This window comes from Chelonia mydas, chromosome 5 (assembly GCF_015237465.2).
Source record: "Chelonia mydas isolate rCheMyd1 chromosome 5, rCheMyd1.pri.v2, whole genome shotgun sequence".
Classification (NCBI taxonomy): domain Eukaryota; kingdom Metazoa; phylum Chordata; order Testudines; family Cheloniidae; genus Chelonia; species Chelonia mydas.
The window spans coordinates 87,611,847-87,900,204 of NC_051245.2; the positions used below are offsets into that span (position 1 = coordinate 87,611,847).

Genomic DNA, 288,358 nt, shown 5'->3' on the forward strand with positions numbered 1-288,358 from the left:
TGGTGTTCCAACATTGACAGAAAAAGCCCATCTGTGTCACAGGCTTTGTCTACACTACAGGGTTATGACAACATAGCTATGCCAGTATAGTTTCCATAGGGTAAAAACAGCCTCAAGTCCCAGTCCTGCAACTGACTCAGTAGGCAAACTTCTGCTCCCACGTGGAGGCCTATTGACTTCCTGGAGTTCCAGGATCAGGGCTTGAATGATAGAGATAAATAAGTCATACTAGGAAAACTAGAGGATGAAATTAACAGAAAGCATAACAATATATAAATAATCAAGTCTAATAATAGAGTGGGGAGGACATTTCCCATATGCTACTTCAGTCTGCCATAACTCCCATGTGTGACTATATATATATATATATATATATATATATACACACACACACACATATATATATACACACGCACACACACACACACGACAAGGAATGATGGTGCTCATAGAAATATAGGTTAAATTTTTTTAAAGTGTTGTGCCCCAAGTTAGGTTGCTAAATCTACTTTAGGCACTTCAATAAAGGTCAGTATTGAACAGCCAGCAGCAACTACTGAAGTCCTTGTGTGTTCAGCACTTCTGAAAATCAGAACTTTTAGGAGCCTAAATATTATTTATTATGAGTAGTGCCTGTGTGCTAGACACTGTCAAAACATGTGAGGGAAAAAAAAAGAGGATTCCTTCCCCAAGGAGCAATTTATGGACAAACATGTAAAGCATGAGGCTAGGTGAATAACAACAGGCAATTTATATACAAGTCAACTTGATTCCTAACACAGCAGAAGTGGGTCTGATGCAGACAGGATAGGCCTTGCAAACAAGGCCAGGGAGGTTGTACCATGCAGAGGGATTGCATGGAGGGCACGGAAGCAATTGTATGAGACTCTGATAAATGGAGGAATGAGAATGGGAGCACTGGCGGAGCGAAGGAGACAGGAGACAACATGAAGCTTGGCAAAGGAGGATAAGTAGGAAGGTGACTTGAAAGTGTAGACTTATGGATTAAGGAGCCTAACTCTGGGCACTGTTTTTTTAAAATCTTGACCATAAATTTTGTAGTGGTGAGGGTGGAGAGCGGTGGTGTAGTTTTCTTCTATGTACAAAATTTCTCGTCTTCTGTAGATGAATGGAAATAGTATTGCTAATGTGGCCACAAGTTCATGTACTTTGCTTAATGAATTAACTCAGTTTATTTTTTCCTAAGGAGGTAAAGTAGCTAGTACACAACAGATATTAATGGCCATAATGAAATTTGCAACAAGCAAATATGATTCTGAGTCCCAAGAACTCTATTATTTTAGGGGAAATAATTTTGGTTTCGATTTTGTACTTTAACGCAAAAGGGAGCTAACTGTTTTTCTTCAGATTCTCCAAATAAATTCCAAAAAGCCTGAGATGTTGAGCCATACTCATAGGTGGTGTGTAAAGACTGTGTAAGTTACACATTTACATGGCTGCAAGGGAGTTTAAACAGGTATACAACTTAAATATGTTGAAGGACTCCAAGAAATGGCAATTAAAAGGAAAAGCAACTAATAGGAAGTTGTACAAAGCGATAAGTTAGAGGACCTCTCTCTATACATGCTCAGGCTAGGCTGCCTGTGTGTAAGTTACCCCAGGGTAGACTCTCTTACATCACCTCTGAATCTGGCACCATCTAAGTTCATTTTCAGCGTACAACAAACTGGTATGGTTGAATATTAAACTTCTAAAAGAAGGGGTTTGCAAGGGAAACACCAAGAGATCATTAGTATGAGGGACTAATATCACTGGCAAAGGATCAGGCATAATAATGCAAGCAGCTCCCCTACATGAATGCACCTCTCTGCTTACTTGCAATGTTGCTTATGGCTGTGCTGAGGTTAACAGTGGTTTTGAGATATACTAGCATCTAAGGCTTGAGTTATATTTAAATTTTTTGCTGGTATAGGTCAGTCAGGAATGTGGAAAAATATCACAGCCTTAACTGACATAGCTATGCCAGCAAAACCCGAGTGTAGATGCAATTATATTGGCAAAAAAAGTCCTTTTGCCAGTATAAGCTGTCTCTCCAGGGGTGGGGATGGTGGAGTTTGCTGGTATAGCTCTACTGGTGTATCTATACTTACAAACCCTTTTCAGTGACAGCGACAAGGCTGAAGATGAGTTCATCAATAATTTACCTGTGACACAATTCTATAGCTGCACTCATGTCTCCAGACAGAAGACTAGTGCACTACCTCACTGTATCACCTAGCCCCAGAAGTGTTGTACACCTAGGTAGTAAATTAAAACACCTGTGTTAAACACCTTACTTTATACATAACATTCAGCTTCCAAACTCTGTGGATAATGCAGAACTTCATAAAAATAATTATATATTGCAAAGGCAGAGACAAAATACAAACATTTACATATTTTTAAAGTACTAGAGCTCTCTAATTCACCCAGTGATGCAAAGTGGATTTAGAAAAACTGCTATCGTTAATAAAAAGGGACGTTAACTAGTGTTTGTTCCCCCTACTTGCCAACTGGACGATAATAAATAAGACTGGGATTCTTCTTTTTATGATGACTTGTACTTTCTATTTTAGTCTCCACTGTGCAAACAAAAAGGAGACTAAAGGGAAAATTGCTTCGTTTGTTGTTTTTCAAAAGAAAAGTGAATCTAATCTATTGCACAGAAGCGGCATTAAAAAAAAAATTTCCCCTCCCGGAGTTCTGGTATTTTAAGACATGATCTTGGAAGGTGCTGAAAGCTCCCATTGCAATCAAGTTGAAGGTGCCCAGATTCTCATAGGAGGGGCACAGCTCCTGTAGGATTAAGCCCTTAAATAATAAATTTTTTGACAACTTGTGGGTTAAAAAAATATGCGTGCACCCAGGAAATAAAAAATGAAAAGGATGCAATAGGCAACAGTTTATTTGTGTAAAAAAAAAATCCTTTAAAATTTTACTACGTCTTAAAGATTAAGGAAAAAATAATACTATTAATATATATATACACACATACAGTATATATGTATATACACATATATTGTACCATTAAAATTACATGCTTTTCAGAACAGAATGGGTCATGTTCCTTCACATCAATTTTAAATTTCTGATTGCAATAAACCATGCTTCCTTTTTTTAAATCTTCAAGTACAGGAAATAAACAAACCAGGATCTAAAAGTGGAAAACTGTTTGTTATGCACAAATGACAACTGACAGCTATACAATTATTATTCTGCAGTACTCAACATTTTATGCGTGTCTTGGTGAATTCTACAACTCTGAAGTTTTACCTGAGATGTGTGGACATAATGAAGCGTGACCGTAGGCTTAACAGATTTTTTCACATTATGGTTCGATTGAAATCAAAGCTGATTGAGTATTATGCATTTGTACACATAGTATCAACACGAGAACTGTTTGTAAAATAATGAATTTATCTTTACCAAATGTCTTAAAGCTGCAGGTGAAACAAAAAAGGCAAGCACCACTTGCAACGATCAGCATGCAGACAGTGAAACAGAGGTAGCATTTTCTTATAACTTCAGCAGAATCACTCAATTCAACCACACTCTCTTCTGCAAAAGGCACTCACTTTTTTTTCCATTTATAAATAATATGGTGTTAAATTCCAGCAAATTGATCATAACTGGTGTTTTCCCCCCCCTACAAATGTAAAAAAGTTAAGCAAAGAATATGATGAAAAGATGAAACAGGACATAACACATATTTTGGATGATTGTGCACCTTTCTTCCTTTTAGGAAAACTGAATTTCTTTAAAAAAAGATTATAGTACATCATTCAAAAGTTAGACTTCCCAGTTAAAATGGCAATATTAAGCAGCACATTGTATATCAGAATAGAATTGTAAAACACCAGAATTACACCAGCCTTTTAATAGCTAAAATAAAAAGCAACAGTTCACAGTTAAAAGTAGAAAGATTATTCACATAAAAGGTGGTGATAGGGAGGGATAAAGACCCTTCGATATAGAAGCTTATAAATTAGTATGTCTAGAACCTCATATTGTACCTTTTACACTTTCTGCAGTTTGAAAAGATACTGTCCATGCAAAACTTCTGTTCTTACCGTGACACTACTGAGCTAATTGAATTATAAGATGTCCCACTGTTACAACTTGAAGCATAGGCCTCTTGGCCATTAGCATCTAAATTCATTTTGAATACAGATGATGCCTTCAATAAAAAGTCTGCTGCATCTCTGCGGCCTAATTCCCTCAGTTTAGACATTAGGATACCTACAGTGCTCTCAGGGCCATTGCTCCATTCCTGCAAAAGGGCATGGACTGGGCTTGGGAGAAAATCATTTTGAGTTCCATTGTTTGTATTGTATTTTGCAACAAGATCAGGAAGGCCCAGGTTCATAGCCAGAAGGCACCAGTCCTTGCCCATAGGATCAGGTGGATCCAAAAGTCGACTAAGTTTCCTCTTTGTAAGAAGATTCAGATCAGAAGCATGAATATCCATTCCTAGACCTCCCTGTGAGTAGATGTCCAGACATCCAAAGCACAATAAACTGCTGAAGCTTTCTTTATAACCACCCATGGTATTAGTCAATGATGTCTCCTTCTGGCTTTGTGCCCGGAAGAAGTCTCTAGGCTGGTAGACCATTACTGGTTCATGATGTTCCCTCAGCTGCTGAGGACTAAGATAATGTTTCACAGTCAGCAGGCCTGGTAATGTTGTGGCCATTAAGTTATCAATGGTGCTACAAACAGAATCCAGAAGCAAGCAGCACTTGATCTTCTCTGTTTCCAGTCCTCTAACTTGAACTTCAATACCCTGACCATGGTTGACCAGCAACACTAAAAGCTCAGCCCCACGATTCACAATCTTTGATCCATTTACCCAGAGACGTATATCTGCATCTCCCTCTGCATTCTGTTGGTGAATCCACCGACACAGATTCACTTGAACTTTGTGGAAAATTCCACAAGGGAATGGGGTAAGGTGTTCCACAGGAACAATTCTAACACCACCATAAATCAGAACCTCATCCTCCTCATCTGTCCAAGACCTGTGAAGATTGTCAGTCTTGATCAGCGCTGGAATATCCACCATTGCTCCACTGCTAAGATCTCTAGCACAGATATCCATGGCATCCAAAATCTGTATCAGTTCTTCCACATCACTGTCTGATACCAGGCGCTGGATGTCCTCTATGGTATACCGACCTCTGTAATGATGTAGGGCTTTGGGATTCTCCACTGACAGGATTTTCCCCAGGACGTTAGAACAGAGCCAGCGAGGATCCAGGAGCACAACATCTTGGACAGTTTCACTCTGCATGATGTTTATCTGCTCAGAAAGAGGAAAATTACAAATTATATCTTGTAAAGTACAAGTCTACAGTAGAGCTGCTCTTATGGCTTGCTGACTCACCAGTCACATCATTGATTTACAACTGTAGCAAGATAATAGTGCATTTCCTTCCTCTCATATTCCTAAAACAAAATCAGGATCCAGCTCTTATCTTGTTTTATTGACAAAGCCATCACAGCACATGGCTCACTAAGATTTTTTTCAAACTATTTTAGCAGAAATCTTCTTCTGCACTTCCAACAATTTTCAATGGACATAGAAAATATTCTGGCCTAAAATGCAGTTTTTCCTCATTTGCCCTGGCCCTGACAGCAGCTGAAAAGAGAACAGCATTTTTGGCACAGTTTCAGAGCTTCTCACATTCAACTCTTAAGCCACCAGATATGTAAGAGCCAGGATGTCACATTCAAAGTTCATACCTGCATCTATCTGCATTAGTCATTTGCTTACACGGAATTTAATGTTGGTAGAAAACAAAAATCTAGCCACAGAGAATAGAAATATAGGATTGGAGGTATAGCTGAAATTAGTAGGAAATGATATGACAAGCAAGGAAAGCACCACAAGCCTCCTTAACAGGTATGCAACTTCGAGCAATTGAATGCTTTGCCATGTCACTACATACTACAATAATGTAGCTACAGCAAAGTAAGCCTATGAGTAATTGTATTAGCTATTATCTCATTTGAAGTTCAGCATTTTATTTCACCCCTGTCCTGAATATTTATTTTATTTGCTTTTATAATGAGTAAGGTCTAACACAGAACTCTTCCTCTTTTAAAGAAAGAAATGTTCAATGAAACAAATACACAGGAGCCATAAGACAAAAGATAACTGAAGTCTGTATGGGTTGATTTGCATTGAGTATGTTGTCTTGGAATGGGAAGTTGAGGAAAGAATAATTAAGGAATTTTGCTGAGAACACAGCAAGATTCTGTCAAAACAGAACATTCTGAACTACCTGGAAATCTCAGGTTTTAACAAGTTAAATATCTTGTTGTGCAACATTTTTCTGCTGTTTAATTCATTTAAACAAACAATGTGAGCTAGAAATAATCTGCTGATTCAGATTTCTAATTTTAGAAACAAAATCTGATACCAGGATGGTGCAGTCATTGCTTAACTCCGCTGCTGTGAAAGCTGGTCCATCACTTATTACAACCCCCTTTTATCCGAGGAGTATCTGTCTGTACACGTTTGGCATAGATGGCTTCAGAGAATGCTTTTCTTTAACCAAATCTGAAAACAATTTATTCAGCCATTTTTAACTCACATTTCAGATTGAAGTTGCACTGTGGATGAACAACTAAGGGCTTGTCCACATAAGGAAGTTATTCCAGAATTAGATATAGTGTGAATTCAAACTGCAATAGTTATTCTGGAATAGCTCCCTTTGCGAACACTCTTATTCATAATAAGAATGCCTTTTTCTGATTTAGCTGAATTCACTTTCGCTTTCTAGACTGGGTGTGCTGTTAAATGATTTTTTTTTCTCCTCCACAAGATTTCCTTTCATGCTCTACCCGCCAGTTCCTCCAAGAAGCTTGATACATTTTCAATTCAGCATCCTTATACTGGAAACCACTCACAGTTCACACACTCTAACTGGTTAGGATTTTCTTCTTTTTCTCCACTGAATTAAAGAAAAAAGTAATTAAAAAGGTGCAGAGAATACACTTTGCTCCAGATGGGTGAAACTCAATTGGATACTGTGTAGAATCAACAATCTGAATTTGTTTACTTGCATTCTGTCTTTAACATAAAGTCACTACATAGTTATGCAGTTTGAAAAAACATTACTTACTTCTCCTATGCTGTGCAACTGCTGGGCTATATGCCGTAGATCATCTTCACTTGATAATGGATTAAGCTGATCCTGTACATCATATACAAACTGCTGCAATGACATCAGCTGGTTGGGTCCATTAATTTTTCTCCAAGAAGGGAGGGTGGAAATCATTTTCTCACACAGGTGAGTCATAGGTGGACAAATCTAACAAAAGTACAATGGACATCAATTTGTAGTTCTACCTCTACTATGCTGACAAAAACTGAATTAAATTGTTTAGAAAAAGAGCTACTGCCAAAGACTTGTGTATTCCACAGCTGCAGAATTTGCCACAGAATCCACCCGGATGAAAAATTGTACTCTAGAATCTAAATTTTCATTAAACACCAATTTCTAGCCACCATGACTACAAAAGTATCAGGGGGCAGCCGTGTTAGTCTGTATCCACAAAAACAACAAGGAGTCCGGTGGTACCTTAAAGACTAACAGATTTATTTGGGCATAAGCTTTCATGGGTAAAAAAACCACTTGCATCTGAAGAAGTGGTTTTTTTACCCATGAAAGCTTATGCCCAAATAAATCTGTTAGTCTTTAAGTTGCCACCGGACTCCTTGTTGTTTTCATGACTACAAAGAAAATCTGAATGTGAACCAATTAAGTGCTTTCTCGCCTAATCTGCGCACAACTTGAAACAATGATTTTGTGTGGTATCAACTGCCCCACTCACCTGGGGATTAACTGCGAAACCAAAAAATAGTTTAAATTATCAACAGTTAATTATTTCACTGCTGATCTTTTTAGCAGAAACACACCACTAAGGAGTTTATCGTGAAATCCCAAACCACCTCCCATGTGCTAGAAGTACCAACAGCTCCTCATCCCCACAACTTCTACAATGCAGTTGTGTGTTGCAAGTACAAAAAACGGTAGTTAATTGAAAAATAAGAAACTTTGGGGCAAGCATAACATAGAATGAATTTAATATCAAAATAAATAACACCCGTGTTACAATGCCGACTGCATTTTACAGGTTCATATTTAATTAATAATAAAACTCATTTTTTAAATGCAAATGAAGTGGTTGAAGAATTAAAAGCCTGTTGCATCAGAATGCCACAGAAACTAAGGCCACGTCTACACTACAGAGATTAAAAACAGCACAGATACGGTGCCATAGCTATGCCAGCATAACCCTGGAGTGTAAGATGCAGCCTACACCAACAGAAGAGGTTTTCCATTGCTGTAGCAACACCACGTCCTCCAGCATTCTTGTGTCAACCCAGCTGTGTCTACCTCAAGAGCTAGGTCGGCATAGCTCTAGCGCTCAGGGTTGTGGGGTTTTCATATCCCTGAGTGCTGTAGTTATGTTGACCTAAATTTTAAGTGCAGATCAGGCCTAAGGGAACACTGCTGCAGAAGTTAGGTCAGTTTACCACTGGGTACGTGATCCCTTGGCTACTGCCCTTTTACCTAGCTAGAAACTGCAAATATATTTTTCAGAGTATGACTCTAGGAAAATTATCAATATATATCTGATTAGCATATTTCTGAAATTACATTTCCATTGGTTCAGATAACAGTTAGCTCTGCCGTGGTGTTCTTTAAGTAACACACAATCTACTTGTATAGCAAAATATTGGAAGTGTCCATAACATTACTCTGTAATTTATTTTAAGAGAAATGGAGTCACTGAAGTCAAAGCTGGGTCAATTATGAACTGAAATCACAGCTTTAAACTGAAAGTCACAACTTTTCCATTTTACTCCCCCACCAAAAAAGCACAGTCTCAGATTCACTGACTGACCATTTTAAATGTGGGAGAAGGTTTATGGCAGATCATCCTCTGACTCCTATGACACCTCTCTGGGGTCTCCATTCAAGACACAAGCTTTTCATAAGGAATTGTTGGCCCATTATCATTAAAATTGGTGCAGCTGTCCCAGCTGTGATATCTTACATAAAATAACGTATTAAAGTCACTGCAAATCATCAATCATTATCTGAGGAAATGTACAGCTTTCTGCTTCATGGTTCATTACTGGGAATTGGTGGGTCAGGGTCTCTTGGCTCCCATGGAACACACATGAATAGCAGCAGGAGCTGAGAATCCATATCTATACTGGGGAAATATAGGATTATTTTCCCTTTGGTTAAACTGAACTGGTGCTAACACAACTGGGAATCTGGTAACTGGACCTTTTTTCATCACCACATCTGTTAAACCTGCTGTACGACGCAAATCTAATTGACACACTGGTAAAATAGCTCCAGCCTTCAGAGACTTGCCTACTCTAGAGCTCCCACTAAAGCGAACACTAATTCAACTGAACTGGTGTTAGCAACAACGGGAATTCTTTAGAAAAATCCTCTGTGTAGACAAAGACCGACTTATTTCAGGGACAAGAGGCTGTGAAACTGTTTTGTAATTGAATTGTAAGCTTTAAAGAAATTATCAAATAAGAAAACCTGGGACTGAGCTGTTAGGACTGAGGTAATGTAAAGACTGTGAAGCATATCAGAAACCTGTGGTTAAAGTGAGTTGTAGCTCACGAAAGCTTATGCTCAAATAAATTTGTTGGTCTCTAAGGTGCCACAAGTCCTCCTTTTCTTTTATTAAAGAGCCAGTAACTCAGAGGGTTAAAGAACTTTAATGATTATAATAAGCCCCTGTGCTACTCAATGCAGGATTGACTCCAAAGTACCTTTTAAGGCCACACATAAATTAAAATATTTAAAAAACAAAATATCCTTCCAACTTACAAACCCCACCTCTGATAATAAAAAACAAAAAAAGATATAATTTACTCTTGGCTATTTATATTGCTTGGTGACTTTTTCTGCATTTCTCTCACACTGGACAATAAGAATAGAATCAATAATTTCTAGCCAACTGGATTGTCTGATTCACATGGGCTGATATGACACTGCAATGTTTGGGTTGCTACACAACAGGGGCATGTTTAAAAAAAAAGAAAAAGCTTTTCCATTGGAATTTAAAAAAATCATGGAGACAGTTTTTATAAAAACTGATTTTTACAAGCTCAATTTTCAGCTGAGTTTGACCTAACAGTGTCCCTTTGAAGAGAGGAAAAACTGCTTTCTTCCTATTTCCTTCAAACCCGAGTTTCTGTAGGCTCATTATCAACTGAAAGTGTCTCTGAATTAGCCACCAGAGAGCGTTCAAATAAAGAAACTGCACCTATTCTTCCTGAACTCCATTGTGTATGTGCCCAGCCTTTGACGCCCCAGAAGCAAGAGTCCTGTAATAACTTCCCCATGCAAGTTTCCTTCAAAACCAGAATTTCACATGGAGTTCTAGGCCTAGGCCTTCAGGTAAGTACTCACAGAAATGATCTGGCTTCTTAATTCTTGTAGGTGATTTCGAAGAAGCTTCATATCTTTAGAGCCAGATGCTCCAGCATCCAAAACAAATAACTTGTCCAAAATTTGAAGATCATTTCCAAACCTAAGAGAGAAACAGATAGTACTTATTAATTTCTAGTCCCAAACCAAATTTTATTTTAATTTACCCAACTGTAAATTTGTTATAAATTGTGTAATAACTTTTCTTTAGCTTTAAGGGAATCATGAAAAATGGAATGAACAAGAATAGTAAGAAGTTAAATACTGGATATGATGCACAATACTAAAAGCAAAACATAGTATATTAGTAACTAATATTTTATTCAAGATAACAGAATTGTTGAAAGTAAAAGTTACTCTTTCATGTAAGCACTGGAAAAGAGGTCTCCACATATATTATAAAAAGGGAATTACAGCAGAGTCAAGGGATAACAAGTAGACATACTGGCTATATGTACTGCTATAAAAGTTATAGCTATGATTTGTTTTTAATGAGTTCAGCTCACTTGGTGGTTCTTATTTGAAACAGTTCCACATTTATATTTGCTTTTAGAAGCATAGCAATGAGATATATTTATTGACTGAAACTCTAAGGATTATACACAGGTATCTATTGTTCAATTTCAGTAGATCAGGAAATTGCCCTAACACAGTAATACTAGAAATCTGGGGGATATATTTCTCCTTACATCCTCTTCCTAACAACAGATCCTACTCAGAAGACCTGAAGGGTTCCTCATATTATGGTATTGCTGTGAATTGTGTATAGTTTGTGTTGGAAGACTAGTCTGTGAAAATAGCTAATTCCGAAAACCAGCGCTATTCTCTCTGCAATTCATAGTGGTTGGCATTAGGACTTTCCAACATCTAGGGACACTTGGTTCATTTTCTTTTTCGTCCATATTGCCATGCAGCTCTTTAGAAAGTTGTATATATAATACATCTGTGAGATTTATTTTTGCATACTAGATATCTTAATCTTAATTTAAAGGATGAAACTCCATTGTGTCTGGGTATTGGAGCATTGATAAATAAAGTCACCTATTTTTCTCAGACTGCTACAATACTTAAAGATGTGAAGCAACCTACTTCATTTAAAACCATCAAGTGTTTTCCATTTTTGCACATTATACTGCAAGACCATTTTCAATATAAAGCAGCAACCAAAGCAAAGTACTGCATTTTCTTTGCTCCCATACAGATCAATGAATGTTATTTTGTAAATAATATGTAACACCCCAAATCAACAACCAGCTTTGGCATTTCCATGCTTTAATACTGGATTTAAATTAAAAAAAATGCATTGCTCCTCTTCTCACCTGTTTCTGATTTCTTTCAGCAATGACATGTCTTTGTCATATCCAAATTCTCCTCCAACAGGGCGAGGAAGGTTCACAATGTCAGCATGGGTGGCCACCAGGACAACATACAATGGATTTTTCAGCCTTCCACCAAATGCTTCATGAGAAAGAAAAATACACACCCAGAGTACAATAATTTCAGGAAAAGTGCTCTTACTGTACCATAAGGCAGAGATGAATTTTATGTTCCTGACATACTGGTCATTTTTGAGAGTACACTTGCCATCTTAAAAACAATCTACACACTTGTGTGTGTAATTTAAAGACTGTTTGGTTGATGTGATTTGTCTATAGCCCATAAATATGGATGGCTTGCCCTTTCAAATAATATTAGAAATACTGATACTATATGGCTTTCTTTCTTTCTTTTTTTTTAAAACATGATAAATATCACTAACAACACTAACAAATCAGCTATAAACTATGAAACCATTTTGGGAATGACATTTAAGTCAGTAATAGCAACTACTTGCAAAGATTCTTGGTAATTCTTTGGATGCTCTTTAGTACTACAGGATGTGAGTTAGAGATGATTATAAGCAGAACACAAATGATCTACAACATTCATACTGTGGTATGAATGCAATTGTACAGTACTTACACAAACAATGAACTCTCACTTAGGTGAGAGTTAAGTAGAAAAGCCTGGGAGATACCATGAAAAGAATGAGAAAAAGAGAAAGATACAAATGGCATATGAATGAGGTGACAGTACGTAACACACATTTATACAGCCTGTTCTCTAATATACTATCCAGAAAAGAGTAGACTGTTGGTCAAGTTTTACAAAACATGGGTCATATTCTGTGGTCTTTACTTCATCCTCATCCTGGCAAAGCCTCAATTAACTTCAACAGTTTTGCCTGAGTGAAGACTGAATAAAGTCTCCAGAATTTGATCCATTTTGCTTAAGCCACACAAAAATACCCTTTTATATGTCTAGTGATTCAAAATTAGTGTTCTGTGGCCCGTGAAGCAGTATACTATACTGCAGCCAGCACCCTGTTTTCTGGCTTTTTATGATGGACCTAGTGGAATTGGAGAGGAAAGTATTCCAGAGCTTTAAGATTTCTGTTAATATACGCTACTACTACACTTTGTTAGGATAGTTGAAGGATTTCTTATAAACTATTAGCAGCAAGGTCAAGTTGAACAACTTTGTTAATTACTGTACTATAGTTAAACTGACATAACTATTTAAATATTGCTAATCATTTTGCAAGAAGAACTGACAAAGTTTAGTTCTATATTTGGCTGAATCAAATTTGGATTCTAGCAACTGCAGGAATATTAAATCAATAACTTAAAAGCTTCAGTATTAATTTTTGGCAAACTTCTGAGTCTATCATCTCTGTTACACAACTACTTGCATACTAGCTTTTTTTTTTAAAACTCAAAATGAAACTGAAAGGCATGTGTGTGTCTGAACTGGAGGAAGGCAAACTAACATTGACCTGTATTAAGTTCATAAATAAGGAATATTGAATATCGCCTGGGCTCTGAGATAGTGCATTTAATATTAGCCAAAATATCAATAGGACATAGGGAACATTCAGCTCTAGATAAATATTTTTAAATGCCTGCCAGGCAATTACACAGTGATTTTATCACTTCATGGGTTTTCTTTTTCCATACATGTCTAATCGTATCCATTGGCCTGAACAGAGTTTTGGTTGATGAAGCCAAGACAGATCCCTGGACTTGGTTCTTCCATCAAACTGTCAGGGTGTGTGGATGAATGCTCCACTGCAATAAAAGCTAAATAAATTGGTATAAACCAAGAATAGGTGACCTTAATCTTTTTTAAGATATAGTGATCAAGTCAATTTGTTTGACATACAAGCAATTCCAAACAGCACAACCAGCTAGAGTATTAAACTAGAGATCTCATTTAAAAACTGAACAAACCTTTAGCAGATGTCAAGCAAAATTCACTACAAATATTGGGCTCCATCCACACCAACACTTAAAAGGAGTTAAGCTCATTTAAAGTCTAAATATAGTTCCAGCTAAACAGGTCTGAGCAGCACATGCAGAAAGTCAGCACAGTTTTAAAACACAATTCTAACATGATTTAGACCCATCCACACCGGCCAACCCAGCTAGTGCTGGAAAGCAATTTAACTGAGGTTGGGTTTAAACAGAATTTAAACAATGTTTCCAAACTTGGTTTAAAGACCCAGTGCACTTGGAGCCTGTATGTAGATAGACAGTACACAAGAATGTCAAAGTAGTTCTTTGATACAAGAACTTCAGTTTAAGGGGTTAGGGAGCAATTCAGGAACCATGCAAGGCTCTCCACAATATTTAAGCGGAACCTACACAATTTTAGTAGGGTTACGTGCCTATGGCCCTGTTTAGACCCTCTGGTGTGAGGGAGAAGTTCACCTCTATACTGAACTTTGTTTAAAGTTGATTTCAGTAGGATGCAGGAAGATGAACATACAATAGGACTCAAAGTTACAGGGAAACACAAACTTTTTTCTTTCCTCCACAGAAGGCATATAGACACACAGCATGTCATACCTATGGGTTCCTCAACTGGGACGAGTGATTTCAGGAAATTAAGCCAAAAGGTCACTTGGTTTAACTGGATTTCATAAGGTTCTTCAAGACTGAAAAGCACGATATGAATTGCGGTGGGATCATTTGCAGCAAAATAATCGTAACAGCAGAAATATACAGGGTTCCCAGAGAATTCCCACACGCTGAAATCACCAATTCCTGTAAAAGGGGACAGATTGATAAGCAGGTCAAACTTCTTTAAGGAGCTCTGTTCTTTTAATATTGGAGGCAAAGTTTTTCCAGGGCTGACATCTGGAAGCCAAATATAAGTTCCAGGAGTCACAGACACTGTGCATTATAGATTAAATGAGCCCCGGCTTTGTACAGAAATTATGGATATTAAATCCTTCAGAAAACAAAACAGAGCACTAGACATTAGAGAAACAACAGCTGCCGTTCCTTCTCTTGCTCCTGAAAATGCAACTAAACATTTCTCCAATTACTTCTTTGTGATGTATGATATCTGGTGTCAAAAAGAGAAGATAAAAGGGTTATTCAGAAAACAGCCCATTTTGGTTTATAAAATTGAAACTACTGCCAAATCAGAGTGGGCTTTAAGAATCACCTCTTACTGCTAATTACCACTTAAGAACACTAGCCCTGGTGTGTTGTTTTCTGACATCTATTTTTGCTGTAAATGAAAGATGTGTTAGCTTCTCACAGTCTCTCTCTTAATCTGGCTGAAAGCATATGCACTTGTACCGTCTTTACTTAGTAATGATTTTATAAAGTAATAAGATGATTTTATAAATATTATAGAAAAAATAAAAAATTGGAATAATCATCTATGCTATGATTTTTTACAATTGAATAGTTTCTACTGACAGTCTGCAGTACAGCTTTAATACATTTTAGAAACTAAATCTATTACATGATTGTGCTGAAAGAGAATAACTGGACTAACAACAAGTGTTGACTACATGTTAAGTTGCTCATCACACCTGGGAAATGTTTTACAGTATGTTGCATTTACAAATATATTCCCTGAACCAAGATTAAAAGCTTAAGTCCCATTTGACCCTGGAACAATTGATATGGTAGGTAAAACATTAGCCCTGTTTTGAGTTTCACTTGAGGAAAGATCAGGTCATCTACAATAGGACAAGATGATGAATAAAAACAGAGTTTCACGTGTAAGGTCTTTGTGGCAAGGACCAAGTCTAATGACTATGCACCCACAAAGAATTATGCACACCTACGATGACATACAAGTAATGAAGATTCACTTCTGGTCCAAGACCTTTTGTGCTGAGAGGTTTAAAAAAAAAAAGTACCTATAATTATAGTACCTATACCTATAGCTATAATTGATACATAAACCCGTCAATGTATGTGGTGCCTTTATAATGTGTTTAACTTCACAGGGCTTTATGTAGGTTTAATCCAGAGGTGGGCAAACTTTTTGGCCCGAGGGCCACATCGGGGTTGCAAAACTGTATGGCAGGCTGGGTAGGGAAGGCTCTGCCTCCCCAAACAGCCTGGCCCTCGCACCCTATCCACCATCTCCCACATCCCACCCCCGACTGCCCCCCTCAGAACCCCCAACCCATCCAACCCCACCTGCTCCTTGTCCCCTGACCGCCCTCTCCCGGGACACCCCCATCCCTAACCACCCCCCCAGGACCCTACCCCCATCCAACCCCCCACCCCACTCCCTATCCCCTGACTGTCCCGACTCCTATCCACACCCCCTCCCCCTGACAGGCCCCCCAGGACTCCCATGCCTATCCAACCCCCCATGTTCCCCATCCCCTGACCGCTCCCCCCACCCCAGAACCTCCACCCCATCCAACCGCCTCCTGCTCCTTGTCCCCTGACTGCCCCCCCCCCCCCCCCGGAACCTCCTGCCCCTTATCCAACCCCCACCCCTCGCCCCCTTACCATGCTGCTCAGAGCACCAGGAGCTCGCAAGCCCCACCACCTGGCTGGAGCCAGCCATGCCACCACACTGCCTGGCAGGAGCGGTGGGCCAGAGCACTGGCAGCGCGGCGAGTTGAGGCTGTGGGGAAGGAGGGACAGTGTGGGAGGGGCTGGGGGCTAGCCTCCCCAGCCGGGAGCTCAGCGGCCGGGCAGGACGGTCCTGTGGGCCAGATGTGGCCCGCGGGCCGTAGTTCGCCCACCTCTGGTTTAATCTCTGCTTTAAAAAGATACGCACTAGTGGATGTGTTCAGGGTAATGCTTAAAGTAGATTTCAAATTCAAATATTTAAAACAAGTAAAGCCACTGTCAGTCATATAGAATTAACACACATTAATTCAATTAATTCATTACCATTCAAGTAGGCATTTTGAATGTCGATGGCCTTTGTAGACTGGTCATCTGCAGAGCAGTGAGAATGGTGAGATGGTGAAACGAATGCTTCTAGCATCCCTTTGGTAAGGCCTGGCTCAAACATCATGCTTCGACTTCTCACGCTAACATTTTCACAGCCAGGGTAAAGATTTGTAATGCTCACTGAAACTGAGTCATGAAAAAGAAGATTACAAACCATAAAGAGTTTAGAAACAGATCATTTCAAAATCATGTGCTGGGCATAAAATTTGATTTAAAAAAATCTGTTCTTCAAATAGAGACACCCAGTATCAGTAGCTGTAGCATCAGTAGCTGTGAACAATGTTTGTGCTCAAGATTCAGAACCAGAAAATACCTCTCACTAGAGCTGATTCAGTACCTTAAAATACCCTGTTTTGGCAAAATGGCTCTGAGAGATCGAATTATACATAATAGGCTTTAAAAGAAGGGGATGAAAGAGGCAGAGAGAGGAGAGAAAAGGAAGAGGAAGATACTGAGAACCATGGAAGTGTAAGAAAGAAAGCACACAAGGAGGTGGGAATAAGGAAGACAGAAAGTAAGAGAATAGAGGTGAAGTACAATGTGTTTGATTAACATCGTTCAACAGACCTTCTCCAGTTTCTCTCTGTGCTGAGATTTCCCCCCAAGTTAGAGACATGTTCAGGTTTTCAGTAACTGTTAGACAATTTCTAATGTGTTTGGTCTCAAGAACACCCACAGGCTGGGCAGGTACTTTAGTTTCTATATTATCCAATGATAAAGTAATGATGTGCTAGAAGTAAGTTTTAGTGGTGTGAAAGGGCAAATTCTAGGTTCCCCTTATAGCACTGTTAGCCTGTAAAAGACACACAGGTGGGGCAAAATAATGGAAGTGACAGAACACAGTTTGTGAAAATGAGGGTTCATCCGTTAGAGCTTTTCTATACACAGAAGTTGTATTGCTTTAATTTGCCATTATTAAAGCACTACAACTCCCTCGTGTGGACATATTTATAGCTGTATAAAGGTGCTTTATATTGGTATAGCTATTCCTATGCAACTATAAGGTATACCCATATAACTTTATACTGATATAACTGCATCTACAGTAGGGATTGTGTGGTATAACTATTTTGATTTTTTAAAAAAATCAACCCCCTCCCCTAGTTATAGGGGTACAAAATCTCTGTGTAAACCAATTTAGATTCTGAAAGGTCAGCCCAGAAAGAGAAAGACAACCACAAAGTAGTCTTTATTATCAGTCAGCCCCCTCTATTAGACAAATCAAAGAATTCTTCACCCTTCACCAGATATTGAAGTTACCATTATGATATACAGATTTTAATATGGAAACAAGTTGTGCGTGAGATAATTCAGCAGTATAAGTACAGTATCACTATACATTTGCCACTTATATATATGATTTTCAGAGCGTTCATGTAAATACTTGATAAACACAAGCTTTTAATGAGCTATATAACAAACACATAATCAGATGCACATTATAGTGTTAAACTACTGTAAGCGTCCATCAGCTCAGGAGGCCTTTTTCTTATCTCAAATATTAGCAGTAACACCAATGTACATTTATTTAATATTTTTCAACCAAAAAAACCAAACCAAACCCAAAAAAAGCCCAGGACTCTAAAAGTGCTTAAAAGACTGAGCATAGATTAAAATGAAACAATGTTAGCACAACATTATGGTTTTATATTTTTTGTGTATAATGTTAGGAAATTCATATTTGTGGGTTTTACAGTAATTATAGGCTTACTTCTTTTTGCATACAGTATTATGTATTTCTTTAAGTTGTGCTCATCTGATGCCTCATACAGCATGTGCGTGCGTATATATTAAGTAAGGTCATTCTTAGTTTTTTACTTAAAGCAATACTGTGTACATAATACCATATATAAAACGAAGCAATTTCTTCCAGAACTGGGGTAATTAATTAAATAAATAAAGTAAAAAGATTTTTCATTGCTTCATATGGTTACATGGGACTGAGTTTTTGTATGCAGTAGCCTGTGGTGATATGTGCAAAAAAATCCCAGGCCCGTATCTCTCTTGTTCATATGGCTGTGTTTGATCTTGAAAACCTATTCCCACTGGTTTCTAACATTTAAAAAAAAGTAAAGACAAAAAACCCCACCCCCATCCTTCCTGTGCTAACTCCAGTAGATAATATGCCTGCATTTCTTGATAGATAGTTTAATCTCCTTGTGCAAGGACCTATAAATTGAGATTAATGGAACAGAGCATTTCTTATCTATTTCCGCTCTACTCTCATTAAGTAATTCCTGTGTAATATGTGAAAGCCTCTTTCAGTGATTCATTGATCATTCATATATTATATCTTTGTGCCAGAAACCTTTTGGCCTGTTCTTTCACCAGAGTTCTTATCCTTGGAATAAACTGACTGAAGGTTGAGCAAAGATGAAAGCTGTTACTATATACTTTTTCCTAACATGGTCACGTATTACCTAAAAATTATGATAAGTGATAAACACGTAATTATTTATGATTACTTCATTAATTATGAACCAACTTAAAAACAAAGCTTATCTAATAGATAAAATAACACTTCTACAGCATCCTTTCATCCAGGGACCTCAAAAAGCTTTAACCCCCAACAACCTCCCACACACTATCTCCCATCTAACAAAGAGGTATTAACAAGGATGAATTCACTTATTACTTTAGTACAGCCGCTTCTAGGATAGAATGCAGTAGTTGTTGAATATCACACAAACAGTTTAGGACTGGAAGTAGATAGTATCATAGTCTACTGAAAATGTTCCTTGGCCAGAGACGACCAATTATATTTTGCCAAAAATTAGAATTTGGTCAGGACACAGATTTAACACCTTTACATTTGCAAAAAAGTTCCAGAATACTTGCGACAAGTGGTCAGGTCCTCTACTTTCCATCTCATCTGATGCAATAAAAGTTTCTCTGGCTAATCTTGTATCTTTCACACTGACTGTTTCATCCTGCTGGCCAGGAACCAACAATAAAAGCCATTTCTCTGCATTGGTTTCCTAAAATCCATTCTCCTAATCTTTACTTTTAGAGATCAAGCCAACAGTGCTTCACATATAGTTATTAACAAATTTATTTGAGCACAAGCTTTCGTGAGCTACAGCTCACTTCATCGGATGCATCCGATGAAGTGAGCTGTAGCTCACGAAAGCTTGTGCTCAAATAAATTTGTTAGTCTCTAAGGTGCCACAAGTACTCCTTTTCTTTTTGTGAATACAGATTAACATGGCTGCTACTCTAAAACATATAGTTATAAGCACTAAGATAGAAATAATTATTCTCTTACTTTAAATGCTATAAAACCAGAAGCCTTAAAGTGATACCTGATGGTTTGGTAGACAAGGGTGAAGGTGGAAATCTGGTTGAATTTGTGGAGGAAAGCCTTGGTCTTCGTCTTCTGAAAAAGCTCCTTATTAGACCACACTTGAGAGATTCCACAAGAGTAGTTTTCCCAGATCCTGAGTGTCCAAACAGCTTAAGTTTTATTCTTGGCTGTGGGTTTTGAGTAGGTCTAAGCTGTTGGATAAAAAGTCCTCTATGTGTATCCTAAATCAAACAAAATGCAGAAATTAGATCCATTAATCACCATGCAAAAAAAAAAAAATCTCAATAAGAAGCCTAAAAGCTGCATTTTCCGTTTAAGCACAGTTTGAAAATACTCTGGGATACACTGTCCTGAATAAAGTGTATTGGAGGGATTTAGCAATGTGCCTCCTTACGTTCTGGATCAATTTATTTGGTATCTTTAGAATGGACATGAATAGAAGAGATCCAGAATGCTTGATCAGCACTAACTTCAGCTGTTCTAGAACAAGCAGAATTATTTTTGAGCATTACTGAAAAATATAAACTTGCAACAATTTAATTCAAATAAAACTAGGTGAAAGGCACTTGTAAGTTTTTATTTAAGTCACATAATTCAGATAGCATTGTTACTATGGAACAGCAGTGTAAAGTACTGTGCTACTTTCTGGGGACAGAGCAAGTTTTAAAGTACCTCACTCTCTTGAAATTTCATTACCCCCATTCTTTTTTTTTTTTTTTTTTTTTTTTTTTGCAAAGGGAGGTATAAAACAGATATTCACTCTGTTATTTTGTTATAAAGTTAGGGGGCAGTAGGAGGCAAGAAAGGCAGGGAGGTGAAACACTGCACTTTGTTCCTGCTGCATCAAAATAAATCCCAGGAACTGGCAGTAAAATGTGGCTTAGCTCTAACGAAGAGAGGAAACTAAAAAAAAATGAGTCCATCAACCAGAATTTAGAAGTCAAGGTTGAAATGCAGAAAATCTGGGAATTTTTCCAATTAATAGCCCTAGAACTGTTCAGAAGAGAACAGATTCCAATAAGCCCTGATTATATCTACAGTTTTTGATGCACCATCACTGCAGTGGAATCATTTTGCCCCAAAGATTGAGAGGAAAGGTGGAGGGGGAACCAAGAACCACAGGCCACATCTACACTACGGGGACTATAGCGGCACAGCTACGGCGCTGTAGCTATGCTGGCATAATCCCATGGTGCAGACAGCCTATAGCCATCGCTGTAAGAACACCGCCTCCCCAAGCGATGGAGCATTCTTCCATTGATCTAGCTCTCTCTACACTAGGGTTTAGGCTGGCAGAGCTGTGGCACTCAAGAGTGTGGATTTTTCACATCCGTGAGTGCCAGAGTTACGTTCACCTACATTTTACATGTAGATCAGGCCTCAGTGACATTGACACAGCAAAAAAAATCTCCCACAACAGTGAGATTCAGAGCCTGGATCTACAGATCTGGGCTCACACTAGGGCACTAAAACTAGTAGTGTAGATGTTCCCAGTTGGGCTGGAGCTCACACTCAAACCTGGAGAGGGGAATGGGTCTCAGAGCCTGAACTCCAGCCTGCGAGGGAACATCTATATTGCTATTTTTAGTGCTGTAGCACAAGCCTGAGTCTGCAGAACAGGGTTCAGACTTGGTGCCACAGGTCTTTTATTATTATTATTTTTCTTTTTTGCAGTGTAGAGCCAGCGTCCTTGATCCTTCACCCACAAGGCTCGGTAATAGTACTGTGACCTGCATAGATCCTTTAAGTGTATGTATGTGTGTGTATATATATATATATATTTGCAATACAATAGTGGGTATAAGTTATAGGTGAAACAGACACACATACACAATATTGAAACATTTTGTGGTTACAGCCATCGTAGTTATTTTAGTACAATATTTCTCCATCATAATTTTAAGCTTGTTTTTTGTTTCCCTTTTCCCATCTTCAATCAACTTTTTCTGTGATTCTACTGTGTGCCTTGGAGAACCCTTTCTTATATAATGCTCTGTTTGTTGCCTCCCAAAACCTTTGCTATTGATTTAGGAGTATTTCCCTGAGACTGTTCTTTTGTCTCTCATTCTGCATTCCTCTTTTCCCTTTTTTCTTTCAGTACCCTCATTTCTTCCAGTTTTCCTTCCTCCCCCACATTCAAAAGTCTCAAATCCCACTTATGCTGATTCTTTTCTTCCCCTTCCTCCCTAGAAAGCCTTCATTCTTGCCTCCCTCTCTCCTCTCGCGCCTGCACACATTCCAGTATCTACTTCTCCTCCCTGGAAGACATGGGGTCTTCCTCCCTGTGCAAGCTCTGACCAGTGCATCCAGTTCCTCCTCCCCAACTGGGAGCTCACTCTCAGCAATCACCTACAGTGCTCGCTGCCTCCTCCCACTCATACACCCAACAGCTTCCAGAGACCTAGCTACCGTCACTCGGGGAGGCGGTGTTGCTACAGTGATAGAAAAAACCCCTTCCATCACTGTACGCTGCATCTATACTACGGAGCTATGCCGCTATAGTCCCTGTAACGCAGACATGGCCTAACTCACCCGTTGCCTGATGTATCTCCGTTCCATAGGCTGTTAAAGATCCATGCTGGTGGGGGAGGAGAGAGAACCACCATAACCTTTTCCCTTCTCCCTCTTGCTAGCTACAGGAGCTGGAGCCAACTAATCTGTCCTCTTCTTCCCAGCTGGCAGCAAGGAGCAACTCAGACAAAGCTGCTGGGCAGCTTTTCCGACAATCGGAGTGCAGCTCTTGCCCTTGCATTGCTCCCACTTAACAGCTGAGCACAGGGGAGTGAACAGGGAGCAGCTGAGCCTTCCCCATCCAAAAAAGGCCATTTAGGGGAGTGGAGAGAGAAATGCAGAAAGGTGGAGTGAGAAAGGAACTGTTTTCCTCCCTCTCCTACCCCCACTGGAAGTGAGGGGGACACATCCTCACGGTGACACCCATGCTTCAGTGAATATGTAGGCTCAGCAATTAAAAAGAGATGTCTAAATCTTTAAGAAAAAATAAATTAATACTAGAAGCAGCGTCTCAGCTGACAACCTCAACAGAAGTATTACATCTAATTTTGCTCCTCTCAGTCTGGCAACTATTCATTGAATAGTATTGCTAGACTGCAGATTTAGGGTCCTATGTCATGAGATTCTGAGCACCCACATTTTCCCATGGGAAATCTCTGGGAGATAGGGCCCTTGGACAATCATGAGATATGATCCCTTTATTTGTCTGTGGAATCTATGAGAAAAAGAAAAAATAAAAACTTACACACTCTGTCTATTACATCATAGCTATGTCACACATCAGCCAAATTAATAAGATTTTTTTTACCTAATTATGTCACTGAGTGGTTTTGTAATGCTTTTTGACTAATGCTTTTGATGCAGGTTTTATTTTCTCATTATTTGTGTTCAAAATGCTACCTCAAACTTTAAAATACCAATAACATCACTCAACCCTCCCCTCACCTACAAAAAACCCCCACCCTCATGCATCCAAATAGATAGCCAGGCATTCCCACCTTTTTGAGTCTTGAAAGAAGACTGGCTACATGTTCATGCTGCTCTGTTCTAGCGAGGTCTTCTGCTGTTTTCCCATCCTGTTAAAGACAAGTTATTAAGTGTAATCGCTTCCTTTTGTCTGCAACAGAAAAACACGTGCAGTGTAGCTCAGTTCTGCTAATGGCAGTAACGGAATAAAATTGCTGTCAGAAGCAAATGGATTAGAAAAAATAGCCAGGATTACCCCCTAAACTGTAGTCCCCCTAGTTTGTTTAATCATCCAAAAAAAAGATAAGAAAATTCAGAAAAACAGCCACTCTTTTGCAAAGCGGTATCGTGACATAACAGTAACAGAATGCTTTGGATTCAGAGGCTTAGAGCAATGCCAGTACTCCCCTCTTGAATGATCATTCTTCACTCTCCCATTTAAATATACAGTATGTTAGTGGATGGTAGAAACATCTATATACATATTACATACCACATACAGTTTTAAAAGGCCACCAGAAGGACATGCATCAGAATATTTATTACTATGTAAAGCAGGTAAATTATGTTTATTAACATGTAAGTATTGACAGTGGTGAATTAGCTACTGGATCTAGGTTTTCAAAAAAACAAACAGTGTATGGCTTATTTCATCGGATGCATCCGATGAAGTGAGCTGTAGCTCACAAAAGCATATGCTCAAATAAATTTGTTAGTCTCTAAGGTGCCACAAGTACTCCTTTTCTTTTTGCGAATACAGACTAACGTGGCTGCTACTCTGAAACCAGTGTATGGCTTGTGATTTAAATAGCTTCAGCAAGTTTTAAAGGAGAAGCAAAGCTGTCTTCAGCATTCTGCTCTTGACATTTAATTACCTGTGTTTCATAGGTCAGCAGTTTAATATGAAATGAGTCGTAAGAAAAATTGCTTACTTCCTTTACTCTCTTAAGACTATATTAATGGTACTGCTTTTGTGCTGTGTTTGATGGCAAAACAACTTTATTTATGATTCGATTTAAACTTGTCCTTTTTCTACTTTGCCGTGTTTACAAAAAATTGTTGGTAAATTAAGTCTTTTGGGGTTTCACTCCTTATTCCCATCACATCCAGTCCTTCATGACAAATCTGCATTGTCATAAGTAGCACATAAGATGATTGATGAATTATGGCTTTCACATCCTTAAATCTAAAATAAAATAAACTTCATTGTATATGTGCATTTTCTTTGTTGAAATAAAATGTCCTTGTCGATGAAAAGTCAAGGTCTACTTACAGGAGACATTTTCAGGTCCCCATAACATTCAATTTGAATACCACAACTTTAATAACTTCAGACAAGGTTGTTAGAGATTCAGGAACAGCAATGTATCACTATCAGGAAAAAGCAGGAATTGAAATTGACAACAAGTGGGTAAATTTAAATTACCATTTTCTCTGTAAATCTCTTCCTCAGTTGCATAGTTAGCTGCAGCATTACCCAAACAAATATTTGAATGTCTAATACTTTCCTTTTCCTCTCCCTGTCAGCTTTTTTCCTCTAGGGAAACCTACTTTCTCTCTGACCATCCTACACCATCTGCTATTTTGGTCTTCTGTTCTCTTGTATGAGGGGAAAAAAGCAGGTCTAGTGGTTAGGGGGCTCCCGGATTCAGGAGACCTGAGTTCAACTTCTGGCTCTACCACAGATTTCTTGACCTTGGGCAAGTCACTTTTTCTGTGTCTCTGCTCCCCATCCATACAATGGGGAAAATAGCACTGCCCAACTTCACATGGATGCTGTGAGGATAACAGCATTAAGGATTGAGAGGCGCTCTGATACTCTGGTAATGGGGGCCATACAAGTAGCTTAGATAGATAATTAATCCATTAGCCAATCCTCACACCACCTCTGTGAGTAATTATCCTGCTTTTACACATGGGCAAACTGAGGAAGGAAGGTCAAGTGATTTGCACAAGTGATTTATGTACGGAAGGGATGCAGAAGCAAACCAGTAGCCGATCCAGCTTCCCCTTTGCTCTGGAAAACACTTATGAACATGGACTGAAAACCTAGGAGTCATGGAAGGCCCATAATGCTGTGAAATCAGTGTGATTGGGACTCAGGGAGCCTGCACAGGGCCCCAACAAGATTTTTGGTCCACAGAGCCAAGCTGTGAATCAACATTCACAGCCTAGGTGTGAGTGCTCATGGGGCTGAATCTGTGAAGCCCACATTAGTCACATCTATGACAGTGGAGAGGTGGCTTCTCTAAGCCACATTAGCAGGGTGACAGAACCACACCCAGCCCTAATAACTGGAGTTGGACACTCACAATTTAGCCCTGTACAGCATCTCTAAACAAACTGCCCCGGAATGCTATGTAAAATATAAAGCTATATTGTAATTTATCAAAACATAAACTAAAACCCATAGAAAATAATAAGGTAACCATAAAGGAAAAGCAGAAATGAAACCTTGTGTAAAGAACCCTTGAGAGCCTTTGGAGAGGGGGGTGGGGGGATTTGTGACTTTTAACCCAGTGATGATGATAAATGGTCTTAAATTCTGGTCACCTCACTTCAAAACTATAGCTTAAACCACTGAACTGTGAAGAGGGTCACGTCAGCAGGAAGGATTATTATGAGCAATTGAGGTTTAATTAGCAGAGAACATGGCATTAGTGGGTTACGTATTACTGCCTGAAGGAGGCATCTTATCCCATGGAGGGAAAAATATAAGGAACAACATTACCCTTCTCTTATGTCAATCATTACGAATACAAAGAGGCTGCAAAATTGTCTGGCTGCAAAGTACAGCATGTATTTGTATATTACAACATGTATTTGAAAATATACACATGCAGCCGAAATAGAATGTTTTTTGATAAATGGCTTTCCTACTCAAGCTAACTTTACAAATGCTTTACAAAGTAGGGAGCTAGTTACTGGAAGAGCAGTGGCTAAGCAAACTTGGCATCCAAAAAGGGCCTAATTTTCCAAGCGTGAACAAGTATTTAATATGTGCATGCAGATTAGGGCTTATCTACACTGGCAAGTTTCTGCGCAGTAAAGCAGCTTTTTGCACTCAAACTGCAGACATGTACACACTGCCAAGCCACTTTGTGCGCAGAAACTCCTCAATTGCAGCGCTGCAAAAAACCCATCTCAATGAGAGTCGCAAGGCTATTTGTGCAGAGGCTCCAGTGCTCTATTGCCAGTGAAAACACTTGATTGCTTTCTGCGCTGTAATTGGCTTCCAGAGTTGTCCCATAATGCCTCTGCTCATTGTTTTGAACTCAGCTGCCCTTGAGACAGGCGTCCCTTCCTTTTCAAAGCACCATTTCTGACAGCTGTTGTGCTGATCTGCTCCGGGACACAAAGCAAACTATTAATGTGGAATGTCCCGCTGTTGATCACAGACGAAGGTGTGCGCAGAAAGTCCAGGAAGGGAAGCAGGGGCTGATGTTGGTGTTTCCCCCTCCCCCTGTCTCAGGACTGGTTTCTTCCTGTCGCTCTCTGAATTTACAAAACAGCATGCTGACACACACTCTTTCCCCCACTTCAGACACACATACTCCCCATCACACACCTCCCCCTCCCCAACTTCAGTTGAAAAGCAGCTGGCAATGTAGTAGGATACCCACTGAACAATGGGATTGGGAAACCTGCATCATCTGAGACGGTGCCTGCCCCATGAGGCATTGCAAACCCTTCCCAAAGCACGTTGTGGCCAGTTGCACAGTGGGACAGCAACCACAATGCACTGCTGTCTTTGCCATTGCAAGAGCTGCTCATGTGGATGCAAGGAGCACAGTGCGGACATGCAACAGCGGTTTAATTCCAGCATTTTATTAAAAGTGGTATAATTTGTGGCACAGAAACTTGCCAGCGTAGACATACCCTTCGGCACAATTACTGCAAACTTTGATGCAAACTCGGTAGCTGTACATGAAAACAGCTAGTTACATGTTTGCACATACAGTTATTCAAATTAAACAGTTTGGGCATTTAAAATTCCAGAAGATACCGGATAATGTGATGGAACACTGAGATGCCAAACTGCATGTGTGCATGCAGCACACTTTTTTTTATTATTATTGTTTTTAAACATCTGAACAGCTTGCACGTTCCAGGAGCATGAACGTTGTTAATGTTCTGAGTGATTTTCTCAAACCACTAAAAACATTTATACACTCAAAATTAAATAAAAGTCTCCAAAAATTACCAAGCTCCAGCCCAAAGTTAATGTTTTAGGCATTAATGAACTGTGAAAAATGGTGCTCGGAAAATAATTTAACTAAAAGGTTCACCGAGAAGCACCATTTGGACCTTCCACATAAGTTTAACATCAGAGTCCAGTAAATTAAAAAAAAAAAAAAAGAAACCTCACTAAATCACCACGTACTCACTTTCTCCAATTCCCTCTTTCCACCAACATGCTCATTGCCCTGATATTTGTGCATAAACAGGAGTTTCTCCTGTTTAATCAGCCGGCTTCTCCTGCCAGACTTAGGCCTGGTCAACATTAGGCTTTTACATCCACGCCCCTGAGAGATGTAGCTAGACTGACCTAACCCCTAGCGTACATGGCACAAGGTCGATGGAAGAATTCTTCTGTTGACCTAGCTACTACCTCTTCGGGAGGTGCACTACCTACCATCAGAGTAGATAGCGTCTACACGGAAGTGTGACAACAGCACTGCTGTAGTGTTTTAAGCATAGACATACCTTAGTGTCATCACAATTCACTTTCTCATCACTTTCAAAGAGATCTAAGCTCACTGGAAAAAGGAACTCCGCTTCTGGAAGGAGCACAGCCCCGTCCACACAGATAGTTAAACCAATATAACTATAATGGTATAGTTCCACTGGTAATTTTCTATATGTAGATAAACTTTGTTAAATCACAATCACTGCCACGGTGTTTAATGCTGATGTTATAAATACTGAATCAAGTACTCCATAAAATAGGAGAATGAGGATAAGCTGAAACAGCTTCAGTTTATGCATTTATTTTGGTAATTAGAAATGATGAAACCAGGAAAAAACAAAGGAAACTGAAAACTTAAAATATAGTCAATATAAAAAAAATGTATCTTCAGGTACTAAATATGTTTGAGGCCCTGCAAAACCATAAAAATTGGCACAACTGCATTCACCCTCTCTCTCCTGTGTCACTTTGTGAAAGACCCACACAACCTGGTGATACCAACAAGTTAGCTGAATATAGAGGGAAACAGTGAAACTGGACTACTACACCAAGTGCTGTCAAATTCACAAAACAAACAAGTAGATACATTTTTTTCTTTAATTTCATTTATCACAATCTCAAAAATATTGGGCTCCTGGCTACACATAAATTATGATTTGACTTTCACCAATGTGGACTTCAGCAGGAGTTTAGCCTGAATAAGATGTGCTGAATTTTTTGTTTTTTTATTTTAGGATGATCCATCCAGCTGTATTTCTTTTGCAGACAAATAGTATTTGTTTGTTAAATATATGGGCAATGTTGTGTGTGATAGCTTGTTGTTCTTAATCAACCTGGATATGCTAATCAAGGGAACACGTGTCAACTCTTCTGAGAATGAAAAATACCTTGGGTGGTGCTGATGGAAGCAGTGGTGCAGATCAACATGACAGATAGTAATTGCTTTACAAGTATATTCTAATGCTAGCTCACCCATTCACTCACCCATGCATGTATGCCATGAAATATTCTTTTCACTGCAATAAGACGAAAACCTTTTGAAAAAAATCTCTTAAAAAGATTTTAAAATGTGTTTATACAGGTATATGACTTGCAGGGAAAATGGCTAAATTGTGCTTCAATGAAAACAGAGCAGCACAAATAACTCTCAGTTAAGGTCCTGTGGATAAGCGTATAGGATTCTGTACCTTAATTTGTTTTAAATTTATTATTTATCAGGGTAGGCTGCATCTGTGCATGGGCAACTAAGAATATTTATCAAACCAGAGTTATATACTGTAGTGTAACAAAATTTTTACTGTTCCAAAATACAATTGTAATATACCATCACTTTTGCTTTAAATTGTTTTCTTTTATGTAGAAAACCAAGTAAGCAATATAACATTTGTTATACTTACAGAGGTTAAAGCTTCTACGTTGGCACCAGTGAGACAGAGGTACCTGACAACATCAAGGATTCCATTATTTGCTGCCAGATGTAAAGGTGTTCGTCCATACTAAGAGGGGGATAAAAAATAGGTTAACTTTCTGTGGATGATGCGCAGAGAGTCTGACTTTCAGGTACATGTTTATTCTATGCTCGAGAGACACCACCTGGCTACTGTATACATGTAGCTACACAATTAAGGACTGGAAAAAATTAGGATAATTTCATTAATTTTACACTCTAAGTTTCAAAATTGAACACAACTAATTTAAAGTCTGATTTAATCAAAAAGAAGATTTGAATATGGGACACTTAATTAAATAAGTCAGATCTACAAATTTATGTGAAATGCCCTAAAAATTTTCACTGTGAGAGAGAATTTCTCTCTGACTCCCAGAAACATTAAATGGGAGTTTGAAAATAAATATCGCCTGTGCCCGCAACACTGGCTCCATAAGCTTGGCAGCTGTGACTTCTCCTCCCCAGTCACGTATTGATGGAAGTAAACAGAAGAGGAAGGGCTCTGCAAGCCCAAAAGGTCACTGCTCCCCGAGAAGGCCAGTGACAGAAAATGTCTACAGGCAAGAATATCAAGGAATAGGGTAACACAATACTTGTAAACCCGCAAGAGAGCAGAGTATATTGAGGAGCACTGTGAACCAAAACTTTTCTGAAAACACTAAAAAGACTAGGGCAGACAGGTTGTGGAAGTGGAAGACGGTAGAGAGTTTGAAAATTAGAAAATGAATGGACGAGGTAAATGAATGGAAGCAAAATAGTCTAGATAGTAAATCAGGATCTAGAATATACAGGGACAATGTTTAAGAATATGGAAGATATGGAAATATGGGATTTACTAATAAGAGTGGTACCATTCTGTCTGTTGTCAGGAGGGCAATGACTGCTGAATGAAATCACTGTCATCCTGACCACAGCAGTATGCTAGCTTGTCCTCTGTCATCTTTACCTTCTATGGTATTAAATTATTATTTTGTAAGATTCTCACACTCCCATGTCTTAGTTGTTCCTGATTCTCTCCCACTAATCCAATAGTCCTCGTAACGTCCACTTCCTACCTCTTTTCTGTTCATATCAATAGACCTGTCTTCGCAACATTTTCTGTTTGTATCTCCTCTCTACATCTACTTGCGTGTCATCTTCTTTCTCCTATAATTTCTCTGCTGTAACCCTAAATGCTTCCTTCTCAGAAGTAAACATTTTCAAATTCTCTTTTAGTGTAGTAATAGGATTCCAGGATTATGACTTTTAAAGTCTCTAACATTGTAAAAAATATTAACTGGAAAGATCCCCTCTCCCCCCCAAATATATGGATATGAAAGCTATAGGGCACATGTCAGCAAGTCAGCATCTTGCATTTATACTGGTAGATGTCACTTGTGGACACAAGATAAATGCTTCATTAAGTTAACTGGTTCACATGGCAGGGCTTGCTTTTCAAGATAATGGCACTATCTCCATATGCTATGTGAAGAGAGCTCTTCTCTTCCAAAGACCTGGAATCCAAAGTCCATTCCACTCGCACAGTCTACTACAGCCTTAAAGAGTAACAAGACAAAAATCCTTAACCATATGTGGAAGGCTTGCTGGTCCATTTAGTTTTAGGTGTTTATTTTTTTCTACCCTACTTCTTTGAAGCCAGGCCACTGAGGCCAGCCAAAGATTCTCAGTCATGAAAAGAGGTGCTAATCCAACCCTTGGCTGCATTAACCCACCTTTCCAAAAATGCGTTCTCAACCATGGATCTGCATTTAATTGCCTGATCAGTCACAATTAAGCTAACACCAGGGGTGGAGAGCTCATTATAATAAGCTTTCCACTTGGCAGCTGCTGACCTTTAGATTTAAAAAAATATTGATTGTACTGGGCCAAAAATCCACAATCTTCCATAGCTTTCTGTAGCACAGAAGATCACAGGGCTTTTGTAATGAATGGAAACAATTAATATTGTATTACAAGAATACTTTTATGTTTTTCTAAGAACTGTAACATCTTTTAAAATAAATGAATCCCAAAGAACAGCACAAAGACCCCTACAATTAATTGTTTTAAATGTAGTGGGATATAAAAATTGCATGATATTGCAGTATTCTCCCACTTTTGCATAATTAGACATTCAAAGCAAAATATCAAGCACTAGCCACACAGTATGTCAGCAAAGTCTAATGGCTGACATTAAAGCTATACAAACTAGCTACAGGAAACATTCCTGAAGCGGTTTACTGTTATTTAACAATCCTAGGCAGAAAGCTAAAATGTTAAACCCGTTAAGTATTATATTTGGTTTTCATACACCCCATTCAGCTCTATTACAACAAGAGAGGCCAACAAAGCACTAATAACTTGACTATCTGAGACACAGGCTACTAAATGTCACACTGGAAAGGGTTTTCTACAACTTGATGAAAATTTTCCACCTTTAATTAGCAATAATCCTGTAACAAACAGTGGAATAAATGTCGTTTTAGAGGGGTATAATTTACTAACCAGTTCTGTGATTAAGTGTAGTTCCTACGTGAAACAAAAAAGTTGGTGAAAGGGTACAGCACTTGGTCTAGTGTCCTCAACTCTGGAAAGCACTAATATGGTCAATAACATTTTTGTTAACTGATTTAAAGTATCATTGATGTTTAACTTTCTAAAAATTGGCTTATAATATGAATGTCGCATGAATCCACTAACACTGGGGTCAGCAACCTTCGGCACGCGGCCCATCGGGGTAATCCGCTGGCGGGCCGCGAGACATTTTGTTTACATTGACTGTCCACAGGCACAGCCCCCGCCCCCAGCTCGCAGTGGCCACGGTTTCCTGTTCCTGGCCAATGGGAGTTGCGGGAAGCAGTGGCCAGCACGTCCCTGTGGCCTGCCGCTTCCCGCAGCTCCCACTGGCTGGGAACAGTGAACCGTAGCCACGGGGAACTGTGCCTGCGTACGGTCAATATAAACAAAATGTCTCATGGCCCACCAGCGGATTACCCTGATGGGCCACGTGCCGAAGGTTGCCTACCCCTGCACTAACACAACACTTGTCTTTAATTGGTGGTGGAATCTGAAGTTGATTTAAATCACTTAACAGCTGTACATGAGAATCTTTCCTCATAATTCAAAAGGAGGGTTTTTTTTAATATATAGAAGTACTTGTTATCAGTTCTATAAGTAAATCATAAGTAATAAAGATTATTAATAATAATTAATTTAATACTTCTTTAGACTACCAACAGAATATGAAGTATACAGCATTCCACCTAACCCCTGTTGCCTAAACATCATCTGCAAGGAGTAAAGCCATACTACCAGACAAACGTGTCGGCATCTGTATTAACATTAGGACAGAACAGAACAGAAAAGTTTACTGATGCAACTAATTCAGTTTGTCTCTTTCCGCATGGATTTTCAATTAACAACTCAACTGCTCTAAAGTCAACCATAGCTCTACCTTTTTAAGTTCTTGAAAATGTTTTCTATTTGCACTCTGAAAAATAAAAGGATTTTTATACAAAATTTTTTTATAAATTAAGAGAAGTTCAGGCACCCAAGAAGGTAAGATATTTAACAGAGAAGTTCTGTACCAGCACTATTGTTTTTTGTTTACCTTATTTGTAACATCCAAATTACAACTTGCTTCACAAAGTGCCATCACAATAGGGACATTCCCATCTTTGCAGGCCACATGCATAGGGGTGTTACCATGTCTGTCTTGGAAATCTACAAAACATCCCTGACCGATGAGAGTTTTAACTACTTCCATTTGACATCTTCTCACTGCAAGATGCAGGGCTATGTGTCCATCCTGAAATCACAAGACAACTGGTCAGTCACATTTAAAAAAAAATCCCACCATTATGAAGTGATTTATACAAATTCAAGTATTTTTCCATAGATGTGTGGTAATTTAATGGTGGTAGTGTGTATTGTCCTGCCTTTTGGATCACAAGCCATAACAATTTTATTTTCCCAGCACAAGTCTATCTCAGAACAAATCAACAGTTTTCCCTGAAAGCGGTACAGAGGCTAAGACATACTAGCGCAAGTGTTTATTGCCAGAAGGTGGCCAATGCAAAAGTCACACAATCTGCTTAGAGAATGGCAGCTTCTGAGTGCTGCAGCTCCTTCTGTATTTGAAGCAACTTGGGAGTGGGAAGGTAGCAAGACTCAAAAGTCATTCCATTTAATTCTCTTATAAGCAAAATGTTTTATCAGCAGCACACAGCAGACCTTTGAGATAAGCACTGTTTAAATGCAATAGAAACTCCAGAAATAAAACAGTAATAACTACCATCATCGTATGCTAATATAAACAACGAAACTCAAGGTTTCTTCAATACCAGTCATGAGAGGAAAAAAAGTAATTCTGAATTAGTGCAATTTTTAAAAAGCTGTAGTTTAGACTATTGGAAAACAAATTATTTATTCTCTTTATCTGACACACAGGTATTGAAGGCAAGTGATAAATTCATTGCCTTTTGTCCTTTAAAAATGAATAGCTTATTGCAATTACAAGAGTCAGTATTTCAGTTATTTTCTGTATAAAGAATGTGTGTCAGCCATAAAGTGTGATGGACAGATAAACAGATTTAATAAGGTGGTATTACATGAATACAGACATAATAATGGAATGGTTATTTCCAATATGAATGAACAAATCAGTCAGCAACTTTTAGAAGCAGCCATCAATTTTCTCTTTATAATCCATTAGAGAGCTTATATTTTAAAAAAGAATGATGGCCTGAAGCAGTCAAATGAAGTATTTTAAGGAAAGTAATTTAGAGGTATAAATAGTCCTGTATCACTCATGTCCTCTGCATATAATTCCTGACTAGATGTGACTCATTCACCCATAACTAACCTTGTCTGTTGCATCAAGGTCAGCTCCGTGTTCTGCCAAGCATTCCACGATATCATGGTAACCTCTAGCTGATGCTGTCAGGAGTGGAGTTTCCCCTTCTTTGTTTTTAATGTTCACATTACAACCTGCCTCACAAAGTGCTTTGGCAACAGAGTAGTAGCCATGCCAAGCAGCACAGTGCAAAGGAGTTTCTTCTTCCTATCAATATTGACAAATCAAAACAAAAAACAGCTGAAACTATGTGCTAGCAGTGCCAATTCCCCAGCTTGTCCTGTAAAACCAGAAGAAGGGGAAAGAAAAGAAATCTGTCTATTAAAGTTAAATCCTATAAAATGATTTAGCATCACTATAATTTATTAAGCTAACTTTCTCAATGTGGGTGTACTTCACCCTGACACACACAATGATTGTGATAACTCAGTAGCTTCTCTTAACCATCTGGATTCCAGGAATGCAGATTTCTTAGTACAAAACATAATAGTGATACCTGACTTGCCTGCAAATACTGGCACTCCTGTCTTGCTGTTTCCATGCAACTGAAGCTAATTATTTATCTAGGTTCTCTCATTTTAAAACTTGTCCTCATTCATATGGAGATATTTCACTTATTTAGGGATTAGTCAAGTGGTTGAAACAAAAAATTTGGAGTGAGAACTCCAGCATTCAATTTCCAGCTCTGAGTGTGATCTGCCTTCCACAAGTCAGTTAAGGTTAAAGATTTTAAAGCATACCGAAGTAACTTAGAAGCATAAGCCCCATTTTCAAAAGTGACTAAGGAACCTAAGACGTGTTAAAATATTTATCTTTAAGCTCTAATTTAACGTTTAATAACAGACATACAAATGTTCTACAAAAGATGCAGTTGTAAGTACAACAGGTTATAACCAGTTAAGATTAAAAGGGAAGAAGGGTCCTGCCAAAAGACAAGGGCAATGGGATTGCAGATGTAACCTCCTCACCCCTCCACTGAGCTATAAGGGAAGCAAAAACAACAAGGAGTCCGGTGACACCTTAAAGACTAACAGATTTATTTGGGCATAAGGGAAGCAGATACTCGAAGCTCATACTACAGGCGATCTTATTTAGTAGAGAGGACTCAAGCTTTCCATGGTAACTGGAGGAGTAACAGTCAGTCATGTGAAGCCTTTAGACATGTGTGTACAGGGATGGCTTCAGCTGAGAGACTGAGAAAGGGTTGGGTTTGCAACTTTTGCCCGTTGCCCTGCTTCTGTGACTGCCTGAGTCAGTTCCAGATTCTCCCATTGCAGACAATATTTTGAAAGACTTGAGACTGTCTGTAGCGAGAAGGAACTCCCAAGGACTGAGAGACACTTGAGCTTGGAAATTGTTTGGGTTTTTTGGATGATATATTTCCCTTTTCACTTCCCCACAATGGACTCCAATTAATAGCTGAAATATGTTAAACATGTCTTCTTTAAAGAAATGCATGTTTCTTCTCTGAATTCAATAAGTTATCAAAATTATAGCTATATAATTTGATTCCTTATTTTTATATATATAAAAAATAAGTTGTTTATCACTTTAGCTCATCATTTTTATCAGCCACAGAGAATTTTGGAAGGATCTGCTCCATAGCAGAGTCAATAGCCAGTCCAGGTGCTAGCTGAACCCATGAGGGTTGCACACAACTTGCACTTCTGCTGTGTAAACAGAGGTGCAGCTCTCTCCATCCTTAAGCTTCTGTAAATCATTTCAAGATACCTTGGTGTTCTACAAGGAAAAAAGGTAGCTTTCTCATGCACACAGTTTATGAACAGTCTCCATTTACTAGGAGGTAAAACACCAAAGTAGTTTCTATTTGAAACATGGCAAGGGGCTATAAGGCAAGACCAGAAGTTATGGTTACTTATGCTGAACGAACTCACATTTCTGTAGGAGGAAGAAGAGCTGATACTACCTACCTTGTCTTGAAAATTGGGATTCGATCCAATGCTGCAGAGATATTGAACCACATCTACATGACCATACCGAGCTGCCACATGGAGCGCTGTCTCTCCAGACTGCAATGATAGAGCAAGCACATTCAAGTGTTATTTCATGTGTCACACTCTCATGAACGGAACATCAGTTCTCTGTGAGTTCCACTGGCTGCCTGGGAGTTTCTGGGTGGAATACGAAGTGTAGGTTTCAACATTTAATGCTCTAGATGGTTTTGGGCCCAATTACCTGAGATACCACCTCTTCCCATGCCATACTGCCACAAATTGAGTCAGTGTAGACATTCAAGCTACAGCTCCCTTGTTATAAATGGGGGGGAGCAACTGGCAGAGTGTGTTATCTGTGAAGGCCTTCCTTTTCTGGAATTTATTTCCTCACTGTTTGCCAGAGACCTGATCCGTCAACATTTGGGGCATGCTCTATGGTTCATCTTTTCTCCCCGGTACTTGGGAAGGGATGTGTGTCTGAGGGGACAGAATTTTTGCCTGGGCTGCTGGCGGTGAAGGTGCTGTAATTATTTGAAGTTTGATGAGAAGTTATTATGTTGTCATATGATACTAAAAAGATAATATAAGGCTTTTAAATGTTGTAATGGCTCCTAGAGCATAGAACAGAATTTTTATTCAGGGATTAACATCTTCCATAAAGCAAAATAAATAGTTTATTTAGGCCAGGCCTACACTAGAAAAAGGCTGGCCCATACAAACATGGTACAGCTTATACAGCCAAAGTAATGTTTTTGCCAGTACAGTTTGTACCAGTGCGCTGAGCAAAATAAGATAACCTGGCAAAAGCACAACTGCACGAGGACTCTTCTTGGCATAAAAATGCTTAAAAAAAAATTACATCCCTAACTGACCTTATTATCATGGAAAAATTTTTTAGTGTTGACCTGGCCTTAGTAACATTAGTGGAAATAAGGTAATTTTTCATTAGCTCTGAACTGCACTAACCTTTGCTACATTCAATTTCAAGTCAAAATTCTTTTCATGCAGGATAAATGAAAACAGAGTTCTGACCTTATCCTGGACATCAGTGGGAGATCCTCTTTATGAGAAATTGAAGCATTTTCATTAAGAGTGCAAAGTGCACTTATATACTTATCACACTCATATGCATGGATTTATTTTCCCAATAAAAACACCATCACTACAAGACTACAAAACTAGCTATATTATTATTGTCACTTGACTTACAAAGACAGTCTTTGATACAAGGCAAAGCTGAGGACTTCTTCCTCAACAACTAGATCAGTCTCACTGATGAAGGATTTACCTACACTGCAATCAAAGGTGTGACCAGCTCAGGAACCTAGGGATCTAGGAAGTAGGCCAGCCCGGGCTAGGGTTAGGGTTGAAGTAGGTTAGTTTCCCTGCCATAGGGTTAATGTTCTGGGAGATCGGTCTCCCGAGTTGAAGGTCGGGCTTCTGGGAGATAAGTGTCCACAAGTCAGGGTTAAGGTTCTAGGAGGTAGGCTTCCCCAGGATAGGGTTAGGGTTCTGGTTCTGAAAGGTAAGCCTCTCTCAGCTAAGGTTAGGATTGTAGAAGATAGGTCTCCATGAGTTAAGATTAGGGTTCTAGGCAGTAGGACTCCCTGCTGTAGGCTTAGCACTGTAAGAGGTGGCTCTTTCACAGACAAAGGTTAGGTTTCTAGGACCTAGGCCTTCCTGGGCTAGGGTTAGATTTGCAGGAGGTTGGCCGGTCCAGGCTAGGGCTAGGTTTCTAACACTAAGCACTCTGCAGGGTAGGTTTAGGTTTCAAAGTAGACGTCACCAGGCTAGGGTTCAAGGCGGTGGGACTCCCCAGGCAAGGGTTAGGTTTCCAAGAGTAGGCCTCCCTGGGTTAGGATTATGGTTCTGGGGTAGGCCTCATTTGGCTAGGCTTAGGCTTAGGGTTCTAGTACTAAGGTCTCCCAGGATTAGGGTTGCAGGAGGTAAGCCTGCCCAAGCTAGGGTTAGGGATCTAAAAGGCAGGCGGGCCAAGGCTAGGGTTAGGGTTAGGGCTCTAGCACTAAGTGCTTGGTAGGATAGGTTTATTTCCAGGAAGCAGGTGTTACCAGGCTAGGGCTAGGGGTGCAGAGGGTGTGCCTCCCCAGACAAGGGTTGCGGGAGGTAGGCTTCCTGGGCTAAGGGAAGTTCCTATGAGTTAGGTCTCCCACTGCTAGGATTAGGATTGAAGGACGTAATCTAGCTAGCATGGCGAAAAGTAACAGTAAACTGCCTGTCATACCCTAAAATACAGTTAATTGTTCATAAAAATATACTCTCAGCATTTAAGTTGACAATGAAAAGAGTTTTTTCCTTACCTTATCCTTAACATCCAAAGGGCATTTACTCTCACAGAGAAATTTCAGAGTTTGTACATGACCATGTCGAGAAGCCCAGTAGACTGCATTAGACCCAGCCTGTTCAAAATATTGTATTATAAAAGTAATGAACAAAAACATTGCACTTCAGGATATTCACTAGGCTATAACTTTGTGCGCGCGTGAACACACACACACACACACACGTATGTGCTGAACAACAGGAGGCTCATCCACAGCCAAAGCAAGCCAAAGAAACAATAAGACCAAGAAAACCTCCACAAGTTTTCCAGACAAGCCAGGACTAGAGCTTTCATCAAAACCTTGAGATTTTGGGACTTCATGTCGGTTGAACAAGAGTTAATATCAAATTATCTTAACATCCCCATATTCTCTTAAAAGATAGTTTGCCAAGCTGCTGGGGGTGGGAGGAAGAATCACCGAACAACACTTCAAGGAGAAAATAAATACTTTCCCAAATACTTTAAGTCAATAAATAGTGATTTAACAAGTTAGTGGCTCAGGCAACTTGAGCCAAAGCCACCACATAACACTTTTTCAAGAAGTATAAATGTTTTTCACAAAGGATCCCCATTATAGCTTTTGTGTTTTAATAGGAATGACAGCTCAAGTAATTAAGCAATACATTTATCATTCTGTAGAGGTTTGTGAAAAGCGCTCTGGCTAATTTGGTGTAAGAGAAATATGAAACTAATTCGATAAAGACACTTTCTAAAGTAGAAACAACCTTTTACGATTAATAACTTGAAATATTTTACTACATTAGCTGCAATAAAACCCACTAATATGATAGGAAACTCACTAGTACCAACTAAAATTGTTATACAAAATAGAATCCTGACCTTATCCTGAATATCAATACGGGATCCTCGCTTTATGAGTAACTGAAGCATCTGAATGTTTCCACAGCCAGCAGCAATTAGCAGTGGAGGTGTTCCATGCTGAAAACAAAGAATAAAAAAGGGAAAAATATTGTCTTTTGAGAGATTTGGATGTGGAGGGGAAAGAATGCTGAAATAGCAACTGGACTTACAAATTTACAAAGGAACGACTGATTTTCCATATTATTGAGAGAAAGCCACGTTTAGATAAATGGTCTACAGGGAATAATTTACGAACATGGGCCAGCGTTTTCAAATTAGGGTGCCTAAAATTAGGCTCTAAATCTATATTTATGACCTAAATAAACACAGCCTCATTTTCAAATGAGTTGGGCACCTGAAGTTCTCTTCTATTTAGGCTCCTAAATAAGGTTTTAGAAGTCTGAATATAAGCAGTGGGCACACTATTTTAGAGATGCGTGCCATCTTCCTTCCTGCCTTATCTGGCAATTTCATGTGACTGCACCAAGGAAACAGACCAGAGAGATAACAAATGATCTTTAAGATTTTTTTGGTAATGAAATCATGTAAAAAAATCAACCCATCTCAGAAAACAGCTGAACAATACACATCATACAACACTACCTATTAGGGCTGTCAGTTAATCGCAATCAACTGACACCATTAACTAAAAAAAATTTACAAAATCACAATTAATCTCAGATTTAATCGCATTGTTAAACAATAGAATGCCAACTGAAATTTGTTAAATATTTTTGGATGTTTTTCTACATTTTCAAATATATTGCTTTCAATTACAACATAGAATACAACTGTACACTGCTCACTTTATTATTTTTATTACAAATATTTGCACTGTAAAAATGATAAAAGAAATAGTATTTTTCAATTCACCTCATAAAAGTACTGTAGTGCAATCTCTATCAGGAAAGTGCAATTTACAAATGTCGATTTTTTTTTTGTTACATAACTGCACTCAAAACCAAAACAATGCAAAACTTTAGAGCCTACAAGTCCACTCAGTCCTACTTCTTGTTCAGACAATTGCTAAGAAAAACAAGTTTGTTTACATTTACAGGAGACAATGCTGCCCACTTCTTATTTACAATGTCACCAGAAAGTGAGAACAGGTGTTTGTAGGACACTTTGGTACCTTGCGTTGCAAGGTATTTACATGCCAGATATGTTAAACGTTCGTATGTTCCTTCATGCTTCAGCCACCATTCCAGAAGACATGCTTCCATGCTGACGATGCTTGTTAAAAAATAATGCATTAATGAAATTTGTGACGGAACTCCTCGGGCAGTTCATAGAATTGTACGTCTCCGGCTCTGTTTTACCTGCATTCTGCCATATATTTCATGTTATAACAGTCTCAGATGATGACTGAGCACATGTTCATTTTAAGAACAATTTTGCTGCAGACATGACAAAATGCAAAGAAGATACCAATGTGAGATTTCTAAAGATAGCTACAGCACTCGACCCAAGGTTTAAGAATCTGAAGTGCCTTCCAAAATCTGAGGGGGATGAGGTGTGAACTCACTGCTTTGGATTGTTATCGAGCAGAACCCGTCATCAGCATGGACGCATGTCCTCTGGAACAGTGGTTGAAGCATGATGGGACATATGAATCTTTAGAGCATCTAGCACGTAAATATCTTACGACAAGTGGACTTGTAGGCTCTAAAGTTTTACATTATTTTATTTTTGAATGCAGTTATTTTAGTACATAATTCTACATTTGTAAGTTCAACTATCATGATAAATTGATTGCACAACATTACTTGTATTAGGTGAACTGAAAAAACACTATTTCTTTTGTTTTTTACAGTGCAAATATTTGTAATAAAAAATATAAAGTGAGCACCGTATACTTGGTATTTTGCATTATAATTGAAATCAATATATTTGAAAACGCAGAAAACATCCAAAATATTTAAATAAATGGTATTCTATTATTGTTTAACAGTGTGATTAATCAGGATTAATTTTAATCGCGTGACTACCCTACTACCTATATCATATTTTCTGTTTCCTCTTTCTGTAGCCTGGGCTATTTCCTTTTTTTTTTTTTTTTAAATAGTCTTACAAACCCAATTTTGGCAAGTGAACTATCCAAACATACTCAATTTTAAAAAGTCTGTTCAAAGAGGAAGAACTGATGCCCTGAATCTGGCATTCAAAGGGAACATTTTAAATGCAGGTATCTTGACCTACACAAAGAAACAGTTCCTAGCAAAAGCAAAGGCTGATTCCAAGAATAACACATGCTAGGAGATAAACAGCTCCAAGGTGTGCACTGGAAACATGAATGTGAGTAAATATATTACATCATCATTATATGGCTGTTAAAAATAGTGTTACAAAAGTTTTCTTGTGTAATTTATTCGGATATGCACTAAACCATCTTTAATCTTGCTCTCAATCCTGCAATACTCTACTGTAGTCTTAAATAAATAAAGCTATCAAATGAATAGTTGGATTTCACAGCCCCTGCAAATCCTCTTGCTTGCTCCGACCTAATATTCACTCCCTTTCCCTTCAAACACATCTCCTCCACACCAACACATACATTAAAGCCAGTGGTATCCAGGCTGTCTCCTTTCCCACCCACACCACACCAAGGACACATGATATCCGTCCCACCCCACCCTACCTCCTCTATCAAATCACTGAATTGTAAGACTGGAAGGGACCTCAATAGGTCATCTAGTCCAGTCCCCTAGCATTGAGGTAGGGCTGTGTATTATACAGACCATCCCTGACAGAGGTGTGTCTAACCTGTTCTTAAAATGGAGACTCCAGAACCTCTCCCTAAGTAATCTGCGCCAGCGCTTAACTACCCTGACAGTTACGAAGTTTTTCCCAATGTCCAACCTAAACCTCCCTTGCTGCAATTTAAGCTCATTACTTCTTGTCCTGTCCTCACTGATTAAGGAGAACAATTTATCACCCTCCTCTTTATAACAACCTTTTACATACTTGAAGACTTATGTCCACCCTCAGACTTCTCTTCTCCACACTAAACAAACCTATTTTTTTCAATCTTTTCTCATAGGTCATGTTTTCTAGACCTTTAATCATTTTTGTTGCTCTTCTTTGGACTTTCAAATTTGTCCACATCTTTCCCGAAGCATGGTGCCCAAAACTGGACACAGTACCCTCGTTTAAGCTTCTATCAGTGCTCAATAGAGTAGGAGAATTACTTCTTGTGTCTTTCTGGCAACACTCCTATAATAGATCCCTGAACGATGTTCACTTTTTTGCAACAGTATTACATTGTTGACTCATATTTAATGTGATCCACTATAGCCTCCAGTTCCTTTTCTGCAGCACTGCTTCTTAGGCATTCATTTCCATTTTGTATTTGTATTCTTTCCTAAGTATAGTATTTTGCATTTGTCTTCACAGACTTTCATCTTATTTAATTCAGACCATTTCACCAGTTTGTCAAGATCATTTTGAATTCTAATCCTGTCCTCCAAAGCACTTTCAACTCCTTCCAGTTTGCAAACTTTATAAGTGTACTCTCCATGCCATTATCCAAATCATTTAGGGGGGAGGGATAGCTCAGTGGTTTGAGAATTGGCCTGCTAAACCCAGGGTTGTGAGTTCAATCCTTGAGGGGGCCATTGAGGGATCTGGGGCAAAAACTGGGAATTGGTCCTGCTTTGAGCAGGGGGTTGGACTAGGTGACCTCCTGAGGTCCCTTCCAACCCTGATATTCTATGATTTATGAATATATTGAATAGGACCAGACACAGGACAGATCCCTGCAGGACCTCACTCGATATTGCCCTTCCGGCTCAATTGTGAACCACTGATAACTACTCTAAGTACGGTACTCCAACCAGTTGTGCACCCACCTTATAGTAAGTTCGTTTAGGCTATATTTCTCTAGTTTGTTTATGCGAAAGTCATGTGAGACCATATCAAAAGCCTTATTAAAGTCAAGATATACCACATGTTTTCCCCATGTCCACACGGCTTTCTACCCTGTCAAAGAAGGATATTAGGTTGGTTTGACATGGCTTGTTCCTGACAAATCCCTGCTGTTACTTATCAGCTTATTATCTTCTAGGTGCTTACACTGATTGATTATTTGCTCCATTATTTTTCTGGATATTGAAGTTAAGCTGACTAGTCTGTAATTCCCTGGGTGGTTGTCCTTATTCCTCTTTTCATAGATGGGCAAATACAGTACCTTTTTTCAGTCCTCTGGTATTTCTCCTGTCCTCTACAAATTCTTAAAGATAATCACTAATGGCTCAGATTGCTCTCCAGCCAGTTCCTTAAGAATTCTAGGATGTATTTCATCAGGCCCTGCTGACTTTAAAATATCTAACTTGTCTAAGTAATTCTGAACTTATTCTTTTCCTGTTTTAGCCTCAGATCTTACCCTATTTACACTGATGTTCACTATGTTAGTCATCTAAATCATTGCTAACTTTTTTTGGTGAAAACAAATAAAGGCATTTAACACTTTGGCCTTTGCTATGTTTTCTGTTATTGTCTTTCCCTCCTCATTGAGTAATCAGCCTGTCCTTGGTCTTTCTCTTGCTTCGCATGTATTTGTAAAACGTTTTCTTGTTACCCTTTATGTCCCTAGGCTAGTTTAATCCCATTTTGTGCCTTGGCCTTTCTAATTTTGTCCCTACATGCTTGTGGTATTTTTATATTCATTCCTTGTAATTTGATCTAGTTCTCACTTTTTGTAGGACACTTTTTTCCCCCCAGTTTCAGGTCATTGAAGATCTCCTGGTTAAGCCAGTGTGGCCTCTTACTATATTTCCAATGCATAGCTACAGCAAGTGCTGCAAACACACACATACCCATTGAAAAAGGTACAGCAGGAGCTCTTCTCTCATCCTGTAGCCCATTGCACTCACAAAGGGCAGGCTCCTGCCAATGTCCTGCACACAGGTTCATGCACACCTGCATGTTCTCCTGTGATGTTGGTATGGAAAGGGGGAAGGTTTTGATTGGAAAATGAAGTAAATAACACTCCTTTCCCTGAATCCACCCCCACCCCACCAATTTCCATCATGATTTAAAATATTTGTGGTTATATTTAATTGCAAGTTTGAGAGATTTTTCTTTTTATTACCAAAACTTAAATTTTGTGCTGATTTTCAAGCAACAGTACTCTTTACATTTCAGAGGCCTAGGAAAAATATTATGGCATCCATATCCAGACAGTTTCAGAGGAATGAACAACGAACTCCTAACATAACTTTTCATAGGACAGCTTACAAGCCATTTAACCATTAGTCTTATTTCAAATATTACATTTCTATTTTATAGCCACATCACTCCATACAAGAACAAACAGATATCTGGCCTTCCCACTTGTTGCAGCACAGACCTAACACCATACCTTGTTGGGTTGATTGACATCGTAATTAGTCAGAGATCCCAGGAGATGCTGTAGTCCAGGAACGTTGTCATCATTGATGGCATGAATGATGGCTTTCATCACAAATGAATCCTCCTCATCCTCATAGTTAACAAGGAAATAGAAAAAAAATCATCATTAGCTTTCAAAATAATAATAGTAAAAAAACAAAAACAAAAAATCCCCCAGCACCTGTCAGGATAAGGAAAGAAAATTGCATTTTCAAAGCACCATACAGCCATTTAGCTGCAAGAATGGAAAACTTATTCACAAGAGTCACGCTGCTAAAATGTAGGAACACTACTTGGAAAATTTACCCTAATAAGATGTGCATTTTTTCCACATCTATACACATTATTTACTGCGTGAGATTCCAGAGAAGTCTTTTTCTACCACATTGTTTCCTTACTGGAATTTTCTATGTATCATCTAAATGGAGAGCTGTATAAAGTAAAGCTGAAGATGCAAGGTGTGATAGGAACTTGTTAAAAAAATGCATCTAAAACAACAATATAAGATACAGGTACAAACCTTGTACTTCCCAAGGACGATCTGTGTTCTCCATGAGTAAGTCAGCAAAAAGTCACAGAAAAGAAAATCATGTAGCCTGATTTTTGAATCACTCTAATTTCCTTATCCTGAGTTTATTAGTGTTTTAAACACTAGCACTTGCCTGCAATCCTCCTCCCTGCTAAAGAGTTGGTGTGACATATCTTAAATGGTGATTCAGTGTTAAAGTATAGCAATAGGAGCGGGAGTAGTATGGGTGAGAGAACAAATAGCACAAAAGTAGAACGATAAGAAAAGGAAAGTGGAAGTGAGAACATGACTTGCACAGGAGGGAAACTGGGAGGATAAAATGGGTAAGAAAGAAGTCTCTGCAGAATTTTTGATTTTTAAGACTATTAATGCACAGCAAAAAGTATGTTTATGTTCTAATGCATTAATGTTTAAGCTTTACTGATCACAGGGTATTTCCTAAAGACTGCATTAAAACCTGAAGAGCAAGCTAAAAAGAGAAAGCTTCTGGATTTACAAGCTTCTAACTATAGCTCCCAAGGGCTTAAACCTAAAAGGCATACACCTGCATAAACTGAAAGGAAGCTTGTTTGGCATAGGGTCTAATGTACTCTCTGGGCCCATCCTGCAAGGTCAATGGGAGAGGAGGGTGCTCAACATCTCTCAAGGTACGTAAACATTGAAATTGGGAGGTGCGACTGCAGCTTGTGTAGACATTCCAGAGCTAGCTTTCATCTAGCTAGCTAGTTCAAGTACCAATATAGCACTATAACTGCAGCAACAGCGGTGGTGGCATGGGCTAGCTTCCTGAGTAGAAGCCTGGGTACATACTCAAGTAGCTAGCCCATGCCCCCACAGCTACACTGCTATTGTCATCCAAGCTCCTTTGATCTAACTAGATCAAAGCTAGTTCAGGTATGTCTACCCATGCTGCCGTCACATCTCCTGATTTCAATGTAGACATATCCAGACTTACACTTGCAGATTGACCTTTATGTCTTTAAAAATCCCTGTTATAGTCAGAGTATAAAAAAAAAATCGATTAATTAAAAATGGCCTCCTGTCTGCATTTCACTTATTGATATTGCTGTCAACCATAGAACTTGTGTGTAATTAGAAGTTTGCCCTTTCTGAATCATCCTGTTATTCTTGACTAATTCAGAAGGTCAAGCACACCAGTCCAGTGGAGAACGGGAGGAATAGTTGCTATGGTAATAAATCAGGGTGTTGCAACCACCACATTAGAGAATCATAAGCACATTTGTTTGCATTTCTATAACATTCTTCATCTTGAACTTCCTCACAAGTTATACAGACACACTGCTGATATGCAGCTGCTAGCTACACCTGAAGTTGGAATGCAGGAATCAGGTAGCACAACTAAACACATGACAGTAAGTAAGAAGGGTAATTTTGTGAAAGGACTCTAGGGCAAGCCTATCCTCTATGCCATTTAAGAGTACTCAGAATTGCCCTCCAGTGTGTTCAGTCATAGCCAGATGATAGACACGACACACAGCAAACACAAGGTGTCATTCAAAAAAATGTACTGACAAGAGTAGAACTCAACACATCTACCTCGGATGAATGAAGGGGAATATATCTACTGGTTGCTTTTGCTATCTTACTGCGCAGTTACACCCTGTCTAGCCCCATTATGCTAACTCCAGTTGGAGCCACTTGGACCTACCACTATCACTAATTAATAATGCACAAACAGGTGCACAGAAGTTTTTTCCCCCCCAACCCCGCCAATGAACAGCTGTGCTATAACTTGAAGCTCTAGAGCAGAGGTGGGCAAACTATGGCCCGCGGGCCACATCTGGCCCTCCAGCTGATTTAATCCAGCCCTCGAGCTCCCACTGGGGAGCAGGGTCTGGGGCTTGCCTTCCGGTACTCCAGCCAGGAATGGGGTTGGGGGTCGCGCTGTGCTCCATTTAGGGGTAGCCAGCGGGATCCGCGTGCTGGGAACTGCAGGAAGTTGCAGGGGCGGTGCTTGTGGACAGGCCAGCGTGCGGAACCGCCTGGCCATGCCTCCACATAGGAGCCCGGGGGGAGGGAAGGGGGAAACGGACGACGACATGCCACTGCTTCCGGGAGCTGCTTGAGGTAAGTGCTGCCCGGATCCTGCACCCCTCAGCCCCTCCTGCACCCCAATCCCCTGCCCCAGCCCAGAGCCCCTTCCTTCCCCCGCCGAGTCCCAGCCCTGAGCCCCCTCCTGCACCCCCAACCCCTCATCCCCAGCCCCACCCCAGAGCCTGCACCCCCAACTGGAGCTCTCACCCCAACCCCCTGCCCCAGCCCGGAGCCCCCTCCTGCACCTTGAACTCCTCATTTCTGGCCCCACCCCCACCCCGAACCCTCACCCCCCCACCATGTGCCCCAACCCCCTGCCCCAGCCCTAATCCCCCTCCTGCCCTGTGCCTTGGTCCCAGCCCGTAGCACCCTCCTACATCCCAAATCCCTCATCTCCAGCCCCACCCCCGCACACCAATCTCTTGCCCGGAGCACCTGAACTCCTCATTTCTGGCACCCCCCCCAGAGCCCTCACGTCCATCCTGCACTCCAACCCCAATTTCATGAGCATTCATGGCCCGCCATACAATTTCCATATCCAGATGTGGCCCTCGGGCCAAAAAGTTTTGCCCATACCTGCTCTAGAGTATGTATCTCATTCATTTTTTCATTCTATCTGCCCTAACACAAAGGTCATTCCATAACTCTATTAGTACAAGGGACAATTCCTTCTTACACCTTGAAAACTAAGGAACCCTACAGATTTCTGTGGTGTCCTGACTGAGACCTACAGATCTCCTAACTGTAAGGCATGCTAAGCAATTGTGCCTTTACTGTGGTGAGCCCCCAGGTGCTCCTTAACACCCATCCCCCACCTTTACATCTGACTGCTTTACTTATTCAAATTTGGCTACTGCTTGCTCATAATTATTTCCTTTCCCTCACATGTTTTCCTGAAACATTTACACTGTAGAAGCACCTACTTTTTAAAAAATTCCTTTTAAATATTCTAAGCTTTTTTACTAAAAAAAAAAAATAAATAAAAATGGTTTATAGCATACAGTACCCTGAGCAACTCAACCTGCAAATGCTCAGTACATCTGTTTTATAATTACTATGGTGTGAAAGTTTCTCATGAATCAAACTACAACAACATGATAAATAAATTCGAACCTAAAGTTATTGGACTCAATGCAGAAGTTAGTGAAGATAATTCTATAGTCTGTTATGCAGGAGGTCAGAATAAGTGATCATAATGGACCCTTCTGGCCTAAAACTTCATGAATCTATCTCTTGCCATATCAGAAATAATATCCTATATACACATTTTAAAATATTTCAGTATTCATGTTGTTATATGTCAAAGTATTTAAAGCAGTAAACCAATAAAAACATATGCTTACCAGAGTATCATCACTCCTAGCAACACTCATGTTACTTCTGGATAAGAAGGATCTTGATAATCTTTGGCACAACGAAATTAAGCGTACTGATTGCTTTTTAAAAAGAAGAAGAGCTATTTTTACTTAAAATATCAAATAGAACATTTGTGATAGGAAGATATTTCTTTTAAAACAAACTATCATCACAGAAAAGAAAAATTGTGTTTTAAACACATAAAAGTGGAAAGAATTTTTGATATATCAGGTTTTTCCACTGTGTATACTGTTTACTCATTGGGTTTCATCTGTACTGGTAATAAAACAGACTTGTCTGTTTCAGTAGAACACCAATGGGTAGCAAACATTGGATTTAAACATTTTTCTATGCAAACAAACAAAAAAAGTTACTTGTACTAAATTCCCCTTGCTCAGGCCATACATTTCATGAAAATACTTCTACAAATGGATTTCCTCATTTTAAAATGTGCACACATACACAATTTAATTTGGACCTAAATTACCTGATAGTGTTCCTTTAAATATTACATTATACAAAAGGATGAAGATGTCTATACACTGCTTCTTCTTAGACACCAGAGAAGACTGACATTTCTCATGCAATTTAAGCTTTACAAGCACACTTGATCCCACCTAAACCAGACACTGAATCTTGGCAAATAGATTCTGAGGCCAGATATTTAGTATTTTTTTCTATTGCCTAAGCTAGAGAGAAAAATCCTATTTCTTGACCTCTATTCCAAAGAAGGAACTTCTCTTTTATAATTCATGCATCCCATTGCTGACTCTCGCTTAACTCTGGTATCATGGTACATAGATTTCTTCTGCTACACCCCTTCCTTTCCTTGCTTCAAGTGCAGGTCTCTCAGTATGTGTGGTGAAGAAGTGAAGTTCTCTCCTTTGCTGATTCTACTCCTTACACCTACCCATACTCTGCCAATTCCACACCCAGTTTCGGTTCAGAAGCGAGGCTCACGTAAGTCTTTCAAGGTGCAGAGCCTTAGACTGTAATCTCTGTGGGGCAGGAACTAAATTTTTGCTCCCCCCTCCCACTTTTGACCAACTCCAGTTGTTTCCTGTTCATTTTTTTTTTTTTTTTTAAGACTAGCCTCTTTGCATATTTACACTGCCATGCACACCTATAACATTTGCCATGGCATTAGAGTCATACAAATAAATACAATAAAATATAAATGGTTTTCAAATTGTAAATATGCTCTCTTGTTATTTGACTGTCTTGATAATATATAAAAACAGAGGGGTAGCCATGTTAGTCTGGATCTGTAAAAGCGGCGAAGAGTCCTGTGGCACCTTATAGACTAACAGACATATTGGAGCATAAGCTTTCGTGGGTGAATACCCACTTCGTCGGATGCATGTATTCACCCACGAAAGCTTATGCTCCAATACGTCTGTTAGTCTATAAGGTGCCACAGGACTCTTTGCCGCTTATATAAAAACAGTTTATATAAAATGAAGACAGCTCAATGTACAATAATTTAAGTATTTATACTCAGTTCAGTAATGAATAGAATTTCTCTTTAGCTTTTTACACTACATCCCCACAACCACAGCATCTAAGTGCCTACAAATGTACTCCAAGTCAACACAAGAAGCGGGTTCTCCTTCCTCTTCCCCCATGCTGCAAAGACTTTGATTGGTACGAAAATGTATTTTCTGTTTTTAATGAAGTTTCAGCTTGTAAACTTCATCTGAGCAAAAAAGCAATACAATTAACAATATTTCACTTGTGTTTACCCTGAGAAGAGAATGACATTACATTCATCACCAGCTTTATGAAGACTTGCTAAATAACTTACTTTCCATTTTCTTCGTGCTGCAAACTTTTTGAATTTCTCCATATTTACTGCAGATGCTTTTCTGCTAAGGGCTTGTTGGGTATCCTTAGGCTATGAGGAAAAGAGGCACAAAAGGATATTTTTAAATATCCCCCAATTATGCTACTGCTTTCACAAAATCATCTTCCTGCTGTACAATTTTAACTCCAACTAAACAATTATCTGAGGTTGCAAAGACAGTAAAGTCCACAGTATTGTAGTAAAGCATACAAAAAGGCACCATTCTAATATGCAAGACCTAGCAGAGAGTACAGTCAGTATCCTTGAAGAAAACAGCAGGCATTCCAGGAAGCCACACCTGTAGAAATTTCATGTGTTCCAAAGAGTTAGAGTCTCTATGCACATAAATCATCCCTCTTTTTTCCTTAAGGTGTAGTTTAAAAAACTCCCCAAACCCTAAGTTCCACCTCATTGTGTCGTAAAGACAGTTTATGAATACAGTGCTGGCTAGAGGCATACACAAACAATTGTACAACCTTATTCATACCAGAGAGGCATTAAATTGTCACCTCTAAACATTAATTACAAGTATCAGTATAGTTAACTATTTTGCTGCTGACTGCCTTAGCAGAAACATCCAGCTAATGAGTTTAGTCAGAGTAGCTGACTGCTCTATTAATTTGAAAGATCTTTCCAGAGTAATAAGGTAGCAAGTTTCAAAAGAAAGTTAACTGTTTTGTAAACCATTTGTTTTTTTTAATCTTTAACCTAGGACTTCTATCTCTCGGGCAGAGACCCCTCCCCGATCCTGGTGTACCAGCAAAGACCTGTTTTCTGTAAGGATTTCCTGATTGATTATAAATGCAGTCCAGGTTTTGTTCTGCTTTCAGGATAATCAATTTGGTATCCAACATCTCCCATTTCATTTCACTAGTTTACAAGTCAAGACCCAGCTACAACTGCAATGGGCTCCAGTGCCACATGCCACCTCTCAGGGATTACCTATATGACAATTTAATGTGCGGCAAGCTGGTGTGTGAATCTACAGCCCTCTTGCTGGCAGCACACTAAGTGGCCAGTGGACCCTGCTGCCATGAACTAAAAGTTTCATAGTGTGCTTTAGGTCAACGTGTACTACAGAACTTTTAGTGTGTGGCAGCAGGGTCCACTGGCCACTTAGTGCACAGCAGGCTAATGCGCTGTAGATTTACACTTCAGTCGGCACTCCATACAGACAAGCTCTCAGAGCGAACACTGAGCACCAACCCCCAGATGAGTGCATCCTTGTATTAAGTCAGGGGTGGCCAACCTGAGCCTGAGAAGGAGCCAGCATTTACCAATGTACATTGCCAAAGAGTCGCAGTAACAGGTCAGAAGCCCCCGATCCACTCCCCAGCACCTCCTGCCCGCCGGCAGCCCCCATCAATCAGCACCTACTCTCCCCTCCCCCTGCAATCAGCTGTTTCACATGTGCAGGAGGCTATAGGGGGGAGGAGTGAGGGCATGGCAGGCTCAGGGGAAGGGGCAAGGGCCTTGGGGGAAAGGGTGGAGTGGGGGCAGGGCTTGGGGCAGAGCAAGGGGATGAGCAGTGAGCACCCCCCAGCACATTAGAAAGTTAGCATCTATAGCTCCAACCCCGGAATCCGTGCCTAGGTAAGGAGCCACATATTAACCTCTGAAAAGCCACATGCGGCTCCAGAGCTACAGGTTGGCCACCCCTGCATTAAGTGATCTGGCATGCTCTGTGATTAGGAAGGCCCCAAATACCAGTGTACAATCTAGCTTAACAGGAAGATGTGGCTGGGCTCATATGGAACAGGGGTACTAGATTGTTATATTTTTAAATAGGGGGCAAATGGTGGCAGGAGAACGAGATATCTAGAAAAATCAGGGTGTTCAGGCTATCAGACTAACTTCTTCTCTTGTGCCAGGAGCTGGAAAACGTGAACAAGAGTAACTACATTAATATAAAACTGCTTAAGTACAATTTCAATCAGCTTAAGTGTGTGTACATTTAGAGTTCCTATTAGTGTAACTAAACTGAGTTAGTTACTCTATCTAAAACAGGGTGACATTTTTCAGCAGTTTTTTGCCACATAATGCAGATTTGGGTTAACAAAGCCATTTTGCAAAATCATATTGATTTTGGCTGTTTTCGTCAAAACTCTTTCAGAAATCTCAAACTGAAATGTTTCAATTTTTTGGGTTATAGTCCCCAAAGAGACTTAACTGCCACTCACAGAACTGTGGTGGTATGGAGGTGGCCACCTTATACCCAATATCCCAGTGGTTGGAGCACTCATCGGCTCTTTTGGAGGTTTGAATCCCCACTCTGAAGCAGGGATTTGAACCAAGGACTCCCTACTCCCAGGTGAGTGCACTAACACCTGAACTATAGAGTATTCTGGGGTGTCTGTCTCACAATCTCTCCTGTTGAAGCTGTTTCACATTAAATAAACAATTAAGTGTTTCTTTGGGGCTGGGGGAGAGAATGACTCTATAGTCTGGTAGTTAGGGCCCTCAGCTGGGAGACACCAATATTCCAGTCCCTGGTCCAATGAATATGTAATAATTTATACAAAGTAGAATATCTTTTAATAGGAGATACTGAGAGACACCCTCCCCCCAACAGTTAATACTTTAGTGATTAGGGCACTCACCTGGGATGGGTGAGACCTGAGCTCAAGTCCCTGCACCAGAGTGGGGATTCAAACCCGCATCTTCCACATCCTAGGTATAAAGGAGGCAACACCACCACCTTGCTTTTGTGAATGTCCCTTTGTGAATCTAGCCCTTTACTGCCAAAATTCCTTTGCTTTATTAAATAAAAGGGGTCAAATGCCCAAAATGGAAACAAAATGTTTAGTTTCAGGTTGAACAAAACATTTTGTTCAATCCCAAACTATTTTGTTTTGAAACTGCCAGGGACCTGAAAAAAAAATGGTTATTTGCACAGCTCTAACTCTAGAGCAAAAAAATCAGTAATAAACCAACTATTGAAGGGTAGTTATACTGTGAAGAAACTTTGTAAGAACATCTCAGAGAAGTTCCATGATTCTGGTTCAATGATTTGCAGATGAAATGCATATAGTTAACAAACAGAGATTTTCTTCCCCTCCCCTGTCAGCCTTGCAAACTCAACCAAGTACCTTGAGAACCAAGCTGCTTCTTGTACATCATCATGACCCACCATAAAAGTTCTGCAAGCCAGAATATGTTCTTAGTGACATTTCCATCATTCCACTGCTTTTACTGGCTTTGCATAGGTATAAACTGACTGGAACTTAATGCATTATTATTGATTGTGCATAAAAAGGAACAGAATCCAGCTGACTTCCAATTAGGAGTGCTGGCTCTGCAGGGCTAATAGCAGTATGCACTTATTTTGTCCCTCTTCATTTAATTCACAAAAGGAAGTAGACAGGACGGAATTTATGCAGGGAACAGATCTAGTGAACAAAGTGCAATTTTTACTCGTCCTTCAGAGCACAACTGAATTTTAATAAGATCTAACAGATTATTATACAGCAGTGTGCTGGATGAGGCTCCCAGGAGTTCCTTGTCGAAATTATGTCACCAGTGAATGTTGGGATGATTGATGAAGTTAGGTCCTCTCTGGATACTGCTAAATGAAGTCTTCCAGAGATGACAAGTGGCAGGGCAAGGAACAATTTTATTTTAATTTTTCAAAACCACACTCTTAGAAATGGGCCAGATTGCACCAAGTGGCCTGTATGATCAAAAAAGGCCAGATGCCCTATTCTCCCCCTTGTGACCTAGATCTCTCTCTCCCCTGTGGAAAAGATGACACTATATCTTAGAAAACCCTACTCAAGACAAGTATTAATTGGGAAAGAAGTGGATCAGTCCCAGCAGTTCTCTTCTCAGCCCAATTAGGGAGCGAGGAAGAGACATGGCTCTCCTTAACTCAGTCATCATTTAGCCACACTTAAATAGAGATTTGAAAAGGTTAGGAAGAGGGAGAAACTGGATTTGATTCAGAAAATGTATCTTTGTTGGTACACTCTTTCCTGAACATGTGTGTCTCCCTGACCAAACAAAAAACTGTCATCTGAATAATGGGCTACAGTACTTGCCCATAACTACCACGTACAGAACATAACTTAATTAAGTCTATAGCCAATACGCAGCATCCTTCCATTTAGCTTTGCAAACAGCAATATTTATTAAGTGGGAACACCACTTTATGCTTTCTAGTTTTCATGAAGTAGTTGAATAAGCATAAGTATACATACCAGAGAATGATAAACAAAAGAGAATATAAAGTGATTTCCTTATACACTAACCTTGATCCAGGGATGCTGCAAGCTATCCAGAATTGTCATTCTTTTCCTTTAAATGGGAGAAAAAAAATACTCCTATTACTTTGTTGACTCTAGCAGATCATATTTGACTAACAAGCACAAATACAGAATACAAATTGAACCAGGATATGTAATTCAGGATACCACAGCAGAAACACAGGAACAGAAGTAACTCACTTTGGATCCTTAACTAGAAGTCTTCTTATAAAATCTTTAGCTAGGGCACTGGTATTACTGAAGAATTCTTCCTCAAAGTCATAATTCACAGCAGATACGTTTGCTAATGTTTCTTGTTTTGTTTCTCCAAGAAATGGTGATGCACCACTTAGGCTGTTAAAAGTAAGATTGGACACAGTACATATTATATGCTACATGCCATTTTATCCCTGCAAGATCTGACAAGGAAGTGCAAAAAAAAGAGGCTTTCTGCTTTTAGAGTTCAGACGTATCTTAAAGATGATGATCTGACAAAGACAAAAGCTGTGATTTAACTTCAGAGAATTAAAATTAATGTCACTTTGGAACACTGCCTAATCATCTAAACAAGGCTTCCATCCCACTATCTCAGCATTGACTCTTAGCTATTCTTTTAACAATTATGCTATAGCTTTTTTTATTATTCAACTTCAATTAGGTGAAAATCATGTAGAATCAATGCAGTTTAGTTAAGTGGCCATATGCTATGTATATGTCTTATTGACATCAAAAATACACCAAACAATTGAAAGCCAAGAGGACAGAATCAGAACATAATGTTAGAACAAAAAAATTAAATGTTCCCAAAGAATGATTTATGGATTTTGATACTTACAGAATGTAAGTTATTACACCGATGCTCCTGGAGAGAGAGAGAGGGAAAGAGTCAGAACAATAATACAATATATAATAATGACAACTACCATCTCAGAATGGTTCATTAACTTACCACATATCTGCCTCAAGACCAAGGGGTTCGTAGTTTACTATTTCAGGAGCTAAGAGAGAATGAATAGTATGTGAAGTACATAAGCAAACAAAGATGCAAACAGCAGTTTTATTTAATTCTGACACCTTAAAAACACTGATTTATAACCTGCAATGTTATTATAACAGAAAATCTTTTACAATGATACAACCAAGTTACTGCTAAGGAATATGGTGTACTTTACAAAATCTCAAAATGTCATTTACTGCACACAAATTCTTTAAATCATAGCTAAGTTGAGACATGCCATATGCACAATTTCATAGGCTTAAGGAAAAGAAAACAATATATAAGGCATAACCTATACTCACCAACAAACTCTGGTGTTCCAAAGATATTTTTAAACTCATTTCCAAAGTCAATTTTGTGTGATAAGCCAAAGTCAATAATCTTGATGCGGGGCTTTGGTACATTTCTATCCAGCAGCATTATGTTTTCAGGCTTTCAAAACAAAAACCAACAAACAAAAAAGATTTCACAATATGCACAGGCTACAAGGCTACTAATGTGCTCGTTAGTTAAATATGCATTTCAGTCTCTTGGCCTTGTCTTAAAAATATACGTGTTCCCTAGAGAAGCCACATTAGCTAAAACATGCTAATCCAAGTTAAAATCCTAAAGTGAAACCCTGGCTCCATTAAAGTCAATGGCAAAATGCTCATTGATTTCTGTGGTGACAGGATTTTACCTTCAGTGTAGACACTGCAGTTGTAGGTTAAACAAGTGTTAGCTGGTTGAGGTAAAAAAAATTAAAATTGGCTCTCCTCTACCTGGGACAGCTAACATGTTAAAACTACAACTTCCTCTGATATACTAGGATTTTAACATGCGTTAGCTAGCACATGTTAAAAATTCACCTTTGTTTCCATAGTGTAGACATGGCCATTATCTTCAGGAGGACTTCAGCACCTCTTTAAATACCTTCCTTGAATTGAGAGGCCTTCCTGATTTGGGGCCTATATACCTCCACAATCCAAAATCAAGAAGAAATATCAAAATGCTCAACACTTGAAAATATTGATGACTATGAAAAGAAAAAGCTAGTAAAATGATATTAAAAAGAATTCAACATATTAATGGAGTTCACATATGCAAAAATACATAGACACTTCTCACATAATATTGCTTTTCTCTTTTCACTGACAAGTTGATCTGAAACAGTCTTTTCACTTTCTGGAAATTGCTACTTGCTTCACAACCATCCCTGATAGTAAATAATTTTGTCGTCTTGTTTCGGTTTAAGGAAATGCAGATCTTCTGAGTGAGCATTAGATACATGGAATGCAAACAGACAGAAGAACTTTCCAGTTCAGAATGTTGCATCAAAATTAGAATAGGGTAAAAATTTTTGTTGGAAACTTTTTTTTTTTTTGGGGGGGGGGGGGGGGAAGGGGGGGATACAAATTTGACATAAAAATTTTTGCAAATGTGTGTCGGTTTTGCCAAATTGTTCATGTAGAAAAAACACAATTTTTTGGGGAAAAAAGTCATAGCATTTCGTGTCAACGTTTTTTTATTTGAAATGACCTATTTTGAAATTTCCTTAAATTTTATTTTAAAATAGTAAAAAATTGCTTGAAATTTAAATGAGATGTTTTCTTTGACCTTAAATTATTTGTTCTTCTGATTTTTCAAAATTGCCAGTGAACTGAAAAATTGATTATTTGCACAGCTCTAATCAAGGCCACATCCACACTACATACAATTCCTAACCTGACATAGGTTTCAAGATCATTCTTGAAAACTGTTTCCAGGATATTGTTTTGTGGGTAACTCCCAGTCTGTGTAAATGCGGGAAAAGCATTTTTTGCTTTTTAAATTAAAGACGGTTGGAAACAATTACTATTCAGCTGAGTTCTCTCCCTTATCTACATAGGCTGGCAACCACATTTTCAAGATGTGATCTGTATTACAACTGGAGATTTTTTTTGGTAGCGTAATTGGGACTTTAAGGGGGTTGCTTACAGTACCCCAAATTATCTGTCCAACATACCTTGAGATCAAAATGGGCAATTTGCAGAGAGTGGAGATAGTAAACACCATTAAGGATTTGTTTGAGAAATTCTGTGGCCTCCTCCTCAGTCAGAGATTCCTTTTCAGCTAAAAAATCAAAGAGCTCTCCACCTGCAACACTGAGAGAAGAGGTGCGGGGGTTATTGGCAAGAACATTTTAGCTTATTGATTTTTGTAGTTTAACTGTTCTCACAGCCATCTTATAAAGCATCCAGCAGCTCTTAATGACATTCATATCAAAACAGAACACGACAATTTACATAATTTAATACCTACAAAATCAGTAAGACTTTTTTCCCCTCCTCCTGAGAATACAATGGAGAGATTTTAACAAGAAGTTGTGCTGGCTTATATAGCTTAAATTAGAATACCCCATAAATGTGTACCCATCTTCACAGAAGTCAAAATTCAATGTTAAGTTAAGGAAATATATTTGAACACATGTAACTGCTGGAATAGATAGAAACTAAACTATGTTTTAACATACACTAGCAGCAAAATGCTATGGACAATAATAGATGATTTTTAGGATTAGAAGGTATCAAGATCAGGGTTTATTCAATCTGCAGTTAGCAGCAGCCCCAACATGCTTTATTTGTGCTCAGAGCATTCCAAAACACATTCCAATCCTTGATTTAATCTAGTGCCTTAATCATTCATACTAAAACTGAACTCAAAACATGCCAAGCACTTTCTACAGAGGAAGACAGAGTTCCTGTCCTCAAGGGCATACCATCTGAAGTGAGAGTTTTAGGTATGTCAGCAGAAAGACGACAAAGGTCAGAAAGGATGTGTAGGAAACCGCAGCAAGATTTGGACACAGCTTGGATATGAGAGAAGAGGGAAAGTAAGGAGTTGAAGATAATCTTCTTGTCATTTGAGGTAGGAGCCTGATCAACAGGGATTGATGGTGATGTGCTTAGTGACTGAGAAGGGGGAGGCAAGATAAGGACTTGAATTCTGTTTTTTTACCTATTAATGTATCTGAACACCATATTAAAAAAGTCTCCAAATTTCTCTCAGTTTGGGGATTCAAACTGAGACCATTGGTTGATCTGGGCACCTCTTGAATCTTAAAAATCATGTCATTAGAAATATACTGGAACCCTCAAAAGTTCTTTTATTTTTCACTCCTTCGCATAGTGATTTTCAACAGTCTGAAATTCAAAATTACAGCTTAAGGACAATATTTGAGATGCACAGAAGCATTGGTATTAATTCTGTCCACTAGCGTGATCTTAAAATTTGATCAAGATTTGAAGTTTTGATAATTAAAAATAGGATTCATATACAACAATAGCTTTATAATCAGTGTAAGTTTTTGAAAATACATTTGACTTGCTCTACTAGGTCTGTAAGGTGCCACAAGTACTCCTTTTCTTTCTACTAGGTCTATTTTTCATGAGACAACTTTCAGCATTGTAATGCAAATTTCATACAAAGTGTATCTTAATGAGTCCTTACTGCTTGCATCAAGATGGGTGGAAAACAAGTCTTTTTTTAAGTGACACTTTCTTCCCAATAATAATGATAATAATAAAGAATAAAGGAAACTATAATAATTAAATACAAAAATTAAAGACTATAAGGGAAGGTGATCAGGTTTAACTCCCTTTGTTAGTACAGTAGTATAAAAATGAAATACCTACAAATTAAACATGGCTCATTATTTTGCCCGACATCAGTTGAGAAGACCTTACGAGCATGCATGCACATGCGTACACACACACACACTCACTCTGTCAGCTATTTATTGAATATTTCAGAGATTCCCTTAAGATATGGTCCATAATCTACAGCCACAGCTCTTTCTGGTGGTCCAGGGAAAGGTGGCTGATCACATGTTGCTGGCTTTCCTCCTCATCTAGTGTTACTGATTTGTACTAAGAGATCGCTAAAAATATTATTAGGAAATTAGTTTATATATTTGTCAATGTGAGTGTTTCTTGTAGTTGCCACAGGGATAAGAGAGTAATGAGGAATGGAAAGGGAGACATTCACGAGACAATCTCTCTTACAGGCTAGATCAGGGGTTCTCAAACTTCATTGCACCGCGATCCCCTTCTGACAACAAAAATTACTACATGACCCCAGGAGGAGGGGCCAAAGCCTGAGCTGCACCACGCTGAGCTGGGGGGGGGGGGGGGCAAAGCTGAGGCCCAAAGACTTCAGCCCCAGGCAGGGGGCTGGTAACCTGAGCCCCACCACCCAGTACTGAAGCCTCAGGCTTCAGCTTTGACCACAGGTGGTAGGGTTTGGGCCTCAGCAAGTCTAAGCCAGCCCTGGTGACCCCATTAAAACGGGGTCCCAACCCACAGTTTGAGAACCACTAGGCTAGACCATATCTTTAGAGAGAGTGTTTAAGGACCCCTGGGCTATTTTCACATACCTTCCTTGAGTAATAGGCACCGGTGGGTGCTCTGGGGCCCAAGCATCCATGGAAAAAAAACCAGGAGGTGCTCAGCACCCACCAGCCACAGTGGTTCCTCTCCAGGGCTTACGGCCCGATCAGCTGTTTGGCGGAGGGCTGCTGGGAGGCACTTGGCGGAGAGAAGGGAGTCATGGGCGGATAGGCCTTGGGGAGGGAGCAGGGGTGGAAGAGGTGGGAACGAGCCTTCCAGTATGGGCAGACAGACATGCACTTTGAGCTAAATCAGTGGCACGTCTGCAACAGCATGGGCTAGGGCTAGCCACCTGAGTACAATCCCACTCCAAGCCCCTGGGTATAGAGTCAGGTGGCTAGCCCGGGCCGCTGCAGCCACACTGCTATTTTTAGTGTGCTAGCTTAAGCACAGCTAGCATGTGTCTGTCTACTCACGCTAAAAAGTGCCCTCCCAGCTGTAGTGGAGATGTACGCATAGTCTTCTATCATAAATATGAGGGAAATATTTAGGAACACACTAACAACTTCCACCAATGTTTGCTTGCATTGGAGTGCCACTTGGTCTCCTCTACAGTCTCATCTTTAAAGGTGAAACTAAACAGTGTCAATTCCCATTGCAATTCTTCAGCACGTGGCCCCAACCCAGTAAAGCACTTAAGTACGTGCTTAACTTCAAGCACGTGAGTAGTCACAATGAAGTCAGGAGGCAGAGGGCAACACAGCACACCATCACCTAAAACTGACCTCCCCACTTCCTCTTTCAGATTCCTTACAAACCAAACTGGTTAGTTTTAGCTTCATTACGATGCCCTAGCATGCATCATGTTGAGCTGAAGCCAGTTAACGTGATTTAGGAGAACTGAAAGGTAAATAAAAAGGGTTTGCTTTGAAGTTGCAATGTGATTAATGTCCCTATTAGGCTCACTAACCTGGACCGTTCAGCACATTTTACTCAAGCAGATGGAATTTTAAGATTTTACTTTTAGTTCACCTGTAAGTAAGAAGAATTGCTGTAAGTATCCACAGAGGTTCATGAAGCTAGAGCTCAGCAGCGTGACAGTGACTGGATAAAAATTGCTTCCTGAAGCTGGTACAGATCATTTATCAGGCACTGTATTTTGGTCTTTTTATACAGACTCTCAGAGCTTCTGTACACAGTATTTACACAATGCCTGCAATATATTCTCTGCTCATTTTCTCTTTTTTCCTAGCTGCTGATTGAAGTTACTGGATAAATTCAGAGTTGCTCATTTGTACGCTAACAACTCCGATTAGCAGAATGTGTGTGACTGCTATCCACAGACTCTACACAATGACAATTCAGATTAACAGGGTAACTAAATTAAATTCAAGTCACACCTAATTTCTATTACTGTTAAAATAAACTACAAAATCTTCTCACCTTTATAGTCACCCTAACACAATGACTTTCCTTGAAGCACTATACTTTTCTTCATTCCTACATAAAACCTTTCAGTTTACACATAATACAAGAATATGCAGAGCATATTATGAAAGCAGAACACATTAGGTGCAGTTATATATTTCTATGAATTCCTGTAATGCAGTGTTTTGTATTATATTATATCCAAGCACCAAACCATTTTTATATTAACCCTGCATTCTAGAATGTTTTGTGCAACCATTTTCACATGTTCATAGCAAAGTCAACATCTACTACTTCCTTTGGGCTTTCCCACAATTTGTGTGAATAAAATTAATTAACAGTAACTGGGCTATTACAAAAGATATTTCTATAAACATTTATTGGTACAAGCATTGCCTGACCTTCCAACAGAATATTAAAAGTGAATTGTACAGATGTGTTTACATCAGGCAGGTTCTCCCTGTGGGAAAGGAATTGTATTGCACCTCTGGAGAACAAATAACTATGGATAATGTTTTTACAAGTTATCAGGCCTCCTTAACTATGATATGGGACTAATCACCAGCTCCCACAGGATATCATTATGGATCCTAAACATGGAGCTTGGAACCAATTAACTTTCAAAACTAGTGGCATCAACTCCTAAGCCATGTGCCATGCTGCTCATACTCCAAAATGAATTACATAATTAAAAGGTTTTAGAGTAGCAGCCGTGTTAGTCTGTATTCGCAAAAAGAAAAGGAGAACTTGTGGCACCTTAGAGATGAACAAATTTATTAGAGCATAAGCTTTCGTGAGCTACAGCTCACTTCACTGGCTATCCGATGAAGTGAGCTGTAGCTCACGAAAGCTTATGCTCTAATAAATTTGTTCGTCTCTAAGGTGCCACAAGTACTCCTTTTCTTTTAATTAAAAGGATCATCTGAGGATTTATGGTATGATGAAAAATAAATGTATTTGAAGAAACTTTAATTTTAAGCCCAATAGGTTTAAAAACAATCAAAGCTGCTTAGAATTGGAAATGGGGAGTGAATCAGGAAAGTTAGAAAAAATTCTTAAGCTGGTTGGGGCATTTTTTCAGGAGACTCAATTTCATAATTTTTCTGGAATCGTACCAATCTGGGGATACGCCAGTGTTAGAAAAAGAGTTCTGACCCAACAGATTTCCTTAGCTTGTTCCGTCGGCCTGTCTGATAGCAAAAATGTTTCTTCTAGGCTGTCCATAGTTGGAGAAGTCTCAGGTAACTCCTTGTTTCATTTTAGAATGGAAATCTTCATCCCAACACTATGACAAAATATCTCGACCTCTGCTTTATTGTACCTTCTAGATTCCTACATTGACTATTTCAGAGCAACCTTCTTGCGCTGTGCTGTTGTTAAGACAAAAAGCCCCTTCCTTTGATAAAACAGATTAATGATGGACAGAAAGTAAAAAGGTTACAATTTAAACAACGTTTTGAAGAAACATGGGAATTCATTGTTTTTGTTAAGTAACGCAGCAATTCCATTATAAAGTAGAACTGGTCCCTATTCTTGTGTTCAGCTTCCAAAAGCGATTAAGCGAGCTTGACTAGTTGTGTCCTATAAATATTTATTTACACACACACACACTCCAACTAATAAGGTTGCTACTTAACAGCAACTACTTACACCATCAAACAGCCCAGGTTCCAAAAAACACACCTAAACTGCACATTGGTGTTACCAATGGCTGTCGTCACACTCCCTCGTATCAGGTGTGCGAACATAAATGCTGGTCAACAATTCCAGATGCTTCCATAACCTACAAACATTAACTCATAATAGGTATGCAAGAGTTCTAAGGGGAGAGTTCATCACTACCATTTTCATTCTTTCAAAATTAGATACAAAGCCACTCAAGAGCACTCTCTGCCTTAATAAAAACCTCATGGTGAAACAATTAAAGGCAGCCGACAGTTACAGCCACCATGACTTTTTTTTTAAGCTTCATCTAAGGCCAAGACAAGCCCAGTACCATGAAGTTTCAGAGAGTCTGAAGAACTGGATGAGCTAGGTGAACTTCAGGCTGCTGGCTGTAAGCTAATTCCTTACCTCTCATGATTAGTACTAGATGAAACAGGAATATAATGGGTCCACTACTAGTTGAGACTGCTAACTCAAGTAAGCAGTTACTGAAATCATCAGTATTCCTGAACATTGCATTTTTGATACTTTTTAGGATAAGTAACTGAAATAATGGTAAGAAGGTGACAACTTTCTCTCCGTTCAAGAGGAAGAGTTTTATATGAAATCAGAAGTGCACGTATATGTAAAAAAGTAGCTGTCACTAAAATGTCTGAAGTCATCTTATTCCCCACCATAAGAAATTATTTCTCTCTCTCATCTTTAAAATAAATGTTCATACTTCAGATTTTTCATTTCATCCTATTCAAGTTTGAAATTTGCTATAAAAACATCTTGGGGCTAACTTAATATTTTTTACTTGGAAACCACCTAAGAGATGTTCTCCCCAACATCAGAGGGCAAAACATTTCTGCAGGAAAAGAGGTAGGAATGCATTATTTTATCCCTAACATTGCAGTGAAAGAGTCCATGCCCCCAAAGAGCTTCCAATCTGAATGGAGAAATCAGATAGAGTGTGGGAAGGAAAACAGAGGCACCGAGAAACAAAGTGATGGATCCAAGGTCAGTGGAGAGGTGTCCAGGTAGCAGTAGCAGCAGAATGTGCTTGTGACAGAGCATAACCATTCTTCTGCTGTGTTTTCTGCATTTTGCAGAGACTGGAGCTATCCTATACTCTTAACATCCAGAGTTGCTGGAAGTAGCCAAGTTCTACCAAGGAACAACAGAAACTGGCAAGTGAGGTGCAGCGGCTGGGGAGGAAGAGAACTGGACACAAAACTGTGAGCAGAAACTGGCTTAGCTACCAGAGTGACAGGGAAAGAACGGCAGGCAGTTAACATTAGATTAGAAGAGGAGGAGGATAGTTTCAGTTCATGAGTCAAACACAGGTATTTCTTGTAAGATTAATGGATGATGGGAGCCAGAGACCAGAAATTGTAGTACTGTTGAGAAAACTTGAGAAAACGTTTGCAGTCAATCATGAAAATTGATCCAAAAGCTTAAAAAAATTGAACAGGATGACAGAATGAAATGAAACATCGCAGACTGGAAGATCCTCAAACAGATTTCTGATGTTGGTGAACATAGGTGCTGGAACTGCAGCACCCCTTTGCTTGAAGTGCTTTCCATTATATACAGGATTTACAGTTTGGTTCAATGGCTCTCAGCACCCACACTATAAAAATTGTTCCAGCACCCCTATTAGTGAATAAGAACTAAATCTGGTACTGAAAAACATTTGCTTCAGAAGGTTTCTGCAATACTATCTTGGAATTTTTATCCAGGTCAGCTTCATGATATGAAAATCAAGAATAGTCTATCCAAGGCTGACAGAAATGTATGTTCAAAACAAGGTTTTGGGAGGACAATGCCCATATATTTCTCTCGAGAAAATACAGCACTATCATGAACGTATAGATTTTATTTAATCTTTAGCTAACATACAACTGTAATGAGAGGATGGAATGCTGGAATTAGCCCCTCTGTAGTCTATTGGCCATGTTAAAGAAATAGCTGGTGAACAGTGTACAAGAATTATTTTAAAAGGGTACATCCTATTTCTAAAGGAGTTTGCATGCAATATTGCAATCCATTTGGTGAACCAAGAGGTGAAAATCAAAAGTTAACAGGCATCAGAAAGGCCTCCTTGAGAATGCATGTTAACAGTTATTGACAGCAACTAAAAAGTTGTCTGTACTGACATGCCTCCAGTGGATACTCAAGTTACATAAAGAATACAAATCAGAAATACTGATTTGTTGAAGTGCAGTGAAGAGGCAATATTTGCTGACTAATTTGAATTAGTGTTTCAGCTACTAAGAGATTGCAGCTAAACAAAAAACTCTGCAGAAGTTATGGGCAGTGTTTTGTGGCTTCTTTTTTGATTCAGGAGTTATCTGTGTGAAAAGTAAAAACAGAAGATCACTTTAAAAAATGTTGGCATTAGACGTAACTTTACGGTGTCAATCCAGACATTAAATAGTTTTTGTAAGATTACACCGGATATACAGTATTCTGGCTCATCCCACAGCAATAGCTGAATATTGGTGTAAAATGAAAAGAATCATAGACTATCAGGGTTGGAAGGGACCTCAGGAGGTCATCTAGTCCAAACCCCTGCTCAAAGCAGGACAATCCCCAACTGTCATCCCAGGCCTGACCTTTGTCAAGCCTGACCTTAAAAACCTCTAAAGAAGGAGATTCCACCACCTCCCTAGGTAACGCATTCCAGTGCTTCACTACCCTCCTAGTGAAAAAGTTTTTTCTAATATCCAACCTAAACCTCCCCCACTGCAACTTTAGACCATTACTCCTTGTTCTGTCATCTGCTACCCCTGAGAACAGTCTAGATCCATCCTCTTTGGAACCTCCTTTCAGGTAGTTGAAAGCAGCTTTCAAATCCCCCCCTCATTCTTCCCTTCCGCAGACTAAACAATCCCAGTTCCCTCAGCCTCTCCTCATAAGTCATGTGTTCCAGTCCCCTAATCATTTTTGTTGCCCTCTGCTGGACACTTTCCAATTTTGTCACATCCTTCTTGTAGTGTGGGGCCCAAAATTGGACACAGTACTCCAGTTGAGGCCTCACCAATGTCAAATAGAGGGGAACGATCACGTCCCTCGATCTGCTGGCAATGCCCTTACTTATACAACCCAAAATGCCACTGGCCTTCTTGGCAACAAGGGCACACTGTTGACTCAATGATTTCTGGAAGGTGAATTTATATGCAGAGAGAAAACATAATCAAACTGCCTAATAATGGGTAAAAGCTACCTCAGGATGGATAGAGACAGGACAGAAGGCAAGTTTCAGTTTTGTTACTGGACTAGTTGTTTAAGCATAAACAATGTTAAAGGAGTATGTCCCTAGGAATAGGAATATCAAAACACTGAAGATGCACTTACATATAAGAGTACACTCCCGTTTATCCAAATCTTTCAGACAACCGGGTGTGCAGATAAACAGTCACGTTATTAATATAGGGCTACATGTGGGACTATAAACTGCCTCTACTCACAGTCAGAGCGCCTCCTACTTTTAGAGTTGGCACTAAACTGATCCGCACCTCCAGCGCTCCCTTTGGCTGCTTCCGTTATGCTGCACTGACTTAACCTTTGTCTTCTGTGACTTAGTCCTCTGCGCAGGACACTTCTCCAGTCTTGTCCCTTTCCAGGGTACCAAGTATCCAATGAAATACCAACTTTGCCTTCAGTTCTCCCGCAGGACTTCTCCCACAAGAGCTTATCTCCTTCTCCAGGACTTCCCTCACAAAAGCCTGTCTTGCTCCCTGTCATTTTCTCTTTGCAGGAGAGTCCTGCCTTCTCTGCAGTCTCTACCCACAATGGAGTTCCCTCAGGAGCTTTACAAACCCAGGGTTTCTAATGGCTCATCATCTACCTCTACCCTTTCTGGCCAGGAATGAAGCAGTCAATCACCCCACAGGTAGAGCATCTCTCTAATTGGGTTTGCCCCCCACCCCTTTTTCTGCAGATGATGGGGGTTCATCCCATCACAGGTACACAATATGGATTTTGATAACTAGGATTTTCAACTAACTGGAATTATGCTGTATTTAAAAGTCTTTCCAGCATGACATTAAAAAATTCCATCTATTTACATTATAAATAGTTTTTCACAATATCTTCGTGATATGGCTAATTACTAAAGCTTGCTCTCACAGCAATTGCTATATTCAATTATTAAAGGGATTACTATCACTTTATCTTCTCCATTTTATTCCTGTAATTACATAATTATATGTACTTTGTGATATTAAAATGAATTCAATGTCAGACAGCTTTCTGAACCAGCACGGCCAAATAGTAATTTCTAAGGAGGGAAGTGAAAAAACTTTCCCGATTGAAACAATAAGGGGCTTTCTATGTAAGCAAAATATAATTAACTAAGTTGAGGGCTGGCTAGTTCCCTGAGTCCAACACTATCAGTCTTATAACATTCTTCTGAGCGGTCAATAGTTTTTTTCTTAAGAAGTAAGAGCGCTCCCAGCAAGCCCACCACCTCCATTATCTCCTCCATCACCTAGGTTTTGCTCAGAGGCCTGCAATGCAAGTACTGATCTGACCTCACCTGCTTAGACGACAAGACTGAATGAGATCAAAATATGGAAGAAGGTAATTTTAAGGATAATGAACGTTATATTACATATATATTATATAGATAGAAAAATTATCTTTCTAGATCTAATGTTAAATTTTTATGTAATTACATGAGTTTTCTGAAACATTACTTAAGTGTATTAATATAAAAAATTAAACTATAAACAAAAGCAATAGTGAATTTTGAGCCCTTATACAGTCTGTTATAATCCTATTAATAAAATAAGGACTTGTAATGGCTAGCTACTACATACAAAAAACAAATGACTCCACACTGAAAATATCCTAGGAATTGAGAGAAGCAAAACAAACTAGATTTTGCATACACACTTGCAAGCCTTCGGTCTTGCACTAGCAGGTTGGACATTTAAATTCCAAGTGTAAACAAACGAGTCTGTCAAACTATTTATGTTGAGTAGAGCTTAGCAATTACTCAGGAGAGGAATCAAAGTTGTCATAAATTCCAAAGGGTATAAAGTATAATGATATGGAAGTGAGTGGCCTTAGTTAATGCTAAAGTCCTTTTGTTAAACGTGTTGCTCAGACATGCGAGAAGAGGACTTTAGCATCAATTAACACTGCTCAATGGAATACTGGACACATTTATACTCCAGTATGACTTTTATCCTTGGCACCACGTAGCACTATTTCCATGCACAAAGCACTAGTTCCCAACCTTTTAGGGCTCAGGACTCATTTGTACATATTGATGGCCTGTCATGGCCCAATAAATGGGCTAGGGAGGGGGTTGAGAGCACCTAGAGAGGGGAAGACCCTGGAGGGGAGGTAACAGAGTCCATCCTGCACTTAGCCTGTAGTGGTGGCTCCTGTTCCACGGGGCTGACTTGGTGACCTGGTGTACGGGGTTGCAGTGCTGCTCAGTTTTGGCCCAGGCTCCCTGATGGGGGATTGGGGGCCAAATTTATGAGAATGGTGTTGCACCCTGATGCATGGGGTTGCAGCATCACTCATTCAAATTTGGCCTGGCTGGCTCTCCACTATCATGGACGGGTGGATGGGCCAAATCTGAGCAGCGCTGTGACCCCATGCACCAGGTAGGTCCCAATGCCCACAGCAGGGAGCCAAGCCCAGTCAGCCCCATGGGACCAGAGCTGCAGGAGACACCCTTTGAAACATCCTTGGGATCGAATTTTGTGTCACAATTCAGATGTTAAAATAGCTAGATGAAGTGATAAATGACATCCCTGGAAATAACAAGTCAGAAAAAATAAGTCACAGTACATTCACTCTGCACTGATGCAGCATTTAAGGGGTCTGGAAGGAGGGACGGATTGGTAGATCTTCCAATGCTAATTATAAATCTTCAAGAAGTTTTATCATGAAAAATATTTGTAGAAACGAAGAGCTTACATTTTTTCACTCTTCTCCTCCTTAATTATCAATGCAGTGTAGACAGGGAGCACAAATTAAAGCAGCTAAGATGATAAATACCAGACAGATAAGTAGAGGCATGGTAAACAATCATATGTAGTACAGCTGTAGATATGTTTCAACAAGTTGACTAGGATTTATAGTATGTATAAAATCACAAGAAATATCCGTGGGAATTCTGCTCTTCTCTAACTTTGCTTCCTTCCTAAATCCCTATTGTTAATTTGTGTGTAGGTTAATAGGGGGAAAAAAAGCATTGTATACACCAGGGGTCTCAAACACGTGGTGCGTAGGCCGCATGCGGCCTGCAGGGTTATTTTCTGCGGCCCGCCAGCTCTCCACAGCTCCCCCAGCATTTACCAAGAGCGGCTCCGGCCCAGCGCGCACCGGGGACAGGGCAGGCTCCCTGCCTGCCTGCCCTGACCCCACGCCGCTCCAGGAAGCGGCCGGGTCCTGGGGAGGGGGGGCACAGGGGTCTGTGTGTTGCCCTGGCTGCTCCTCCAGGTACCTCCCACAAAGCTCCCATTGGCCGGGAACGGGGAACTGCGGCCAATGGGGACTTTGGGAGAGGTACTGGCCAATGGGAGCTTCGGGGGAGGTACCTGGAGGAGCGGCCAGGGCAACACACAGACCCCTGTGCCCCCTCCCCCAGGTCCTGGCAGCTTCCCAGAGTGGCGCAGGGGCAGGTCAGGAAGGGGGGAGCCTGCCTTGCCCTGCCCCCGGTGCGCACAGGGCTGGACCCGCCCCCTGAATCCCTCCTGCAGCCGAACCCCCTGTCCTGAGCCCCCTGCTGCACCCCACACCCCTCCTGCACCCCGACCCCCTGACGCACCCCTCCTGCACCCCAACCCCCTGCCCTGAGCCCCCTGCCGCACCCCGCACCTCTCCTGAACCCCCTGGGGGGCAGGGAGGGGGCGGAGTTGGGGTGGGGATTTCAGGGAAGGGGTGGGAATGGGGGCAGGGAAGGGGTGGGAAGAGGCGGGGCCTCACAGAAGGGGTGGGTGGGGGCGGGGCCAGGGCAGTGGGCTGGTCAGTGGTGCGGCCTTCGGGCCAATGTACTAGTCCTCATGTGGCCCTCGTGGTCATTTGAGTTTGAGATCCCTGGTATACACACAGGGTCCTAAAGTATAAAACTATAAAAGAAGGGAAGGGGACAGTTTTAAGTGTACAAACTAGTAAGCAGAGAAACACAATCAGCACAAAAGGAAAAGAAAAACCAACATAGTGACAAAACAGAACCCCGGCCAAGATTCTGGTGCCAGTTTCAAATTGTGAGTGGTTGCTAGAGTTTTCACGACTATTTCTCCTGGGATAACCCAAATTTCAGCCTTTACGCCTTTGAAATGTAAGTGGAGCATTGGTATACAGGCCTGCAATTAAACCTGTTTGTCATACTGATCAACTTTAAATAATGCCATAGCCTTGTTTTTAATAATACTTAGCATGAAACTGAATTTTGGCTAGAACCCCCCCATTCTCTAATGCTTCAGTAAAGCAAGAAGTGCTCAAAACACACACACAAATAAATACTAGTGCTATGCTGTGCTGTGCTTCATGGGTGTGACCTAGAGCTTCACTTGTCCCAACTAGTTCTGGCTTCTTGTTCTGAGTAAATGGTGATTCTGGTAAACTGAGTCTGACCAATCCTGCAGCACCACAGGCCATCTAAAGTGTACAAAGAATGAGCTTGCCGCTGCTGAAAAGCACTTTTGGGGCCTTCCCTTAAAAGTGGTCTCTGTGTTTATCCTCTAAAACCTGCGAGGGAATTTTAAGAACGGAAAGGAACTATGCAAATCCATTTCTTACAAATGTATTTTGCTCCCATCCCACCCATTAATACTAGCCTTGCATGCAAGGTAAGAAGCATATCAAAGACAAATGCAGGAATATGAAACTCAAACTGAGCTTTTAACATTGCAGAATAGCAACATACATTGGGTAAATCCTGTTTAGTTATACAGATGTAAAAATGTGTCCAGTAGTGTTACTCTGAATTTACACCAATATAATGCAGAAAAAAATTGGCCCACTATAATAATTATGAATCAAATCACCATCTAATTTGGTTCTTAAAATCTATGTACCTAACTGGAGATATGTAGCTGAATGTTACCTTTGGATATCACCATAATCATAGTGACTAAAGTAGCAAGTAGAAAGACCTTCACTGGATCTATTGAACTGTGATTCTACCTCTGGATTTTGGGCAAGCTATTTCACCAAAAATGAACTACTATGAGTTGCAAGTCTAACCTGGAATAAAGAGCTCTCAAAACACCAAGACTCGCCTGCATTTATACAGGAAGTTCATTAAGTCGTTACCACTCTGAAGGAAAGCCCCTACTTCCCAAACATAAAGACAATCTCCACCACGCCCCAAGCCCCTCAAGAGCTACTTACAGTTCCAGAATAAGAATAACGTCTGTTTTGTTTTCATAAACATCATGCAGTGTGATCACATTGGGGTGCTGAATCTCTTTCAGTATGTTAACTTCTCGCTCAATGTCTTCTCTACTCACTCCCCGTCGGCTGGATTTTGTTCTCCGTTTCTTGATGAATTTTGCAGCATACTGTAGACCAGTACTCTTCTCACGACATTTTTTCACTACAGCAAACTGCCCACTAAAAGAAGCAGGAAGAGAAGGGGGGAAAATCTGATTCTAGCAACTGTAAAATTAGGGACAGCTTATGTTTACTACTGCTGGAGGAAACTATTGTTGCTTTGAACTAACAAGTCAGCAAAAATGCATCATTGCTTTTGTGCACAATCCAGCACAACACATAAACAAAGCTACAGGCGGTAAGGAAGGAGGTGTTAAAATGTTTCTCACATACAAACTCAGACTAAGGTCAGAAGGGACTATCATGATCATCTAGTCCAGTGGTCACCAACTGGTAGATCACGATCAACTGGTCGATCCTGGAATCTCTGACAGTCTATCGTAATCTCTGGCCACTAAAAGTCCAGCGGCACAGCGGGGATAAGGCAGGCGCCCTGCCTGCCCCAGCCCCACGCCGCTCCTGGAAGTGTCCAGAATGCCCCTGCAGCCCGGGGGGGGAGGGGAGAGGGTGTTAGGAGGAGGAGGAGGAGGAGGGAGAGCAGGTTCCTGCGCACTGCTCCTGCCTGCAAGTACTGCCCCTGCAGCTCCCATTGACCGGGAACTGCAGCCAATGGGAGCTTCAGGGGTGGTGCTTGCAGGTAGGAGCAGCGTGCAGAGCCACGTGCCCCCCACCTGCGGTCACAGAGGCATGCTGGCTGCTTCTGGAAGCGGCACGGGGCCGGGGCGGGCAGGCAGGGAGCCTGCCTTAGTCCCACTGTGCCGCCCAGCAGGAGCCCGCACTCCTCCCACAACCCAACCCCCAGCCCTGAGCACCCTCCCATAGCCAGCACCCCATGCCTCTTCCTGCACCCCAAACTCCTGCCCAGAACCCCTCCAAGAGCCAGCACCCCATACCCCCTCCTGCACCCTGAAACCCCTCCCACATCCCAACCCCCTGCCCCAGCCCTGACCCCCCTTCCAGAGCCAGCATGCCGTACCCCCTCCTGCATGCCAACACTCTGCCCCAGACTGGAGTCCTCTCCTGCACCAAAAGTCCCCCCCAGAGTCTACACCTCTCACCCCCTCCTGCACCCCAACCCAGGCTCAGCCCAGAGCCCGCCTACACACTCCAAACCCCTCAGCCCACACCCCCTCCCGAACCCCAACCCCCTTCCCCAAGCCAGATGAAAGTGAGTGAGGGTGGGGGACAGCAAGCGATGGAGGGGGAGGGGAGGATGGAGTAAGTGGGCCGGGGCCTTGGGGAAGGGGCGGGATAGATCCTGGGTTGGACTTAAATTCAAAAAGTGATCTTATGCGTAAAAAGGTTAGAGACCACTGATATAGCTTGACCTTCTGCATATTTCAGCGCACAGAACCTTACCCACCCACCCACCTCACTTCAGTTTGGTGTACATTTCTCTACAGGTAATAGATTTATTGTCCACAGTGGCAAAAAAACTGGAACTGTGACAGATAACTGCATAATTCTGGGATAGTCACTGAAAAAAAAAAATACTGCTTTCCAGGCTTCTCCCTTCTCTAAAATAACTTTGTTTCATTATTTACCCCCAGACAAATTACCTTTAATTTCTTTGAAGTAGAATTCAATACCATCAATACTCACTTATCCCTGCCCTGCATATTTTGTTTTAAATGGTTTCAGGTAGTTTGGCTTTATTTCTTTTTTGAACACAGAGAAATGTAAGCCTACTTCTTGATATTGTATCAACTAGCCCACTAGAAAAGTTTTCAAGAGGAAAAAAAAAAAACTTGTTATTCAGGAAGACAAGACCATGACACCCTTAAAAATGAAAAAGACCACTATTTAAAGGATGTGTGAATCAAATAAAGTTGTTGACCCACTGTCTTGTTGGGTTACAAGGCTTTTGTTGGACCTTAAAACACACAGTTATTCAAAGCAAAACACCTCAAGAACGTATTTGCTGCTTTAAATGAATAGCATTTGTAACATTGTGTGATTTTCTGATTATGTTTTTTTAAAACAGCAAACTATCTGAACGGGAATTCTCTAGGACGACTGTTCATGTTATTATATTGAGAATTTACAGAATAAAGACAACAGAAATTAGAACCAGGAAAATCCTTTGAAGCCAGATAGTCCCTCCCTTTGGCCAAAGCAGGTTTGTTCTCTAAAGTATATTTTCTAGTAAACCTAAATTAAATCAAGGCATACCGTAGACAGCTGTATAAAGCATTTAAAACACTTGTGGCATTTTGCCTCAATTAAAATATATATACTTTTCAAATTTAATCTAAGGAACCCATCTTTCGGACATAAAGATACCTGAAAAACAAACTTAAAATGTATATATTGCTTTTGCGTGAAAGTAAGGATCACGTCCGATAAAATCTTTAACAACTGAGTTGCTGAAGATTCCACAGCCATAACTGAGCAGGTTCTTGCAGAAAAAAATTAACGTGTGATTCATAACAAAAGTATTTATTGACAAGTAGTTTAAAAAAATAAAATAGGTTTAGATAAGGATCTATATATTTGTCTACTTTATAATCTGCATCCAAGTCCCACGAAGTTTCATAATGTTATGCAACATATTTATCCCCTTCTGAGAATACTGTACCATGGTGTATTAAAAAAAAAAAGATTTTAAAAAAGTGTCTGGCCTTAACTAGCCATTTTAAAATGCAGATGACAATGTAATCTTTAGAGTTTATTTTTTAAAAGGGAAACATTTGACAGTTCTGTATTCTCAGTAGGCAATGGACCAGATCCTCAGCTCTGACTGAGGAGCATTCAGGACAGCTACAAGAACACAAGGACAGATTCCCTTTTTGCTTTCCGACATAGGGGCCACTCTGCACCAGCAGGCCTATTACCAGTAAAAACTGGAGCAGCTTGAAGACTGCTTTAATCTGTGCTAGCTGACAATGACCCAAAGGGGCTGTGTCCTAGCCAGATCCTCTTTTCCAAGTCACTTTAACTACACAGGGAGAGGGGTAGCTTAGAGCCAATGTAACATCTCCTTACATGGGGAGAGATTCTCTAGGGTCAGATTGTCTAGCTTTAGGATCCACTTTGCACTGATGGAGAAGTGATAAGTAAGGTTATGTTTTAGTCACAGGTCATGGGCAGTAAACAAAAATTCACAGCCTGTGACCTGTCCATGACTTTTACTAAAAATACCCATGACTAAAACTTGGGCGGGGGGCTGCGAGTGCTGGGCGGGGGGCAGTCCGGGGCTGCTGTGAGTTCTGAGGGAGGTGGCCCAGGGGATCCTGCTGGTGGGGGGGGGGGGGAGGGAGGGGGAGCAGCATGGCCCAGGACCCCTGCTGGTGCTGGGGGGGAAGATTGGCAGGGCTCGGTGGGCTGCTCCCACCACAAGTGCCAGCTCTGCTGCAGCTCCCGTTGGCTGGGAACCACAGCCAATGGGAACTGAGGGTGCAGGGCCTGCAGGCACAAGCAGCATGCAGCGCGGAGCTCCCCCCGGCCCCTTTGCCACCTAGGAGCTGCAAGACCGTGGGAGCCGGGGAACCCCCCACCCCTAGGTAAGTGCCCCCCTCCCAAACACCCAAACTGCTCCTGCTGGCCAGCTCGGGCAGCCCCTGAGCCAGCGCCAGCAGCTGCAGCAGTCATGGAATCCGTGACTTCCGTGACCTCCAAGATAAATGCGCAGCCTTAGTGATAAGTGACTGGAGCGGGGCCCTGGATTGGCATGATAGTGCTCTGTATTCCCATACACAAGAGAACAAGTTCAATTCCTGGCATTTTTCTCCTTCTGTTGGAAGGGATTGGAGAAGCTGTGGGGTTCTCCACACATCTGCACAGAGACTATGAAAAACAGAAAACCCAGGCTCAGCTGTACTTGAAAAAGCAGTCTGCTACTTTGGAAACTGTCACCACCAAATGATTGAGCCAGCGGACCACCATAGCTCAAAAACAGCAGTCAGAAAACAGAGATACGTCAGCTTAGTAGGGGAACTTCTGAATGAGCTAAAATAATCAAGTGGTAAGAGGTCTTCACACTCTCTTAGCTGATTTGCATTCTATGACTTGATTGAGAATGCACAGACTTCTATGTTCCTCTGACAGGCAAGATTACAACCAATCTCCATCCAGGATTTTCTTTTTCTCTAGGGTTCCCTCCTGCTTCTCCAACTTGAGTCCTTCAAGTCTGAAACCCTACTGTATTTCCCCAACTAAAGTGGTGAGACAGTATCTTGTGAAGTCTGGCAGGATGGAAGTCTACGCTGTTGAAAGCAAGCTATCTGGTAAATGGTAACTATTTGCCTTTCTATGGTTAGGTCTTTAACAGCACTGAGGCTGGGTTCTGAATCATACACAGCACCCTATGGCACTGTCTGCAATGGTAAACATAAACGTATGATCACACAGCATAAAAGATTTCCATCAGAATGGACAAAAACTGTTGGTTTAACCACAAGCAGCTGATGCAATGTTAAAACACATGGAGGATTTAACAACATTCTACCACAGATTTTACCACTATGTAATTTCCCAGCACTTAAAAAGGTGGGTGAGAAAAACACCCTATGGAAGGAGAACAAAAGACTTGAGGCTGAACTAGAAGAGCAAGGTTGAGAGTGAGGGAAGGAGGGGAATGGAAACCACTGACCTCGTCACACACTCCTTCCAAAGGAGAAGCCCTGATCTAAGACTCAGCAATAAAGAGGAGATGCTGGAACTACAGAAATATTAATGTGAAACAGTTGAAAGACTTATTATTGTTTACAGCACTCTAACGTTCTAAGTGCTTTACAGTGCCCCCCAGCAGCTCACAATCCACTTTGTGTACATGTAAAAAGCTACCCTGTTATTCCAACTGTACACCCTTCTGTGGGATATGAAAGCCACCCTTACATCAAAGAACAATTAAGCAACCATTACACAGTATAAAGAACTAAACGCATAAGTCACAATTTTCCACCAAAAAACTACTAAGGGCTAACCACACACACACACACACACGATACTTGCTCCAGCCACTGCTTGATTTAGATAGCAAAAACAGATCCAAAATGAACCTGGCAATTTACTAGAGGCTAGTCTTGAAAAACCAACATCGTTTTAGTATGTGGATATACAAGGCATTCCGAAATCCAGTCAAATCTGGGATTTGAGTACAAAATCCAGTAGGTTTACTAATGACTGTTTTGTCAGTTCAACATATGCAGTTAATCTTCTGAAGAACCTTGCTCTTTGATTTCTGATCTTCAGTCCTTGCAGGAAATTGCTCCTTAGCCCCTCTATCTGCAAAAAGCAACAATTAATTTTTGGTTTATTTCTTTTTAATCTAAAAATGACTTGCAAGTATTTTCAAATAATGCATTAAGTGTAGAGTTTTATGCTGAAGAAAGGAGGCACCCACAGTGGCATTGGAACAATTTTTATAGTGAGGATACTGAAAGCCATTGAACTGTAAACCCTTTACACGATGGAAACCATTTCAAGCCAGGGGGTGCTGCCGCATCCCCACCACCCATAGGTGCTTTACAACCTAAGGCATTGAAATTTGTCTCCCATCAACGAAAGCATCCTGTTACAGTGACACAGTAACACCTCCTGAACAATTCTGAACCATTGCTGATGTACTGTGGGTGATGCAGTGCGACTGCAAACTCCACGTGACCTAGGATGACCCTAACAGTCCTCCAGCGGCTGTCCCATAATGCCCGACACTGACAGCTCTGCACACAATTGTGAAGTCCATCGCCCAGGGTTCACGGAGACCGGAAGGGGTTCTCCCCACCCACTTTAAAGATCCAGCATACTTTTGAAAAGCCTTTTCCCGATTACCTAGCTTAGCAAGTACACTTTGTAGCTCTCTCTTGTTGTGTGCACCTGCCCAACCAACCATGCCAGCTGCATGCTCCAGACATACTCCCACCTGGAGCAGACAGAAGTTATTGGATCTCCTGGGCCTGTGGGGAGAAGACACTGTACTGTGCAAGCACAGCTACAGACTACCTGTAGAAACATGGACATCTACAAGCAGATTGCATGGGGAAAGCAGGAGAAGGGGTATGACAGGGATCAGAAGCTGTGCCATGCGAAAGCAAAGGAATGGAGGCCGGCATACCAGGAGGCCAGGGAGGCCAATACTTGATCTGGTGCCAAGCTGCAGTCCTGCCCCTTCTAGAAAGGGCTGCATATTATATTCGGTGAAGAACCTGCCACTACCCCACACACCACTGTGGATACCTCTGATGAGCCCAAGTCACATGCCTCTGTCATGAAAAGCAAGGATCAGGAGGGAGGAGGATAGGGGATATGCGAGCAGGAGGTCCAGCTATGCCGTGAGCCAGGACCTGTTTGAGACTCCACCACTGTCCAGTCAATTCCAGCAGGCGAGCATGGGCGAGCTCAATGTAGGGGAAGGGACCTCACGTAAGTGTGTGATTGCATTTCGTATTACCATGTTTAAGTGTACAGATGACGTACAGCCCAACACAGGATGATAGAGGTACTGACTTTTCATTACTTTACTCATAGTAGAAGAGGTAGCGGTACAACAAAAAGAGGAAGTGTTGTTATCCGCTTTTCATTCCCTGTAGAATTAGCTGAAAGAGGCCATGCTGAGCAGTTTACGTACACAGGGATGTCCACTGACTCCTCCCAAGAGGCCTCAAATGAAACTTTCATGGATATGCTCTACAATCCTCTCCCGAAGGTTTCTAGGGATGGCAGCCTTATTTCTTCCTCTGCAGCAGGACACTTGCCCACTTTGGCAAGCACCATGGCAGTAAACAGGCTATTGACACAGTCCTGGGATGCCAGCAACAGCTTTGTTACTCTCAGGAGCAAGGTATCAGCTACAATTACCACTGCCTGTGCAAAACAGTTCCCAGTGCTCAGTGTCATTGTGATGTCCATGGAATCAGGGTCTGAAATTTTATTATTTCATGCAACCAAACAATTCCCTCCTCACTCTCCCCAGCCACTCGTCCCTGGTGGGCCACACTCGCCATGGCTGGGGCTGGAGAGTGATGCTGTGCACAGGCACAAGTGTCAATAAGCATGTTATTTGTTTAAAATTTCAGGGGAGCACAGGAAGTGAGATCTGAAACTTAACTGTTGCTTTCCACTGTGACTATATTGACAATGATGCTGTTTTTCTGTAGTGGCTGCCATTGCAGCCTTGAGGGTCCCCCCTCATCACCCCTGGAACACCCGATTCTGATGAGGAGGAGAAAGAAGAGGACATGGGGGAATATGTTCGGTGAGATGCAGCATTGTCTTGCTGTATCAGACCATAAAGAGAAGGCTGGGCGGTTGAATACTGCAGACAATATGGAGAGGGAAAGAACAGACAGGAGAAAGGTGCAGGATTCAGAGAGGGAGATGCACCAGAACACAACGGGGCTTCTCTGTCAGCAAACAAATGCTGAAGATTCTCACTGACCTACAAGTTCAACAATCACAGGCTCGCCTCCATTTGCAGCGGATGGAGAACTACATTCCAGCAGCTCCCTATACTCCAGACATTCCACATGGCATCAGAAGCCACATCCATAGCCTTGCACTCCATGCTGGGTGACAGTAAGGAGAACCACAGATTCACTTACACAGACCTAGGAGAGCCATGGCTGCTGTACATATAGCCAAAATGAACTGAAATGGACATGAATGTTCTTTCCCTTTAAGTGGTATTTTGTTAATGTATTTCAGAAGTTTTTATTGTCATTTTATAGCACTTTTTTTCCTAAATAATTCATCTTTATTACTTTGCAACATATGCTGCAGAATGCCTAGCACTACTGAAAGCATCCACCACCTGTTATTGTACAAGGCGAGAGAACTCATAGGATCTGTGACAGTGTAATAATTATAAATGCACAGCAAGCACCACAAAATTAATAGGGGTATTAACAGACGGTGTTATATTCATAAAAAGTACACCAAACACCATACAATCCCTAACAGACCCCAAAACTTCAGGGCCAGGTAGAGCACAATCCAACAAAACATATTACTGAGGTTGACTGTTAAATTGCTCTTTTAAGACCTCCCTCAGTAGCATAGCTCTGCATTGAGCTCTTCTAATTGCACTTGTGTCTGGATGTTCAAACTCAACTGGCAGCCACTCCTCCATGCCCTCCACCCCAGCAGCAACTTCTCTCCCTTTGCCCCACAGCTATTATGCAGGGCACAACAAGCTGCTATAACCACTGGGATATTTTTCTCACTGAGATCCAGTCTTTGAGTAAACAGCGCCATTACCAGCATCTCTGCAAATGACCAAAAGCACATTCAACTGTCATTTGGAACCTCCTGAGCTAGTACTTAAATCTTTCCTTGATGCTGGCGAGGTGGCTGGTGTTCAGCTTTCTGAGACAGGAGTAGGCTGGGTCCCCCAAGATCACTATTGGCATTTCAACGTTGCTAATGGTAATCCACTGTTCAGGAAAGAATGTCCCCTCTTGTAGCTTCCTGAACAGTCCTGTGTTCTCAAAGATGTGGGTGAAGTGTCACCAGAGATCCAGCAACACTTTCATAATCACAGAAAAGTAGCCCTTTCAGTAGAAGTGCTCTGTGGGAAAACGGGCTGGTGCCAAAATAGGAACATGCATGCTGTCTGTCACCCTACCGCAGTTCGGGAACCCCATTGCTGCAAATCCATCCACTATATCCTGCACATTACCGAGAGTCACAGTCCTGCACAGCAGAAGACCATTAATGGCCCTCCATATTTTGCATGACAATGGCCACCAGGGTGGATTTTTCAACTCCACAATGATTTCCCACTGACCATTAGCAACCCAGAGTTGCAAGTTCCACAGAACGAGCAGCACTCACTTCTCAACTGTCTGCTCAGCTCTCATTCTGGTGGTCCTGCGTTAGATGGCTGGGCAAACTTGGCATACAGATCCAGGAACGTGGCCTTGTGTGTCTGAAAGTTCTGCAGCTATTTCTCGTTTTCCCTGAACTGCATTAAGATGTGACCCCATCAGTGCTCATTTCTATGGTCCAGAAGAAATCTGGCTTGCATGAAACGGTCATGTCCCCTTCTGCTGCAGTTCTTCCTGCCACTCTACAAACACCAGAGAATTGTTTGTCCTGTGTTTGCAATGGTCATGACAGTAGCACAGAGCTGTGCGGACTCCATGCTTCTGTCAGAGATAGACAGCGTGAAGTGCCATACGGGCTTGTGGGATTTTAAAAAGAAGTATGAAAATTATGGGATATGGATGGCACTATGGGATGGAGAAAACTGCATGATGGGAACTTGACCCCAGGCTCCCAGTCACCCCTGCACAACTCATTTCTGCCCCACCATGCATTGCCACAAAACAGTGCGCCAGACGGTGGTTAGTTGCACACTGGGATACCTACCTATGGTGCACCGCACTGAGCATCCACACAAGCACTCCTGATAAGTACATGCAGCACTGATGCAAGGAGACAAGTATGAACGCTCATGAGTGATATACTAACTGTGGTACCTTTACGCTGAAGTAATTGCGTCATCGAAAGTTTGTTGTGTAGATATGGCCTAAGTAGTATTAAAAACCATGCCTTTTCCCACACCTGCTCCACATTTTGGGTACCCTCTAGGGTGATTTCCCAGCCAACCTGTTAGAGAACGAAGCTGACCTATTGGGGACAAAGGATGGGAGTCCAGGTAAGAGAAGTAGTTTTTTTAAACATATGGCACAGTTTTTGCAAAGATTTTATTTCTCTATACCCCAAAGGTTATATTACCTAAATCTACTGAAGGGTGTTCCAAAACTACACCACATCATTTAAAAACAAATGCCATTCACTTGACTCCTCATATGGATTGGTTGCAACCATGCTCTAGTGGGGTTCTATGATTGAGAACTACTTTAGAGAATTGTGCAGTGTCTGAAATGAATAAGGTAAAACATTTTTTTCTTACATGCTGAATAGCCTTCTTAGTCTTCCTATTTGTGGTATTCAGTACATAATAACAAACAACTAGCTGTGGGGTTAAGTACTGTATCTGCAGATCACCTATATGCCGTGCCCAAACGGCTATTTCATGGCTGTGACCTCAAAGCCAAGCCATTTTGTTTTTTTCCTCCCTTTCCCTTTTTAAAGTGTAGGAAAAACAAACAAATGCCATTTTACTAAATAAGAACTATTAGGACTGCTGCATGCAAACTAAAGTCAGCTATACAATGACTGGCTCAGTTCCTTCCAGTGATTTTCTCTCATTGCTCACCTTCGTTCTGAGTGCAGCATACATTAACTACCTTCTATAAAGTAGCAAGACACACAGACGTTATGTAGTTTTGGTTGTTTACAGCAGGAATCACATGAATTAGTGTCATTTTAGGGACAGCTAAACTGAAATAAGAGGTAAATCACAGAAACATGCACACACAATATTCTATGGAAAATATAACTCGTTTATATCAGCTTTTTTTTTTTTTTAAACACACAGGGCTAGATCAAGTTAGACAGTGAAATACGATGACTGGTTGGTGTGAGAACAAATACTTTCCTTAATAACAGTAATTTGTTTTGTGATCTCATAATTCCTATTGAACTAGTAGTTAATTATTACTCTAAATCCGCTCCTTTCAGGGCACTTGGCATCATGCCTCCAATGCCTCTATATACAGTAAAATGATTTAAAAAAAACCAAAACCAAATCCACCAACAACCTATTTTTGACCAGTTATCCTATTAACTGAAAACCAATGTTTGTGTTTCAGAATTTTCATCCCTTAAAAAGTTATAAGCTGCCTCTCATAATGCAGTGTGCAAAAATGATATGATCAAGTGACAGACAATTGACACTAAAGCACTCTAAATCCCAGTGCTCGTTTTTTGGCTTCAATTCTTCTTTAGCATGCTCACAACACAACTACTAATTAGCAGAAATATGGACAGTTGCAACGGCAGTCACAGACATTTTAGAACCATAACCACAAAATCCAATTTCCTTACAAGAAGGTACCCCAGCTGAAGATAGCCCCTTAAAAAAAGGACTATCAGAATCATAGTAATTAAAGATGGGAGAGACTTATTAACTATGCTAAATCTATCCCCCCTCCCAGGGCAGGATTATTTTCTACAATATATTTTCGAATGCTTTCTCCAGACTAGTTTTAAGATGTCTCAAGGGGTAGTGCGCTTCACTATTTCACTTGAAAGACGAGATCTAATAAGATTTAATAATGTACACCTACACCTTGAATACTGCATGCAGTTTTGCTCATCCAACTCAAAAAAGATATATTAGAATTAGAAAAGGTACAGAGAAGGGCAACAAAAATGATTAGGGGTATAGAACAGATTTTTCAGCTTGGAAAAGAGACAACTAAAGGGAGGATATGATAGAGGTCCATAAAATCATGAATGGTGTGGAGAAAGTGAATAAGGAAGTGTTATTTACTCCTTCACATAACACAAGAACCAGGGATAACCCAATGAAATTAATAGGCAACAGGTTTAAAACAAACACAAGGAAGTAGTTCTTCATACTACATATGGTCAACCTGTGGAAATAGTTCCCGGTGGATGTTATGAAGACCAAAAGTAGAACTGGGTTTAAAGAAGAATTAGATAAGTTCCTGAAGAATAGGTCCATCAATGGCTATTAGCCAAGATGGCCAGGAATGTAACTGCTCTGGGTATCCCTAGCTGCTGACGGGCAGCAGCTGGGCCTGGATGACAGATGAATCACTTGATAATTGCCTGTTCTGTTCATTCCCTCTGAAGCATCTGGCATTGGCCACTGTCACAAGACAGGATACTGGGCTAGACAGACCAGCGGTCGGACTCAGCATGGCCGTTCTTATTTTGCTGTCAAGAACTTTTACTGACATTTTGTCTTACATTCCTGAATTTCATTTTCCCCAGCAAAAGAAAAGGGGGCTGAGGTGAGTCCACCTGGTTGGACTGCGAGGGAAACTGCATTCTGCCCACAGAGCCATGCAAGCTTCCCAACAAGTCCTCAATAAGGCTGAGGTTGGAGGAATGGGCGGGGGGCGCCGGGGGGGAATACATACCTTTCCTTTTGCCTCTGGCTTTTCTCAGCCTAGCTCTCTCCTTCAAGCCTACAGAGGCACCACCCACTGCAAATGCCTCAGAAGGGAAAAAGTGAAGTAAAGGGGACAAACTCCCACAAAACTAAATATAGCCCTGGGAACCTAGCTGGGAATTAGACTGACACATTATGGAGTCAAATTATTAGTCTAAAAAAAAGTTACTTATCTTTCGTAACTGCTGTTCTTTGAGATGTGTTGCTCATGTTCATTCCATGCTAGATGTGTGCATGCAGCATGCACAGTTGCCAGAGATTCCCCCCTCCCCCAAGTGGTATCCATAGGACCGGCTCCAGTGCCCTTTGGAGCCACACACACACCCCTAGCATAGAATGGATGTGAGCAAGCACTCGAAGAATTTAAAATTAAGTTTGGAATTTCCCTCAGAAAAACTCTGCAGTAGGGAGGATTTGTGGAGCCTCCTGATGCTATGGGTGCAGGTAAAAAAAAACAAACCCTAAAGGGAACTACAGAGGACAGGGCATTCCCCTGCTGTTAGGTCTGGTTCTGTCCCCAAGCTGCAAGCACTCTCAAGCACTATTGTAATGGATCTGTAGAATGTAGCATGAAGAATGTTTTTCCAATATTTGTTTTCTGTAAATGTCTGTCTGCTCATCTTCTAACTATTCCTTTTCTTTAAAATAAAATTGCTGCAACTTTAAAAAAATTCAAACAATACCAAATAATCCATAGTGGATTTCTTCTTGAGAGACTGATTTTGTAAGGATGCTCTCAAACTACACGGATTATTTTAACTTCAGTTTCTCAAGAAGACAAAACACTTAGGGCCAGAATCTGTATTTAATTATGCTTTTATAATCCATAGTAACTTCACAGAAGTTTCCCTGGGTTTTCAATTGGCTATGTATAATTTGAGACCTTTAATGAAGTGCAAGCACATAACTTCTCAGGCTTGAGGAATGTAAGTGCTGTGCAATTAGCACCACACACTCATGAATAGTTTTAGAACATACTGTTCCCTATGAAGAAAGTTTCCATACTGAGAGGATGTGGGTTTTTAAAATATTAGATAGCAGATCTGTGCAAAAAATGGTTTACTGCTTCAGAATGTAATTAAATTAAAGCAGTTATCTGCCCATCATCCAGCAAAACAAACATGTTTGCTGTTAAAATAGCCCTCTTTATTTCATACTTCCATCTCTGAATGAATCTGTTTGGTCTAAAACAAAGGCTCTCAAAAACGTTACTTATTGTGTACCCCCTTCCAGATCTACAAGCTGCCCGCGTAACCCCTACCCTTCTCATCACTGATACTGTATGTGTTCTTCTTAACACTACCAGTCTTTAGCCATCTGTCCATATTTAATTGTTACATACGGATATAGTTATAGTGCGACATATACAACCCCTCCAAAAACACCCAAAGTTCTGAGCTCAGTTAGACTGAACAGTTGCTAGGCAACTGAACCCAAACTGTACAGTGACTGGAGGCAAGGGCTCTGTTCATCAGTATCTCTGTGTATCTGTGTTCTCATTGGTGCATCTTGAAGTAAATTAACTACTATATTTTATAAAACAAATTTCCCCACAGACTTTTAAAGCTTCATCTGAGTAGCCTATTATTAAAATGCAATAAATAAATAAAATCCACCATTACATCATTTCTCCCATGTACCACCTCAGAAATGTCTCACATTAATACCCTCAGGGGTGTGTGTACACAGTTTGGGAACCCCTCATCTACAACATACAGAAACCCAAGTCTCTTCCTCAGAATTTAAACATATTGTCACTCTCAAGCACAAGCTCCAAGACACTTTTCTTCAAATATATCTGACATTTGTAATTGTGTATGCTCTATCAACTTGAAAATTCCCTGGTCTCTTGTAGGAAAGGAGATATGTGGTGGAGGTGAAAGAGCAAGAGGATGGATGGAAAAAGCCCTGGGATAAAGAATTTAGTACTATCTTTCTATGAAAGGTAAAGGAACCAAAGCCAGCTCTTATAAAAATCTCACTGTCAGTTACCTCTGTCAATTACCACTATCATCATCCATTCTGACTTCTTGGCATGAAAGATGTCAGGGCTTCCTCAGACATTTAGAACATAAAGTTATGGTTTGGGGTCAGCATACAGTCAGAATTCGGGAAAACATGTCCAAAAGACAGACAAGGTTTCTGCAGAAACTGTAAAGGATTGTGGGCTCAGTACGCATTCATCCCTACCCTCCCCATCCTTCATTTACAGTGCTAGCAATGTGCCAACGTGGATATAACAATTACCTCCTTTTCCTGCTTTATAGTAAGGCTCGTGCACTGTTCTTTTTGGGGTTGTGCTTTGCGCACACTGTTGGGCTATCACATGCATTCACAGGTCTTGCAAAATATACAGTATACCATGTGAGGAACACAAGAGAAACCCTCTCTTGTGCATATGTTGTGACAGAGAGCCATTTCCTGAAATATCTTTGGGAGATCTTTTAAATTAAGTCAAGTATCTTTGGAGTCCATCGTATTATATGCAAATGTTATTATGTGGGCCTGGATGATCAAAGGACTATATTGAACAATGTGGCAGACAAGAATGAACTTTTGGGACAATACAATATTTCTGGGAAATATCTAGGGGGAGGTGAATGCAAATCTGTGCACCTCTTGCCTCTAGTCAGGCAAAAACCGAGTCCTTTGAAGCTATACCCTGAGGAGAAGATGATTGTCTCCTGATTACTGGTTCTTAGGGTCCCTAGATCAAAGGTCCAAACTGTATAAAGGAGGAACTCACAGGTTCACAGGCGTGCTTGTTCTGAGTTCACAACTGTATGAATTTGTAACCACAGACAAGCCCCTTGGTGGGGCTTGAAAGACTGATCACCTGCCAGAAGCCTAGTTGGAGTTGGGGATGATCTTTGGTAAGCTCATTAGCATGTGTGTAGGTTCTTTTATTGTTTTTAATGTTGTTTTCTGTAATGCTTTCACCTTAATAAATGTGCTTGCTTAGAAAGGACTATGTGGTAACTTCTAACTGTGGCAATTACGCTGTTTATAGCCTCTGAGGAGAAAGCAAAGCTTAAGCAGTCTGACTTGCTGGGGAACTCACAGTGTAGGAAGGTAACTGAGCAGCCTGGAAAAACCCCATTTGGGAGGGAGAAAAATGTGAGTCTCAAGCCAAAAAGTGACTGCTGAGGAGATGGAAGCCAAGAGTGGGTGCCCTTACTGGACTCTGAAGGGGAAATACAGGTGCAGTTGCCCTGAAGTGTGACATATGTCATTTGCATTAAAATAGTTGTGGAATCATTTACACAAATTCCCACCATCACCCCATTTAGTTGGAAACAGGATGAGCCACTATCAATATGGTTAGAGCTGGTAAACGATAATGAATAGTGTACTATCTTGCCACGCTATTTGAGCATTAACTGGTGCCAATGGAGTTTCAGTCACTCAGTACCATATTCAAAAGACTAAAATCACATCTCTGTCCCAAAATAAAATAAATAAATAATAAATTTAAACTAAGTTAGTCCTTCTAACTGAGAAGCAGCTTTAATACTGCTAGCATTTGCCTGTGGAGGAAAAAAAACAACCATACCTATATGCAAACCTTGACAGAAGGGGAAACAAGTGGCAAGATAGCAGGACTTGCTATGTTGTCAGAAGACCACTATCTGCATATGCAAATAAATCCTTTCCCAGAGGACATTTCAGGGGAAAAACAGACATTATTAAATGAAAACCCATTCTGTTTTAAGGACAGGTTTCAGAGTAGCAGCCGTGTTAGTCTGTATCCGCAAAAAGAACAGGAGTACTTGTGGCACCTTAAAGACTAACAAATTTATTTGAGCATAAGCTACAAACTGTAGCCCACGAAAGCTTATTGTCAAATAAATTTGTTAGTCTAAGGTGCCACAAGTACTCCTGTTCCATTCTGTTTTAAATTCTGTAACCAACTAAAATATATGACTGGACATGGAATTAACCCAACACATTTGTTCAGTCTCTATGAGGCAGTTGCAAGAAGTGCTGGCAACAATCCTTAACATTTTTGAGCTTGCATGCTCTCTTTCTCTACTGTTTGATTCAATGGCACAGTCATTAAGAGAATGTCAATAGGCCTTTTTCAATTTCTCAGTGTATCAGAGAATTTTGAAAGGAGAGGGTAAAGAAACTGAAAAGGAATGTTTTTGGGCACCAGAATCTGAAAGATGTTGGATTGTATTTTGGGTAGTAAGGACCAATTTTTTAAAATTTGTAATTACTGATGGTACAGCCAAAAGAAAAAACAGTCATCAGTGCAAGAACTGGGTTCACACTTCAAGTGCTGAAATAGATGGAGCATATCATGGGGATGATATAGTTCCATTCTGTATCCATGGTTAGGGAGTTTATATTTTAACAATCTGCAGCCACTCCAAGCAGCAGTGATCAGAATAGTTGCAAAACATTCAGTTGACTACTCTATGAACTACAGCAACAGTGCCTATTCACTAGGAAAGGTACGGGTAGGAAAAGAGCTGCAAGCATCTGAATACAGGGAGAAAAAAAAAATCAGGGTTGCATGTATACACTTGCTTCAGCAACACACCCACCCATAGGAGCACAATGGCTAACAAAGCCTCCCTCCATAGCATGATAGAAATAAGTGAGGGAGAGGCAGGGCAGAGGAGTACAAAGAAAAATTAGGGTTACACATGATACTGAATTTTTTTAGGATATGATGTTTCATGATATTTCTTGACCATTTTTTAAAAATAATACTCCAATACTACAGTGATGGGTGGCATCACGAAACCCAGAGAAATAGAAATTGACTTTGATATGTCATAAGTAGTGAAAACTGTGTGAAGGGGTATTTACAAAAAAGCAATAATAAATGCTAATGTATCATTCTGAGTGGGGATGTGGGGCAGGTGGCAGTGAAGGGGCCACAGACACGATTAGGACTAGACTTAGTCAATCTCTTCATTAATAATCTAAAAGAGCAAATAACCAAAGATTTAATTAAATCTGAACACCATACTAAATTAGAAGGAGTGGCAAGCACCAGTAAAGCCAGAGAAATTATCTTGAGATTTTAGAAATACATACAGGAAATACAATTAGATTTAATCTGAAAAATGCAATCCAATACATTTTTGGGGGAAAAAAACTAGTCAGAAAAGCAGATATCAGCAGGAAAGAGTTTCTTGGAAAAGCAGCAAGGCCGAGAAAAACCTAAGGGCAGGTGGAAAGGAACATTAGAGCTTTCAGTGCAAGATGGTAACAATACAAAACAAAACACAAAGATGCAATTTAGGGTTGCATGCAGAGGCAATAATTTGACAGCATCTTAAACTGGGCTTATAAACTTTTCAGGTACTTTATTTTGTGTATATGGGTGTGTGTGCAGGATTAGTTACTGAAAGAAGAGAGCCCTGAGCCAATAACTTTCACCTTCTTTCTACAGTATGAGGCAAAATAGAATTTTTTCCCCCTCAAGTACTTTTTGTTTTCAGGAATGATCTGAACAAACTCCAATGTATCAGACTATCTAAAATATTTCTGTTATTTTGTGATAGAAATTTACCCAATATTTCATTTTAAATGACCAGCTAATATCTTAAAAATACCTAAAGTTTAGACAAAGAATTTATGACTCTCAAACTAAAAGGTTTTACCAAATAAGTATTTTTGGTTTTGCTCTATTTCCCAGATTCTCTTTAAGAGAGACGTTCATCCTTCACTTCCTTTCCATTTTAAACCGAAGTTATCTAGAATTCTCCATCTTGCTCCTACTGAAAGTACTTAAATGTTTTAATATGAAAACAAAATCAATCCTCGTTCCCAAGACTCTCAATTCCAAATGCTCATGTTCCAGCGAAGTTCACAGCCAGTTAGCTTGATTTTGTTACACAACCAATATATTTGATAGAATACATTAAGAACAAAAACCATTCCTAATATATATTTACATATAAGAAAGAAGAGAATAGAAGACAACAGGCAGAGTGACTGAGAATACTGTAAAAGCATCTACAGGCTAAACTGCCTGCTGGTATAAGCAGATGCAATTCCATTTGAAGTCAAGATTGCAGAATGCAATAGAAGTTGTCGAGACTCAAAATTGTAGGATTGGTAGCTTTTTCTTAGACTGTGATTTTCTCCTATACCTAATGAGGTCAGGGTTTCTTTGTTTAAATAGTTATAAGAGCATTATATTATGTGTTTCAATTAAATATTTATAATCCCTCATACAAACTTTCCCAGGAGCAACTTTAGAGCAGTACTCCTTGTGCATATCAAGCTGGGCAGAAGGCCTGTGGTTCTACTTTCTGTGATTTAATTCGGCTACTACAGAATCTCAGTAGATGTTTACTAAGCTTGCTCAAAAAGTGATTTTTTTTTTCAAATCTCTTATTTTCATATTTTCTCAGAAACCCAGAGAAGCCTAGGTGAGGATATATAGCATATAAAATTCTTTGTTAGAGCGAGACAGGAAGAGAATATATAACAGTTTTCAGGGGCTTGTCATTAAGATAGAAGGGGTATATATGGAGCTTTCCAAAAAAGTCTTTAAATTGGGTTTTACTGTATATGAAAACATTTCAAGAGGAACAGACACATGAGATTCTGAAGGAAAGAGAAACAGGAATGTAATAGATGCTTTCCAGTCACTCTCCCCCACCGAATATTTTCTATTCTTTCCTTTCTTACATGTAAATCTATAAGTAATGTTTTTTTGTTTTTAATGTTGTGACAATCAGGGTCTGAATCCCAAAGAACAAGCAACTGAATCAACTGATTGTATACAATATTATTGTACTATAAAAGTGTGTCATGTAAAGTATAATATAAAAACTGGTGACATGCTGGTCACGAACATTATTGCATGATGTATGTACGAGCTCTATATAAAGAGTTATGTATGTGTGCTGGAAATACGTTATTAACATGTGTTTTCGAGGCAGTGTATAAATCAAGTCAGCACTAGTCAAAGAAATGTGGTTTACCTGTATGACTGGCTTGATTACAGGCAGAAGACAATGAAAGTACATTTACCCACAATGTAAATAAAGCAATCAAGCTAACAAGTAGCAGCTTCATGATTACACTGGGGGACAGAGTTTCCATCCCCAGGAAGTCTTCCTGGCTCGAGACAAAGACAATGGGAAATATAAGGGGACCAAAAAGATATTTTAGTTATCCATTACTTAAGAAACAAAGGGCACAGCATCCTCTGATTCTGTGAACATTGGATCCTCCTAACAGGAAGGGCTGAAGATACTCTGAGAAAGCTGTTTAGGCAAAGACATAATGTGTTAGAATTAAGTTTTAGACACTAGAAAGTATGTTTTTATTTTGTTTGTAACCATTTATATCTCTGTTCTTTGTTAATAAACTTATTCTTAGTTTTACTAGAAGCCATTTCAGTGCTATTACACTGAATTAAAATGGGAGTCCTCAACTGACTTAACAGTCTGGTGCATGTACTTTCTCTTTGGAAGCATCAAACAATTTCTGGGAGCGTACAGTGAGAGGGACTGGATACTGCAGAGTAATGTTTCTGGGGAACTTGCAAACCGGGGTTCACTGTTACCTGCAAGGCTAGGTTCAGACTGGCAGAATCTCAAGGAGTTTGCAGTAGAGGCAGACAGACTGGTGTGGCAGGAAGCGGACACACAGTTTAAGTCCCAGCAAAGCTCTCCCTTGCTGAGACAGTGGAGTAACAGTGGCTTATGTTTCTGGATGCCTTGAGGAGAGTATCACAAATGTATTTTATCAAGTATGCTGGCGGCATAACAAAGCCAACTTTCCTGGCACATTAACGTTTAGAATTGGTACCAAGGAGGTGACTGGTGCTGCCAAATTCCAATGTATCAAAGTGTTATGCATGTATAGATTCAAATCAAGATATTTCATTGAACAACAACAAAAACCATTGAATTCACCCCAATGGAATAATATACATGAGTAGATTCAGTTCAGGGGACTGGCCAGCTCAGTGGATTAGTAATGGGATCCAGAAATAAACCTAACCTGCACTTTATGTTTAGTATACTGTGGCCACATATTAAAGGAAAACTGGAATTATTTCTCGGTCTTTACAACGCAAAGAAAAGAGCCTGATCACTTTCACATGCGTTTACTTATTCTATCCACAGGACTATACATAAAGATTCCCCAGTATAGTTCCTACAATACAAGTTTAATGTTGTTGAAGAATGCATGCACGCACACACCTACACATACTTTTGCCAGTCTGAACAACATTCATTAACTAGCGTTGCCCATTATGCAAAAGGAAAATAACTGATTCTTGGCACCAATAATGTGACTGCAAATTTCAATTGCATATGTGCGATGACTAAAGAAAATGTTCCTATTCAAAAACATTAAATTCCTAAGAAACTGAAGTTTTAGGTGAACATGCCTTATTTTACGGAATGTGAGAATAATGAGTTTAAGAAATTAACAGATCTGAGCAAACCCCTTTCTTACTCCTTTTTATAGGCAAAATATGTATACTACACACATGCTCACACCCACAAGCTATATATGTATATGCTATATGTATATGTATATATGGTATATTGTAGTTTTTATAAACAAGAACCAGATTACCTTTTCTTTTAAAAGGTTATTTCTCATAAAAAGTGCAGCACATAAAGAAAAAAAACTCAAGTGGAAAAACCTGTAACAATTGCACCTCGCTGGTGTTCTTTGCCTGAAGGTTAACACACAGCACTTGCCAACCATGGCTGCTACGTAACAAAATTAAGATTGCAGCCCTCTTTGTTTTATCTTAGGCGGTATCCTGTAATGTTTCCCTTTGAGGAAAGCTTTGTTCCAGATCACAGCTCAAGACTGAATACTGCAGAGTTCAGCATACTAATGTGTTCAGCATGGATAAGACAAGATCTCTCCTGGTAAAGTTACAAATATGTCTATTTAATGCTGAAAAGTTATTCGGCCTCAGTGTATGGTGCTTTAAGCTGATCTACAGAAACTTCACTGTACAAAAACAGGAAAATTGTCATGAAAACAAATCTGAAAGAGGAAAAAGTTGGGTAAAAAACTTCTTAGCAGGATTTTGTTTAAGATGGAGACTATTTATATCTTCCTTATGTTGTCCACCTATTTGATTTTCTGCTAAATGTGACTAAAAATAGAGTAGCCAACTTTCTACTCACACAAAACCAAACACCCTTTCCCCCTCCCGTCCTCCGAGGCCCCGCCCTGCTCACTCCATCCCCTCCTCCCTCTGTCGCTCGCTCGCCCCCTCACACACTCGCTTATTTTCACCGGGCTGGCTCGGGGGGTATGGGTGTGGGCTCCAACTGGGGGTGCAGGCTCCGGGGTGGAGCCAGAAATGAGAAGTTCATGGTGTGGGAGGGGGCTCCAGGCTGAAGCAGTGGATTGGGATGTGAGAGGGGGTGAGGGCTCTGGGGGTGGGCCGTTTGGGGTACAGGACCGGGCTCCAGGCTGGGGAGTGGAGCTGAGGGTTTTGGGGTGCAGGAGGGGGCTCCGAGCTGAGGCAGGAGGTTGAGGTGTGGGAGGGGGTACAGGCTGTGGGTGTGGGTTCTGGGGTGGAGCCAGAAATGAGGGGTTCAGCATGCAGGAGGGGGCTCCGGGCTGGGGCAGGGGATGAGGAATTTGGGATGCAGGAGGGTGCTCCGGGCTGGGACCAAGGGGTTTGGAGGGTGGAAGGGGGATCAGGGCTGGGGCAGGGGTGCGGGAGAGTGTCAGGGGTGCAGGCGCCAGGTGGCGCTTACCTCAGGCAACTCCCGGAAGCAGCGGCATGTCCCCCTTCTGGTTCCTACACGGAGGTGTGGCCAGACAGCTCTGCGCAGTACCTCTTCTGCAGGCGCTGCCCCTTCAGTTCCCATTGGCCACGGTTCCCAGCCAACAGGAACTTGCGGCGGGGACAGCATGCAGAGCCCCCTGGCTGCCCCTACGAGTAGGAGCCAGAGGGGGGACATGCCGCTGCTGCTAGGAGCCGTGCATAGCCACAGCAGGCAGGAAGCATGCCTTAGGCCCCACTGTGCCACTCACCGGATTTTAACGGTCCTGTCAGCAGTGCTGACCAGAGCTGCCAGGGCCCCTTTTTGACCCGGCGTTCCAGTCAAAAACCAGACACCTGGCAACCCTACTAAAAATTTACTTCACAACTTTGAGTGGATGTTATTTTTGTGCATTTTAAATATTTGAACAATTGTTTAACAACACTTACCTTCTATATAAGAAAAAGTAATCAAGAAAAGTTGTATTTCCCAGAGTAAAGGAAAAAATTTAAGAGATTATACAAGCAAATATTTAATATGCTTTTCATGCTTTTGGCTTAATGTAAACAATTTAATGAAAAAGTAAATGGACTGAATAGACAACACTAAACATAAGTTTATTTTATTCAAATATTTGGAGGGCCAGGGGTTAGTCTGAGGATAATGCAGAAAAAAAAATACTGGATTATAATCTAGTAAGGCAATTTGCACACAGCAAGTACAGTAGACACAAGTTCTTAGTTCAGCAAGGATTGTTGTTGTTTAACGTGAATCATTTCAGATAGCATCTCAGTGATCCACATGTAAGGCTTACAAGGCCACTCATCATTTCAATATTAAATTAACAAGTTTAGATTATGAAATGCACCTCGAGGATTTTAAATGGATGCACCTACACAAATCTAAACTAGTACAAAATAACACAATACCAACTGAATGATTCCAGCTCAATTGGTGTATATGGAGCTCCATATACACCCCTCTCCCAAAGCCACCTCCTTTGGCAAAGGTGTTTTTGTTTTGTTTTTTTAAGCACCTTGCAGAATGGCATGAAATCAATGCATTCGGCCTTTTGGATCAACAGTGGAAGCAAGTTCCAGAGCCCAAGGCCCCTCATCCTAGAGCATCTTATAGCCAGCCCTCAGACATTTGAATCCAGACACTTTGTTACCTCAAGCACGGCAGCTGACCTCAATTTTCAGGATAAGAAATGAGGACAGAGAATTAATTTCTAAAGTAGACAAGACCCAAAACATACAAATCAGTCTTTACTGATCAATACAGACACCTTGAATTGCATTTGGAAACTTGAAACCCAGTGCAGACTACTGAGTACAAGTACAAATAGGTAAGCATTTCTCATGAGCTCATCGGCATGGTATCCAGGTACCCATCACATAACTAAAGGGAAAAAAACAGTTTTGTAAAGAAATAAACCTGTCCACTCCTCCCTACTATAGAGGTTTAGTTCAGAGGGATCAAAGCCAATGTAGGCTTTCTACAACGAGGCAAAGGAAGCACCATGCCTCAGTTGTGAGGCAAAGATTTGCAGAAAAAGAAATCACATTCAGTTCCCAAGTTAGCTTGGTTCAGGCTCAACCTGATATTCAAACAGTAGTAAATCCTGAAACCTAGGTCCCTCAGAGAGTATGTCTTGTCTACATGATTTCAAAACTGGACTACACAAGCCAGTGTATCCCTGAAAGGTACTGATGTGGTAGGGTGCAGAGACAGTTACTGAGACTGTCGGTCCCAATTTAATGCTAAAGACCTTGAAACAGACAGTTCCGGGATCAGATCTGTAAACCAGACAGATGGTGGAGTATGGGTGTGATGTGTTCTTGCTGGACTTCTCTACCCACAACTTGAGTAGCTTTGCTCATCCTCTGTGAATAAGATTTCCTGAGGACTAAAACTGGAACCTGTGCGTTTATATATTTTGTTCTCTAGTTCTACAGTTAGTCTTATCTATATTTTACCCAATTTTTCTTCTATAAGCGAGGCAACCACTTCATATACTTATTTTTAATTTAAGGGACATATTACCTAAACATCAACCTCTCCTGTGATCTGCCAAGCTAAATTTGTTTAAGGTACCTATGTATTTCAGACAAAATTTAACAGAAAAAACAGCTGCATAGTTTAAAAAATAAAATAAATAAAAAATCATGGATTACCTCACATTCAGAAAGCGGCACAAAACTTTAGAATCTTATATAAGTTATATACAATTATAGTATGTAATACTGATCTAATTACTTTAAAAGATGAAGACATTCAGACTAAACTCCTTCAGCTAATTCTCTGGGGAATATTTTTCTTTTTTGGACACTGATTTAATGTGTTTGCTCCATGGCACATTTGAAGTATGCTGGGAATTACAGACACCAGTCACCTGTGGCAAAACACAGCAGTACAAGTGATCACATTAATAACAGTACTACATTGTGTAAAATGATTTATTGCTAAAGAACTGATTCAAGAAACAAATAATTCAGCTGCATCAGACTGATGGGTTATCCCACCTCCTTGCTCAAGGGGATGGCAGAGGCCAACAAGACCAACAGAAATTTTAAGGCGTTATGCCTCAAACTCTTTTACACTTCCCGCACCTCTTGTTTTTTCTCCTCTTTCTGTCCCACACTCTGCAAATGAGGCACAGGAGATGCTTTTCCACAACTGGGAGGGGAGGTGAGAGGAGAGAACTATCAGGAACCAGCTAAATACAAGATAGGAAAGTGAGACCATTCAGCTCTGACACTAATTTGCTGTATGACCTCAGGTCAGTCACTTCACATCTCTGTCTCCGTTTCCCCTCCCACCAATTTCCTGGTTGGTCTATTTAGACCGTAAGCTGTTCTGGGCAGGTACCATCTCCTCCTGTGCGGGTAATTGGGACCCCAGTCTTGCTTAGGACCTGTTGGGCTACTAGAATACCAATGAACAACTAAGAAAAGAAAAAGGAGAAACTAAAAAAGCCAACTGGAATGAAGCAGATTTTGGACTGGTTTTAAGTCAAGACAAGAGTCTTCAGCCCCCTAAAAGTGTCATATTAATAGCTGGTTTCAGAGTAATAGCCGTGTTAGTCTGTATTCACAAAAAGAAAAGGAGTACTTGTGGCACCTTAGAGACTAACCAATTTATTTGAGCATAAGCTTTCGTGAGCTACAGCTCACTTCATCGGATGCATATTTTTGCATATTAATAGCTGTTGTCTTAAATGCATGTTCATTTAGATAGTAAGTGTGAAGAACATGGGAAACTTCTGTATTAATTTTATAAATTTACATATATTTTAGGATCTCTCTCTGTGGATTTGATGGATTTTGTCCTTATTAAGGGTTAAGTCAGTCTTAGTTACCTTTAAAAGCGACAGTCCTGTGAAACCTTATAGACTAACAGACATATTGGAGCATAAGCTTTCGTGGGTGAATACCCACTTCGTCGGATGCATGCTTATGCTCCAATATGTCTGTTAGTCTATAAGGTGCCACAGGACTCTTTGCCGCTTTTACAGATCCAGACTAACATGGCTATCCTTCTGATACTTAGTTATCTTTGGGTTTCAGGAACCAAGTTGATGACTGTAGACAACCTTAGCTGCCTGGTGCTCAAATAGACAACACAAGGAATCCACTGCTGGAAGACTGTTTCCAATCTTAACCAGTTAAGACCAGATTGAGGGTCCCAGATCAGACAAAGGAACTTTGCTCATAATCTCAGACAGACAGAAGCACTGTCTGCAGAGATGCAGGCTGAACCTCAGACTCAGAAGTGATTACTGTATAAATGGATCCCACCTAAACAGACAAGGAACAGATAATGGTTTGTTAAGAAATACGTTTAGGTTTTTGTTACTTATAACCCTTTTCTCTTTGCCTGTGGCATTCCTATAGATAAACAGATCATTCCGTACTGTATGCAATCAGGCAGCAGCAGAGACAAAAAGAAAAGGAAATACAATACAATACTATGTTAAATGAAAATAACTAAAAAAATTTAGGGAAAGTTTAAAAAAAGATTCGACAACGTAAGGAAACTGTTTCTGTGCTTGTTTCTTTTAAATTAAGATGGTTACAAGCATTTTTCTTCTGTACAGTAAAGTTTTGAAGCTGTATTAAGTCAATGTTCAGTTGTAAACTTTAAGAACAACCATAACGTTTTGTTCAGAGTTACGAACATTTCAGAGTTACAAACAACCTCCATTCCCGAGGTGTTCGTAACGCTGAAGTTCTACTGCAGGGGTCGGCAACCTATGGCACGCGAGACAATTTTTAATGGCACGCTGCTGTCTGCCGGACCCAGGCAGACAGCAGCGTGCCACTAAAAATCCTGCCCAGCCTGGCCCGCTCTTTTCCGCCCCCTGCTCTCTCTTTGCAGGGCAGGCAAGCTTCCCCCTCACCCTGCCTCTTCTCCCAGCATGCTGGGTTTCTGCCCCTCCTTCTCTCCCTCCCTGGGGCCAATCAGCTGACAGCCCTTGCTACGGAGGGGGAGAGGTAAAAGCGGAGCCACAGCGCGCTCTCTGCTCCGGGGACCTTTGGGAAGTGGGTGGAATCAGGGCACATCCCCTCCAGCCCCCTGCCATGAGCTGCTCAGGGCAGGGGCCCGGGAGCACCCCCATGACCCCAGCCCATACCCCCAGCCCTCTGCCCTCACCCCTGCACCCCCTCCCCAACTCCAGCCCTGATTCCAGTACCCCCCACATACCCAGCCCCCCCCCCACCCCTCTGCCCTGACTCCTGCATCCTCCTCACACACCCCTAGCCCCCTGCCCTGACTCCTGCACCCCCCACACATACCCAGCCCCCCCCCACCCAATGCCCTGACTCTTGCACCCCCCCCCACATCCCCACCCCTCACACCAGATGGGAGCTCCTGCACACACACCCACCCGCCCACCCCCCATTCCCACCTGCACCCCTCGCACCAAATAGGAGCTTCCCAGGTAAGTGCTCCACACCCAAACCTCCTGCTCTAACCCTGAGCCCTCTTCCTCATTCTAGCTCCTGGCCAGACCCTGCATCCCAACCCCCAGCCTGCTCCTTCACCCCCAGCCCTGTTCTCAACACACTCCCATCCTCATCTCAGTGCAGAGAGAGGAAGAGAATGGCTAGAACCAGGGAGAAGGTAGGTACCCTACTTTATGTGGACAGGGCGGGACTCCAGACCGGCAGCGGGCTGAGCAGGGCTGGCAGCCGGGACTCTGGCTGGCAGGAGCCGGCGGACGGAACCCCAGACCGACAGCGGGCTGAGTGGCAGCGGGCTGAGCCGTTCAGCCCACTGCCCGTCTGGGGTCCCAGCCGCTGGCCCCGCTCAGCCCACTGCCGGTCTGGGGTTCTGGCTGCTGGCCCCTTGCCAGCAAGGGTCCTGGCCACAGGCCCTGCTCAGGCTGGCAACGGGCTGAGCGGGCCGGCGGCATAAGATCAGCATTTTAATTTAATTTTAAATGAAGCTTCTTAAACATTTTGAAAACCTTGTTTACATACAACAATAGTTTAGTTATATAACATATAGACTTATAGAGACCGTCTAAAAAACATTAAAATTTATTATTGGCATGAGAAACCTTAAATTAAAGTGAATAAATGAAGACTCCGCACACCACTTCTAAAAGGTTGCCGACCTCTGTTCTACTGTATCATGCTCACTCTCTCCCTCCACTGCCCTCTTCTTTCTGTAGTCTTCAATAAAGGCAAAAGGCCTTATCTTGAATTATTTTAGTAATTTCTGATCTACTGAAATCAATGACTTTTCACTCTTGACCACTTCTCTCACTAATCGCTGTCCTCTCTGAGAGCTCCGTGGTCTTCAACTTCACCCTTTTCTCAAGAATCCTTTGGCTTACCTTCACATCTGCTTCTTTGAACCTTGCATCTAGGCTACAGGATCTCCTTAGAGAAATTCCAGAATCCACACCACTACAAATTCATTCTTCCCTCTACCAGCTCTGCTCTGTTCCTTTTTACTCCTCCGACTGATGAACACATGTTCAACTTTAAGCACTTAAGTTATCCCATTAAAGTCTTCAAGTTAGGGATGTTCTTAAGTACATTACTAACACAGGATCTGAATCATGAACCTACATTCTCAATTGGATCTCTTCTGAACCTTTGACACCTGTTTCCAAATCCTCCTTTCCCATTATGTGCAGCGCCATAGATATTAACACCTGGACTGGAACTAAATTATTCTCTCACTTGCCAAGATTTTCCCTTCAGTGAAAGGGTCAGGCACATCATCAAGGTGCTGTGTAAGGAAAAAACTTTGGCAGTGATGTATCAATTCTGGAATTAAACAGCATTTCAACTTCCTGATGCCAGCGTTTTCTTCCCTTAACATGCACCAAATTCACTTAAAGGAACAGCATGGTCAAAGTTCCTAATTACTGAGTAACATATACATTTTGATCCTGGATAATCAGAGCATTGGCATGGACACCTATACAGTATATTTTATTTAACAAGAAAGCCCCAAAAGTGTAGAAAGAAGTTAGGCGACTAGCACACTTAAACAGAAAAATTACCCATGTGACTATGAGCTGGTTGGTTCCTAGCACGTGCAGGTTAAAAGCATGAACTGAAACAAAACATTTGTTCTGGAAAAGGGTAGTTAAAGTCTAAATTAATATTTAGTTTTTACGATTAAAAAGGACAAAAGCTGTTGTTTACAAAAAACTGTTGTAGATGCTGTTGTGTGCCCTGTATATAGATAGTTGAAGAGGACTTGAAATGCGTTTAAAAAAAAAATTAATTTAACCTAACTGCTGAGTGGCAGAAGGGTGACCACCTGATACATCATCAATCTGCGGCACTGGCAAAAGGATCAATCAATTGGGGTTGCTGCATAGCTAACGTTGATAGAAACTCTCTGTTCTCCTTTTCACATCCTCCTCCTGCTTTCTGTTCTTTGTGCAGCAGGATTTTGGCAAGCACTTCTGTAACTTTTATGTTATCCATCTGCCTCTGTGACAAGTTCAGCCCTCTTTAAGTGCAATAAGAAATTGCATCCATTTAAAATAGTGGCAAAATACAACTGTCAAGTTCATATATTTGCCAAGGAGTTTCCAGGAATTCTGTGTTTAAGAAACTATATATGGCTCTCCAGGTTTCTCTAAATTAAATTCCATTTCAGTTCTCCAGAAAAATGTTAACACAATTTTGGATTTTATTATTTTAAGAATGCCAGTAAGAGTAGCTAGTATTTGCCCCCAACTGACCTGGGGCATAACCTATCGTGAAACACAGGTTTTCAACTTAGTATGGATCAGTGAAACTCAACACTGGTTTACATCTATATCATTTTGGAAGTGCACATGTGAAGAGAGACAGAGGTCATGGACTTCTTTCCTGCCACACCAAAACTAACAGAGCAGGTTTGACTGTCTGAGAAAGGAAAGAATGACATGGATTTCTGGCATGCTTTACAAACTGACTGGACCTGCTCCCTCTTTTATCCACATAAATCCCTTATTCTACCCAACTATTTTCACAGAAGCCCACAATAGCACTAGTTCAAGCTTTGAGACCTACTAAGCCGATCTACAATTTTATTTTTTGAAATAGCTTCTCTCTCCTCCACTAAGGGCAATGAAACCTGCCTGTCACCCACAGACACCAGAGTGCTGTTAGAAAGGAGCCACAGTTCTACAACCAGAACTCAGTCACCTGATGCTGTTGTCTTTACTCAGGCAAAGATTCTCATTGAAGGCAATGAATAAGGAAGCAGAAAGCTCATTGCTCCTTATCATCAGACAACAGTAATATCCAGCTTACCCCGGAGTTCAGTACTAATACTTTATCAGTAACAAACACTAGTATCTGCAAAAGCCACATATTCCAACCTACACTGCCAGAGCAAGCTATTTTTCCTGATTAAAGAAATAGTATTTATTCCTTTCTAAGTATTTAAAAAAGCGTGGTACTGCTGCTTTCACAGAATTGCCAGAGATGTCATACTGGGAGTATGGCTTGGATGAATAACCACGTGTGGCATGGCTAAAGTGAATTATTATGAAGGAGTGGCCTGCATAGAACAAGAATGATGTGACTGGACATACTGCCAAGAAAGGTTACCTTGGGATTAAAGTGAAGGAAAAATTGGTCTGGTTTTTGGAGCTCATTAGCTGAATCGAAAAATAGCAAGAAAAACATTAGTGAATCCTGAAAAAAAGTCAAGATTAATTGCTGAAGACAAGAAATACATTAGCTTCTTTTTGCAGAGCTTGATTTTTTTATCCCAGAATTGTGTCTTTAATAATCCCAATCTCCCTTCCCATTGGTTGTTGAGGCTGTCTGGATCCTGAACCTTTCAACTGACCTTTACTAGATCTGTTTTCCTCTGCAGAGACCTCTCATAAAACAACCTTCATTTCCTCTTGCATGTCTTTTAACATGGGGGCACTTATATCCCAGGGTCCCTTTCACCCCTAAAAGGCCAACAATGGATATTCAGTTGTCAGAAGAAGTGCAGTCAAAACTGCAAAATTCTGCCAGAATTTAGGTTGTCCATGCAACCTTAATTCATCCCCCTTGTATGTATGCATTTTGATATTCATTAATTGTATTGATCACATACTATGTCATTCAGCATAGAGAACAGATGGTCCTCAGGAAATCCTCAAGATTTAGTGTTTAAAGTGGTAGCTTGGGAGAGACAGGTTCAATTCCCTGCTCCATCACAAACTTCCTGTGTGATGCTGGGCAAGTCATTTAGGTAACTGAAGCAGAGAGAGACTATCTGAAAAATGGGGTACTTCCCTACCTCTCACAGGGGTGTTGAAAGGCAAAATATATTTAAGATTTTGAAGTGTTCACATACTACAGTAATGGGGGCTATAACTACCTAAGAAAAGATCGATGGTATAGAAAACTACAGTTCAATATTTCTTTTTACCCTCACCCGAGTGTGCCCCTGCTGTTAGTGTACATCATCAAAACTCTCCACTGACCATGAAATTATACATTTCCTTATGTAGGGTGCTCATCACCATAACTTCAAACACTAATGAGATTAACTCCACTGTGAGAAGAGATGGGGAAACAGACAAAACAACTCTCCACACCTCCCTACTTTCAACCCTTTGCTCCTTCCTCTAGTAGACACTGCTTTAGGGTAGGTCTTCACTGCACAGTCATAACTAAAACGTTTCTCCCAACCTGACTCTCATTCACACACCAATATCTCTAGCTTGAGCATAGTGGTACTTTAACCTTGAGCTAGCTGACTAGTCAGAGGATATAGATTGAAGATCGAGTGCTGCTGACACAAGTTATTGCTTCCTGTTTGGACGCAGCTACAGGCCATTTGAAAGTTCACAGATCACTCAATGCCATCCCAAAATTCCCCCATAGCCTTTTTTGTGTCTGTCTACCCATTCCAGACCAGAAATTACCTCCAAAAGGTATAAATGGCCTGCTTTGGTGTTTGGTGGCAGGAAAAGATAAAATCCCTGAAGAACTTTTGCTGGGCAAAAGACCACAATTACCAGTCCAATAACCCATTTAGAATGTTCCTGTTCTAGGAGGAGCTAGACTGGGTACTGAACAGCACTCCAAGCAGGGAGCCCATGTACAAGCTATCTTAAAAGCTGTTTAGATAAAAATTTGAATTAGGTGCTATGTATATCCCAAAGAGAGAGAACTGACTGTCTCCAAAGTAGACTTATCAGTCACTATCATTAGTTGTATGGCAATGGCACCAGAAGGCCCAGATCAGGACTGGGGACCCCACTGCACTGGAATCTGTACGACGTTAATGACAATCACTGCCCCAAATCATTTAGAGTCTAAAGCCCCAGTTTTGCTATTACTCTGCATTGACTTCAATGGGGCTCTGTGCAGAAATACTGATAGAAATACAGGTTCACAACTCTACTAGGTAGCAACAAGATATTAGGTTGTTACAAGAGCAGCTCTGGAGTTTTCCGTTACCCCTCCATCATAGATACTTCTATAATCTTTTGTCACTATACAGGATTTGTTGTTCTAAAGCAGGCACTTTTTCAAACTTTTAGTATCCCTCCACAGCACGTACAACAGAAGTGCAAAGTGCGCCTGACTGACAGCAAATTTTAACGTCGAAATGCTGATAATTTAGCTTATAGCTCAGTGTCTGTCTGATGCTATGACTGTTCACCTTTATTAATTCAAGACTCTTCTTACTAACTCACCACAGAACCATATCTAGAATACCACAAAAGGGAGAAGCAAGAAAGGGGAAGTAGTAGTTAGTTGATACAGTTCAGTTTTAAGTTTTAAAAAAAAAAAAGCTGTACAACTGAACCATCCTGTTTATTTCAGCACTTCACAATGGTGCTAAAGAGAAAGGGTAGGTGCTTATAAGGACACCTACAGTTGAGATTAAATGGATTCATTGTGATGTGAAATGACAACTATGTAAGACTTCTCAGTGCAGTACAGAGATCTGATAGGGGTGAGTCAGTTGAACTTATAGTAGACTGCTTCATTGTGTATTATGCTTAAACGATTAACTCTGTTATGATCAACTAAGGCCTTATCGACACTAAAAAGTTAGGCAGACCCAGATACATTGCTCAGGAGTATGAAAAACCCCATAGGTTAAGCCAGCCTAGCCCCTGGTGTAGACACCCATAGGTCAATGGAAGAATTCTTCTGTTGACCTAGCTACTGCCTCTAGGGAAGGTGAAGCATCTGTGCCGATGGGAGAATCCCCTCCTGTCGGCATGGGCAGTGCCTACATTGAAGCACTACATCTGCGCAGCTGCAGCTATAGCATTTCAAATGTAGATAAACCCTTAGTAAAATGGATAAGAGTTATAATTAACATAATAAAAAGACACAGGCTTCTCTAAAGGCAGTTACAAAAAAACCCCCAGATCTTAAGCATCCATGCAGATACTACAGGACTCTTTAAAAAACCCCAAACAACATGGCTCTTTTCTCTAAGTGTATTTCCTTTTCAGATTTACCTATCGAGTTTACCAGCATAGAATCTAAGCTCCTTTTTTCTCCATATGACCTGTGGAAGTAAAGTACCAAATTTCAGTAGTTTAGCCAGGCTAAACGGCCCAAACTAGAACTCAAAATCAGAATGCCCCTGAACCAAGAAGAGTGGTAAGGGCTCAAAACCTACATGTGGAATCCAGCACCTTGGCGGCGGGGGGCACACAGACTGTATATGAATATTAAGTAAGGGCAAAACAGAATCAAGAGAAAGCACACACAGAAAGATGATTAAAGATAGTGGTAGCAAAAAGAATGGAACATTATTCTATATACAATGTGTTTTCAATGCGTGGCTTCTCATTGTACAGTCCTTCTCAAGTACTATTTCTTTCATATGCATCAAGTTAACGTTAATATGGAAGTTTGCTTAAAGATGTATAATTTAGACCTGCAATTGCTGAAGAAGAATCGTGTTACAGCAGTAAGTCTGTATAGTAAAGAAAGAAATGCTACCCATCATTCCTAATATCTTCTATGGTTTGACAGGGATCCTGATATACTATACACTGTTGAGCACCTCCATGCCTCAATTAGCCAGTGTAAATATTCAATTACATACAACAAAGAACAGGCAAAATGCACAATACTCAAACTGGATGTGATCAGCATAGCCATCTACAGCTGTATAAGGTGGATGGAATTGTGAAGATAGTGATCATAAGCAGGAAGACCTCAATGCAGATATGCTTTCACTACTTGTCAAATTTTCAGTATGTATTTATCCATTTTAAAGTTAGTAATACTTTCTTACAGGGTAGAGACAGAGAGCATGAATAAATAAATGGCTGTTTGACTACAAGCTACTTGACAACAAGAAAAAAATAGTTAATCGGGAATCAAAATGCTGCTCACGTTTTCTAGCATTCAATCAATGCTAGAAAAAAAATCTCTTATTTTTCTGAGGACCAATCAAGCACATGCTAATCACTAAAAAACTATTTGGGGAAAACAAACAGGAAGCTACTTTAAGGAAATCACTAGTTTTTGCTTGTCAGCAGCTAGTACAATTATTCAGTAATAATTTTCTGAGCATAAGCCACTCCAGCTGGACATGAAAGAGGAAGATAACATCTGTGGTGTATCCAAGAAGAGGTCTTTCACCATAAGCACAATATATCTTGCTCAACAATTCTATTCTATTTGTGCCACGCCCAGGCACTTCTAAGTACAGAAAAATCAGATTATTTTTATGTTTTAAGATACAAAAGTGACATTAATTTAAACTGAATTAGCTCTAGTGGATGCATATCATCATTTTGGGAACTGTACATGAAGCCCTAGAATTTGATTTTTATACTTGAGACCATGGCAGTAAACGGATTATCTAAAATGAAAAATAATCCTTCTGTGGTTGAGTTAATGGAGTCATAAAAAGCAAAATAGTTCAGAGACTTTTTCTCTTGTCTCATCCATGTCAGGATTACTTCCTTCCTGCATTCTGTGTAAGAAGGAAAACTGAAAAGAATGTAGAGTCAAGCACTCAAAAGACAGGAAATACCAAATATTAAGGTTGCCCATGTAATCCTAATTCTGCTCTTGTGCATTTTTATATAGTCTTTAATTATATAACTACCTGTAATTGTTATATTTAGTTGTTCCCATGCATTTTTAAAAAAAGGTCAGCATGTGGACTGGGTGTGCTACTTTATGACACAAGTATTTCTGCCGGGAAGGTTTATATTATTGGTGGGGTTGCATTAGAGACCAGCCTTCTGGATCTTGTAAAAAAGATTATATTAAAATTGTTGCTTTATTAAATCGAGATACAGGATGCCAGATTGCATTCTCATCTCTGTGAAGTTAGACTCTCCCCCCTCCCGCCCCGGGTCAAAAATCCCCATTAAATATCCTCCCTCCCCCCAAAAATATGCAAAGATCCTTTCATGCCCTGTAGTCCTAAGAGAAAACCTCTTAACAATGCAATTATTGTGAAACCTCTAAGAGAACAGTGAACTGATCTTTAGAGGCATCCCAGAAGTAAAAAGATATGCATTACTTTTACTTATTCTTTTCTCCATTAAAGATCCACTGTAATTGTCTTAACAGCATCTCATTTCACCTGTTAAATGAAACAATGCTCCTTCATAATAGTGTAAAAAAAAAAAAAGTCAAATGACTAACCATTATATAAAGATAAGTGAATTTGCCCTTCAGTTTCATTTACATATCTAAGACAATTAAAATCACTAGAAAACAGTAATTTAAATATAGATACAGTAATTCACTGTAATGTGTCCTTTTACACTAATGGTGCAAAGTTTATAGTCGCAATGTGATCACCTTGTGTAGCGAGGTAACAGCAGTCTACCAGCTCCCAGAGAAAACAGCTCTGGCATCATCAGCTTCATAAAACTAAAAATATTGAACAGGCTACTACTAACTATTTGTTAAACACCAAAATGAGCTTGGCACTCTACAAAATGCACATTTCATGACAGTTCCTGCCCGAAGAGATCTTAATCTAGGTGCTGGACAAAGACAAGACATATCACAAGACCGCGAGGAAGGAGTCACTTTAGGTTAAAAAATATTTGACACTCCCCTCCCGCACATCTCCACCTTTTATAATTTGTGAGTCTCATAGACCAAATGGGGCTTTAGGAAAGTTGCGAATGAGGAGGGTGGTGCACTTTCACACAAGAGGCTAAATGGATGAGGAAAGAAGAAAGTAATGGAGAGTAGAAAATGAATGGTATGTTGAGACTAATATAGCTGGTAAAGTACAAAAGGAGAGGACAAATGTGAAGAGAAAAGACATCAGAGATGTAGGAATTGTGCAGGACTTTTCAAGGCACATACGAGCAGTTTAAACTTGATACATTGGGAAAAGGGAAATCAGTGGAGTAATGTGGTCTGAAACAGTCAAGAAAGATCACTTTGGCTTGATTGGAGAGGAGTGCTATGCATATCAAGGAAGCCTAAGAGGTCATCATAGTTGTCTCAAAATGGAAGATGACAAGAGCCCTCTGTCCCCCCTATTAGGAGTCTCCAGGCCATACATCATTTGGTCACTAGTTCAGTTTTTGGGGTGTACTATGACAGCTTCTTATATTCACGGGAAACAAATCAGGGTTGGTCAGTGTCAGGGGAGGATATCAGGAAATCTAATACAGTAAAGTGTATCAGCAAAAGATGTCAAATTTGCTTAGAAATTGGGTTTGGCATTTACACTGACTATAAGTGCTCCTTGTGCAAACATGGAACACAGAAGATCTGCAGCCCTTCTAGATAAGGCAAGTAGCACCACTTCAGGGAGCACCAGTCACTCACAGCTCCATTCCTTTTACTTCCATCATGATGGTTAGAAAATGGCATTCTTCCTCCCCCACTAAATGGTTGAATTAAATTCTTATTTTAAAAAGTATGAAAATTCAGAAAATTTCAGCAAGTCTGAATTACAATTATGACCAAATCTCCTGAAAAAAAGCAAGACTTAGTCCTTGCTGCTTGTGACCGAGATGCCACATTTCTGTTATAAGAAATGCTACGCGTGAGGTGGGATTCAGTGCAATACTAACAATGCCTTGTGTTAGAGAAAGTGGAAACACACACTGTGAAATGTAATTGACACCTCGTAGAGACTGAGGGCAGCTGTGTTTGAAAGTGTGCTATATGGTTATAGTTAATCCTTGTTAACTATATAAAAATTGGTAGTTGGCCCAGAGGCAGAAGCTACATTTAACTTATCCTACAAAACTGACTTATTACAGTAGAATCCAAAATGTGCTCTATAAAACATAAACCAACTATGGTTGGGGGAGAAGAATATAAACAAGCAGAGTAATCCAGACAATTAACATGAATCTTACAAAGGTCCGCTTTATTTCTCTCCCCTTCTCATGCTCCCTCCCCACCCCTGCCATCTTGTTAGCTGCATTTTTTGCAGTATTTATATAAATGTGTACGCATGCACATATACACTCACCACCCAGCTGCACCTTTACTTGGCCATTAATGGCTGGCTAAGTTACTTGTAAGCATCTCAGTACAGTGGGTCTCAAGGAGGAGTATGACGGATGAAAAGGTACGCTTCTCTGTAAGACCATTAACTACATTTCACATAGACAGCGTCCCTTATGCTCTGCTCTTGAGGTATTTGTGTTTAAGATTAAGCAAGAGGTGGTAGCAGTGCAACCTCTGTTGAACACTACATTTAGGCTCTGCCAGAGTAGTGTGTGTTTTGAAAAGAGAAAGGAGAGACTAACACTGGTTTAATCATCTACCCCCCTCCAATTACCTTTATTCTTCCTTGATGTAAAAAGGAAAAAAAAAAACAGACCTTGGTGGCTGAGCTGTGCAGCCTATCCTATGCTCCCTTCACACCCATTCTTTTTGCTACAGCTCTTAAAAAATTAATTAAAAATTCAGTAAAGAAGAGTTTATGGAGTTGAACTGCCTGAATAACTGACCACTTATTTCAGTGATCTGCTGAGGAGTTGCTCCCAAAGGGAAATCCGACAAGAAGAAGAGGACTCTGCATTACTTAATCTGACAGGGATGGAGGTCTCAACCTTTCCCCAAAAATTAAACAAGAAACACGCTATGTAAATCTAGCATTAATGGCCTGAGCACTCACAGATTCCATTGAATTCATTTCCAAAAGTCACAAGGGAGGTGGGCTTTACAATACACACATAACGTAAGCAAGGACAGTCCAAGAATCAGGATGTGTAGAGTTAGCCTCAACTTCCTTCTGTTGTGCCTGTTAATTCACGCTATGAAATGTAGGTGCCTGGGAGGGAGGAAACACATGAAGAAAAATTTACTTGCTGCACAGGCATAGCATGTATTTTGTTTAAAATGCAGAAATATTGATAACTTAAACACTCGACCCCAAATGGCAGTATCAAATCCATTTAAAAGAAGTTATAGCTAACTATTAAATAACTACCACCCAACATAAGAAGTAATATAAATAGTTTATTAATATGAAATAAATAATTTAGTTTAGCAGCTTGCATTTAATTTTCTGGGAGACGAGATTTGAAACGTCAGAACATCCCTTCTCTCTCCCCACCCCCACAAAAAATGGGGATGACAAACAGGGCCCAATCCCCAAATCTACAGCAGTACTAACAGGTGCTACCACAATACAGCTTTAAACTCAGCAGGAGCTGCTTGGTGGTAAAAAGAGTCCTGTCACTGTCGATATTTAATCAATACTCCAGGAAAAATCACTGGCTTCCCATTTATTTATTTAATAAGCCTGCCACCAGCTAGTAACAGTTAATGATCTTTCTTGCTACAATTTAATCTCCACAATTTTAATAATCCTTAAAAGTGTCACACTTGAAGAATGCCACTTACAGTAATGAATGGCACTATGCAAATCCAATCTCTTTTGTAAATCAACTGAAAAACAAACCCTCACTCACTGATGCTTGTGCCTGGCACAGGTATCCAAACACACAACTTTACACAGCAGATTATTTCAATATGCCTCCCACAGCAGAAAAAAGAATTCTTGATTTGACTTACATGAATGCTACTAATATGCAGCTCAAAATGTAATTAGATCCTCAGCAATTTCCATAGCTCGGCCCCTCATTCATTGCAACAAAGAATGGAAGCTGTAATATGTGTGGAATCTTCTCCAAATAAGTCTTTGACTTCACATATATTTTTAAAGATAGGTATGAAAAAACTCCTTATCCGTAAATCCTACACCAGCCAGTGTACCTAGAGCCTTTAAAGGGAGAAATACACCCCAGCCTCTCCATTTACACAGAATAATACCCTGCTTATATATTTATTATTGACCATTAATTCTTCCCTTCCCCACATATTGGAGGGTTTTCTAAACAACATGGCCAATACTTTTCAAGCGATGCTTACCATTATCTCCCCTTCACTCTGGGCTCACTCTCCTCTTTCGTTTGATTCTCCTAGTTTTATGTGAGCTGAAAAATCAGCACACCTTAATCTTCCAGGTCATTAATATGTACAGGGTGTCTATAGGTTCAGTATTACAGACAAGATCGAATAGTCAGACAAGATGCAGGGGTCCGTAGTACCAAGAGATGCAGCTTTTCATTTACCTCCCTCCTTTTGAAACCATTTACTATTACACTTGAGCCTTGTATTAGGTTTCTGTTTGCTTGTTTTTATTTTAAGTCCAGTGGAGCATTTCACAGCAGACACCATCTTTCCTCTCCTTACACTAAAGTATTTTAAGGGATATTGAATTGAAACTCCTCCAGGAATTTTATTGTGACCACAAAGGAAACTGAAGTATATGTTAATCATTTACTGAGTTGCTGATCCAAGGTTTTTAAAAAAGCGTCCTGTGGTGTAAAGACATGCTGGCCAGAGAGGTAAGTGTTGACAATGACATTCCCAGCAAGTGCAAGCGAATGAGGGGGTCTAACAGCTCCTGGACCTTTAGGAGATCTATGTGCAGCTACTGTCTATCAAATGTAGTCTTTCAATAGACTATAGTATCTTTCAATAGATCACGTGACTTGTTAAAGAAATGATGACCAGAAGCTTAGCTAACAATATACAGGATCTTTTCATGATTACATTCTACTAAACAATTAGCACAAATCTTGCTCTTTAAAATTAGGTGAAGACAGATGAAGGCCAAGGAATAAGATGTGTGCACCAGGATAGAGGGAAAGGGGAACAGAGGGGATTTATTTTCACTCTCAGACCCAAAATCCTCTGCCATCAGGAAAAATTATACTGTTGCTAGACCATTCTGAATAAAAAGGAATGTTTGTGTCACAAGGAAACTGGCATCCATATAAAATTAACATTGCTTAAAAGAAAGATTTATGTATGAACTGAACAAATATTTTACTGAAGCATAAGACATTTTTACAGAAAGAGTGGAGCTCTCACATTCACTGCCACTGTTTTCATTTTACTGTATATTGCATTGCTTAGTGCATTAGAGATAATAAATAGTTCTGATAAATATACAGCATATTCCGTTAACCAAAGAAAAATATACTTAATGCAAAAGAGAGCTCCTTTTAACAGAGACCCACTGAAAGGATATAGTTCTGATGGAAGATTTTCTACTTGCTTTTTTTCCTGTAATACATAGTTACAGCAGAAAGACAAAAACAAAGGGATACGGTCAACTTGATTTTTTGAAACTAATTAAATTAAATAATAATTAGTCTGATATAGGTACACAAAGGATGCTCTCTTATTTTTTTTAAATAAGGTTTTCTGTTCCCCTTCTGAGGCTTATAAATGTCTTTCTATCAGGGTAGAGTTGGTGGGCCCCAAGAGAAACACCAAACATGCTGGTGCCCACCCTTTCCTTCCTCCCCACACACCTGCCTGCCTTGCCTGCAGTTTCAAAACTGCTGCTGCAGCTATGAGTATAATGCTCTCTTGCAGAGGTCAGGGAACTCTAGGCATGAGTACGGTCACCATACCAGAACATGAGAGGGGAAGTGCAAGTGACCATCAGCATCATAGTGGAACTAGCTACACACAAAGGACTGTCAAATGCACAGAATAAACAGAAGCAGTTTTTTCTCCCTCATCTCTCCACTCTCATAATCTAGTTGTTACCTGCAACAACAGGCACAACATTTTCAGACATTTTTCAAGTGGGGGCATGTCTCTTTAAAAGCACATAAATATGACTTCTTAGGAAAGTCAAAATATAAGAACTTACAACATATTATTGCCGAAAGGATTAACCAATTTTGTTAAATTTCCCTATTGTTACTAAAAAGGGATTTATTTAGCTGTGCAATCATTCTTCTACTTTCATCTAAGATAGTGTGATTAATGTGTGATTAAATATTTTCGCAATTATTGACCAGCAAAACTTTCCCACTGAGGTCAAGAAAAAACTGCAGTTAATGCATCACAAATGAAGGGCTGTTATTTATTCTTTCAAACCTACCAATATGCAAGAGAATAGGGCCACTGGTTTCCTATTCCTTGTCCTTTCATAGAATCATAGAAGATTAGGGTTGGAAGAGACCTCAGGAGGTCATCTAGTCCAACCCCCTGTTCAAAGCAGGACCAACACCAACTAAATCGTCCCAGCCAGGGTTTTGTCAAGCCAGGCCTTAAAAACCTCTAAGGATGGAGATTCCACCATGTCCCGGGTAACCCATTCCAGTGTTTCACCACCCTCCTAGTGAAATAGTGTTCAAAACTAACCTGAATTATTAACTGCTTTTATTGCTTCATACATGTGTGTCAAAAGTCACTGTGCCATAGAACTTAATAAGCATCCAACTAATGTAAAACAAAGCCTTATGAAATTTTAATAGCAGGGGGAGGGGGAAGAGAAAGGAAGAGGAATGTATCAGAACCCTATTTTATAAGTGAATGTATCAAACACATGGTATATAGAGTCAGGGAGAAGAAAGAGCAGACAGGACACCTCTGTGGAACAAGTCTATACACACACACGGTTCTGGGCCAGTGTAAACAAACTGAACTAGACTGACTACTTCTACTAGCTGCATAAGCAATTAAAAGAAATGTATGACCCCTTATAATTAAATAACTATTCAACTATATTTCTATTACAACAACATTGTCAGGTCACTCCTCTTTCTGAAAACACTGAGGTCCAAATGTTCACAAACTCACATGCCCAATCTAGCTGTCATACACAACTTCCCAATAGGCGTGTCAATCCCCAATCCCCATGTAGGAGGTGGTACACTTTAACCTCATTTTTCAAACTCAAGTTTTTCATTCTTTAGCTCTGCGCCTAATAAGATTTTTGTTTTGTTTTTAAATGTTTGAGCAAAACCCAAGTAGCCATTAGCGTGCTGATACCATTGCCTTACATGTCGGCCAATATTGTTTTCTTGTAATTCTCCATCTGTCTGTTGTCTCTTGTTTTACACTTATACTGTGAGCTCCTTCGGGCAAACAGCATCTTTTTGTTCTGCTTTTGTACAGTGCCTCGCACAATGGAGTCCTGGTCTATGACTAGGGCCTCATGGCACTAAAGTAACACAAATACTAATAATGTGAGGGTTATGTTTCTCATCCCACTCCAAGAGAGAGGATCATTTAAAAATGGTTAAACTTCCAATCAAAATTAGCCAGTCACTAATGAGTAGTGAAGGCTATTTGATTTTTTTAAATCTTAAAAAGACTTTAAATATTTGCCAGTGAACATCCCAGTAGAAAAATTTCTCTTTAAGTTAGCAATGACATTTTTGGTATAAACGTGCCATTTTATTACTCTTGATAACTTTATAACTACCAGATTGATTTTTTCAAACTTAGCTTGAGGTTTAGTCCTTGTTAAGATCTATGAAACAAACCATGTTGAGGATTTTAGTATCATGGGTGTAATAATGCAACTATATTCTATTCAGCCAAAACAAAACACGGCAGCACCTTCCCCCCTCCAAAGTAAACAAGGTAGGTTAACATGGGTGCAACGTTCTAGCAAGGATCTCTAGTTTATGCTCTTCACTAGCTAAAGAACTTCCTTGCTTGAACATGGCAGATGAACAGGGTACATGATTGCTATGTAGCAACTCATGAGGGAAAATAACTTAGCCCGGTGGTTTTCAACCCTTTCTTCATTTGCAGCTTTCATATCCAGTGTAAAGATACACTGTTGCATAAGTGAACTGTTTCAGTAATTTACATAACTATCATCAGGTCCACTTCCACTCCTATTTTGCAATAAGGTTATTATAATGCAATACAATTAAAACTGACCAAAAGCTACATGTCAGTATATTGAAAAAAGCAATTTAAGAGGTTTAACTTGTTCAGTTAAAAATAAATACTGTAAAGTAAATACATCCAATAATTGGTAAGAGTAATGTTTAAACTTTATTAATACAGTTCCGGCATAGCTCACATGAAACAGAAATAAGGTATACACATACAACAAAAAATAACATGAAATATCAGACTACCTCCACTGTTAACATACATAGTTATTTCCTCAGGGAACGTTTCTAACATATTGAGATACCATATGTTGTCTTTAAGAGACGTACCATCTTGGTGTAAAAAAAAGAAAACATCCTGCTTAGCTGTTCCATTAATTTCAAAGAGCTTTCAATCTGGTCCTTAGTAAATATGTGATAAAAATTTAAAAAGCAGTACATGCCGTATTATAACCTTATATGATAAGTTCTGTCTTCTAGATAACATTCTGATAATGAATTTAATGTAAGTATGTAATATTTGTCATTCTTACAAAGTTATGGGTGTAGAAAAAAAATGTACATTAGGGAAATGGGCCCCAAATCTGCAAACACTTACACACATGCTCCATTTTACTACCATGAATAGTGCCAAAACTAAAAGCTCTATGTAACAGATAGGTACTATTATTACTACTACTCGAAGTAGTAAAATGAAGTGTGTGTGTGTGCGCGTGCACACGCAGGATCAAGGCTATAGTACATCACATAATTAAAGAAAGCAATGTACCATGCAAAGAGAAAGATAAGGTGGCATATTTGAACCTTAATCTTTGCACTGTTATTCAATGAGTGCTTTGTTCACATCCGTCTAGTAAGTGTGTATTCTGTATTATATATCATATTTTAAAGAAATTACCCTTCACGTCCATCCAGAAAGGGAAATATTTCTAAGCGTCATGTTAACAAAAAACGGTGGGGGGGGGACATGGGGGGGGGGGAATGCACATGAAGCATATCTGACTCAAAACAGAAGACAGTGGCACAACCAGGAACTTGTGGTGAAGATCTGTTACACCCTTTTTAAGATGTTTTGTTTTTGGAAAAGGGAAGCAATGGCACAGTAAGTATTGTTGTCTCTAACTTCATAAAGAAAGAGTACTTGAAGAATCTCCCTCAAAAAGTCACTTCTATAACAATGGGTCCAGAAGTGGATCGGTTTTGGAATGGCTGTTTGATCCATGACTGTGGAGGCGGATTCTATTTAGGGCACCAGGTCACTTATTATATAACTCTCGCACTGCCCACTACTTCAGGACAATGAGCATCTTTTCTCTTATTCCACCCCCTCCAAATCACACTGCCCCCCAACCTTTAAAAAAGATAGATAGCTTGGGATCTACCGGTTGGTTGGATGGTAATAAATATACGTGTAGGGATTATACAGCACTTTTGGGGTTTCCACATTTCATGGGGATAGACAGCAAGAACACATGTACAGTTTATACCAGGTTTTAATTTTATTTCTGTTGCACATTAATGCTGTCAAGAGACACCATTGAAAGCAGCAATAATTTGGTTAGATGAGTCTCTAAGATTACTCTCTAAGAAATTTTTATGTCAGTCTTCAGTAACTCTGGAAAATGAATGAATATTTATGACAGAGCTTGAATAATTTACCAGTCACTTATTAGCCAGGAGGACTAGACCCACCAGCCAGAGGTGGATGTGAAAGACAGGTGTGCAGGGGTTTGTGTGCTTACTGCTCATAGCTTTCCCAAACAGCAGCAGAGCGAAACGGATGAGGTAGTTTTGCACTACTTGCAGAACTACCAAGACATAGCTGATATTCACAACCCTGTGGGACAGCAGTGAACACTATGATCCATAGTAAAAGTTTTTTATACTGAGCAGAAAATGATGGCTTGGGCCCATTTTTTCCTCCATGGAAAACTTCCCTCTTGCTAAATAATCAGTGGGTAAGTGTATTTTTTCCAAACACTGAGTTAAGATGCTAAATGCAAGAACAAATTGACCAACCAACACATTTTACAATACAATGGCCCATTAAAAAAAAACCCACTGCAAGAAACAGGAAATGTTTTGCTCTCAGAGACATTTTGTTCTTGGTTTAAACAAATCACCTTCATGGAATATAAAATAAAACTGCAAACAAAGCATAGTCAATTTGTCACAAATCCCACACTGAATGCCTGCTATATTAGCAACTTCCCTGCATAAGTTATGTATTTATGAGCTGTTAATTACAGCCAACTAATTGTCTGGCTGTTCCACTCATCAGGTGTTTATTTACAGAATGCTCACTGACAGATGAATATGACCAGTATGGGATTTTTTTTTGTTTATCCTTAATTACTCCCCAATCCCCATATGAAGGAATCCTCGTCTAGCTATTCTCCAGCTGCTTTGACCTGGAAAACATACTCAGACTGTTCGGTCATGGCTCTGAGTACCCAGAGCTAACCCCACACTCAGATTTTATCTGTCATTTCAGAGCATTTCTTTTATATGGTATCTAATTGGCCACAACCACCAAAACATTCACACAATTTACTTAGGACAGCAGGCAGACATGGTAGCTTTGGCCATGAGGTAATACCAACTTACTCATCCTTGGCACGGAAAGCAATGTGAATACTATACTTCTAAAGGGATAGGAATGAGGAGGAAGAAAAACATCTTTATACATGCTGTTTTGGAATGGTTTGGCTACTCTTATCACAACAACAACTAGTGCACTACATGCATACAGAAATATAATGATCCAGCTCCCTATACATCCATCTGCTGTGATGAATGGAGATAAACTCGGAAGAACAGCAGAGAAAAACCCAGAAAGCAACAAGAGAGAGTTGTCTTCCCTTGGTATGCTCTCTCGTTCCTGGGAGCCTGCAGGAAGCTCCATTCCATCCCCATAACAAATCTGTATGGATGGCCTAACTCCCAGGGAGGAATGAAATGCAAGACATGTCCAGAAATATATTGCCATACTATGGGAGTTAAGGCTCCAGGAAGCAGTATTAACCCCCATTCCAACATGTCCACTCTGTGTGTGCTTGTGAAGAAAAAAAAAAGTGAGGCGGGGATATGGTGCACTGGTGATTTGGCAGCCACACATCCCTGGGCCTCCAGCAGGTGGAGTGCTTTTTGTTTGCCAATTAAGTACTTTTGACAAGCATTAAAATAGTTATTAAACAAAAAAATTGTTTCATTCTTAAGATCTGGTATTAGAATCCATCACCATAGCAATTAGGGAAAAACAAAAACAAAAACCAAGAACTCCTCTCCAATGAAGAAGTCAGTATAAAGTCAGACACAATAACTTCACTAAATTGGGTGAAATAACATGGCTGTAACTGATGTCAAAACAGAATGGGATATTATCCTATTGAAGTAATGGCAAAATTAAGCTCCTTAAAAGAAACTATCCCTGTGTCACAAACCCTATTTGTTTAAGCAGGGAAGGTATACAACCAGACCTTATGCACTGATTAAATGAAACCCAGGACAGTGCTGAATTTAAGAACTGGGTTTTATCTTGTCATTTACAGTATATTTTTTAGTTAAAGGCTAAATTAGCAATTCTTGTTGCTCTTGCAAATTGAATACTATTGCCTGAAGCAAACATTTTCCTTCTATGGCCTTTCTCATGCAAACTGTTTTTCACTGAGTTCAGTGCCTCTACACAAGTCACATTACCCACAGGCTTAAACGTTTCAGGTCCTAGCCTTTAGACTGTAAGATCTTCAGGGTAAGGTCTGCACCTTCCTACATGTTTGAACCATGTTTAGCACACTTAAGAAAATATTTAAATTTAAACAATAAACATCCACACAAGAGCTCTAGGCACCCTAACAATTAATTAGGTTCAACCACATAATTTTGACCAACAGAGGAGGGGAAAGAAGGGGAAAAAAAAACACACAAAAACAAAAAACCAACCATACACAGGTAACAAGTTAATGCAACCAGCCAACAAAACAAAAACAAAGCCAGTCCATCTGGCTGCGATGGGATTGTAGGCTCTCTCTGTTGAAGAGCAGCATCCTCCTCCCATGGAGTTCCTATTGGTGGTGGGGTGCAGGGCCAGGCTGCAGGTTCTAGCAAGCAATAAAACCTGCACTGCAAGGACTAAATTCTGTTCGCCTTATTCACATAAATAGCCCGAGGGAAATCAGTGGATCTACATGCACAGTGAAGATAAGCAAAGAACACGACTGGCCTTAAGACTAATATTTATATTTCTTCTGCCGCCCTCTTCTTAGCCTTCCCTCACTTATAAACAGGTGTTGGTTAAGTAAAAAGCTAACGTATTGCACCATATGGCAAACCCATAATCTAATCCTGATTACAATTTGAGAGAGTTTCCGTGTAACTATTTCCAGTTTCTCCTTCCCCCATAAGAGAAGAACTGCCTGAATTCACATCCCGCCCTGATAGTATACACAGTTTTTGCAAGCTTGCTTGGATGCCTAACCAAGCCAGAAAAAAAATCTGTTCAGTATGTGCTGTATAAGCAAAAGAAATTACATCCTTGAGCATCTGCAAGAAGAGATATGGATCCTTAAAAATACAAATTAATGAAAGTGCCAGTGCATTACTAACACACCAGTTCCTGCACTGATTGTACTTCATGGAGCCAAACCAAGAAAAATAATTCAAAAGACATTGTTATCCACTTCCTGAAAAGTTTAAATTTGAAAAAGTTCACACATTTAAAATGAAGGGGTAGAATAAGCAGTAGGCTGCTGTAGTTTTAATTACACTGCATCATAAACCAATAAAGCAGATTTTTTTTCTTTGAGAAATAATTGCTTGGTGGTGCTGTTTAGTTTATTTCTGAAAACCATCTGTACCTCTTGTGCCTTTCACATAGCTACACATCAACACATTTTATAAGGCAACAGATTATCTACCAGTGGTACCATTTTGACAGTCCCATTCAGACATCAACAGCTCACATCCACTACACAGTTTATTATTCACTTTTGAAGACCGCATTTCAAGACACAGCTCAGAGGGATGGGGAAGGAAACACACAAAGGACTCTTTTCCATTCCCTTTTCCCTTGCCACCATGCTTTCAAGATTATACAGAGATTTCCTCCCCACTCCCACTCACAAAACTACAGGGTCCAATCGATGGCAGGAGGAGCGAGTGTTTCACTTGCTCAGTCACAAAAGATGGGCACAACATAGAGCAGTTTAACATTTCTTCTGAGTGATGACACCTTCTCAGAAGATTGATTATGTGAACAGTATTTGTATACAAAACATCTGAAAAGTTCTAGGTTGTAACTTGAGTTTAGAACCTTCAAACTCACTAAAGAAAAGCTAAAACCTCTGACTATAATTAACACCTACTTCATTGCTAAAGTATTTATAGACTTCTTAGCATTCCCAGATATCATTCAATTTATGGCAATACAACAGTACTAGCAGACAGAGTTGTATTACTACAAGAATTATCCTACAGAAATAGAGCATGCTACGGACGCTTAGGTTATGTAAGTACTACTAATATGCTTACAGGACATTTTTCCCTATTACTTGCACATATAGACATTCTGTGACTTCTGGATTTAACCATTTTGGCTACACAGAAATTTTTAAGGTTGGTACATACTTCTGTATCACTTTTAATACGTAACCAGAGAGGCTACAAAAAGATTACACTGCAGGAGAACTCCGAAGGGTAATTTCTCATAGCTAAAAATTTAAGACTTTATATGTAATGTTATCTTGTAGCCTTCCTACATCATCTCTCACATTTCTCCTTTTTACGTCTAAATTAACAGTGTTTTTTCGAACTGCTTTTTAATCTAGATCACAATTACATTATAACTACATATTAAAAAAAATCCCTCTTGCACAACAATTTTGAGCTAGTACCATTACTATGCAATTAAGATAAGCCTGACAGCTTTGAAGGGAAGAAGCAAATATCTCAAAGGAGTATCAGACGTTACAAATTTCTAGAGGGAAAAGAAGTGACATTGCATGGTTTCAGTACATCAACCTGTTAAAAGTTTAAGTTTCCAATTCTCAAAACCAACACTGAAGGTCAAACTCTATTTGCTAGCAAAGCTTAATCTGTTCAAATATCCTTTCACCATGTTCCTAATAAGAGGATGCAATATAGTTACTATAAGCTGATACTCAGGAGATGGACATTCTCTGCATTTTTAAGAGTGGAATATTTTTGAAGATTTGCACAAAGCATGTATCACTTAAGGAGATATTTGCCTACTTGCAACAGGCAGACTAACATCACAACAAAAATTTGTTTTCACACTGTCTCCAGACTATTTACTCATACTACTGAATACAAAGAGATAAAATAGTGTCTTCTTAGGCTACTTCTACACTAATAGTGCTACAGTGGCACACTGCACTGATGCAGCTGTGCCATTGTCACACTTCTGGCTAAGACGCTCTAAGCCGTCGGCTTAATTACTACACGAGAGGTGGTAGCTATGTTGGTGGGAGAGTACTGTCTACACCATCGCTTAGCTTGGTATAATTTACATCGCTCAGGGGTGTGGATTATTCACATAGGGATACGGTTATACTGAAGTAAGTTCTAGTTTAGACAAGGTCCAGATGTGCAAACAAAACACCATGATAAACAGGCAACTACTTGTTCTCTCTTTCATCATGTAGCAGACTGAAGATAAGGATATAGAGAATTCATCAGTGACTATAGTGAAGTTTATCAGACGCCTTGGGTAAATTAAAAATAGCAACTGTCAGTGGCGATTCCTCCTCATTTCACGAACCAATGAGCACATATAGCCTGATTTTCAGCTACACCAAGCACAGACAACTCTAACTGACATCAATGAGACGGGCAGACGCTCATATCTGAATCACACCCATACCTTCTTGGGAGTTTTAAATCTAAAGTATTTCTTTTTTCTGACGAGACAAGAATTTTTGGTTTGTATATTAATTATTAGAATGATACACATAGGGGAAAAAAGACCGGAGAAAAACAGTGTAACACAAGGCAGTTACACTGTTTTTCTCCAGTCTTTTTTCCCCTAAGTGTAACACAAGGCAGTTACCTTATTTAAAAGTATATTTTTATTTACCTCACGGGTGGGCCCATTTCCTAGTAGATGCTTATTAGGCACCTGTCACTTTATAACTTTATTCCTACTACTTTTAAAAAAATATTTGTTTTATTTTAAAAATGATTGGGATAAAAAAGCCTTCATGCACAAGGAGTATCCACAAATTCGTGTTTGACAACTATGAAGTCTTATGAAATAAATTTTATTTAAGTTATTTTGTCAGTTTTTTTTTTAACATATTGCAATACCAATGCATTTTCTCTCTCTAATCTAGAAAAAGAAGTGACACTGTAACAATCTAAGGGCTTGTCTACACATACAGCGCTGAAGAGCGCATGTAGTGAAGATGCTCTATGATGGGAGAGAGCTCTCCCACTGACGTAATAAAACCACCTCTGAGAGAGGCAGTAAATATCTGAGAAGAAGCTCTTCCACTGACATAGCGCTGTTCACACTGGTGCTTATGTTGGTGTAATTTATGTCGCTCGGGTGGGGCGCACGTGGTTTATTCACACCTGAGTGACATAAATTATGCCAACGTAAGTTGTAGTACAGACAGTGTAGCTTTTTTGGGGATTTCACAAAAATAATAAAAACAAGCTACAGAAAAAGTCATTATAGGACAATGGACCAAATCACACCCAATTTAGGTAAACAGGGATGTAGCTATAACTGTACTCTTGCTTTGGTAAGTTGTCACTATAATTAATTAAGCAATACCTCCGGTATTGAAACAACTTCCATCAGCAAAGACAAGCCTATCTTTATGGAGGCAAACACATTTTGATAAGTCCATTAAGTTGGAATATTAAAGTTTGATCAGCAGTACTAAAAAAAATAATCTCATAGTAAGCACACAATAATTCAGCAAACTCATACACCAACAAAAGCAGTGGAACTGAATAAAAGTAGAGACACTACAGAAGAGTATTTAAAATGCATGGTCACACAGCTTGCAACTGCAGGCAGAATTTAAACGAACAGAAAAGCTTCAGTAAATTTGTTGCTCTTTCACAATAATCGGCATCCTGGCTAGAACTGAATCTGCATCAGCATTATGAAATTTCATGGTTAGACGATTGATTACTATGTTGTTTATTCCTTATACAGATGTCATAAGCAAGCTTACTTAAATTTGTATTAGAGACAAAACGTTTGTATATGTAATGAAACATTTGCAACAATTGAGAGCACAGTTTTTTGAATAGACATTTCTGATAAAAATAATATTTGATCTGGACATCTCCCAAGATTGTTCTACACATACACACATGCTTAGGATAATGCCAGATTAGCCAACACGCACAGGAATAAATCATGTACAGCTGAGACAATTACAGGGGATCCCATAGTATCAATACTTCTGGGGTCCTTTATTTGCATTTCCCCCCCCCTCCCCCAGAATAAAAATACACCAGTAGGATGATGAAGCAAAGTTTACTATTCTTGGGTAAAGGCACTGTGGTCAGTAGTAAACAAACTAAGAAGTGTTTCTTCAGCCAGGGCATATTGCTATTCCTTACATTAGCTTAAAACATCTATAGATTTTATGACAAGCCAAGATGGTTTTAAACTGAAACTAATAAAGGAGGTTTAACTTCTGCAGTGCATTTAGCAATACGTTTTTAATGGATCTTCCTCATTAAAATAGTAACAATTTTTATTTTGTAATACTTCTGACAATAACTATATGATAAAAAGGAAGAATCAAAGTATTTTACAACTAAAAATAGAACACTGAAAGAGTCCTTAATTTGAAACTCATTCAATGAGCCTGAGGGCACCTGTACAGTGCCTTCTCAAAAGGTGTTCGAGGTACTTTATGATGCCTATAAATAAGCACACCATATTCCACTTGAACTATTAAAATCAGTGCATTCATTCACCTACCTTATTTGTGACTGCCACACACACAGTATCTCTAAATAAGGGGAGAAACAGCGTGGCTTTGCAAGACTACAGCCTCCAGCACTGCCAACCCCCAGTGTTAAAAAACTATGAGTCAGGCCCCAATCATATTGGTTTAAAAATAATAAAAATGGGGTCCTTCCTATTTGGCTTCTGGTTTTTGAGCCTTTAGGTTTCACATTTGCAAGCTTTTATTTGCAACCATGGGGGCTGAAAGCTTATTTAAAAAAAAGGAAAGCCGAGATTCTCACAAAACTTAAAAAAATATTTTCTGCTGAAGTGCCATATTATCAATAAGAAAAAGGCTAATGTTAGGAACACGAGAATTGCCAGCCTGGATCAGACTCAAGGTCTAATCTAGCAGCCAGCATTAGATGCTTCTGAGGAAGGGGTATCCCCCAGTAAGCAGCTGTGGGATCATTTCCCTCACAGATTAGGTTTCATCCTGGTCCCTAATAGTTAGAGATGGCGTAAACCCTGAAGCAAGGGATTCAATATACTTTTCAAAATTTGTTAGCACTACCTGTGAACATTTTTGTTTGTGCATACAGAGTACACATGTATTCACATTGACATAACCAGGTTAAGTTATGCCCCTTGCAAAATTTACATTTAAATTGCAAATATTTTGATACTAAAATTATACAATATTTACTCCAGATTAAAAACTGGGCCAGTAACAACAAACTTTAAAAAAAAAAAATCCTGCAGTTCACAAAAGACAAAACACAAACAGATCCCACACACAATTGACTTCATTTAACATTAAGCTGAAGGCTCTTAAAAGCCAAAGAACACTACAAACACTAGCCAACGCTTTTACTATCAAAAAGCTGTGGCAAAAGTCGTGCATTTAGTAGCATTCAACAAATGGGCTTTATATAGACAGTGTTAAACCTACAGCTCTTAACCACTATAAGTCTCTTGATCTGACTTTTTTTTCCACTTGGAACAGAATAATTCAACACATACGCCTTGAATCTTCACTAAACAGAGAACAGTTAAAAAAATTAGATGGATTCTCTCATATCTTTATATGGGGAGTACCATTTTGGTTTTAGTAAAATAATTAAAGATCACATGACAGATATACAGAGCTTCTAAAATGTAAAGTGGATTTCTCTCTGTATACAAACAATATATTGCAATTTAAGTTACCTGTTTGAATAACATACGTCAGAGCACAACACAAAATTATTTCAGATCCCTATTTAAAATCTCAGACACATGTACATGCAGACTGTTAGACATATAAGTATGACTTTAGAAGGTATTAATTAGCAATTATCAAATTCCAAATTCCTATTAGTTTGAATTATTTAAGACAGCAACATATATTGTTTAAAGTCACATTCCTTATTTGAATTATACCTTCTAGAACACACTGGTATCTTAAAGAAAATAAGATGGGACAACATGACTATGTATAGGAACAAGAAATTAAATCTACATGTATTCTTTAGATCTAGGTCAATACATTTTGCTTCAGTCCATAATAATGAATTTCTGTAGGACATGGAAGTACTACCAGTACCATTAGGAGTCCCTTAACCTGTGTTGTACGATCACCTCATTTTTCTGTATTCACACTCAGGGTATGTCTACCCTACAGCCATTACAGTGGCACACCTATGGCTCTGCAGCTGTGCCACTGTAGCGCCATAGCGTAGATACTTCCCACATTGATGGAAGGGTTTTTTGTGTCATTGTGGGTAAACCACCTCTCCGAGAGCCCAAGCTAGGTAAATGGAAACATTCTTCTGTTCATCTAGTCAAGTCTCGACAGGGGGTTAGGCTGACCTAACTACACTGCAGAAGGCACAATGTTTTTCACAGCCTAAGAGACGTAGCTAAAAGCTTTGCCCAAGCATCACACAAAAGCCCCTCCCAATATTATAATACTATTAATAAGGATATTCATCACTAGATTCCTTTCACAATTTATGATAGTTATTGGCCAGCTTGATAGCCATTCACAAACACACTGTACAATCTTTCAGGACCTACTGTACCTGCCGAGTTCTTCTCCAGTCTCATAGTAATCATCCAGGTTCTCCTGCCTGAAGACAGTCATGATAGCTGTCACCCTTCAGAAAAACCCAGCCGACTTCAGCACTTTTTCCTTCCAGCTCATCACCACATCTCTGTAGTACCCAATGACACTTCATGCACTACTGTGCGCCCTGGAGAGAGGGGAAGAGGTAGGTGAGAGCCTGGGTTTGTAAGAGGGCTGTGTGGGGTGGTGCACATCACACACGCAGACTGACAGTAGCAAATCTCCCAGCTAAGGTTACACAGAAATCCCCACGGGGATTTAAGGGATTAATCACAAAGCGCGTGTGGCCCTGAATCCCTCGCTCTGCTCCGCGCAGAGCAGAAGGGCCCAAGCCCCGCGTCCACTCCCGCACTCCCCCAGTGCGGAGCCGAAGAAGAAAACCTGCGAACCGCGCCTCCCAAGCCCCGGCTCTGCGGCGGACACATGGGCAGGGGCAGGAATGCGGCCGGCAGCCTTCTAGGCTCTGAGCCTCCGCTTCTCCCCGCGGCTTCCTCCCCTGCGCCTTCTCCCGCCGCGGCACCCAGCGGCTCCCGGGCAGGCACTTCCCCGCCGCACGGACGCCACATTCCTCAGTGACCCCCCCCCCTTCCCCGTTACCCGGCCAACGAAGACGTGCTGCCAGGCGGAGCCGCCGGGGCTACCGCGCCTCCATACACGCCAAGCTAGCAAAGGCGAGGGGCGAACCCGCCCAGGCGGCAGGGACTCCGGGCATCCCCGCGAGCCTCCAACGCACCTGATTCCCGGGCGCAGGGGGGAGACGGGGGCCGACGCCTCTTGCGTCTAGCGACAGGAGTCTCGGCCTTTCCCCGGCCGGCAGAGCTGCCCGAGGGGGGAGCCCCCCTCCCACCTCAATCGTGCTGCGGCAGGGCGAGGGGACGCGGCCGCAGCGCCCGGAGAACCCACCCGCCCGCTCCCCTCCCCCGGCGCCACTCACTGCCGCTGCCGGGGGCTCGCCGGCGGCCGCCGCAGGCAGGAACTGGGACGCGGCGCCAACCTCCCCGCTGCCCGGCGTTCGCTGGAGCAGCGCGCAAGGGAGCCGCGCAGGGCTGGGGAGCGGGGCTCCGCAGCGCGGCCAATGAGAAACCACCCGCCGCCGCCCCCGCCCCCCTTCCGCCGCCTTCTCCTCCCCTTCTGGCCGCGGCCTGCCCCGGCCGTGGGGTGGGACCGCCGCTCGCTCACAGGTGCACGGCCAAGGTGCGGGAGGCGCCGGCTCTGGGGCCCTGACTCCCGGAGGCTTAGCTCCGGGCGGGAGCCGGGCGCGGGGGAGGCACCAGCGCGGTCGAGCAGGTTCCTTGCGGCGGAGCCCGCTGGGATGTGGTGCGGGTGGGACTGTGGAGCGGAAAGGACCCCCGGAGAGGACTGTGAAATCTCGGGGCGGTTGAAGCGAGAGCCGGCTCCTGGTGCCCGGGGGTGGCTGTTAACCCTCCCCTCTAATTCAGGGGCGGGGCTGCCCTTCGGGATCAGCTTCTAGGGGGCAGGTGCAGAAACCCCTTAGAGAAGTTCTCCCTGGCTCCTGCCTTCGCTGGCCCACTGGAAGAGAAAACCTCTCGCGGATCCACCTGCCTTCCTCACAACCCCAGAAACCCCTTTCCCCCCCTTAGTCCTCAAAGCATTTCACCCTGCGGCCCGACCCACGGGGTGTATGGGACTGCCCATTGTGGAGTGACCGTGATGGCAGGCAAGTTGTTGACCTTCCTAAGAGCCAGGTTATAAGCAGCCCTTGCGTGGGCACAATGAGGGAGTGGGGACCTAAGGAGTCTTCTCCTACTAGTTCTCCCCCCTCCTTTGCATGGGCCATACAATGGCTAGTCAAAACAGCAGCCCATCCACAAGGATTGCTCACCATCTGTAGTCCCTGTAAAAGTTATCACCCCAAAGGAGATGGTGATGAGGCAAAGCCCTGCAGGACTCTCTCCCGCACCACCCCACAGAATGGGGCTGGTACACCCAACTAAGGGCAATCTGTGCCATACATTAGCGCACACACCCCATACACAAAAAGAGCAGCCACAGAAGAGATTATGGTTCCTGAGGCACAATCTCTCTTTGTAAATTGTACCTGCAGGAGTGGTGTGACTCTACAGCACCCTTTCTGCAGGGCTGCATCCAAAATGCACAATCCAGCCTTAAATGTATGCTCAGAGCCAATGCATCAGTAGTAAAAATCATACAGCATCTGGCACAAAGTGGAACACACAGTGTGCACCCTACGATGCCTCTACTGCATCCACTCATTTCAAAGATAGGTAAGTATTATTTTGGCTCCTTGAGGTCTGGATGTCTGAAAGTATGTGACCATCATGCAGTAGTAACTAGCATTTTTTCCCTGAAATATATTTAATTGGGTTTTAAGGGCATCACATATTATATTTGATTTTCCTCAATTGTCCCCCTATTTGCACACACCATTGCCAAGTTTTCTTTTTTGGAAATTTTGGTGTCTGTTTTTCAGTAGTAAATTGGCATGGCATCATGCCAGGCAAGAAGTTTACCTACGGCTGAAATTTTTGAGTCAAATTCTTCAGTACAAGTTGCTACCATTTCCTGCACAACCCCTGGTGTACAACCCCCAGGGAACATATGACCCTGAGTAACAAAACAGTTTATAACTTCCCTCTGAACTATCAGAACTTTCAGAAAATGAAGTGCTCATCAAAGGTGAAGAGAAGTTCAACACAGTCATGTGCCTGTACACATACTTAATTTAGCACCTGAGGCAACCTGGCCTACTTGTACTATAAATGGGTGCTGAGAGTAGGAGACCTGGATTTTGACTTTACCACTGAGTTACTATGTGACTTTGGGCAAGTATTTAAACTCTCTGTGCCACAACCGACCTCATTTGCCAGATGGAGATAATATAATTGAATGGATCCCGCAGTTTCAAATCTTACAGGGCCCTTGCCAAAGAGTGGAAGGGTGTGGACTTTTCAGACAGAAAAGAGCTCAGAAATGTATACTGAGGATTCCTAATGTATTTGTAACCAACTGTGAAGGAACACAGTGCTGCACTTAATCTCCAGCACATCATCTATGGCTTTCATCTCTCTGTAATGAATGTTCAAACTCATGATTTCTGTGGTTTGCTGCACCTTTCCCTCCCCTCCCCCATGCATCCCATGGTTTAGTACATACAGTCAATAAACTTTTAAAAAGTTCATTACAGTTTTAGAGATATTCTTGACCCTTAAAATGGAGAATACCATTAGAACCAGCAATATCTCTAGAACTGGAATGTACTTTTAAAGCAAACCCAACCCACAACACTTATGAAAAAATAATTAAACATGTTTCTGCTCCTTCATTTTTTTCCACAGCAGACAAATGTGGTCCTGAGCTAATAGAAAGATACATACAAAAAGTAAAAAAGGTATTTTGTGTGAATTATTGCAAATGTTAATGTTGGCCTTTTTTTTTTTTTAATTATAAAACCCCATTTTTACTTGTTTGGAATGTATTTGGTATAAAGAGACAACATCAACTTGAAATTTAGTCAGTTAAATGACAAACATTTAAAAGTAGTTTGGGGTATTACACTTGTCGCATAATACTCCTGTCAATGTGATTTATAATCTCATTTTCTTTTTATTTTTTCTCGTTTTTGCTATGTGAAAGGCGTACCCCAAAAACAGAAATGGAGTAAGGCCCTGATTCAGCAAAACATTTAAGTACATGAGTAGTTCCTTTGATATTCAGTGTGCTTAAGTACTTCGCTGAATCAGGGCCTTAGGAATCAGTGACATTGACTATATGCAAAATGTAGTCAAATACTCAAAGCAAACAAACTGAAAAAAAGAAAACATCCTGTCCCCCACCATAATCTCTCAGTTATGGTAACCTTAGCTGTTTATTGTAACAATGGTAGGTAAAAGATTTGGAGAGAGAAGTGTGGTTTTTAAGTTGATTGTGTCCTGCTAAGTATTTTTAATGGATTGCCAGATGAGGAATTATTATGGTGGTTGGAGGGATCAGCTTTGTTTACAGGTGGAAGCTTCAGAATTGCTTAAAAAAACCAGATAAGTCAGAAGGTCCGGGCAGTAAGACTGATTTGACCAAAGAGTTCTGCTGTTGGCCCAGTCTTTTATGGTAATTTGGCAACAAAAGTTTAATTTCTACAGCTACGCAGGCCTAGAAAAGAGCAGCATAGAACAATAAATGTATTGATACAAACAATAATACCTTTATAATGATGCCCTTCATCCCAAATATCAGGGGGTAGCTGTGTTAGTCTGTATCCACAAAAACAACAAGGTGGCACCTTAAAGACTAACAGATTTATTTGGGCATAAGCTTTCGTGGGTAAAAAAACACTTCTTCAGATGCATGGAGTGAAAATTACAGATGCAGGCATTATATACTGACACATGAAGAGAAGGGAGTTACCTCACAAGTGGAGAACCAGTGTTGACAGGACCAATTCGATCAGGGTGGATGTAGTCACATTTGGGGACAACTTATATCTTCAAATCAGTGGTACTGCTATGGGTACCCGCATAGCCCCACAGTATGCCAACATTTTTATGGCTGACTTAGAACAACGCTTCCCCTCTTGTCCCCTAGCACCCTTCCTCTACTTGCGCTACATTGATGGCATCTTCATCATATGGACCCAAGGGAAGGAGGCTCTTGAAGAATTCCACCTGGATTTCAACAATTTCCACCCCACCATCAGCCTCAGCCTGGACCAGTCACCACAAGAGATCCACTTCCTGGACACTACAGTGCAAATAAGTGATGGTCACATAAACACCACCCTATACTGGAAACCTACTGACCACTATACTTACCTGCATGCCTCCAGCTTCCATCCAGGACACATCACACGATCCATTGTCTACAGCCAAACCCTAAGATACAACCGAATTTGCTTCCAATTCCTCAGACAGAGACAAACACCTACAAGATCTTTATCAAGCATTCTTAAAACTACAATGCCCACCTGGGGAAATGAGGAAACAGATTGGCAGAGCAAGACGGGTACCCAGAAATCACCTACTACAGAACAGGCCCAAAAAGGAAAATAACAGAACACCACTGGCCATCACGTACAACCTCCAGCTAAAACTTCTTCAGCACATTATCAACGATCTACAACCTATCCTGGAAAAAAGAAAAGGAGGACTTGTGGCACCTTAGAGACTAACCAATTTATTTGAGCATGAGCTTTCGTGAGCTACAGCTCACTTCATCGGATGCATACTGTGGAAATTGCAGAAGACATTATATACACAGACACCATGAAACAATACCTCCTCCCACCCCACTCTCCTGCTGGTAATAGCTTATCTAAAGTGATCATCAAGTTGGGCCATTTCCAGCACAAATCCAGGTTTTCTCACCCTCCGCCCCCCCACAGACAAACTCACTCTCTTGCTGGTAATAGCCCATCCAAAGTGACCACTGTCTTCACAATGTATATGATAATCAAGGTGGGCCATTTCATGCAGGTTGTAAGGAGAGTGGTCACTTTGGATAGGCTATTACCAGCAGGAGAGTGAGTTTGTGTGTGTGGTTTTTGGAGGGGGGGTGAGGGGGTGAGAGAACCTGGATTTCTGCAGGAAATGGCCCACCTTGATTATCATACACATTGTGAAGACAGTGGTCACTTTGGATGGGCTATTACCAGCAAGAGAGTGAGTTTGTCTGTGGGGGGGGGCGGAGGGTGAGAAAACCTGGATTTGTGCTGGAAATGGCCCAACTTGATGATCACTTTAGATAAGCTATTACCAGCAGGAGAGTGGGGTGGGAGGAGGTATTGTTTCATGGTGTCTGTGTATATAATGTCTTCTGCAATTTCCACAGTATGCATCCGATGAAGTGAGCTGTAGCTCACGAAAGCTCATGCTCAAATAAATTGGTTAGTCTCTAAGGTGCCACAAGTCCTCCTTTTCTTTTTGCGAATACAGACTAACACGGCTGTTACTCTGAAACCTATCCTGGAAAACAATCCTTCACTTTCACAGACCTTGGGAGGCAGGCCAACCTAGGGTGGGCTTAGATTGCCATCAGAATCAGGGAGCCACAAGAGGTTCCCTGATGGCTCCTCCCTGCTGTGCCAAAAGGAAATGGTACAGCAGAGAATCTGGGCCAATATATCCATTTCCAAACATATCTTCACTTGATTTATCATTGGGTGGGGTCATATGTGAGGCTGAGCAGGTACCTTATAGATTCATCTACAAGGACTAATAGATGATCCATTATTATGTTTCCGAGATTTAAATAGTTGTTTTGTTCCTGTGAAATTTCTGAAACAGAATAGCTGTTGTGTACCTATGTGCTGTACAACATAATAGCTGCTGTGTACGTATGCATCCAGCTGACTGTGTAGGATTTTACATCCTGAGCCTTGTAAGGGCTTTCCTTCTCCAAACACCCTAGAGGCTTGTCAACTGCAGATATAACATGTGAGACAAGTGGCATTCCCCTGTCATTTATTGTCACAAGAAAAACAAGTTCTCTTAGTCAGTGGTTGTCTAAAGTTGCTCACTGGAATGGAAAATGCCTACACAAAATTTTGACCAAGATTTAAAAAAATAGATCCATCTAAGAGCTGGGGAGTGTGGGTCTGAGGTAAGCACTACTTCCTCATTGCCAGTGGTGCCCCAGGCAGGGTTGCCACCAAGAAGTATGGAGAGGCTAAGCCCTGCAGAAAGTCCCAACCTGAGGGACATAAGTGACAGCCCTGAGTCCTTGATTGGCTGACACTCTCCCTATAAACCAGAAGGCCATCTCTGGGCATTGTCTGAGGAACATGGCTTGTTGGTGTGCTTTTTCCCTAGACCCTGCCTTGCTGCCCTCACTGTGACTTACCTGGCTCTCAACCTCGGCCTGGCTCTCAACCTCAGCCCAGCTCTCGACCTTTATCTTCATTTGTGTCTTTGTCTTAGAACTGTTGCTGACCCTAGTTCAAGACCCTGGCCTGACCTAATCCTCATTGTCACCTCACACTCAATATGGCAAAGGACTCTGACTTTTGGTTTTCACTTGGCCTGGCCCTGAAGTGATCTTTGACTCTTCAGCCCTGATACTGAGCAGCTCACCCCATGCCCACAGGTCACCCTGACCTAGCCCTGACATTCCTCAAGTTAGGCTTCTAGGGCTTGACCCTGCAATGGACTGAGCCCTCTGAACCCATCTTAGTAAAGCACTAGCCTCATAATTAATTTAAGCACGTGCTTATGTGCTTTGCTGGAGTGGGACCAGAGTGCTCAGCACCTTGCAGGATTCAGCCCCTAAATTCTTACTTAGATTCTTAAATAAGTGGGATGATTTTCAAAACTGCTGAGCACCCAGTAGCTCTTACAGACTTCAGTTCCTGGGGAGTAGGCAGAGTTATGGCCACCTATTAACATCAGGGCTGACTAGTTGCACTGAGGGTAGCATGATGCAAGTTGATCTTTTTCTTAGAACATAATTGTATTCTAGCTGAAAGAATAGGTTTGGAGGGTCTAGATACACTAATTCTCAATATTTTTTGTTTCCCTTCAGCGTATTAAAATAGAAAATGTGTGCCTTTTTGCTATTCTCAACGTAAATGTATAAACACATTTTCTGATAATTATATCCATGATACTATCTAAACAATATTCATGTAAATTATGTAATGTTTTATGAATGTAATGGAATCTAAATGGACATTGGAAAGATCAAAAAGCTTGTTAGCTTTAAATATTCCTAAATTTAAAAATACATACAGTACATTAACATTGATTGTCTTGTACCTGGAACTCTGTTTAATAGCTAATTTAAACTGACAAGCAATGAAAAGCAGGTCTATGCTATGGCTCTTATATCTCTTGACTTTAGGATTTTGTGTGGTTGCAAAAAGAGCTAATAGATAATACTGTATTGCCAGGACAAGCATGCAATGAAATAGTTTATTCAAGTACAGACATTTATTTTTCATTAGATGAGCAATTTCTGTTACATAAAACAAAAGCATAATATAAATAAAAGGTTTAGAGGTAGTACAAGATCTATTCAAAGTTGGTCAGGGCATGTAAAAAAGCAACAATAATGATCTACCAAAGAATATATATTATATAAACAACTTATTAATTAAATAGTACATAATGCTTTGGCCAATTAATGAAAATATAAGAAACAGAAACTTTCAATAATACACATTTGAAAAATATTTTGAACCAGATCTTCAGCTCATGTAAATCAGTGTGCCTGCATTGAAATGGCTGAGGATCTGACCCTTTATGTTTTATATATCTATATAAATAAAACACAAATCAACAGTTTAACTTAAGCACTTGGCTTGATTCTCAGAGGAGAGAAATGTGCTCAGTTTGCTGTGACTCTCACCAGAATTCATATGATCACTCAAGGCCCCATTCTGCTCCCCCTCACTCACACTGTGTAGCACGTTACCCCAAGACTAGTCCCCTTAGAATCAATGGGATCAAGCACGGAGTAAGGTACTACTCAATGTGAGAAAAGCTGTCAGAACAGAGCCCTAAAGAAATATCACTACAGCTAGCTATAGAGGCTCATAATTCATGCTGATATGGTAGCTTTATATATCATTTCAAAATAAAATAGAGGCCTGTAATTTTTTTGCTAATGCAATTATTTTGAATTAAACTATATTCTGTTCTAACATGCCATGTGTGGGAGATGTTCTGCTCAGCCTGTAGATTTCAAAATTACAACATATATCAAGTTGCTGTGGTGCAAGGGTGAGGTGGCACACTGTGTTAATGTAATAGCATTTCACCTCAGGAGACCAAGGTTCAACTTTAAATCTGAAATTGCTTTGGCAGTGTCAATCTAATATAGATGTTTGCTCCCTCCCCCATCACCAAATCACTACACATTCTGGCACAACTGACACTGGCAGTTAGTATATACTCAGAAGAGATACAATTATAGGACTCTGGATGGAGGTACATTCATGGATATTATTTGAGGCCAGAAGACGTTTTGCACGATGTACCAGTCTATCTCTAAACAATTCAAGAATTTACTTTTTCCTTCCCCCTCTCCTCCCCCACCAACAAGCATTCTACATCTTACCTCTCCCAAAACAATTTAAGGATGCTAAGGTATAAGAAGCTATGGGGAGGGAGGTTGTGGGTTATTGACAGTATGAAGGAGGAGTGGGTGGTGATTGCACATTGCAAAAACCTGAAAGAAAGCCAGTATGATATAATTTCACCCTGGGAATCTATTGCTATGGCAACAAAGAACAGATTTTTTGAAAAATAAGGTTCAATATAAAAGTATCATAAAAGCAGAGAGATGGTTATATAAAAAACAGCCTTTCCTCATTTAGCTTATATTTTATTTATTTAAATATTTACTTGAAATGTTTACTGACCCACATTATCAAAAATAAGAAATTGGTGCTAAAGTACATATCTAAAAAAATAAAAGCTCTTTTTATTTGGTGTGATGAAACAGCAAGAAAATGCTTCTGATATCCTCAGTGTATGTACTATAAGACAACATATTCTAATTGGAGTTATTGTGGAGTTGAATTACTATAGAGTTACTCCAGATTTACACTGATGTAATGGAGAGCAGAATTTGGCCAATATATATCTATGTGCCAGTTAATAAGAAATAATGAACAAATGTCTAACACTTCTGTTCTTCAAAGAGAACAAAGCAGTATGTAAATACCATTAAGAGACTTGTTGTGCTTGCAACATTTCATTATCACGATAGTGGGTAGAGCTGTGGGGATAATGGGGAGGGTGTAGGGGAGGGAGCAGTCACCTACATTTTCTGCACAAGGAGGAGGAGGAGGAAGGATTTAAGATCTGCAGTAAAATCGAATGAAGAAACAATAATCATCCCCTCCCACAGGGAAATGAGGCTTTTTGACAGAAGGTCAAATAGAAATCCAGAGGCCAAATAAATGTGTGGCCTATTCTAAACAACTAGCCTTCTGCATCATGAGTCCGATTCTGTCAGTGGCCATCTATACATACAAAAATTAGGACCAGATCTTGCCTTTGTTGTGCACCTCGCTCGCTCACTAGTTTCAATGGTATTTTAGCTACAGAAGGAATGAAGGCTTATTACTTAAAAAGTCCTCTATAACCCAAAGTTGTGAACTGTCAGTATAGAGTTACCAGTTGAATGGATTACAGACCAATCAATCAGTTCTTAGCTCCAGCCCTTTGATTTTTCCAAATTTCACCCTTTCTATACTTCCCCTCTTCTCGCAAGACTCTTCCTTATAGAAGTTTTCAGTGTGGTAATATTTTCATTTGCTCAAATAATGAAGTTACCACGTCTTGCTGATTTGTGTGATGGGTGGTGAGGGATGGTAAAGATTTCAGGATTTAATATGTGGTGAAAAATTAGAAAAAAAAAATCAATGGTTGCCTCTGGGAGTAGAAAGCAGCCAGAAAAAGGTGAGATTTAAACAAAACAAGAACAGGCGAGTGGCAAATACTGAAATAATGCACACATTCCATACATCTTGAGGTCCCTCATATGGAAAATGGTGTAAAACAAGAGAGAAAGAAACACACAAGGGCAGATCTTCAGCTGTTGTTAATTGCCGTAGCTCCACTGACTTCAGTGAGGACCTGTTCCAGAGAACCAGAGAGGGGAAGAGGCAGCCCCAAGAGCCAGTAGGAGAAGAAAATGCCTTTCCTCAGAGAGCCAGAAACGAAGGCAGAACCACATTAAAGTACATAAATAAATACAGTTTACGTGATACACACTCCGTTAGTCAATTGTTTTAGGCCATATGTTCTAGTGTTATTTCTTCCACCTTCCAAATAATTAATTATTATTTTGCTGTTTAACCTTCCCCCTGTGTGGGTAATGAACACAAAGCTAAATACGATGCACATGCTATTCCCAATAGCACTAACATGTTCACATACTCCCAAGCTCATTTAGTCCCAAAATTTCTTCAAGTTATAATTTCTTTAGGGTCACATCAGGGTAATTAAATGACAAATTCCATTTAGTGGGAGGAGAGAAGAGGCTTGGAGAGAGCAATTTAAAATTAAAATAGGGTCACTGAGGTGGATAAGGGATCATAAGGCATAGCTAGGGGAAAGTGTAGATGTTTTAAAAAATATAAAAATAATCCAAAACATTTTTATGTGCTTAAAGATATAAATGAAGAAGACTGACCATTAATAGGAAAGGTGAAATAGTCATAATTAATATGCTATACTCTATGTTCAGTACAATTATCCAAACTAGGTACGGAACGTCCTGATTCTGTAATCTGCCTTCATGAAGGCCCATGGAGACATCCGTAGTGCTCCATGTGCGGGTACTGTTCCACCTGAGTGCTGTTAACTGCAGTACACTGCGGCCTAGGTGTGTAAGGGGAGAGATCAGTTTATGGTGGCTGGCATAGATTTTTTCCAGGTGCCCGAGCATGTGGCTGATGGAAGGATTGGTGATAGCATCTTCTTTTGATTTTGTGCAAATGATTATTTAGGCAGCTAATTAGCCATCAACATGTGCCATAAGGACCATGATTTTAAAACATTTGGGGTGCAATCGTGGCCCCATTGGAGCCTGTGAGTGTTTTGCTATTGACTTTAATAGAGCCAGGATTTTACCCTAGGTCTTTAAAAATCAATAAAAAATAAGTAAAGTGAGTGGGGTTGGTTCCTGTCTAATTAAACTTCATGCATGCAGGAAGCAAAACTTTATCAGCAACTAGCCCTCAAATCTGGAACTAACTCCCATAACAACAGCTGAAACTTCAGTACTTTCAGAGCAAAATGCAAACCTCATGGTTTTGACCAACTTTCCCACACCAACGGTACAGTAACACACACAAAATAAATGTCAGTCCCTGATTACTGCAGGGAAGAGGTAAAGAGAGAAAGATATGTGTACACTTTATAATGTTGGGAGGTTCTGAGATACCACGGTGGTGGGCACCACATGAGAACCTACTATAGGCAGAAAGGTAGAGGAGAAAGACTATTATATTTTACAATCACATATTTGCATTAGCATTAATATTTCAACTCCACACAGGCACAATGAATTGGGCATTTTTTCCCTACTTAACTATACTTCAAGATTTCTTGGGACTAATATTGTTTTGTTTTGCCTGGGTTACATTTACATATATCATTTTACATATTGTCATGTTCCAGACACAGATCTTGCTAGAGAGAATCCTTGTTCTTGCTGGTGTGAACTTGTGTGCTCCATGCCCAAAAGCTTCTGGGAACTTCAATATCATTGATAAACAACTTACATATTTAGAAAAGAAAGCCAAAATGCCCAGAACAAGGAGCAGAGAATTAAACAAAACACCCTTCCTGCCCTCATATCTACAATTCACATAGCCATAAAAACACAAACAAACCAAACTAAAATGACAAACAAACAGTGACAGCCAGGAGAGACCTATAGTTTTGCTTAAAGGAATGGTAGGGATGACGATCCAGGAAGAGGGAATTCCAAAAGCATCTCTACTTCAGCCACGGCCACACAACTGTAAGGGATCAAAGACACCACTCTGGAGAGAGGGCATCTTGGAAGCCTAATGAGTCATCCTATGGCTGAAGAAGAGTTGATAATTACATTTTTTCCACTGAGCTGCCATTAGTTTTCATGCATGTGGAACTGGAGTCCCGGATTCTCAACCCCACTCTGTTCTCTTTGCGCTATTCTGTGGGTGTAAAAGAGATGGAAAACTCCCTTGCTGAGTTCAACAGCTAGCTAGGGCATTCCCTTGCCCAGGGGAATCTCTGGGTGGCATAAGCCTGGTGCAGACAGCTCTATGCCACCCACTCCATATTAGTATGGCTGATAAACAATCTTGAGGCCTAATTTTGCATGTAGTGGGTGCTCTGGGGATGAGAAGGACTGTGTCAGAGGGAGCCATACTTGGAATACTCTGAGCTACGGCATCTGTGAGTTGGCAGAATAGTCCCTCAAGGGCTGTTGCAGGTAATGGTCTTCTGGACAAAATTCTTAGATTGTAAATAAATAATTTACAGAAGGGCCAATTTTTTTTCAAAATGAAGGCTAAAATCTATGTACAATTATTGGGACTGTGTGAAAATTGGGTTATTGCCCATGTAAATGGCACCTGATTAGCAATTTCTGTGGGCAGCTGTCGTGAATGCACATGCAAAGGTAGGTGTACCTTTGCAAATGCTTTTTTGCCCTCATTCTTTTGCACTCTTTAGTATATGTTCCTTACTTTTTTGGATGTCAAAATGTCACTAAAATAAAGCTCTTGTCAAACTCTTCCCTTATGGAAAAGTCCTACAGGATTTAATATGCATGAAACCAATAGGATTCCATATGAGTTTCACAGGGTTTTGCAGAAATTATCTAAAGACCGTATATTTTCTGGAGGTTCTTCAATCATCTAATGGGTTTTGTAGGAGTGATACAATTCTCTGTTAAGGCAACCTGAAGTGTCTTAGATACTTTTTTATTTCTAATTCCTCCCCCCGAAAAGTTTTCTAATTTCTGTAGGGCAGACACTCAGGATGAAATCCTGGCCCTACTGAAGTTAGAGCTTTGTCATTTAGTGGGGCCAGGATATCACTCTGTTCTCCCTTTACCCTCCTTGCATTGCTAATGGAGCTTGAAAGGAACATGGCTTTCTGTTTGCTTGGCCAATAATTTCACATTGATTATTTTTTCCTAGTATTTTTTTGAAGCAGTCGCTAGGGCCCACATTCCTCCTTGGTATAACTCTACTGAAAACAATGATGTTATACTAGTGATTAACGTAGCACTTGATGGTCTATAAAAATCCCGTTCTTAAAGATGGGTATTTACTGAAAATACCCATTTTATATGGCTGTGAGAAAATGTTGGAGTATTCCCCAGGGTTGCTGCTAGCCCAGTTGCATTTTCTTAACTTCCAATGCAAATATATATACAAGAAAGGATACTTTATGTAAAATATGCTATGTTTACTGTGATTGGATTTTTGCTGTATGACAGTATAAACGAATCATATCAAAGGCTATTTAAGGTACAAAAGGCTAACCTACAATTCCGTTGTACATAGCAAAAAGGAAAGGTGAAATAGTAATTTAATATCCTATCATCCAGTGCAAATCTTTCCCTGTACTGTGTCCATGTAGGTCACAGTAAAGGGGGCAATGCAACCCATCACTTTCACAGTTTTCTCTTATGAAAAATCCTTTTAGAATTTAATAGTGAGGAAACCATAAAAATAATTTTAAAAACCTATAGGTTGTATAGAGAATGATATGCCCACTATAACATTCTGTAGGTTGTTTTAAACATTCCAGGGAAAGATAATCATTCTGTATTAGGTCTATAGGTTTTTAAAATAAGGGTTGCTTTTAAACTACTGTATTAGCACTTGAAGAAGCAGGCTCAAAGGCCTTTTAGGTATTTACAATCCATTTGTTGATCTATTAAACTTTATCAGCCTTACATACCTGTCATTCCTTTGAGGCACCCAGTTCAGGCCAAAATCTGCTCTCAGCTATACCAGTGTAAATAGAGTAACTCCACTTAATTTAATGGAGGTACTCCAGTTTTACACAGGTGAAAAATGAGCAGAGAATGTGGCTCTGCATTTTTAATATTTTCTGTAAAAAAAATCCTCTTTACTTGATTGAAAGAAACATTCTGCAAACTAATTAACACCGGCATCATAGTGTATGGCATAACATTGCTGCAATATTATTTACAGTTAAGAAGCTGACAGATTAATTTATTGTTAGATTGGTATTTGTGCTCAGGAGAAAGTAAATTACTATAGTCCTTGACTGAGTGCAATTTACTTTTGCCTTTGTATGGCGCCAGCTACTTTAACCCATAAGTAGAGGGAAGAAACCAAGGCTCCATCCATTCCCTGCCCATCTCTGATACCTGCCCACCCCACTGTTTGCAACCGAAGTATCTGGAAGTCAGAATCTGGACTCCATAGCAGACCCAAGATCCAGATAGCTGAACAAAGGGATTGGGAAGGGGTTATTACAACCCAGATCAGATGAATAAGAAAAAGACGCAGTGTAGCCCATTGTGAGTGAGGATGACAGAATTTGGCCCTAAACAAAAACTAAAAAAAGTCAATGCAGTATAAAAAAAATAAAATAAATCACCCACAATGTCCAAGAAATTAAGTCGTTATATTTGCAGTTTAGAGTTATTGCTCCTGATTGGCCTCTGGAACTTCTGTATCAGGGAAACGGTTCTCAGTAATGGTTTTCCTAAAAGAAAGATAATCTAGTACACTGTCAGGTGCTCAACAGGAGGTCTGAAAAAGATAAACAAGGGAGTGCAAGAACGAGTCATCACTATGACTAAACTGAACAAGATTAGCTAGTCAAATTTCTGCTAATCTCATTTTCTCTCTTGTCATTGGCATGGACTCCCCCATTCGCTAAAACAAAACAAAAACAAAAAAAGGAAATAACTAGTAAAGCTTGACAGCCACTGTAGCTAGATTATACCAGCCTGGAAGGAAAGAGCATCCATGAAGCTTCTGAAGGTCCTATGAATGACGGTCGAACACTTTTTTTGTTTTTATAAAATAATGTGGATGAATGACTGTCCTGAATTTTATATTTAACATCTAATATAATTTTATAAGCCAATGGAGCATTTTTTACTTAAGTTATTGAATCTAATATAGGGCAATGCAGATACTCTTGCTATTCAGAAAAGATACAAAGTTGGTGCTAACTTCACAGTTTATAATCTGACTGGACAAGAGGTAATGTAGCTAGCCAACAAATATCCTCACATATTTACAGCCAACCCCCATAAGAGGAGTATTTTGGGATAGCTGGTAACCTGAACATTTGCAGCCTTTATACAAGATGTAGCTTCATGACAATCATTTAAATTTGGTAAAGCAGAATATAGAGCTAAAGCATGAGTAGTCAGAACTGAGTATAGAGATTAAGATCAGACAAACGAAGGTTTTAGGTGAAAAAAATCAGATAAAAAGTACAACATTCTGAAAAGAAATGTAAATAGATCCAATTGGAGCTCTGAGAATGAATCCCCTATATATTCTGGTATCATGGCATATATACACTCAATGTGTGCGCGAGGGTATAGTAGCCTGACAGGGCTTTGAGGCTGCTTAATTCCCACTGAGCAGGTAAACATTAGCACTGTGCCCGATTTAGAATAAAAACCACCCTCAAAAGTTGACACATTCCTGTGTAGTAGTGTCAGAGAGGCAAAGGATTGAGTGGCACACAGATCAAACTATTTCCTCTGTTTTAGGAGTGGTACTTCCAAGTCGGCTTTATTCTTTTCCTCTTCTGTTTCTTCCCTCTCCCTTCTACATTCTTCTCTTTCTCTCCCCCTCCCCCCATACCCATTCAATGTGTACTGTCTTCTATCCCCTCCTGTTCCCAGGCTCTTTCCCCTCTGCTAGTTCAGTCCATACAGGTGCCTTCCAGGCTTACGTGGCTTGGTTAGCTGTAGTGCCATCTGCGGTGGAGAAGGCAACACTGCATCTGGACACCATGCCAGTGTTTGCCTTCATTGGGCCAGATCCTCAGTTTGTATCAATTAGCATAACTCTACTGAAACCAGCAAAATCAAGGCTATCAGAATCTAGCCCATAATGGCTGCAATGGCTTGGGATTCTGAGTGGTCAAATTGACAGAGGGCTAATCATTTTTTCAGCAGACATCAGAGTCTGGTCTGAGACTGCTGCTCAGTCTGATTCCTCTGCATGAGAGAGTGTTAAGTGCATTTTACTATTTCTCTTCTGCTATTCCAGTCATTATTTCCAGAAGACAGTGATGAATTCCTGATCTTCTGTTTCCTCTATTCACAGTGCCCATTAGAGTGATCTCATTCTCCTTGGCAGCAGCAACCACCTGACCTTCCCTTTTCGCTGGGCATTTAACAGTTATTCTGAAGATGTAATCAGTTTACAGCTCTGACAAACTATTTATCTTTTGTGAGACCTGTGTCCTTGAGGGCACATTGTAACAGCTGTTTCATTTTGAACCAAAGGTGTCCCTATTGCGGACACAAGAACACCATTGTCAACAGATAACAAAGTCATAGAATCATAGAAGATTAGGGTTGGAAGAGACCTCAGGAGACCATCTAGTCCAGCCCCCTGCTCAAAGCAGGACCAACCCCAACTAAATCATCCCAGCCAGGGCTTTGTCAAGCCGGGCCTTAAAAACCTCTAAGGATGGAGATTCCATCACCTTCCTAGGTAACCCATTCCAGTGCTTCACCACCCTCCTAGTGAAATCATTTTTCCTAATATCCAACCTAGACCTTCCCCACTGCAACTTGAGATGATTGCTCCTTGTTCTGTCATCTGCCACCACTGAGAACTGCTTAGTTCCATACTCTTTGGAACCCCCCCTTCAGGTATTTGAAGGCTGCCATCAAATCCCCCCTCACTCTTCTCTTCCGCAGATTAAATAAGCCCCGTTCCCTCAGCCTCTCCGCATAAATCATGTGCTCCAGCCCCCTAATCATTTTCATTGCCCTCCGCTGGACTCTCTCCAGTTTGTCCACATCCTTTCTGTAGCGCGGGGGGGCGGGGAGGAACTGGACCCAATACTCCAGATGTGGCCTCACCAGTGCTGAATAGAGGGGAATATTCACGTGCGTCGATCTGCTCCTACTAATGCAGCCCAATATGCCGTTAGCCTTCTTGGCAACAAGGGCACACTCAACTCATCTCCAGTTTCTCATCCACTGTAATCCCCAGATCCTTTTCTGCAGAACTGCTGCTTAGCCAGTTGGTCCCCACCCTGTAGCAGTGCATGGGATTCTTCAGTCCTAAGCGCAGGACTCTGCACTTGTCCTTGTTGAACATTATCATATTTCTTTTGGCCTAATCCTCCAATTTGTGTAGGTCACTCTGGACCCTATCCCTACCCCCCCGTATATCTACCTTTCCCCTAGCTTAGTGTCATCTGCAAACTTGCTGAGGGTGTAATCCATCCCATCATCTAGATCATTAATGAAAATGTTGAACAAAATCTGCCCCAGGACCAACCCCGGGACACTCTGCTTGATACCGGCTGCCAACTAGACAGCAAGCCATCGATCACTACTCGTTGAGCCTGATGATCAAGCCAGCTTTCTATCCACCTTATAGTCCATTCATCCAATCCATACTTCTTTAACTTGCTGGCAAGAATACTGTTGGAGACGATATCAAAAGCTTTGCTAAAGCCAAGGTACATCACATCCACCACTTTCCCCATATTCACAGAGCCAGTTATTTCATCATAGAAGGCAATCAGGTCGGTCAGGAATAATTTGCCCTTGGTGAATCCATGTTGACTGTTATATAAACCAACAAGATGAAGATGATGATGTTGAAGATATCAAGTTCTCCATTCATGTGCATCATTTGCTAAGTGGACAGTTTTGGAAAGCTGTGCAATGTTTCAATATGGAAAAAGTCAGGAAAGATGGTAAGAAAAAAAATAATGTACCGAAGGAGGCAAATCAACTGTGTAGGGCATGGATTGCTGACAATGGCTGTGTCTTGCAAAAATCTGCTGTCTCCAATATAGTTGTAAAGTATGTTGACAAACTGGATGTTGGTCCAATATCCCTACGTAATCAAAAACACTGCAGTGTGCCCTATACTAGACCCAAATATCTATAACAGGTACCAAGAACAAGCATGTTAGAAGACCTCTTATGCACCAGAGCTTCAACATAGCTCTAGATAAGGGAAATCCAAAGAGACAATCATCTTAAGGGAATGCTGATATTAACGTTCATGACTATGTAACATATTAGAAGCTATTTTCTGATGGGAATGTGTGTCACAGAGTGGCTGTTTCTGAATCTCTCCTAATTAGTATGCTGCCTCCTATATATGTAGTTAGCATGGGATGGGGAGCCCGATAGCAGCTATGTATTGGCTGGGGGTGTGTAACAGATAATTGCGAGCAATGGAGGGGGCTCATAAAATAAAAATAACCTTATGAGAAACTAGGTGGTAATGGAAAATGTCTGCTTTATTTATTTGAGAGGTTTATTCGTTTCCTCTTTATATCAGAGTATTATTGGAAGCTGCTTCTCTGTATCTGACTAAGGTATTATATATGTTTTTCAGGTAAAGTTCAGTAAGACAATACATTCTGAAGTATTTGTTAACAGCTGAAGAAGAGTTTCAAACTGAAAATGTACCGTGTGACATGAAATTCCATGCTGACAATCATTCTTGAGTATTGGCTTGGTACCCATTACAACCACAGGGCTATCCCAAGCAGCTGTTGACTGGATCATCACTAGAACATACTCTGTCTTTGTCATGGGACCACTGAATATAAAAAGTGTGGCAATTTTATTTATATCATGGTCATTCTTCAATGCTGACCCTATCTCCTGTAAAAATAGGAACCTATTGCATTGGCACATCTTCAGACTGGTGGATCCCAGTGTGTCAGAACTCTTTGAAGCAAAATTCTGTTCAGCTGCTGGACACCATGATCATTTTCTATCTTCACCACCTGCCATCTACACAAGATGTGCCCTCTGTCTATATTGTCCTTGCAGTCCAAGTTGGTATACAGATGACTGACAGCAGGTGAAGTAGCAGGGGAAGAAAGTAGAGCAGGAGCTCTCAAGCTATTTCATGTTGTAGATCATATCTTACTAGAGATAATATACTTCATGATCCTGCAGACCACCTCCTCTGTCTTCACAATTGCATAACATCTGTGGAAACTACAGTGATTATTTACCTGGAAATTTAAATAGGAAAGAATTAAATATATTTTTTAGCTATCTATTAATGCAACTTACTGGTTGGAAACAAGGACAAAAGCCAGCAACATACTACCAGCCAGTTGTTCACAGATCAGTCTGAGAACCTTTGAGCTAGAGCATTGGTGATGGACAACTTGCTGAATGTTGCTTGTCGCGATGTAGAGTTTTTAAGTTCCTATATTGTGACAGTGGTGGTGGCTGAAATGACCGCTTTATTGTTCATCTCTGCCAAATTTATATTAGTGGCATTTTCCAACAGAAGAAAATGGCACTATTGGCGGAGTAAGGTATTACTCCGTAGGAGGGGTGGCCTGGGCAGGGCAGAATCTGGACCTAACCAAACATCCTCCCTCAAAACAGAAACACTCTTTCCCTCCCTACTGCTAAAATTCTTGCGTGTTCTTTCTCTCTTTATATATATATATATATATAAATCCTCCAGTAAATCTCTAACTATATAAAGAGGTTTTTGATAAAAACAGGAAATGATGAGAGCAAAATAGACTTTGAGTTTATAGACTGTCATACTTTGGGTGTCCCAAAGTTCTTACATAACAAGGATTATAAATAGCCAAGAGGCTTTGTTCATTGCAAGAGCAGAAGGATTTTTCACACTGTGGGTGTTATTTTCAGTGCCACCATGTTGTCTTGCTATTGAAATTCTGCTAACATGTGGGTTCTTAGAAACTGGTGAATAAGGCTTCCGATAAATTCTTGAGCTTTCCATCAACTCTTGCTGACACCATGTGATCAGTCTGTCCGGTATACCCTTTGCAGTTGGCCCATGTGGCTTGGGGACGGGTCATTAGATGTGTGGTACGTTTTTTCCTCTTTAAAGAAAGGGGTATGGTTGACAGGTTATTGTTTCTAGGGCCTTGCATAAAAATGTATGACTCCTCAGCAGAGTCATCTTGATGTCAAGCATGTGAACTCTTCCATTTCTATGAAAGGTATTTATGCTTTAAATCAGGTGTGTAAAACAGCCTGAGGCATATGGGAGACAATGACAGAGAGGGCTTTCAAAGAAAAACCCTATGTAGCCAAGTGGACTCATTCCAGACTCCCTGGGTTGCTGGGCATGGCATAGCAGGCTATGGTTCTCTAGTACCCTCTGATGATGGAGCAATACAGTGCCTGAGTGACTTTCTTCTGTGAGTTGTCACTTCAGCCAGGTCACATTTTAGTTTCACCCCTTCTTGCGTAACGAAGTCCAACAAACAGTAGTCCAATGTCCTTACATCTGGTCCTCAGACGCTGCTCTGGCCCCACCATCCCTATGCCTCTTCACTCAGAGCTTTCAGTCATCCTTATTTCCTTCTCAGGGGCCTCATACCACCTTCCCTAATAACTGGTAGGGGAACCCAAGCCCTCCCACTACACTGGGTTCCAGTTCAGGGACTCTATAACCAGCAGACAATGCCAGTTCTGTCAGGCTTCTTGCTGCTAACTTCCTGGATTTTTTCCTGCTGGAGGCTTTTAAAGCCTTCTGCCTACAGACTCAGAGTCTAAGGTCACCCTTGTGTTGGGGGTGAGGAGTCACAGGGCTCTTCCATAAAATCCTTCAGTAAATCTCCAGCCAAAAACACAAAGGTAAACCCGCTTCTGCCCTCCTTGGGCAGGACCTTTCATTCCTATTCAGTTTTCCCTGCCCTGTTCCTCCACTGAACACCCACAGAAGTTCAGAGCCTGCCCTTTTATCAGGGCTTACCCTCAGAGCTTGCTCCACCCCAGTGGCTGCTCCATGTCTCTCCAGGCCACTTGCCAGCTTTTCAGGAAAGAATCCCAGGATCAGCTTTAGAGCTGGGCTTCCTCCTTGCCCCTGCTGCTCTCTCCACTCTATCAACAGAGAGACTGCAATAATCTTTTCCTCTCTCCCTGCAGCAACCCCCTTTTTATGCTGGGCTTCCTCTTTTTATACTAACCACCCAGCTCTTCCCCCAGCTGGGACTAATCTTTAGTGGGGCCTGGCCCACCTTCAGCTACCTTAACGGAGTTCTCCAGCTCCTGTTAACTCTTTCATTACCTATGTGGGTATATACCCCATCACACTTAGGAATTACTAAGATCCAGAGAAAGCTGTAGCTGAGATTCACATTTTCCTGTTATTTATTTAGCAATAAAGGAAACTCCAGGGAGGTGGGTAAAATGAACCGTATGTTGATAGACTTTTGACCAAGTTCCAGTTCACTTATTTACACTGAGTGGCACCTTAATCTGCAAAATGTGTAATTGAAGTCAATGGGGTTGCTTGTATATGAGGTGCTATTCAACAAGAGTAAGAGTATAAGAATCGGTCTTGTTGGTAGCAGCAGGGTGGGAATGCCATCTGCTAACAATTTTTTAGAAATTTTATATGATTATTTTATATTTCACATGGTACGTTTTTCTTTCCCTCCTTCCCCCAGATCTTCCTATCAAATGCCACTTTCCTGATTACTTCCTCCCATAGCCTTACAGAGCTTCCTGGTTCTATGTTTTCCATATATTAAGAGCGAAAAGTGTGTTTTCAATCCAGATGACTGGATTCACATTAAGGAAAACATGGAATAAAGAAAAGGGGGTGGAGAGGGAATCCTAGGCACTATCAGATGTATTTCTTATGTTCTCTTTTCCATGGCTGTGAATATTTATACTGTGAAAGTGTGAGGTGGTGAGCTGATTAGTTTGCTGCACAGAGAGGTTTCTGCATTGCTGGAACATGTATCCTAATTCTAGGATATTCCATGACTAAAGGCAAAACACTGATGCTCTCAGGCAAATCCCTAACAAGACTGTTTTAGAGGTCCAGATGCAGAAAGATCACATCACATGTTTGCAGTAGCTAAGTGTTACCAGGCAGAATTAGAAAGGAAATTCACTGTAGTGTCTATAGTCTGAAACACTTTGCAGTGTTTTCCATTTGAACAGATTTGTGTGTTGATTGAAGGATTAAAAAGAAAAGTGCTATGAATGTTGATCTTCATGAGGGTAATGGACACAACGTGTGTTAGGACTAGGCAGAAAGTGAACTATTATTTTGTAAGTTCCCATCCATTCCTCTCTTCCCTCCATCCCCACTGTACCTCCTTCCTCTCCCTTAAAGACACCCTTTCTATTCCAAGCTCAGGTCACTTCTAAACATAGGCCATATCTACACTACTGGCTAAATTGGCACTGCTGTGATCAATACAGCAGTGTTGATTTAGTGGCTCCGGTGAAGATACGCTCAGTCGATGGGGGGAACGGTGTCCCATTGATGTCTGTACTCCACCTCCCTGAGAGGCAGAAGCTATGTTGATGGGAGAGCATCTCCCGTTGACATAGTGCAGTGTAGACACCGCTGCAAGTCGATCTAAGTAACTGAACTAGCGTAACTTAGATTGACTTAAGCATTAGTGTAGACCAGCCCATAGACTGCAATTCATGATGTGTACAGGAGTTTGATGTATTTAAATGAGGACTATGATCTGATCATCAAATTCATTTTCACTTGTGGCGTAAGGCAAGATTTGAACTCTGGTTTCCAGTAGGAGAAGGCTCAAGTATTAAAACACATTTTGTTCCCTAGACATTTTTTACATTACAATTGCAGCACATTTCACGGATGAATTTTCATAATTTTGTTCGTTGACTGAGCTCACATCATAAAACCTGATAGTAAATCTGTACTTCCTTTGATAAGAAAACACTACTGTAATTGTATAAGTTTGAAAAAATGTAAATGCCATGCTAAATGTGTTTATTTTAAGTAGACAGGTAGAAATAAACTGCTCACTTATTTTCTAAGATCCTCTGACATACACCAGATTTTTATGAAAAAAAATTTGTTCAGAAAAATTCTCTCTGCGTGGGTTCTTTTTTGGCAGCTTGGTGCATAGATGAAAGTAGACTGTTTGTTTTTTTTGCAAATTCCTACACAGTTGATCACTTAAGGCAAAACTCTGTCAGTAGATCTACGCTGTTTAAGTAAAAAGTGAGTTAATGAGGTTTACTGTGTAAAGTTTGCTCTTTGTGTTTCCACTGTACTGCAAACATGGCGCTCCCATATTTCAGATGAAGCCCAGCGCCGAAGTAGTAGTTAGGTCAAAAAGGAGTCATAGTTGTCTTGGGAAAATCATGAAATGATGGGTTTTTTGCAGGAGGGGAGAGCCTGGGAAGTATTGTCCAGGTTTGTAGAATAATCTTCCAGATTGTTATGTCTTTTTTAACAAATTTAAAAATTTTCAGAAAATACTGTTCTAAGTTAGGAAAACGATCATCCGAATGTTAGGTAATGAAATAAGGGCATCCATTCAATGTTTGGCAGATACAATTCAAAGAAATTTGAATAAACAAAACACACTTACATGTAGCCCAAGACGGGTGCTACATGATCTTGAATGATGATGTATTTGGAAGTTTAGAAATTTAAACTTCTGCCCCAGCTGATTGTGCATGTTTGAGAGAGAGTGGAGTTTGTATTGGCCTACTAGCACTAGAGTCACTGAAAATCAAAGGTTAAATTAAAAAAACGACAACTCCCTGACAGTAGAATTTGTGTATTTTCTTATTCATGGCTACAGTGTTGTAAGACACAGTACCTTTGTTAGTTAACTTTGACTGAGACGCCGCAGGCTTCATTTTAACCATTACACTCTTTTTCAAGAGAATGAATTTGTTTTGTCTATTTCCTGTTTGCTATAATTCCAGAGTGAATATCTGACCTATCCAAAGCAAGTTTAGGGGAATCCTATTGAAATTTGAGTTCAAAATAAATTCTAGAAGTTACTTAAAATCAAGGCTTTTGAATTGAAATGGTTACAACAATACTTCGGTCCAGAGGTGACAGGGGAAGGATTAATAGATGAAGCACTTTGAAATCTGTGGATGAAAGGTGCTCTGTATATGTATATTAATATTAGACTGTTATACATTGTTTAGTTCTCCTTTAGTTGTGAAGCATTTCCAGTATTCTAACAAATACTTCAGTACTCAGCACTGAGGCACTGATTCAGAAAAGCACTTAAACACATGCTTAATTTGAAGTCAAAGGGCCCTAAGATTGTTAAGCACATGCTTGATTTCTTTGCTGAATTGGAGCCATTCTAAATTAGATATGGAAGAAATACAGTACTCATTTGTTATATAGAGGCAATGAAGACATTAATATTTGGACATTCAAAGCCTTATCCACACAGGTTTGTTCTTTACTAAATGTTAGATTTTTGCCATATAGTTGCCACATTTTGATAAAAGGAGTTTTGTCTTTACTAGACCTCTTACAACATTTGAAAACTTTATCCAAATCCCGTTTAGTTTCTCAGATTAAACTATGTGGTCCAAATCCAGTTTTTACTTCACTAAAGCTCTCATTGAAATCACTGGGAGTTTTTTTTGAAGATGGACTTCAGGATTTCATCTTTGGTTTATTAGTTTATTGGGGGTAGATCACCTTCTATGGCAACCCCAGGTAAAGGGAGATGAAGTCTCAGAGATGAGCCCCAGCAGAACTTTTGCCTGATCAGTACATAGAGGGGCAGAGCTTGCCCCAGAAGAACAGGAGGCAGGAATCAAACAAAATATGGTTGATACCTAGCTACACAAGGGAGGCATAGGCCATCCATACAGAGGCCCTGTGTTTCTGCGGCAGTTCAACTATTAGCGGGCATTTCTATTGGAACAATGCAACTAAAGCCTACCTGTGGTTAAGGCTGCCCCTAGAAGGCATGGGAAGGAGGAGATGATGTAGCCTGTCTGTTCAGTCTCCCAAAGAGGACCAGGACCCATCTAATCTCTATGAGGTCTGGAGAGAGGTATTGATTTAATGCAGCTGGCTAAATCCACCAGTATGTACATGAAGGGAGGGTCTCACCTCAGCTGAAATAATGGAGATGATCTCATTGCCAGGCTGGGAGAGGGGTTTTATCTGGGACCTTCTGTAACTGATGAATATTTGACTCCTCCTGTTTATTGTACTTTTATTGCTATAGATGGGTACGGTGACTCACAATGGTAAAGTGCAACATACACTGTGAAAGGGTTTGTTTTCATAAACAAATTTGATATGCAATACCGTATTTGTTTTTAAACAGACAGATAGAACATCAATACTTCAAATCCACTCAGTGTTACAGAATATTTAGACAAGAAGGAAATGGGCGGGGGTGGTGGGAAGATAGGAGGGGGAACTAAAAGAAAAATAAGTGCGAAAGTAGAAGAACAAATGTCACCATTGGATCTCTCTGTAACAAAGATCAAAGTTGGTATGATTTCGTCTCCCCCTCCCCCCAAGTAATCCACAAAAGGAAAGGTACACATTCAGACACATGCCATATTATGTGAATATAACTGAAGATTTGTAGAATGATGCAAGGTGCCAGGCCTCTTGAGCTCATTCCAGTGTGGAAGGAGAGTCATTTTTTCCATTGCCTATAAGTAATGGACTGGGCAGCCAGTACAAAAACACCCTCGCCCCTCCCACCCCAAACTAACATCCAATTATCTGTGTGCCTCCCTATGAGTTCAAATACCTCTAGATACAAGATTCTTGAGTACTTTGTATTGAAAAGCGAGTGATTTTTCTTAACATGATATAGAACAAGTAACCAATATTAAGACAAGATGTCATATTTTTGTGGTAAACAGAGAAAAACATCATGAATCCATTTGTCACCTTTGCAGCAAAGATTTTAGCTAGAGCAGGAAGTGGTGCAAACTGCATCTGTTTTCATCAGTTTTAGGATACGGATGGTATCTCTTGCCTCATATAATACCACAAAGTGTTACAAACTCAGTTGGTTAATGCAATGTTTCCCCTCCTTTACAATATCTGTAATGTAGATGACAGCTGAACTTGGACCATTCTTTCATTGGTAGAAAACCTTGACTCAAAGGCTATGTATATAGAGAAGATCTTCCAGCCTCAGATATTTCCCTTGCTGGCACAGGAACAGGAAGGGCCATCCCTGGAGTATTGTCTATTTCCCCAAGTCCAGTGCTTTGGGTACCCCTCTCCTGGTGCCTCAGAAGGTCTTTTTAGGGGTGGGCAAGGGGGAGCGGCAGTGTAGGGTCTACTCTTCCGATACCCAGCCCAGGTACCAGCTACTTTCTGTGGCACTGAAACTAGTTCAGCTCTTGTGTTCCCATTAAGAAGAGAGTTGCTACAGTTCAGAGTTATGCTAGATCCCTTTCCATAGCTGCTATGGAGCATTACAGAGGAGCAATCCAGCAGATAACATGAAAGGGAAGACAGTTCAGCGGTTAGGGTGCAGACATAGCACCAAGGAAATCCGAGGTTAAGTCCCCTCTTGCATAGAATTTGTACATAACTTTGGGTAAGTCACTAAGGGTGAGATCCACAAAAGGTACCTAAGCACCTAAGTCCCAGTTTTGGCTCCTCTGTGATCCACAAAACTCTGACTGAACCCTGTAGGTGCCTAAACTCACTCAGTGACTAAGTTTTCAGGCATGCACACTGGCGCCTCCCCCAGGCATCTGGACACCTATTTCCCATATAAATCCCAGAGGGATTCATGAACTGGGGGAGGGTAGGTGCTTGGCCACCTGTCTTGCATGCAGGGCCCAATAAAGTAGGCAGCCTCTGAGCAGGCTTACCAGACTGGGGCCCATTCATAACCCAGCTTGAGGAAGAAGTGTCCACCTTATAACTTTTAGCCCAGTGGTTAGAATATTTAGCTGGGTTGTGGGAGACTCCAGGTTCAACCCTGTGCTAGAAGGGGAGAAACAATTTGAATAGGGGTCTGCGCCCTCTCTGAGAGAGCTTTACCCATTAAGCTATGGGGCATTCTGAGGGGGCGGGAGGCTCCCTCAATCTTTGCACTGTATATAAATAATGAGTGATTGGAGCAGGGGGCTGGACACAGGGTCCCCCCCCCCACCACCACCATGAGTGCCCTAACCTCTGGACTGCACAGGCTCTCTCTTGCACCCAGTGATTGTTCCACTGTGGACTATCCTACTGGGAGGTGGTAGATCCGCATCCAGATCCCTACTTCAATCTTTCATTATTTATCCACAATGGAACAACTTCAATAGGAGAGACTGAGGGAGCCCCTCATGAGAATATCCCATAGCTCAGTGGGTAACGCACTCTCCTTTCTTCCCTTTAGCAGAGACAGGGGAATTAAACTTGGGTCTCCCAGATCCCAGGCAAATGCTCTAACAAGTGACCTAAAAGTCACAAGGTGGGTGTGACCAAATGCACCCATCTTCACACCCCACAAACCATTGTAATATTTGTACAAAATATGCCTTGTGAAGTATCATCTGAAAACTAATAATTTGCTGGTCCATTATAGCATGGTGAAGTGTACATAGCAATATGGTGTAATGTAATGAAATCCCCCTGTAGGATATTTGCATATGTTCAAAATCAGAGACTTGCCTAGGGAAACGTTAAGCAGGTTTGTCCTAAAAAAAGGAATGTATTTACCTCAATTTACATGCAAGTTGTAAACAGCGTCCTCAGACTGTGAGGGGGGAAGACAGGAGACAAGGAAGACGTGCATTTCAGAAAACAGAGGTGAGAAGATACAGCATGCAACCTCCTTCACCAAACACCAATCTGGCTTCTTTACTGTTGGAATGAACTTTAACTAGGGATAAACCTCAGGAAAATTCATTCTAAAGGGTGACTGAACTATAGAGCGAGGGGGCAAACACACCAAGTTCTCTCTCTCCCTATCCATCTCTCTGTTTTCCACTTAAGATGACAAAAGAACACAACCAGTGGACTTGGGGAGCAGATGCTGACCTGAAACTTGGCCAGCATTGTTACTGGGAACCTGTGGTAAGAATTTCACCTTAAACCAAGTCTAGTTTTTTAAGTTTAGAAAGCATTTTCATCTTTAGTTTTCTTATAAAGATTTCTGACTTTAGTGCCTTATACCTGTACTCACCTAAAATCTATTTGTAGTTAAATAAACTTGTTTTATTTCTCAATTAAAAGTAATACAGTGTTGTGAATTGTTTGGGTTACACCGTTTAAGGTAGCAGATTATTGTATATTCACCCCTTAGTGGGGAAACAGACCTACTATATCTGGACTGTCCAGGAGAGGGCTGTACAGAGCAGAACACATTTTGGGGGGGGAAATTCAGGACTGGGAGTGTGTTGGGGATCACCCTGCAAGGAGTAACAGAGACTGCTGGAAGCCAGAGTGCAGCTGGTGTTTGCTAAGAGGCTGCTGGGGTCAGAGTTGTGGACCAGGGCTATGGCTATACACAGACACTCAAGGTGTGACCTGCTTGTTGTTTGAGCCCAGGTTGGGAGCCACAGAAGCAATGCATTGTGGAGCACTGCAGGTTGCAGGGCAGGGGTGGTCTGGTCTGCACCCCAGAATGCCACAGCTGCCTCCTCCTCCATCAGCTATTTTGTGTGGAATAAAGTAGCATTTTAACTCATTCCCTCAAGAAGCACCTAAGCTACCCAACTCTGGGAAATGAGTTCCCATTTATGGATCACTCGTGGAGGTAGGCACCTCCCTGCAGCTCTGACTTAGGTGCTCATCTCAGAGATGGACAGAGCTTAGTGCATACACCCTGTCCTTGGATCTCTCAGTGACTAACTTGGATGGCTACCCACCTAGTGTGGCAGGTTCTGTGGACCTCATTCTTAGGTGCCTCTCTTCCCTTTCATCATATAGGGAACCTACCCCAGCTTTGTGGATTGCACCATTGCTCCCGTGATTTTCTAGGCACTCAAAAGTAAGGGGCCATAACACTCAGTGTTGCAACATGGACATCCCTTCATAGATACCAACCTAAGGGTGTCTGTGCCACAGGTCCTCACCTGTAAAAAAAACCCTCTTGAACCTCAAAGGGGCATGGAGGCTTTTTTTTTTTTAAAACATAAACTCTCATTAACAGTTCTGAGGTGCTCAGATACTACCATGGTGGCAGCAGGGCTCCTAGAGGAGTTAATGCAGTCTGCTCTTACCTCCATGAATCGGAGGATGGGAGCAGAGGAAAGAACACTCAAAGCCACCCATGGGTTTGGAGTCCTTACCCCCTACAAACTCTCAAGGAGATTAGACTGAGTTTCAGAACTGCAGGAGACAGACTACATGGGTGGGGACGCCTCTTTTGGCAAGAGAGGTCAGTTTATTGTCAGAGCTTGAGCCCAGTAAACTCAGTCCCTCAGGAACACTTACCCCAAAAGACAAGTCACCACTCAGCTCAAGGTAAAACAAAACCTGTGTGTTAGACCTCTCCTTGGGCAGAGGAAAGCTCTCTCTCTTCAGAGCTGCAGGAACTTTCTGCTCAGTTTGCCTCTTTATATCCACTCCTAGTGACTAGGTCCAGCTGCCCCTGTTTCCATCCCCATGGCCACTGGAAGGAATGACTCCTTTAGGTCCTAGCATCCCACTCATTGGCAGGTAATGGCCACTTACATAAAGGAATAGAGATGTGGGGGAACTCTGAGCCTTAAGGGCCCTGTCACAGGGTGCTCCCTCAGCTACCTAGCATGCCACACTGTCTCAACTGTTTTTATCACCATATGGTTATAAACACTCCCACACTGTTTTTCTTCCGACACACATACTTTATATCCCTTCACTCTTTTACACATGGAACATAATGCTGGCCTCTTGCTATACAACCCCTCTCCTCAGCACAGCTCATGTTTGGAGCTACCCTCTTGCTTCCTGTTCCTTCAACTTATATTCTCTCAGTTACCTCATTAGCCAAGTAATTACCACCTATGTGCTCATAATCCCCCAAGAAATCATATTTAATGGCTCAGAGCTGAGCTTGCAGCCTTCTTTATGCTGTAGTACCGCCAGCGATCAGGGGGCTGCTGCTAGCGTTCTGTCACAGTCCTCTTTTGGGCATCAAAGTATTTGTACCACCCATCACAGTCCTCTTCTTCTTAAGTGGATGCATAGCAGAGGAAAATCATGCCAAATTTTCCTGGTATTTTGGCCCCCATTCATTGATCTCTTTGCAGGTGGAAGTTATCTGTCCCCATGTAATTTAGTTTGGCTGTTACCATAATTTACTAGATGTGCTATTACACTTCCATACACAACCCTGCAATTGTGCATTGTGGGATCATCAATTTATATCTGAGAAATGGTGTTTGTGATATTCATTCCCTAAACCGTCCTCACAGGCCCATGGTTTGGAGCATCACTACCAAATGAACTGTGTAAAAGCTGTTTTTTTAAAGATTGGGACTCAGAATTTATTCCCATTTAGATAATTGATCTTCCCTCTTCTGAGTTAATTATTCATCCTTTTGAAGAGGAACATTTGAATAAGAATGAATGCTACAGCCAGGAACTTCCCCTGCATTGTTTCTGCACTCTATTACAGACTGTAAACTAGCTGCCAATAATCCATTAAAATGAACTGAGTGCTTTGATTTAGGCATTTTGATTATGTCAATAGTAACAGAGTATAGTACTGTATCTGAACTACTATTCAAGCACAACTTTAATCTATGTGTAATCCATACAGGAGATTATAGACTCCTAAATTCTCAACTGAGTGCCACAAAGGTTATAGCTTTTCAAAAACAAATGATAGGGATGTTTTAAATAGGTTCAAAATACCATTGTCTGATATTTGGCAATACTGTTTGATAGTACAATGTTAGGTGTTTGAGATTCATCATTACACTAGAATAACTGAAGATGCGAGCATGCTTTATCAGTATAATATTAGTACGGTTCTGATCCATAACCAAATATGCTGCAAGTACTGTAAGGGAAATACACTCTTCGTAATTAAACCGAAGGACATTTGTTTGTTAAATATGTATCAGTGCACTGGGGCTCATTTAGAGCTATTTGTAGTTCCCTCTTATTGCAGCTTTTCATTTTTAAAATATGTATGACATTTTAATTTCTTCCCCTTGAAAATTATTTCCAGTACAAAAATCCAAGGAAAACAATTAATTTTAAGGTGCAAAATTAATGTGCACAGAGATGGGATTACCGTTTCTTCCTCTCACAAAAGTTATTCAATTCAGGAGCCAAGTCTTTTCTTTGGAAGTTTAAAAAGAAAAAAAGAAATGCCAACAGCTGTGTTAGACACCACTTGTTCAGCATTGCATTTTGATAAACATTAGATTTTATTTCACTTGACACATTGAACATTCATGGCACTTGTCCTCTTTCCTGTATAACAGTCCTTATTTTACCCATTGTTATTTCATGGCCTGCTGTACTTAGGGTGAATGTATGTTAACTGAATGAGTTTTCTCTCTCTGTCCTTGTTTTCATAATATGAGATGTTGGAGCTTTTCAGTAATGGAGCAAACATTTTGGGAAAAAAGGCCTGTGGGACAATTAAGAAATTGGCATTAGAATTAGCACAGACACCACCTTCCATGTTTTTAGGGCCTTGGTATATCTGGATCTGCAGTGGTACTATTAATTCCACACCCAGAAAATGCCTGTAAAGCTTATTTTATCTGCAAACTGGCATTTACTTATACTGAGCAAAAATACAGATTGAAAAAATTACATACAAGTAGTATATAGGGAAAATACCATTTGGTTTCCAAAAATTGGTGTAGTTTTGCATTGTTTCTACTCAAGCCCATAAGCCAACAGACACACACTCTCGCAATGTTAGGAGTAGCAGAGATTGGTGGTTTGCAATGCCCTCCCCTCTGTTTCTGAGGATTCAGTGACTTTAGAGGCCTGGCAAGGAGAGCTCATTCATCCATTTACAGAAACTCTCTTCTTCCTATTCCCTGCCCTTTAGTAGCAGCCAGACCCTAAAGTCTTCATTTGCTTCCATTGCTATAATTTGATTCTTTAATAGATATTCTCCAGAATGCACAATATTTATCAGCAGATAGTGGTAATAGCCTAGTTCAGGGCCAGTCTTGTACTGGGACTGGGAGCTGGAGTGTGGACTTACCATGCCAGTCCTCCCAAAGATGGGAGAATAAACCAGCTTTCAATTCCCAAAGAACTGGGGAAGAGTTGGTAGCTGGTAGTCGCCAAAGGTATTGGAGGGTTTGAGGGAGTTTTCAGTCCACTAGGCCCTCCAACTCTGATGGGGATGGGGCAGGGAGGTTCAATTGTACCAAAACATCTCTAACGTCAAGGTAAATAAAGTGAAGGGGTGGGGGAGTGAACATGATGTACCATGGTTCTAAATTTCTCTTGAACCTCCTCTCTTCTGGAAACATTCTGATGAAAGATGGACTTTGACCCCAGCCTCAAACTTGGACCCAGGTTCTGCCAAAAGTTTGGGAAAAACTCAGTGACCCTTTTGACAAGCTGTGCTGAGTTCTTAGCTTGTAATGAAACCATGAACTGGATCTCCTTCAGCTAGGCTAGAATTTCATCATGAAAGGCTTGCAGAGTTCTAGTCCCATCTTTTCCTCTTGATATTATTGTACGTAGGCACAGATCATTACCAATCGAAAGAGGAATGCTGATGTACCAATTATTTGGTTCTGTTTCATAAAGTAGAAATCAAAACTGTAATAGAGAAGGAGAAACACATTACCAACCCTCACTTTGCATTTCACACATTTGTAGTAATTCTGACACCAATACCGTAGGCCCTTATGGAAATACATCATCTCACAAGTGGAAGACAAAAAGGCAGAAGCAGAGGTGGCAAAGGCAAAGGCCCCAGGCTGGGCCTTATCTCAAGAACTGAAACAGTCCCCAACAACTTCTTGATATGCAGGCCTGAAGGGAAGTACCTCCCATAATAGTTCAGCAGGATCAATAGCAACAGTAACTGAGGCTGTTCTTGGTGGGCACGGCCCACTTTTAAATTCTTGCTTTCACTTGTACCATAATGGCTTGGCCAAATCACAAACTGGTGTATGTATAGTGTACCTGTTACTCTATTTCTTGGCTAGATAGTTGTTTTGATTACTTTTTTCTTACTATTTATGGAGTTGAAGCCGACTTGCTTACATGTTGTTGACTCACTTTCTTTAAGAAGTTTTATTTTGCATATTATTATAACCACAAGCCACTATTCATGTCGCAATTCATTGTTTACTAAGTAGAGACAAGGACACAGAGGTAGCTGGTGTTTACATCCGAGTGGCTATAACAAGAGGCTTAAGAGCAAACATATTTTCTTCTTAAATAGAAAAATTCCAGGACTAGAAAAAAGCTAATTTACCTTCATCGTTAGTTTCCTGCTCTATCTGACACCCCCAAGGCATTGCTTTTTCTGCTGAACATACCTTTTCACACCTTTAACATCCAAGTAACACTCATTTTTCATATCCAATGAATGTCAAATTGGTGTATTTTGCAATGTGCATCTTTAGCTTTCTATGTTTTGTATTTTGTAGACATCTTTCTCAGTGTAATCTCTTGAGGTCAGGGCCGTGACTTCAAGTCACTTTATACAACGGGGCTGTCATCCCGATTGAGGCCACTGGGAGAGAAATCCCCTCAAGGGCCATTTTACCAGATCCGTCTCTGCTTGGAGCACCAAGAAGGGCTCTATAGATTGCTGGTGGGATGGAACACAAGTAGAGAGTGACTGACTTTAACCAACATACATACATTTCTTGGATGGCTTACATGCCTGTTGTAGTTTATATCACTGTCTACAATTACATCACCACTCACTTTGATCCCGGAGGTCTCTTCACTTCATAGTGAGCATGATCTGCATAGAGTAACCTTTGTTTTGGTACTTTGGAGCAAACCAGAAAATAAATTAAATTGTGTTAAGCTTTGACCCGGTTGCTGTTGGTCCGTTCAGCTGCTCTTGCTGTACCACTGTGGATTATGGTGGCTCTTTTAAAACGACTGGTAGGTAGTAGACACAAGGTGAAGCCACTGCAGAACATTTTGTCTCCTGCACCTCATATGTCAGGCAGCAGTAATATAGTAAAAACTGTCATTCATGCGTAGCCAACGTAAGCATTTATATTTCACAGCCTTTTTAGCTCTGTAGTCTCCTACCCTCTTCCAGTGAAATTGTTTTGCAAGTAAGGAACATGCAGTAGAACAGCTGTTTTATTTTAAAAATATAAATATGAGGGAAGCTGCCAGGGAGAACCATACCTGTCAGGCTTGACAAAGCCCTGGCTGGGATGATTTAATTGGGGATCGGTCCTGCTTTAAGCAGGGGGTTGGACTAGATGACCTCCTGAGGTCCCTTCCAACCCTGATATTCTATGATTCTATGTACTACCAGACATTTGTGCCAGCTAAACATTAAGGTTTTGTTCAAACCATTTTTTGCAGCTGGCAAAAGGCACTGAAGCTGTTTTACATGTTACTATGATATATATATTGAAAATATTTCATACATACACACACACAAAATATTCCAGTCTGGCTTGCCAAAAGCCTTCAGGCACCTTACTGCAAATTTCCTGAAACATAATATAAAAGGATCTTTTGTTTATTTAAAATTATGTTGGCTTGTCAGACTAGAGGACAGAGAAGGTTCAAAGCATACTTGTATACTGCTGCTAGAAATGGAAAGTCAGGAATACATCTGAAAGTAAAGGGTATTTTTAACTATCTGCATCGGAATATTTTTTCCTTATGGATATCTTAAACTACTCATCTGTGGCATTTTCTGCATTAGAAAATTATGATATTCCAGGGTGGCATCCAGACCAATGAGGGGCTGCCTCACAATGCTTTGCTGCTGTAGCTCCCACCTGGGCCACTGACAAACAGCATGCCGGTCACACCCTGGGTGTGTATAGCTACAGCTCTGTTCCAGCAGCTCTAACCCCAGCACCCTGTCAGCAAACACCAGCCACACACTGGCTTCCAGCATTACTACTTGCATGGTGACACAATCCCAATCCCAGATTTCCACTCTCCCCCCCCCCCCCCCACATGTGTTCTGCATTGTCCAGCCCTCTCCTGGGCAGTCCAGATATATTAGGTCTGTTGCCCCTCCACAGGGATCAACATACAACCGTCTGCTACCTTAAATGGAGTCACCCAAACAATTCACAACACTGGATTAGTTTTAATTAAAGAAATTTTAACTGAGTACAAGTAATGAGGCATTAAAATCAGAAATGGTCACAAGAAAAATAAAGATAAAAAGCTTTCTAAACTTAACAAACTAGACTTGGTATAAGGTAAAGTTCTTACCACAGGTTTCCAGTAACATTGCTGATCAGGTTTCAGATCAGGATCTGACCATTTCTTTTGTCTTCTTAGGTGGAAAGGAGAGAGATGGATAGGGCGAGAGAACTTGGGGCATTTTTGCCCCTCACTTTTATCGTTCAGTCATCCTTTGACATTCATTTTCCTGAGAGAATCCCTAGATAAAGTTCTTTCCAACTGAGAGCAAGGAGACATGGAGTCTGGTAGGAGAAAGGTTTCATGCTGTTGTTTGCTAAGATGAAGATCTGTTTGTTCCTGCCCTCTTTCCTTGTCAAAGAATGGCCACTTGATAGGTCATGGCCCATCAGCTTTGATGACACCTCAGTAGAGGCATCAACTTGTCCTGTCTTTTTGAGAACCCATCCGCAGACTTGTCTGATAAACACACATCAATCACGATTTCAGCTTATGTTCATAACTTTACATATAATTTTGCTACAAACATTTCACCATAATATTATTGATCAGCAAGTTATTAGTTTTCAAATGATAGCTTACAAGGCATATGTTGTACAAAGGTTATTACAATACTGCGTAGGGTGTGAATACATTGGTGCATTCTGCTACAAAAATACAGGGGTCTTCTTCAGTTCACAAAATATAGGTCAAAATGTATAATGTATCAGAAAGGTTGTGGAATGCACAAAGGAATGTAGAGGAATGTGCATAGCACTGAGAGTCAGGAATGCCTTAGTTCTAATCCTGACTCTGCCATTGAATAATTGCGACCTACAGCAAGTCACAGAGTGCTGTATTTTCCACAGTTGCATATTTACGAGGATGATTTGCATGCACAGTTATTGCAGTTTTCAGCACAATGGCCAATTAGCGTGTGCAGTTATTGTGTTTCTACATGCAATCATAGTAATTGCCTGAGCAAACTATGTGTACAAATGCATATGTGCCATTCTGAAAATCAGACCCTAATCACTCTGCCTTTTAGCAGAGAGTTTTAATCCTAGGCAACCCGTTCTTTAAACAGAAATAGTAAAACTCAATTACTTACCTCAAAAGAGTGAGGTAAGAGTTAATTAATGAATATTTGTACAGCACTCAGAAGATGTGAACTGCTGTGCATGTGCCAAGTGGTGTTATCGTTTGGTTCATCTTACACTGAATCCCCATTGTGCATCCAAAAGGCAGAACCATAATGAGAATGGACACCTGAAATGTCAAGAGAACATACTGCTATGGTTATTTGTAATCGTTGCTGATGTTATGTTAATAATTTTTTAATCCATTAGGGTCCTATGGGTAGATATTTCTTGGCAGGCCTGCTCTCCTCCGTAGATCAGTCACTTGGAATATCTGCTCCATTCTTAGACTCAAGGTATTTCTTAGTTCCTTTTTACTCTTGGTGTGGGACTAGGTGATGTGCCTTGAAGCTTCCGAGACAGAGTCTGGGTGAGGCGCTGCGAAGCTCTTGCTCTTGTGCACAGCCAGTTGGAACCAGACACCGGATAAAGCAGAGTTCTTACACTGGAGAGCACGTCAAGCACTGAGTGATCACTGAACACCAAAGCTGGTACCGTGTGGTGTTCAGTGATCACTCCAAGCCAAGAAGCCTGACAAAGGTCTGGTTCATTCGCACGTCTAAGTTCTAACTGATCAGCATTGCTTCAGCCAGAGCTTCTTAAAGGTACAATTCCCCTTAGACACTTCCAGCTGATGATATTCGGCTCATTTGATAACTGCTGTCCCTTTTCTACTGTGCTGCAGGATCTTGGGGTTCCCAGCTGTTATAAAAACAAACAAACAGACAAAATCAGCTGTGGATCTACCATCCTGCATCCTTCCCTTGGGCTTATTTAGCAAGCCAGCTATGGCTTACTGCATTTGATTTGTTATTCAGAGTGACGCAGAGAGAATGCTAATGAGGCAAAGGAATCAAAAAGCATTTTTTAAACTATTCCTTTAACATTTAATTGGCAATTAATTGCTCAGGATCGCCCATGGAGACACCACTGTAGGAATGATCACTAAGCTGAGTCATTTGCTTTTCTAGATCTTGGCATCTGACAAGTTCACATGGTCCAGAGTATACCCTCAGACATGTTAACTTCTTTTGAAGGTCTCTTATTTCTACGCTACAATACTAAAAAACAATTTTTTTTTTACTGGCTTCTTTCTGAAACATGATGTTTGTTTGCTTCTTGGAGAGAGCCTGCTTCTTTTCAGGAAAAAAAATCTAAATCTAAATCTGAATTTTTGAGAAGCAAGTCAAGGAGACTGGAAATCCCCACTATAGCCTGATGTAAATGCATAGCACAGATATGTCCAAAGCTCAGATGCTTTCTAAGAACATGTGAATATTTTACCCTCTGATGATCCCATCGTAAGTGGATTTCTCTGTGCATTGCTTACTGTCGAGCCAATATGGTCCAGCAATTACAATAGGGAAAGAAATGTCTCGCCTGAAAAGCTTCTGGTAACCTTGAAATACAAACCTTGCATAAAAGCCATTTATATGAGGGTTACAGAAATTGCTTAGCAAGGCACGTTTAAAAGCCAGCTGCTGATTTATCTTGACAAATGGAATTTCTGTACCTTCTTCTGCTTGTACCTGGGCAGTGTTGCTTGAAAATGCTTTCCATAGGCATTACTATATCTCATATGCTATAGGAATCACTGCAGGGGTAAAGGTGTCGTTTTTTTCATGAAACATTAAGCAGAGTCCCTTTTGCCATTTCTGGTAGCTTTCCAGATAGAAGTTAATGATCCCAAGACGCTTTTGGAAAGGAGTAGGGGATAATCAGTGTCCTGGATCTAAGTATTGCAACTAGTGTCTATTTACATCTAAGCAGATCATCACTTGTGATCTGGCAAGTTTCCAGGGATTGGGTATGATCAGTCATGCTGCTGTGACAGGTTGGGTTTTAGCAACAAGGAAGTGGGGAATAAGTCTTATGGTATTCTACCACCTTTCATGCCTAAATAACCTCCTTTCCATCCTAACAGGACTTGTGTCAAGGTTCCTTCCCCACTCTGAACTCTAGGGTACAGATGAGGGGACCTGCATGAAAAACCCCCTAAGCTTATTTTTACCAGCTTAGGTTAAAACTTCCCCAAGGTACAAACTATTTTACCTTTTGTCCCTGGACTTTATTGCTGTCACCACCAAGCGTCTAACAAATATAACAGGGAAAGAGCCCACTTGGAAACATCTTTCCCCCCCAAATCCCCCCAAGCCCTATACCCCCTTTCCTGGGGAAGGCTTGATAAAAATCCTCACCAATTTGCATAGGTGAACACAGACCCAAACCCTTGGATCTTAAGAACAAGGAAAAAGCAATCAGGTTCTTAAAAGAAGAATTTTAATTGAAGAAAAAGTAAAAGAATCACCTCTGTAAAATCAGGATGGTAAATACCTTACAGGGTAATCAGATTCAAAACATAGAGAATCCCTCTAGGCAAAACCTTAAGTTACAAAAAGACACAAAACCAGGAATATACATTCCATTCAGCACAACTTATTTTATCAACCATTTAAACAAAACAGAATCTAACGCATATCTAACTAGATTGCTTACTGACTTTTTACAGGAGTTCTGACCTGCATTCCTGCTCTGGTCCCGGCAAAAGCAACACACAGACAGAGAGAACCCTTTGTTTCCCCCCCTCCAGCTTTGAAAGTATCTTGTCTCCTCATTGGTCATTTTTGTCAGGTGCCAGCAAGGTTATTTTTAGCTTCTTAACCCTTTACAGGTGAAAGGGTTTTTCCTCTGGCCAGGAGAGATTTAAAGGTGGTTAGCCTTCCCTTTGTATTTATGACAACTTGCTTCCCAGTTTAAGTGCCTGATATTTATTTTTAGTATTGCCGGGTGCATTTCCACCAGCACAAGTATCTCCAACCCATTACTCAGTACAGTGCTTCAGGCTGTTATGGGCATTCAAAGAACAATCTCCAGTTAAACCTTCCTGAGTATGATTCTATCTGACTATTTTGTCTGTTATTTAAAAAAATGCAGAGGCTTTTTCACACCACATAAATGCATCAGGAAGTAATGTTGTAGGAGGAAAACACTTTCCAGTAAATATTCTTGGGTACAGGCAGGGACAAAAATCCTATCTGACTCATACAAGTAGCCTCATTCAAATCAATGGGATTACTTGCATCAGTACAGATAGCTGGATTTAGCTCTTAATGCATATTGGCACCAGTTTCCTAGGTTCTTTTCAATAGTTAATAAAGAGAAAGGGTAAAGAACCACATTAGGGCAGGTGCATGATATTGCAATGAGAAAGTGGGCTGGATATGGAAGCTGTTCAGACCTTCATAAGTTTCTGTGGTATTACAACTGTATTGAACAAGGCCTTACTTAAACTGCAGATGTGAATTTGGGATTACTTCTTCCCTGAGGAAAACCTGCTTTTAATTTTTGTTTACATCTGCAATGACCTCCATATCTTGTACACTTCTCCAAGGTATGACTGTTTACTCCAGTTCTCATGTATTCCCTTTGACTCATGTACTCTGGTGTCCTACACTGTCATCTCTGATTAGTTTATATACACTTCCTATAGATTGCATCATTTGGGAAAGCTATTGTCTTTCTATGTAAATAAAAATGGTTACATGGAAAATGATGCAGTCGAGGTATATTGCTATCAAATTAAACATGGTTTTAGCATGCCGTGTGTAGATTAAAAAAAGGAAAGGAATGAGATAAAAATACTAAAGTTGCATGGGCTCAACTGACAATAAGGGCTAAAGTATTTATAAGCTTATCAATGGTCCTAAGTATTAATAACCACACAATCTCTAGGTTGCTCAAATAAGAATATTGTGAGTACAGTACCAATAAAGAGTCCTTTCTTTCCCTGTGCAGTTGACTCTTTGTCTTTTGTGGGAAAGAAACTGTGCCAGTAGCACAATTCTTATATTTTGTACGGGCCTCGTATTAGATTTACTGCAGAATTCCACAGCTGACATCGTCTGCATGATCTGAAACAACCAGTAGCGTGAACTTCCACTGCCTGTAAAATTCAAAAATGGCACCGAGCTCCATGGTACTTCAGATAGTTTTATTCATGACCTCTCAAACAGTATGTGAAAACTGAAAATGTGAAGTGCAAAGGGAAAGCAGCAGAGCACAGGACTATAGTATGTTGCTAGGTGATGCCTAGCAGTAGCAGACTGTAAAACAGTGACAAGATACTGATAATAAAAGCCAAGATTTATATCATCTTATGATACCCATCTCTTAGATAAAATGCAAGATTCTGGGAGGAGCACCCAGACTGGTGGTGGTTGCCTAAGCTACACCTTTGAGGAAAGCTAAATTTTACCTGAGGAACAGTTGGAAGTAATACAGTGATCATGTAGCACTGGACACTAGCATCCTTGGACTACCACAGCATCTGTCACTCTTTCTTCATCATCAGCCCGTCCACTTAGTCAGACATATGGGCCAACATTTTCAGAGGTCATATTTAGACACCTAAATGAGTGGCTTGATCTCTAAGAGGGCTGGCATCTGTGCTTGTCATTGACATTAAAGGGAGCTATCGATGCTCAGCGTCTCCAAAAATTAGGCCACTTATTTAGGTGCCTAACTACAGATTTAAGTAGATCTAACCTTGGGACATTTTTTTTTTCAAATATAGGTACCCAATCTTTCTGCAGGATTAATATGAGATTTTGGGATGAGTTTAGGGAAAATTGCAAGAGAATATAGTAGTTAGGGCCATCATGAGAAGAAGTTGGGGTTTGCCTTGCCCTATGCTCTAATAACTGTTTGGAAAGCACATATAATTATTATCCTTCCTTTAAAGATGCTTTACTGGAGAAAAGAAAATTGAAAGGAATCCATAGATCTACAAATCTTCAGGCCAGAAAAGAACATTGTGATTATCTAGCCTGACCTCCTCCTCCTCCTTCCTATATTTAAATTAAAACATATCTTTCAGGGCATCCAACCTTGAAAACAAATTCTCTTATGTATAACTCTAAAAAAGTCCATTGTTTACCAGCAGCAGGATTTGAACTTTTACCCTACAGCATAGATCTCTACCACTTGAGCGAACAATCTCTCTGATTTCTGAAAAACCCCTGTGTAAAGACTTTCTGATCCTTACATGAAGGCTACTATAAAATAGTGCCCAATAATATTGCCACTATTATTTTATTATTACAGTGAATCCTGTAAGAGAGCACTCTTGTTATTCAAGCTGCACTTTTAAAAGACTACCACAGAGTATCTATCCACAAATTTATTCAGTACACTTCTGATTTCATTAGAAGACTGTGATGACCTGTGGCTTGTATCCGCTCAGCTGGCTGCACTGTGCAGTTTGGTGCACCTTTTTTTTATCAGAGGGTAAAATAATTACAGTTTCCATAGCCACCCAATTGACCCTTATTTTAAGTGGTTTAAATTCTCCAGGGCTAATGGTTGTCTTTGTGGTTCTCTCTTTGAATAATGAATAGCATATTTCTTTTGAGGAGGGTCACATTAGACTTCATCCCATTCATTATATTCCTTAGAAGTGTTCAAATTCAAGCAATCTCCACAAGATAAGGGGAAACATAAAAAAGGTCAATATCCTGTCACAGAATCTAACACTATCAAGGGGCTATTTGCAAGGTTACAAGAATAGGACCTATAAAAACATTTGGGGCAAGTCCTCAGTTAATGAACATTATGAACATAATGAACATAGACGGAGTCAATGGAGCTATGCTGATTTACACCATCTGAGGATCTGGTCCTTTCATCTTTTCATCTGTTGCCTTCTACTTTGTGGAAGCTGTTTTGATGTATATAGAGTTGTTCCCTGAGGAAAGAATTTGGGACACCAGCTCTAGAGTGCAGGGTCTGCGATTGTGACCTGTTCTTCTATAGGCCACACAAGGGGGAGGAGGATAGGCTGTACACCCTCCGACAATCTTGTGCAGCTGTATAAGGGCAGGTCACAACCCAGCCCTTAGGGAAATATGGTTAACTTGGTATTTGTGGGATTGTCTACTACAGGGTATGTATAGGGAATACTGCATATAATGTCTGCTAAATAATGCCATAAATTATATGGAAATAATTGATAAGCTTTTATGGATGACAACTGTAATATGTCACCCACTGCGTTCAATTTTGGTAAATATCTGGAAGCTCAAATCCTTAGTATCCTCAGGGATTTTCCTGGCACAAACAAATAAAACAATACCCTACCGTGACCTTATTATAAACTGATAAGTATAGACTTATTGGCTTAGCTTCATTAGTATCTTCTCCCAAACAGCATCCTTATAAACTCATTTGCATTCAGTAATTATTTTCCCCTTCCTTAGCTGCAGTTGGAAGTTATGCAAATCAGACTGGAGCAGAGACTGAATTTTATCAAATGCTAATTAACTCACCTAGGGCCTATTCTTGCTTCTACTGAAGTCCACAGGAGTTTTGCCACTGCTTTCTGAGGGAGCAGGAGCAGGCACATCTTTTTAGTACCAATGGTCTACATGGAAATGGCTGCGGAGAGAAGACACACCTCACTGGTGTGCAATATAATTTATTCGCTGACCTTTTTTGATCAACTATTCAACAGAATCATCTCTAAACTTCCAGCTGGGTGACATTTTCTAACAGTACAAGAGGGTCCATGCTTCTCTGCTCCTTCAGGAACCCCATGACATTACTGTGCATTGAGTGATTTTCCACACCATCTAATTTTTAATTATTAAAGGGAGCTGATATTCCCCAGGTGCAAGAAGTTCTGCACCAGGAACTGGGAGCAACAATAAATACATTAAAAAAAAAAAAGACAGACTTCCTTCTGCATTCATGGCTTGATCCTATGCCCAGTGAAATCCCATTGCTTTAATGGTACAGGATCAGGCCTGACCTCCCACTGCTTCAGGAAGATGATCCTCACAAGACAGAGAACAGCAAGTAAGAAAAAGCTGTTGGTCTAATTCTCCATTGCCTGGTAGCTTGTGTAGTCATTTACACCAGTGCAAAGTGAGTATGAATTGTTACCATGCTGAGTTAGTAACATTTTACACCCCTAGAAACATAAGACCCACCAGACTGGATCAGACCTAAGATCTATCTAATCTACTATCTTGCCTCTGACGGTGGCCAGTACCAGGGGCTTCAGAGAAAGGTGTAAGAACCCTACAGCAGGCAGATATGGAATCATCTTCCCTGCACATAGGATCTCATCCTTGTCTCTAATGGAGACTGGCTTAAGACCTGAAGCATACCTTCTTCTCTAGACCTTTCATTATTTTATAGACTTTTATTATGTCTCCTCTTTGTCTCTTTTCTAAGGTTCACAATCCCAATCTTTTCAATCTCTCTTTGCATGAGTTTTTCCAGCCCTTCATTATTCCTGTTGCTCTTCTTTGAACCCCCTCTAACTCTGCAAAATCCTTTTTGTGATGGTGTGACTAGCATTTCACACAGTATGCCCGATAAGGCTACCCCATTGATAAAGGCAGTATAATATTCTCCCTGTTATTCTTCATCATGTTCTTTATGCATTCAAACATTTTCTTTTTCTTTCTTTCTTTCTTTCTTTCTTTCTTTCTTTCTTTCTTTCTTTCTTTCTTTCTTTACCACAGCTGCATAATGAGCATTCTGACTTCATTTTGTAGTGGTGTAAATGACTGCACTAGGTGCCGGGCAGTGCAGCATCTAATCCAGTGTCTTCTTACTCAACTGAAAAAGAGCAGCAAAATATTATAGGGAAGCTTTACAGAAGCAGCAAGCAAGACTCACTGATGTGGAACATTTAGGTGGTTAAGTGCACTTGCAGATCAGTTTTGAAATCTATCACTGAAAGAAAACTGATGTGAACTCAGTAAAAAATTGAAGTATGCTCAGTAGGCCTTTAAAGACACTGATAGGTTTAAGAAATTGTATAGACTGAAATTGTTCTAGACTGATATAAATGCATTAGTCACTGTAAGGTCACCTCCTGGGGCCTAGAGGAAGCTGGCACCTGTGCCCCAGGCTCTGCCCAGGCCTGCCACTTTGCCATGCACAGAATCTGAACAGAATCTGTGGAGACCATCTGCAGAGTTTGTCGGGGAAGGGAGGAACAATGCCATGGAGTTGGATCTCTGCACTTCTATGCCCTTCAAGCTGGGATGCACTGTTTCCCTCTACCCTCTGCACTTGGACAGTAATTTTTATATTTACACTTCAAATTGTCAGCTCATTGTGGAAGGAACTGTCACTTTTATCTCTGTGTAAAGTACCATGCATGCCCACAGCATTGTGTAAATAATAATAGTATTACATGGCTTTGGGTGGGACTGCAATGTTTGCTAGAAAAGTGAGAAGACATTCACTAGAGATATTATGCTAGCCAAGACCACTGCATTTGAATGAAGCTGTTGGGTGCAGTAATTTAGATTTACATTTGTTAAAAATAGGGGTTGAAGTGATATGTCAATCTGTTAACACAATGTTTAATTTATCTTCCTCCCTAGCTAGGTTGCTTGGAAACAGGATAATAGTTCAAGAAATCGCTCTGTGAAAGTGTGACACGTCTTAGAAGATCATTAGGCCTGCCTCATGGCTGCTATTTCTATCCTTTTCAAAAGATTTAGGTCCTTTGACACAAAATCAACCTACAGTATGCTTAAATCCACCTGGTGTTACTGGACGCCTTATAAGCAGGCTTTTGTTCAGCACACAGTGCTCTAACACTACCTCAATTAGCGTATACAACGATATCTCTCCTACTGCACATAACAGGTTTGCTATAAGCCACCACCTCGTAGCAACATGCATCTTCAATATTAGGCTGAGTCAAGTGCTTGATAGCTTCATGGGGGCCCAGAGAGGAAGGAATCTTCACCCACAGGCCATGGAATGACAGCAAAACTATTCAACGGTGCCACTTGGCCCTCAGACACCATTCTTGGGGAAGCACGGCAAGAGTTATATCTATTATCTGACCCTGGTCTACCCCTGCTGTGACACCCTCCCCCCCCCCCATGTATATTGGCATAGAGGGAAACTTTATGAACTCCCGCCACTGCAGGGGCTCTTGCACCTGCAAAGCAGGGTGCAGGATTTTTCCTCATGTGTAGGACTTTCCAAGGTCTTTGATTTCTTGGTACTGGATTCCTCAAAGTAATAGGCTCCAATTCAGCAAGGTACGTAAGCATATGCATAACTCTGAGCACATAAGTATCCCTTTGAAGTCAATGGGACAACTCATGTGCTTTAAGTTTGGGATGTGCTTAAATTCTTTGCTGAACTGGTACCGTGAGCATAGGGTGACCAAACAGCAAATGTGAAAAATTGGGACAGGTGGTGGGAGGTAGTAGGAGCCTATATAAGAAAAAGACCCAAAAATTGTGACTGTCCCTATAAAATCAGGACATCTGGTCACCCTACGTGAGCAAGCAAGACAACTGTATCTTGCTCGAGGTTTTGCAAAGCTCTGTGTGAAGTAAGATATTCAGGGCCCCATCTGGTTCTCACTTGTCACCAGGACTTCCCCCAGTCTCCATGTTCTCACAATCACTTCCTTTCCCAGCCACCAAGTAAGCACTACAGTTGCAGGGATATGGTTAAGCTGGGTGGTATGTTGAGAGTGCAGCAAGCAGAGCGAGCTGGAGATAGTTTCTAGTGCCAGTTATACACTCTTAGCCTGAACTGCGGTTAGATGCAGAAGCAGCAGAGAGGCAGAACAGGGAGGAGGATGCTGAGTAGAGAGGGGTGAATACTGTATAATGAATAATTTATCTGACGAATTTCACCTCTTTTACTGTTCACAAATTCTCTGTCAATGGCTCATGATCTTCTCTCATTTATTTCTTGCGGAAATTTATTTTCAGGATCATTTTTGAGAAACACATTGTTCATAATCAGTGTGTTGTGACTATTCAATGTGTGGAATACTGTGTGTGTTGGTTACTTTTGATTGACACACAGGCCATGTTTTTGTTTCCTGATTAGATGAGCATGATTCTTTGATTCTTTAAGGGCCTGCTCTTGCTCCCATTGAATCCAATGACAAAATCTTCATTGACTTGAATGGTGTAGAATCGTGGGCAAGGTCAGGTGTGAATAATTGTGTTTCTGGATTTAAAATTCTTCTCTAAAATATTCACCTAAAATTCATTGTCTCCATGATCGTTTCTGTCTGCAGTTTTGTTTACTAGATTTGAGGAAAGCGAATGCAAGAGAGCAAAGTCAATGCAAATTAACATGAAAATGTGAATGATTAATTACTTTGCATTATTCACACAGATCTATTGTTGAGAGTCATTAGTTTCTTGTTTGTTTTTTCATCCCTTTTTGAATTTTATCCAATAGCTCCAGTGAAAATGATAGAAATTCACTATTTAGTACATGTATGTAAATCAGCTATTAGCCAATTTGGTATTTGTGAAGTTTTCTGCAAATTAAAACAGTTAACTTCATAATTATCCTTAAAACTTTTTAAATTAAAACGTTAAAAATACAGATGGGCCCAAAACAAAACTCAGATCTTAGCATGTGAGAAGTTTGGAGAAGTTAGGAACCAGGTCAGCATTTTGGGCTCATATCTATTTAAAAGTAGATAAGAAATAAATGACATTTTTATGTATTTCAAAAAGTTAACTAGACTCCATTCATCCCTCTGACGATCTTTCTGATTCATCTGGTCCATGAAATCCCTATAGAGAGCAATTTCTTGCACTGGGCTTGTTGGAAGCAGTCCATAGAAATGTTGGATTTCCTTAGAAATCCATATACATTTACACTGCATATAAATGAGGTTTCTTCTTTGTATGATCATTTATATGCAGATGAAAACATTGATAAAATGTCTGGGTCAGTTTGTGCTCTGTTACTCCAGTATATCTCAAGAATAACCACTGAAATCAAAGGAGCATTCACATGGGTGTAACAGGCAGCAGAATTTGGCACCAAAAAATCAACAAATGATGAAATGTACCTAATTCTGTCTGAGTTGCAAACCTACAGCTACAGCTAAGGAAAGTAAAATAATTATAAAATGCAATTACAGTAAGCCTAAAATGATGCTGTTTGACAGCCAGTACAAATTTTGAAAAAGCCATGTATCCCTGGAGCTTTACCGAAAGATAATACTGTTCTCATTGCCTTTGTGAACAATGAGTGGTGCAGTTCTGTATGATTGTTATAAGTAGAGGAATCCCATATTAGGACATAAGCTGATATGAACAACGGAGCAAGGCCTACGCAGGATGATGTAAGTTCAGATACAGGAAAATTCTGAGAAATGGCCAGGATATGCGCTCAGCAGAGAAGCTATGGTATCTCCAGGGTAATCTCATGAGATGACCATCTTGTTTTCATGACCAGCCAAGGGCACTGCAGGTATACGTTATAGGTATATACAGTTAGACCTGGATGAACTATGGTTTTAAATTGAATTTGGATCTTAACATGAGTGAAAGGTCCAAAGCATGTGACCAAAAAGAATGAGATCAAGAGAAAGAGGAATTGTTTGTGTTAAACTTGTAGTGACCCTGGAAATACCAGTGTTTTCTTATTTAAGGTTTGGGCTTAGGTAATAGATATAAAGAAAACATGGTTAATTGGGCAACAGGTGCAGTAAATAATTGATTTGTTTAGTTTATTATAAAGAAATGCATAGTTCAGTCATTAGAAAGAAATATAGCAAAATGAGATAAGAAGGAAACCTTGAGAAGGAAGAGGCCCAGGCATGAATCTTGTCTTAATCGAGCCAGGGGTCAGGATTCAGCTCTAAAATTCCTCACCTAGCTTTAGAGCCAAGGTCCAATAACCAGCAGTGGCATCACTTGCTTGTTATAATGTATAAAAAAAGCAAAGTTTTCTCAGGGTACTTTCTTAGACCTTTTCCTTAACCCTCTGGAGTCACACTGTGATGGGAAGGTACCTCCCGGGCCTGATCCTGTTGTGAGTATTTTGGCCAGTACTTATAACTGTGTTGCTATTGGGTATAGAATATAGGTGTATATGATTATGTTTGTACATTAGGTGTAATTATCACCAAGTGGCTTTTGAATTCATAAATGATCTGGAAATGGGGGTAAACAGTGAGGTGGCAAAGTTTGCAGATGATACAAAACTATTCAAGATACTTAAGTGCAAAGCAGACTGCAAAGAGTTAAAAAAGGCTTCTAACTACCTGGATGACTGGGCAAGAAAATGGCAGATGAAATTCAATGTTGATAAATGCAAAGTTATGCACATTGGAAAACATAATCCCAACTATACATACAAAATGACGGGGTCTGAAGTAGCTGTTGCCACTCAAGAAAGAGATCTTGGAGTCATTGTGAATAGTTCTCTGAAAACATCCCCTCAATGTGCAGCTGCAGTCAAAAAAGCTAACAGAATGTTAGGAACCATTAGGAAAGTTATAGATAATAAGACAGTAAATATCATAATGACACTACATAAAGCCATGGTATGCCCACACCTTGAATACTGCATGCAATTCTGGTTGTCCCATCTCAAAAAGGATATTTTAGAAATGAAAAAGGCACAGAGAAGGGCAACAAAAATGAATAGAAGTATGGAACAGTTTCCGTATGAGGAGAGATTAAAAAGACTGGGACTGTTCAGACTGGAAAAGAGACGACTAAGAGGGGAATATGGTTGAGGTCTATAAAATCATGAGTGGTGTAGAGAAAGTGAATAGAGAAGTGTTGTTTACTCTTTCACACAATATAAACACCAGGGGTCAGCCAATGAAATTAATAGAAGGTTTAACATAAACAAGAGGTAGTACTTTTTCACACAATTCACATCTAATCTGTGGAACTTGTTGCCATGGGATGCTGTGATGACCAAAAGTATAACTGGGTTCAAAAAAGAACTGGATAAGTTCATGGAAGATAGGTCCATCAATGACTACATGCCAAGATGGTCAGGAATACAGCCCCATTCATGGGGAGACCCTAAACCTCTGACTACCAGAAGCTGGGAGTGGAAGACAGGGGTGGATCACTCCTTGATTGCCCTGTTCTGAACACTCCCCCAGAAGTTCTGGTATGGACCACTGTCCAAGACAGGATACTGGGCAAGATGGACCATGGTTTGATCCAGTATGACTGTACTTATGTGCTAATTATTTTCAGTCATACTAAGAGTTTTAACTAGCACTAAGAGGGTGTAATTAAACAAGGGAATATTGTAGCTGATTAACAGAAAAACATTTCTGACAGTGAGGTCTATCAGGCTGTGAAATAGCATCCCAAGGGCAGTGTTAGAAGCCCCATCACTTGTGACATTTAAAACCAGTCTGGACAAAATACTAAAAGCATGTACAGTAGGGCACAATCCTGCATTAACAGAGGGAGACTAGATGACCTAATAGAAGGTATGTATAGAAAAGACCTATGATTCTATACAATAAATCATAATCTTAACCATATAAATATTCTTCAGTATTCTATTTCAATAAGAAGAATTATGTCTTAGTTCCTTATTTTACTAAGATACCTGTACTGGATGCAAGCATTATGATAATACAATCAGGATAAGGCTGTAGAATCTGGACTGAATACCTGACATTACCTCACTCGCCTTCTCCCTCTAATATCGTGGGACGCCCATGGCTACAACACCGCATGGAATACTTAATGCCACGCATCTAAGGACCTCCAGATGGCAGTGTTATACTTCTCTATCTCCGGTTAAATGTAATCAAGTTGCTGGCAGTAACACTGCAAACCTAGTTGCATAGTATATATGATCCTACGTACAACTAGTGCACTCTAGCACTTTCTGAAGCTTTTCTGTATTTTACAGTATTTCATAGGGCATCACTTAGCTGTCTAAGCATCTGATTTGCAATATCTAGACTCCCTAGAACTGCAGATTCAAACCCTGGGAGAGTCAGTTTAATCCTTCATTCATATAATTTAGATAGATATTTTGAGTACTCCATAGTTTAATGTGTGGGCTTTTATTGGATAAAACCTTAATATATGAGCTCCTGTCTGCTTAATATGGACACTAATGATTGTATGACATTTTTTGGAAATGGTCGTTCCAATGTCTTGCCACATTTTCGCCTCTCTGGACTGTCAGTGTGCTTTGTACCAGTAGTCCATTTAACTATTGCCTTTTACCCCAGAGGCAGGTGTGTTTCAGTGGTAAAGCCATGGGTATGAGGGTACAAAATCTATAGTCTTCACTTACCAGGTAGATCTCGATCTACCATAAGACTAGCCCCATTGAAGTCACTGAGACCACTTACATGGATAAAGACTACACAAAGGAATAAGTGCTGCAGGATTAGGCCCATAGTTTGGGATCCTTTGGCATGAAAGGAGTTATATAATCACAAATGCAAAATGTTTATTAATTTATTATTATTATTATTATTATTATATTTAACCAACTCAAATGCAGCACCTGATTTTTAGAAAGGTCCTGCTTTATATTCAGTTTTATATTTGTTATTGCTTAATTAATTAATATTTTGCAAGATGTTCGGCATTGTATAAGACAAATGGATAAGGACAACTCCTGCCACGGCAGCATAAAATCTAAAACTTTGATAAGGACATTTTGATTTACACAAGGTAACACAGTGAACCAGTGACACAGCTGGGATTTGAGCCCAGAAATCCTCTGCTCTAAACCATTAGCTCATAGAGCCTCCTGTTGTAGCAATCATGGGTTCCACACAATGCCAGACAGAGCCCTCCCTACCCATATGCAAAGTATGCAGCTGCGTAGGGCACCAGGAAATTTGGGGCACCAAATGCTGCTTCAGCCCCTGCTCCGCCACTTCCCCATGCCCCCTGCCCCTGCTCTGCCCCAGCCCTGCCTCTTCCCGCCCCTGCTCTGCCCCAGCCCCACCCCCACTCCCCTGAGGACTGCAGCAGGGCTGGGCCTGCACTCACTGGCTGCGGGATGTGCAGCGACTTGGCCCCCGCTGCGCCGCTGGTGAGTGCTAGGGGGCGGTTCCTCCCTACCCCCCAAGCCAGCTCCTCCCCACCCTCCGCGGACGCCTGGGGTCCCGCATTCTGTGTAGGGCCCCACACTCCCCCCCATGGGGGCGCTGCATAAAGCCCCAGAATAGCAAGGGATGGCCCTGATGCCAGAAACACTTTTAGAGCCTCAAAGAGATGTGATAGTCATTTTTTTTACTAAAGTAAGTGTGATTGAAAGGCCATTATCTTGCTGAAATGTAAATCAAATTGTACCAGGTGCCACAATATGTATTTAATTGACCTAACCCCGTCACTGTGATAACTAACTGCACGGTGATCTTTGTTCTATTATGTTCTAACATTCTCTTCCCCTCAACCACAACCAAATTATAGATTCTAGTTTCACATGCATCTCAGTCAAGGATATAAAGTTCCTCTGATCAGTAATGCATCCTGTCCAAGCCAAGAGAGGTCCAATCTAATCTAGTTAGGACATGACACTCTGTGGTTTTCCTTTCATTCCACAACCCAACAGCATCAGGATAAGCTTTACAATTTAGCTGAATGCAAAACTAAACAAATAGGCAGTGGGGCAAGTGCTAGTCATAAACATGGACCTGGTCCAGAGCTCACTCAAGTCAGTGACATCTATTCATTTCACTGCGCTTTGGATCAGGCCCTGGGCAGCGAGGAATTGTGAAACTTAAGCAACGTTTGTAACCAGTTTCTTTGTTCTATTAATAATTTGTTTCAGGTACATTATTAGATCTTAAATTGATCAACACATTCATTAAACATCCCAACCTTCCTGATGGAAAAAAGGTGGTATTTTTGAGTTCTTTTGTAATTATATTGTATTTCATTCCTTTCCAAAGAGGTTTATTTTCCATTGCTTTTGTTTTCCTTTTTGGTTGTGTGCAGAAAAAAGGTTGGCAAAATTTGCCCACTCATACTGAATATATTATTTGTGTAAGAATTAGATCAAATAGGAACCTTGGTGAAAGCTCTCCAAGCTATATATAAAAAGAAAAGGAGTACTTGTGGCATCTTAGAGACTAACAAATTTATTTGAGCATAAGCTTTTGTGAGCTACAGCTCACTTCATTGGATGCATGCAGTGGAAAATACAGTGGGGAGATGCATCCGATGAAGTGAGCTGTAGCTCAGGAAAGTTTATGCTCAAGTAAATTTGTTAGTCTCTAAGGTGCCACAAGTACTCCTTTTCTTTTTGCAGATACAGACTAACACGGCTGCTACTCTGAAACAAGCTATGTATAGTTCTTCCTCAACTAAGAAGCTGATTCACGTCCAAAGCAGGGATTTTTTTGGCTATCAAACCTTGCATATTGCTTTGCTCAGAAGATGGGCTTATAGGACAGGCTTAATCATGTACATTTTGTTATGCTATCAAGGGATGATGAACTAGTTGGGATAAAATAGGAAACGACCTGAACCTTCACCCAGAATTTGAATGAATCGAGAACCAGCTTTTTTTGGTTACCTCTTCACTTCCCCTGCCATTTTCTCACACCTCTGATCTTCTTGGAAGTGAAAGCTAAAGAGCCAAAATATTATCGAATGTTCTCATGGTATTTCCACAGCAATAGCTCCATTTTTGTCTCAGTGGATGTGTATAAATTTCCTCTCAGATGATGTTTCAAATTAAGGGGCTTCAACAATTTTTAGGAAGAGGTTCTATTGGTATTAGTTGTCTCGTACTAGGACCTAAAGGCCCAATGTGCTAGGCATTGTATTACGCATAGTAAGAGACAAACCCTGCCCCAAAGAACTTACAGTCAAAATAGGCAAGACAGACACAGGATGGGAGAAAGGAAATATCCCCCTTGAGGCACAGAGAGATAAAGTGACTTGCCCAAGGTCATACAGGAAGTCTGTGGAAGATATGGGAATTGAACATAGGTCTCTTGATTCCCACGCTGTGCCTTAACCTTAAGACCATCTGTCATCTCAATATGTCTGTTTCCCAAACTAAATTGCTATTTGTTTCTGTTTTTCTTTTCTCTGTATCTCTCTCCCCTAATCTCTCCTCTGGTTTTATTGGTCTCAGCTCCTTTTGTCTGTTCTCAGCTCTCCCTCCCCGTGTTGTTCCCTCTCCTTTCTTCTCCCCATGCCCAAGTGCTGTCTCCCTCTTAGCTTCCTTTCTTTGTGTGTTCTCTGCCTTGTCCAATGAGTTGTGGTCTTTGTGCTCAGCCAGCCTCTTGTCAGTTTTACCTGCTCAGCTGGCCAGTGTGGGTTTACAAAAGAGCCTGCTGCATATTACTAAAAATCAGAACAATGATCTTTGTCTAAAAGACTGGATGCTGGGGAAGTTTTGAAAATGGAGATGTTTCTGGTTTTCAGGGACATCTGGCTATGGCAAGTGCCCCCGAACACTATTGTTGCTCTCCATTCTCTATTTCCTCTTCCAAATGTTCCTCTTCTCTCACTTTGTGAGTATTACCTGCCCTCTATTCCCTATTGGTGTCTTCTCAAATGCAGGTATTAGGCTGGCCTTTCTGTGACAACACTGGGGAGGATGTTGGTCCAAGCTGCTCTCTGCCCTCTGATAACCAGCTGCACAATAATTCTCTCTCTTCCTGCAGATCGTGTCAGGACGAGGTGGCGGGAGGAGAGTTCTGAAGTCATCTCTTTCTTGGAAGGAGGAAGAGAGTGTCACACTCACACGGTAACTCCCCCTGATTCAGGGCTAGATTCTACCTAGTCCTTGCCTGCCAGAGAGGACTGAGAGGGAATAGCATAGGGCACCTTCCCTACCCTTTCACAATACACATAAGGACCAGGAAGAGCAGCCTATTCAGGGGATTGCACAGACTGCTCTCTGTTAGCTCCATCCCAACAAGGGATGCACAGTGTCTGTAAAAGGGGGAGCGGATGGGGCCATTGCTCCATCACTCCCCTATGTTGACTGGCCTTGTAGCAGGGACATAGCAACACCACCCAAAGAGGTGTAGCAGCAGGCATGCTGCTCCTGTGTGCCTGGGACCGCCTGAGGCAAGATATCTCCCAGTGTTTCCCCCTAAAGACGTATAGCTTTACACTGCCCCATGTGCAGCTGTGGGCCTAAGAGGCACAACTGAGCCCCAGATTTGGAACTAGCCTTTTTATAAACAAATGACACACATTTTATTCAGTTTTTTTTTTCCCTGCAGGGATACAAACTTATCCTACTGACATTCCTTATTATTAAGATACACAGTCAAGGTGGCCTAGTCCTTCTATGGGTATCCGCAAAGTATGGCAGTACACAACACCACACTCCTTTCATGTGGAATTGCCACTTGGACTTAAGGTAGTAGGAGAGTGGGAAGCAGGACTTGCTGTTCACATCACACAGAGTTCCTGCAGGCTAAGTACTGAAGCCCCCAATCAAAACTCAGTCCAGCCAGCTGGCTGCCAGGAAGAAGTGTCCTACCTGAGCGACAGTCAATCAGCAGGGAAGACTTTAAAGCTGCTCACTTCCCACAGTTTCATATCCAACTTTAAGCCCTGATTTCTGGCCTAACCAGACACAGGAAATCTTGGTAGAAAGCCTGTACTTTCTAGTCCTGTTTTGCAGACACAAGAAGTTCAGTAAAGGTTTGAAACAAGCATTTGAAATTCTGTGTTTTTCTTCAGACCTTCGTGTGAATTATGTACATGCACTAAGTGGCAAATAGCCCACACATGTGAACGGAGTGACCCAAATTATGGTCTCAGTTATACTGGTGTAAATCTGGGGTACTCCATTAACTTCAGGTGTCTCTGGATTTACACTAGCATAACTGAGAATTGGATGCAACCCATTTACTCTGATTTAATAATGTGAAGTATGGTTGCTTATTCACATCTTTCCTTTAACTTCAGCACCGTTGATCTGGACTTGGGCAAGCAGCCCTTTACTGAGTTCTCTTTGCTGCCGAGCGGGCTAATATTGCAAAGCAATCACGCTCCATAGATCCACAGAGTGGTGCTACTAGCATATTCTGGGTGTGTCACAGTAGGATGCAGATGTTTCTTCAGTCTGTTTAACTTAGCTGAACTATTGTCCAGGTGGCATTGTGACTAAGGACAGCACTTTAAAAAAAACAAAACCAAAACCATTTAACACAAGCTTCTTTTCCAACCACTCAGTGCCTCTGAACAATAAGGGCTCATTTGTGGTTGTGTGTTTATGTATCTGTGCTTGGTTTCTGTGTATCAAGATAGGTTTGTCAACTGAACTGGTTGTTTTGGTGTTGCTGTTTTTACATAAATTTTAGTGTTCTCCTGGAGACTGATGGCCTCTCTTTGGCCACTGAGCACAAACAGCACGGGCAATAGCAGGTCAAGCTTCCCCAGCCCCACGCTGTCTTGTCTTATGCAGTACTTCAAGCCTAACGCTTTAGGGACAAAAAAGTAGTTCAGTTTCTGTGCCCAGAAATCCTTGACCTTCCTGCTGATACTGCCAACAAGGGATTGCCAAATGCAATGGTGACGTTTGTGGTGTGGATCAGAGAAGGAAAAAAACTCCCTTTCATAATTACCCCGTGAAAAACAGCTTCTCAATTTTGCCCAGTTTTAAATGTGTAGTCCAGTTTTAAAGGGATGGATTCTCATTTACACTGAGCCCATTTTACAAGTTACATTTACACTCACTTCAAGGACTCTTTATAGAGCCTGATTAGTTCCTCTTCAGTCATAGATTTGTTGACTGTTATCATACACTTGAACATTACTTAGCCAGCTACAGGTTGCAAAAGTCAAGCTTTTTTAAACTTTCCTAATAAGTCAGTCCCTTCTGTCTTCAGTTGCTCTTCTCTGAACTCTCTCTGATTAGTCTACTCTGGTTCTTTGAGTGACATGCCAAGATGAAGAAAAAAATTTTCATCTCCCCAAACATGGCTTACTGGAGCATTCTAAAATACAGTGATCAAATCTCGATCATGAACATGTAAGGCAGGATTCCAGACAGGATGGAATAGAGGTTTCAGCTGGCATGATCAATCCTATATGTAATTTCATGAGATTCCTGAATCCTAGTATTCCAACCATTGCTCTTCTAACACTCTTAGGTTTATAATGGTTAACAAACTGAAATATAACACTATAAAATATAAACGGAAGTGAATGTGCAAAGTGGTGGAGCTGGTTGTGCCATTTCTGAGAATGAATTTAGGGAAAATAAGGTTTTTTTAACCATGTTACAAACATTCTTACTACCATTTTGATGAGAAGATATAATGTCTGCATGCTTGGGCTCAAGGGTTTATAATCTGGCAAGACAATTGCCCTGGTGTCAGGGATGTGGTTTTCCTGACCCCATGAAAATTTCCCAAAATTTAGCTAAGTTATAAGACTCTGAGATATCTCAATTTGAATATTGACTTAGAGTTTGGCAGCTAAATTCTTCGAAGAGCCTGTCTGTACTGAGCACTGTCGAGTCCTAACAGCTTTTATGTGTTGACTGGACTAGACATGCACCAAACCCCCACAGCAATTGAGAATGCCCTGGAAGGCAGAGGCTAAGCAGAATTTTCTTTGCAATTGCTCCTGTTGGTCTTGGGCCACTGTTGTGCAAAGCACCAGAACTGAGAGCTGGGAGACTGTCTCTCAGTGCTCCTTCTGCTAGAGGCCAGGCAGCCTGGAGGAGGAGAAGCAGTGTGACTGGAATGCAGAGGGGTGAAGGGGACAAACACCAGAGAGGAGGAGCAAAGGCATCAGCCAGGGAGGGGGTGGGAGAGGGTGTTGCAGGAGCCAGAGAGCAGGGAAAAGCAAAGCAGGAGGGGGACAGAAGCAGAGGACTAGGTAGGATAGGAGCAGAGGGGAAGAATGCAGAGCTAGGAGGTTGAAGATAGATATGAGGAAAGGGAGTGATGTGTGGATAGAACAGAGCGAGGACAAAGATAGGCTGTGGGCACAGGGGCAGAATGAACTATAACCATTACAGTACACGCCTCTCCGGAAACTGGAGTTGAACTTAGAAGTCTTGAGTCTCTACATTCCTCTGCGGTCAGCAAATAGCTGTGAACCCTATTGGCAAAGTGTGTCTTTCACCCCGCTCTAGTGGCTGGTCCATATAGAAGTTCACAACCTACTACTGCTACCAGTTATTCATTTAGTTCAAGTGGCAGAGGTCCGTGCTGTGGATCTGAAAGTCTGAACCCTGGTGATGAGCCAGGTTGGGGGGGTCAATATCGTTCCACATGACTGAATTTCTGTTTTCTCAGTTTGTGGCAAAAATAGTCTGTGATTGTGTAATGAAAGATGGTGTCATAATGCCTATGCACAAATGGGCTGAACTGAACGTGCACAGGAAGCCTTAATTCTTGCATTTCCTTGCCTTTGAGTGCTGGACTTTGCAATCTTAACCATGTCTTTTTAACATAGGTGTTTGGATGGAATAGGTCATAGGCCTCATATGAAGAAAAAATACAAACAGGAGAAAAATCACATGCACCCAGTAGCATAAATCAACCAGGCCTCAAAGCTTCCTGCTCAGGGGTTAAGATACAGTTCCTGCCTGTGATTTTTCTTTGATTGCTTGTATATTTTTCTTTCAGTTCTGGTTTACTTGAGGTACTTAAAAGTGAACTGCAAAGATTTTGCTGTAAGTTAATTACTTATACGATTCCAAGTGCAAAAAAGTATATGGCTGTTGTTTAAGTGCCAAGAGGGAGCTTGGCACTGACCAAGACACAGACACATGGGACGAACTTCTCTGCTGGCACCACTCTATTAACTTCATGACTTAGAACTCAGCATCCCCTTTCAGGGGGAAAAGGATCCCAGGGTCTCTCTTTCTCTCCCAGGTTTCCCTGAGGTCTCTGTCACTGTGGCACATGAGTGTGATAGGTATTTTTCTTTTGAAAACAGGATCCCAGGGAGTTTTAGACTGCCCGCCAAGACAAACCTTCCTGGGAAGGACAGGGGCAGAAATCAGTCAAGTAAATACTGTAGTTTAACGATTTGTCACAATTTGTTATTTTCTCTTGGAGTACATTAGCTGGTTAAATATCAACACATTTCTGTTGTAACGGAGTCTACATCTTCAGTGACCTTCTGTCAAGAAACAAGCAATCTAGATTATGTTCAGCACTCATCAGATAAAGAGAACTTGACTTGTTACGTGTCAGGCTAGATTCAGCTTTGATACTGCAGGGCAGTGTATACTGCACCTCCCTGTGTCTGCCTGGACCCTCTGTGCTCTGGGAGTGGAGGTGGGGGATGGAGGGTTAACCACATGAAAAGGCAGGTGGTACTGCTATCACCAGCCTTTCCGCAAAGTTTCCTTCTGGGACAGGGGAAGCAGGTTTGAGTTTCAAAGGGAGCTCCATAGGCACCTGCTAGTGGAGGATGAGGGATACACTGATTTAAGAGATCTTCTGATCATACACTTGTCCAGGTCAATGTCATTTACTCTTGGCAAGTGGATCCTGCCCCAAGGAGCTTAGAGCCTGAACAAACAGATATCATTCTCACCCATAATGCATTGGGTAACCTGACTATAGACTCATCCCACATTGATGCAGGATTTCTTTTTAGAAGAATATATGGGGAAACAATTCTTGGTTAAAACTGATAGGCTTTGTAGAAGAATTGGGTTTTGAAAATGTATGCCTGGCATACTGGTAGGGAGTTCAGTGCATGAAGAGTGGCATAGGAAAAGAGACTAAGACAAGAGCAGGAGAAGTGCTCTGAAGGGCAGTTAGGGTGAAGGGCTTGTTATAGTGAAGAGAGAAGAATGAATGCAGAGCGAAGATGCAATCAGCAGCAGGGTTGTGTAGAGTTTTGTATAGCGTAGAGTTTTGTGTAGTGTAAATAAATATGTTCTTCTGGTCACTGGACTCTCACCACCTCATTGCCAGGATTTGTGTGTGGGTTCTTTAAGTGTTTGTCAGTTGCTATACTTCATTAATGACCCTTAAGGGACTAACATTAACACCTGTTTGTGCTTATTTCCTTGCGCTGTTTGGTCTCCCAGCTGGTACAATTACAATATACCCAGTGTGTTATGCGTTTGTCAGTAGTGAATTCTTTGCCAATTAAATACCATTCATATTGCTTAGATTTGGCTAGCATTTCATAGCCCTGCAGAATATATGTTCTAAATCAAAATCAGTCAAATCTTAAATCATCAAGGTTACCAGTAAAGCACTAAAACCACTGAAAACTTGAGTATTGTCCTTTGGCTTAAAGTTTATTTTGTAATACTAGCTGGTAGAGTGTAAGACAAATAGCATCTTAAACAAAATCTGAAGGAAAGTTTAAGGATGAATTTGGTAGGTCCATGCATAGGAGAGAATGTCCTCAAGTGAGACAGAGAGTTTTATTTTATGACAAAGGGAAAATGAATAATCAAGGCCATAGTTATTGAAGCATAGGTGGTTATTGACTGATGTACTGAAATGGCAACTAAGCTAATACATAAAACAGTGCTTCTAGCTTCCATGTTGGGTAAAGCTGTCTGTTCCAAATATGCATATAAAATAAAGACTCAAATGTTATTCTTAATTAATCTTATTGAAGTTTGTTTTTTTGTCCATCTCAAACCCACTTTGAGAAATAACCCTTAATATTCCTGGCCTAAAATACAGCATCATTTAGCTATAGGGAAAGGTGTGGCCTATGGGTCTGAACACAAGCCTGGAATACAAGAACTTTTGATTTCTAATCCACCTTCAGAAATGAATTCCCTCTGTGGCCTTGGGCAACTATTTTAGAGAGGTGTTAAAAGGACTATTTAGTTAATATTTGTGGAGCACTCTGCAAATGCAGCCATTAATGGCCACTGTCTTGTTTTGTGTGTGTTTGTCTTGTGCAACTTCAAATCTAAGATTTCAAGGGCAGGGAACGTGTCTTATTCCATGTTTGTGAAGCACCATGTAAATTGATGGTACTATGTAAATGATTTTTAGTGAGACTAACAAAACAAAAAGCACTGTATTAGTGACAAATATTATTACAAATTTGTCAGTGCAGATAGAAGAGTTACAGACATTCATGTTTGTGAATTTCTTGTCCAACAGCCAAAGGCCTAAAAGATGAGCTAAAAGAATATCTCTTGTAATTATTGCAGCAGTTGCACTTCACAATCAGTTATTACTTCAGTTGCTATACTCTGGATAGCAAAAGTTAAGAAAGTCTAACCAAATGGACATGCAATCACATGCTTTCAATTCAGATGATGTTTGGGCTTCAGCCTCTGACTAACAGTGGATTGATGACAGAAATGAAGTCTGGTGAAGCATTTATCTCTTTATCCCACACACGCAAAAATCCAAAATTGAGATCTTACCGGACTAAACCAAACTCCAAGCAAAGAGAAGACATCCTGGAGTCTTGAATACACTGTATGCCTACACCAAGGCTCTTAACTCTGTGTGTGTGTGTGTGTGTGTGTGTGTGTGTAAAAATGTCAGTGCCTTCAGGATGTGAGCTACTTGTTAGTTGAATAACCCAGACTGTTTAAGGGACACATACTGAGTCCTATTTGCCCCTTGGCTCATATCCTCACTTAATGCTGCATAAACTGACTCTTAAAACTGTCCCACGAAACCTGTAACCATGTCTTAGTGGGTCATAACTGAGAATGCCAAATTCAGGATGAACTGCTGAGAAATAGGGCAAACACAACCCAAAACTGGTGGTTACTCTTTTATAAGATATACCAAACCAGCCACAAAATTAAACTCCTGTTTCACCACATTGGCTATCAAGAAAACATAAAGGGAATTTCCTCAGGCATTCCAGTTCTTAGATCACCACCAAAAACACTGTATTCAGAGATGAGTGGTTCTTTACAACCAATCTCATCAAATACTAGTTTCTTCTGATGCCAAAGGACCAGCCACACACCCAGGTCAATATATAACTTAGATCTTACCCAAAAATCATGCTGGTGCCAATCCTTTAATATCTAAAATTTAAAGGTTTATTCATAGAAAGAAAGAAAGAAAGAAAGAAAGAAAGAAAGAAAGAAAGAAAGAAAGAAAGAAAGAAAGAAAGAAAGGTGGGAGTTAAAATTGGTTAAAGGAATCAATTACATACAGGAATGCCAAAGTTCTTGGTTTAAGCTTGAAGCAGTGATGGAATAAACTGCTGGCTTAAGTCAAGTCTCTGGAGTACATCCACAGCTTGGATGGGTCATTCAGTCCATTGTTCAGAGCTTCAGTTTGTAGTAAAGTTCCTCCAGAGGTAAGAAGCAGGACTGAAGACAAAATGGAGGTCCTTTTATAGCTTTTGCCATGTGGGGGGCATCCCATTGTTCTTACTGTGGAAAATTAGAGCAACAAGATGGAGTTTGGAGTCACATGGGCAAGTCCCATGTCCATGCATTACGCCTAGTCAGAGCAGGACATTCCATTAAGTGTAGATGGGCGTCTCCCATGGTCCATTGTCAGTTAAATGTTCTTTTGATGGGCCACTCAATTTTAATAGTCCCTCCAAGATGTGCTGGCTAATTACTTTGTGGGTGGTACCCCGGGAGCAAACATTTGAAATCCAACTATAGAGCCAATACTCATAACCTCACATACAAAAATGATACACACATACAGATAGCATAATCAAAACCAGCAAATCATAACCTTTCCATAGACACCTTACACAACAACCTTTGTACAATATTTGCTGCAAATATATAACAGTGATTGCAACAATGATCTATACGGTCCTATTTTAATCAGATTACGTCACAGCTCATATCCTCACTTAATGCTGCATAAACTGACTCTTAAGCTGCCCACCAAACCTAAGGAATACTCAGTCTGGTAAGGAAAGGGGTCAGAGAGTAACTGGGGTTAAATGCAAGGCAATCTGTGAGGTTAGAAAAAAAGTGTATTTTGGTGGTGTGTATGTGTGTGTATGGTGGGGTAGGAGGAAGCTCACTAGAGGAGTTGTGTCCTTTCCCTAGTTGTCATGGTGGAGAGGGATCTTTGGTGCAAGGGGACCCAGATTTCACCTTTGGGTGATAGATCCATTGTACATGCAACATCATCCCCCAATATCCAGGTGAGCTGGAGTCAAGTACTACACTCTGGGCAGGATCAGGCGATATATGTATATATTACATTATCCATACTGGTGGAAGGTTTGTAAGTAGGCTATGGGTAGATTTTTGTGGCTGTAGAATTTGGCTGGGCTGCATATCTCCCATGGGCTCCACACCACAAATGCACTTAGGGCTAAGGACTGGTCCCAAAGCCTTGTCAGTCTGATCTCAGAATCTGTCCCAGGCTTTTATGATTTTTATAAAAAGAAACCCCTTCCTTCATCAAGTGTGAAACCAGTTTTCTTTTGTGTAAGGTTACATGTAGGAGTAAGCCCACAAAGTCTGCCTCTATACATGTGCTAAGACCTGTGCATGCACTTGCAATTGCCTGATGCCTGGCAGGAGTCAATTGTGTGCATCCTGTTGATAATGTGTGTGCAGGTTTTAGAATGTTTGGAGTGTGCACATAAAAGTTTACATCTACCAAGAGTGGATGCATGAATGTATACATGCAATTTTGTGTACACACAAAGAAGGCTTGGGTCAGGCCCTCTGGAAAATATACACCTTAACATTGAGATTAATCAAGCAAATGTTTTCATCTGCTGCGAAGGGGGAGTTTAGAAGTTTTTATATAAAGTATGGAAAACTGGTTTTTAATCATCCCATGCTAAATCCTGTGGGCTACTGTGTGTGTAACTGAGCCAGAGACAAGATTTATCACAATGGGGAACTAAGTAGATGAGTTTTTCTTCTGCCAAATGTATTGCTACTTTCTTTCTCCTTGTCATCTTGTCATCTATTTTAGTTTGTTTTTCTCTCGCTGAGTCAGACAATATTGTATCCAAGTACAGATGGGCTCAATCCAGAACCCTGAATATGAACATGCCCAGCGAACCTGGATCAGAACTTTGAAGCTCAGGTTTATTTCTGTATTGGTGGTATAGAGAAGATTGTTGTTGTTGTAGTCAATCAGAGCATTTTTGAAAGTGGATGTCTACACAGCAACTAGACACCCGTGGCTGGACTGTGCCAGCCAACTTGAGCTCGCGGGGACCAGGCTGCGGGACTGTTTCACTGCTGTGTAGACTTCTGAGCTCAGGCTGGAGTCTGAGATCTGGAACTTTTCCACCTTGGAGAGTTCTAGGGTCTGGGCTCCAGCCCCAGTCTGGAAGTCTACACAGCAATCAAACATCCCCACAGCCCGACCCCCATAAGCCCAAGTCGGCTGGCATGGGCCAGCCACAGGTGTCTAACTGCTGTGTAGACTTACCCTAAGAATCTTAGATACAGTGTTGGGGTCAATATTATAATTCTCTAGCAATGATTGGGTACTGAATCTGCTCAGTATATGAGTCAAAAGGTATTTTTTTGTAACTGCCAGTCCTGAAAACTCATCTCCAGGGCCAGAAATCATGCTATATTCTTTCTGCTTCTAGCATCATTGCCAGTCATAAAAATTCAGGAATTGGAAATTAGAGGAGAATTCTGTTGTTGATAGGTGATACAGAATGGAATCCAACTCACTCTCCCATCGTTGTAATGGGGTTGCAACAGTGACGGAGTAAAAATGTATGTGTATATGAACAGAACAACAGATATGACAAGGATACACAGAGTTCATGCACAAGAAAGTGCTATTGTTAAAGTTGCTTTTCTGATTATGACAATATTTAGGACTCAGAAGATCTGGCACAAAACATTTTGTACAAGTCTATTTAGTGTATATTGCTCATCCATTTCTAGCCAAAAGAATCTGTCATCTTCTTGGGGAAAAGGGTAACAAACCTGATAATGGTTCAGAATTGAAGGCATGTGGGCTTGAGCAGTGTCTCCAAGTCATTCTTTTGTGGAGGATAGGTAGCACTAGGGAACTGTATGGGAATCCATCCCTTCCCCAAATCTTTCTATAGATAGTTGCCAAAAAATCAACAACTCACATATGTGCCAGATGTGTAGAGCTGTATGTGTGCCATTGCCAACCTTCTCACAGAGCATTCCAGAGTTACTTATATTCAGATGGGCTTGTCAGCAGAGATGGGTACTCTTGGCTGGCTAGAGAGTCTTGAGGAAGGTGTTGGTAGGAGGCAGACAGGTCTGTTCTATCTGTGAGCTCAATGCAAACGGTTTCCCATTTGTCAGCATGGAACTATGATGTGCTATATGCCAAGCCCCATTTACAAAAACAAACCTAAATCCCTTTGTTTTTAATTGCTGCTGCCTGTGTTAGCTTCCCTACTGCACACAACACAATTCTGTATCATCAGCAAATTGGACTGCTTTGAATATGCTATTTCTAGTTTTAATGACAACTTTGTAGTCTGACTGATGTGGATAATATTTTCAGCATGGTCCTATGCCACAGATGATCATCAAAACAGATTTCCTTGAAATCAATATGAATAGTCTCGTAGGCTTGACTATATTACCACATTTCCAGGCTCAAAACCATCAGGAAGATTAATTAGGCACTAGGCTGGAGCTTTAGGGAGAAGAAACTTGAGTTGTGGAGATCCCTGGGATTCAGGGTTAGGATTCACTCCATCAGTGATGTGAACGAACATAACTAGCCTTCATACTGTCTGCAGGAGAATCAGTATTACTCTACCTTAGCCTTGGGCTGTAGTAATTCGCACCTGGTATCTGTTGTGGACTGGGATGTAGACAGTCTTGGCTAGTAGTCAGAGCAGGAGTCAGGTCTAGAGGGCAGAGCAGACATCCAGGTTGGGGAATGAAGCCAATGGTCAGCACCAGAGTCAATTGCCAATTACCAGAGCCAGAGGCAAGCTAGAGTCAGAGTCAGGAATCGAAGCTGAAAGAACTTTCCTTTCTTAAGGTGCCTCACTGAACTCTGGGCCAGCCCTCTCTCTTTTCCTGTACTCTTGTTGGTTGGAATTTACATGGGATTACAACCTAGAGAAAGTTTATGATAGGATTGCTTATGGCAAAGAGCTGATTAATAAAAGGCTGCTAGATTACTTGCAAGGATATGTTCCATTAATTTAGGAGAATATATTCAAGTGCTTATCTGAGACAGAAAGAAAAATCTCTGTCATGGAGTCTTTTTGGGTATGCCTGACATGTTGATAAAAAAAAGTAACTAAAAGTTCATAAAAGCCTCAAGAGGAAACCTGAGAATAAGTGATGGAGGCAATAAAGTTCAGCTTAATATTAGGACTATGGTTGTCCCAAATGGTGACTGAGAGTCTTTTTGGTGGAGATGACTGGGATTATTGTATTTTCTCTTCTCTTCAATCTCCGCAACCCCAAACTACTGTCATGTACCCTCTTGTCAATGGGAGTGAGAAATACAGGGTGTTTCCTATCCTTACTTGTGACCAGTTCCTCAGAATTTCAACAAAGATTATGGTGGTGACCAGTGAGGCTGACTCTATGGTTGTGACTTGATCCTCTCCTGCCTTTCCACAGCAGCTCACAAAGTTAAAGAACACAGAGCAGCACAGTGAAATAACAGAACTGTGCCTCTTCCATAGAATCCAATTTCCCCTAAACTTTCTATACACACACAAAGTGTTCTTCTCTGGCATAGTGAGCACACATGAGAAATTTCAGACTTATTGGCTGAGACCAGAATTACATTTGTCAAAAATGGAGCTTATAAAGAATAGTTAGAATCACTGCCTTAACTATGGAGAGGCTAATGTCTCTCCGTAACAGACTGATCACTAGCTTTTCAGTGCCAAAATTCCATCAAGGTTTGAATAAAAGAAGAACAGATCTGTTTAAGAGATACATCTTCTGTGTTTCAAAACCAAGTAAAACAATGAGGCCCTTTTAAATTAATGTGTGCTCCAGGAACAAATCAGCTAAAAGAATCATTTGTGTGTGTCTGTGTGAGACAAGGCAGTAAAGATTTCCAGTATATTTTGCTTTGGAGGACCATTGGAGGGTAAACTCCTCCCTTGTGCTTTTAACTATCCCTTTGGGTAACATTTGTTACTTTGTAAATACAAGTTTTTCACCTGATGTTGAACAGCTGACATGTCTCTTTCTTTTGTCCTTCTGTGAATGCTAGTCTAAAGAGATGTGGAGAACTATGGTGTGTATAACTCTTCAGCTGTCCACAATTAATGTCATAAGTTCTACACTGGTATTTATTTTGCTCTGCCAGTTTCTGACTTGCTCTCTATTAAAAATCTATGGTAAACAGCTGTTTAACATTTATGAGTGATGCTTCTGCTTCACCGAATAACATTAAATCTGTGCAAAATTATTTTTTTGGAGTGGGGAGCAATCTTTCACTAAATGCGTAGAGTCAGACCGTCAGCTGGGTAAATTGTCATAACCCCATTTGAAGCTATGAAAATTCACATCAGTTGATGATCTACTCCACAATATTCTGCATTATGGTAAAAGTATTCTTATAAGGATGTCTGCTCCTGCAGCTTGATCTTGAATTTATCTGGGATTCTGGACATAATACCTTTTATGATGAGGACTAACGCTATTTTGCCTTGTAAGTATCTTGAGGTACTCTTTGTACAATGCTTTGGATGTTCTGTTTTCTCTGACATTTTACTTCATTCCGTCCCAGTATTCTAATTTCCTTCATCATTGATTTTTGGCTCTGATAGTCATGGACATTTTTTCCACCCTTCAGCTTTCACAAAGTCCTTGTTTGTCATTCTGTTTTAGCATTTCTGTTTTAGTCGCAGTGTGTATTGCTTCCTGTTTCTTTGCAAGCTTTATATAAAACCATTAATTTGTTAGCCAATTCTGACCATTTTGTGGGGGATCTGTATTACTCTGGATATTATTTTGGAATACTATTTGTTCTGCACATTCAGCATAGTTTTTTAAACATCTTGGATTTCCTTGTAAGTAGGTCACCCTTCATTGTTACGGAATATGCTAGCTATATATAGTCTGTCATCAGTTTCTTTCAGGTAGCCTTCACAAACTTGTACATTTTTGTTTGACATTAAGTAGCGCAGTTTCAAGGTCATGCCACAAACATTTATATTATGGTCACATTATCCTTGCTTATTTATCACCTATTTTACATTATCCTTGCATATTTACCATTAAAAACTAGGTGTTCCTGTCCTGGGTGGGTATCAGGAATCAGTCTGATCTGCTGGGCACTGATTCTTCCAGCCTTTTGTCAAAATCAAAATGATAGATGCAGGAATTATTGGGTGAGGTTCTTTTTCCTGTATTATGCAGGAGATCCAGTCAGATGATCATAATGGTACCTTCTCGCCTTAACCTCTATGAATGGTACAATTTTACACCCATTTTGCACAGATGTAGATGGCTACACAGTCTGAAGTGGAGAAATGGGACCACTGTGTGTTTTGTGGGAGGATATTTGGACCTGATTTGACCTGCTCACAGCATTTGTCAGCAGTGCCAACACCATTCTTTGTGCAGAATACATTCTCTTTCTTTACATTACCTACTAATTTATAAATAGATATATTTAAAAAAATTATAAGGAAGTGGATCTTTGAGATCTGTAAAATTAGAAGAATGGCTATTGACTTCAATGGGAGCAAAGTTAGATCTGCTTCTGAACCTCCCACCCTTAAAATGATTTTTGCAAATATTTGCATGATTGGACAGTGCTAGTTTATATGTATGCTGCCATACCTATTCAGAAGACATTGACCCCAATTCTTTGCTGCCATAAATGGATGAAGCTGCATTAATTGCAATGGGTTTCAACTAGTTACATGAGCAGAGAATTTGGCCAATATTCTCAAAATTCAGAGTACCAAGATTTGGAAGTTATTTAAAAAGTATATCTGTGTCCTCTAGAAGATACTCGGCAAAGCTAAATTCAAAGTTCTCATGAATAGTAAGAGACAGAGAGAAAAAAACAAACAAAAAGTCCTCAAAGCAGAGTATATATTCGCTGACTTAAACCAGAACTACATGATACAAAGCAGCTTCAGCTTGTAGCGTTTTGTGCTGGTTTAACTGCAGGCAGCTCTGTACTGCTTGAGTTTTGTTTTCTTTTACCCTTTAAGTATCTTTGGCAGGGAGCTGGTTATTCTTTGCAGAGTCAGGATGGGCTCCACCCTGACATCTGGTGGTGAGGTGTGGCAAGTAGTGGAAAAGAACTTCAGGGGCTGATCTCAGGATGGGGTGGCACAACCTTCTCTAATGCTTGCCCCAAAGCCTTCACCCACTCATCAGGTGATGGAGCAGCCTCCCGGGGTGGGACTCCTGGGTCAAGGCCCAACAGACCCGGCATATCAGCCAAGGTCTTCCCCTCTTTCCCCAAAAAGGCTGACATTTTCTTTAAAAACTCCACTTCAGAGGCAGGGGCTGGTGAGGGCTGGCTCCCAGTAGTTATTACCTTCCACTCACCATCTTCCACTGCTATCGTGCCTGGAACCTGTAGAGGGTCCACAGCCGACGGCAGTTCACACAGTACCGCAAAATCTCCATCCTCCCTCACAAATATGCGCCCACGCATTTTACACTTACTCAGGTACTCAGTGGATGCCCTTAAGGTAGGCTCTATCGAGCCTTCATCGAACGCCTCCGGCACCCCGGTCACCAGGACACAGTTCCTAGGGTTAATATTCATCCCCCTGCACCAATCCTCTAGCAAATGTAGAGCCATTATACAAACTGTAATTTCTTTCCCAAATATAACAGATCAAAACAACAACAACCAGATGCTGGGTTTTCCCAATTTAATGACTCACCTAAGATGTGCTTGCGAGGGGTACTGACCCAGTCTCATCCCGGATGAGCCCCCAAAAATGTAACCCTTCTGCCAGGCCAAGTTGATAGCAGCAAGGGCCGGGTTCAGTACACAGGGGTTCCCTCTCATCAAAGTAAATACAAAACTGGCTCGAGCCCCCACCCAGTGACCTGGGAAAATCTTACACACCCCCTGGGCGCCTCAATGAGGCAATACTTCCCCTCTCGCAAGCACAGAGTCTCGGTGTAGTAGAGAATCTTTAATAACATGAGGTAAACGACATCAGCGTTAAATTGGGGAAACACCACAACTAGTGTTCATTAACCAAACCATGAGCAAAGACCCACCCCAGAAAATTGGGCCACATCCTTTCCCTCAGGTTCTTGAGTCCCAGCACCCAAACGTCTCTTGAGTCCAGCAATCCTCAAATCACCCAAAATCCAAAAAGTCCAGCCTCAGAGTTCAAAAGTTCATCTGCAGAGTGTTACTCCCCAGTCTGGCTAAAATATGCCTGTGTGTGGGGGAAAGAGGTAAGGGGTACCTTACGTGTCCTGAAGCTGACTGCCCCACAGGGCTCTGCTCTGCTACGCTGTCTCACGAACGGCTCTGCTCCACCACGACCGGCTCCGCTCTGCACAGCTCGCCGTCTCACGAACAGCTCCGCTCTGCACAGCTCGCCGTCTCACGAACAGCTCCGCTCTGCACGGCTCGCCGTCTCACGAACAGCTCCGCTCAGCTCGGCTCGCCGTCTCACGAACAGCTCCGCTCTGCACAGCTCGCCGTCTCACGAACAGCTCCGCTCAGCTCAGCTCCGCTCGCCGTCTCACGAACAGCTCCGCTCAGCTCACCGTCTCACGAACACGCCGCTGTCTCACGAACAGCACCACTGCACTCTAGATCTTCTGGCTCCCCACTACTTGACACAGTGCTCTTAGTGATTTCAGCTCTCAGTGATTTCAGCTCTCAGTGATTTCAGCTCATAGTAGTGGGGGCCTTAGTGCTGGTGCACCATAAGGCCAAAGTGAATGCAGCACAGTGCCTGCAGCAAGACTCTTAATAGACCCAAAATTAGCTCTGACATTCCACAGTGGAGAGAGACAGAGGTGCAATTGGTGCTTCAGGCCCTCACAAAGGGGCCCACACCACCAGGTACTAATACCTGTCTCAAGTCTCTCTCCATTCACAGAGTTTTGGAACCCATGTCCCTTGCCTAGCGAGTGCTACTCAGTTGATGGTGAGTCCCTCCATCATAACAAAAGGCCAAGTACAGTTCCAAGCACAGTTCCCATAATCAGGGTAATAACAATTTACTCTTCCTGCCCCAATAACAAAGACACTGGGGATCCCACAACAGCCAAAGTGACCATTTGGGCAGTTATGGCCTCATTCTAGGCGGGGTGGGTGTGCCTATGCAAATTGAGATCAGCCCCTGAAGTTCTTTTCCACTACTTGCCACACCTCACCACCAGATGTCAGGGTGGAGCCCATCCTGACTCTGCTTACATCAGTCATTTTCTACTAGTGAAAATTAGAGCAGAGCATTTTAAAACTGCAGGGTGAAAATCTGGATCTATTGAAATGGAAAAACTCCCATAAACTTCAATGGGCCTAGGAAACGTGACACTATGGAGGAATTAACATTTTTAGGGCTAGATTTCACAGAGCAATGAGAACTCCAGCCCTTCCCCTCTCCTTTGTGGAGACTACCTCGACCTTGCCTTTATGGGTGAGATTGTCACCCCTGCTCTTGCCCCTTTACTGTGAACAATATAAAAGGACCCAAAGAACCTTGTATCCAGCCAGAGGAGAATTCTTTTGGTGTTGGCACCGTAAGGCTGCCTCCTGAGGTCCTCCTCACAAGCCCATGAGTATGGAATGTGTGGGATGTGGAAAGGGTGTGGGGGGGCAGGGCCAGGCATGCAGAGCTATGGAGATTTTGGGCAGTGGTCTACACTTAAAATTTAGCTATCTGAAAAATTCACACCATGAACGCTGTAGTTAATCTGACCTAGCCTCTGGTCAGAAGTGGATTAAGATTTATCCAAAGAACATTTGGGTCACCCCCACTCTGGAGGCCTGGGGCCCTGGAACCTGGGGTGGAGTATCGGGGGAGCCAGGCCCTGCTAGTGGCACCAGCCTCTTTCCAGTGGAGGGGGGGGGGGGAAGGGTGAAGTGGGCCTTAGCCCTGCTCGCCACTGGCCCCACTCCCGGCTCCTCCTCTTCCCCTCTGAGGCCCTGCCTCCTAGCCAGGCTGGAAGCCAGAGCCGGGCGCTTGTAAGAGCCTTCCAGGGGGCACAGGCTGCTGTGGTGAGCCCCAGACCTTCCACCTGTCCTGGATGGTGTGCCCCAGGGGGCAGGGACACAGGCCAGGGGCTGCTCTCAGGGCAGGTGGAGGGTTTGGTGCTCCTCACAGCGGATTATCTCTTTTCTCTGAGATCTGTAATCATTAATTAAATCTATCTCTTCTGTTTCTACTGTACCCTGACTTGCAGGTTGCATAATGTCTATCTAGAAGGCTGGAGTCAGCAAAACTGATTATCATGTGATGTTTACACACTCTTCTTATCTCCTCACTTATTATTTTACTTCCTTATCTTGGATGTGCATGGCACACGTTATGTATTTGACCTTTCTACTGGCTCCTCATGTTCTCTTTAGCTGATAACTACAGCTTAATTTCTAAATTTTGCTTAGTATAGGAGGAGGCTTTTCCAGTTCATGTTGTCTTGTTCAGTTCTAGGTTATATTCTGTACAGTATCCCATTCTCCCCAGGAAAGTACATGTTTATAATTATAACAAACATATGTTTCCTGTAAAGAAGATGGTCCTATCTTTGTGATTCCTATTCCCTCTGTACATAGAATTCCCATTTATGATCAGGCAAATTATTCATAGGATCATATAAATTAGAGATAGAAAAGATGTATTTGAGTATCCTGTTTATCTCGTTTCCAGTGTTGTATTGTTCCTTATGATATATTTTCTAGTTGTTGAAATCTGAAGTACTTCCACCACTTCACTTGATAAGAGTATTTCTAATGCATTTCACTGTCTGGAAGTTTTTTCTGATATTTAGCCTAATTTTTCACTTTTTGTAAATTTCATCTCATTACTCTGCCATGCATCACACAAACTAATTCCTCTGCATTACTGGTGTTTACACTCATCAAATGTTTATAGATTGCTATCTCCCTGTCATCTCTTAGCCAAGCGATTCATATTTAACTCTTTTATACTTCCCTTCTAAGTCAACCCTTTCAGCCTGACCTTTTTTTTTTGGTCTTTTCTGAGCTCCCACCAATTAGTGAATAACATTCTGGCATATGGAAAGACTGCTACGCTGGAAAACAGAGGCCAGAACTTCATCTGACCTATGTTTTGAATATTCTTAAAAAATAGGAACGTGAGCCTACATTCCTTATGTACCCAAAACGCCCGTTGAGTTCAATGGGGCTTTAGAGTATGCAGAGAAAGAAGGTCTGGGCATTGGGTATGGACACTGCAGATTCATAAATTATTAGGCCAGAAGGGACCATTGTAACAGTCTAGTCTGACCTCCTGTATAACATAGGCCACAGGATTTCCCTGAATGAATGCCTGTTTGAACTACAGCATATCTTTTAGAAAACCATCCATCTACTCTTGATTTAACAATTTCTAGTGCTAGAGACTCCATCCTTGGTAAATGGTTCCAATGGTTAATTACCTCACTCTTAAAAGTTTGAGTCTTATTTCAGTTCTGAATTTGCATAGCTTCAACTTCCAGCAACTACATCTTGTTATATTTTTGTCTGCTAGACTGATGGTAGCCCTCTATTATCAGCTTTCTGTTCCATATGAAGGTATTATAGACTGTGATCTTAACCTTCTTTGATAAGCTAAATAGCTTGAGCTCCTTGAGTCTTTCACTGTAAGGTATGTTTTCTAATGCTTTAAACATTCTTGTGGCTCTTCTCTGAACCCTAATTTCAGCCTTCTTAAACTATGGACACCAGAACTGGACATAGTATTGCAATATTGGTTGCACCAGTCCCAAATACTGCGGTAATGTAAGCTCTATACTCCTACTTGATATTCCTCTGTTTATGCATCTAAGGGTATGTCTATACTACCAGCTGGATTGGTGGGCAGCGATGGATCCAGTGGGGGTCGATTTATTGTGTCTAGTCTAGACATGATAAATTGACCCCCAGCGCTCTCCCATCAACTTCTGTACTCCACTGGAGCGAGAGGCGCAGGCAGAGTCGACAGGGGAGCGTCAGCAGTCAACTCACCGCAGTGAAGACACCACGGTGAGTAGATCTAAGTACATCAACTTCAGCTACGTTATTCACGTAGCTGAAGCTGCGTTAACTTAGATCAGTCCCCCCCAGTGTAGACCAGGCCTCAGGATAGTACTAAATAGTACTAGGCCTCTTGCCTCACTGAGAACTCACGTTAAGCTGATTATGCACCACAACTCCCAAATCTTTTTCAGAGCCACTGCTTCCCTCCTGTAAGCATAACCTACCTTCTTTGTTCTTTACATTTGGTCATATTGAAGCACATATTGTTTGCTTGCCTCCAGTTTACCAAGCAAGCCAGATGGCTCTGTATCACTGACTTCCCTCTTCATTATTGACCACTCCCCCAGACTTTGTGTCATCAGCAAATTTGATTAGTAATTATTTCATGCTTTCTTCTGAGTCATTGATACAACCGTTAAACAGCATAGGGCCAAGACCTGATCCCTGCAGGACCCCGCTAGAAACATGAGATCTCAGTGACTATTCCCCATTTACATTTTGAGACCTTATTTGGTAGCCAGTTCTTAATCCATTTAATGTGTTCCATGTTGGTTTTGTATCACTATAATTTCTTAATTCAAATGTTGCACAGTGCAAAGTGAAATGCCTTCCAAAAGTCTATTGCATCAACCATATTACTTTTATCAACCAAACTTGTAATCTTATAAAAAAAAAAGTTAGTTTGACAAGATCTATTTTTCATAAACTCATGGCAATGGGCATTAATTATATTTTACCCTTCTTTAATTTTTTATTAATTGAGTCCCATATTAGCCTGTTCCAATATTTTGCCCAGGATTGATGTCAGTCTGACAAGACTATAATTACCCAGGTCATGCCATTTACCCTTTTAAAAATATTGTCACAACATTAGCTTTCTTCCAGTCTTCTGAAACTTCGCCTGTGTTTCAAGACTTATTAAAAATCAACATTAAGTGTCTAGAGAGCTTCTCTGCCAGCTCTTTTAAAACTTTCTGCTGCAAGTTATCTGGACCTGCTGACTTAAAAATGTCTATCTTTAGTAGCTGAGTATGCTCCTGAATCCCTGTTGGAAAGGGAAGTATTTCATTATCATCATTTGATATGAATACATTAGCTGCCTTTCCCCCTAAATATAGAACAGAAATATTTATTTATTATAATAATTTATAATGTTTATTTATTTCCATCTAGTAGTGGACCAACACCATTGTTAGGATTTCTTTTGTTCTGAATATAGTTGAAAAACCCCTCTTCTTATTGTTCTTAACTCTGTTGGCCATAGAGTTCTTCTTGCATCCTTTTGTTTCCCTTATCAATTTTCTACATTTCCTACCTTCTAATTTATATTAATTGCAATCAACTTCCCCTTTCTTCCATTTATTATATATATTTTTTATTTATTGTAGAATTTTATATTTTACTTTGCACAGAAGACGCAAAGAAATATATCTAGATATAGTTGTTTGGTTGAATTTTCTTGCTCTTCTTAATAGGGTGCCTCTTTCCCTGTGAATTTCATCAAAATCATCCTGTAGGAAAGATTCTTACAAGGTGTAATAAAATAGAATAAACCTTTTAAACTCTTTCTCCACATCTTCATCCTTTACCCTTTTATTTTTTAAGTTTTCTTCCCCTTCCAGACATATTTTAGGCCTCAGATGGCAACCAGACGACTAACTAGGATCAGCTCCTTTTACTTTTTTCTTGCGGTTCATTATTTCCTCCAAATGAAAAAGTTCTGGTCAGCATGACTATCAATAAGGAGACAGAACCAGCAGGGAGCTCCAGTTCTGCAGTAGGGATTATACTTTGGGAGACTTCGCATGCTGATTTCCGATATGATTAATCAGGTGAAATGCACAGGGCTTTGTAGTGTGAAGAAATCTGTTTTGAAAGGAAGTCTATTCTTGTTACTAATGACAGACAAGAAGGCAGGGATTTTTTTTTTCTTTTCCAGTTGCAGAAGTCTTGAGTTTTAAACAATTAGCTCACAAGGGGAAAATACATTTAAGTAATATTAAGGCTTAATTTAGACTAACACAAGCAGTGAAATTCAGAATTAGGGCTTCTGCTGATTTCAGCCTTATCTCATGCTGGGCCTGGCTATTAGTAGTGCATGCAGGGTTTGGTCCAGCAAGTCTTAGTGCAGGGCACAGCAGGGTGTGCAAAGTTGTTGTGTTCCAGTGCAGTCTATGGATTTCTGCAAACAAGGTTAAATGCATGTTTCTCCACAATGTGATAGCAAATCTCAAGTGCCTGTGCACCCAAACTAATAGTACCGGTTGGGATGGCGAGAATACATCCACTGAGAGGAGCTGTTATGTTAGTTGATGTATCTAACACAGCAGCTGCAACTGTGCGTGGTTATTTCAGTGATGTACCTTGATGCCTTCCTGCATAGACAGATGGGGGATGTGGGGGGATAGCCGACAGTACAAGCTGCTAGTGCATACTTCATTAACCTGGAATCAGCCCATCCTTGCATGGAAAGCAGCTCTGTGGATTTTGAATAGAAGCAATTATTGTGAGTGAACAATAACTGCTTTTCGGAGTGAGGCAACTTAGCTCTTTTGGGGTCATACTTTAGGTGAATGTACTACAGTATTTAAATAGTTGGTAAAGGGTCAATAGATGATTGATAGGTATTTCAATAAATAGTTAATTGATTGTTTTACATTGTCATAGAGTCACTTCAACAGGTCAATAAGTGAGTTAAAAGCCATGATAAAAAGCATATATATTACTTTCTACTGATGTGTTTATAACCCTCAGGAACACATATTATTCACGTCTGTAACATGATTAATCATTTATTAAACCATTGATAATAAACCATTCATAACTGGAACTTTAATATAAAATGTGACCTATTTTTGTTTTCTACAAAGTATATTATTTCCTTTGATTGGAGATCGTAAATGACAGAGCTGCAGTTCAATGGAGGACAGAAATGTGTTAAATCAAAGCAGTCATAGAGCTGACCACACAATAGCAATAAAAAATATTATTCAACTTAAAAAAAAGGCAATCCCTGGCTATGCAGTTCAGACTGCCAATGCCCAAATGTAGGTTGCAATTTGTGACAAAGACTCAAAATAAGGGACAAGAAATATTCCCACAGGGGAGTTAAGATGCTGTGGGATTCCTCCCTTCAGTGTAATTACACTTTCTATAACCTCAGTTTCATGATTCTTTAGTTGTGATGTTAGTTATTTTCAGCAGTAAAAGTGAAGGGAAACAAATATTTTATGGAAATTCAGGAACTTTGGGACTAAAATGAGGGACCTGACATGAAAAGATGGATGTTTCAGAAGCATGTCCCCTTCCACAGAAGCACAGATTTCACTCAATTAGCCAGATACTGTCATATGAAAATCACTGTGTACACAGAAGTTTAAGCACTCAGATACTTCAGTATTGAGAGCCACTGAAGTAGAGATGAGTGAATAATTGATATTTTTTGTTTGGATGGCTGAACCACAAAAAATTATTTTTGTTTCAATCGAAACTGAATTTTTCGTTTTTTCTTGCCAAAATGCAAAATAATGAAAAAAAAAGATTTGTTTCAGACCAAAACCCATCCAAAATGGGGTAGACGTGGAGAAAGGAAATATTTTTTTGGGATGGGGGAGTTACTTTGGGTGTTTTTCACCTTTTTTTATTTTTTAAAAACTAAATATAGCTAAATTTCCAAATAAAGCAGTTCAAATGGAAAGTCAAAACATTTCATTTTTAATTGGTTCAAATGAAGTTAACTTTTTTGAAACCAAAATGCTTTCTTTTCAGACAAATCTGTTTGTCAAATTCAACCGGTATTCATGAATAGTTTAGATCATCCCAAAACTTCACTTTTCAGTGAATTTGCTATTCAACTCCCTCCCGATTTTGCCCAGCTCTACATATAAATACCTAGATAGATGGTGAAATCCTGGCCCCATTGAAATTATTGGGAGTTTTGCCATTGGCTTCAATGGGGCCACGATTTCATTCATACAGTCTGAGTGTAATATTATCTCAAATTCCATAGGCACACAGCATGGCTAAAATACTAAGATCCGATATAGTGTGATTTAGCTGTGTTTTACAAAGAAAGATAAAAGTCATTAGCCCAGATCCTCAGAGGTATTTGGGCTTCTAACTTGCGCTGAAATCAATATGAGTTAGGTGCCTAAGTATCTTTGAGGATCAGGCCCATTATCTTTACTGTTCAAAAAGAGGGAGGAAATTGAGACACAAAGACGTGAAATAACCTACCCTAAGTCACACAGAGGTCAGTGAGAGAGCTGGGAATGGAAGAATCCATGCCTTCTCATTATCAGTCTTATGCCCTATCTCCTGGCCCACCCTGCTATCTAGCCACTTTTAATAGGATAGTTTATCAAAGTCCTTGCTAGGAATTTTCGGGCCCCAGTCGGAAACACTGTGGGGGTGGCCCTTCCTTACACCACCCCAGCGGTAACTCCTGGAACAAATGTAAACATTTAGGACACAATTCTGCTTTCAGACCTGCACAGCAGACATATACACATATCAGTGGGACTCTAAAAAGAGCAAAATATCAATCAGAATGAGCTGTGTGGCTCAGAGGGAAACATTTTGCCCTTGTGATTTTATTCACACTTCTAATTCATAGTGGCATAGGCTATCCCACTACTAAAGTGCCATATAACCACAGGGCTTGTTATTAAACTCATGTAACTTGTTTCCTTCATTTGCAGTTCTGAAACTTAGGTACTTACAACAATCAACAACTACCTGAAAAGACAAATTAGTGGCCAAGCTTTTTCAGTCTGCTTCTTCTGTGCAAAAAACTCCCCAAAACCAACACACACAAAAAACTTGGACTTGACCCAGTTTAATTTTAAGACACAGAAAACTTCACATTCCTCCAACCTGGTTATTCAATTAAATATGGAAATAACCCAACATGTTCAGCCATATTTTGTCCTGAACAATTTCACTGTAAAATACGAGAGCTGTTTAAAATACTTGCAAAAAAATAAGTATGAGAATGAAAAGCTTCACATTTACTTTCTTTTGCTCTCTTGTAATTTTAAAACCATGAAACTGTTTTTATTTTAAATTTGTAAAAACCCCATATGCCACACCAGAGACCAGAGCACATCTGCAGGGCTTATAACTCTTTGCAAATATTCATGTAATGCTCAATTGAAACAATATGAGTTGGTGCAAATGTAATTGCAAGATAATTTATATGAAATTTCCTAATAAAGAGGTAGATGAGAAAGAAGAGATCACCTTTTGTCTTTCCAGCGAGAACTATTTTTTCTGAGATAAGAGGAGTAGAGGAGACCCATTAGAAAATGAAAATGATTCATAGCGCTTTATAAATATTTTTGTATTTTTGTTTACATTCAGGAGAGCTGTACAAGTATAAACCAATTCCTGTGCACCTGCTAAGAAGCTGTCTGGTTTTATATTTAATATTGCCGTACTCTTTAGGAAAAGTTTTTCTGCTTTTTTGAATATGGATACATAGAAATAATGTTATTGCTGGATTTATGTGGAAACTCTGTTATTGCACTAAAATATAGAAGAAATATAGGGCAGGTATTTTCATGAGGTCTAATAACTTTTCATATACTATTTTTATAGAGGTGATTGGTCACTCTTGGCTTTTACTTCTTTTTTCAAATTAAGGTGCATCAGAGAAACAATGGCATTGCCTAGGGTGCACACCCTACCTCCAAAATGTACGCCTCTGGCCTGCATTGTTAACATGCCTATTATCTATGTATTTGGCTTCTTCTGAAGCAAATGACAAGCATACTGAGTTGGGCAAGACTGTCACTGCTTTTTTGACATGGAAAGATACCCACAAGGTGGAACTAGACTGAGATCACTAAACTCATTCTTATTTGTTACCCGGACAAAATTGTGATGCAAGATGCCAGAAGTGAAAGGTCATGTCACTTGCCACGTAAGAGCAGAAACTTTCTGTGGGATACTTGATCTCTCAAGGGTTTTATTTTAGTGCTGTCAAAAGGTTAAAGTGCCAATACATAATATATAACGGTGGTGGTGATCTTCAGCAAAGTGAGTAGAGGAGAGGTAGATCTGTGCAGGAATGGTAGTGGGAAGCAGTAGTTCTGCAACATACTTTCCCTTGCCTTTGATTCCATGTAGGACCCACCTCACAGTTCGTCTGCAATCTGTGGGTCAGGAAATTTTGATTTTAGGGAGGAAGGGAAGGAGCTGAAGAGCAGTCGCTCGATCTAGCATGAGTCCTCCAAAGCCTAGGGCTATCCAAGTGCGAGTACGAACACACATTTTTTTACTTAAACCCCGCCGTACTCAAACAGCCATTCTGCCATCATGTCTAGGCTAAAGTTATGGAGCCCCACCTGCTGCAATGAGTCAATAGGAATCCAGCAGCATTTCTCCTCAGGATTCTGCCATTTGCGAACAGGTTGGGTCAACAAAACAACCCTGCCACCCTGTTACAGAGAGTTAGTACTACTCCAGACAGCACTGAATCTCACAGAGCCCCTTTCCTTTTTGTAAGGGACTGCTCAGTGCAGCAAAAACAACATTTTACTCTTAAGACTGCAGGCTGGGGGACTTGATGCTTTATTCAACTGCATTACAACAAACTGAGCATAGGGGCAAAGGGAGGGAACTCCCACTATTAAATAGGAAGTAGGAAGGTTGGAGCTTGGCTCCATTCCCATATACTCTGGGTAACCTTGTTAACCTTGGCCATGGTGACACTTTATAACAGTTCTTCCAGGAATTGTGCTACTGGTTGGAGGAAGGCTTATAGCTCACCATGAAGGAGTAAGGCTCCCTGTGGAGTCTCCAGAATCCACAGAGTTGGAAGCAGCATTCCTCGTGGATATAAGGATTTTATAGGTCCAGGCTTCCTGCATTCCCCACAAAGCTACTTCCTCTCAGGGGAGAATTAGGGGACAAGTCAGTGAGGTTAAAGGCTCAGACTGTCCTCTTTTTCCATTGGTTTTGCTGTGTGAGGATACAATATGACCAAATTTCATAGCATTTAAAAATTATCTTCAATGTGGATCCCAAGTCAGGCCTGTTATGGCAGTTGGAAGCTCTTGGGTGGAATCTGCAGCTGAAGGGAAGTACTGCAGGGAAGCTGGGGAGAAACCATGTAGGAGAGGCAATGTTCCTGTTTTGGGTACTCAGTTTCTTGTTCTCATAGCAAAACCCAAACATTTAAAGCTCTTTTGTCTTGAGTTTGGGTTCCCCATGATATCATCCAGAAGAGCCTTGTTTTCTTCCCATTGATGTTAGCTCAATTCAGGCCAATAAGCCTGGTGTATTCAGAGAAATATTCTGAACTCTTTTTTTAAAAAATAGAAAAGATCTTGCTGACCAGATGGTTTTGCTTATGTTCTCCCAGCTCTGGCAATGCTGCAGTGTGGAAAACTGCAATGTGGAAAGTGATTAGCCATTAAGTTTTAATAATATATGGAGCTGGAGTCTGAGCTTTGCAAATGTATGAGATTGTAACTGAGTCTGCTGAAATAATCTCTGCCAAACAAAACATCAGGAGAGATTTATTTTCCTTGTACCAATCTCACCTCAGCATTTGATAGGGAACATATTTTAGTTATCCTGTCTTCTCTTCTGCCTGTGCCAGACACATAAAGAGGGCATCACAACCTAGGTAACCATTAATAAGTTGCCCTGGTATGGGAGGGTTGCCTGACAAGCTGTGGGCTGCAATCATTTATACAGTTCTCTTGGTATGTTCAGAAAGGTCTTTGCTCTTTCGTTTCAGCACTTTTATAGGAGCTCCGAGCTGGGGCTTGCATTTTTGTGTGGTAAGCTCACAAAGCTGGATTCCCCCTGGACTCACAAAACTTGCCCACATTCATATTTTACACAAGCTGCTCAGTGCAGCTGATTCTTCTGGTGTTTATTTTTCTTTATTTGAAATAATTTGTACATCCCTCTGAGGGGACCTTGCCTGTAATGACTGCTGGCTGTAGTGTTTAGGCAGGTACCCTCAGCTTCTCTCTCATGGTTCAGTCCCACCCCATCCATCACCTTTCCATCACTATGCCAGAGGTTGTCACTGATTGGGCAATGAAACATATGTTCAGGGAGGTCTAATTGTTTGTTTTTTAAAGAGCAAAACCCTGTCCTTGTGGCTAACTATTTTCATGCCTCATCCTCCCTGTTAAAATGCCCCCTCTTTGGGGGAAATAAGGATCCAAAACTTCAATGGTCAGTTCAGAAGTTTCAGATTGTATTGAAAATGCTGGAATTGGACTGTGAGTGTGCTGCAGGGATCCTTTGCACAACTGTGCCATGGCGATTTCCCTTACACATGTGTGCATGTGTGTAGGTGGGGAAGGGGGCGACTACAAATGACAGAGGTGTCTGTGCAAGTAAGAAAAGAAGCTTGGATCCAGATTTATATTTCATAGCTGCCCCTTTCTGCCTAAAAACCTGAAGCAAAGTGCTTCATCCAAACACTTCCAAACTTTGGGGAACTTTGAAGCTGGATCTAGATCAGGATTTTGCAGCTCGGAGTCATCTCTTCTTAGGAACAATGTTCAGTCAGATGAGTCCTTTGAATAGTGGGATAGCCCTTAGTGCTTTAGAATTAGGGATGTGTGACCCAGACTTTGCCGAAATTCAAAGCAGACCCAAAATGAACTGTTTTCGAGGGTCAAGTAATGTGGTTAAATTGCAAAGCAGGAAATATTCAGAATATTGTGAAAGAGCCTCATGAGATTTCCATTTCAGTTTTGCAGACCCTACAGGTTCAATTAGTTAATATATTCTGAATAAACATGCAGAGATTTGGGTGCTTAGCCGATCTAACTAAATTTCTGATCTTTGGAAGTTTGACCATTATTATTATCAGCTATTAGAAAGGTAAAAACCTTGAGCAGTCATCAGATTGATCCTTTTTCAATTGCCATAAGCATGTGGTGGACTTCCACAGTCTGCTAGTCCATGTTACAGGTGGCCAAATGTGTATGAACTGGTGACGTTTATCCTTCCCCCTAATCCAGGACAAAATGAGGGAATAGCTTATAATCTTTCTAGGGGATGAAACTTGGAAATGAATCTGATGCAATGTAAAATGCATTTAGCCTTCATACAAACCTAACTCAAAAACAAAACATTGAACAGATTCTACTGAATGTGACCCAGATTACAGGCTGCAAACTTCACAGAATCTGCTAACTGCTGGGGATGCAGCCTTTCACATGCCTCACTATCACAGATCCTGTGGTCCTGGAACATGAGTGCTTCTACATGAGCAATCATTTGCAATCACATGTCAGAAGCACTAAACTTACCCCCCTCTGCCAGCTTAGCTTTGATGTCTGTCCTACCGTACCAACTCTCACCTTATATGCAAGAGTTTTATGAGACATTGGAAAGATCCACATCGTTCCCCAATCTCAAAGAAGAAATTAGAGTTAGTATCTACCTTCCTAATGGAAAAAGCCACCCTCACAGCCCTGGGGGATGTTTCAAGACTCTTTATGATTGCATATTATTATAAGTGCTCTGCACAAGCGCATAGGTTCTCTTGTGGTATTCCTTCCTCAGCTCTGTCTCCCCCTCTTTCCTTTGCTTTCCTTTCTGTGACTCATTATCTTCTTCAGTCTCCTCAGTTTTCCTTCCATATAGATGGATAAGGTGCTCATTAAATATTGTTAACCTCCTGGTTGCCCCTACTTTCTCTTATTTCTCTTTCAATACTTTCTATTTTTGTCTAAATAATGACAAACATCTTGAACCAATCTAAACCTTGAAATGTTTCCTGTTAACGTTTTCTACCAATTGTTTGCTCGTATTGAGTGAAACTTCTTTAGACTGTATCCATGCTGCTTTTTCTGTAAATCTGTAGTCTGACTATGAAAATATAAATACAAATCTTTAGGGGTAAAAAATTCTCATCACGTTACTACTATCTAGGCACCAAGATGTAAGTACTCATAAGTAAGTAAATGAATAAAAGTGCCACCTAGCCAAAGGTCTTCAAGTGCTTTACAGACATTAAAGCCAACTCCTGGTTCCACTGAAATTTATGGGAGTATTACCATTGATTTCAGTGACAGCAGGGTTTGGCCCAATTTTTTCTTTGAATTATGGGAAGAAATTAAGGCTCTCTTCAGCTCATCTGCAGGGAACAGAAAATACTGAAGGCTGTTTAGGCCTATAGCATCTGCCAGTTGACACAGTTTTCTATCATTAGATCTGTTCGCATTGCTTTGGAACAAACTCTCATTTCTGTCAGAGAGGTCTATTTTTAAACTAGTGTGTGGACACAAATGGAGATACATCAGTCCAACTATACTGCCTATAGGCTGTGCTAGGAAAAAAGCCCCTCTAACAGCAACCTCATTCCCCCAGAACATGAGGTGTAAAACAAAAATTACCCCTGTGTTTCAAACCAGGACATTACAGACCATTTGAAAAATATACCGATAGAACTGACAGGATGTTTGTCTTCTGGCTCAGACAGAGATCAAGATACCTTTAAAAGCACTGAGACACTGACAACACATTCCCTAGCAGATAAGATCAATATAGAGAGTTTTCTCCTGCTTCAGTTAAATTACAGGGCTCTGCTATGGTGACTGCTCTTGCCACTGTTTGAAACGTAGTAAACTATTTCTAAATACTTTGATCAGCTTTGTTAAACCAGTTAAATTTAAACACAATCTTATTAGACACATGAATCAGATCCTTTATTTCTCCAGCATCAGTTATTTTTGGTCTAAAACATACCCAGCATTGTCTGGTAAGGAGCACACCTTGAGGAAAGCTCCCAAATGACTTGTTAGTTGGAATCTGGATATGGTAATGAGAATAATTTAGGAATGAAAACCCCATACTTTAATTGAGCTGCATCCTTACTAAAGTATTAGTTCTTTTTCAGCTCCATGGTGCAATGATGACTTTGCAAAAATTCACCATTTGTTTAATCCCTCTTGGCAAGTATGGATTGTCTGATGGGATGTTGCTTACGCACAAATGGAAGGAGATGGGTGGGGGAGGGAATGTGGGCTTTGCATGTGCCATGGTATTTGAGTCAAAGCTATATTTGAATAAAAGTCTTGTCTGTAAGTTTACAAACAGGCAATTATGGCTCTTGCAGTTATCTAAATCCATTTTCTTCCCTTCTAATTTTATGGTCAAAAGCATTACTGTTGTTTTTAGACTTTCATTATAACTGCAGTAGCCACAGAAAGAACCACATGTTGTTTGTTTGTTTATTTGTGAAACAAATTATGCCCCTCTGCAATCTTTACTGTGTAATTTGTTTTGGGTGTGCAGTTTACAAGAATGTGTGCACTGGTCTAAACTCCCCCTCACCCCTGGAATTAGGAGATGAAGCAGCAGAATTCACATGCAAGTGGTTGTAATGTTAGTGTAATAGTTATAGGTCATTATATCACCAAAGTCAGGAATAATTTGACATAACAGAGCCTTCCATTTGCGTCTGTGCTCAGTGCCCCTAATGAATAAAACATGGCTGTCGGAATTAAAAGGTATAGAATTACTGTTACATACTCTGAGTATTGTTGAGTGCAATTCAATAAAATTATAGCTCTCTCCCCATTTATCACTTGTGGTCCATTTTGTTTAACAAATGCAATAGTCAGTGTCTGGTTACACTTGACTATGCAGGGAACTGGAGTAGGAAATCTTTGAAATGCACCACTTAACATTTTCATTTGGTTTCTCTGTGTTTGCGTGCTGGTTTATATATATAGGTTAAACAGAATAGATGCCATTCAATAGTTTAGCTACAGTTGCCAGCAGAATATCTTTATAGTTTCTACTTGCAGTTGCCCCAATCTGAGCCATCTGAGAAACCTTCTCTTTGCCCTCCAGATGTGTGTGGTTTGGAAATCTGCCCAGAGCCCTGCACAACAGACTTAGGACAAGGTCATGAAAAGCCTGTGTTTGGCCCTGAAAACTCCATGAATTGGCATTTTCCAGCAAATGAAAACTACTCAACTTCCCTGCCTAATTCATTTTCACATACACTGTTTGTAAGATGTAAGCAGATATATAACTGATCGGAGCTGATTTTAAAAATATCACTCCTGCCAGACCCTCAGCCTCATAAACTCGCATCACTTGAGGTCAATGGGGCTATGTTAATTTATACTAGCTGAGGATCTGGGCCTCAATCTTATTCTATAAGTATTTTATGTCTGGTCCCATGATGGGTCATTGCTCTTAAAATCTGGTTCTTTAGAATCATTACAGAACTCCATCCTCCTCCTCCCCTATTCAGACACTAATATAGAATCTCCTATAGTATCGGATTTATCACTCATTTGCTCTGTATACAGTCCATTGGCCAATCAACCAAATACCTCATAGCAGTTTAGTCATGTGAACTTTTCTCAACTAACAAAAGCAAGAACTTAACTTTATTTAATTACAAAAGGCAGTTTATCAATGTCATGCCTCTCTCACAGAAACTCCTGCCACTTCCTCTGAGCAAAGGTGCAATTTTTCTAGGCAGCAGAGACCTGGGTCTATTTGAGGAGGCTCTCCAGGAGCATGAATCCAGTGCCATCCTAGAGCATGCATGATGTCTCCACTTGGGGAAACAGACTTCACACCCGGAGTGAAGGCTTCAGTTCCCTCAGGACAACTTACTTGTGCTATGAGAGGAATGCTCACAATCCGAGACAATAAAACATCCACAATTGAATAGCAAGAACACAGAAGATATGCAGCCCATGCTGAACTTCTCCATTTATACTAACAAGGGTAGGAAAACTTGAAATGGGAAATGGTAGAAAAAGGAGGATAAGATAAGCCAATGCAAAAAAGAGACAAATACTATAAAACCCCACAAATACATCATTCTACTGAACAGTGGCACCAAATGGCTCCTTCTCATACAAGGCTAACTCCCCACTACCATTATGGGATGGATAAAGTATTAGAATCGATCAACATTTTTCAAACTTAACATTTTCATTTTTTTTTAAAAACATCTTTTTTTGAACAAACAATTTTAAAAAAACTATTGCCTCTTTTTTTTTGTTTTCTCATAACATTTTAAACAACATTTAAAATCACAAATGTTAGTGAAATGATTGTAGAAATACTCCAGTTACTAAAACCCCTTTTTGGTAAATGACAAGTTCGAGAAGCACTTCAATAACAGTTTGATAATATTTTCAATAAAAATGTTGCTGAAGATCGATGAAAATGGGTCCATTTTGAATTCTGCAAAAAGGAAACAACTTTGTTTTTTAATTTTGTTACAAAATTCAAAATGGTAATGTCAGCTATAATAAGTATATTGAGAACTCAACAGTAAAGAAGAACTCAGTCATAATGAGTCTGCAAGTGTGGCTGGCTTGAACATAGTGTGGCCTGGTGGTGTACGTAATTCAAATGATCATCGTCCCTAAAGCTTCTCTCTTTCTCTGTCTCACTGTAGACATTGTACAGTTTCTGTATAGAACCTCCCCAGAACACCTCCTGTCTGGTTTCCTACATTATATTTAACAAACTAGCAATGGAGCATATGCATAAGTCCATCTCTATTCAGCAAAGTGGTTAGGCACTTGAAGTCAATGTGAAGTATCAGCTTAAGCGCTTTGCTGAACAGGGATCTAAGGCACAGAATCTCTTGCTTTGTGTGGTAATCTATTGTAATGAGTCACTCATTGAAAAGCGTCAAATATTTTTGCTAATAAGCCTACAGATCTGAAATGGTAAAAACAACATTACACTGGAGTACACTTTGCCTACAGAGGCACATTGCTAGGTCCAAAACCTAGGTATTATTTGTACTGTACTCATGCTGACTGACCAGCTTCGAAGGGAAGAGTTAACATGCATGAAGAGTTTACTCATAAGAACAGCTTGATAAAGATGATCATTCGTCTTTGGCATATTAAACTGGAGGATGATTAATATAACCTGGAGTGAGGACATATACTTAGCGCATACAAGTATACAAAAGAAAACCCAACAAACCTGAGATAAATGTATTGCTTAAGGAAGGTCATTTCTCTTTAACCAACCATCCCTGGGCTCCCCAAAGGGACTACTCTATTACCTTTATAATGAACTACAGCAACCTTTTAAGTGGTTTTATGCAGATAGAGATGACCTGGCCTGATTTTTGTTTGTTTTTTGAGGGGAGGAAGACAGTCTCGTAACACTAGGCATTGGGATGGGTGGAGGGCAGAAATTCAAAAGCTACTTTTACACAAGTAGCCATTTGCAAGTGCAAAATCCACACAGACATGCATAGATGGGCATTTGTGTACCCAGTATTTATGTATGCAATCCGCTGATGTCTGTGGGCACATCGAGATGTGAAATAAACGGGAGCAACTGCACATACACAAGAGGCAATTTTTTGGCCCCCTTAAAAATATATCCCCTGAAAGCCCGAGTAGTTTTTGCTCTGTGACAAGGTCAAAAGTGCAGTTTGTTTGTTTTGAAAATGGCATAAAATATAAGAACCAAACCTTACTCTATTATATTCTCAGCATGACTTGGCTTTCATGGTATCGTACCTTCCACAGAGCCAAGCATATTAACATAGAGCTAAATCCTGCGGTCCTTATTCAAGACCTAAGTTCCTCTTGTACTGGGAAAACCTGTGGGTGGGGAAGACAGGGGAGGTTTTCCTTCCTGGAGATTTCTGCCTAGTTGTTCCATCAGGGGTGGAGATATGAATGGTGTTACTCCCTCTGTAACCTTGGAACAGGCTGCAAGGCTGACCCACCATCCCTGTGAATTACAAGGTATCAGTGGGAGGCCATGATCATCGGCATGATGGAACAGGCCTACACACCAGCTCTGTGCCAGTGGTAACCCCTCCATCCCCCAATTCGTGGCAGTGTGGGTGTAATGAAGGTACAGTGCCAGGGCTCCCGCAGCCAGCAGATACATTGGAGGTCTTCTTAAAGAGAGATTCATATGGCAGACAGGTCCAGCAAAAATATAGCACTGCCACAGGCTGGGTTGTGTTTTTGCTTTTATTCCACGGCACAGCACTATGGGGGTATCACATGTACCCAGTGGCCTGACCCTGCTCTCCTGGACTGTCCTTTCCCTCTGCATGGATTTTGCGTGTGTGTGTGAGAGAGCAAGCATTGACATCCCACTCATGTTGTTATTGTAGTCCAGATCCTCTGCGGGTGTAAAGCCCCATCGTGCCATTGACCTCAATGAAGCTACACTCATTTACACCAGCTGACGATCCAGCCCATCTTTCAAACCTGTTGCCCAGCAATAGCGACTGAGAAGAAAGTAACTTTTCCACAGACACAGCAATATGAGTGCATGATACAGTGACTACCCAGGCAGTCTGACTTCTAGCATGCTGCGGAATGCAATGCTTGGTAACTAAGTACAGGTCTTAGGAGGAGGACCAAATAGATATGCAAAGGCTGTTTCCCACGAACACCAATAGGGATGTCTTTGTGTTTTGCCTCCTGCCCATGTTTAGGTTACACTTGCACTCAGCAGGAGAGTGGGGTGGGGGGAGAGAAAACCTTTTGTAGTGGTAAACACCCATTTTTTCATGCTTTGTGTGTATAAAAAGATCTTCTATACTTTCCACAGTATGCATCCGATGAAGTGAGCTGTAGCTCACGAAAGCTTATGCTCAAATAAATTGGTTAGTCTCTAAGGTGCCACAAGTACTCCTTTTCTACTTGCACTCAGTGAAAGTGTTGAAATTACTCCAGGTTTTGTTTTCAAGTCTGCCTTTGCTGAAGAAAGATGGCAGGGCAGGGCAGCTGAGCTTTATCATGCCCTTCAACAGTATTTGTAATAAGGCAGGGAGGAATGTGCCATTTATTCCAAGAACACAGTTTTTTATCCACCCTTTTTGACACTTGCTTGGCAGTACTACAGGAAAATAAACCACCATGTAACCAGAAAACTTTTTAACAGCTATATTGTACCTCAGTGCTATTCCTACCCACTTATACTAAAGACAAGCAGGAGACGCTGGCTGCATCAGTCAGAAAACTAACAGGAGGAAACCCTGAGTGTAGAATTCATATAATTTTTCATGTGCAGTGAGAGCAAACAGTTGTCAGAATAAACTAGTTGCTGACTGAATTAAAGTACATTGTGCTAATGGTAATCTTTGCAGAGAAGTCTGGAATGTGTAGCAGAGCACAGTATGGGAATCAAACCTTGTACTTTTCTCTCTCTACTCCAATCCCAGCTTATCTATCACTGCTCACCTCTCTGTCCCTCCTCAGCCTGCCCACTGTTGGTGCAAGGAAACCTTATCCCCTGCAGATCCTGCCATCTGGAACAGCCTTTGTCACTCGCTCGCCTCTCTTTTAACTCTCATCTGAAAATGGGGTGTGTCAGGGCTAGCATGGCATATACAACATGCTGCTGATTCTGGGCCAGCAGAGCCACGACAGCCCCCATGCTGCTCTAATTTATGCTGTGGGTAGATTCAGCCCCCTGTCATTTTAGGTTTGGGGCAGCAGGAAGGTGGCTTAGAACTACTAGTCCCCATCTCTTCAGCCCTCCGTTTTAAGTGCGACTTCATCCCTGTGGTGAATCCAGCCCATAATCTGTAAAGCTTTTAGGGATACAGTGTGAATAAAAGTCCAATAGGAAACACAGAGCAGCTGTCCCTTCCCCAGGTAGGTGCCTGTGACTGCCTGCTCCCTAACTAACTCTCCCTGTCCTCTTACAGGAACTTTTCCCCCAAGCAGAACAGCGCTGGCATGGCTAATTTGAACCCCCTAATGTATGTTTCTCTCCTCCAGCTGGTAGTCAGTGCCCTTAACTCCTGTTTTAGTTTCCCTCTTACTTACTCCTGAGGATACTGTACATGCCACTACAGTTTGGAAAACAAAATTGGATTGGATTTTGTCTTTGGAGTTATTTCCATCCATTTTGCTATTCCCTAGATGTGGGTGGTATTAGTAATTGTATAAGACCTACCTTGCTTCTTTGTGTACATATCTACGTGTCCTCCCTACTTTGTGAATTTATAAAGGGCCACTGGTTGATCAGTAGCAGGGAGTTTTGTGGGAACACAGCAGATTACAGAAGAGTCCTAGACCTCTGTTTCAATGGAGACTCATACAGATTTATGAGATCTAGTCTTGGGTCCTGTGAGTCCCTCCCCTTTATACTTTGCAGTGTTCAGGGTTATGTTTATGTAGAGTGGACACCACAGAAATAAATGTCAAGGAGAAAACTGCATTTACTCCACACTGGGCTTGATTTCCCCCCTGTTACACCAGGGTGACTATGGAGAATCAGGCCTGTTGCTTCTTGGAGGGAGGAATCACAAAGAATTCACAGGGGAAAAATCCTTTCTAGTAGTCACTGCTTTGTGAAATTGGAGCTGTGTACAATAAATGTCTGTCAGAAATGGCTTCTCTGGTAACCAGGATTTGACGCATAGGGCAGAATGGAGCCCAAACTATACCTTAAGATTCAGAGGAACAGCTAAAATAACAGTGTTCCCTATTCAAATTACATACAGAAAATGTCTTGACAAGACCTGCTGATCAGGTTCATAGCAAATGCACCATTTCCCAACTATCCCAGACAAAATCAGCAGCACCTGGGTGAAAGGCAGATGGCTGAACCTGGTCAAGAAACTGGTGGAAAGAGAGAACCATCTGGAAGACCTAGCAATGACTATCACCTGGCCCTCGTTTTACCCCCAGATTGTCAGAATGATCTGCAGCCTCCTCACTGCTGCTGGACTCACAGATTACAATAAGCAGAGGGAAAAAATCTCTCCAAACTTTCCTCCATTTATGACTTATCAAAAGACTATGCCCCATCTTATCCAACACAGACCTGGCCACCATGACGCATGTCTGCAGGCTGGCCTAGTGCAATGCATTATCCCTAGAAATGAGCGGTCTGGCATGCCAAATGCTTCTATTAGTCAAGGATGCTACTGCTTTCCTCCTCAGCAACACCACTTGTCAAAAGCACATCAACCTGGAGTGCAACTCACTACACTAGCTCCCCATGAAATACTAAGTCAAAATCAAGGTCTCAAGGTTTATCTTCAAGGCCCTCAATGGACTTGGTCCAAGATACCACAGAGAGTGTCTCTTATCGTGACAGTGACCTCCTATGACAGCTGCTTTCCTCAGGAATGATGAAGTTGTCAATCTCAGAGGTGAAGCTCATAGAGGAACAGTGAGAGACAGGGCTTTCTTGACAACAGGGTCAGGAGTCTGGGACTCCTTACAGAGCACATTAGAATGGTCACACCACTCGCAGCCTTTGGAACAAGGCTTGAAACTCATGACTTCAACCTAGTATTCTCACAGACACAACTCAAAACAGTGAAGATGGAGGGAAGAGGAGGAAGAGGAAGTCAAAGAGGTAGAAGCAAAAAAGGGGAGAGAGAGAGGAGGAAGGAAGGAAATTTAAAATTAAAGTGACGATTACCTCAGAGAAGTAAGGAAAAAAGTTGGACAATTATGCCAAGATTTTAAAAAAAGAATACCTAAATTTATGTTCCTAGTTTGTATTTAGGCACTTAAATAAGTGGTCTGCTTTTCAAAAGTGCTGAAGTGCTTTCACCTTGCCCATCTGAATAATGTTAATACTCAAAGCTTAACCTGGGGTACATGTTTTTGAAAATCTGGACCTTCTACCATTGGCCTACTGCAATTTGGGTTATTAACCTTGGAAGGCAGTCAGACACTATGGTGATGACTGCAGCTATAAGAATCTATTTGTCTTCAATGGTGCCAGGCTTTCACCACATAGGGGGCAAACTACTTACATGTTGGACTTATTATTTGACTAAATCGTCCTTAGAAAGTTGGGCTATTGCACATTACAGTTGAATGTGAATACACTACGCCATTGCTTAAATAAATGAGTATATTATTGAAGAGTTAAATCGTTGTGTTGTATGCCTTGACCTAAAGAAATGTAATTGATGTGAAGGGATTTTATTAATAATGTGGATTTAATTTGAACATGAGAACACGAAATGGTCACAAAAATCAAAACACATTTAAAAGGTTTTGAATTGTAATATCTTGAAAGAAAACTGAAAACTGAAATATTATCACAGGGAAGAGGCTTGTGGCAAATCAAGAAGAAATACAAAAAACCTGTTATAAAAACTAAACTCAGACATGCAGGGTTGCTTCATTTCCATAATAACGAAAAACAAACACCCAAACTCTTCAGGGCAAGGACTGTCTTTTAGTCTGTTTGCACATCACTTAGCACACTGGGGCCCTGATCTCCAGTCCATAGATGCTACCATAATGCCAACAGTAAATAAAAATACTAATAAATTCAACCCCCCAGGGCCTGAGTCTGCATTCCTTACTCATGTAAACTCTGATTGAGTGGGTTTACCTGCTGAATGTTGACAAAAGAGGCATCTGGCTGGACTCCCAGAAAATCAGGTAGCAGTTATGGCCAGGCCAGCTGTTTTTCATCTACTTATGGCTAAGGGGGTTGCAACTAATCCTTTCTGTTGCAGACATTGCAACTATCAGCAGCAGATTAGACTACTGCAGTACATACTTTGCGGGGCTACATCTTGGATTTATCTGGAAACTGATGCTGGTGCAGAATGTTGCAACTTGCTTTTTTAAAGGGCACATCTTGCCAGGAACTGATAAAATCAGTGCTTTTGGATCTGCTCTGGCTACTTATTAATTACTGGGAAGAACCTGAGTGGTTGGTTTTGAACTGTAAAGCCCCAAAGTAGACCTGTGACCTATTTCTCTGAAAAAAGACTACATCTCTGTGTCATAATGACAGACCGGAGATGAGAGGCTATTCCTGAACTGGAGCCTCACCTGGATAAGAGAGAGGGGGCAGCTGGAAGGGAACTCTCTGTAAGGCTCTCCTCAGCTTCGGAACGGATTCCCACCCTTTGCTTGCAAAAACCCTAATTTATTGATATTCAGGGCATGCTGGAAGGCCCATTTGTTTAGCGTAACTGTGAGGAAATGGAAGGTTCTAGAAGGAGATCTTAATAATAATAATAATTATTATTATTATTAATTTTTGCTGCTATGTTATTATTGGTTGAAATGGAAGTGAGGCTACAGGAGTGGTCTAATTTCTGTCAATATAAGATCGGTCATGGAGTGCCTAGGGGAAGATCTAGATTCTCCTTTTTCAGTGGATGTGTGGGTGAGTCTAAGCAAACAAACAAGTATCTTTGTTGAAAACATCCACTCCATTACAGAGCAGCACAGCCCTCCCTCTTGTAAACACATCCACTTTCTTCCTAGGGTCTTCTTAAGTGAGCAGGCACTTTCTAACCTTCTTCCTCAACCTTAGTCCTACTATGGTAAAACAATGACATTTTGAGTCTAAAAGGCACCAGCTTTTATACTGTATTATAGACCTTCCCTAAAACTAGTGATCTGAAGTTGAACTGGGTGAAGTGTCCATCTCTTCTCCCATAGCAAATGGTAAGGTGTTCAGTGTACAGGGCCTTACAGGCCTTTTACAAACAAACCCCGTTGCAACACAGAAGCATGGCAGTTCTGGGTCTTGTTGTGGCCTCCATTTTCAAGGTAAATGGAACCAGTTACTCTTCCAAAAGTCTAAGCTCCCAAATGCGGAGGGAAAGCTGCTTACCAACATGCTTCCCACTTCTACTCTTTTCAGCTCACAGACTTTTTCTCTTTTTGTTTATTAAATTAATTTTTGGCAGTAACATAACACCTGGAATCCTGCCATTTACTGTTTTAAAAATGTCTCCTGAAAAGGAAGAGAGAGAAGTAAGGGGAGTACAAAAGCCTAGTGAAGCTGATCCCCAGCATATGTAATGAACACCTTTTTTAAAAAGTACCCTAAAGTTTATTTTGTGTTGACTTCACTTTAGGTCAGGGCTCAGGGGAGAAAGGAAAGGAGATCTTTAAGCAGGGATTATTGGACATTTCAAGGTAATGACAGGGCAGCTTGAGAGAACTAAAGTATGGGGTTTCCTTAAAGTGCGGCTGCCAAGGTAACAAGATCATTTCATGAATTTTTAAAGCAGGAAATGTTGCTTCTAGTAAAAAAGAAAGACACCCCTCCCCCTAGAAACACAGTTACAGTAAAGCAGAGGAAAATCATTCTCATCGTGGGCACAATAGTACCACAAGCCCTCAGGGCCGCACAGAGGATTTGGGGGGCCAGGGGCAAACTCTGAAACTGAGTTCCCCCTAGTCATCCAAAATAATTAAGGATGCAAAACATGGAGGGAAGGACCTTCAGAGAGGGGGGGAGATGTTGGAGAGCAAGCCCGATCCACACTCACACAATAGCAGCGACTCCTGGATCCGACTCCCCTCTCTGGGCATGGAGACCCAGTGCACAAGCTTGTAATACCGCTCAGCTTGGTCTGGGTTGTAGTGCCCCTCAGGTTGGGGGCCCTCTCAGACAGGGGGCCTGAGGCAAACTGCCCTGTCCTGGGCAGCCCTGCAAGTCCTGAGGAGGGGGCAGAGTGTACTTGCCCTGACACAGAAGCGGATGAGGTACCAGACTGTGACTCAAGGAGTCACCATATGGTCCATATTTCCCCCTTGCTAGTAAATGTGTCAGCCTGGTACCTAGTGCAAATTCCTTTCCCCTCTGCACTGACTGAGCTGGATCATCCCAGAACACTGGGGGAGGGCAGAGGGAGCCTTGGAGTGCTGGATTCCCATCTCCCCACCCACTTGCCGACTACCTGTGCAAGAGGTAGCCCTGTGGAGTCTGCTCCCTACCCAACCCCCATTTTACTACCCGGGACACAGGCAGCTCATACAAGGAGCAAAGGGGTGCCTTACTTCTTTGTCTGTGCACAGAGTGCAAGTTACAATGTCTCGCTTTGTATTTATTTCTTTAATTGCAAAATGACAAAAATATAATAGAAAGCACATAATATGTATGTATACAAACCCTGTCTCTCTCTCTTTCTCCCCCTCATGGTATGTTGCTTGTCATGTTAGATTGTAAGGTCTCGGAGACAGATACCTCCGTGCCTGTACAACACCTACTGCAACGGGTGCTATTGTACTAGACATATGAAATAATAACACTACTAACGTTCACTCACTACACCTACTTCATGTGAGAGGCAGGCTGTACTTCCCCACATTGTATGTCCTCTGCTACCCTGTTCTGCTGCTCTCCTCTCTGCAGGAGTCGGATGAGGATTGGGCCTTGCCAGCTGCCTGTGGTGCCTTGTTTCTCTTTGTACAACTCACAACATTTCCTCCTCTGAAAACAAAATTAATAATGATGGACATGGGCTTCCTCGTTATTATTTCCTGTCCTAATTGGTTTGTTTGGCATTTCCCCAGTTGATTTCAGTGGAACTCTGCTGGGCTGGCCAGCTTCCATGTGCTTGGAGAGGAAATACACAGTTTACCCTCATGTAACACTGAGTAACAAGATATGTGCCCTGTAGCCCATGTTTCAGGAGGCAGGAAAAAACACTAGACTATAAATGATTCTTGTGTCAAGGATATGTATGTTCTTTGTCTCAAGTATAGTGAACCCTGCAAAGCAGGATGTCTTAAAGAGACACCATCAACTAGTTTTTTTGCCCAGTACAAAGTTATTCTTTTTGAAAGCACACCTCTGCAAAAGAAAAGAAAAATATGATAAAATGACCATATGTTTTCATTAACACTTTTAGCTGGCCACAGTTTCTTTAAATTTAAATACTCCCCTGTAGTGTTGGAAAACCAAATCGACAATATTGTAGTTTTGCATGAAAATGACAAAATCAAACTGATGAAAAACAAAAGTGAAATTGTTCTATTTCATTGTCTAAAGAGTGTGAAATACAGAACCCAAAGATACAATATACATTATTAAAAGTAAAGGCACTTTAAAATAACCTGTGTATTTAAATAATCAAAACTGTTACTGGTCACACAGGTAAAAACATTTTTTAAAAGTTGTATTTTTCTTTCTTGAATGAAATGCTTATGAAAGGTGCCAAATTGATGTCCTTGAGGCTTGAAGCTCTCTCTTTAACCACAAACAGAGATAGCCTAGGCAGCAGTGCAAGCTTCGCTGGGCAGACCTACCAAGGTGCCAGTTCAGATGTGGCCACATCTAGGTGACAGAAATATTTCATGGCCCTTTCAGTCTTTGGCTTCTCCGCAGAGTCTGCCAAAAAAGGTGCCACTAGTGGTGGAGGGTTTTATGGGATGGACACCTGTCCTCTCTCTCTCTCTCTAGCCATTGAGACCATCGATTATTTTTACATAGTGCACTGACTGGCTGACAACAGGTAACAGCTTTCAGTCACTACCAAACTTGCCTGGAATTGATGGAACCGAGCCAGTAACCTAGAGGTGAAAAGATCCATATCTCCTTACTAATCGTCCAAGCCACCCATTCCCCTATAAGTTCACAGCATTCATTAAATAACAATCTATGTCCACAGCTGCTCAGATAGTGTTCCAGCTTTTGCGGATTGCACACTGTTGTTAAGTATTGTCATTACATTTTACTGTTTGGTTTTGTACATATGCAGCTCACATCATATCTCTGAGGACATTTTTTAGATTCCCAACATTGCTGTATGATCTCTTGGGCTCCCAGGCATCTCACATCTCACCTTTTGCCTCTTTGACCACATAATGTTAATCATCTCTTTACTGTATGTCAGAGGGACAATATGGAACAACTTTATTTTCCATTTAAAATAATTGATGGTTTTAGCAATTGTTCTAAGGAATGTTTTACTGTTGATCTGTAGGATTGCTGAAGAATCTCATTGAACTTTTAGCACATGAAATGTGTTTATTTCTTTTACACATAAATACATGTGTCATTTACATTTCAAAATAATGAAGTGAAAAAGTTTGAGTGTTTTAAAAAGATGATAGTAAATAAGCATTGAATTTTATTATTTTATTATTACTAGTAAATCAGTTATTGAAATATAGTTTGGGATATACTATCATCGTAATCAATTATAATAATTTACGTTGTGATAGCACTTAAATGCCCAGTCAGGACACCATTGTTTTAGGTGCTGTAAACACATTAAATAAAAAGATAAATCAATGCTCTAAGGAGCGATAACTTAAACAGAATAAAGGAATGGTAAATTAACTGCTAACTTGTTATGGGTATCTCACTTGAATGGTATTTCAGGAAGTAGCATCCACAAATGCAGTACTCTGAAAATGTCACAACACTGGCTAATCTGGCATTTTAATAATTTGTAACATTGCTTCATGGTTGGTTTCAGGGAAAGAAATCATAACTAAAGTAGTCCAATACCTTTGCCTTATCTGGAGGCCTTCGAATATTGCTATAAAGGGAGACAAACTTTTCCTTTTGGAACAGCCAGATACCATATGTTACTAGAGAAGAGACTACTTGTGATTAAGGTTCCGAAATTTATATTTAAATTAAATTAAACAAGGCAGCTACAGTATGGTAATCAAATATTTGATTGTTACAAGCAGTTATTAAAGTACATGTAAGTGTGTTGTTACTAAAATTATATTTTTATAAAAATATCTAATCTTATCTTAAACAGTTAAATGTTTATTATATCTCCAATAACCCTCAGCTGGTGTAAATCAGCATAACTCCTCTGAAGTCAATGGAGCATGTCAGGATATACCAGATGAAGATAGGTCTCTATTTTTTTAATAATTAGTATTGGATAGAGATTTGTCTTATGAAATCTCTAAAATGTTGAATTTAAAAAGAGTGTTACTGTAAATAGTTTAAAAACCTTTATTAGAAAAAATAGAATTATTTAGTAGTTAGTATATAAAATATATGTATTTTTTCTGTTCATTTTAACATAATATCATGGTGAATAAACCTTGATAAATACTTATAGATTTTTAACAATTATTCCTTATTTGGGAATCTTAATTTAAAACATAACTGAAAAGAGGACGATATGTGAATGAAATGGTAGCATTGAACCTCCTGTTTGAGCTTGTGTTTTTAAAAATCTGCAATATTTTTTAAAAATCTGCAGATGAGAGAGGTGTGCAAAAAGTACTTTCCTGGAATGGGCCCTAACTCATTTTTGTTTCCATTGAAATCAATGGAATTACACCTGACTTTTATCAGGTTTGGTCCAACAGATATGGTCAAGATACCACTTGTGTAAGATTACCACTGCAGGGCATAGAAGTCTAAAACTGGGCTCTTTGTGAACTAGCCACAGTCACATGTAGTTAAACTTTAATACTTATTTCTCCCTTGGGTTGAAAATAGATTTCTTTGGGTTTGATTTCTTACAGCAAATAGCTTAGTTGGGACCAAAATAGACAATGGACCAGAAACTAAAGAACATACTTTAAATTAATTTTGTGCAAAAACTGCAAAACACAAACCTTTGTTTGATTTCTGAACAGCTACATACTTCAACCATGTTTATGCTCTTTGCTTATTCTCTATTTATAAACGTTCATTTTAATGTATTTTTGTACATTCTCATTCTTGGAGATGGCTGGTTTTCGGTCAATGCCCATACTCACACGTGAGCAAAGGTATTAATGTGTCTAAAGCATATTCGCTATTCTCTTGTTTAAAAATGTTTCACACATCCAACCAGGGAGTAGAAACAACAATAAACTTTAAAAACTTCTAACGCTGAAAAGAGGTCTCTTTTAGACAGCAATGATGGGGCAGGTTGGCCAGGCACCTGTACAGCAAGGGGTAAAGGAATGGTTTGGGGAAATTACTAAACAAAACTCAGCAACCACATAGCTACTGAGTAACTACCAAGTATTTTACCTTTTAACAGTTTGATTTTATGTTATCTGTCTATTATTGTTTGCCTGCCATTGTAAGCTTTTTGGGACAGGGACTGCCTCCAACTGAGTACTGGGCCGAGTGCAATGAAACACAGACCCTGGTTAGGGATATGATTAAAATAGTCAATTTGAGCTATGCATGAACAGCTAATAATTATAAATAGCCACGGTTATAAGTATTGTACATAAACAGTTCTTTGAATAATTATGCAAAAAGACCAATTAAAGTCAGGCTGCTAACACAGGATTCACAAATGGAATAAAAGGTTAAGTGTGCAACAAATACTATTCACAACAATCAATATTCTTATTAGTCATTTATATTAATAATTCTACTTGTTCTGCTTATAATGAGGCCAGTCTAACAGTACTTCTGTTCCAAAATCTATATATTTTGGTAGACTCTGAGGCCACCATACATATGCCAATACTTGTGTTTTGCTATTATGATGGAAGAGACTACGTTAGTCCTTTACAGCTGCTGGAATCAGATTATGGCCAAACAAAAAAATCTGAAATCAAGGTACGTAATGATTATGCTCCTAGAGGCCTGTAATTGGTGCTTTTCCCATTGCCATTTGTACTCATGTGTCAACGAAGCTCAGCATTTATTTTTATTTTTTCTACTGTTTCTAATCCCATATGGGCTGTGCTTTGATCAAAGGTATCTTAGATGTGTTCCAAAGAAGGGTTCTCACTGGAAAGAAAATCATATTAGCTGTTCAGCATCTACTAAGCCACGTAACGTCGAGTACTGCTGCTCCCACAGATGTACGGCTAATGCAAAACAAGAAGGAAGGCATTCTGACTTTGTGATCTTAAAATCAGAAGTTACATTCCACCAGAAAAACAGGTGACTAAGTTGGTGCATATTCATTCTGGATCACCTCCCACAAGGTATTGTTTTACTAAACAAATCTTTCCATTTGCAACAGTGGAGAGAACTTATTTTTTAAAAAAGGAAAGGGTGATGGTGATTTAATTAACATCTCCATTGGGATATGAAACTATATTTCAAATCAATCTCATTGTTAATTTCATTTTTGCCACAGACTGGAAATGTAAACTGTCCTGACATGTCCAGATGTTTTTAAAATTTTAATTTTTCCAGACATTACTCAATCCACCTGACATTGGAGAGGGAGGATTTATCATTAGTTCTCAGTCTTCAGTGGATTCATGCAGAATTCAGACTCCCTTAGCCATACTCATGTCAGGTTGTTCAAAATAAAAATACATATTTGTTTTACAATCCAGTCTGACTGGTGGACTTTATTCCAGACAGAACATGAAATCTGATGTAAATGCAAGTGATTTGTCCTTACTTGAGTTGGAAGGGGAGCTGTTAGTGGAATCTTAGATCAACATATTTTAATATATTCATTTTTAACCATTGGTTGAATATAATCATATAGTTTCTGGTGCTTATCGCTACAACATTTGTAAGGAACTACTTTTTATGCTGCTATATGGGAATTCATTAGATATTTTTACAGATTGCTTTCATGTTATCATAGGTAAATTTGTGATCTTTTTCTTTTGGAGTGTCTATGTACTCTTTGGGTCAAATTGGTAGATGATGTGTAAGATGGTGTAAGTTAAATACCATTATACTAATTTAGGCTTCCTCACACTCCAACTGTGTCTTCAATGCACTAAAAAGGGTGTTTTTACAATGCACTAGCTAACACATAATAACAAATGCAAAGTCAAATCATAGCAGAGACAAGACAGTTATAATTTTAACATGTTGAGGTAAACCTAGGCTCCCTCCTAATTGCTAAGGTGCAGCTTCAGACTGCTTTACCTTTATTTATGGCCTACATATACTCTTTTATCAATGTGTGAGTGTAAAGAAGTCTTAGGCTATGAGTCTTCACTGCCCAGAAAGGTGTGTTTTTACAGTGAGATACCTAACTCACTGTAAAATGCTAGGGGAGACAAGACACAGCTAGTCTCTAACCTCAGTATAATTTTTATCACAGGTAATTTTTACCTAAGTGTAGCTGTTGAGGTAAACCCCAGGCAGTGAGTGTAGCATTGCCCTCAACTGGCTACATCAAAGTAAAAGCTATCTGCACCTTGTCTCCATTTGCAATAAAAACACATCTTTTTTTGGCAGTGATACTCAAGTTGGTGTATTTTGGACAAGGAACTGTACAAGGTTAAAGGTTTGTCCTGCAGTCTTTCAGAGTTTGAATCTTATTCTCCACAAGTTTAGCCCCAGTCATTTAAAAATCAGAAACGGTCAATTTTCTTGATATTGATTTCACCTGTTCTTCCACAGATGATAGGGATTTTTGAAAAACATCAAATTTGACATAGAAAGGTGAAATAATTTCATTTCAGGAGTTGCCTTCCTCGTTCTCTGTACTCATAGAACAAAATGGTGCTGGTGCTTTCTGAATTAGTCCAGCATTTGTGGTTTGAAGGAATCAGTCCTCCCAGGTTTAGTCGTATTTTTCTTCATTTTCTTTGTGCAATCACTATCTGTGAAGGGAGATAGATCTTTTTGCTCCCTTAGTAAAAGAAAAGCTTTGAATTTTTGCAAGAAAACAGGAGAACTCTGCTCCTTACAGTCTAGCTGGTGTGCTACGCATGCTCCTGTTATGGCTATCATAAACCATCTGCTGTGCTGTAGATTGAGTAAGAAGCTGTTCACTCTATTTGGACGATGGCGGACACCATATAGTTTGGCCTAGGGCAGGCGTCGGCAACCTTTCAGAAGTGGTGTGCCGAGTCTTCATTTATTCACTCTAACTTAAGGTTTCGCGTGCTAGTAATACATTTTAATGTTTTTAGAAGGTCTCTTTCTGTAAGTCTTTAATATCTAACTAAACTATTGTTGTACGTAAAGTAAATAAGGTTTTTAAAATGTTTAAGAAGCTTCATTTAAAATTAAATTAAAATGCAGAGCCCCCCGGACAGTTGGCCAGGACCCGGGCAGTGTGAGTGCCACGGAAAATCAGCTCGCGTGCCGCCTTTGGCACGCGTGCCATAGGTTGCCTACCCCTGGCCTAGAGTATAGAGCACCAAATAGAGACTTAGGAGACCTGGGTTCTCTTCCTAGCATTGTCTCTGGCCTGTTGGATGGCCTTGGGCAAATCACTTAATCTCTGTGCCTCCGTTTTCCAGCTGCAAAAGGGGGATAAAAGATACTTGCTGCACTTTCAGACATACTGAAAATAAAAAGTTCTCTATAAAATCTAGGTATTTTTAGAATAACAGCCACTAGAAACCTCAAGAGTACAGCTCCACAGCCTGCCAGCTGGGGCAGGCTCTCTTTCTCCATGGCTTGGAGAATGTTTTTTGAATCCTAAACTGGCAGCATTCCCCCATCTTCTTTAATTTCAGTTCAGGTTCTGTTTGTCTGCACATCCATTATTGTGCGGCCTACCCACCAGTTGAGAATCTGGCCCCGAGCAGTGAGGTTTCATGGAGCTATGAGGGACCAGGAATAGGATCAACAAGATGACCAGGAATAGGAGGGGTGCAGATAGTAGAATTGTCTATATAAGCGATAAAACTATTGTGAACGTGAGAGATTTTGCTTTGTTTTAGTTTGGCTTTTGTTACTGTAACTCCTTTTCATTCACTGTTTTTTCCCACAGTCAGCACTGCTGTTGCCAGCAGTCGTCCCTGTGAAATGCTTCTGATTACAGCTGGCGTCAGCAAATACACTGTTTGCAGTGTCTGTGTAGCATTTCCAAAAATGTGTTAGCATGGGTGGAGGACTAATGGGTCAAAAATGCAGGGTCTGAATACTGGTCTGAAAAACAAAAGACTGTTGCAACCTGCTATTTCATTCAGCACCACAAAGGCTGTTAGCAGCAAGGCATTGAATCCCTTCCTTTCACTGTGTATGATATATTTCACTTTCAAATCTGTCTTTTATTAATAAGGGATAAAAAAGACTGTGTGAATCGACTAAACTACGGTAAGGGTTTCCACTGGTGCATCACTAGATGCTGTAGCTATCAGTTCTATGAATGGTAACGAAAGAGGGCATGACGTGCTGTAATGGGTTGCTGACTCACCACCTCCCTCTGGTTGCTCCGGGAACTAGCTCTGTCCTAGCTGTGGAGTGCCCTCTGTGGGTGGTGTCCCGCCCACTGTCTGCTCTGTTGTTTGTCTGTTTGGGACCCACATTGCTCCCTGGCTTGAAGTGTCCTTTTCTGGACACAGCCCTCTGACTGTGCCCCACTCGGTTCTCTCTCCTTCCGGGAGGTATCCATAGTCCTCCGTCTGCCCCTGCCTCGTGGCCAACTTCAGCTCCAAAGTCTAGCCCTTTGCCTCAGGGGGAAGTCACAGTCTGTATCTGGCCATGCTCCTCCACGGCCAGGTACACTGTAAGTGGGGGTGGAAGGGATCCAGGCCCGCCCAGTACTCTGGGTCCCGGCCCAGGGACCCTCTGGCAGCAGCCATATCCTGCCCTCCTTCTCTCCCCTCTATTGCTCACACTCCCTGGGCCACTTCCCCTTTGGCCCTTGCACCTTCTCAGCCCTTTCTTTCAGGGGCCTCAGCCTGGCAGGTATCAGGCTGGGGCCTTCCCTCTGCTCCCCTGAGCCTGCTCAGCATTGCCTTATCTAAGGTGCTATCCCTGGGAGCCAGTCCTCCTCCCTTGCTTGTCAGGGAGAGACTCCTGTCTCCTCTGCTCTGCAGCTTTTATATAGGGCCCCGCCTGGCCCTGATTGGCTGCCTTTCTGCCTTTCTCTGATTGGCTGGGTTCTACGCAGCAGCTCCAATGGCTGCTATTAACCCCTCTTCTGCCACAGTGGGGCAACTGCCTCACTACACATGCACCACTGTTTATTATTTGTCTTGCCATAGCACTCAAATACCCAAACACACAGCCCTGGTCTACACTTCAGAGTTAGGTCGACGTAAGGCAGTTTACATTGACTTAACTCTTTAGGTGTCTACACTAAAATGCTGCTCCAACCAATGTAACTCACCCACTACACTGACTTAACTCCACCTCCGTGAGAGGAGTAGAGCTTTAGTCATTGTTGTTGGGTCATAGAATCATAGAATATTAGGGTTGGAAGAGACCTCAGGAGGTCATCCAGTCCAATCCCCTACTCAAAGCAGGACCAATCCCCAACTAAATCATCCCAGCCAGAACTTTGTCAAGCCAGGTCTTAAAAACCTCTAAGGATGGAGATTCCACCACCTCCCTAGGTAACCCATTCCAGTGCTTCACCACCCTCCTAGTGAAATAGTTTTTCCTAATATCTAACTTAGACCTACCCCACTGCAACTTGAGACCATTGCTCCTTGTTCTGTCATCTGCTACCACTGAGAACAGCCTAGATCTATCCTTTTTGGAACCCCCTTTCAGGTATTTGAAGGCTGCTATCAAATCCCCCCTCACTCTTCTCTTCTGCAGACTAAATAAGCCCAGTTTCCTCAGCCTCTCCTCATAAGTCATGTGCCCCAGCCCCCTAATCATTTCAGTTGCCCTCCGCTGGACTCTCTCCAGTTTGTCCACATTCTTTCTGTAGTGGGGGGGCCCAAAACTGGACGCAATACTCCAGATGTGGCCTCACCAATGCCGAATAGAGGGGAATAATCACTTCCCTTGATCTGCTGGCAATGCTCCTACTAATGCAGCCCAATATGGTGGCAATAGGGGCACACTGTTGACTCATATTCAACTTCTCATCCACTGTAATCCCCAGGTCCTTTTCATAAGAACTGCCGCTTAGCCAGTCAATCCCCAGCCTGTAGCAGTGCATGGCATTCTTCTGTCCTAAGTGCAGGACTCTGCACTTGTCTTTGTTGAACTTCATCAGATTTCTTTTGGCCCAATCCTCCAATTTGTCTAGGTTACTCTGGACCCTATCCCTACCCTCCAGCATATCTACCTCTCCCCGCAGCTTAGTGTCATCTCTGAGTTTGCTGAGGGTGCAATCCATTCCATCATCCAGATCATTGATGAAGCTGTTGAACAAAACCGGCCCCAGGACCAATCCCTGGGGCACTCTGCTTGATACCGGCTGCCAACTAGACTTTGAGCCGTTGATCACTACCTACTGAGCCCAACAATTTAGCTAGCTTTCTTTCCACCTTATGGTCCATTCGTCCAATCCATACTTCTTTAACTTGCTGGCAAGGTCCACGCAGTGTCTGTGTAGACACTGTGTTGCTTACATATGCCCCACACTGGGAGTTAAATTAGTGCAAGCACTCCTGGTAAGGATGCACACCGCTGACACAAGGAGCATAGTGTGGACATGTAAAAGCAGTTTAATTATGCAACTTAGGTCAACTTAATTTTATTGTGTAGACTTGCCCACAGTCCCTGCCCTGAAGAGTTTACAGTCTAACCAAAGACATGACAAGTGAGCGTAACTCATGGAGAAAAGTTGTTCTTGTGGCTAAATCACATGACTGGTGGTCAGGAGACTCCATTTCTATTCCCAGCTCTACTACAGACTCTCTTTGTCTGCTATTGACAGGACACTGAGCTGATCCAGGATGGCAACAAACAATGGGAAGAAGGTAACAAAAGGGGGTAACAAAAATACTCACATTGTTAAATAGCTATTGCAAAACCTGATAATTCCTAATCATCAGTAGGGATTTTAAAAATAAGAAAATTAAGCTCAGCTATCCCCAACTGCCATAAGGCATCACTGATTGCCTGATCTTGTAGGCATCACAGCAGCACTGGGTCTTGAAGGATTTGAACAAGGAGAGGGTAACTGCCTTATGGATAATTTCCAAGTATTCTATGCATAAGGGGAAGCATGGAAGAAAGTGTAGAGACCTTTGTGGGAGAAACAGACACTTGGGTGTTTAAGACAGTAGTCAGTGGTGGAGAAAAGGAGACAGAGTGTGGTATAAGAGCAGGCAATCATGGAGAGACAGAGAGACATGGAGAGAACAGAGGGCATTGAAGGTGAGAAGAAGAAATGTGTATCTGGTGCAATGGAAGATGGAGAATTAATGAAGGGATTCCAGGAGCCATGGTCTAGGAAGGTGACTGTAGCATTTAGAGTTGATCAAAGGGGCTTGGTGTCTGTGTGTGTGTGCTTCATATCTCAGCACACCTTAGAGTTTATTTAGCCTCCTCCCATGGACAACATGGCATTTGCTGTCTGCTTGGAAAATTGAACTGCTTACGCTCCAGGCCCTGAATTTTTGATTAATTAATTAATATATATAATAATATGCAATTCCTGTACCATACTTCATCCATAGATCTCAAAGCACTTTGCAGATGAAGATAAGTATCATTATCCCCATTTTACAATAGGGAGATAGACAAGGGGAAGTGAAGTGACTTGCCTCAGGTCTCCTGCCACTCTGGTCTGAACAAGGTAATGCCTTGCAGCAGGAGTAGCACAAAGGCCCAGCCCCAATTGAAGCACAGTATAATGTTATTTTGGGATCAAAGCTTCGCTCTTGGCTCACCAGGCTCATTCTAGGCAGGGGCAGTCAGTGTACTGTGTTCCTTGCAAGCAATCCTTCTGGTTGACTAAGGGTCAGTGTTAACAGGCTCTGGAAAAAATTGTGCCCAGCCCTTCTTGGAATCACAAAATGGCTTTTCTATGGGGGGGTGGGGAAATGGAAAATAGAGGTGCGAGTATCTAGACCCCTCTTGAAACAACACCACTCCTCTCTTCAAATGTTGCATGTGTCTTATATTGTAAGCTCTTTGGGTAGAAATCATGTCTATTTCTGTTTTCATATCAAGTCTCCCACAATGGGAGTATTACCCTGATTGCATTATTAGTTACGACAATATAAAAACTAAATAATAAAAAACAATGATCAGAGGAGTAGGAATTCTGTGCATATGCTTACAATTGTTGTATACAATAATACACAGCCAAGCAATGCTCCAACTGTAGATTAGGGTGGTGTGTACAGTACTTTGTTCAGTTTGATCTTGCTTACCCACTAATCCTTCTGCAATGCTCATGATTGTGTATGTAGCTATAGATCAGTACGTAATTCTCAACCTTTCCAGACTCCTGTACCCCTTTCAGGAGTCGGATTTGTCCTGTGTACCACCAAGTTTCACCTCACTTAAAAACGACTTGCTTATAAAATCAGACATAAAAATACACAAGTGTCACAGACACACTATTACTGAACAATTGCTGACTTTCTCATTTTGTCTGTATGAAATTTTAGTTTGTACTGACTTTGCTGGTGCTTTTTATGTAGCCTATTGTAAAACTAGGCAAATAGCTGGATGAATTGATGTCCCCCCTGGAAGACCTCTGTGTACCCCCAGGGGTACATGTACCCCTGGTTGAGAACCACGGCTATAGATAACCATTATAATCCTATATTTTGTGTGCTCTACCTTTATATTTCTAGGAATCTACTATCTGCAGAAGCAGCTGCCATTTTGTGAGGCAGAGCTGAGGCAAGTTTGCTATAGAGGAAACACACACTGTGCTCCTTAATTGTTCATTCTTGTTTGGTTCTTTACCATTTTGTAAAATCCAAAGTCATGTAGACTAAAAGTATGAGGTTGCCATTGGAGCATGGAAGACATAACACTCACCAAATCTCTGTCTTCAGAGCTAAGTTCACCCCTCAGTTGTGCACATACAATTTACATTGGCTTCAATAAGAAAGAGGAGATGTTTGGGCCCCTGTTGTTTAACACGGAGTATATTGGCAGTGACATTTAGACATCTTCTTTAAGTGTTATACCTTTTGCCTGTTAAGTTACTTTCCACCAATGCCATAAAATATTAATACAACTTGGAACAGGACAGCAGAACATTAACTGTAATCTATATCCCTTTACTATACTGGACAGAACCTTCAGGTGTGTGTGTGGAACAATGTTACTCTGTACCCATCTGGCTAAAGAAGTCCCTAGACATCATATTTAATATACATTTCAAGCCCCCTTCTCTCCCCTCATCACCTTCTTGTGTTTACATTTATCCCAGCTGGAATGACATGACACTGTGCCTGCCAGTAGTGTAACAGCTGCTGGCTGGAATACACAAACAAGAATACGGGATATGAAACAGGATGGGATATGGAAACAGGAAATAGAGGGATACTCCCATTTCCCACCACTCCTTCCACATGCTAATGATGAATTTGAAAAAGGAACCACAACCATCCTACTCTCCCTCCCTGAACTCAGTAACATCCCTGGAGATTTGAAGGGCCCAATTCTCATCTCCCTTAAGCCAATGTAAGGAATGCAGACCCAGAGAAAGATACCCTAAACATATTATTAAAGAAAAATTTAAGAATCTGCAATCATTTATTATTATTCCATTCCTTTTATCCTATACTTTTATGGATCAAAACATACCCCATACACATGGTACTCATTATCATTATTATTATTTATATTACACTTGCTCCCAAAGTCCCAACGAAGACCAAGGCCCCATCATGCTAGGCACTGTATTTACACATAGCATGAGACAGTCCCTACCGTAAAGGGCTTACAGTAGAAATAGGCAAGACAGGCACAAAGGGGAGAAAGGAACCATTATTATCCCTCTTTTACAGTTGGAGAACTGAAGCACAGAGAGATTAAGTGACTTGCCTGAGGCTACACAAGAAGTCTGTGGCAGAGAAAGGAATTTAACTCAGCTGTCCTGAGTCCCAGGCAAGTGCCTTCACCACAAGAGCACCCTTCCTTTCACTGTATGATCATCTCTTGTTTCTTTTCCAGTCCCAGAGTTTCTGTCAAATCAGTTAAGTATCAATGTGTGTAGGTCTAAGCACTTCTGATGCTGTAGCTGAGATAAGATGTCGGGGCTGGGGGAAGGGGGGAATGACTCTCACTATGAATGGGGGAGTGGAGGGATAGCAGAGAGAGCAAGGAGAACTATTGAGACTTGAGGGGCAGCTGGCTTCAGGCTGGGAAGGTGTTTTCTGGTAGATCTCTTGCTGTTCCTATGGCAGTTTCTGGGCAGCTGGTGCCCAGTGCCCTCTCTCTGCCCTATGCCCCCATCCCCACCCCGTGCACGTGACGGGGAGGAATATAGCTGGGTCCCAGTCTCACTTCCATGAGAGTGGTTAGAGTGGAAAACATTGGAGAGGGAGGCAGAAACATAGGTCTGCCCTCCCCAGTATATCCATTGCAAGGGCACTACCCCTCCACCCCATCCCACTTGCCCTCACACTCCTGATTCCACTGTCCTTGGATAAGATGATAATACCTCAGAGGGATCAGAGCTTGGGGCCTATAAATGATGAGCCCCAACAGCCTTGATTTTCCATGTGGCTGCCTGCTTCAAGCGCCTCATGGCCAATAGCCTGTAACTATTATTTGTTAAGCATCAGAGGGGTAGCCGTGTTATTCTGGATCTGTAAAAGCAGCAAAGAGTCCTGTGGCACCTTATAGACTAACGGACATTTTGGAGCATAAGAAACTATGAAATATTCTCTATGCCATTCATCTATATTTTTCCTGCCGAGTTCCTTGCCCTTATCTGACAAAAATTAATTTGCCCAGTAGCAGCAACCTGAATGATTATCACTGAGGAAGTATTTAAGACATCCAGTTGCTTTTGGTAGAGTAAACGCTCCGAGCCCCGAGTAAGTAGAAGACAGTTTCATGGCAGATGTTTATATATACACATGCAAATATACACAAACTCTCCCTCTCTAATTTCTTGACACATACAGAGAAGCAACACATGCAGCACACTTCATATCGTACATCAATTTCAAACATAGCCCAAATCATTCGTGAAAATGGCAGCAATTATGGTAAACTGAAACCAAATAAACTACAGCAAGCTAATAGTTTCAACCCAGCACCGTCCAGCTGCATGAACTGATCGGAAGACAAGCCTCAAAGCAGCTTATGGTTTCTTGGCTGTCATCAGTTAGAAGCTCTGATGCTTAATATAATGAATATCAGTGTTTGTATTGATGGAAGTGACTTAGAACATTTTGGGGGGATATTTTTACTGTGCACATTGGAAAATGGGTTTGAAGACATTGACATTGCATGTGTTCTCTCGGCAGAGTGGAGATAAAGCAATGTGCAAATAAGGATTGTATTTCACAGATGGGTACAATATGAATGTATGTGAAACAGGAAGGAAAGATGTTCAGATGATCATAGTGCAAGGGCATTATAAATACTCAAGTGGTTTCTAAGTCTTCCTCTAGGGCTACCCTTCTGGGCTTGTCTTATTCGTAGTATAAAAATGGCAGAGTGAGAAGAAGTGTATATTTGCTCACTTTGCCCCTTCCTTCCTTCAGGAGCTGGGACTTCGAATAGATTCATTGGCTATAAGGCCAGAAGAGATCATTGTGATCATCTTATTTGACCTTCCATATAACACAGGCCATAGAACTTCCCTGAATTAATTCCTGTTTCCGCTACAGCATATCCTTTGGAAAAATATTCAATCTTGATTTAAAAGTATCCAGTGATGGAGAATCCACCACAACCCTTGGTAAATTGTTCCAGTGGTTAATTAACCTCACTGTTAAAAATCTGCACCTTATTTCTAGTCTGGATTTATCTAGTTTCAACTTCCAGCCATTAGGTTTTGTTATGCCTTTATCTGCCAGCTTAAAGAGGCATTTGTTTTCAAATTTCCGTTCCCATGTAGGCACTTTTCAACTGTAATCAAATAACTTCTGAACCTTCTCTTTGTTCACATAAACAGAATGAATCTATAGGCTATCACTGGAAGGTAATGGAAGGCAGGCTCTAGTGAGCTTGATCTTAGCCTGCCTCTCCTGCTCTTGCCCTGATTGAATCTGTTTTTGGAAGGGGAGCTGAGGCTTTTTATTGACCATTTCCAAGAACTCTTGTCCCAAATGGTTAGCGAAAGGGGAAGAAAACCCCTAGGAGCCCACTGCTCCCATTGCTCAGGTCTGAAAGGAGCTAGCTGGCTTGCTTTCCTCCATTCCATGCTGTGTCTAATTTGTGAATAATTTCACAGAATCATTCTACCTCATGCCAAGTTTCCTCTGAAACCACTCCTCTAGGTTGCTCTGACCTTATATAGTTGCCCCAGTTACCCCACCTCCAAAGCCCTGCTTTGGGGGGAAAACTGCTGACTTCTCTTCACCCCACCCACTACCCAACTGAGGCTCCTTCAGAATCTCCATTTACACAGACAAGGGGCTTGTCTCCACTTACCAGGGCAGTGATTGATTCATTGGGAGTCGATTTAGTGGGTCTAGTGAAGACCTGCTAAATCGACTGCCGATTGCTCTCCCATCGACTTTGGTACTTCACCGGAATGAGAAGCATAAGTTTCTCCTGTTGACCCAGCACGGTGTAGACACCACAATAGGTTGACCGAAGGTATGTTGACTCCAGCTATGTTATTCACGTAGTTGGAATTACGTAACTTAAGTAGACTTAGCCCCGTAGTCTAGACCTGCCCAAGAAAAGGGAAAAGAAAGACAATCATTGGTGGCCTGGGGAAAGACTTTCTTATTGACTCCCACCTCCCCCAGTAACACCACATTTTAATTAAAAAAACCCCACCTCTTGGAGAATTTGGAAAGTGAAGAACTTTTTATGAAGCGCCCCCTGCCCCCTTTACTCCTCTTCTCTTCTCCCATGTCAGTTTTGATGAAATTTAAGGGAAATAAATTGGTGTTTCTGAACAAATACCTCTGTGAAGGTACTCAGGAAGGAACTCAGTGGCAGCACTGATGGAATGCAGCCAAAGCTGTACTTAGAGACCATAACACTGGAACTGAAGCAGGTAAAGGAAATGCATGGGAAAGCAAACCATACTGCCTACTCTTTTTATACATACACTGTGGGCCTGATTCTCCACTGCTTTGCTTTTTGTGATATCATTTACACCTGTGCAAAGTGGCTGTATAATGTCACCAGACAGGGGGTGAAGACTGCCATTTAAAGTGCCCTAGACCCTACACACACCCCACAGCTGCTCCTATCTCATGGGGCTGGCATGGCTGTCTGCTCCAGGCCATTGGCTCTTGCCACAGTGTGCAGAAAGGGCCCTCCCCCTCATGGCACCCACTCTCTTCCTGGACCTGGCACCTGTGGAATCACCTGCCCTGAGCTGGGCTGTGGTGGGACAAAAAGTGGTTGGGTTATGGGGGGAAAGAGCCAGTAGAGTGATAGCTTTTAACAGTACAAAGAGATGCTGAGTTTTGCTGACGCACATATTAGGAGGATTTTGATTTTTTTTTCTTTCTGCTGTAACCTCAAAAGCACTATAGTACCATTAAAATGTTTCCCACACTTATCTAGTGGTAACATTAGAGCTGGAGAGAATGAGAGCCTGAAGTCCTGTTTTAGTCCACAAGCCACAGCAGGAGCAGCTGCAATGAAAGGAGATCCATACTCCTCCACCTCTCTACTTCTTGCCTGGCCATTCTCAGTTGGTTTTAAAATATATCCGAGTCGCCGGTCTCTTCATCTGTACCTCTTGAGTAAGCAGGGATGTGCATGTGCTGCCAAAGTGGTGGTGCTTTATTTGATGAGGACCACAGTTTCTTGGCAAATGGGCTGAGACGGCACTTGCCAAACCTTCAGCTGTTGAGCTAGGATTGAGGTGAGGTTTCCTCACTGTGGTCAGCAAGAATCCAGTCTGCACCGAGTTCCTGAGCTGACAATCTGCTGAGCCACTTTGCCTAGTAATTTAGGATAAAAAAATTAAACATGAAACAAGGGCATGAAGAGGTGAAATTCCCCTGAACTTCCAGTTCCTCTAGGGGATTTGCCTATATCTCCACATTGACGTCCTTATCTTTTGCTGTAGGTGATTTTATGGCCAGTCACAGTGAAACTGTTATTTCCCCTGTGCAATTGTAAATGCATGTGTAAAGAATAATCTATGTTTGCTTCATCTTGTGAAACCCATTCGCTCAAATATAGGAATTCCTTCCCAGGAGAGATCCCACTGGGCTCCCCAGGCATCCCTGCAGGAGGAGATAAAGAGAGAACTGTGGGTAGCCAGGAAGAGTAAATAAAACAGAAGGACCTGAAATCCTTTCCAGGGTTTAAAGAGACCTAGTGTCACAAGAGCATCCCACTGCTTCTTTTTCCAGGTGCAGTCCACTTGAACTGCCAAAGGGATGAGAGGTTGTGTTGTTTTGCAGTGATACATCATGTTGTAGGAGGCAAGGGAATCTGGACACAATGCATTATCCTAATGGTGCATTAAGCCTGGAACATTTTATAAAAAGAGACCTAGTCTTCTGAAAACCACAGAACAGCCAAAAATATATACTCTAATCGTCCCAATTAGGTAGACTGAGACAATGCATTTTAAGCTCTTGTGTACAATTTGTATTCTGTAAAATAAAATGCTACTGTACTGATGAAAACCTCACATGTATGCCAAGTCTTACTGCTTTGGAATTTGTTTGAATGCTGTTTTTGACATCCTCTTGGGAAGAAAGAGTCTGTTGCTCTGTATTTCAATGAGTTACTTACAGAATCACTCAGATTTTACTGAAATCACATATATGTACAATAATTGTCACTGTCTGGCAGGTGTTTTGTGGGTCAAATATTTACCTTTCTTGCCACAAAGGATCAATAGTGGTTTAGGCATGGTTTCTACCAGGATGTTCGTTTTTTATTAGCTTGGTCACTTTTTATTATGAAAGTCAACAGACGTGAAGATTGGGAGCCAGGTAATAAAGAATAAATAAATCTTTAGCATTTGGATTCTGCATGTACACACACACACACAAACACACACACAGAGCCATATTTTCAAAGTTCTACTATGGATCAGCACCTAAATCTGTAATTAGATCCCCAAATAGGCACATAGAAATATAAATAGTCATTTTAGATTCCTTAATACATGTTAAGGCACCTAGTCTTAGGCTTCCATGTTAGTAAATAGAACTCTTTGACCAGCTATAGTATAAATGTACAAATAACAAAACAACAGCAAAAATTTGGAAGTACCTTTGTGAATAAAATGAGATTGGTTCATTATGATTTGTAGGGGCTTAGTGTTCATTAGTCGATTTGGACAACTGCTGGATATTTGTGAAAGTGTTTGTGAATTCCAGAAGTTTAATGAACTTTAACAGGAATAATTATTTGTCCTAAAATTCATACTTTTTTTGCCTCAGTCTTCACAGACAAGGTCAGCACCCAGACTGCTGCACTGGGTCTGGGACAATTGGAAAAAGGCAAATATAGTGCCCATCTTGAAAAAAGGGAAGAGGGAGAATCCAGGGAACTACAGACCAGTCACCTTCACCTCAGTTCCCTGAAAAATCATGGAGCAGGTCCTCAAGGAATCCATTCTGAATCACTTGAAGGAGAGGAAGGTGATCAGGAACAGTTAACATGGATTCACCAAGGGCAAGTCATGCCTGACCAACCTGATTGCCTTCTATGATGAGATAACTGGCTCTGTGGATATGTGGAAAGCAGTGGATGTGATATACCTTGACTTTAGCAAAGCTTTTGATATGGTCTCCCACAGTATTCTTGCCAGCAAGTTAAAAAAGTATGGATTGGATGAACGGACTATAAGGCAGATAGAAAGCTGGCTAGATCGTTGGGCTCAATGGGTAGTGACCAATGGCTCGATGTCTAGTTGGCAGCCGGATCAAGCGGAGTGCCCCAGGGGTCTGTCCTGGGCCAGTTTTGTTCAACATCTTCATTAATGATCTGGATGATGGGATGGATTGTACCCCCAGCAAGTTCATGGATGACACTAAACTGGAGGGAGAGGGAGATACGCTGGAGGGTAGTGTTAGAGTCCAGAATGACCTAGACAAATTGGAGGATTGGGCCAAAAAAAATCTGATAAGGTTCAGCAAGGACAAGTGCAGAGTCCTGCACTTAGGATGGAGGAATCCTGTGAACTGCTACAGGCCGTGGACTGACTGGCTAAGCAGCAGTTCTGCAGAAAAGGATCTGAGGATTACAGTGGACGAGAAGCTGGATATGAGTCAACAGTGTGCCCTTGTTGCCAAGAAGGCTAACGGCATATTGGGCTGCATTAGTAGGAGCACTGCCAGCAGATCGAGGGAAGTGATTATTCCCCTCTATTCAGCACTGGTGAGGACACATCTGGACTATTGTGTCCAATTTTGGGCCCCACACTATGGAAAGAATGTGGACAAATTGGAGAGAGTCCAGCGGAGGGCAACAAAAATGATTAGGGGGCTGGGGCATATGACTTATGAGAGAGGCTTGGGGATTGGTCCTGCTTTGAGCAGGGGGTTGGACTAGATGACCTCCTGAGTTCTCTTCCAACTCTAATCTTCTATGATTCTGTGATTCTGTTACTTGTTGTTTGCTGTTTTCTGTTTATGGCTCCCCTGTTTAAAAGGTTTCAGTCATCCAATCAGGAAACAGAAACAATGCCATGTAACTAAGGTGACTAACCACACACATGAACAACAGTGAACAGATGAAACAAACATTTTGCAAATAGCCCACAGCATGAAAATGATTCCTTCACATTATTTAGTGCATACTAACAAGTAACAAAGTCAGAGAAAAACAGGACTGGTTTGTGAGTGGCTTGCTAACCACAAGAGAGGCTAAGGGCCAGATTTTTAAAGGTATTTCAGTGTTTAAAGATGCAGCTAGCCGTCTAGTGGTGAGTTAGGAATTGAGGCATTTTTGAAAATCTCACTCAACACCTATCCGTATCTTTAGGCACCTAAATACTTTTTAAAATGTAGGCCTTATTAATCTAATTTCTAATGAGGAGTTTGACCCCTTTGAGAGGCATGCACACACACACGTCTTCCTTCACATTCATTTGGGCTCTAATTCAGGGAGCATTGGTCTGATTTTAAGCCTGAGAGTGGTGTCACTGAGATGCATTTAAGGTGGGTGTGTGATCAAGCACCTTGCTGAATCACAGCACTGGCTTGCAATTTTAAAAAAAAGCGCCAGCATTCTGAATGTTAACAAGGAAAACTGAAGATTTTGTACTAATATATCAATAAAAGTAAACCAAAACCAAAACAAGTTTCCTAGCTGTTTAAAAATTGCCATGACTACTCTAAAATCTCCATTAGTTAGTTACTGCAGCAAGAGTTCCATGTTAAGTGTGTTTGTTAAAATATTGCAGTGCTGCGAAGTCCTCATCTCATTTCTTCTCCATCTCGTTACAGGGAGCCCATAAAGACCAGAGAGACAAAGTAGTTATAGATTAAAAAGAACCACGAGATCATCAAATCCATCTCCTGCAAAGGCAGGGTAGAGTTCCCTGAGAAAGAGTATATCCAATTTTAAACTGATATCATGGGGGTAACATTTTCAAAAGCATCCAAGTGACTCAGGTGCTTAAGTCCCGCAGAAGGTCAGTGGAACTTAAGCATCTAAGTCACATAGGCACTTTTGAAAATGTTACTCCATATCTGATTTTATAGTTTGTTGGAAAGGGAGCAGTGCAGTCCATTGTCACCCAATGGTTGTCAGATCTTCTTGAGTTTCCATTGTGTGGATCTGGACAACTGAACAAAACTCCTTACAATCAATACTTTTATTCTCTCCATCCTTACAGAAATGCTTGGAGGCACCTGACTTTTCACATCTCATTTTCTATTCTGGTACATCTCAGAATCTAAGTTTCTGTTCATTTTAAAAAGCCAGGAAATATTTTTTTTTAAAAAGTTTTTTTTATAAAGAAAAAGGAAATTAAACTATTATACAAAAGCTGCAAAAGTAATATTAAGGGTCTGATTAAACCCATAAACCTCAGGAAATTCAGAGTCTAGGCATCTCTGGCTCATACTCCATCCTTAACACATACCCTTTTGTATAACCTGGGTATTGCAGCATGTGTGATGTATCATAGCCTACGCTCATAGGTCTGCAGTTACAGAGACACAATGAGGATGATTTAAGAGTAACCTGTCAGTGCGGATGGGGAGAAAGCAAGTTGTATTCTTTTTTTCTTAAGGCCTGGAAGATGTCTTTGGTCTTTTGTTTTAGTTTTTTAGGGAAAAGAATTTTTATTTAAAAATATGGGTAAAGGCAAGTCTTGTCTTCCTGTTTTTACTGGAGAACAATTTGAAGAGCAAGGTAACAGAGGTGGATGCTTTCTGAGGCCTTGCCTATGTGAGAAAATTGCACAAATTTAACTAAATTTGTATAGAAATTGATGTAGTTGAATAGATGCAATCTTCATGTATGGAAATCCTTCAGTTAAACTGATATAAGGCAACTCTTAGGCCAGGTCTACACTACAGACCTATATCAGTATAACTTTTTGTTCACAGACGTAACTAGACATTTTAGTGTTTGGGGCAAGCAAGTATATTTATATTTGCACCCCTGGCATTTTTTTCATCATTTTTCCACCCCATTTTTATTCCCTCATCGCTTTGTGCCCTCGGTGGCTGCCCCAATCACCTTGTTCTCGTTATGTCCCTGACTATGTCACTTAGGGATGTGAAAAATCCACACCCCTCAGTGATGTACTTATACCCACCTAACTCCCCATGTGGACAGTCGGCCGGAGAAGCTTCCGCCTCTTGAGGAGGTGGCTTAACTGGGCTGATGGGAGAAACTCTCCCATCGGCATAGGAATGCCTTCACTGAAGCGCTATGGGCCACAGCTGCACTGCTGCTGCGCTGTAGGTGAAGACAAGCCCTTAAACTGAAATAAGAAAACCACAGCGTTTGTGTATGACCAAAGTCTGACCATTCAGCTGAAAGGGTGGAATCTTTCACAAAGAAAACCTTTCTCTCAAGTCTTGTTTGCTAGGAGTTTGTGCTAAACAGGTATTAACAAAAACAAACAAAATCCAAAAAGTTTTAAATGGGGGTTATCGATACACAGATCTGCACTGGGTTACTGAAATAGGTTTGAAGGCAGTGTGGACACTCTTATTTAAGTTTAACAGTGTTTTATTCTGGTTTAGCTTAAACTTGTTCCTAATGGACTTAGGGTATGTCTACATGACAGAGACTATACCCGCAAAGCCCCATAGTGTAGCTGCAACCTACCCCAAAAAAGGGATTCTTCTGTCAGTGTAGGAACACCACATCCCTGAATGAAGTTAGCTATGCTGATGGAAGCTCTCTTCCATTGACACAGCTGTGTCTACACTGGGGGTTTTGTTGGCATAGCTACGTCGGTCAGGGGTGTGGTTTATTCACACTCTTAATGGATATAGCTATGTTGATATAACTTTTTATTGTAGACCAGGCCTGAAGCTGACCTGAAATATGCCTGGTTTAGACAAACAGCCTTTTGCTGCTTTCAGATGTTCTTTATAACATTAAATCATAAAGAAGCAAGCAACGAAAAAGGGACCCAAACACATTTATTTTCCTTCACAGGTAATCGAACAACAGGCTCATTCTAAATGCCACTGATTTATGATGGATTTCATGTCATGGATTTAAGGATGCTATTTTAATCTTGGTGTGGGTTTCTGGTTATTTATTTTTATTATATGAAATATTTTTTCTCTAACAGAAATAGGGCATTTCCAAAATCAGTCATCCCAGGAGAGCCAGGTTCTTTTTCTGCTGAAATCAATGAAAGTCATAAGGCTGCATTAGTGTAATTTCCCCCCACTCCATGCCAGCATTGTCCAGTGTAATTGCTAGAGGGTCAGGCTACAGGCTGGAGGCATATTTACAGCACTCCAACATCTGGAATGCATTCCCTGCTAGAGTGGACCATCAACATAATAGGCAGACAGGATTCAATAATGTCTCTCCTGTCTCACTGTTAGCTGTCTCAGATGGCCAGATAATGAGAGTACAGCTATGAGTGAAAGTGTTTATGCGACCACAGGTATGTCCTTTTTTATGGTGGATTTCTAATTTATACGGTATGTTCTGGCAGACAGTAAGAGGAGATGTTGTGATGATGAAGCAGTGATGTGACAGAAGACGGGGAGTGCTCTGAGTGGTCGGGGAATGTGATAATAATTTCCTTTCTAGAGTTCAACAGCAGGAAATTGTGACCTCCTTTTCTCCCTGCTCTGTAGCAGCAAAGCTTTATCTGTTTTCATTAGTGCATATCGTAACTACCTGCTAGGGAGTCAACTTTAACCTAGAACGTGTTTAAAAGAATAAAGTGTGTTGGCAAATACGACTGGTCAAGCTAAAGCTTTTTTTTTTTTTTAGTAACGTTTTGAATAAGAGCAGCATCTCCTGAGTTAACGCTCTGAACAGCGTGAATCATTACACCGATTTAAAATCCACACATCATTGTAACTCACTGTCTAGGTTTAGACAAATATCTGGATTTCCCTCGCTTTGCCCCTCCCATTGACTAAAACAATGAACACTGGAGGCACCTTAAGAGTGACGGCTGGAGTCCTGCTGCATATCCTGCAGAACTGCATAACGAGCAAACTATAGACCTCCGAAACAACAACAGGGGAAACGTTTCTATAGCAATTCCTCCGGGAAAGGGAGAAACTTGGTAGATGCCTTTATATGTCATCACTTGATAGTGACTAGTCTTGAGGGCGGTAGTGGTAATTACCTACAAGACAGAATGAAGTTATGGTGGTTGTAATACAGTGCTTTAAGGTTTAGTCACGGTGGGCCCATTTTTTCTCTCTCTTACATACATACATTCCCCCTATTACCATAGTATCTGAACACCTCATAACCTTTAATGCATTAATTCTCACAATAGCTTTGCAAGCTATTATCCCAGTTGTAGAACTGGGCACAGAGAGACAAAACAATTTGCCCAAGGACACATAGGAAGTCTGTGGGTGAGCAGGGAACTGAAGCTGGGTCTCCCAAGTCCGAGGCTAGTACCCTATTTGCTGGACAATCCTTCCTCTCACTCTAGAAATGTTGAACACTCACAGCACCCACTGATTTCCAATTAAATTGTCGATGCTCAGTACTTTTAAAAATCAGACAAATTTGCCCTTGGCTTCACAGGGTGCAACAGAACCCTGGAGACACAATTGGGTTTCATTGGCAAAATTCTTTCCTCAGTTACAGCCATTGAAGTCATTGAGGATAGAAGGCAGAATTTGTTTTCTTTACAGTTCTTATTTTGGCATATTTAAAAATTGATATCCCAGTTTCTCTGAAACAGAATGTTTGTGCTACATTGGCTTTAGAAAACACAATATGAATATTTGTGGCAATTTGATGATTTCTTTTGATGAACAATTTCCTGATTTTTTGCAGACAATAGTGCAGATTATAACTAGTGATGTGAGGTTGTCTCTGTGATCAGAAATATAAAAGTGTAAGTGTGTTTGTGCATAAAAGGCTAATCTGAGAGTACTCTATGTATCTGCTGTAAATATCTCTCTGTCTTTGAGTTTTAGCATCAGTTCCTTTACTTCTGACCCAGGGAAAAATGTAACTGCTAGTCTTAGATCGAAAGATTTTCTAACTCTGCTTTATCAGGCATTAAGAAGACCCATAGTCCAGATTCATTATGTTCTATTTCTTCTCAACTTACATTATACATAAATAATAGAAAAACGGTCTCCCTCCAAAAACATCCTGGCATGAAATGTGCATAACTTTCCAGAGTGTGCAAGATTAATAACAGATAATAATTACTAACAGAAATACTTTAAATGTCATATAAATTCTGTTTATTGGCAATAGGGATGGGAAAATGATTCTTATCTGCCTCATGTATCTAATACTACAGAATTCTTCATGCATAGGTCAAAACAGTACATCTTGCTATAATGTTATTACAGCTATTCAAGAGACTGAAATATAGGGTCATTTTTATTTAGGGCCCACTCCAACTCCTATTAAACTCAATCAAAGGACTCCAATTGGATGATGGAGCAAGCTCTTTAAACCTTGAATCCTGGAAGATTTGTTTGTAAATAAGCCAAATCCAAACAATCTCTACTATTTAGTTCTTTGGATGTAGTGACTTTAGTTCCCCTACTGTTCTGAGTTCAAATGCTCTGACTTCCAGGCTTGTGCATGTGAAGTGGGGAGTGATTACTGGGGAGACAATCAGAACTGATGGATTCTGTGGTATTTCATACGATTTTGAATCAGCAAGGAGATCAGCATGAAGGAATCAAACAGGGAGAAAGGAAGGGGAACTCGAAAAGAAAATGGAGCATGGATGATTGCTATTGCCATAATAACAACTAATAAGCAACCATGTTTCTAATATAAGGGCTTGTCTACACAGTGAGGTAATGCGCACTACTGGGATATGGTTTCAAAAGAGCACTGTGCTGTACGTTAATTGGTCCTGCTGGTGCTCACTAACGATTCCCTAGTGCATTTTAAGGTAGTACACAGCATTACGTTAAAGTGCACTAGGGAGCCTTTAGTGCACACCAGCAGGGTCTATATGGACCAATTAATGTGCAACACATTAATGAGCTTTAGAAATCATACCCCTGTAGTGTGCATTACCCCTCTGTGTAGACAAGCCCTAAAATTATGTCTACTCTGCAGTTCCCGTCCACAGCCATGGCCGCCTTCAGCTCCCATTGGCCGGAAACTGCGAACTGCAGCCACCCGGAGCTGTGGGCAGCCGTGTGTGCGATGTAAACAAACTCTTGCGGTCCACCAGTGGATTACCCGGATGGGCCGCATGTGGCCCGGTGGCCGCAAGTTGCCCACCACTGAGCTAGCACAAGTACCAATAGCAGCGAAGATGTGGGAGCATGGACTTCAGCACAGGCTAGTCGTTCAAGTAGGTACCGAAGGTCCCAGGTGGGCTTGTACAGCCTGTGTCTAAACCCATGCAGTCACTGCTGTTGGTACTCCTGCTAACTAGAATAAAGCTAGCTCAGATAGAGCTACATGAGCTACAGTTGCACTGTGAGTGCAGTGTAGACATACCCGTAGTATTAGAGACCAGCATTAAATAAACCAGTAGTGCAAATTCTGTATAAGGAATGATCACTAATGTACTACAACTAGCTACTCACTATTAAAGAGATCTCTTGTATAGATTTTTTTTAAAACGTACATTAAAAGAACATTACTTAGTTTACAAAGTCAAGCACCTGAAAGTTAGGAAATGTCCAGTTGGTCATGCGACCCTAGTGCATCCAACTAGTGCACTGAATGAGGCAGTGGTCGTGTGGAAAACATGGTATGTGATCATGCAGTTAAAGACTGTACCATAATGTATAGGTGCAGGGGGGATGAAAGAAGGCTGCACTGGCATCTTTAAATCCAACATTTTCTAATTTTTGAGTGCTTGACTTTGCAATCTAAATTACATTCTTTTAATATAAAAAGAACGAGGAGTACTTGTGGCACCTTAGAGACTAACACATTTATTTGGGCATAAGCTTTCGTACTCCTCGTTCTTTTTGCTGATACAGTAACACTCTGAAACCATTCTTTTAAAGTAGGCTCTTTTAAAAAATGTAATTGCCTAGAGGTTTTTTGGGGGTTAAGGAAAAAGGTAAAAACAAATTCTGCCATGAACAACTGCTCCATCACACAGCATCAGTGGTTCAGGTGAAATCCTGAACCTTCAGCACTGCAGCATAGATATCTACTATCTGAGTGAAGGACTCAACAACACATTAGCAGGAATCAGGAGAAGGCTTTTAGCTCAGAAGGAAGAAAATAGGCTCGTGGAGCCAGTTGCTTGGTCTGCTGGGTTAGTCAGGCAAAAGCCTGACCCAGCTCTCTCTCTTCTAGGGTTGCCAGTGTTGGTTGGATCTATTCCTGGAGGCGTCTTTGCATGACATAATAATCTTTAATTCCTGGAGACTCCAGACCAATCCTGGAGGGTTGGCAACCCTACTGTCTTCCTCTGCAGTAGATGGAGGGAGTTCCTGGTGCATGTGGTGTGCCCAGAGGGAGGGTTGGGCTGTTGGGGCCATATGTTTGTCTGGGAGGCCATTGGGGGAGACCAGCCTAGCTCTCAACCCATATAACTCTTGTTCCCACTACAGCTGCTCAGGCAGGTCCTAGGCATTCTCAGCACAGTGACTGAGATGCTGCTTTGGTGGTAGTGGTGTGGGTTGAGAGGATAAGCCCTGAGTGGGGTAGAATAGGACTTCAGTGATGAAGGAAAAGTCTCTCCACATGTGAATCTGATGCAAAAGTAGAGGTATGTGAAAGACTTCAGCGAAGGGTTGCGTAGAGCTGGCTGGAAAAGGGGAAACAAAATATTTCAAAATATTGAATTATTTAAGTTGTTTTCATTTCATAGCGCTCCAAATGGACCCATTTTCCATTCATTCATGACATTTTCTGAGAGGTTTTTTACAGGCATGTTGAAGAATATTGTTGACCATAAATCATGTTTGCCAAAAAAAAAGTGATTTTTGGCAAGTAAAAAATGTCCCTAATATTTTCAAAATTGGTTTGGGAGGCAAATTTTGATAAAAATGTATTGAAAAATGCAGAATATTTAGCAAAAATTGAAAATATTGATCTGTTAATATTTTTCCATAAAAAGTTTCATTTTTGATGAAAAAACATTGAACTCCATGTATAAGCACATAATCACCACTCTGCCTAGCTGTGATGATGCAACAAGAGCCAGCAGGATAAGCACAGAGAGGGACAGAAGGCTGAAAGCCTTGGACAGATGCCAAACCACCGTGCAATGTTTGGATTTGTGATATGTGGCTTGAGGCCCTAAGGTGTAGACACATGAAAAGAAGCTGAAATTCTGAGGTGAAGGGCACTGAGTAGGTAGAACCACAGCCTGTTTCCGAGGCACATGGTAGAGTTGTGCAAAAAGGAGATCTGTCTGCCTGATTCAGGGCACTGTGTCAATCAGTGCAACTGAGATACTTGTTGCTTTCCATCCACACCATGGAGAAATCGTTGTAGATTATATAAGTTCAGTTGTACCTGAGCTGAAGATTCATCCTAAACATTTCGAGCAACTGATAACACTAATATTTGCAAAATAAATGGGATGACTATGGTGTGCATTGTACAAGCATTGCAAACTCAACGTATATCTATCCAAGCATTTGTTCCAACACCTTTTTGCCTACTACAGAGAGGCCCTTAAAATTCAGCAGCTTTCTCAATACATTTTCATGCAGCTGTCTTCCATCCTGTTTTCCTATGCTTATTTGCTTTGTCTAATGTGTATAGCAGTGGCTCATGAAAGAATATTTAAAGACAGAAAAAAGGAATAGTTTGTAGTGTGAAACCAAGCCTTTAGTAAAGCTATTGTGAATGAAGGTAGTGAGCCAAATAAGTTTAAAAGAGAATTAAATGAGGTTTAACTCTGAACCTCTAGGCAGAAAGAGCTAGTTAGACAAACACATTACATCTAATTCACTGAATAAACAAAGATTTAGTGTCAGAATAGTACTGATGGAGAGGTTTGGTTTACAGAATGACACATTTTTGCTTCTATAATCCTCTCCTTCAAGTCTGACAGCAACCACAGAGCTCTATTATGGAATTAAAATTAATTCACAAATTTCAGTTTTAGTATGAAGGAAGCAAATTTCTCTGAACGCCCTTTGGGCAGTAAGAGATTATGTTCTAAAGAAAACGTTGTAGTTTTAAGGAAGTGTTATGCATTCTGATGCATCTTCATCCTCACATTGAAAATTGCTCTTTGTTACCTGTTATCTGAATCCTTTTTACTTACTCCATCTTGACGAGAAAGCCATCATCAGAAGACAAGGATTTTGAGAGTCAGGACTACTGGATAGTATCAAGAAGTGGAGGGAGACTGTAGTGTATTGAAAACTATGTTAAAATTTTAAGCTATCACTTTACATCTGCAGAGGTTTTCCTGGTCCTGCTTGCAGCCTAGGGGGCTCTACAGGGAAACATGCAATGTGGGTCTTTCAGCAATCAGCCCGCAGAGAGCCAGCCTAGAGTGATGTGATGCCTCTTTGCCTTCTTCCTGTTCCACTCTCTCTGTTTTTAGTTCTTGTGTGTTAAGGTTCTGGATTTTATAAAATAGTGTTAGGCTGCAACCTTCCAGAAAGTAATTTATATTTTTATCTAACGTCTCGTTTTATATGCCATGAACATAACAGAGAGCTGTCCTGGTGACGCTGTGCTCTGAGTTGCTCAGAATGGCACTTTCCACTGATTTTGGTGTACCTTGTAAATACAGCAGCACTATAGCAACTGCAGGTGGGCAGGAAAAATAGCTGCCAGATACCCTGATCCTAGTACAAAGGGTCACTGTATGACCAAATCCTCTAAATAGTTATATATAACCCTCAAATGTTGCTAAACTTTTTATCTATTCAGGTAAGCAGCTGAAACCTGTGTATCTCCTCACATCTACATAGATGTTCCAGCCACAGCTGCTACCCCTCCGCTAGCATTCCTAACTAGCTGGATAAGTTTGGTATAGACTTCACATGAATACAGGGTGACCGTGTTCTATGGAAGCTTAATACCTGTAGTCAAGAGGAAAACCATCCACAAGATAAGTCCAAGCTTCACACTGATTGCAATATTTTTAAATCCAGGTCTTTATAGAGGTCTTTCTGCACGTATCACCTTTCTACATCTACGTCCTTTTGAGGACGCTGTAATACTCACCTTTTTTTCAGGAAGGATGGTCTGTTTATGAGCTGGAATAGAGGGGTTACCAAATGATTTAGCAGGCTTGTGATAATGTCATAACAGGAGGGTCAACCTGAGAAGGTATGTTTGTGTTAACTTATTTTGTATGCTATATAAAGTGTCTAGAGTTCAATACTGTCAGGAAATGTAAGTAAATAAATTGCAAATGATACAGAAAAAGACTTGGCTGAATCCTCTAACTTCTGCTCTATAGGCTCAGTCCTGATCCCACTGAAATTAGTGGCGAAACTCTCATTGACTTCAGAGAAGGCAGGAACAGGCTCAAAACTTGTTCACTAAAAAGACCCTGAAAAAAACTCCGTTACCCATGCCTGCCTGGTCTCTCATTTAAACAACAACAAATACTTTTTGGACTGAATTCTACACTTGGAATTTCCTACTGTTGCTAGCACTGGTTAGGCTCCACTGGGGTTTGCAGAATTGAAAGCCTTAGTATAAAGACTGGCTACCAACTGCCATCACTGTTTTAAACTATATTTCAACTAACCTTGCTCAGAGCAGGTATAATTTACCCACTGCATAAGGCTGTTTACATTAAGGCTCCCACTTTTGCTCATGCCAGGGGAACTGGACCAGTGTTAGCAATGATGGGAAATATTTCAAAACATTTCCTACTGTAGGTTGAGCTTCACAGGCCCTGAGCAGCTCATAACACTATCTCCAGTTCCTCCTGGACTAGCTTATAGCTGGCAAATTGGAGGATATTAAAATCCTATAAAGATACTATCAAATTAAAAAATAGTGTACAGTATTTTTTTTTGTTTGTTTCTTTTAAGGATGAAGAAACGAAATGAGAGAGAGCTTAAGCTCCCTCTGTGCATGCATGCAGAGCAGAAAGAAATTACATTTAATTGACATCTTGATGATAGGAGTTGGTATTTGACAATACTTAATTGAATCAGAAAAAAGCACTTTTCAACAGCTGCTCCAATTCTGTGCTTCAAGGGGCTAAGAAAGAGATTAGGGCTGTATGAGAATTGCACCCCAAAATTCAGCATTTTTTACAAATTTAGGAATTTCAGGGGGGGAAGCACTCTCCCTGTTCGGTTGAAAACTTTACTGGGCATTGACAGGACTTACATTGCAGTAAAGACAGGAAAGTTATGCAAGACCCAGTATCTTTCAAGGAATGGCAAAGTTTGCTAGGTAAGACTTGAAGATTGTGAAGTTGTGCCCCTGATAAGGAATGAGATGAAAAACAGGAGCAAACATAACTGGAGCTAAAATCATTTACCACCCAGAAAGGAGGGGAGTACAGCCTGCAGTAGTCAAATGCCAATGTTCCCCTTTGGGTTGGTGCCAGTTTTCTGTTCCAGATTTAAAGAGCCAGCCACCACCAGAGCAAAGTAGGTAATGCTCCCATAAAAGGCTGAACCTAAGTTGGAAAGGTTGAGAAAGGGAGAAACTTTCTGAGGTCCAGGAAATTGTGTGGAACACAGGCCGCAGAGAGCATGCCAGCATATATTTTCCAGCTTGAGAAATGATATGATGGCTCGTTAGTGGTCTGTGTGAAAGAGGTTTGTGACTCAGTCCACTTCCAAGAACAGAACAGAACAGAATTGTTCCCATCATGCTTTTGCTAATTGGCATTGTTGTTGGTAGTTGCAGTGCAAAAAGCCTAGGGACTGAATGGGCAGGATATTAAACCCTGCTCTACCACAGAGGTGCCCCCTTCTGAACAGTGTTGAGTCACATTGTCAGGGACGCATGATGAAGCCAAGCTATTATTACGATTATTATTATTATGCCTGTGCTGAATCTGTTGGATCGGTGAATAAAGAGCTTCACATTGCAAGATTAGCTGTCTGGTCCCTTTCACCGGAACTGCATTAACGGAAACATGCACAAAAATATTACAGAATGCCACCATTTAACCTTTATAAACAGACTTACTGAGATAAATGTGCTAGACCAAGTGTTTTTAGAACTGTTCCCACAATTTGATGTCTGAAGAAATTCATATTAATATGACATGACCTGATTTTAATGAAATTAGCCCTTTGAAAACGAAGTATTTAAAACATTAGACATTTAAATATGCAATCGCACAATGTGCATTTTGTAAAATGTTTAAACTGCAAATACAGTTAACAGAGTCCTTTATACCCAACAATGCATGGGTGCAACTCACATTAATGTTAATAATGTATGTTTTAAATTTTGGCTTGAAAATGAGAAAAAAGAAAGGACTAGATTAAACTACCTGTCCACAGTAATATTGAAATTGAACAGCACGGGAAGAAATGTAGTGTCTGATGTGGATAGGGCATAGCACATTCAGGCTCTTATCCTGAATGGGAACTCTGAGATCTATTGAAATGCAAATATTATATAATCATAATAATAATTAAAATACCAGTATAAAGTTCTGTCTACAAAATGTAAAATACTCAGGCATACACAGCATAACTTTTAAGGTAACAATGGTGTCTCTTGTTAAACAAACACAAACTCGTTTGCTCAGACAGGCACTCACTACAAATAGACCAATTCAGGTACTCTAAGTACTTCTGGAAGTATATGTGCATTCACACATGTGCTTGCTTCCACACACTTACATGCCCTCATTTTCACACACACATAGGCACTAATACACGAACTAGGAGATACTTTTGCACATATCTTCACAGGTGCACTCATACACAAATACTTTCCTGCACACCTAGTACTCACCTGCACAGACTAGCACTCACTGAGCCACATGTAGGTGCATTCGTGTACTCACATGTTTATATACCCAATCACTCCCCCCTCATGCATCCCCATGTGTATGTCCTCACATAGGTACACATGGACTGCTATTGGTGTAATTGACCAGTTTAAGAACAAAGGGACATTCAATGACATTGAAAGGTGCCACAAGAAGACGCTGAGGCCAAGAATTTAGCAAGATTTAAAAAGGGATTGGGCATTTAGATGGATAATAGTATCCAGAGTTTTCAGTGGTTAATGATAATAAAAATATTGGAAGGGGTATTAAAACTCATGTTTCAGGGCTTCAGTCAATCTCCAACTATTAGAGATCAGGGTGAGCTATGTAAGGTCAGATAATCTCAGATCTTCTTACTGCAGGGCTCCTAAAACTTTCTCTGAAGCATCTGGCCACTGTCAGAGACAGGCTACTGGACTCTGGGTCTGAATCTGATCCAGTCTGACTACTCCTATGTTCTTAAGTTATTCTTCGAAATTGTCTATATCCAGTTGTTCTTCCTTCTTATCAGTCATGTTCCCAACAACCCATTTATAAAATGCATAGAAAAAAAAATCAAACAATAAAAGGTGTTGTGTGACTATAGTTCATTTGCAGGGAGAGAAGGAATGTCCTTCATTGTTCCTCAGAGACTCCCACCTCTGCTAGGAATGGTTGCCCTAAGGGAACTGGATACATGTCTATAAAGGATATGATTTAATAGAAACCACTGATGAAAGCTTAAGGAAATATGAACAAAAGCAAACCTTCTAAGCAGTTCTTGCTGCCCATATGCAGCTTGATAGACTCAGTTCAAGACACCCCAAAACTTAGAAAAGTGAATATTTTAAAAAATGTATGTTCTTGTCTTTGCTTGTTCTCTTAGGGCCTGATCCAAACCTCACTGAAATCAAAGGAAAGCCTCCCACTGGCTTCACTGGACTTTGAAGCGCTGATCCTGCAGTCAGATCCACATGGGCAAGCTCTTGTGCCCAGGCAGATGTCAGTGGGGATATGCATGAATCCAACTGTAAAGTCAGGGACTATGAAGACAAACTTCATATAAACCCCTATGTAGTCAATCACATTTTGACCTTGTTTTCCACATTGTCTCCATAGACGATATAGCTGTTCTTATATGAAAATAGCTGCCTCTGGCTGTTCCCATTGTGATGTTTTTCCTGTTGTTTTTCCTGTCTAAATGGAAGTTCTCATGCTAAGGGAAACAGAATGCCTATGGGGGAAATGTAAAGAATATTTTATAAGCACAATCTTTTAGTATAATGGTTATCATAAAAGATAAAACCTACTTAGAGTAACCTATTGGAGGCTTAACTAAAGTATGGTTTCTGTTTATTTAATAACAAGGGGAATAAAACTGTTAAGAAGTCTAGAAATCACCAGGGGGTAAGCTTCTCCATTCATTTGGGGAATCTTTAAATGTCTTCAAAATTCTGGGTGAGCCATCCTAGATAGAGACAAACTGTGTTTGGAGTCAGATATAAATATCTGTTACAGTCCAGGTAGATTCTTGTAGAACTTTCCTTTGGCTGAACAAATACCAGAATACTTATTAACCTCAACACATCTGTGGTATATTTTGCATACAAGGCTAAGTAAAAATATATTTCTATTTAATTCAGTATAAAGAAATAAAAGACTATGAAATACTTTTACAGTTCATTCTCTAGGCCTGATCCAGGAGTCCTCCTTAAGCCATAACCCTGAATGACTTCAATGGGAGTTTAGCCTAAATAAGAAATACAGGATTTGATCCTGTTTTCCATTTTATAGGGTCAAGATCAATGATGGCAGATTCTCAACAGATTTGTAGATTTCCTTCAGCTCACCCAAAGTTTGAATAATTATGTGAACCTTGTGCGGGGCTGAAATGTGATTTGCTATGTTGATGGAAGCATTATGAAAATAGATGTACTATAGATGGGAATAGATATACAGCTATTTGGTGAATGAATTGTTCAGCAGCATTCCTTGAATAATGTGTTCAATAAACATTCAGCTAGCCCTACAGTTTTTAAATATTTTCATCCTGATCTGTGCTGTCATATTGAAGATTATGTTACCTTGTTTTATTCTGGAAAAAGGGGTAAAGAGTGAGGTGGCAAAATTTGCAGATGATACAAAACTACTCAAGATAGTTAAGTCCCAGGCAGACAGCGAAGAGCTACAAAAGGATCTCAGAAAACTGGGTAACTGGGCAACAAAATGGCAGATGAAATTTAATGTTGATAAATGCAGGGCTAGCCTTACCATGAGGTGAACTGAGGCGGCCATCTCAGGTGCCAGACTGTGGGGGGGCGCTACTAGGACCCAGAGTGTAGAAAATTGTGTCTGCTGCTGGTGCATATGTATTCTCTCTGCTCTAGATGCACAGGGATGGTGGAGTGCTGTGCTGGAGGAAGGAGGGCACAAGAGACATAACAGGCAGGCAGGCGAAAAGGTGAGAGGGAATAACAGAAAGCAGCAGGAGCTGCAGGGAGAGAGAGCAGGAGGAGCCTCTTATGTACCCCTCTAGCACCCCCAGGAGCTTGGACTGATTAACACCAGCGTCTCAGGGAGCTTTCTGTTTCCTGCTGCTTCCCTGAACCCACTTGAGGAGAACAGGCAGTCAACTGAAGTAGTAGGAGCCAGTTAGACCCTTAAGACGCTGATATCTTCCCTTACTCAGGCCCTGCTACCAGCCTACTTATTTGTCCCCTTCAACTGAGTGTTGAGAGCCACTATAGCTGGCACAGAACAGCAGTCATGAGTGAAAGAAGAAAACGCCCCTCTGGGGCAGCATTCAGAAAAAGAAAGAAAGCAACGGAAGCTTTTCTATCTAAGCAGAAAGGAGCTCTCCTGAGATACATAGACACAAATCTTCACGGTGAGCCTTCTGGCCCCAGGGAGGATGTGAATGGTGAGGAGATGCCTGAACTTCCAGTTAGTCAGAGTGCAGGTGACCTGGCAGCTACTGCAGCATCCATATCTCCATCTCACATGGATGTAACCATGCACATTCCTGAAGAAAAGTGTAGATCAGAGAAGAGTGTGGTGGAGGCGCAAGAAACAGCTGCTGCTGAGTTTAGTTCCTTAAGTCTAGATGATCCAGGACTGTGGACCCACTTGAGCAGTAGCCTGAAGGACTTTCTTGTACTTATGGGCCACAGTAAGTGAAAAAGTTCATGTTCCCCAAAGACAATGAAAATAGAAGTTTCCATCCAAAACATTACTGGTGTGAAATCCCCAGTGGTGACAAAGTGGAGAGGCCATGGCTTATGTACTCAAAAACCCAGAATGCTGCATACTGTTTTTGTTGCAAACTCTTCCAGTCTAATGCTCCAGCCACATTGGGTTCTACAGGAACAAAGGACTAGAAAAATCTGGCTAGAAATCTGGCATGCCATGAGAAGGCAGCAAATCACCAGAGAGCATTCCGTAGGTGGAAAAAGCTTGAGATCAGACTCAGGTTAAAGGCCGCCATAGATGATCAGCATCAAGAAAAGATTGCATCAGAGTGTCTTTACTGGCAAAATGTTCTGAAAAGGCTCATTGCCATTGTGAGAATCCTTGCTACCCAAAACCTAGCACTGCATGGCACTTCAGATCAGCTGCATGTGCCAAACAATGGAAACTTCCTTAAAATTGTAGAGCTGATGGCTGAGTTTGATGCTATACTCAAGAAGAGTCACCACCCAAGAAATGTACACACACCACTACCTTGGAAAAACAATTCAAAATGAGATCATACAGTTACTGAGATCATACAGTTACTGTCAAACAGAAGATTGTGGCAGATCTGAAGTCAGCAAGATATTACTCTGTTATTCTGGACTGCACACCTGACATCAGCCATACGGAACAAATTACTTTAATGGTGCGTTTTGTAACAACAACAGAACCTAGTGAAAATGTCCCAGCAATGGTGACTATCAGAGAGTATTTTCTAGAATTTATTGACATTGATGATATTGCAAGAGCAGGTATGACAAATGTGCTTCTTAAAAAGCTGAAAGATACGGGAATTGCGATAGCTGACATGAGAGTTCAGGGCTACGATGATGGTGCCAACATGAGAGGAAAGAACAGAGGAGTGCAGACACGGATCCGAGAGTTAAACCCTCGAGCTTTATTTGTCCCATGCAGTTCTCATTCATTGAACTTGGTGGTCAGTGATGCAGCATTAGCTTCTAGTGAGGCTGCTGAATTTTTTAATGTAATTCAAAGCATCTATGTATTTTTCTCTGGGCATCAACTCATCGATGGCAAATTTTGAAACAACATCTGGGAACATCCTCTCTGACACTGAAACCACTGAGTGCCACACGATGGGAAAGTCGAGTGGAGGCGATAAAGCCTATCAAACACCAAATTGGGAAGACAGATGATGCCATTGTTGCCATTATGGAGGATAATGCTATGACAGGAACTGTTTGTGGGAGAACAGTGGCAGAGGGAAATGGAATCACCAGAAACATACATAACTTCACATTTCTGTGTGGCTTAATGTTGTGGCATGACGTACTGTTTGAAATAAATGTTGTTAGCAAGAGACTCCAAGGTGTTGACCTTGATATATCTGGAGCAATGGAACAACTGGACAAAGCAAAGTCATACCTACAAGTTTTACCGGTCAGATGAGGGATTTCTAAACGTTCTGAACAGTGCACAGAAGTTGGCAGAGGAACTTCACACTAAAGCTATTTTCTCACCCATTCAAGACTACAAGAGTCATGAAGAAGAAGACATTTTGATTACAAGGCATGGGATAATCCCATAAGAGACCCCAAACAACAATTCAATGTTGAATTCTTTAACCAGGTGCTAGATTGTGCAATACAGTCAGCTGAAGAACGTTAAATGCAGCTCAAGGAACACAGCAGTATATTTGGGATGTTTGATATTCTAAAACTCCTCACTGTACCTGAAGAAGACCTACATCAGCAATGCAGGGCACTAGAGACAGTGTTGACACATGATGACATGCGCGATATTGATGCAAGGGATTTAGGTGATGAACTGAAAGCCCTTTCAAGATACATTTCAGCAGGATCAACTCCAAAGGCTGTTCTAGAATATATGTGCACAAATAAGATGACCACCCTCTTTCCAAATGCTTTTGTTGCTCTGCGCATACTTCTAACACTTCCTGTAACAGTTGCCAGCAGCTTCTCCAAGCTGAAGTTAATAAAAACACATCTATGCTCCACAATGACACAGGAGAGGCTGGTCGGCCTTGCAACCATCTCAATAGAGCATGAGCTGGCCCAGACTGTGGACCTTCAGGAAGCAGTTCAAATCTTTGCAAGGAAGAAGGCACAGAAAGCACCACTTTGATTATTCAAACAGATAAAAATGCCAGTGTTTACTATGCAGACATGAAAAGTTACATTTGCTGTTCAGGCATTTGAAAATTAAGTGTTACTTAAAATTTTTGAACAAGGCATTTTAAGTTGTCAGTTCTCCTTTATTGGGGTAGGTAGCAGAGCAGTATCATGAGAGGAGTAGAACAGGAAGAAGGCAGAATTGAGACCTTTCAAAGTTTTGGCCCAAGCGAGGGGGCATGGGGGCGTCATTTGAGCTCCCCGCCCCAGGTGCCAAAATGTTGTGGGCCAGCCCTGGATAAATGCAAAGTAATGCACATTGGAAAACATAATCCTAACTTACATATACAATGATGGGGTCTAAATTAGCTGTTACTACTCAAGAAAGAGATCTTGGAGTCATTGTCGATAGTTCTCTGAAATCATCCACTCAATGTGCAGTGGCAGTCAAGAATGTGAACAGAATGTTGGGAACCATCAAGAAAGGGATAGATAAGACAGAAAATATCATATTGCCTCTATATAAATCCATGGCACTCCCACACCTTGAATACTGTGTGCAGATGTGGTCGCCCCATCTCAAAAAAGATATATTGGAATTGGAAAAGGTTCAGAAAAGGGCAACAAAAATGATTAGGGGTATAGAATGGCTTCCGTATGAGGAGATATTAATAAGACTGGGACTTTTCAGTTTGGAAAAGAGGTGTCTAAGGGGGGATATGATAGCGGTCTATAAAATCATGAGTGGTATAGAGAAAGTAAATCAGGAAGTGTTATTTACTCATTCTCATAATACAAGAACAAGGGGCCACCAAATGAAATTAATAGGCAGCAGGTTTAAAACAAACACAAGAAAGTATTTTTTCACGCAATGCACTGTCAACCTCTGGAACTCCTTGCCAGAAGGTGTTGTGAAGGCCAATACTATAATGGGGTTCAAATGGGAGCTAGATAGATTCATGGAAGATAGGTCCATCAATGGCTATTAGCCAGGATGGGCAGGAATGGTGTCCCTAGCCTGTGTTTGCCATAAGCTGGGATTGGGTGACAGGGCATGGATCACTTGATCATAACCTGTCTGTTCATTCCCTTTGGGGCATCTGCCATTGGCCACAGAGGATACTGGGCTTGATGGACCTTTGGTCTGACCCAGTATGGCCATTCTTATGTTCTTACGTTCTTATGTACCCTGTCTAGAGTCAGGAATTATTTTTAGAGAATGAAATGGTACAATATACCTTGACTAGAAATGTGCATACATGTACAGATAAAAGAAAGTCTGACTTGAGCCTTCATCTACAACTCAAACTAAATCCAAAACAAATCGTTATTGAGGTTCCAAGACTTCAGTTAACTTTTGTGTAATTGTAGTTAATTATTGCTGTCTTCTATTTTCCTTGTTACAGTTACTGGCTGGAAACGAAGTCTGGGTGCAGTACTTCAGCAGGTGTAGATTGTCATAGCACCATTGACTTCACTGGAGCTATTGTTATTAACAATTAATATTGTTGTAGCACTTAGGAGTCCGGTTGTGGACCATGAACCCACTGTGTAGGGGCTGTAGGAAATACAGAACAAAAATGTATACCAACTGAGCATCTGTCCCCTGAAATCTCATGATAAAAAACCTATCCACTCTATCTGATTGGAAACAGGATAAACTCTTCTGTCCACACAGCTGAACCAAGAAAAAAGAGAACATTTAAACATAGAGATGTGGGTTTTCCCATTATATTTCAGGATTTACATTTCTGGTCCTACCTGGAACCTTGTAGTCCTTCTAGTGTCATCCTGCTCACATGAGAACCATCTAATATCAAAGGAAACGTGAATATATTAATAAAGTCCAGCATGTGTGATTACACAGCGTCATATTCACAAGGTGAAGAATAACAGGCCCACAGAAGGTAGAGGTGGAATCCACTTGGCATTTCATGTGTTCTGAAGGCACTTGCCCTTTTTGCTAGTACCTCACAAGGCAAGGGAGGATGGATGATAACAGAACTTCACCATGTATAAGTGTGTTGTGGGTTCACAGCAGGTGGGAGTGCAGCCTGGACCTGAACAAATTCAGTAGTGTAGGTATAATGGCAGTCATCACTATAATATTTGAGCACCTGTTATCGTCTCTCCTCTTCCTTAAATACTACCTTCCCCAGTTTGCTGATAAGTGAATCTCTAGCATATTTTGCTGCTGCTCCCTATCTTAGATACCAGCACCTGCTCCCCAAGAAATTCCATTGCTTAAAGGCATCCCCCGGTGCTCTCTGCACCATGAAAAATCTCAGAAAGCAACAAGGTCACAAGGGTGCTGTGCTCAGTATATATTGAATATACTGAATCATAAACTGAGACATGACACTAAAACACAAGGCTGTGAAAGTGTAGTTTATAAGGCTATAATATGCACTTACATATTGGAAGGACAGAGAGAATAGCTAACATATTATGGTAATAATATGCACTTACTGTATTTCTGAGCTGGAGAAAGACCGCAACTCTTTATTTGACAGGAAATAATATACATTTGTGACAGTGAGTATGAGAGAAAATGTAGTCTGTTTAGAAGTGCAATGTCAAATATTCTAGTGTGGAATAGAAAGCTAGTGGTCCCAGCATTTGCTAAGGTGTCTTGTTGCCTCATATGAAAAATATGAAGCAGATTTTGCAGCAAGTTTTGTAAGGCTAGCATCACTCTAGTTCAAAATAATACCATCAGTAGATCATCTTCAGTTTATTTAAAATGAAAATTAGAAACTAACAATATATTATTCATGTTCTTTAGTGTATCCAGAGCGTCTTGGGTGTTTCTTTAACTGCTATAAATACAGGATTCTTCTTGCCACACACAGAGCACTTCATCTGACTCTCATCAGATGAATACATTATTTACATTGCATCCATCTTAAATGTGGCGTGTGCCTTTTTCTCCAATAGCTTTTTCAGTAATAATGTACTAGGGTGAAAGCCTTCCAACCCCCCACTCCCTCCCGCTTTTGGTTACACAAATTTGGAGTAATTCTGTCAACTTCTGAGGAGTCATTCTGATTTTCACCAGCGTAGTGGAGATCAGAATCTAGCTTTATATACTTAGCGGAGAGACTGTATGTCTATCCTAACCCATTACTCAAGGTTCCTCTACTGTCTGCCTTTGGCCGTGCCTGCATGTCTTCTGCATGGGCAATGAGTGGACAAGTCATGCATATAATTGTCTCACAGTTATTGCAATAATACATCAATATGGTTAAGTAATCCTTTCTCCTTTTTATCACTGTAATCTCATGTTGTGTCTGCTTATTCTTCCCAGAGTATGCAGCATGGATTTTATTACCATTTTTAGTTACACTTGATGGGTTTTATTCCCCGCCCCCCCCCCCACCCGGCCGCCACACACACAAATATACATAATGCAAAAGTCTGTTTGTTTCTATCATTTTTTTTAAAATGCAAACTAAACAACTCCTTTTACATCTCTTTCTGGTTAGCAGCCAATGTAAATGCTTATGCTACGAGAACAAGCCCATTTCCTGCCGTTAAGGCTTTTTTGTTTATCCTAGGGCTACTCACTGCCACTGCCTGCCCCTGACAGACTATTAACCCCTGTTTCTAGCAGGCAAACCAGATGTAGGTTTCTTAAGCAAATTATTGGTTATTTCACCACATGTAGTTTTTGCAGTTAAGTGTTTCCAGCGTCTCAGAACATTCCACAGAAATAACATCACATTTTCCCCCAACCTGTTAATTAGCATAATTATTTATCAGCCTGAAAACCGCAGCTTGAGTTTGTTAAGTGGCAGGCAGACACATACTGGATAGCAGCCCAAGAGACTTGATAGAGTGAGGAAAAGATGGAAAAGAGGCTCTGGAAGCTGGCTAAGTGACTGTGAGAAGACATGCTGTATGCACTTCCCCTCCACCTTCCTCTTGATGGTCCTCCAAATAACTTTTCCATCTGGGAGGAGAGGGGAGTCACTGGTGAAGGCTGCTCCTTTCCTAGTTTCACTAGTTAGATCCATCTGTGGATGATCGAGCTATAAAAAGCTATATCCTCTCTCTCAGTCTTAGCAACTGGGCCAGAATCCCTTGGAGAAGCCCTGTATTTTTGGACCACTCTTTATATACATTCATGTAATTAAAACAAAAAAAGCACCAAGCCTGCAACACTTGAAAAAGAAGCCACGTGTGCTCAAGTTTATGTGATGTCAATTTTTTTTTTTAATTTAAAAGCGTGCAAGATAACCTGCATCAGATTCTCACCAGGCTTCATCTGAACAATGTCTGCAAGTTGCTAGATCAAGGCAAGGTTGCTCATCCCCTTGTAGGTTTGAGCCCCAAGTCCTGTTGGCTCATCAGATATAAATGGGAAACTACCAGTAGACCAATTACAATGTGACTCAGATGGAAAATAGATATTAATCACAGACTTTCCACATACATATGTGGGTGCACCACAGTGCAGAAGACCCGTGTTAAGTTCTATTCCTCCTAAAATCCCTTGATCTCTAATGATACTGACCTCCCTTATCAAATTATTTGAAATCTGCTAATGAAATGCATTCTATAAAAGCCAGGTATTATTAATGCTAAAGCATTTCCATAGGCCCAGTGGGCTGGATTGCCTTCCGTTTTTGCTCAGATAGGCACTTGGAATTTTCTGTCTGAAAGTATCTATATTTTGTTTTTTAGTGCTTGTTTTATTCTCCCAGAACAGAAAACCCAGCTCCTGCATTCTGTCATAAGCTGAGCTGTGGTTTTTGTGAAGTCAGTCATGAAGGTGGATTTCATGTAAAAGTTAATGGCAGCAGTGAGGATCAGTGATAGATACATTTCTAAATGTTTGAGTTTGGGCTGAAATTCATAGTAGTAGAAACCACACAGTTTTGGGGTTGGACTCCAAATGCCATAAATTGGACAAATTAACCAGAATTTCCTGCAACCATACTCCTTCCTCCCAGCTCTACCAAGCAGATTTTTTTGAAAATTACTGAGTGTATCCCCAGACTTTTCAGTTTGTTCTTAAAGCTCATAGCATTATTAGGCCATATCTATGAGCCAGAAGACTGGTGTAACAACCTGCTAAGAAGACCATTTTGCGTCAGAATTCCAGAATACACTATACAATGCTATAATATGTATGTGTCTCACATATACACCTGACCACATGTAAAATAAATATAGTATATTACAATCTGAACTAGTTGTCTAGATGTGAAAAATATTTCATTAGTTATCTAGTCTCTGTTATAGATATTGTGACATGTATTAGTCATAATATATGTACCACACAAACATGACGTACATATACCCAAAACACAGATGTATAACTTTCCACGTGGACTATGGCATGTGTGTTCGGTAATGTTAGCCTTAATAAGCACATTGCTGAACACTGTTTATTATATCAGACAATCAATATTAATCTGGAAAAAATAATCAAAATGTCAAATTCTCATGAGATCAAGAGACTTTCATTTGGTGGTAATGAAAATATATAGATATCTACTGGTGAAAAGCACACTCTCTCTAAGCACTTTACAAGTGAGAAGTATCATTATCCCCATTTTATGGATGGGGAAACTGAGGCACAGAAAGGGGAAGTGACTTGCCCAGGTCACCCAGCAGGCCAATGGAAAAAACAGGAACAGAACCTGGGTCTCAGTCTAGCACTCCATTCACTAGGCAACACAATCTGGTAACACATCCAGGACTGGTGATTGCTGTGTGTGTTATTTTCCATTAAGCATTGTGGGCCAGATTGTGACAGACCCTGACACAGGGAAGTGGGAAACAGCATGCAGAGAGCCAGCAGAAGGTCCGATCAGAAATGGATGCAGGGATTGCTTCCCCTATGCACTTCTGGAGAAGCTCAGCATGGTAAAGCATAATGCCAAAGTCTTTTTCAGTGAGCAGTTCAGGTTCTTTACTATCATTTGAGAGAATTAATGAACTGAATAATTTTTAGATGATTCTTTGATACCCAAATAAATTATCCAAAATTACCACTGAGATCTGGACCAAGTATTACCTCACCAGCGCTCATTAAGATTCTCAGACTGATAAAAGGGCATCAACTCCTCTCTGTACTTCCTTATACAGATACCCACATCCACATTACACTCCACAAATGAAAATAATAAACCAGAGGCAGTCTTGATGAAACACAATTCAGTGTCTTACTACAGCATGGACAATGTTTCAAAAGGAGAAAGCAAATACAAAACTCTACCATAGTAAGGCTGGATGCCAGGTATGTTCCAACACAAATCACAAAATACAAGAGGAGGAGGAGGAGGAGGAAGAGGAAGAAGACAGGAATGAGATATAAACCCCTCCCCACCGAAAAACCTACTCTACATCCCCAGTGCTCTGTACTCTCTGCCTTTCTGATACTGCATTACTCATGTGTTTATCTGCATTTACTTTTAAAGAGGTACAATTACTAAATAGAGAATTGTAACCCTGCATTTTCTGATTAACTTTATAAACAAAGTTTTCATAGGGACTTATTTCAAGCAGTTCTATTTCCAAGTCTTCTATTGCTGGGACTCACTGACTCTTCCACTTTCTAGTAGTTAATATTTTGTGAAAAAAGGCAGTGTTTGCAGATTTACTTTTTTACATAATTTACTATGTATATGATTTATTATATGATGTATATGATGTAATTGAATTGTTGGACATGACCAAACAATGTAATGTCGACTTTGAGTTCCACACCTCTGTCACATATAATTATCCATCAGTCCCCTTCTGTTAGCTAAGATGGAGTCACAAAATGGCAAACTGTCACTGCCAAAACATGTTCACTTAGGCTAACGTCGTGAAAATTCACCATTCTGCCATTGTGAAAAGCTGTGTTCTTTTGTGGAAAACAAGGTATTTTGATTTAGGTCAAGTGTATGAATGCCTGCTGAAATGTACAATTATATACATTAATACTCAAAAAGGGCCAAATCCTGGTCCCAGTGAAGTTCATGGCAAAACTCCCATTGATGTCAATGGGCGCAGTATTTGACTCTGAGGTTATATTTACACTTGCAATTAAAAACCTGAGTCTGGCCCATGCCAGCTGACCTGCACTTGCGGGGCTCTGGCTAAGGGGCTGTTTAATTGCAATATAGATGATCAGGCTCGGGCTGCAGCCTGGGCTCTCCGACCCTGAGAGGTGGGAGGATTCCAGAGCTTGGGCTGCAGCCTAAGCCTGAATGTCTGCACCATAATTAAACAGTCCCTTAACCCAAGCCCCACAAGTCCAAGTCAGCTCACACAAGTTTTAGCCTATGCTAGATTACCATTCTGAAGCGCCCCAAGTGAAGCCGTAGGCATTTGCTATGTTCTGCAGTGACTCACATACAGCAGTGAATATCTGGCACGCATATGTTTCAAAAAAAGTGTGAAATTAGCATCTTTGCTCTGAGTGAATGTATCCTGCTGCACTGCCTCCTTCATCACTCTCATCCTCTGACATATAAATTAGAGAGAGAAATACACTGAGAAGTTTTCAAGCTTTCTGTTTAGAAATGTAAGGCACTTGGTAATGGCTACATTAAGCAGGTCCTTTAACCCTTAATGCCAGTGTTATACCAATAAAATAAAAACCAGCAGGATCTTATTAAAGGGGAAAAGGCAAAATGCCACATTTATTGTGAATACAGAAAGAATCATAGTAAGCAGTTAGTTATAGCTATAACATTCCATTCAATCTCATATTTATTCACACATTCATTCATACACACACACAAGTTCTGCAAGGTTGTTATCATAGTTACCAGCCTTAGAGCTGCTCATGCCAAGCCACTGGCCAGGTGGCCTGGACACGAGGAGAGAGCAGGGCCTTGTCAGATGCTCATCTGATGCTCCTGGAAGTTGGTTTGCAGAATCAGACCCCAAAGTTCTCCCTTTCTATAGTCCATTTTTATAGGAATTTCTTCCTATGCCAGTCTATGGGAGTTGCTTCATCATGCTGTTGCTGAATCAATCAGCAGATGGCACATTCCTGACGGCTCCGTGCTGCCAGATGTTATCTTGTTCTTTGGTTCTCTCATCCTTGAGGCTGTTGGGTGGATTCTAGTCTGCCCTCCGGGCGTCCTCTGGTTATTTCCACTTGACGCCTTCTTCAGCCGATGGACACTGGATTCTTAGGCTGGCACCTCCCTGATCATTCAGTTATTATCCACACCAAGCATCCATCCACATACATCCTCTATCTCTATTTTAATCACAATTGTTAACAAAGCGAGATGAATACAACAAAAGGGCGTGGAGCCTCTGGGTGCTGTTTCTGTTATAGAGTATTGCTTTGAGTCCCTCTCTGTGTGAGTAGTTGTTGTTACAAAGAATTGCTTTGAGAACAGACTCTGTCTCAGAATGTACTAACACAATTAGCAGCTTGCAAGTTTCACACAGAGAGGGAGAGAAACAGTACCAAAAACCAAGAGACCTCTTAATTAGTAATACCCTTGAATTTAAACTATGGGGAATCAAACTCATTTGTGATTTTAATACAGAACTTCTTTAATATGATCCAATAGCAGTAGCAGCCTAGAAGTGTTCTGTCAGTGTAGTAGTACATAGCTTCTTAGTTAGGCAATTATAGTTTCTGTGCATGCTGCATTAAGCTAACATTTTAGTTCCAATTACATTGCAGTTTTTTTCCTCACTATTAGTATAGATCTTTCATCATTTTAAATATTCTTTCATGCATTGATTTTGACTGAATATTCCTGCCACATTGTGGGCTGATGAGACAAGGCCCAAATTATAAATGCATGTTCTACAGCACTCAGAGATGGTAAAGGTGCATTGCTTGTCTATAATAGCATCAGATGTATCAGTCCATCCACTCTGAGTTTCTTTTTCACTCTCTTATCTTAGAGGACATTCAGTTCCCTGACTCATACTTAGCCTGCACATGAAATATGGAGATAATTATTTTGATGTGATGTTCTGAATGCTGGTCATGGAAATAATCTTTCCAGAAACCTTCAGCATCAGGAGTAAGTCTAGTGTAAATCACAGAAATGAGACATGGATCAAATGAGGTTTCCAACTCTTACTCTTCTCTTTCAAGAATCGCATGGTTTCTGGAGTCAGAAGACAGCTGAGTTTTCTAGCAGTGTGACTTCAGTAATGACTTCTTTGTTTTGAAATTCAGTTTATATTCTTTCGATTGAAATATTAATATACCAGATAAGTGCCAGTACTAAAAAAATGTCACTAGGAGGGTTATATACAGCTGCATTGGCAGCATCAGCACTGACTTCCTGAGTGACAATTACAAAACGGATAATTGCTATACATTCTGCCTTCCTGAATTTCTCCTATAACTCATTTCACCCTTTGTCTTGAAATAGAATTTCTTAATGCGGAGTTCTGTTATTATGAGCCAGAGAAGACCTTAGAAGGTCAGAGAAGTAGAATGGGTAAGACTCAGCCTTGCAGGGAGAAGAAATGAGTGGGCACATAGCAGGATTATTCAATCAGGCTCCAAACAGCTACCTCATTTTTTCCTTCTTTCTTAGTTAATAAAACTTCATAACGGAGGTAGTTTTTCACTAACTCTCCCCTTTTAGGGACCTAGTACATTAATGTAAAGTTCAAAACTACTCAAACTTCCACCCAGCTCAAAACCCTTGGTGCAGAGTTCTTAGTTCCAGCTCTGTCGAGGCTTTCCTCCAACAGGCTCGGTCCCTACGCTCCTGCCTTCCTAGCTAGCCCTGCTGGCTTGCATCCCTCAGGCCCTCTGTCTGGGCGCTGAGGAGAATATCTCTGGAAAAAACAAAACCCATAAACCCTTTTGAGTCTGTACCTGAACTCAGGTCTCCCAGCAGGCCTGGGTCTACATCACATGCTCCCATATGACCTCCCTGGATTCATTCCCTTCAACTCGGAAGGTGAACTAACCCTGGCACAAGCACCATGTTTTTTTCCATGGAGAAGCCTTCCTAGTTATGGCACTGAAGTTTATCTCTGGAAGCAAAAGGGTTTAGACTTCATTTATTTATTTAAATGAAAGCCTGGATCTCAGGCACTAACTCAGCATCGATACTAAGTTCTCTAAAGCTCATGTTCCTTAGCAACAGTAAATATTAATAACCTTTGTAATGTCACGTTAATCAACTAAACGCTGGTCTTCAGCACGAGGTAGGCTGGGGGACTCCAGTAACATTTGTTTTCTCGCTCTCCTTTCTCTTTTCTTACTAGAGTGTCACAAAGAGTTACAAGAATTTAAAGATGTGTCCAACAGTTTTGTTTTTAGGGCATCATATTTCAGGAGCCCCCGTCTGAGCCATTTCAAAATTGGCAGAAAAATTCTAATGTGGCCTCTGATCTAATCCACCAATTACAAGGCTGATGTGACTTTTTTTGTTGATTTTAGAGGTGGTGGCAAAAATGAACTTAAAATGGAAACTCAGTTGCAAATTCTAACTATGAAGCAACTGCCATTGCTCCAAGAAGATATTTCACTGATACGTTGGAACATTCTAACAGATTCACTGTGATCTGCCACAGTAAAAGTAACTTTTAAAATCATACTCAATAGTTATCTAAAATACCCAATAAAAACAACAGACAGACAAGCACACTACCCTGTAGTGAAGTCAAGGATTTGACATAAAGCAGCAGTGTCAGACTTCAGAACTGAGGCTAGCAGTCCATCTTTAACTTGCACTTCATCCTAATTTGGTATCTTTTCCAATAGTATGAGTGAAGAACAGTGTGTATCAGCTTTAACTTTATATTTCCCAGCTTTTGTTGGTTTCACTCTGACCCTTAAAGTTATTTAAATGTTGTTGTTTTTTGTGTTTAATTTAATATAGGTCTGAATCTCCACTGGAATGCTAGAGACCTGCTGAGACCATAATGAAAAACACAAGTTCTGTGTACCAATTTGTGGTCTTTGCAGGCATTCCAACCCAGCTCTCTTGTGGCTGCTAATACTCCAGCATGATCCATTCCCAGATCTTTGCTATTCTAGTTAAAGATGTCAGAGGTTGTGGCTCAGATGGTGTATTAAACAGACAAATGCTTACTACAGGATTCTATAACTGAAGTGTAAAGACCAAGGCTTTAAAGAAATCTGGGATACCACATAGTTTAAATCATGGGCATTTTCCAAACTAGGATATACTCAGAGAGTGATACTTTGTTTTTAAAGCAGTGCCCTTTTACATTCTGTTTTTCAACAAAGGAAAGTACCTTCCAGCTGAACCATAGCAAGTTGGCTGAGGCTGACGTGCTCACATGTTCTATCTATCAGCCTTTTGGAATGTTAATGACAAAAGTAATCATTTATTTGCAAATTCACAGGAGACCTGTTTTTCCCATTGTATAAGGTCTTCTTAAATATATGGGAAAGCAAGGAGTATAGGTGAATATTTCACTTCCCTTTATTTTAAAATTCAGGCCTGCTGTGGCCTAAAAAAACAGAGACAGTCACAAACATGATAGAGTTTGTGACCATTCAACCATCTGCATGTCCCACACCACATCACAATCATCAATATCTGCAAGAGAGCAGGAAAACTTCTCTTCTGTGATCAACATACAAAAGCATTTTTTTTAGTCTCTCATAATAGTGTCCTAGCCCATTTGCTTACATCTGTGTTTATATTAGCCAATGGTCAAAGTATCTTATGAGAGTGTTATCCAGCAAAGCTTCTCCCCAGCTCCAAAGCACATGCTGCCATGCCCAATCTTTTGAACAGAGGTTTATTTCATTAATAGAGGCTAGCTAATAAACAGAAAACAGTCTTTAAACTCAATCCTTGGCCCCAGGCTTCAGAACCACCCCTCCCAGGGCTCTCTGGAGTCCAGCTCCTAAAAGCTCTCCAGTCTCAGTCATTTCTACTCCCTTCTTGGGAGCAACAGCTTCAGAACTGCTTCCCTAAGCCCCTTGTTCCAGGGATCTACCTCAGGGGCTAGCGCTACTCCATTATAAACTTTCCATCCCCAGGTCACAGCCTATCTCACTCCCGCTCCCAACGGCCCATTAGCAGCCCTTTATAGGCCCAGGTGTAGCCCAGCCCTCTTTAAGTGGCTGGATTGGGCTCACCTACTCTGGTCCCAGGGCACTAGGCTTAGTCTGTCCCCAGGGATTAGCTAACCTGGGATAGAGTGCTTCTGAGACAAGCAGTTATGTCTACTTGAGACTCTAGTCTGTATTTCTGTTATCACTCATAGTTTCACTTATGGACATCAGATATGAATAAAACCCAGGCTATGGACCTAGTTAGTTTTATTTTCCCAGAAGAATTGATTGTCTGTATTATTGTATTGACTCTCCATATTGAGAAATCCCAAAGTGACCTGATATTTGCATTGCATGGCCTCAGACAATTTGCCAACATAAAGCTACCATATGAGTCAAAGCTCCAAAGTTAGGCCTTAGATGTATTAGGATCTGACTAATTTATACTTTTAGGCTCCTTTACATGACTAGCAGTGTACAGAGACCTCTTTAGTGTAAATGAGAATCAGGCCCATTAGGCTTTTTGCCAACATTTGAGTCATCAGAAAAAACAGTATCAATGCCAGGTGCTGTTATCTTTACCGACATTGTGACTCCATGTATATGGGCATTTTTTGTCTAAAAACTTTTTATAACATGCATGTTGGCATAACACAAGGTCACAGGAACTAATGGTAAGTCACATTTAAAAAGTGCTAATTGCTACTCCTTTGGTCTCTGATTTATATTATCCAGCAGCATTCACTTGAAGGTCTTAGGCCTATGCAAGAATTCTGCTAGGAATCAAGGATGGGTTTTGTGAACTGTAAATTGGATGCAGATAATCTGCTAATAACTTCATCTGAAGTTATCCAAATCTCTTTTGCCTTCCTTGTGGTATTTAGATATTTCGACTTCTGTCCAAACCCAACTACTGTAGTACAGAGAAAATAGAAATAAAAAAATAAGTTAATTGAACTGTGTCCAACCTCAATTTTTTTTTAAGTCAGTTTGACTTGGGATTGGATTTGCTTTGGTTCCTATTTTCTTCTGCATCAAGTCACTCACTCATACCAAGAATTACCATTCAGTAGAATGCAATTCCACATCAAGACACAAGAAAAGGATCAGCTTCACTGGGAAAAAAGGTGTATAGTGAAGTTTTGAACCAATATGCTAAGCAAACTGTAGAGAGACATGGGAAGCCTTTTTTTAGAAAATCCAAAACCACATTAAACTTGCAGGGTTTTCTTTTAGTTATGAACCCAAAACTCAGCTGAGAGTCATGAATCCTTCTGTAAACTTGTGGTGAATTTGAGGCAAACATGGGGTAAGTTTTGTGTGAACCAGAGGAAGTTATGGTTTCAGGAGGAAATCATAGGAAACTCAGCAGTTTTGCCCAGTTGCAACCAGAAATCAGGCTGAAACTTGGGCTAGATTCAGATGAGTTTTATATATAGGTCTTATCTCCATAAGAAAACCCAAAAATACCTGTATTCCAGAAATTAGTAGCAATGGTACAACAGCACCTGTGGTAGCAAGAGTATAAGTGTTTTTACAGTTCGCTTAGAGCAGGTTTTCAGGAGAGTGGTTAATAAACATCTGGTCCCTGTCTATACTAGTGGCTTAGGACCAATGCAGCTGTGTTGTTGTTTGTCATTGCTGGAATATGGGCACACATATTTCTAGGATAGACAGACTCTTAGGCCAGGTCTGCACTACAGATCTAAATCGATATAACTACGTGGCTCATGGGGTGTGAAATATCCACACCCCGAGCACAGGGTGACCCGACAGCAAGTGTGAAAAATCGGGACGGGGGTGGGGGATAATAGGAGCCCACATAAGAAAAAGACCCAAAAATCAGGACTGTCCCTATAAAATCAGGACGTCTGGTCACCCGACCTGAGCAACTTAGTTATACCAACCTAACCACTCACATAGATAGCACTATGTCACTGGGAGAGCTATCACTTCTCGGGGAGGGGATCAACTCCCCTGATGGGAGAAGCTCTCCTGTTAGTGCAGGAGCATCTTCACTAATGTGCTACAGAGGCACATTGCATTGCTCTGAATTTACTCCAGCTTAACTGAAAGCAGAATTTGATCAAAGCTTTTCTTTGAACAAACTAAAAAACTAAGGGCTTCTTGTCTTCATGTGCAGCGCTACAGAGGTGAAGCTGCACCAATGTGTGTCTGGCTATTCCAGGCTACAGCTGACATAGAATGCATCCTAGCAAGGGCCCTTTGCCCAGGTGACTCCCTTAAGCCAGACTGTGAGCCAAAAATGTTACTCATTCCCAGTATCACTCAGGCTGAACAGTTTGGCCCTACAGCTCTCCCATCCCTGGAACAGTGCATGGCCAGAGGAACTTTCCATTGACTTAACAACCCTCTAGGCAAATTTCCCCTTATTCAAAACAAAACAAAACAAAACAAACAAACAAAACAGTGTGAAAACTGATCTCAGTTTTCTATAGAACTTTTATCAAGGCAAAACCAGCACTTCTGTTTGAATTCTAGCAATGTGCTGACTGTGAAATCAAGTTGCTGAGATATAAATCCAGCATATTTCTGGAGGCCATTTACTCAGTAAGACTACTACGCCTCGTTTTTGTGTGCACACTTTTAGAAAAAACTTTCATGTATTTTCAGGAAGTGATATCATATGAACATGCTGGTAAGATTACCCCGAGGCTTTCACTCCATTTAAGCACAAAAGAAATCTTTGTCACTAATTACTGACAAACTTGTTATTGGTCCCTTGTAACTGCATAGCCAATGATTACAACAGAAAAACAATAATTTTATGTAGTTATGACTAAATACCAGCACAACCCTCATATTACCAATAATCACTGTAATAAAGCTGACTTATTGTTCAGCATAGGAAGGCCCTAGCATATATTTGTTGCTTGAATGGCATTTTATTTTAATATCATTTCTGGGAATACTGACATAACAAAATTACTGGTTTCATATGATATGCATATGCCAGCTGTTCCTTCTTAGCAGCGACAGTCCCTAGCTTTTTTAGCAATATATTTAGCATTTCTCCAGTTGCTCTCTTCAGAAAGTTCTCCCATTCCAATATATTTCCATGCATGTCCCTATTTTCCTCCCCATACATACCTCTTTATAGCTTTCAGATGGTGGCAGGTGTGTGACATATCTCACCATTTATTTATGGTACTGCACAATAGTTTTTTATGATAGAGCAATGTTGCATGTAGTGAGATTAATCTGGAACACACACACACGCACATCAACCATATACCAGAAACAATAGAAACAGTGACCCTTTGTTGTTAGTTAAACATTTTATTCATTGCTAGGTGAAATTCACCCCTGTGCAGAAGGTCAGCATGAAGCATGGGCACCACTAAAGTCCCACTCAGCAGCCCTTTCTCTCCACAGTAGGGAATTTCACTTTTTTAACAGCAGATTGGATAAATCAAATACAGTATTGATACGGCAGTTCCACCCTAAAACTTTGCCCAACTCTCCAGTCCAAATCCAGACTATATTTTGAGGTGGGTAGGACCTGGATAACTTATTTTTTACATGCTTGTGGTTCCTTGGGTTTGGCCAGGACTTGCGGTGGAAAGACTGAATTAGAAAGGCTGCTCAGAGAAGGCCAGATCCTGAGAGCTCTTTTTCATCTATTGAATCCTTGCAACTCCCATTGAAGTCAATGGGACTTGTAGGTGCTCAGGTTGTCTCAGGCTTTGTCTACCCTACAATAAGAGACCCATGGCTGGCTCAGGTCAGCTGACTCAGGCTCAGGCTGGGGCTAAAAATTGTATTGTAGATGTTCGGGCTCAGGCTGGAGCCCAGGCTCTGAGACCTCGTGAGGGGGAGAGTTGTAGAACCCATGCTCCAGCCTGAATCCAAACATCTGTACTGCAACTTTTACCCCCCACAGCCTGAGCCAATTGACCTGAGCTCTGAGACTCAGTGCTGTGGGTTTTGTATTGCAGTGTGGATGAAGCCCCAGTGGTTGGCCCATTTGTTTCTGATTCTGACCTAGGTGGAATGAGAAATTCCTGAAAGCCTCATCTGAAAGCTTGTTCTCTTGAGATTTCCACCAGATGCTTAGAATAGAGTGGTTAGGTTAGGCATCCAGCATGAACAGAACTGAAACGATGTACCTTTAGAAGTTCACCCACTGCTATCTAATACACACTTCATTTAAGAGACAGTATTGTCTAGTGGTCTGAGCACAGGACTGGGAGCCAAGAATGACTAAATGTTAATTCTGCCTCTGTTACTGGCTTGTTGTGTTCCCTTGGCATTTAACCCTCTCTTTGCCTTAATCCTCAATTGTAAAATAGAGATAATATTTACCTGCCTCACAGAGGAGCTTTATTAATTAAGGTTAAGTACTTATTTTATGTAAAGCACCATTGTGATTGAATGCACTCCTGTATTCTCACCCTACACACCACTGTAATAATCTTTGTACAAAATATGCCTCATAAACCTAATAACTCACTGGCCAATAATATGATGAAATGTGTGTCGCAATATCATATGTAAAGTTATGAATTCCCCCTGAATGATGTTGGTAGCACATGTCCAAACCCATGTAGCCATGATTAGGCAGGAGTTGTCTACGGTAAAAAAACTGTGTTTACCTCAATTTACATATAAGTAGTAAACAAGATCCTTAAACGGCAAGAGGGAGACAAGGCAAATTTGCATTTTAGCAAACAATGGCATGAAACCTCTTTCACAGGGACTCCCACAGCTGAAAGGAACTTTATCTAGGGGTAATCCTCAGGAAAATGCATTTCAAAGGGTGACAGCTATAAAAATGAGGGACAAAACATCCCAAGTTATTGCTCCTTGTCCATGTCTCTTTTCACCCAAGGCGACAAATGAAACAGCCATTGGAGTTTGAGAGCAAATCCTGGCCTGAGAGTTTGGTCAGTAATGTTCCATGGGAACCTGTGGTAAGAATTTCACCATGAACCAAGTCTAGTTAGTTAAGTTTAGAAAGCATTTTATCCTTATTTCTCTTGTAAACATTTCTGACTTTAATGCCTCATTACTTGTACTCACTTAAAACCTCTCTCTTTGTAGTTAAATAAACATGTTTTATTCTTTAATTAAAACTAATCCAGTGTTATCTTTGAACTGTGTGGGTAACTCCATTTATGGTAGCAAAGTGTTGTATATTGATTCCCTTAGAGGGACAACAGACCTAATATATCTGGACTGCTCAGGAGAGGGCTGGACAGAGCAGAACATAGGGGGGTTTTCTGGAAAAATTCAGGACTGGGGATGTGTTGGGGTCACCCCGCAGGTAGCAACCAAGGCTGCAAGAAGTCAGAGTGTTTGTCTCATGTCTGCTGACAGGCTGCTGGGGTCTGAGTTGCTGGACCAGGGCTGTGACTATACACAGATACTCAGGGTGTAACCTGTATGTTGTTTGTGAGGAGCCCAGGTTGGGAGCTACAGCAGCAAAGCACTGTGAGACACCCCCAGTTCACAGGGCAGGGGTGACACAGCCCCTCACTGGTCTGGATTGCACCCCGGAATGTGATAATCATGAAGGTGTAAATCACTGTGGGTGAAATCCTGACGCTTTGAAGTCCATGGAAGTTTCATCATTGATTTCATTGAGGCCCACCCCACAATGAGAAAATTCAAAAGACAGGACTAAGTGGGGAGAAACCTCCATGAAGTTCCCTAGGTGGCATTCCATTTTGGGGCATATGGTTCCACATTGCAAAAGAAACTCTGCAGGAAAAGAAATACCGAGGGGAGGACCTCGCTGTGAATGGTGGGGGCAGAGGAATAGGAGGGGGAGTGAGGAAAGATACTGAGACTCAGGGTTAGGGGGCGGCCAGTTCCAGGATAGGAAGGGCATCTTGGCAGTTCTTACTCCTGTTCCTTGGTGCCTGGTGACCCGTGCTTCTCCTCGCCCTCAGCAGCTGGCACCCTGTGGGCCAATGCCCTACACTCCACCCACATGCCAGTGCCCCCTGTCCCCACCCCACCCCGGCAGCTGGTGATTGTGCTCAAGCCTCTGATCCTGCCTCTATCCTGGCCAGCTGTCTCTGCTGAGACCCACTGTGGCTGGAAGGTGGGGAGAGGAGAGCTGTTCCTATCTACTCCCCAGCAGTTGGCCCAATCTTGTGCACCACGGCTCTCCTCTACCCTCCAGTGCATGCTCACGGGGACAGAAACATAGCTGGGTTGTGCTCTTGCCTCTGCTAGGTATTGTGGGGGTGGAAAACATTTTGGAGGGTGGAAATATACATCAGCCATCACAAAATTTCCATAGCAGGGGTCCTAAACACCCTTTCACCTTGTTCCACTGCTCGTAGGTAATAGAACTTCTGTATCTATTCACTTTTCCTTCCTGATCTATACAGGTCTACTGGGGTGAGGATGATGTATGCATGGAGGAAACCATCTGCATGGGGATCAGGGAAGACATCACTGGGATATTAATACTGCATAATTATAAATATGTGGAAAAACAATAATAATCCAGATAATGAGAGAGTTAAACAACTTATTTTTTCTCAAAGACAAAAAAACACTCTTTTTAGTACTATATTCTTGCTGAAATACGAAGACTGTAAATCTTTTGTTCTGTATTAAACGGAAGTCATTTTTCCCATTTAGCAATGTGAATCAACATGTACGAAAACTGGCAAAGAATATTCAAAATATGATATTCAGGAAGCCTCCTGCCAATCATAAAGCTTCAAGATCAGTACCCTGAGATAACAGAATGGTGAAGGGGAAAGCCTGGTAGTTTTAGAGATGGGGTGTAGTCCCTGTTCAGTATACTAGTGGTACACAGAGAAAGCATGGTCTAGGAAGGGAGTTCCCCTAGTAGACAGAGCACTGAACTGGGAGTCAAGCATTTACAGTTCTGTTAATGGCACTGCTACTTCCTGCACTGCAACCTTAATAAACTGAATTCTCTATTCCTCTGTTTCCTCATTTTCATAATAATACTGTTATGCTGGAGGATATCTTTGATCCATGGCCAGTCTCAGACTTTGCTGAAGTTGATGGGCATGCTACCCACCGCTCATACTGGCTAAACCAGGGAGCAATTAAATGCCCCTTTTTTTAGTGATAGCTGAAACAATAGAAGCCATTGTCCAAGGTGCTTGGCTGCATTGGAAGTCCTGACCAAGCTCTAACTCAGGGAGGATAAGAGGTGTTTCCCTGAGACTGATTGCAAACATAGTAGCTGGAGCATTGGTTGGTGGAGCTGTGTGTGTTTGTGTGTGTCAGAGATAGACAGAGCAAGAAAGCCAAAAGGAGGCCAGCAGACAAGACCAGAAAGACAGATCGCTGGTGAGTGTGACCCTGGAAAGAAACCAAGAGACAGATCTTATTTTGGGCACTGAACTGTCTGGAAAGCAGCTTTGGCTTTGTTAGCAAGGACACTGGCTCCTGTTGTTTGTTCCTACTGTGTTCAGGGAAACAGGGCTTTATGCACATTCTTTATAAAGAAACATGAGTGCACCAAAAGAAATACCTGATTGATAGGATCAATTTCTCCTCCTAATGGAAACAGTCTTGCAAGGCCCCAATATTGGCTAACCAGTCGGGCCACGGGATGATATTACTTACCTACCTCAATGAGTGTTTTGAGGCATTAATATTGATTGCAATGTGCTTTGATATCCCCAGATGATTTACTGTATAAATTTAAAGAATTCTTATGGTACAGGACATTTTAGTCTTTAGGAATTAAGGATCTGAAAATGAAAACCCACAAGGAGTATCATTCTTCCTCAAACAGTTCAAGGTGGGTTTTTTTTCCGTCGTCTTCTTCAATAATACAATTAAAGGAGAACAAAAATCAAAGGCACACTTAAAAAGTCACCATTATCTATCCAAGCTGAAATCCTGGCCCTATTGAAGTCAGTGGGAGTTTTGCCATGAGGTGGGGTCAGGATTTTATCCCTAGAAAACAAGGCCCCGTTGCAAAGAATTTAAATGAAAATTACTTCATAACAGATAAGATATGACCATGCCAGTTTGGAACTAACTAGTGATGGGCAGAGCACAAAACATTCTGTGGATTGGTTTGAATAAGTATCTAAAAGTTTGGATATTTATCAGAACTACTTGGGTTTGCAAAACTAGGCTCAAAATCTTGGGAAAATAGACTCTCTTATGATACATTTACACTATAGCTGAAGGAGTAATTTCCAGGTTGGTTAGGTGTATATGCTCCAGCTTTGAAAGAGCTAATGCGTTAAAAATAGAAGCATAGCTGTAGCAGTGCAGAGGGCACCGTAGGCTCTCAACCTGAATACTTACCTAGGGTCTTGGACGGGATCACATTTGGGCAGCTAGCCCATGCTGCTGCTTACACCTCTGTGGACACAGTGCTATTCTGAGTGTCCTAGAACAGGTACATCTCCCCATGCACGAAATTACACCTCTGGCTGTAGTGTAGGCATACCCTTGGAAGATTTCTGGTATTCCCTGCTTCCTGTTGATCTAATCAGGAAGTGCCTAGGTAGGCAATATTGAATAATTATTGTTATTGGAACATTTTCAGGCCCCAAATAATATTTGGTTTGAGTTTTGGTTGTAAGGTGTAATTTGGATAAAGTGTAATTTTATCTGAACCTGTGTACCTCAGACAAGCTAACTGAAACGGAACATATTGGAGTCCTACTGAGATTTGCATATGTCATCAGCATTCAGTTTTTCTATTTATTTGTCATTTTTTCCCCTCAGGAAAAAGAAATATGAATTACCAGTCAAAACAAACTGGGCCAGATTCAGCCTTGTGTACATTAGGTATCTGCCCTGATTTCACTACTGGTGTAGCTGTGCCAATGCAACCCCCTAGAGTAGACAAGAAAAGCCACAGTTTGCAGTGGGGAGCTTGCCCTTGCTTGAAACCTGGTAAACTGCACTGGTTGAAATCACAGCTCCTCCTGTCCATTCTTGGGGTTTGCAGCAGTGAAGTTACACCACTGGCTGATGGGCAAATGTGTAGTGTACAAAAGTCCTTCGTACAAGTAAATGGTTCTGCTCTAAGCTGGAAAAGATCCTATCTTCTTGTCTAGCCTGCTGTCTTTGGCGTCACTGCACTGACCCCATGTAAACTTATGTCTCAGCCTGAAGAGGAGAGACCAAATCCAAACAAAAAAGAGAGGGGGAAGCGGTTGGGAGGGGAAAGTAAAAGTCTGAGTATTTAATGTGCTGTTTACATGATGGGTGTGGAACTAGAACTTTTTGCCAATTTTTAATTTAAGGAAGTTTTCCTTCATCTCTAGAATTTATAATCCCTAGTGGATGAAATAGGTCAAATTCTGCCTTCACACTCATTCTGCCTTATTAATCAATAGGGTCAACTAGCTATAGCAGAGCAACATATTGGGTCACTCATATGTCTAGTCTTGGTTACCAGGGCTTAATCTAGAAGGAAAGGAATGACTTACAATCCCATTTTCAAAGAAGGTATTTGATGTCTTTCCTGGAGCCCTGACTGTTCAAAGTTTTGGAGAAAGAAGCTTTTAAGGTATACTTTGAGCTTCATATTGATCAGTCTGTTTCACCATCTTTAAATAGGATTTTCAGAAGTATTCTAACTGCTTTTCCAATAGCCACTGCCATTGCATGAAGAAGGTTTTTATGAAACAGGATGATTGTTGAGCTGAGAGAGACAGAGCGAGAATGTTTGTGTCTCTAATCTTCCTTTGTATATGGCTTTCACAATGTTTGATTTTCTAATCTTATTTTGTTTCTGGCTTTAAATTATTTTAAAATTGTAAACAAAGATTAGAAAATCAAACATTCTGAGTCTCCCTCTGTCTCCCTTTGTGTTAACATATTGGCTAGTTTCATAATAAAAAGTTTATTTCTAAATAAGGTAAAAACTAGTTCTTACCACATGAGTTGGGGGAAAACAAGTTGCTGTTTCTGTCACTGATGCGTACTAGGGAACTTCATCACCAGTCGTGTCTCCAAGACAAAGGACAGCTTCTCAGCTATGGAAGGACAGTTGGTCACTGACATCACATCGTCACGCATTTATGAACAGCAGGAAGATAATGTATTATTGTGAGAATTTACCAAAGCTCTTTTCCCCATATCTTCATAACTAGGAATAGGAAATAGACCTTTCCTCCAATCTCTTTGAAGATAAACATGCTTACCATGGATGAATGACAAAATGTAATTACTGCTCTTCTCCCAGAAGTCAGTATTCTACTCCTGCAAATGGCTAAGCAGCAATGCACCATTTTCATATGAAATAAATCAATTATATGAACTCATAGGGTGAAATCCTCATCTAACTGAAGTCAATGGGAGTTTTGACATTGACTTCAATGGGGCCAAGATTTCACCCCTTATCTAAAGCTACAAAGGAAGAGAGTTCTTCTACAGCTAACACACATTATGTACATAGATCAAGGGGAGAGTAGGCACTCATATAAGAGCTATGCAGCCTGTAAATAAAACAGTGAATATTGGATATGAAGCTAAATATAGGGCCAAATCCATCCTTGAAGCCATTAAACATTGTTATTGACTAAATATATTAAATATGATGATTTATTTTGGTTTTTCCATTAGGATGATTGGTTTCTTTTCCTTGCACTAGAAGCTTTTATTAGTATATTGAGTTAACTGACATTTTTGTTGTGCAATGAGGATTGATTTTGTACTGAATTAATGCCTGTGCTTGGATAATGGGTGTTGTAAAAGAACATTCCGTGCATGAGCCCACTGAAATGAGCTGGATTTGCCTTTGCCTTCACTGGGCTTTGGGTCAGTCTCTATATGTATAGATCAATGAAAAGTGAGTCCCTTGCTCCATTCTTGCCTGTTATATGCTGTTACGTTCATGGCATATACACAGAGAAAGCAGATAAAAACCAAAAATACTCTTTCTGGGAGGTTGCAACGAAACACTGCTTCAGAATGATCACACACACGAGTCCAAAAACACAGAGAGAGATGCCTATTCCGCAGGGCCGCCCAGAGGTGGGGGCAAGTGGGGCAATTTGCCCTAGGCTCTGCAGACAGGGTGGGGGCAATTTCGGCGGCGGGTCTTTCAGTCCCTCTCTTCCTCATCGGCGGCAGCTCAGTCGGTCCGCTTCAGTCTTCTGTGGCAATTTGGTGGCCGGTCCTCCTGTCCTCTTCTTTCTTCGGTGGCACGACTTGGGTTTTTCTTTTTTTTTTTTCCTTCACTGCTTGGGGTGGCAAAAACTAAGTTTTTTTTTATGGAAGGGGCCCCCGAAATTGCTTTGCCCCAGGCCCCCGGAATCCTCTCCTCTGGGTGGCACTGCTATTCCCTAAGGTAGAGAGGCACAACTCAACCCACCTTGTTGTAGGCTGGCTCCTTGCAAACTGACTGCTGCAATTTCAAGCGATAACTTACCATTTTAACACAGTTTTCAAATACATCACACATTTTTGCTAGTAAAACTCAGGAGAAAAATATATCTCAGTAGCTTTTGAAATGAATCTCTGATGTTTCTTTGGGTGAATGGGGCAGGTATTTTCTCTCGTCAGAGGACGTCAGACTAGCTACTCCCCCAGTATCAGAAAGAGAAGGACTGCAGTGTGATCTCATCTTTGTTTTGAACTGTTGTGTTCTGTATATCTCCATTTGATGCATCATGTGCTTTGTGCATAACACGAGGTGTATATCATGCCATCAATTTATAATCCAGTTTCCCATTACACCTAATGGGGAGTTCTAATTAAAAAAACTTATGATGCTGAGGGAGAGGAAGCTATCACCAGCAATTACCATGAGCCTCAAGGTACATCTACATTTGAACGGGGAGGTGCGATTGCATCAACATACCCACATTAGCTTTGCTTGATCTAGCACCTAAAATTAGCAGTGGGTCTGTGGCAGCGTAGGTAATGGCTCGGGCTAGCTGCCTGAGTATGTATCCAGAGGATCAGGCAGGGTTGTACTCAGGGTGGCTAGCTCAAGCTGCCACCCATGCTTTCATGGACACGCTGCTATTTTTAGGGGCTAGATTGAGCAGCCTTAACTTGGGTACATCTGTGTGAGCTGGGAATTGTTCACAGCCCTGCAACACTATTGGAATTAATGGGGTTGCAGGGGTGTAATAGAATTTGGTCCAACATGTCTGACTTCATGTAAATCTAGATGTACCACAAGTAACAGCCACAAGTAGTTTGGTTCTCTCAATATGACGATGTCTAGATAAATAAGGCCCAGTTTTAAGAAAAAATTTGTCTTAAGCATGTGCTTAACTTTAAGTATGTGAGTAGTTCCGTTGATTTCCTACTACAAAGCATCCATCTGCTGGTGTCACCGATGTGCTGGAGGGAAATCTTAGTGGTTCTTGGAAACTCTGTGGTAGGAAGGGTTGAGCTGATTTCCCTGCCTCTTTCAGGTTACCTTGTCTCTGTGTATTGTGATACCATCTCAGCCAGAAACCACATGTCCCTGAAGCTCCTAAAAATAATCCTGAAGAGCACATATTTTGCCTTTACAATATTGCACCGAGTATCAGGTATTTTAAAAAATCCTTGGGGAGAATACTGCTAATCTATTCTCTAAGGTGTGTGTATGCACACACACACAATGGGTTCCAGGAAGAAAGTATAAACATTTCCAGTGACAGTCATGTCTATGTTTGCGTGCAAAGCAGTGCTGCCTCTCTTCTTGGGTATGAACACAAGAAAGTTTTGGTGCAAACAGAAAAAATAAAAAATAAAAAGGAATTGATTCTCCATGTCCTCACCCCTCTGCTCTGCATACATAGGTACCTCTGGTACCATGGAGGTTGTCACAGTGAAGTGAGGACATTTTTGTGTGAGTCCCTTGTTAAAATGTTGGCAGCACAACAGTGAATAGCACCTGCTTCCCATTTTCAAGTGGGGCATTGTAAGTTTATAGATCATTTAAAATGTTTCCTCAGGTGCAAGGGCTGAGGTGATGTGCTGGGGCAGTTGTTAAGCTGGGAGTAAATTCATTTCAAAACGACTTGAGCCTCTCCAGGGGAGCGGGAAATGCAAAGTTCCAATTTACATGAAGTCAGACATGCTGGACCAAATTCTATTACATCCATGCAGCCCCGTTAGTTCCAGCAGTGTTGCAGGGCTGTGAACAAGGACAGAACTTGGCTCACTGTAATTGTGTGTCAATCTGTTTTTCTCCCAGCTAAACCTAAAATGTCATTATTTTCCCCCTCCACCTTCAAACTTTTTCCTTTGCAGTTTTAATTCCAACGTACGTATTTTTGGCTGGTGTGCAATGGGAAGCCATTGAGCCTGTTTCTACCGATTTTTTTCCTACATGCCAGCAATCACAGCTGTCACGACTTCATCACTATGAAACAGTAATGCAGGCTGGTGTAACAGGGCCTGAACTGTAGTAATCTGGCTGGAGGCATAAAGTGGTAAAAGCAACCTGTGTAATGACTGACCTCATGCTGTATTATTTTTGAAAATTGCTTTTATCATGAACACAAATCACCTCACCTGCTTTATTGCTTTTTAGTTTTAATGTTCAGTATCTTCAACAGATTCTAGCTTCTTTAGAACAAACATGTCATCCCACCAAGATGACAAAATGAGAATGGAGTAATATTGACACAAAACTGAATACCTAGGGTAAAAGCTACCATTGACTTTAGTGGGGATAGGATTTTACCCTTAATGATCATTTTCCGTGTATTATGTTTAAACTCAGACACTGTTGTGATGAGGGGCATACATACATATATACACACACATACATACATATATACACACACATACATAGAGGGTGCTAAATAGAAGTACTCCGAGAAATAATGCAAGTGAAGAGATGATTGTTAAAGATAAGCCCAAACCTAACCCTGTCTTTAAACAACCCTAAAGTCGGAGAAACTTCCAACTCTGAGATCCAGACTGAGATCTGATTTTCACAGCTTGCAATTGTCTTGATAATGCATCATACCAACACACTAGGTCCAGATACCCCAGAATGAAGGTTCAATTGGGGAAAGAAAAAAAGTGGTACTCTCAGAAACTGCACCACTTGAGATGCTATCAGGTGACACCACTCATAGGAGATTGTGCAGATCTTCAACATTATGATTGCCCCTCTCCTTTCTTGTATGCTTTGCTCAACAGGGAAATAAACAATACTTGATGTGTAAATCATTAGGCTCCAGAGTTAACACTTCATTGTGATGAAAGAGCCAGTTCTCACCTTTCTTGGGGCTATTACTTCTGTAGACTAAGGCAGATATCAAAACACTGATTTTTTTTTCTAGTTCATATCTGGAAAGTTATCCTCAAACCCAAGGGTAAGCTGCTTTTTTTATATTATATACATAAAGGAATGTTTACATTCTCTAGTACAAGAAAGTTTATATTCTACTCCTCAATTCTTGGAAAGTTTGGATTTTATTTATTATCTATTTTATTTTAGCAAATCATCTCTATTTGATCTGTCTGATCTACCGAGCAATGAGAGCGGGTTGCTTACTTTGCTACTTTTCTTGTATAAATTTGCTTTTCATTCAGTTAGTATTAATCAATACATGACATACAGTACTGTATGAGGCTGACTATATCTGCAGCCATGCAGGAATTTAGCAAAAAGGCTGAATATGATTCTTTAAAAGACGACCATTAACTATGACTATGGATACATATCGCTTTATTAGTAGCCATCAGGCTGGTACAGAATACATTTGTCTTTGTAAATGAGGCTTTATTTACACCAGGACTGATGGTCGTGCCATGCTGCCTGCTGAGTCCTAGTACGTTGATCTCTCTCCCCCGCTCACCCTAGATTTGCAGTCTAGGGCTAAGACAACCTGCTCAACAGAAGTGATACAGAGAAATCCAAAAGCTGAGGTAAAAGGCTCTTCCCTCTTTTCCTGTCCGTTTCTCCTGGAGATGAGGGGTGGAACAGCTCTTCCTGTAGAAGCAAAGAGGTAGGCTGGGGAGTCCCCACTGAACAATTCTTCCCCATCAGCAGCCAGTGTTTTTTCATTTACAGATCTGAAGCCTCAATCTCAGGCACCAGCTCCTCTTGGTGCTCCCACTTTAGGTTCTCTCACCTGATGATTCCTCATTACACAAGACAGGGCGAGGCGGGAGAGCCAGCTCAGTTTCCCCAAGCTTATGAGAAAGACAGTTCCCCCTCCCCTACCTGTTTTTAGCAGAAGAGAAGGAGCTACATTTACTTTAAAACATATTCTAGCTTGTAGGGCTGATGCCAAGTCATCGTCTTGATTGCAGCATGTCTGGCTTGCGGGACAGATACTGAAGTACAGACCCCTGTGAGCTCACTTAATTAGCATCTCTAGATTGCTATGCTGATGTAAAGCCACAGGCTTCTTGGGGAATGTCTACACTACAATTAGACACTGACGGCTGGCCCATACCAGCTGACTAAGGCTCGCTGGGCTTGGGCTAAGGGTCTGTTTAATTGTGGTGTAGAAGTTTGGGCTTGGGAGCTCTGGGGTCCTCCCATCTTGCAGGGTCCTAGAGCCTGGGCTCCAGCCTGAGCCCAAATATCTACACGGCAATTAAACAGACTGTTAGCCCAAGCCCCTTAGCCTGAGTCAGCTGCTTTGGGCCAGCTGCAAGTTTTTAATTGCAATGTAGACATATCCTTTGAGATCACTGGATGAATACCTCTACCTTGCCATGATAATATCAAGGCACTGGCTTTTTTGAATATCCTGGCTCAGCACCTCTACCTTGCTGGGCTAAGGTGAAGGCACAAGCATCTCTGGGTTTAATAGCTCAACAGTGCAATTCATCACAGAGGCCTGGGTCTTGAAATCAGCTCAGCAAATCTGGAGTTGCTAGCTCAGCACCTCCAGCTGGCTGGTGTGATATCAAAGGGCAGGTCTTTGTGAGGAGACAGGGGAATAATCTGCACATCTGAGAGATCAAATGGGTTAACTTTGAACCCTAATTTTAACTACTTATTTGCCAATATTACTAATCTTTCTGTTGCTGATCGCTATCTGAAACATCTTAGTGCTTTGTCCTCGGTGACTGGACATACCGTTATATGCTAACAATCCATGTAGCTGAGTGTATATTTCATAGGCTGCAAGTTTGGAACAATCAAATATTTTCTGCTTATTTAGATCAAGCAGGTGCCTGGGGCGGCAAACGTAAAGGGGCGTTTCGTGCTCGGCGGCAAATCGGCGGTGCGGATGCGACTCTTATTCGGTCTCCAGTGGCAATTCGGCAGTCGCACCATCACTCCACCTCTGTGTTCGGCGGCAAGTTTTTGTTTTGTTTTGGTTTTTTTTGCCGCTTGGGGATCCTGTATGTTATTGCAGCATCTTGTGTGTGGGTTTTCTATAATGCTTGGTCCAAGAGTAGTAAAGGTAGTTTAATTTAATAAGTGAACAGCTATTCTGTGAATGTGTCTTTGTGAGAAACAAAGAGAATCATTGTACTCAAATATAAGAGTAGTTACAAGTAGGCGGGAAGGTCCCTCTGAGTCAGTGTTGATCCAATGCTAGAAGGCAATGTGCAGCTGCAGACACTGCTTTTCAGAGGAGATGTAAAACTGAGGTCTTGAAGTGACCAAGATGGCCTGTAAAAGAAAGCCAGGCAGATAGGGGCTGAGTTTGTTTCTAGACTGAAGTTCTACAGTGAAGCAGAGAGACACACACAGTGGCTTTAGAGATAGGTTTCCCTTATTTAAAGAACTGCTAGAACATGTTAGCAGTACAATTCTTTAAATACGGTTGCTGCCAGCATGGTTTCACCATGGTGTGGACAGAGTAGCCTGTAAATCCAGCTTGCTTACATTACAGAGCGATTGCTTGGTTTCCTGTCTTACGCCCCCTTCTATGGTGCAAACTGAACCATGTTGAGTATAACTAAGCTCTGACATGCTCTACAGCCACAGTTAAAGGTAACTTAGTGCAATACATCCATACAGCAGTATATTTCCTGGCACATCCTTGTTCACACCTACCACAATACCCAGCTGTGTCTGCATCTGGGCATTCTGGGACAGTGTGATCATCTGTCCCATTGTGCCTCAGCTGCTGGTGCCAGGGACAGAAGATTCTGGATATTTTTCAGAAGGTGCAATGCACTTTGGGAAGTCCTCTTGTACAGAGATTTGTGAGGTAGGACTGACTAACCCAGTTACATAGACATACATTAGGTAGGCAGACTCTTTTATACAGCAGAAGAACCATGTGAGAACTCTATGCTGCCCTGCTCACAAGTACGACTGAAACATGGAGCATTCCCATGCTTAATATCCATTTGTGAATCCCTGTGTGAATGGACATGAGCTATGGCTGAAATCAACCATGTTCCAACTTACTTACAAATTTCAGGGCCTTATTCTGCCTTCAAACCCATGCAACCCCATTGATTTGAGTCAGGTGTTATAGGTGGGAGCACAGAATTGGGCCCTCAGTATATAGCTGTAGTGTAAACACTGC

The 288,358-nt window shown here is 40.8% G+C and overlaps 1 protein-coding gene across 10 annotated transcripts; it reads right to left on the bottom strand.

The window, feature by feature from the left end:
- Positions 1-3,709: 3,709 nt before the first annotated feature.
- Positions 3,710-126,486, bottom strand: DAPK1 (death associated protein kinase 1). 10 transcript variants are annotated; one of them, XM_037901746.2, is made up of 26 exons: positions 126,293-126,486; positions 125,315-125,485; positions 71,839-72,060; positions 58,038-58,176; positions 56,356-56,485; positions 56,006-56,054; positions 55,892-55,918; positions 55,258-55,410; positions 55,063-55,108; positions 50,777-50,866; positions 48,960-49,052; positions 45,004-45,123; positions 39,624-39,722; positions 38,761-38,859; positions 36,419-36,517; positions 34,497-34,694; positions 33,243-33,440; positions 29,604-29,702; positions 23,549-23,626; positions 20,038-20,260; positions 16,673-16,861; positions 14,363-14,560; positions 11,795-11,933; positions 10,458-10,578; positions 7,128-7,316; positions 3,710-5,299 (listed from the first exon to the last, which is right to left on the bottom strand). In XM_037901746.2, the coding sequence occupies exons 2-26, from the start codon at positions 125,374-125,376 to the stop codon at positions 4,067-4,069; spliced, it is 4,293 nt and encodes a 1,430-aa protein (XP_037757674.1). In that variant the 5' UTR covers positions 125,377-125,485; positions 126,293-126,486; the 3' UTR covers positions 3,710-4,066. The 10 variants fall into 10 exon arrangements, with proteins under 10 accessions (XP_037757674.1, XP_043402355.1, XP_037757675.1 ...); XM_043546420.1 differs by having other exon boundaries at positions 126,317-126,427; XM_037901747.2 differs by having other exon boundaries at positions 126,092-126,388.
- Between the last annotated feature and the right edge of the window lie 161,872 nt (positions 126,487-288,358).

Coding starts and splice junctions, on each gene's coding strand:
- DAPK1 (XM_037901746.2), bottom strand. CDS start 125,376: ATGACTGTCTTCAGGCAGGAGAACCTGGATGATTACTATGAGACTGGA. Junction 56,486..58,037: donor TTGCCCATTTTGATCTCAAG/GTATGTTGGACA, acceptor TTGTTTTGAAAG/CCTGAAAACATAATGCTGCT. Junction 10,579..11,794: donor CTGAAAGAAATCAGAAACAG/GTGAGAAGAGGA, acceptor TTTCTCTCTTAG/GTTTGGAAATGATCTTCAAA.